At 46.1% G+C, this 288,358-nt stretch overlaps 1 protein-coding gene across 1 annotated transcript; it reads right to left on the bottom strand.

Moving 5' to 3' along the window:
• Positions 1-75,192: 75,192 nt before the first annotated feature.
• Positions 75,193-283,124, bottom strand: LOC144752409 (uncharacterized). The gene is made up of 7 exons (XM_078640340.1): positions 282,977-283,124; positions 252,312-252,404; positions 129,727-129,824; positions 108,883-108,969; positions 101,861-101,894; positions 95,941-96,018; positions 75,193-77,924 (listed from the first exon to the last, which is right to left on the bottom strand). Exons 1-6 carry the CDS (start codon positions 283,122-283,124, stop codon positions 96,005-96,007), a joined length of 474 nt encoding a protein of 157 aa, XP_078496466.1. The 3' UTR covers positions 75,193-77,924; positions 95,941-96,004.
• Positions 283,125-288,358: the final 5,234 nt, after the last annotated feature.

Below are 288,358 nucleotides of genomic sequence, written 5' to 3'. Positions count from 1 at the left end.
TTTTCTTTCTCTCCCTAAATGTATGTAGTGCCAGCCAGTAATTTAAGCATTTAATAACAACATTGCAGGTGAGGGGATCGGGGATCAACGGGGGCACTTGGGGTGTGATTCCATGACACCCAGGTTAGAAGGGAGGGGTGAAATGTGGTTAGCGTGGTTGGCAAGGGGTCTCCCACATTTCAGGGGGTGGGAGGGCAGGGTGGGTTGGGTAATCGCAGCAAAAAGAGTAAGAGCAAGAGGTATAGATATTATTTAACTCAAAATGTAAGTTATTTAGCAATTAGAAACCTTGATGGAAACTAATAAATGTAATATCCTATCGATTAACGCTAATGGAATTTTAAACAAACAAAAATATGGCGCCCTTTCAAAATGGCTAATATCTTTCAATCCCCAAGTGGTATTCCTTCAGGAGACACATTTAAAGTCAAATGATCCTAAATTATTTTTACCCAGGTTTTTTTCTCATGTATTTTTTGCATCAGCAGGGTTGGCCCAGAGAGGAGTCACCATTTATTTTTCAAGAAAATTATCTTGGTAATTTTTACAAGTTCAAAAAGATCCACAGGGGAGGTGGCTATGGGTAGTGGCTAGGCTACAGGGGAAAATATTGAATTTTGTTAATTATTATGGTCCAGTTTCAGATGATGCTTCTAGTTTGGTAAAAATTAATGAGTTTTTCAGGGGGGCCCCTGGGCAGCTTATTGTAGGAGGGGATTTTAATTTCATACAAGATTTGAAAAAAGATACTTCAAACAAAAACAAGAAACAACTGAAATCAAACACTAAAAGTAATATAGAACCCCTTAAACTTGAATACCAACTAATAGACCCCTGGCGCAGTAAGAACCCAGATTAAAAATGTTTTACTTGCTATTCGCATCATTTCCGGACTGCATCCCAAATTGATTTTCTTATATCTAGATCACTCCAGGTCTCTAAAACAGAAAGTGGGTGTAATCCCTTTTCAGACCATGCAAAAGTCGAGCTTGAAATTGTATTCGGGGTGGAAAACAGAGAGGAGAAACCACAGCAATGGAGCGCACACCGCTAGCCCCTCCTCCGGATCGCCCCTCGGGACTCTGGTACTTATAGTTCAATAGTGGATCACCCAGGTGGGTGCAAGTCGGTACTTGTTGGACTGATGAATCTCTAGACCCGATACATGTCCCGGGTTTTTGGGTATCGCCCGAGACATGGCTCGGGTTTCGGGATAACTTCCCTCATCAGTAGAGAAAATGGTTAGGGGTGGAGGAGAAGGCCGCCAAACAACCGTCAATGGCCTCGATGCCCGAACCGGCACGCAGGGCAGCATCCAGGAGCCCGTCGGCTCAACGCTCAAGGGAGCCAATTAGTAGAAACCACAGCAATGGAGCGCACACCGCTAGCCCCTCCTCCGGATCGCCCCTCGGGACTCTGGTACTTATAGTTCAATAGTGGATCACCCAGGTGGGTGCAAGTCGGTACTTGTTGGACTGATGAATCTCTAGACCCGATACATGTCCCGGGTTTTTGGGTATCGCCCGAGACATGGCTCGGGTTTCGGGATAACTTCCCTCATCAGTAGAGAAAATGGTTAGGGGTGGAGGAGAAGGCCGCCAAACAACCGTCAATGGCCTCGATGCCCGAACCGGCACGCAGTCCAACAAGTACCGACTTGCACCCACCTGGGTGATCCACTACTGAACTATAAGTACCAGAATCCCGAGGGGCGATCCGGAGGAGGGGCTAGCGGTGTGCGCTCCATTGCGGTGGTTTTTGGAAAACAGAGAGGGACCCAGGTGGCAGCTGGACCGGACTCTGCTCCAAGATCAGGACTGGGTGGGGGACTTTAGAAAATGGATTTCCCGAATATTTCAAGGTTAATGATAATACTGCGGAGCCTTTCTCTGTGTGGGGTGGGTTCAAAGCGGCAGCTCGTGGCCAGATCATCGCCTATACAGCTGCCAAGGCAAATGACAGAAAGCAAAAAATAGTTAAGCTACAAACTGTAGTTGAAAAAGAATATACCCTGCAGCACCAGCAGTATCCTAACCAACTCGAGCAGGCAAAAGCGGCTCTGAGAGACTTTTCATACTGGAAGAAATCTGCAGTTCAAAAATGTACCAGCAAAAGGTGTATGAAGATAGTCAGTTGGTAGGGAAACTTTTGGCAAATTCAACAAGAAAGAGACAGGAGTCTGCAATAATAGTGAAGATACGGGATCCCCAGACCGGCCAGGAAGAGGTTAATGGCGATAAGATTCCACACATTTTTTAGAACATTTCGACCGTATTTATTCCACAGAGTATTTCTTGGGGGAAGAATTTATCCAGGAATACTTTCTAATATAGATGTTCCCAAAATTTCAGATAACCGGATCAATCAATTAGGATTAGATATAAATTCCGCAGAAATATTGGCTTCCATTAAAGTAACAGCTGGGGCAAAAGCGTGTGGCCAGGATGGCTTCCCCATCGAATTTTATAAAACCTTTTCTAATGAATTACTAATATCTTTAAAAAAACTATTTAACTGTATTAAGCAAGGAGGACTGGTGCCTGCAACTTTTAAAGAAGCAATAATAGTATCATTTGTCAAAAAAGACAAACATCCTGAGGATGTAAATTTGTATAGGCCCACTAGTCTGTTAAATTCGGACTATAAGATTTTGAATAAAGTGTGGGCTGAACGTTTTTTATTTGCTGCCCAGGAGGTAATTCATAGCGATCAGACAGGTTTTATAGCAGGCAGATCTATGGCAACTAATACTTTTAATAGATTTCAATACAGGCCTTGGCTTATTTTAACATCAATTTAACCCTGGCATGTATTTTAATGGTCGATGCTGAAAAAGCATTTGACCTGGTTAATTGGACGACCCTGTTTTTTTCCCTCTGTCAATTCGGATTTCCAGTTCAAGTAATCAATATGCTGCGTAATATTTATCAGGGAGCCTCAGCCCAGGTATTAATTAATGCAGAACGGGAAGGATCAATTAAAATAAACCGAGGGACCAGACAGGGCTGTCCACTTTCACCATTGCTTTTCACCTTTTTTTAAAGAGCCTTTAGTAATTAAAATCAGAAATAATGCTGCTATCCAACCCCCTATTCCCTGAATGGCTAAGCTGAAACTGTTCGGAGATGACATTATTTTATATCTATTGCCCAAGAAAGAAAATATGGAAAGTATACTGAGGGAATTTAGGGATTTTGAACAAATTGGGGGTTATAAAATAAATCCTAATACAACAGAGGTCCTTGCTTTAAATGCTGATCTAAATCTCTTTCCATCTTGTTTACGGGTTCAAGCTGCTAATCAAGATCCAGTTAGATATCTTGGTATATTTGTAACTAATCAGTACCATCAGCTATATCATCTGAACTACACAAGAATGAAAAATAAAATTAAGAGACTAGCCCATTTAAAAACATATTATGAGGCCGCCTTTTTAGATATAGTGGCGAGATTGATGGGATTTAAATGCATTAGTCAAGTCAAGTCAAGTCAAGTCAAGATTCTTTATTCGAATTAAAAAAATTCATAAAAGTCGCAACGTGAGAGAGTATCATAAAAAAAAAAATCCCATTTAAAAAACTTTACACAAATTTCCAGAGTTTACAACAGATTATTGTGGCATTTAAGACAAACTAACAGTTCATGGGATTTCCATCATTTTACGGGTGCAGATGATAAGTTTCAAGAAAGTGCTAGTGCGGAAGACTAGTTCTTCAGTATCCAAAGAGAGCAGCAACAAATATGATTCTCCCAAGGAGAGGGGTCTGTGTTTTCTAAAATATGGTGTTAAAAACCATTTAACATATTTTAAATAAAATTTACAAAAGAAGAAAAAGTGCAAATCATTTTGTGTGCTTACTCCATCACAGGGACAAGGTTTACAATGCATTTTTGGACAATAACCCAAGGGAAAACATAACAGAACTCTTACGTTTCCAGCCCTTAAACAAAACAAAAGCGATCTTTCCCAGTTAGTCATATTTCCTTATTCATGTATGCTACCACAGTTGTTTTTCCAAGTGCCTTCTTTATCCTCTCTGAATTGCAAAGTGCATTGTGGGGCTTCGAGGGGTTTGTCAAAAAGGTTGACCGACACAGGAACTCTGGGTAAGGATGCTTTTATTGTTTTATACAGTCTTCGTTTTTGGACAGGCACTCTGTAGAAAGGGAGTGGTGTTTCCGTTTCCTCCGTCGTGGTTTTTCCTGCTCCCGGCCACCGTTCCCACTGCCTCCTGGGAGTTGTAGGCCGTCTCTCCGCCGTCTCGATAGCCTCTTGATACCGGCAAAGGAAAAATAACAAGTCTGAGTCAGTCTGTCCTTAACCTAGGACTCGGTGCAGGGAAAAAGGGGTGAGGATTTCACACGTGCACTCCCATACCCTGAGCGAGTGTCGGGGGTCAGTGAGGGGGGGGGGGTTTAGTGCTGAGGGAGGGTTGTGCGTGACCTCAGGGTGGCTTGCTCCTTCTAATGCCCGCCCACCCGCTGAATCTAGACCGTACCTGGTCAAGCCACACTTCGCGGGAAGTGTGGCTGGGCGATGCGTTATCCCGTTGGCCTCCTGGCTTGATGAAATAGCTGCCGTCACGGTCTCCCAGCTTCTCCGACCTCGGCGTCTCTGCCCTCGGTTCCTCCGACCTCCGCTCCTCCTGAGGGTACTCTTCCTCCGACCTCCGATCTTCCTGCTTGTCTTCCTCCTCAGTCCTCCGATCTTCCTGCTTGTACTCCTCCTCCGTCCTCCGATCTTCCTGCTCGCTCCAGTCCCACTCTGCTTCGCTCTCGCCACCAGTCTCCTCCGCCTACTCCGGGTGTCTCGCACACCTGTGTGAATTCAGGGATGGGTTTTACCTCTGTGACGGGGGTGTGTCCCAAGTCCGGCTCCGCCCACTTAAAGGTGCAGGGATGCAGTGTTTCCAACTCGGGCCGGCACCCGATGACATCGGGGGTTTTCCTGGACTCCGTGTGCTGTACAAAGAGAGGAGACACATCAATAGGCAGGCCAGGGGGCCCAGCATCCGGGTCCCCCGTGTCACACACCTCCCCCCTAGGATTCTCCCGATCGGGGAGAGGAAACCTGGACAGGAAGTCCGCATTGACATTGTCAGACCCCTTCCTGTGGCGGACCTGGAAACGAAAGGGCTGCAGGGCCAGGAACCACCTCATGACCCTCGGATTGTTGGAGATGTTCCTGCTTATCCATAAAAGGGGGGCGTGGTCAGTGTATAACACGAACGGACGCCCCTCCAGGTAATACCTCAGTTTGTCAATCGCCCAACGTATGGCAAGGCACTCTTTCTCGATGGTCGGATATCTAACCTCTCTTGGAAATAGCTTTCTGCTGATGTAGAGGATGGGCTTTTCACCACCCACCCCTGTGTCTTGAAACAAAACGGCCCCGATGCCGAAGTCTGAGGCATCAGTATGCAGGATGAAGGGCTTTGTAAAATCCGGGGATGTCAACACCGGGCTCGTCGTGATGGCTTTTTTGAGTGTTTGGAAGGCGTTCCACATGGCAGGAGAGGGACTGTGGTACTCGACCCTTTTATGCTGTTTCTTTAACGTGTCCGTCAGTGGGGCAGCCACATCAGAAAACGCTGGAATGAACCTCCGGTAGTAGCCCACTAGACCCAAGAAGGCCCGCATATCTTTGGTATTTTTGGGAAAAGGGGTGTCAGCAATCGCCCTCACTTTTTCAATTTGAGGCTCTATGGCCCCGTGTCCCAGGAGATAACCTAGGTATTTGACCTTCTGAAATCCGATCCTGGATTTCTTCGCGTTTACGTGGAGTCCAGCATCTTTTAGTTGTTGAAGCACGATCCGTAGGTGTTGCAGGTGTTCTTCCCAAGACGGACTAAAAATGATGATGTCGTCCAGGTAGGCTGAGCTGTATCGGTGGTGCCCCCTTAAGACCCGATTCATCAGTCTCTGGAAGGTGGCCGGGGCCCCATGGAGGCCAAAGGGCAGGACGTTGAACTCGTACAGTCCGTCCGGTGTGGCGAAGGCTGTCTTCTTTCGGTCTTCTTCTCGTAAGGGTACCTGCCAGTACCCTTTGGTCAGGTCTAGGGTGCTTATGTATTTGGCCTCCCCCAGTTTTTCGATGAGTTCATCGATCCGAGGAATCGGATACGAGTCGAACGAGGATACCGCGTTTAAGGCCCGGAAGTCCATACAGAAGCGGCTACTGCCGTCCGGTTTTGGCACCATTACTATGGGCGAGGACCACTCACTCCTGGACGGTCTGATTACGCCCATTTTCAGCATCTCGTCTACTTCTCTCGCTATAGCTTCCCTCTTGGCAGCGGGTATCCGGTATGGACGTTGTTTGACAGTGGTTCCGACGGGAGTCTCGATCCGGTGTTCTGCTAGGGTGGTCATGCCGGGACGGTTGGAAAAGATAGGGGCAAACGGGCGTAGGGTGTTTTGTAATCCCTCCTGCTCGTTCAGATACAGCTCGTCGTTAATCACCAGTTCCCCAAGAGTGGTCTTCGTGGATGTCTCAGTTGGGGTTACCAGGTGGGCCGCCACCGGTTTCGGTCCCAGCCATTTCTTTAAAAGGTTTATGTGAAATATTTGGGTTTTCCTCCCAGTGAGTCGTAAGCGATAGGTGGTCTTCCCGATGGTCTCGGTGACTTCATAGGGGCCCTGCCATTCGTTCTGGAATTTCTTGGCAGTCGAGGGCAGCAGTACCAGGGCCCAGTCACCCACAAGGAGCGTTCTCCACCTCTTTCCTTTATTGTAATGAACCTGTTGTTGTCTTTGGCTTTCTTCGAGGTTGGTAAAAGCGAGTTCTCTGATTTTTCCCAGTTTGTTCTTCAGGTTCGTGCTGTATTCCAACAGGTTTCGGGTTTCTCCCGTCTGTTCTGTTTCCCAGACTTCTTTGGTCATGTCTAGGAGACTCCTGGGCTGTCTTCCATACAGCATCTCAAACGACGAGCACCCTAGACTGCTTTGTCTCTGACCGCGTATGACATAGAGGGCCAGAGGCAGTAGTGAGTCCCAATCAGAGTGGTTCACGGACAACATTTTCTTTAGTATGGCTTTTAGGATTCCGTTATAACTCTCTACCAGACCATCCGTCTGGGGATGATACACCGAGGTTTTGATCTGGTGAAGTCCTAGCAGCTGGCATACTTCCTTCATGACCTTAGACATGAACGGGGTCCCTTGGTCCGTTAGGATTTCCTTGGGAAATCCCACGCGTGAGAACAACTCCATGAACTTATCCGCTATGTTTCGAGAGGTTGGTGTCTTCAGGGGAAAAGCCTCCGGGAAACGGGTGGCGTAGTCCACAATGACTAGAGCATATTTGTACCCCCTTTTTGTCGGGGGCAACGGACCGATCAGGTCCATGCCCACTCTCTCGAAAGGGGTTCCGATTACAGGCAGAGGTTGCAGCGGTACCGCTGGAGGTCTCTGGGTGTTTTTCCTCTGACAAAGGTCACAGGACTGACAGTGCACTTTGATATCGTGGTATATTCCTGGCCAATAAAAGTTCTGGAGCACATTTTGAGTAGTTTTTTCACTCCCGATATGCCCTGCTAGTAAATGGGTATGGGCATAGAACATGATCTGTTCTCGAAAACAGGTTGGCACCAGCAACTGCATGGGTTCCTCCTGGTTAGCTTGTCGGTATAGTAGATCGTCTTTAATCAAAAAGCGCGGATATCTGTTAGGCGTGGTGTTTGGATCGCTGTGGGCTTGTTCCCAGGCGTTGAACAGAGACGTATCGTTGGCCTGCGCAAAACGGAAACTCCTATCACCCTCCCAGGGACCCGTAGACAGTAGCGTAGAAACTGCTGCATTGTCTCTACCCTCCCACTGCATACGGTCTTTGAAGAGGTCAAGAAAATGGGGATTGTCTGTACCCAAGATCAGCTGTTCGGGAAGGGAGTTCAGAACCCCCACTTTTACAACCATCGAGTCTTTTCCCTCTACTCCAATGGGCAGATAAGCTACCGGGTATTCCTTCACATCCCTGTGCACACATTTTATAAACACTACTGCGCCCGGCATTACCTGAAGGGGCTTCACGAAGCAACCCTGGATCACGGACTGCTTGCACCCCGAATCAAGGAGAGCCCTAACCACCATCCCATTGACAGTAACACTCACGTGGTATGCTCCGCCTAGCTCCGCCGAATACATGACTGCCTTGGGCAAGTAGTTGATGTCCATGGGTTCCTCCGGGGCCCGTTTCTGGGGGCAGAGACGAGCTATGTGCCCCCACATCCCACAGTCAAAACACTGCGGACCCCGGAATGGGGGTTGTTCTGCTGCCAGCGCTCTGGGAGGTGGGACGGGGAGCCCGGGTGGTGCTCTCATCCGTCGATCTGGCCTAGGAGGTGGTTTGATCGGTCTTTCCGGTTCAGTGTTATGTAGCTTTGGCTGCGCTCGGGCATACGTGGCCGCCATTTCCATTGCCTGGGCGGTGGACAGGTTGGAGTGTTGGCGGAGCCATCATTGTGTCCCGTAGGGGAGGGCTTCGAGGTATTGCTCTAGGTATATCCTGTCCATGATCTGTTCTTTGGTGCTTGTTGTCGGGGTAAGCCACTTATCTGCGGCTGTCTTCAAGCGGAAGAACAAGGTTTTAGGGTTGTCACCGGCTTGCCCCCATTCTCCACCACTTGTGGGGTTTCGAGGGGTTTGTCAAAAAGGTTGACCGACACAGGAACTCTGGGTAAGGATGCTTTTATTGTTTTATACAGTCTTCGTTTTTGGACAGGCACTCTGTAGAAAGGGAGTGGTGTTTCCGTTTCCTCCGTCGTGGTTTTTCCTGCTCCCGGCTGCCGTTCCCACTGCCTCCTGGGAGTTGTAGGCCATCTCTCCGCCGTCTCGATAGCCTCTCGATACCGGCAAAGGAAAAATAACAAGTCTGAGTCAGTCTGTCATTAACCTAGGACTCGGTGCAGGGAAAAAGGGGTGAGGATTTCACACGTGCACTCCCATACCCTGAGCGAGTGTCGGGGGTCAGTGAGGGGGGGGTTTAGTGCTGAGGGAGGGTTGTGCGTGACCTCAGGGTGGATTGCTCCTTCTAATGCCCGCCCACCCGCTGAATCTAGACCGTACCTGGTCAAGCCACACTTCGCGGGAAGTGTGGCTGGGCGATGCGTTATCCCGTTGGCCTCCTGGCTTGATGAAATAGCTGCCGTCACGGTCTCCCAGCTTCTCCGACCTCGGCGTCTCTGCCCTCGGTTCCTCCGACCTCCGCTCCTCCTGAGGGTACTCTTCCTCCGACCTCCGATCTTCCTGCTTGTCTTCCTCCTCAGTCCTCCGATCTTCCTGCTTGTACTCCTCCTCCGTCCTCCGATCGTCCTGCTCGCTCCAGTCCCACTCTGCTTCGCTCTCGCTCCTCTCTCGCCACCAGTCTCCTCCGCCTACTCCGGGTGTCTCGCACACCTGTGTGGATTCAGGGATGGGTTTTACCTCTGTGACGGGGGTGTGTCCCAAGTCCGGCTCCGCCCACTTAAAGGTGCAGGGATGCAGTGTTTCCAACTCGGGCCGGCACCGAATGACGTCGGGGGTTTTCCTGGTCTCCGTGTGCTGTACAAAGAGAGGAGACACATCAATAGGCAGGCCAGGGGGCCCCGCATCCGGGTCCCCCGTGTCACATGCATATAGTGCAAGTTGTAGCTCCCTCTTGTCACTGGGCACAATTCTGGTGGTATCCAAGAAGAGATGTCCTTTGCCCACGCTACATAAACTTTTATAGACTCCTGACAACCAGGGAATCTCCATACCTTTATCACAGCTGAGACAGTCGCTTATAATTTCTTGCATCAGGGTGACTGATTTATTCCTCCAGATGGATAGCCAAAATGACGCCGGTATTGTCCCAATAAAATCACAAATAAAATGCAGATTAAGTTCTCTGTGGCAGATATACTCAGAGGTAAAAATAAAAAAAATTTAAATGGCCTTATTAGCACCTATTTTCCTTGGGCGGGGTAAACTGAGGATTGAATTGATGGCCTTTGAGAACTTGCTCGTGGAGTGGGCCAGGTGCCCAGTCCAGGAGCCGTTCGCAGCAAAGACCATCCCTAAATATGGGAATGAGCTGGTAGAGTGTAATCTGTTACCCCCCACTGAAATGGAGTTGAGCTGTCGCTTCCCTGGCCCACACGACATAATAAAAGATTTTTTTAAATGTACGCGTAGTTCCAGGTTATCCATATATTCAATGAAGGTTTTCACCAGGATACGCAGGGAGTTGGGGGTGCGGCCCATAAGGACCGGATCGTCTGCGTAAAGTAATGCTGGGAATAGTTTCCCTTTGATTCTTGGTACGTCTGGGGTTGCCTGTCTTAAGGAGTTACTCAGCCCATTAATGTAGATAATAAAAAGCAGGGGTGCTAAAACGCACCACTGTCTAACACCTCGTCCCACCTTAATCGCTCCCGAGGTTTCCGCCCCCCAGTCCAATCCTTACTTGTGCATTAAGGTTGGTATGTAGAAATGCTAGGAAGTGTACCAGGGGTTTGTCTAATCCAAAGTCCAAGAGAGTGGTCCAGAGTTTCCCCGGTTAACTAAATCAAATGCGGACGATAAGTCCATGAAAGCTAGGTAGATCGGTGAGGATCGAGCAATGTTGTATTTACCAATTACTAATTTGAGATTCAAACACTGCTCGCCCGTACCGACCTTACTTCTAAATCCCATCTGGCAGGGATCCAATATCCCGCTTTCCTCTGTCCATTCCAGGACCCTATTATAGAGTACCCTCCCCAGGATCTTCAACGTGTTGTCCAACAACGAAATCAGCCTGTAGTTGATCGGGTCAGATCTATCTCCCTTTTTATATATCGGCACGATAATGCTGGTTGACCAGGTGTCGGGCATGGGAGCTAAGGGCACACTGTTAAAAACGTTTAATAAAATAGGGGCCCAAAGATCCAGCTTCCACTTAATAATATCTATTGGGAGGCCATCAGGACCAGGCGCCTTGTTACCAAGGCTTTGTTTGATGGCTGCTTCAACCTCATGAAGCGTAATTTGTAAACAACATAATTCTCCTGGTGTATAACAGGATTCCTCTTCTAAAGGTGCAGCATATATTTTAGAAAAATGGTTCTCCCATTTGTCGCTTGAAATGGTGCAGCTAATTGTTGTCAGGTGTTGACCCATTTTTCGCATATTCCTAACTGCAGGCCAAAAAGATTTTCAATTCTTCCCACCTGCGGAATCAACTAGAGCTTCCCAACGCTTTTAGAGGACAGAGCCTTATGTAGGGCCCTATTTGCCTCTGAGCAACTATGTTCTTTCTCTATCTTGTGTGGTGGCACCAACAAAGGGATTTTATTAAGTAGCATAATTTGGTAAACTCATCAATTTTCCTTGTATAACTCCCATCTGTTGATAGGCAGGAATTGATTAATTGCCCGTGTTCTACTAGCAAGGTTTCTAATATACCACCACTGTCCACTCCCCTCCATTTTAGCCTTAGATTATTCGTTGAGGGAGTAATATCTCTTGCCCCATGGGCAGTTACATACGCAGGCCTAGTGCCTACACATAAGGCTACTAATAATGGATTGTGATCTCCAAAGCTTGTGGAGAGAACTTTAGCCTCTATGAGCCGATCTACTAAGCATGGGGACATAAAGATATAGTCGATGGTTGAAAAGCAATCTCTACCTCTAAAAGTCAGTATCTGTTGTTCATCTGCAGAGTGACGCAAATCCATTACGTTAGTGAGAATGTGTTCGTTGATAAAATGTTTCAATTCTGAGCCCCTTCGTGTTGCTGAGTGAGCTTGGAATTTATCCATGCATTGAGATGCCCCTGATATTTTTGCATTAAAATCTCCTCCAAGGAGGAGCCCATGAGATATTGTTGGGCTAGGTCTGATATTATTTTAAAAAGTTCAACAAAGTTCTTATTAGGAACCGAGTTGAAATCATTATTATAAAAGTTAATCAGATATAATGGTACCTGTCTCTTATATTCTATTATTTGGATATTTAGACTGGTGGTCGGTATTGCCCTAATACTTCCTCCGGTGGCTATCCCAACGCCAATTAATAATCCGCCTGATGCACGGCCAAAATCGGGTTTGGGTGCTGTCACACTAATACCATGATACCCTTCTATGTGTAAGTCGACTGTGGCTCATGTTTCCTGAAGCATTATTATGTCTATGCCACACAGTGTATGTAACCAATCAGTGTCAGCCAGTCTTGATTCAAGGCCGGCGACATTCCAGCTTAAAATCCTAAGATCTTGACTTTTACTTGATTCCTTTGGGTTGCAGGCATTTGCTGACTTACTTTTATTAGTAGAGTCTATTGACCGCGGATTTGCCGCTACAATGGAGTGATTAGTAAGCTGCATTACTGAGCGTGTCAAAATATTTTCCTGCGCCACATTGCCCTCTGCTGAGCTTATTTTTACATGGTATGGAGTTTTCACTATCGGTTGTCCCTCCTGGCAGCTTGCACTAGGCAACTCAATTGGGAGTCAATCTTGGTCGTCCAAGTTGGAAAAAGCCTGTTCAAATGGTTAAAAATCGGGACATTATAATTGTATCTTCCAAGATTTTGTGTAGTGGATAGACTATTACCCCGATGGGGAGGTATTTACTGTGGGTTGCGATAGAAGAAACCCAAAGGTAAAATATGAATCTCCTCCCTTCCCATGTACGTTGCCCCTGCCCTTTCTAAGATAGTTCTCACTAGCTCAGGAGAGCCACAATTCAGAACTATACAGTCACCCTTTACATGTTTATTTGAGCTTCCTATCCACGGCACCCTACGCACCATTTTGAAATCTTCCAACAGATGGTTGCCTAGTCCAGTTCTAGTATTTACTAAGTGTAGTGGTTTATTCTTTAAAGAAGTCCAATGTTCCTCCGAATTGGTTTCAATCGGTGGGACATTCGAAAGTATGACTGTATAAGGTGTGCATTCTGGTGGTACGCTGAAATGTCCCTTCCTGCTCTTGATGGTAGTTTCTCCCCTGTAATCAATATGCTGCGTAATATTTATCAGGGAGCCTCGGCCAAGGTATTAATTAATGCAAAACGGGAAGGATCGATTAAAATAAACCGAGGGACCAGACAAGGCTGTCCACTTTCACCATTGCTTTTCACCTTTTTTTATAGAGCCTTTAGTAATTAAAATCAGAAATAATCCTGCTATCCAACCCCCTGTTCCCTGAAAGGCTAAGCTGAAACTGTTCGCGGATGACATTATTTTATATCTATTGCCCAATAAAGAAAATATGGAAAGTATACTGAGGGAATTTAGGGATTTTGAACAAATTGGGGGTTATAAAATAAATCCTAATACAACAGAGGTCCTTGCTTTAAATGCTGATTTAAATCTCTTTCCATCTTGTTTGCGGGTTCAAGCTGCTAATCAAGATCCAGTTAGATATCTTGGTATATTTGTAACTAATCAATCCCATCAGCTATATCCTCTGCACTACACAGGAATGAAAAATAAAATTAAGAGACTACCCCATTTAAAAACATATTATGAGGCCGCCTTTTTAGATATAGTGGCGAGATTGATGGGATTTAAATGCATTAGAGATAGCTTCTTCTTTGATAAAATGCTACAAGAAATTGGTTCTCAAACTCAAGTGTTTTTAAAAACCTCCAAACTTTCAGAAAAGACTAGATAGAAGACCTTAAGGGAATATTCTTCTAGACTTCAATCCTTTATTAACAGGACTGGTTCCTCAGGTGTACAATATCTGAGCTTGAGGGAATGTACTAGCCTAGGTCTTCAACTAAAGTCAAGCCATATAACAAATTGGGAAACTTGTGGGCTAAGAGAGCTTAGACATAGGGGGCCCGATGTAGGTCGGTCGGTAACGGCCGAAAATCGGTATTTTCGGCCGTTACCGATCGGTATCGAGCCATCGGGATGTAGCAGTCCGAAAACCGCCCAAATCGGTGATAATACCGAATCGGAAAAGTTACCGAATCGTTAGAATACCGAATCGGAAAATACACAGAATCGGTAAATATACCGAATCGTTAAGAAACCGAATCGGTAAAAATAGGGATTTGGAAAAATCACCGATTCGGTAGAATACCGAATCGGAAAAAACACAGAATCGGAAAAAAATACCGATTCGTTAACAAACCGAATCGTTAAAAATACCGAATCGGTAAAGTCAGCGAATCGGTAAAATTACCGAATCGATGTAAATCCGATTCTGTGTGAAAAACTGAAGATTGAGATGTAGGAAAGCTCTGAAATACCGAATTAGCTTCAAATTCGGTATTTAAGAGTCTGTAGTTACCATAGATTGGAATCAGGTGGTAACCAGGTGCAACCTATAAAAATTGACCCAAAATGCAATTCTTCTTGCACCATGGCGGCATTTTATGTCATTGCAAGACGGCTACGGCTACATCAGGAAGGAGAGAGGGAATGGCTGAGACAGGAGCAGGTGTATAGACAGCGGATCACCCTGTTCATGCTGACAGATGCAGAGATCCTACAGAGGTACAGGCTGGACCCAGAGACCATCTTAGAGCTCATTAGGGACCTCCAACCCCTGTTGCAGCACACCACCCCAAGGGCACACGCAATCCCAGTGCACGTGCAGGTGCTATGCAGCCTACACCTGCTTGCGTCTGGCAGCTATCAAAGTGCAGTAGCTGTGGTAGGAGGGGTGACCCAGAGCTGCCTGTCAAGGTTCTTCCACAAAGTCCTTGACGCCACGATACGAAGGATGGACCAATACATTTCCTTCCCTGCAACCCATACAGAACTGGTACAGACAAAAGCAGACTTCTACCAGATGGCAAGATTCCCCCACATCATTGGCTGCATAGATGGCACACACATTCCGATTTGCCCCCCTGCTGACACAGAATACGTATACCGCAATCGGAAGTCACGGCACACCATAAATGTGCAGGTGATTTGTAATGCTAAGTGCGTCATCACAGACCTGGTTGCAAAATTCCCAGGGAGTACCCACAACTCCTACGTCTTCCAAAGCAGCGGCATCCATGCACGGCTGACGGCAGGGGAATTTGGTGAAGGATACCTCCTAGGTGAGACACATTGTCAGACCCCCATAACAAAAATAGCAGTGTGAAGTACATGTATGCATGTGAGTAATGTTACCCCTTTTCCTTCTAGGCGACAGTGCATATGCCCTCCGCTCATTCATTCTCACCCCCTACCTCAACCCCTCAACACCCAGCCAAAGGAGGTATAACCGTGCGCACAAAAGCACAAGGAATGTAGTAGAACGGACCTTCGGCATCTGGAAAAGCAGGTTCAGATGCTTGCACAAGAGCGGAGGTGCAAGGCAATATACCCCCATCACCTGCTGCAAGATGATTGCTGTCTGTGCAATGTTGCAAAACCTTGCGGTCAAGAAGGGCACAGAGGTAGAGTTGTCTGACTACGAGGACCCTGACGATGACATTGCTGTGCCACAAACACAACCTGCTGGAGTGTCTACACCAAGTGATGGCAGGTTCAGACGTGAGGAGATAACAGACAACTATTTCTGAGTGAGTACAGATGCACAGACACGTTATGGATGTGAAGAAATGAAAATTGTAAAATGTTGGTACAACGTTACAGCACTGATGTGCAACAAATGAAATGATTAACTACAATGTGGGGACAGGAAATGGGCCGGGTTGCCTCACCCACACTGGCAGTGTCATTTCCTGCTGTGCTTTGCAGACCCACTGGGATGCGGTTCCCCCCCTTCTGCATGTCCGGCTGCCTCTGCGGAGCGCCTGGAGCTCCGGCGCGGCTCGGACACTGCGCTGGCCAGACTGCTGCGGCTGCTGCTGTCCCCAGCCTCGGCCACGTCCAGGGCAGGATTCACCACTGCGTTGGATATGATGAGTGTCTCCATGGCACTGGTGATGCGGGCCATGCCCTTGGTCACCTCCGCAGTGTTTTGAGTGAGGCACTGTTCCATATTTGCCCCTCGGCGGCATAGCTTGGCTGTTGCTGCGGCAAGCCGGTTAATTGCCCGGTTTTGTACACGGGTATCCCTGCGCCTTGTGTGCTCATTCTGTTCCATCTTGGCACACAGCTGTGTTATGGCAGTTGTAATGCAACCCATTCCTGTTGCAATTTCCCGGTTACTTGCCACAAACTCAGCAAATCCCTTTGTCATTTCCACCATCTGCAGGTTATGTTCACGCAATTGCCGGTGGCAAGCGAGGATGGACTTGGCCTGCATCCGCTGGATTTGCACCATGCTCCCCTCAAGCCCTTGGAAGACGGTGCCCTCCCGTGATGGAATTGCACTGCTGGAAGTGCGTGGGCGGCAGTGATTGGTGCTGGTCTGCTGGGTGGCCTGCTGTGCCACAGGTGTCACAGGTGTGGGTGCTGGTGCCTGACCCGCAGCTCCCTCCATGATGGTCAATGGGGCCACAATACTCCTCCTGGCTGGAGCTGTGGCAGGTGCTGGCTGGGACCGTGTGGGTGAGTTCTCTGGTGAGAACTGCAATGGTGGGGATTGTGACAATTGGGGGGAGTGGGGAAATAAGAGGGCATGTCCTGAGTCATCCTCATTGGCCATGGCACTGCTGTCCTCCACCTCCTGCGAGGCATCCATGCTGCTTGGCCCTGCCACCGCACTGTCCGCTGTTGCTGGAGCTGACACTTGTGCAGCTGCTGCTCCACTACCTGATGGCGCCCCTAGGAATAAAGTAGCATTTGTCAACTGAGCGGAAATGTCTTACTGTCACTACAATAAATGCATTGCACATGTCATTTTCATTACTCTGATTCTTTCTTAAAGTGCATTGCAGTTTAATGTGCACTGTAAATTGTTCCTACATTAGCTGTCTACATTTCCCATCATGCATTGCTCATGTATTTTGCTAGCAGTACTGGACTGGGGTTTGGCTGTACATTGGGGCCAATGGGGAGGTGTCTGGTATGGTGTGTCATGCTGTGCATGCTTCTTACCTTTTGCTTTAGCTCTGGCGGAGCTGTCCATGTCCCCAACTCCAACCACACTCTCCGTCTCAATCGTTGTGGACACCAGTTCCTCCAGTTCAGTGAGGGGGGGCGCGGGGTTCCTGCCTCCACCGGTCAGTCCTGCCTGCTTGTGGAGCTCCGCCAATTTCCTCTTGGTGAGGCTCCGGATATCATTAAACCTCTTCTTGAGGTCATCCATGCTCCTGGGGGTCACACCAACAGCATTGACCCTCTCACTGATGGCACTCCACAGTTTCCTCTTTGTAGACTCAGGGACTGTGAGGGACAGCCTCCCATACAGCTGCCTGTGGACCCTCACCACCTCCTCCACCAATACTTGCAGCTCCATGCTGCTGAACTTCACCTTGCGCTTTCTCTCAGCCTTCTGGCTCTCAGAGCTGCTTGCCATTTCCACTGTGTTCACAGATCTCCAAGCACTCTCTCTGCTGCTCACTCTCACTGCTCAGCTCTGGCTGCCTCTCCAGAAAGTTCTGATGAGTTGCACCTGCCTGGGTTGCCACTCCCTGCTAGGGTGGGGGAGGGTGCTTCCACCTCATTGGCTGCTTTCATTAGTTTCACTTTTGCTTGCCGATTCCGTGTTTACCGAATCGGTATTTACCGAATCGGTATTTATACCGATTCGGTAAATACCGATTCGGTTTTGCCAATGCATTCCTATGGGCCTTTTGGGCCATACGGTTGTATTGCCATTACCGAATCGGTATCTACCGAATCGGTCAATACCGATTCGGTAAGTGTCGAAACACGATACCGAATGTTACCGAATCGGTATTTTACCGATTTTTTTTCTCTACATCTCATTTTCCGATTTCAGAATACCGATTCGGTAAAAATCGGTATTTTAAAATCGGTAAATGACTTTACCTACATCGGGCCCTTAGTTATCTAAAATAGGTTGATAACTTGGCAAGAGGTGATGACAAGGGCAACTAACCCTAGGCGACCCATCTATTTTGAATATTTGCAAGTCATTCATTTTCTAAAAAATATTAGCGGCCTTTTTGAATCTCCAAATGAATTGGTAGTAGCTCTTTATGGGGTCAAAATTAATGGCATAGGGAATTGGTATAGGTTGCTTCACCGCCAGGGACAAAATTAATTGATAGAGAGCCATCTGAGCAAAATAGGCCATGAGACACAATGCGCCTTTTCATGTAAGGATTGGGAGACCTTATGTCACCTGGGAAGTAAATCCTTGCGCGTGACCATTTTCAAAAGGATGGCATTTCTATCGCTCACTTATTTGACTCCGGAGGCCCTGGGGAAAAACTATCCGGAAGTTGAAAACAAATGTTTCAGATGCCAAGCCAACGGCCAGGGCGGGTGGCATCATATTTTTTTACTTGTCCATGATTAGAACCCTTTTGGGAGGCAATTCTTGCGGATTTAGAGTTGGTAATCGGGAAGAAAATCCAGTCTGAGGCTCAGTTGACCCTATTTGGCATATGTAAAGATAGGATGATATTAAATAAGGCTGAGGAAATGTTCGTGTTTATATCGTGTACTGTAGTCTGCTCCTTAATCCTTTAGAACTGGAAATCCAGTGAGGTTCCCTCCCAATTGAAGTGGTTCAATAGGATGAAAAGGACTGGCAATTTTGAAAAGGCATATGCTAGTCGGGTGGGAGTCAATAGAAGATTTGAAAAAAATTGAACGTTTTTTGAAAATTTAGAAGAATTAAAGGGGGGGTGATTCATACTTGATATTGATAATGAGGTTGAAATGTAGCGGTCGTTGCGATTAAGAGCAATAGCACCTTTTTTCACTGATGGTGGCACTTTAGAACCATTTGCACTTTCCTAGTTATTGCACTTTGTAATATTTGCACTTTTTCTGCTATGGCACTTTATTGTTTTCCTTTTTGCTGCTGCACTTTATCGCATGATTTTGCACATTGTCTTTTTTTAAACTATTGACAATGTTCTTGGATGCTACAGTTTTTTTATCTTTTTTTAATCTTGTAATAGCAGGAAGAAGCTATTCAATGTTTTTAAAAAGGTTTCAGTAATAATGTCTTTGATTGATTTTTGATTGTGAAAAGTATATCTTTTACCAAATACTCTGCTCAATAAAAAAAAGATTCAAAAAAAAAAAAGAGTATCAAGGGTGCCTTGGGCCCAGTGCAAGCAGCAGCACAGCCCTCCCAATCCACTGGTTGGATAGTCATGTACAACCATAACTGGGTTTCAGTGGGCCTCTAGCAATCCGTGGTCCCCGGTGCCACTGCACCTGCTGCACTACTGAGCAACGCCCCAGGAGAAGGAGGATTCTAAAGCAAAGCGGAGCTTTTAAGCATTAAAGAAGTGAAGAGACAGACAGGAGGCGAGGGGAGGGCAGCAAGTCACTCACCACCCAGAGCATTAGGAACATATGTTAGGAGTGCCTTTACGTGAAAGCTCCGAGCCCTCCCCTCATCCGTGGGCCGTATTTGTTTATTGATGCATTTTTATGTAGCGCGGACATTACCCAGAGGTGTCAGAGCACTTTACAATAGAGCGAAAGAAGTCTCGTTATCTCATTCTCGCAGGTTCCTTTTCATCCCTGCTTTCGTCCTATGTCACTGTTTTGCTATCTTTGTCTCCCTCTTTCTTTCTACATTGGAGGGCCCCGGGGGAAGCGAAGACGCACTCTAGTCTTCCCCCGGGGTCCTTCGCGCGGGGAAGGGCCAGGCTGGGGTTGGGGGCGTGGTTGGGGGGTGGGTATAAGAATGCAGGGGGAGGAAGGTGACTTCCTCTTCCTGGATTCTGGCATTGCTGGGTGGGGGGTTAGTTTTCTGTGTGGAGTGATTTTGGGGCCTGGGAAGTTGCGGCGAGGTCTGGTTGAGCGGTTTCCTGCAGTTGTCGGTGGCCATCTGGTTGCTGGCTGGGGCTCGAGGCGGCGTCGGTAAATTCTGGTAGGAGAATGTCCGGGGAAGCGGAGGAGGTGCGGGAGGCATTACGAGTGTTGGGGAGGGCGAATTTATTGAGGCCGGTGGTTTTGGAGCAGGCGTGGGTGGGCCTGGAGCGTTCCCCGCGGGCGGCTGCTGCGGGGGTGTCTGCTGCCGTTTTTGCCTGCCAGGAGGACTCTGCTCCGGCAGGCAAGCCTCGGTCGGGCCGGGGGCGGGGCTCAGAGGGACGATTTGCATAGCGCGGAAGCCGGCGTAAGAGCCAGCCTCTGCGTTCAAAATCTGAAGGGACCGGGGGCCTGGTTGTGGGGGCCCGGGGGCAAGTGAGGCATGGAGTGGATGAGGGGGCATGGCAGGGCCCCCCTGGGGGGCGTAAGGTGCCCCCTTGGGGCCCGGTTTGTTTTCTGGCTCGAGTGAGGGGCCCCTGGGACACGAGGAGAGCCGGGTCCCTGAGCTGTCTGCGGGGGGGCCTGGAGCGGTGGACCTGGGTGGCCCGGTGCAGGGGGGGCCTGGGGCTGTGGTTTTGGAGCAGGAAGGGGGCAGTGAAGGAGAGGAGGCAGCCTGCATGGTGTTGGGGGGCCAGCAGAGTGTGGGCCCCTGGACCTGTCTGTGGGTTCCAGGGCCAGCACCCCGGTACTGCGGGGAGCCAGGGGCATGCCCGCTGGGCAGGTGTCGCTGGGGCCCAGGTCTGGGGGGGCTGGGGGCACTGGGGGGGTTGTTCCCAGGAGCAGCATGCAAGGGTTGGGGCCCAGGGGCTACTGCCCGCCTCTGCTGGGCAGGTGGGAGGCCATGGATGTGGAGACTAAGATTAGGGAACAGAGGTTGCTGGTTCAGGAGGCGGACGCCAGGTGAGTTGAACTGGAGGACATGCGGGCGGGTGCTGCCTGGGGGGGTGAATTAGAGGGCCCGCCTACCCCCATGTCGGAGGAGGAGATTTGGGCAGAGCAGGAGGAGGCTGAGATGAGGGGGGGCCCGGGGAGTTATGAGGGGGGGCGTGGGTGATAGGCAGGGTCGGTTAGGGACAGCCAAGATGACGGTGAGGCCCGGCAATGCCAGAGCCCTCCCGGGTTGGAGTGGCCCGGGGGGTAAGGGGGGATCCCAGCTGGCGGAGGTCAGCAAAAGGGTGGAAGGCTCGGCTGAGCACAAGACGGCTTCTGGACGCCGCCTTGAAGCAGTAGGGGAGTCGGCGGTGGCTCTCCCTCCGGCGTGGGACCAGGTTTGGCGTCTGGTGTGGATGCGGGGTCAGGGAGTGGTGTGCCAGTGCAGAAGGGAGTGAAACGGGCCGTGCGTGAGGTGGAATGGAAACCTGTGGAGGATGAGTGGGACTTGGAGTTGGACTATGGTGCTGAGAGTGAGGAGCTGGAGGAGGGTGAAGTGAGAGATGATGTAGACAGGACGGCAGAAAGGGGGCAGGGCAACAGTGGACTTGGTGTCGTGCAGGCTCCTAACAAGAAGACCGGGAAGGCGAGAGGGTCGGTGGTGAAGACCAGCAGCACGGACCGTCGGCCGGGACTGTCACAAGCCACATTGACAGGTGAGCATGCTTGGTGGGCTGCTTGGGAGGAGGGCCAGAAAGGTGGCAGGAAGAAGGCGTGCAGGTCAGTTGGAGTGGGGGAGGGGTCAGTGCGGGACGAAGGGACAAAAGGGGCTAAGGTGGGGGCGCTTGCGTTGACAGGTAAGCAGGTGGTGACGGCAGGGGTGCAGACGGACAAGCCGGGGTCGGAGGACCGGTCGGAGGGAAAGGAGGACAAGGAAGCGAAGGAGGGACAAACACCAGAAGAAGTTGCCCTATATGGGCTTGGCCATGCCTTTGGGGTCTCATTTGTCCGAAAAGATTAAGAGGAGGATTTGGAAACACGAGTATGTCGATGTTTTCACGCTGCTACACAGAGAGGTGCAGGCCAAGGAGGCCTCTAAGGAGGAGGAGTGGGAATTGACCAGGAGGCCTCGGGTCCCTGTCAAGATGGAAAATTGGACGTCGGCGTTTTTGATATACGCCAGCATATACTGCGAGAAGTACCTGGATAGGGCTCTCCCCTTGTTCAAGTACATGGACATTATCAGGAAGGCGCATTTACAGTTTGGAGGTTTCGCATGGCTGAGCTATGACGAAGAATTTAGAGTGCGAGTTAGTGTGAATCCTGACAAGCCATGGGGGGAAATTGATCAGGAACTTTGGATGCAGTGGATGGCGTTGACGCATTCGTCCGCCTCGACGCACACGGCTAGTGGTCTACCGGTACCTTATCGGTCTTTTCCAGCGCGGCCCGCCCAGTTGGGGGCGGGAGGGGTGGTTACCCCTGCAGGACACACAGCCGCAGGGGCCAAACCAGGCACCAACACGACCGGTGCCTGCTGGAGCTACAACAAGGGATATTGCTCACGATACCCTTGTAAGTTTAAACATGAGTGCTCCAAGTGCGGCGGGCGTCACACGCTCACTCGATGTCTCACCCTGGCCACGCCTTCGAGCAGTGGTGAAACTCTAATGCGAAAGGTAGGGGACAGGCTTGCGCGAAGGGCGCCTACTCCGGTTAAGGTGGAAGCGATGGCCCACAGGCTTGCGTGTTACCCTGACAGGGAGACTGCATTGAAGTTGCAGTGGGGGTTCACGGAGGGTTTTAGAGTAATAATAATAATAATAATCCACATTTGTAAAGCGCACAATCACCCGTAAGGGTCTCTAGGCGCTGGGGGCCGTCGGGAAGATTAAGCGAGCTATTGCCCAGAGTCACATGGTGCTGGGCTAACCTGCCGCCGGAGCCGGGGATCGAGTGGGCTACCAGGAACCGAGAGTGCGTAGGTGGGCAGACAACCTTAAGTCAGCGAAGGAATTGCCGGAGGTAGTGGCGGCTAAACTACAAAAAGAAGTGTTGGAGGGCAGAGTGGCGGGCCCCTTTGCGGACTGGCCCTTGGAGCATCTGATCGTGTCTCCCTTGGGTGTGGTGCCTAAGTTAGGAGGAAGGGGAGTTTAGGATGATACATCACTTGTCTTGGCCGGAAGGCCAGTCCGTTAACGATTTCATAGCGGAAGTAGACTCCCGGGTCCTTTATGCGTCGGTGGATGATGCCATTCGCTTAGTGCGAATGAGCGGGCGGGGGGCGGAGATGGCTAAATGTGATATCAAATCAGCCTTCCGCCTGCTGCCGATTCATCCGGCGGATTTTCCTTTGTTGGGTATGCAGTTCGCAGGGGCCATCTACGTGGACAAGGTCTTGCCCATGGGGTGTGCCATATCCTGTGCGCTTTTTGAAGTATTCAGTACATTTCTGCAGTGGGCTTTTATTCAGATTAGCGGGCACAAGGCTGTGACACACTACTTGGATGATTTCCTTTTCATTGGAAGCGAGCAGTCAGGGGATTGTGGCAGGGCCCTGTCACATTTCCAGGACATGGCGCAGAGCTTTGGGGTCCCTTTGGCGTCCGAGAAGACTGCTGGGCAGAGCTCTTGCCTGACATTCTTGGGGATCGAGCTGGACTCCGTTTTGTGGAGGGATTGCCTTCCCCGGGAGAATGTCTCTGAGATCCAGGCATGTCTGCTGTGGGCTATTGGAGAGAAGAGGATTGCGCTGCGCGCTGTGCAACAGCTGTTGTTTTATTTTTAACGTTGCGTGCCGCGTAGTGCGAGCAGGGAGGACGTTTTGCTGGAGACTCGGCATGGCCATGTCGGGAGCAGTATTACCACATCACAGGGTCCGGATCTCCATGGGGGTGCGGGCTGACTTGCGAACTTGGTGGACTTTTCTTTCTGACTTCAATGGGGTGTCTCTGGAATTTGTGGAGGAGCGGACGGTGTGGCAGATTCAGATCTTTTCAGATGCAGCGGGCGGCAAGTTTTGGCCTTTTCTGGGACGGCAGGTGCTGCACGGAAGAATGGCCGGCACACTGGTTGCAGCAAGGGCGGAGCATTGCTTTCTTGGAGTTTTTTCCTCTGTTGGTGGCACTGGAGGTGTGGGGAGCTGAATTTCAGAACAGGTCGGTGTTGTTTCATGTGGACAACATGGCGGTGGTCGAGTTGATCAACCGACAGAGGGCAAGAGACTTGAGAGTGTTGCGGCTTTTGAGGGGGTTTATGCTGCGTTGCTTGAAGTTGAATGTGATTTTCCGAGCCAAGCATGTACCTGGGGCGAATAACGACATTGCGGATGCTTTGTCTCGTTCGCAGTGGCAGCGTTTCCGGAGGTTGGCGCCTGGAGCGGACCAGCACAAGACCAGACTGCCGGCCGGCGTTTGGGCCTTGGGGGAGTGAGAGTGTTAGGACTGGTGGAGAGCTCTGTGGCGGAATCGACAAGAAGGACGTACAGGCTGGCATGGAATGAGTTTGTTTCTTTTATGGGGTGGCAACTGGAAGCGGCTGGGGGGTTCGTTCGGTGATTGAGCAGGGAGTTTTGCATTTTGTTCTGCACTGTATTGACAGAGGTCTTTCAGCTGCAACGATTTCAGGAAAGCTGGCGGGATTGTCCTTCTATGCCAGTTTGTTTTTTGGCTTTGACCCAACAAAAGATGTAGTCACCTGAAGGATGCTTCGGGGTTGGGGCAGAGAGAACAAGGGGGGAGGGGTGTTGAGAGAGGCGGTGACGTTTGAGTTGCTGGTTCGTATTGTTGATGTGTTACCGTTATGTTGCTACGATGGGTTTGAGGTTCGTCTGTTCAGATTGTGTATGGTGTGGATGTTTTTTGGGGCTTTTAGGGTTTTGGAGTTGTTGGGGACAAGGTCCGGTGGTGGTAGGCGTTTTGAGGAAGTCCGTGTGGAAGCGGGACGTTTGGGTATTTGGCTGAGTCAGTCTAAGACGGACCAGTTGGGAAGGGGCAAATGGGTTTGGCTATGTGAGAGCGGATGGGACAGTGTGTGTCCAGTGAATGAGTGGAGGTCGTTTGTGGACCAGGTACGGTTGTCGGGTGGTGAGATATTTTGCCATGAGTCTGGGGCCAGGGTCACGGCAGTGCAGCTGTTGGCGGTTTTGCGCAAGGCAGTGAGCAGTTTGGGGCTGAATCCAGAGGGGTTTGGGACACACTCTTTTAGAATAGGGGCGGCTACTGCGGCGGCGCGTTTGGGGTGGTCCTGGGATCGGATACTGCGGATTGGTAGATGGAGGTCACGATGTTGTGAGCGATTTGTCAGGAAATAGGTAGTTGGTCTAGGGGAGGGATGGTAGTATGTTGAAGAGAAAATATTCCCAGGCTGTGTATTAATACCTTTTTCTTACGTAGGTTGCGTGGGCGGACCGGGGGCCAAGACAGTCACATGGATCGTGGGGCATTCCTTTGTGCACTGGGCATCGAAATATGCGGAGCAGCAGGTGTACGGCCATAACCTGGGACTCAATGGACTCCATCATGAGGTGCACTGGTGGGAAAAAGGGGGAATGCGATGGGGGGCACTTTTGCCCTGGCTCGCGAAGATGGTCACACAGAGGGGATGCCCGGACTTGTTGATCATCCACTTGGGGGAAAATGACTTGATTCAGCTGTCGGGTTTGGCGCTCTTGCAGCTGATGCAGAGGGATCTGGAGGTCATGCAGCTAAGGGTATCTGGGGCTTGCATTGCTTGGACTGAATCCATCCCCAGGAGAGTTTGGAGGGGTGCAAATAAGCATGGGGCAGTTGAGAAGGCTCAGAGAAAATTGAACAGGGCAATGTGGGTTTTCTGTGAGGCGAAAGACATTAAGGTGATCTCCCATCCCGGACTACGACTGGAAGAAAGGTTGCTTTTTTTGGACGACAGAGTGCATCTTTCGACGCTTGGGAATGCGTATTACATGATGGGAGTGCGTGATGTAGTGAGCAAGTTGTGGAATGAAGCGATCTGGTGCCGCAGGGATGTGTGAGGGTGTGGTGTCGAAAGATGCACAGGAGCACCTGGGGGGGCAGGTAACTGCCCTACAGGGGGTCCCTGGTTGGCGGTATTTGGGAGGGGTGGGGGAGTCACTAGCGGGCGCACCCACCTCTCGTGGGGGGGAGAAGTGAATGATGGGAGGGGCGACTGGTGGCATGAGAGTAGTGCCAGGATGCGAAGAGAGATTGGAGGTAAGGTTGAAGAACGGAAGGTGGAATGAAAGGAGAGTATGATGATGGAGTTTTGGTGTTGGGGGGGAGATGTAGTTGTTGTTGATTATTGTTGTGGTTTATGTTGTGCAGCCTGGCCTTTTACACTTAACAACAGTGTGGCCTGATTATTGCGCGATTTTAACCGATCTCTCGCCTGCTCTGGGTTGAAGTCAAATCATCAGTAACAAATCCGGGACCCATAAAATGTATGTCCGTGTCCACTTCCTGCATGCACCGCCTCAAATTAAGCTCTGATTATATAGTACTGGGCCGTTAGCTTTCAGTAGAAAACGTCGCCTGAAGAGACATTGCACTCATTTGTGGGAGGTAGGTTCGGGGAGCAGGCTTGAATGGAGAGAAGGCTCTACATGAAGGAAGGAACTGCTCTCAGACATTCCAGAAAATACGGGGTCATGGCAAGGGCACTTTGCTGTACACTGGGCTGCTGCATGGGGAGGCGTAGAGGCAAGAGGGACACTGGGGGGTGCAAGGCGGGGTTGACACAGGGGCTCAGCTCATTCACTTTCTTTCTACAGTTCGCAAAGGATGCGGTTAAGGTGAGAGAACTGTTATATTTCTCATTTTTTAACTTCTTCGCAAAGTGTCAACATAAGGAAAAAGTAAATCAATAAAGCTATTGGGTAATTTTGTTAAGTGGATGGTTGAATAATAAAGTATATTATGTGTGAAAAAAAAGTCTTGACAAACATGGCCTGTGGCTCTTTCAAAACAATAGCATACAAATATTAGTTGCCCAAATGCCCTGTTTGTGGTTGACTGGTGTGACATAGGTCTCCCAGCCTCTCAGTGGTCATCCGTTCTGACGCTTTCCTTGCACATCAGTAAGAAGGCCCTCCTGGCTATTTTGTAGGGGGTCCACAACATTATGCATTATTGCCTTGGTTTGAGTCTGTGCCTCTGGCGTCTCCTATGACTCCAGAGGTTCTTCACGCGGTTATCCAAATCTGAAGATCCATACTGCCACAAACACTCTTTATCCCAAATGCCTAGACTTCTTGTATTTTGTCCAGGCCTTTCTTTTAAACTGGTCCTCCCTGTGATGTTTTGCCCGTGCCACCTAGTTTGTTCTTTTCTTGTACTGCTGTTTACTTTTAAAGAAAGACTGGGAACTCTGGGTCCATTTGGTATTCTTTGACATCTAAAAACACCCGAACCCCAAACTATCCCTGCTGTTGCTCCGCCTTTTCAGTACTATTTTCCATGTATCTCACCTCTCTGTCTCAGAGAATCTTAAAAGCAGTCATTGATTTGCCTCCACCTCTTGTAGGGGGAAAATGAGACTGAGAATAGAATTAAGAAAGAGTTGAAATTCAGGATGAGTGAGCAGAAGAGAAAGAATTAAAAGAAGGAAAAAAGTTGAACAGAGATGAGAAACACCAGCAAAACCACATAATTACACACCAAACAACATATTTCAACTCCACAATCCACAACGTACCTCCAATCTACACCATATAGTGTCACCCCTGAGCACCAAACATCATTCACCACCACCATTGTGCATCAGTGCACCACCTAAGCATCACGTCAGTCTGCCCTCGGAATCTGGCATCTGTTGATTCTCCCCTTGTGTCCGTCCGCTGCTCGTGTTCTAATCAAATTACTGTTTTCCAACCTTCACTCCCCCGTTATTTATGTCCCTCTCCCCCAAAACAAAAACAAAATTATAACAAAGAGGCATGAGAACAGGCAGGAAGACGTTGCCAGCAGTGCAAGTACAAAAAACACTAGAAGACATTTTTTATAATAAAATCTTTTTTTAATCAGGTTTTTCAGTTGTATATAATGTTGTCTTTGTTTGTATAAAGGTAACAAAAATGCTTAACACTTTTTATTATAACTTTTCAACATAATGCACAGCAGCCACAATGCTCTACAACATAGCCAGAAGTCCTGTCTAAACACATAAGGTCCCAAAGGCGAGACCTATTGGCTATGCCAATGCTTGTTTTAAATACCTGCCTTCCACATGTAGGCACACAGCTTTTAAATAGTTGCATTGCTGTTAGTAGTGTGGTTGTGTACCTGGGGTGATAAGAGACTGGCCCAGAGGCCTGGCACACCCTTTGGTTTAGGGTGATAGCTTGCCCTTCTTACCAGTCTAGAATGCAGACTTATTGAAGCTGAAACCTTGACCCGTTAAAAAGCATATATATTGGGACCAGTATGGAATGTGGCTGCAGAGGAGGACAGCCAGGCCTTTCAGTGATGGCTCATTCCTGCATTAAAATGCAGGGTTGGTGGAGAAAGCTTGATGTGTGGGAATGTGTCCTATTCTCGGCATGTTTTGGAGTTTGTACAGTGCTTTGATTTGTGAACCTCAGCTCCACCTTCATGTAGTCTGTGATCCATGACCATTAACATTTATGCCCCTTATTAGTAGATGGGTATGTTCAGGGTCTACACCATCAATTGTTAGGTAACATAATTCCTGGCTGGCACCACTTGGAAGTCCAGGAACGCACTAACCAGCAGACCACTGCCACCTTTCCTTTAAGCGTTAAGATGTGGGAAGGAGTCAACTACCTCAACGTTGGTCCTATATACATCATGGGCCCAACTTCACACACTACCCTCCGAAGGCGCAATATCCCACAAACGTTGGCCTATTACATTATCACATAACTTAGGCCTACAATACTCTGCAGGTCCCCGTGCTGTCCACTGTGCACAACTCCTGACTGGTTAAATATTTTCTGGGTTTTTTTTGTGATCATCCAACATGGCCAGTTCATGTAATTGCAACCGACTACATGAATACGACCATTGCATGACACAGAAAATGAGGATGAAGCTTTTCAAATGAGGATGGAGTTTTTCAAATGAGTATCACTTGAAAACTGATGCTGAAGATGGAACATAGGGCTTAATGTAAAAGGACTGGAGTTACCCGATTCAAAAACAGAAACTTGAGAATGCTGTGATGTGTGTGCAAAGTAATGACATTGCTGGGAAGCTGCTGTGTCCTTCAACTCACTTCTCATAGCTGTATGAATAGGAGGGGGGGCTATAAACCCTCACGTTACAAGCACCATTGCCTCCATCCAACCATTTTAGGAACACCTAACACTGGACCACGATCAAACAGTTATTTGTCAATATGTTTTGAGCCATCAAATTTGCATTGAATATCCTGGGGCTTAGAAATAATTGTCCACTTAGACAAGTATATTAAAATGCAATTAACTGTTCGAATATCGCAGTGGGGCTTGGTAGTATCAAACTGGAAATCAACTTGACGCTGGCCCAAGATCATGCTTCATTGGATCAATGTCTCACAGGATTTAGCCAAGCTCACCTAGTGGTGAAGCAAAATCACAGTGACAGGCACAGATCATGCATCATGGTAACAAAGAACTGAGTCAAGATTATACAGTGCTGGCCCAGTATTGCCTGGTGCTGACCCAGTAATGCTGAGTACCGGCACAAGATCGCACTGCACTGGAACAAGATAAAACTATGGGAAAGCCAAAGATCAAACAGAGTTTTGCCAAAGTCAGTGCAGGCCCAATATCATACTGTGCTGCCCACTAGCTAGAGTTCAAAACCTGACAATCATGTAAAGAGAATCATGCAGCATAGAAACGACAGCCCATCTTAACATGCCCTTGTAATGATGTGCATACATATTTCAGAGTCTTAGTAGCTGGTTATTTACTAACCACAAATGTTATATGCCACGTGGACAGGGATTCTGCATGTGTGAAATTTGAGACTAGTAGCCAGGGCTTGCAAGAGGCAAAATGAATACTCAAACTATGCATCTCTCTCTGAACTCCTCGGCGATGGGAGCCTTCAACATATCCTAATGTTCTCTAAAGCGCCTAGACAGCAGAGCATTCGCTCCTATACCGCCTCTTCGGCAATGTGACATTCTTCGCTAATTCAGCCACAGTCAGCGAGTGCTGCCGTCTATAGCGGCTATACTCGGTCGAAGGTAAGTTTAGAAATGGGAACACACTCCATATTATTAAGGCACTAACAGGCACATGCATCAAGCTAGGATTTTGCGAGCCCATAATTGCAATAATTAAGGAATTGCAATTGAGGACTCACAAAAACCTATGCATGTAGGAATCGCTATACACATAGCGATTCCTACACATTCCTTATTTGCGAGTCACTAATTGCGATTCACAAATAAGGAATGGCTTCCCATTAATTCCTATGGGAATGCAGGCCCATAGGAATGAATGGGAAATTGCATGCTCAAGTTGCGAGTACCAATTGGTACTCGCAATTTCAAGTGTGCAATGGTGTCAAAAAGACACCCGGTGGCACCCCTGAAATTGATCTGTGCACAAATGTTGTTGCACACACATGTCCCAAGGACATGTGTGTGTGTAACCTATAACTTTAAAAAAATGCCCTTTAGGGCATTTTTTAAAGTTTTTGCATATTACCATGAAGTTCAACTTCATGGTAATTTGCGACCCCTAGTAGCGAAATCGCTACTTCAAAGTGGTTCTTGCATTGTAAACAAGTTATTGTTCCCGAGCACAGTACAAAGTATAATGAGTTCAAGAGAAAAGAGACAAAATCTAAATTCTTTCTATTTTCAAAGTTCAAGCAATCAATTCCTTTATTTTTCTTGCCTTTCTCCTCATAATCGTGAATTTTCCATCAAATAGTCATTCTTCATATAATGTTGATTGGAATCATACAAAATGCAGCCAGAAAATCAAGCCGACATGTGTTTCGTCACAGGAAACAATCACCCAATGACTTCATCAGGGCTACAACAAAATAACAAAAGCAAATAATGTATACAGTAACTAATACAATGCTGACTGTTCTTCACCATCACCAATATTAGAATGAAAGAAGTGAAGAACAAAAAGGAGAATAACCAAAAGAGAAAGTCGCAAAATCACCAATAAGTCACCCAGTGTAAGCGAAAAAATATATAATATAAAAACAAATACTGTGACTCTTCAGACACTGATAGCGAGGGGATAATGAAAAGGGGGGGGGGTCCTAGGTCTTAAAAAGCGATATAGAAATTCTCGGGATCCACAATGATTGCAGATGGAAGACCCATATATGCTGTAAATTCATATAATCCTAAATTACAGCTAGCGGGCCAAACTTCACTACACCAAATGCGAGATATGCCAGGGTTGTTGAAGCCCGGTCATTTTGTATCATAAATGGACAGCTAAGTCAATTACTCACCATAAAATCTCCTTGCGAAAAAATACACCACATTCCAGGTATGACCTGTTTACGGTCCAATATAGTGTCAAGCTAGTAATTAATATGAAAAGCATAAAGAGAAATCAGTTCACAACCAAGGTTATAAGCGATAATTTAAGTGATAATACGATTCTATGTACCCAGATAAAATCGATTCTCCTCATAAGAGTCACGTTTCCATCCGTCATTTATAGATTCAATATCTAAAAAAAGAAAATATATCCATAGGTTTCTAACATCAATATTCGTATTGAATTTAGTCAAATAAAGGCTTGCATGATTGTGGTCATACACACGTGAGCGATTAGTCTCACTTACAATGGCTCTATGATATGATATTGGTCAGATTAAAATAGAACTAGTGCCAAGCCTAGGGGAACTAGGGGCTGTTATAGAGTATTCCGAGAAAACTCCTTCATAAAGTTAATTACCTCCAAATAGTTCATATATTTGATGCAATCCAAAGGAGTGTTATAGAGATTTCTGGAATGAGAAATAAATATATCATCACTAACCAGATTCACTAAACACGCTGAAGAGAGTAAAAGCATACTTATAACGAAGAGATCCTAAAAAGCATTTCTAATCTAACGCTTAGTCCTGTAGCACCATATATTTAATGATGCGTGTCAAAATTATTTAACATCCTCAGTAGATAGAAATATATAGCTGACTCCATAGTTCATTTAACAAAATATCGAAATTATATACCCATTTATACACAAGCGTGACTGTCAAGGGAAGCAGGCCATGAAACAAGCAGACTAACCCTGCATTAAACCTTAAGTATCAAGACAAAATTAGTCCCTCTCGTAAATAGACTGACATTAAGTCTTTCGCACAGTCATGATAGTTAAGAGGACACATGCATTAAACATCTTGCAAACACATAATCATATCACATTACGCATTCGAATAAAAGGGGCCTGGTCATATGTTAAAATGAAGAAAGAAACAAAATCTAGATTACCAGTGCATCCTACTTGGTTCTTTCATTGCATTTAAGGAATCGCAAAATGCGATTCCTTAAATGCAATTGCAATTTGAGAACTCGCAATTAATTACGAATTCTCAAATTGCGAGGGCTTTGACCCTTGATGCATCGCAAAAGCTAATTTTGCGATTGCAAACGGCCAATTTTTGCGAATCGCACCGTTTGCGATCGCAAAAAGCTTTGATGCATGTGCCTGTATGTTTCTAGCCCAGATTTTAACATTTATGGGGTGGCTCAAAGAAGGCAACCCTGACTGAGACTGGAGAGGGAGGCATAGTTTGACAGGAGCAATGCAGCGTTTATGTAAAGGTCAAACAAATGTGCAAGGAGACTGGAAAGTAAGGATTCCTCACACATTTGTTTAAGCTTTACAACTGCTGTGATTCCCCTTCAAACTATGGGGCCCATTAGGATCTCGGGCGGATCGCCACCGCCCGCATGGCGGTGATGATCCGCCCGAGATCCGTCCCTGCCCACCTTCCATTTCCCCCCGCCATATTACTATGGTGGGGGTGACCGCGGCAGACGGAAAGATCGTCCGCCGCTTTTCCGTCCGGTCAACTTGAGTTTAATATGGTGGCGGTGTCAGTCAGACACCGCCAGTCATATTATCATGGGGGTAGAAACATGCCTTTCTGTGGCGGCATTGCCGCCAAGGAAAGGCATGCGTAAATGCTTGTGGGGGCCAGTTGCGGGCCCCCAGGGCCTCTGGGGGGTGGGGTGTGCACATGGGGGGTACCTATGGGACCCCCCTGCAGTTCCATGCACAACATGGCAGGCATCGCGCGGTGTCTGCCATGTTTTGCATGGAAGTGCACACATGCCTTCATGGCATTGTGGCAGACGGTGCTGAGTGCACCGCCCGCCACAAGGACAGGAATGGAGGATGCACCCGCCACTGTGGCGGGCGCATCCTAATTGCCCCCACGGGACCCCCGCCCTTATGGCGGGTGGTCACATTTCCTGCCATCCTAATGACCCCCCTTGTCTCACTCTCCAGTCTCCTCACAGAGGAGACCGGAGAGTGAGGTATAGTTTGAAGGAGAAACACAGGGAATGTGCAAAGCTTAAACAAACATACAAGTAGAGGGACCGGAGACTGATGAGCTTTAAGGAATGGAGAGACTGACTGATAGAACAAGGTACAGCACCTTTGATAAAAGTTAAATAAAGTACAAATAAACGCTCGCACTTAAAAAGAAAGGAACTGAACTTACTGAGGAGAGCCTCATTCAACAAGGCTCTGGCTTCCCTTCATTGGCTCCCGGTGACCGAACTAATTCTTTTTAAAGCTATGTGTGTCAGTCACCGCATCCTGAAGAGGAAGGGGTCCTCCTATCTGCATGACCTTCTTACCCCGTATGTTCCCACCCACCGTTTGAGATCAAGTGGGACGGACAGGTTAGCATTCCGACCATCAGAAGAGCTAGGATGGGAGGGTGCTCCTTTCGCTTTTTAGCGGCCAAACATTGGAATAAACTCCCAATAGGGCTCCGGCTGGAATCCCCGGAGATTATTTTCCAGAGAGAGCTTAAGACGTGGCTTTTCCCATCTGTTAATCCCCCTTTTTAATCCCTTCTGCTCTTCCTCACTGCCTGGAACTGGTTCTTTTGCTGCAGTGCTGGGACACACTAGTTAGTGTAGCCATGCGCTTTATAAGTTTGTTTATTATTTTATTACTATACAAGAAGATGTTTTGCTGGGGGTAATGGAGGAGCCCGGGGCTGACTGCAGGGGAAGCTCCTCCATTAGGGTGGAGGAACGTCATCCCACTGCTTTCTCGCAGTGTGAGAAGCAGAAACATAAAATGGTATTTCAAATACCATTTTATGTTTCTGCTTCTCGCGCGGCGAGAAAGCAGAATGGTATGCCTGGTTGTGGGTGGGCGGGTCAGATAGGATCAGTCAGGGCCCAATGCTGTGGGCCCTGACTGTTGGGTCGGCCCTCTAAGGCCGACCAAACCAGTCATGCGCACTCTGCATGCAGCCTACATAGAGATAATGGCCTCCTCATAGGTGCCCGGCTGTGTGCTGTCCCCACCAATCACAATGCTGCCATTGCAGTGTTGTGATTGGCTCTGGGGAGGGAGTCTGCCTGCTTCCTCCTCCTGCCGGAGGCAGGGGAGCAGGAAAGCAGCTGGAAAACACAAGACCGGACCAGGAGCGGAGGCGGCGCGGGACCCTGTAAGGTAAATTTATTTTTATTTTTAAATCCTCCCCCACCATGCGACCCAGGAGTGGTTGACTGTGGTCCGGGTCTTCTGGCTGGCATTCGAGTTGACGACTAGGCGTACACATGAGTCAATGAGGACGTCGCCCTAGCAAAAATGATTGCAGGGCAATGAAAAAGCGGATAGCGAAAGGGCCAAAAACGTGCTCTGCACGTCCTGAAGTATCCTACGACTGGGTGCCCTAAAGCTGTTTTCATTGGCTCTAAAGCAACAGGGCCAATAAGAACCATCCTGGAGTGCAGCAGCAAGCCCTAGGATTGGCTGATAGCCTTCAAGCCAATCATAGATAGCTTTGTTGCTTCTGCATGGCAATGATTAGAGAGTGAAAGGCCCAATATCATTGGGTGTCACTCAACATCATTGAAATTGCAGACAAATGGTGTCTGTTAAAGATAGCGTCACGGATAACTGACAGAAGGCAAAAATGACGGACTGCCCGTAAAATTTACAGATGCTTGGTCACCCTAACAGTGTTTGTGCTGTGCTTGTGAAATCTATTGCTTTTAAAGCAAATCTTAAAAGGGGCTGACAGCACGCCCTTTTCATTGGTTCGTGTGCTTGCCACTTTCTTGTCCTCTGTTTCTATTGACTTTAGCAAACTATTTCCTGTTCTTCCACGTGTTTCTCTTATCATTGTCCAATGGTGCAAGTACTGTTTTCATTCCCTTTTGTGGAACTCTTTTTTTTTAGGTTTTGCCTGCACAGCCGTAATCTCTTCTGGCTACACACATTTCAAGCGTGTTTATTCTGTTTGTGCTCCCAATCACCTCCCCCACCTTCTGTTGTTTCACACAATCCCTTGTATTTGTATATTCCCTTGTCCCATTGCTAATTTTTATCATTATTTGTTAATTATAGCAATTTAAGAGAGCGCTTTACATGTGCACCAGTTGCATTACAATAGGATGCATTCCCAGGCACAGAGAGATTAATTTGCCAAAAATTACAGGATTTTGAGCCTCCAGCCGAGATTTGAACCTGATTCCCCAGCTTCAAAATCAACTTCTCTAGTCCTTGCACCACATTGTCTCTCCTCTCCATGAACATTGAGCTCATCATTTAACCCGTTAAGTGCTGCCGTCGGCCGTTGAACGTTCGGAGCACTACCTGGCTGGTGCTGCGCATGTTCAACTGCCGACGCAGCCCCGCCCGTTCTTTAAAACGGCCGCACTGCCGCGAAAAAACGGCCGCGGTTAACGGGTTAAAATGGCTGACACTCATTTGGAATGCACAATTAAAAAGCATTTTCATTACGTGTTCCGAAGCAGCACCAGCTATCTTGTTCGTTGCTCTGTGACCATGTGTCTATACAAGCGCTTTTCCCACTACCACAGCCCCCCTGCCCTCCTCTCTCAACTTATTTATTTAAAACGGCCGCACTGCCGCGAAAAAACTTTATTTTTTAATTGAAATACTCTAAAGCCTAACTACTGTTTTTATCATTCTGTGTGGTGTCACTTACTGTGTTAGCTTTTAACTCTAAGCGCCATTGCCAGGAACCGCTCCCATCTCTAGCGCACAGCCGACCTGAACGCTGTAGCGTTTTTCCATTCAGTTTCAGCGGCCGCCATCAGTCCAGGCGTGCACGCTGACCACGCCCCCTTTTGGCCACGCCCCCTGTTAGACGGGGACCCAGAGGGTCGGCCGAATACTGGGGGAGAGGCCTCCGATGAGGGCCGTCTCCGGCGATCGTACAGACAGGTCACTTCCCTCCCCACAGATAGACACCACACAAGGATGAGATCAACACTCTTTATATATAGGTCTTGCGGCAAGGTTATCAGCGGTACAGGAGATTCAGGACTCGAGGGTCCTCTCAATTCTAGTCTCTGTAGGGAAAGGGGGTAGCGGGACAGTCTTGGTACCGGATCGGTACAGGGGTAGCCAGAGGGAAGCTCACAATCCTCGAGCTTAAGAGTCTGCAAGGTCGGGCCGCGGCAGCGCCAGCTGGCTAGGATGAAGTCTACAACGAAGGGGCCGCGGCAGCGCCAGCAGGCCAAGACGATGGTTCAAGCTGCAAAAGACCGCGGCAGCGCCAGCAGGCCAAGATGATGGTTTCACGAGGCAGAGGGCCGCCGCAGCGCCAGCAGGCCAAGACGATGGTTTCACGAGGCAGAGGGCCGCGGCTGCGCCAGCAGGCCAAGACGATGGTTTCACGAGGCAGAGGGCCGCGGCAGCGCCAGCAGGCCAAGACGATGGTTTCACGAGGCAGAGGGCCGCGGCAGCACCAGCAGTCCGTCAAGGATGAGTTCTTCTCAGTGTCTCTCGACTCCAGGATACAACTGCCTTCCTGGTCTGGCGCTGCCCCAGTTATAGGTCTGGTCCCCTTTGATGTCCGGACCCTCGCGCCTGGAGGTCGGGAGGTCCGGTATGAGGGAGTCCAGACACCCAGCAGGGGGGTGGAGCCAGCGCCCAGGGCGGCCGGGGGTGATCGACACCTGGCGGAGGAGAGCCGTTGACGACTCCTTCTTCCATTGACCTGCCAAGTGGTCTCTCTACCTCCTGGGTGGAGGTTGGTGCCTCGATGTTGGGGCCGGGCCAGGCCCAGGGTTAGGGTCGAGTTGAGGCCACGCGGCCTCGTGCTGTAGTATCCAAAGATGGCGGCTGGGCCGGGGCCATGGTGCGAATGGGGACCAGGGCCAGCCGGTACGGGAGGGTTCAGGAGCTGGAGTCTCGTTGTGGACGGGTTGTGGATTACTTCGGGGGGTCGCCGGGGAGGCTCTTGCTGGGAATTCAGGGAGAGCTGGGGTCCGGGCCCCGTTGTGCGGAGGGGGGACGGCCCGGCCACGAGGCCTGTCCAACATGCGTCCCCCCCAGCTGAAGGCAGGGAGAGTCAGCCATCCTCCTGGGGACTCTCCTCGCCGAGGCGGAAAAAGCGTGACAGGCCGTCTGCGTTGGCGTGGTCCTGGCCTGGACGATGCTCCACAGTGAAGTCCATCCCCTGCAGGGAGATGGACCAGCGCAACAGTTTCGGGTTCTCCCCCCGCATTTGCATCAGCCATTGCAGGGGTCGGTGGTCTGTTTGTACCCGGAAGTGGGTCCGGAAGAGGTAGGGCCGGAGCTTCTTGAGGGCCCAGACTACGGCGAAGGCCTCCCTCTCGATGGTGCTCCATCGCTGTTCTCTGGCCAGCAGCCGCCGGCTGATGAAGGCCACTGGTTGATCGACTCCCTCGGTGTTGAGTTGGGAGAGGACGGCCCCCACGCCATGATCGGAGGCGTCCGTCTGTACAATGAATTCCCGGCCGTAGTCGGGAGCCTGGAGCACGGGGGCAGTGCACATGGCGGCCTTCAGCTTCTCGAAGGCCGATTGGCAGTCCGGGGTCCAGTTGACTGCTTTGGGGCTCTTCTTGGATGTGAGCTCCGTGAGGGGCCCCACGATGCTGCCATAGTCCTTCACAAACCGCCGGTAGTACCCGGTGAGTCCCAGGAAGGCCCGGACCTCGGTTTGGGTCGTAGGGGGTTGCCAGGCCTGGATGGCAGCGATCTTGAGCTGGAGGGGGGCCACCAGCCCGCTTCCCACTTGGTGTCCCAGGTATGTCACAGACCCTTGGCCAACCTGGCATTTGCTGGCCTTGATGGTGAGCCCGGCCTGCCGGAGGGCGTGTAGAACTTCCCGCAGGTGGCGGAGGTGGTCGGTCCAGTGGTGGCTGTACACAGCGATGTCGTCCAGGTAGGCGGCGCTGAATTCTTCGAGGCCCGCCAGCACCTGGTTCACAAGTCGTTGAAATGTTGCCGGAGCGTTCTTCATGCCGAATGGCATCACCTTAAAGTGGTAGTGACCGTCCGGGGTAGAGAAGGCGGATCGTTCTTGGGCCCTAGGGGTGAGGCCGATTTGCCAGTAGCCCGCTGTTAGATCAAAGATGCTCAGGTAGCGGGCGGCCCCCATACGGTCAATTAGCTCATCTGCCCGGGGGATAGGGTGAGCGTCGGTCCTGGTAACGGCATTCAGCCCCCGGTAGTCCACACAGAACCGGAGATCAGGGGCAACGCCCGGGGAGGCAGCCTTGGGGACCAGGACGACTGGGCTGGCCCAGGGGCTGTCAGAGGGTTCGATCACTCCTAGGGCCAGCATCTTGGATACCTCGGTCTGGATGCAGGCGCGCACCCGATCTGGTACGCGGTACGCCCGGTGTCGAATAGGGAGGCTGTCCCCGGTGTCCACATCGTGAAGGCACCAGGGGGTGACCCCGGGGGTGAGAGAGAATAGGGATGCGAACCGTTTCAGGAGGGCTTGACAGTCTTGGCGTTGTTCCGGGGACAAGGCCTCGGAGAGTCGGACCCCTTCCACCGAGCCATCCTGCTCGAGGGTCCTCAGCAGGTCAGGAAGGGGCTCGGAGTCTTCTTCCGTCCCATTATGGGTAGCCATCAGGAGGCTGAGTTCTGAGCGTACAAAATGGGGCTTGAGTCTGTTGGCGTGGAGGACCCGTAGGGGGTTTCGTGCGGTTTCCATGTCGATTAAATAGGTGACGGGCCCTTTGCGTTCGATCACCTTGAAGGGCCCGGACCATTTGTCCTGTAGGGCACAGGGTTCAACCGGGGACATCACCCAGACCTGTTGTCCCGGTTCGAACTCAATGGAGGAAGCGTGCTGATCATACCAGTTCTTCATGTCCTCCTGACTGGCTTCAAGGTTTGCTTTGGCGATCTCCCTGAATCGCCGGGTCTGGTTGCGAAGGGCCAGGAGGTACTTGTATATGTCAGGGGGAGTTTTCTGGGGGGGCCTCTCCCAACCTTCCTTGACTAGGCTGAGGGGACCCCGGACGGGGTGTCCGTACAGGAGTTCAAATGGGCTGAAGCCTAGGGATTTCTGAGGGACTTCTCGATAGGCAAACAGGAGGCACGGGAGTAGCACGTCCCACTGGCGACGGTGGGGTTCTTCTAGGCCCATGATCATTCCTTTGAGGGTGCGGTTAAACCGCTCGACCAATCCATTTCCTTGCGGGTGATAGGGGGTCGTGAATTTGTAGGTGACCCCGCACTGTTGCCAGAGAGACTTCATATATTTTGAGATAAAGTTCGTGCCCCTGTCGCTGACGACCTCCCGGGGGAAACCCACCCGGGAGAAGATCCCCATCAGGGCTCGGCCTACCACGGGGGCCGTCACGGTTCGAAGAGGGATGGCCTCGGCATAGCGGGTGGCGTGGTCCACCAGGACCAGGATGAACCGGTGTCCTTGGGCGGTTCGGGGGTCCAGGGGCCCCACAATGTCTATTCCCACCCGTTCGAACGGGGTGGTGACGACGGGAAAGGGCTGTAAGGGTGCTTTGGTTTTTCGGCCACTTTTTCCGCTGGCCTGGCAGGTGGGGCAGGCCCTGCAGTGGTTGGTGACATCCTTTCGCATTTGGGGCCAGAAAAAGTGGGTCACCAGGCGGTTGTACGTTTTGTCCTGTCCCAGGTGTCCGGCAAGGGGGACATCGTGGGCTAAGTTCAGGAGGAAATCTCTGAAGCAAAGGGGCACCACCAGCACCCGACTGGCCCCCAGTTCTGCAATCCTTTGCTCGCTGTAGAGCAGGTCATTGTCCCAGTAGATCCAGTGGGCCCCGAGGTATCCCCTGCGCTCTGGGCAAGGGCTTGCCGCCGGAGTCCCTCGAGGGAGGGACAGGTCCTTTGTTCTTGTTGGAATTGTTCCTGGGTGGGGCCCCCCTCCTGACGCCACTGTGCCAGGTCAGGGAGGCTCTGAAGCCGGTCGGATCCTTCTTCGGTTTGGGTCGGGAGACTTGCTTCTGGGGCGGCCTCCTCTGGGATGATCGCGGGAGGAGGCTCCGGCCACTCGGGCTCTTCTGGACTGGGGACCGCACGGACGGTCATGGACCGGGTCGTGACACAGACCCATTCGGGGAGGCCCAGCATCCCCTGGTGTTCTCTCCGTTCGACTGCTGCCCAGGGAGAACTTTCGAGGTCGTTCCCTAGGAGGCAATCCACGGGGGCATCATCGCGGACAGTCACTTTTAGCATCCCGGATACTCCCCCCCCCCATTCGAAGGGGACGCAGGCCATGCGACATAGACTTTCTGAGTTGTCGGCTGATCGGACAGGGCAAAGAATGTTCGGCAAGATTTGGTCTGGGGTCACCAGGTGACAGCGGACTGCGGTTACACTGGCCCCGGTGTCGCGGAGGGCTTCAGCCCGGTGGCCATTAATGTTGACCCACTGGCTGTACTTCTGGGTGTTGGCGGGAAGGGGGGCCCGCGGGATCATGTCTCTTTCCCCTAAGCAAACCAGGGACATGGCGGCCGGTTCCCACTCAGGCTGGTCGGTCTCGTACTCTTCTTGGTCTTCCAGGACTGGTTCTTCCCCCAGGGCGGCAGCCGCGACCTGGCGGGGTATAGTGTTCTGGTTCTTTGGGCAGTTGGGATCATTGGCGTAGTGGCCGGGTCGTTGGCATCGGTGGCAAATAATGTTGGCCCGGAAGCCGGGCCGCATCGGAGGGCTCCCTCTGCCGGCCGGGGGCGGGGGGTTGCTCGCGGGAGTCATCGGGCCGGTGTCTCTACCCCGACCCTGGCCTCCTCCTCCCCCACGGGGGCGATGGGGCCCTTGGTAAGTTCTGTGCGATTCGCTGGGCCCGTTTCGTCCAACTCGTGTGCTTTCCCATCGGTCAGCTTCGGCGGCGAGTTGTCGAGGTTCCGTCAGTTTACTGTCCAGGAGGTGTTGCCGGAGTTCGATGAAGCAGTTGTTAGAAAGGTGCTCCCATACGATGAGGTCAAAAAGCTGCTCATAGGTGGTCACTTTGCTGCCCTTGATCCACCCCTCGAAGGCTCGGCTAAAGAAGTTCACGTATTCCACCCAAGTTGTACCCGGGATCCGCTTGCAGTCGCGGAACCGCTGGCGGTACATCTCGGGTGTGAGTCCGTAACGAGTGAGGAGGGTGGCCTTCATGTGGTTGTAGGATGTCATCAGATGGTCCGGGAGTTGCAGCAGGGCATCTCGTCCTTCGTTGACGAACCTCCCCCATAACCCGGCTCCCCAGTCGCTCCTGGGAATCCGGTGGGAGGTCATGGCTACCTCGTAGGCTTTAAACCACTGCTGGATATCATCGTTCTTGTAGTACTCCCTGATGACATCTTTGGGGATGTGAACCTTGGGATCGGTAGTGGCAGGCGGGATCGGGCGTTCGGGGACCCCGAGCTCTTTGTTCTGTTTCTGAATCTCTAGTTCCTTGAGGTTGCGCTCATGTTCGTAGGCTAGCTTCTTTTCCTCTAGCTCTCTCTGTCTTTGCTTCTCTTCTCGCTCCTCTCGGAGCCGTAAGTGTTCCAGCGTTATTTTTTGTTCCGCCAGTTTGAGCTCTCCGTCTAAGCGAAGTCGCGCCAGTTCCAATTCATGGAGTCTGCTTTTTTCTCGTTCTCGGACCTCCTCTGGGGAGAGACCCGATCTTCTTTCTTCTATCGGCGTGGGGCTCGTTTCGGGGTTTCGTGTTTGGGGTACGGCCGTACCCGTCTCTGCCCAAGATTCCAGGGCTCGTTTGAAGTCCTCTTTCGTGCTCAGTCCTGTGGTTGGAAGGCCAAGTTCTATGCAAAATTGTTTCAGTTCTCGGTGGTTGTATTCTTCCAAATTTTCCATCTGGAATTTTTCCGTTGTTCCGCTCTCTTTTGTTGTCATGGTGGTTGTGTGTCGTGGGGCGAGTGACCCTCTGTACGATTATGCGTCGGTTCGGATCGCGCCGCTGGCCACCAATGTTAGACGGGGACCCAGAGGGTCGGCCGAATACTGGGGGAGAGGCCTCCGATGAGGGCCGTCTCGGGCGATCGTACAGACAGGTCACTTCCCTCCCCACAGATAGACACCACACAAGGATGAGATCAACACTCTTTATATATAGGTCTTGCGGCAAGGTTATCAGCGGTACAGGAGATTCAGGACTCGAGGGTCCTCTCAATTCTAGTCTCTGTAGGGAAAGGGGGTAGCGGGACAGTCTTGGTATCGGATCGGTACAGGGGTAGCCAGAGGGAAGCTCACAATCCTCGAGCTTAAGAGTCAGCAAGGTCGGGCCGCGGCAGCGCCAGCTGGCTAGGATGAAGTCTACAACGAAGGGGCCGCGGCAGCGCCAGCAGGCCAAGACGATGGTTCAAGCTGCAAAAGACCGCGGCAGCGCCAGCAGGCCAAGATGATGGTTTCACGAGGCAGAGGGCCGCGGCAGCGCCAGCAGGCCAAGACGATGGTTTCACGAGGCAGAGGGCCGCGGCAGCGCCAGCAGGCCAAGACGATGGTTTCACGAGGCAGAGGGCCGCGGCAGCGCCAGCAGTCCGTCAAGGATGAGTTCTTCTCGGTGTCTCTCGACTCCAGGATACAACTGCCTTCCTGGTCTGGCGCTGCCCCAGTTATAGGTCTGGTCCCCTTTGATGTCCGGACCCTCGCGCCTGGAGGTCGGGAGGTCCGGGATGAGGGAGTCCAGACACCCAGCAGGGGGGTGGAGCCAGCGCCCAGGGCGGCCGGGGGTGATGGACACCTGGCGGAGGAGAGCCGTTGACGACTCCTTCTTCCATTGACCTGCCAAGTGGTCTCTCTACCTCCTGGGTGGAGGTTGGTGCCTCGATGTCGGGGCCGGGCCAGGCCCAGGGTTAGGGTCGAGTTGAGGCCACGCGGCCTCGTGCTGTAGTATCCAAAGATGGCGGCTGGGCCGGGGCCATGGTGCGAATGGGGACCAGGGCCAGCCGGTACGGGAGGGTTCAGGAGCTGGAGTCTCGTTGTGGACGGGTTGTGGATTAATTCGGGGGGTCGCCAGGGAGGCTCTTGCTGGGAATTCAGGGAGAGCCGGGGTCCGGGCCCCGTTGTGCGGAGGGGGGACGGCCCGGCCACGAGGCCTGTCCAACACCCCCCGATCGCCCTTTAAAAAGCGCTGACTGCTAGCGCTTCATTACATTTCCTCACCCAGACCTGAGGCGGAAAGCCGGGTCTGGCGGTACGAGTGCATTTCGGGAAATTGAAAATTTTAATTGAAATACTCTAAAGCCTAACAACTGTTTTTATCATTCTGTGTGGTGTCACTTACTGTGTTAGCTTTTAACTCTAAGCGCCATTGCCAGGAACCGCTCCCATCTCTAGCGCACAGCCGACCTGAACGCTGTAGCGTTTTTCCATTCAGTTTCAGCGCCCGCCATCAGTCCAGGCGTGCACGCTGACCACGCCCCCTTTTGGCCACGCCCCCCGATCGCCCTTTAAAAAGCGCTGACTGCTAGCGCTTCATTACATTTCCTCACCCAGACCTGAGGCGGAAAGCCGGGTCTGGCGGTACGAGTGCATTTCGGAAATTGAACATTTTAATTGAAATACTCTAAAGCCTAACAACTGTTTTTATCATTCTGTGTGGTGTCACTTACTGTGTTAGCTTTTAACTCTAAGCGCCATTGCCAGGAACCGCTCCCATCTCTAGCGCACAGCCGACCTGAACGCTGTAGCGTTTTTCCATTCAGTTTCAGCGGCCGCCATCAGTCCAGGCGTGCACGCTGACCACGCCCCCTTTTGGCCACGCCCCCCGATCGCCCTTTAAAAAGCGCTGACTGCTAGCGCTTCATTACATTTCCTCACCCAGACCTGAGGCGGAAAGCCGGGTCTGGCGGTACGAGTGCATTTCGGAAATTGAAAATTTTAATTGAAATACTCTAAACCTAACAACTGTTTTTATCATTCTGTGTGGTGTCACTTACTGTGTTAGCTTTTAACTCTAAGCGCCATTGCCAGGAACCGCTCCCATCTCTAGCGCACAGCCGACCTGAACGCTGTAGCGTTTTTCCATTCAGTTTCAGCGGCCGCCATCAGTCCAGGCGTGCACGCTGACCACGCCCCCTTTTGGCCACGCCCCCCGATCGCCCTTTAAAAAGCGCTGACTGCTAGCGCTTCATTACATTTCCTCACCCAGACCTGAGGCGGAAAGCCGGGTCTGGCGGTACGAGTGCATTTCGGAAATTGAAAATTTTAATTGAAATACTCTAAACCTAACAACTGTTTTTATCATTCTGTGTGGTGTCACTTACTGTGTTAGCTTTTAACTCTAAGCGCCATTGCCAGGAACCGCTCCCATCTCTAGCGCACAGCCGACCTGAACGCTGTAGCGTTTTTCCATTCAGTTTCAGCGGCCGCCATCAGTCCAGGCGTGCACGCTGACCACGCCCCCTTTTGGCCACACCCCCCTCTGGGGCAAAAATGTGCATGCACAGGAAGCACAGCGGACGAGCGCAGCGGGAGCGCCTAAGGCAAGCCCGTCTGCGCCCGTCCGCGCCAAGACCGCGACTAGCGCAGGAAATCCTGCCCAAATTACAACCCGTTGCACTTATCCATCCAGCGACCTCCATCGTCTTCGCGGTAAGAACCGTTGCCCCTGCCTGCTGAGCCTGGCTGACCTTACGAGCACTTTTCACTGTAACACTTGCAAGTGGTCTCTCTCTGTCACCCCAGTTCTCTCACCATCCCCCCCCCCCCACCCACATGAATAACTCTCCGGACTTCAAAGGTGGACTTATAAACGCACGTTCCATGTGCAAACACAGTCAAGACATAAGAGACCTTATCCTCGACTTAGATCTCGACTGCCTCCTGATAACGGAAACTTGGCTCACTGAAAATAGCAATCCGGACTTAGCTATCGCCCTCCCACAAGGCTTCTCCATCTTCAGACAGGACAGACCGAAAGGAAGAGGTGGCGGAGTTGCCTTAGTATTAAAAAACAGTTTTCCCTGTCACACCTTCAACCTAAATACCCTGAAAGACACTGAAGGACTCGGTTTTTCAATCAAACTTAACAATTCCTCATCCTTCACAGGCGGCCTCATCTACCGCCCACCTGGCAATCCCTCCAATTTTCTTGACACACTTACCGATACTCTGGGTCATCTTCTGCTCAGATACCCTCATTTCACGCTGCTTGGAGATTTTAACCTTCACCTTGAATCCAACTCGGACCAACAGACCACAAACCTTCTACAGACTCTGGCCATCTTTAACCTTCGGCAAAACGTGTCTCTGCCCGCTCACATCCTTGGACATACACTCGATGGCGTGTGTTCCAACCTTCCCTCCCTCACTACCCTTCCCCCGGTACCTCAAATTTGGACGGATCACTGCTTGATCCCTTTCCACATTAAAACTTCCCGCCCACCTTCGTCCAGTAAATCCAACTCGCTCCCTGACAACTTTGTAAACTGGAAAAAAATACAAGAATCCTTTGAACTCGACCCTATCCCTCAATCTCATGCCCCCACCCTCACCGGTGACATCGAAGCCAACGCCAACCTCCTTCACGGATGGCTCTCCCACGAAATCAGTGCTCGGACCCCCTCCAATCCTCCCCGTAGATCAGACAAAAAACTCAAATCTAATGCCCCCTGGTTTACTCCTGAGGTGGCCACGTCACGCCTCTCCTGCAGAAAAGCTGAACGCAAGTGGCGCAGAGCGTATGACACTACTGATCGTCTATCATACACTCTACTAAGAAAAGACTACCACTCAGTCATTAAATCCGCCAAATAGTCCTTCTATATCAAAGCCATCAACGACTCCAATCAAAAGCAAAAAACACTTTTTTCCATTGTAAAATCATTTACCAAACCCAAAGCCCTCCAAATTGAAATACCCCCATCCCAAGAGCTATGCAACCAAATAGCTGATTACTTTGAAGAAAAAATTGAAGCTATTCAAAAGGATTTTTTGCCCACCCAAGCCAGCCAATTCTCACTGGGTCATCCTCCGATGGCACCACCCGAGTTTACCCTAAAAAAATTCTCGCCGGTCTCCCTCGACCTAACCAGAGAAGTTATCTTGGCCTGCAAATCTGGGTCGCCCTCTGACCCCTGCCCCCCAAAAATCCTGCACCAACTCATTGATGTGGTAAACCCAATAATCAATGAAATAGTCAACTCCTCCTTAAGTACGGGCTGCGTCCCTCGCTTATGGAAACAAGGCATAGTTAAACCCCTGACGAAGAAAGCTAACAAACCCCCCACAGATCTAACCAACCTCCGGCCAATCTCACTTCTTCCGGCCCTGGGTAAAATTACAGAGCATATGGTCTACAGGGAACTTAAACAATATCTTGAGACTCACGATATACTACACCCGCAACAATCTGGCTTTCGCCCCAACCACTCCACCGAAACGGCCTTGATCGAACTCACCGACTCGGTTAAAATGCTTCAAGATCAGAAAATGAACGTCGTCCTCATACTCTTAGATCTTACTGCAGCGTTCGACACCATCTCCCATACCATCCTGCTCAACAGACTGGCTGACATAGGGATTTCTGATGTGGCCTTGGCCTGGATAAAATCTTACTTAACCGACAGATCCCAAACCATCACTCTCGGTCCTTTCCACTCCCACGAAAAGAAAGTCTCCTCGGGGGTCCCCCAGGGCTCAATTTTGAGCCCCCTCCTCTTCAATGTATACCTCATCCCTCTCATATCCCTTATCGAGTCATTCGGCATACCTGTAACATCATATGCCGATGACACCCAACTTATTGTACCCTTAGAGAAGAACTCCACGAATGCAGAGCTAAATCTTAAAAACTGCTTAACAGCTGTCTTCCAATGGATGGATGTTAATCACCTTAAATGTAACTCCAGTAAAACGGAGATCCTTCCCATGGGAAAAAACACCACATTCTGTCCGGCCCTCTGGTGGCCAGACAACTCCGTTGCCCCTCCCAAGACCGTAACCACTGCTCTGGCCCACGATACCTCACCAAACGTTTCCCCCATTACAACCCGTCTAGATCTCTACGCTCTTCCCACGACAACCTCATCCTCCCTGCCAAATTCAATCTGAAGACAAAAGGTGGCAAAACCTTACACCACTTGGCTTCCAAGGCCTGGAACCTCCTGCCCAAAAACCTGAGATTTATAACCCATGAAAAACTCTTCAAAAAAATGCTCAAAACTTGGATTTTCGGCCTCAAGGAGGAATTCATCAAAGCTGCCATTTAATTTCTTCCCCCCTCCACTGGAAATGACCTTCTACCAGGAAACTCAGCGCCAAGATGCTCCTTTCGGAGCGAACGTTGCGCTCTATAAATACCACCACAAATACAAATACAAATACAAAATGTATTACTTTAAGCTATACTCGTGCTGACACCCAGTGAGCAACCTATTCCCTGGAAAAAAATAATAATAATAAATATACTGCATTCTTAGCTGCCTGGTGCAGTCGTGTAGTCTTTGTGGCAGACATACAGGTGTTAACAGCACCAAAAATACATGTTGCATATAAAGCAAAAGTGAGATTAAGTTGTGATGTGATGCTTTAAGTATTTTCAAGGGAAGGATCCACCCTAATGTGCCTGGCCTTAATTGGGTTTGTTTCATCAGACACAATCCAGCAAAGACCTTTTAAGATATGACCGAAATGAGAAGAGCCTGCGGTGACTTATTATGTAGCCCTCAAAGAGAATAGAAATCATGGTGATCATAAATGCAATATCCAGTACTGTATTGGAATCTTATTTCATGTTCCAAAAACCAGGATCATTAAAGAGGAGCGCCACCTTCGGACGCAATTTATATTTCTGTGCGGTTCGGTCTATAATGAAGTGGAAAGGCAAGCATTACCTTTGCATTGTAAAAAATCACCTTCTAAACCCGTTTTACACCTCTGATTTTTTAAAGGCTTATTTAATCTCCCTTAATGTTTAGCAAACAGTGGCGAAACACTGCATTCCTCTTGAAGGCAGCAGTGCTCTGCTAGACGAGGCAGAGTTTTAACCTTTTTAGGTCTCACCTATGCTGCGCGCATACGCTGCTAAGGCAAAAAGACCTTTTGGGATCGCTTTGGCTTTTCAGGAAAGCGTGGCACGCATTCCATTGCCTTCAATGGCAACGTGTGCACGTCAGGAGATTCACTTGCGGGAGCGCGCGCCTCCAAATGGCAGCAATTATCGCTCCCGCAAGTGAATCTCGCAGCCCCACACCTCCCCCCTGCTGTCACGCGCGCATCCCCCTGCTCTGGCAGCCTGCCGCGCTTGTTTTATCTCGCTGCAAGTAATGGTGACGAAGATCTAGGGGCCCTGTGCTAAGGGTGCCATACAGCAATGATACAAGGGGTGGGCGTGTCCCCTCCCCCTCCTGCCGCGCGCGCTTGTTAACAGCTGGGTCAGTTCTGTGTCACGTCCCTTCCTCTTCCACCCTTAGCAGGTATCGTACCCCAGAACCCAATTAGCAACCAACAGTGCAATCACCAAAACAATAAAAACTTCAAAGAACTCCAAGGCCACTCACCTCGAGCCCCGGTCTGCGTTCCTGGCCCAGCTCAGCTTCTGAAGGGTGCCCAAGCTGTCCGCACCAGCAGGGCCAATTGCCGAAAATTAAGGCCAGGAGGGGGAGGGTTACAACCCCGTAAAAAAGGAGGCCCCCCAACGCAAACAGAATGAGATTGTTGGCTGCCTGGGCTTAGCGGCACAGATTACTTAGCCGCGGCGGCGACTTTGGCTGTTTCGGCAATAAATCGGAGACCGTTCACTCTCTCACCCAGCTGATCCTTGGTTCTCCGCGCTCCCTCCCTTCTCTGCCTCGATTTCCCCTCAGCCGACGGAGGCTTTGGCGCTTTCGGCGGGACAGTTGTTTAAGCGTTTACTGTCCTCTTTGGTCGCTCCAGCGGACCCTTTTGTTTTTAGCGCTCCTGCCCCTCTCTGCCTGTCCAGGCAACACTGAGGCTCTGGGTATTTCTCATTCTGGGTCAGATCGCTAGTACGGTACCCCACGCAGCTGCCACTGCAGCATCACCCGTATTCCATTTCATTATTGAAGTTTGCAGACACCAGCGCATTTTCCCGAATTCCCGGGCACCTTTCTTGTGCGGGTCCTACTAGTCAACGATTTGATATAAGGCCCGCATGAGGACGTCATAGCTTACCATAACTTTTCCAATACATTTTATTTCAGGTGACTTTCACACAGATGCAGTGCATTTCATAGAAATGTAGCTACCTAAAACTCTCCAGCAGCCTCCATATGAACATAGAAATAAACTACTTAAAAATGCAGAAACAGTTATTGCATGCATAGGATGGTCTTATTGTAAAGTATTTTTAAACGTGGCCACTGTAATAGAAGGTCCTGTGAGCTTGTGGCGTGTTTTGATGGAATTACTGTATCAGAGTTTGCAGTCGACATCACTGGGAGCTGCCATTAAATAAAAACATAATCCCTCGTATAATCTCTGTCCGAGAGGTCACCGCTTCTTCGTGCTACAGAAATGTTCTGCATTTTGGGAAAGTTCTTGTTTCATTGATACGTCCACCAGGAGAGGCGAGTAAACTAGAGCATCTCCAGTGTTGTGTTTTTATTTCCCTCCCTCTTGATTTTCCTTTGGCTCTAGAGGCCTCTGAGCGTGATTGACATTAACGGTGCCGGCGAGCGCGCGGGACTTCCCTTCCTGATTGAAACCACAAAGGCCACCCGCGTCAATATCATGTGCAGACTTCAGCGGCTCCCTTCACCTGGCTAATAATGCTATCGATCAACTTTTGGCTGGGCCATGACTTTCTAGTAATTGAAAGCAGAACTTAGTCCCAGAGTGCCTTCCTTCTACGTCTATGAGACTTTCAGTACCCCTTGAAGTCTGCTGCAGAGAGAGATCCCCTGTTTTTTTCTTTCCAAGAAGCCATTTTACAGCGGTAGAGGTCAACCTCGTGCAATAAGATGGCTGAGGGAGGTCGGTGTGGGAAGGCAGCAGCAGTATGTCATCCTCTGCCTTGACCGCACGAAAACCTTCCTTCTGCATGTGTGGAATGAGGCCTGTACTGGAAAAAGTATTTGTAATCTTGATGCAACACCTAATGATGGACCGTGCATCACACTCCCCCTCCCTCCTATGGGCTTCTACGTCTTTCTACATGTAGGTTGTATAAGGATCCTCTTCCCTTTAAGTAGGCCACACCCTTCCCCTTCGGAATTGTAGTACGTTCAGCGTCTTGAGCTTCCACCAGGATGGGCCTGGCTCTCCATGATTCTTCCCACTCAGAGCCACGGTGATGCCCATGCCAGGCCTCTGCCATCTCCCAAGCCTATCCTGATGCTTTCATCCCTGGGGTGAACAGTGTATTCCCTTTGAAGGAGTAGCACTAATCTGTTGAATTTCAGTTCCTATCTTTGCTGAGAATCCAAGACAACTTGTGGGTGGAACCTGATTTTGCACGAGTGTGGGTTAGGTGCATCGAGGACAACGTTACAGGGGGCGCCCAACCTTACTGCAGTGCTTGTAGAGAAGGGAGATGTCCAGATTGAGTGTATGGTCCAGACATACATATATGCAGGGCTTTAAGTGGGATGAGAAAACTGAGGGGGGTCTCTCAAAGGGGCGTGGCCGATGTAATTAAGGGCTCGGGTTAAAAATACCTAAGCAAAAAATTTGGGCTTGGCATAGTGCGCGGCCCATCTGGTATTTTGCTGCCTCTGTCATTGCATCCAGATATATAATGCAAGTAACATTACACCTACAAAAAGCCAGGACTATTGGCTTTGTCATTGGTTGTTAGTTGCATAAGATAAATAAGCAACAACTATGGCTTCTTTCGTTATATATTGAAAATACTTCCATTCTGAAATGACGAGGCTGTGAAAGAACTATAACAAGTCTCTCTGAAGTTACATAAAGGGCAGTGAAGGATGGCACTGCGGCAGAGTTAAGAATTACTTTGTTCACTCCTTGCCATGCACAGCGTCCTAAATGTGTGAAAAGCGGGACAGTGGGCCATAGGACACACACACACATTGTGGTGGCAGAAAGTTTATTCAACACAAAAATGCACCAATACTTGATCTGCTGCATAAGGGATTGTTTGTCTGCTTTTGACAGAGAGCGCATCGTGACTTTCCGCCGGTGTTGATTCATGCTGAAACAAAAATAACAAGCATTGGCATAGCCAATAGGTCTCGCCTTTGGGACATTATAAGTGTTTAGCCATGCAAGAGTTGATGTTGCACCGAGGATATTGTGCTGCATAAAGAAATACTTATAAGGTCCCAAAGGTTAGACCTATTGGCTATGCCAATGCTTGTTTTATTTCTTCTCTCATTGCCAATAGGTTTTGATATTGAGAGGGAAAGGTAATGAGGCAGACCATTGGTCATTTAAACATGGACGAGGAAAACACACTTTGCAAAGTTAACTGGGTGTGGTTTATTCTGTGAACATTACAAAGTGTGTTGTCATACTATAATGTGTACCTAGAGCAATTGAACTTTTGTGATTTTGGCCTGCAGAGTTGTCTGCCTACTTATGGATTTTTCACCTTTGCCACTTATGAATAAACTGACTCGGGGCTCATGTTCCTACAAAAATCACTATGACATGTCCAATGCTGGCAGTGTCATAACGTTTTTTTGTGTTTGCACTTTAAGCCATGGTACACAGCAACTCAACTGCTGTGCATCATGTAAGAAAACGTTAACCAAGCCAATACATTTTGCATAGGTGAAACCTATTGGTTTTGCCAGTGCTTGTTTTATTTGTGTCTTCACTTGTCACTAGGGGTGGGCGGAATTTATGAAATTGACTTTCGCAAATTATCGCGAAATTGCTCAAAATCTCTGCGAGCACGCGGAACTTTCACGAAGATTGCTTTTCCCGTCCGTTCGCGATGTGTTTTTGCGTGCTCGTGGGGAAATTTATCTCTAACTTGCGCATGCTGTCGCTAATGGGCACGCCCATCTTGCGCACGATGCTTATTTCCTGTTCCGGGTCGAATGACGTGTTCGCGATTGCAAACTCTTGTGGGATAGCGCGACCGGCTACCAACAATCCAACATCTCGTGATGCAAGCGAACGGATAGGAAAACTCGTCGGCGAACGCGGGGACCCGGTAACTTGCTGCCGCGCACGCAAGAACGCATTTTTAATGCGCAAACACAAAAATACTTCAGTTTCGTGGCAGATTGCAAAAGTTTTGACATTTTCGTGCTCTCCGCAGAACGCGAAAATGTCAAAATATTGGTGCTTCATGTGGATGCTCAGGTGAGGGCACGGTGAAGAAAGCCTTTAAATGGGAATATCCACGATGTATTTCATAGATTTTCAACACACATCTGGGCTAAAAGGAAGTCCAGAAGTTACATTGTTTCACACTTTTACCTTGGCTTCCTGAAATGAAAGGCTAGTCTCTCCAGGCAGTAGAGGATGTAGCTCCCTAGGGGTGAAAGCTCTCCTCCAAAACATCCCCATATCTCATAAATCACAGTTTTCCACGTAGAAACCAATACGTTACTCTCACATATCTGTGAATGAAGCCAACCACCCAGATGACAATTAAAGCTAGAAACAGGAAAGTAGGAGAGGAAAAAAGCAAACAGACGTGTTTCCCTTCCCTCCTGCTCCAACAATGAAAATAGACTGTACATAAATAGCTACGGTAAGCATCTAACGCATGGATGCCAGACTATAATATAGTTTATAACTGCATATGTGTTCAGCACTTACGCATTAAAGAGGCTTACTTGCATGTACCAACAATTGTTGTCAGCATATCATTTAGGCAGTCTAAAAATTGTTTCTCATCCTTCATCTTGATTCTTAGCCTTTCCAGGAGAAAAAAGGCTTAAAGAATATTGGTTTGCCATGCTTACTCTTGTCCTTTTATAAACATATTCTAGCTTTGCTGTGCTTTCACACCAAAGTGATGAAAGAACAAGATTCTGTTTCCATTGTAGTATGGATGCCCTGCTTAACTCTCTCGGTTTTAAATAAAATTAGCTTTGTAGTGATTTAGTGGATAATAATACTCCTGGGTACTGCACAAATAAGTTTCCTTTCAGTGGGCACCCTTCCATGATGGGCATCAGGAATGTTACCTTCCCCAATAAGCAACACAAGGTCTGTCACACTCACAAAACATATACTACTTTAGCAGTAGCAGAAGGTTTCCATACCTTGCAGTACAGGACAAATTGGGCACCAGGACAAATCTGGCTCAGGAGTGCAAGCTTCTTTTATTCTCATAACTGGTATACCATGACAGCAGAAGGTGCCCTTCTCTCACAGAAGTCAAAAACCATACAAGCTTAATTTCCTTGCAGAATAGATTTATCATGGAAGATACAGTGCACGTGTCTTGTGCTCAAAGAGTATGAAGATTTAGGGCAGGAGTTGCAATCCTCTTCTGCGGTCTTTCTACCATGAGGTGTGTTCACCTCTCAGGCAAGCACCTGGCTGCCCAGCACAAAGAAGAGCTTCCCTGGGTCCCCAAGGGGAAAGTTATACCCTGGCTTGCTCTAAGTACTATAACCCCAGAGTGCCCAACTCCTGAGCACAGACTTCTCTTAAGGACTATGACAATGAAAATGGCACAGCAATAACCAGAAAGGTTTCAAAGCATTATCTCATAATGCACACCCTCATGTCAGTACTTGCTACTAACATGAAGCAATACCCAAGGCGACTTACATGCCATCTGAAAACAACACCACCACAACTGAGGCCCGGGTAAGCATCCATGAGGGTTGATTGAAAAAGTGCAATAACAAAATGGAATTCCTGAAACACGCGGTACAGATAACAACAAACAAGAACCAAAGTCCCCTCTTCTATCCCCAGCAACATGCAACCGCTACTGGGTCACAAGTGATGCGGGAGAGACCCAAGTACCAGCAGCACAGATGTCCTGCAAGATGTCCCTTACACCCCTCTGCCTAGTATGCAGCTATGCCTTTAGTGGAACATCATAGGACACCTTCGGAAGGAACAGCTGAGAGAAATCACAGGCTACTGAGATGACAGACTTCTGCCGCTGTCTAAGCATGGAACCTAAATGCTTGGGACCTTCCTGAGCTTAGCCAGAATTAACAGATGTTCACATTATGTATAATGTTAGCATTCGGTCTTGTAATAAAAACTGAAGTAAGTGATGCATAGTTGTGAACAGCTCAGTGAACATCCAGAGAATGTGGATGGGCTTCCTCCAGAGAAAAGGGGTGAGGAAAAAAAAGAAGAACAATCATCTCCTTTAAGCAGTTGGATTGACCTTCAACTCAAAACCTGGACCATGGTACAGCACCATGAGATCAATGCTGAAGGACGTGCCTTTAACGTTCTACTCCTGAGGCGGAAGCCGGGAACTCTTTGTGTGTAATTCTTTATTTTAAAACCTGTTTTGTCAAATTTTAAAATTGCACTTACCCCATCATTTGCACTTTACTATAGCTGGCCTGATTCAGACGATTTGGGGCTGATCAGGGGACGCTGACAATCACCGTGACTGCCGCCGATAGCCGCCATCTTAGAGGTAGCGGAGTAGGCAGCGGGCTAGTTGTTGGAGGCGGTGGCAATCCGCCCGACATAAATGCCCACCCGCCACATTACAATGGCGGGGGGGAACGCAACGGAGGCAAACACCGCCCGCCACTTTTCTGCCCCGGTCGCCTTGCGGCCGGGGCGGAAAAGAAATAATATGTCTAATAGACACCGCCAGACATATTATGATATGTGGTTTTCAGTGCCTTTCCGCGGCAGCGCTGCCGCCACGGAAAGGCATGCAGTCTTGACTCTGGGGGCCCCCTGCGGGCCCCCAGAGTGAAGTACAGGTGGGGGGTGCACATGGGGGGTACCTGTGGTACCCTCCTTCATTGTCATTTACAAAGCGGCAGACACCGCGCGGTGCCTGCCGCTTTGTAAATGACAAAGAGAGCACCGCCCGCCACAATGCTGAAAATACAGGATGTGCCCGCCACTGTGGTGGGCACATCCTAATGGCACCCCCGGGACCCCCGCCCTTATGGCGGGCGGTCCCGATTTACGAAGGGATGACGGGCGGGCAAAGTCCGCCCGTCATCCTAATGAGGCCCTAAGTGTTGTGTGTTTTTTCCACAATAGGACGTAAGGAAGCAAAGGCTGCTCCTTTCCTAATCACTGTGAAACTGATTTGGAGACAAGGATCATGCAACAGTTGTGAAGAGAGGGGAGGTCCAGAGTGACTTGCAATCCCACAGCATGGGCCCACCGATGGGGGGCTTCTTCTTGGAACATGTGCAATCTACCTTCTTGTGCCATGATTGGAGACAGTCAGAGGAATGGAGCTCCCTTCCCGGGAGTCTGTTTTGGAGCCTTTTAGAGAACTCTCTTGTGTTATCTTTGCTTTCCTCTTCCTTCTGTGGAGGGGGATGTGAACCACTCTTCTTGTGGGCTTCTCAGACACTGTCTTGGATACTCCGGTGCTGACCAGTGGTCTGCTTCCTTTTGAAGCTCTCATGGCACAGTCAGCTTGGAATCTATTTGGTGCTGGTGTAAATTCGTAAAGCAATTACTCCCTCAGAAACACACTGTCCAACCCATCATAATCCTTTACTGTACTGTCCTTCACCCAAACTTCCATTGCCTACAAAGTTCACACACAAGTGGTTTTCCTGCTTCTGGCTATCCCTGAAGTTCAGGTGATACTTCTCTGGGGTTAGACCAAATGTGGTTATGATGGCATCTTTCATGGGGACTGCCTGACTGGAGGACAAAAGAAGGGCGGCCAGCCCAGTTGTCATCTGAAATATTCTGGTGGCAGGGAGGTCCTTTTGAAGTACATTAAGTTCATAGGCACAGGCTGGTCATCATGCCAGAGGGACAAAAACACCTCTCCACACCCCAGCCTTGTCTCTTCCCTGAGAGCAGTTTTCGCACCTCCTTCAAGGCCATTTACCAGCAGGGTGAAAGTTGGATGACTCAAACAAATCAGCCTCCAGAAATTTCAGATAGGGAAAAGGTAACATTTCAAAAGTTGAAATTCTCTAACATGTATTAACAAACAACTGCCAGATTGAGTTGGGGTTTTAGTAAATATTAAAATGAGATTTTGAATCCTATTTCTAGCTGTATCCTAAATCTAGATAGCAAAATCAATTGCTAATATTGCTTCCCAGCATTTGTCTGTGGACTAGCCAGCATCCTACAGTGAAAATAGATGTGGGGTTTTAGTTACTGTAAGGACATGTTGACATTAATGTGGAGACTTATAAAGAATACAAACAATCTAAGCTAGAAAGTAAAGTTGCTGCACTGCATTGCTTGGAATAGTTTGAGCAGGACAACCCCATCTCTACTAAGATGTGGTGCTGTGCTGCTCTCTTCCTGTGCTGGTGCACTTTAGGCAGCCATGCACCAATGCAGATATCCTTGCCCTGTAGTGCAAGGGTGTCTGTGTTATTTGATGCATAGATTTTGTACTTGAAGGGATGCCTTCCAGTACAAAACCTCTGCCTTTAGACTTTTCCATCTTTGTTTGTGTGGTGCACAATGCAGCACACATGCAAGTGGGAAAAACAAGAAGAAAGGAAAAGGTTTCTCCCCGTTGCATCTGCCTCAAAGAAGCATACATTTTTGGCACAAATCTTGGTCTAGAATTCTACATAAATAGGGATTTGAATGATAACCCATCAGTGGTACCTAGAAATGCCGCAAATGTACCCCTTTAAATCTCCCCCTTGACACAAGGTAATCCAAGGCAACACATTGCATTACTTTGGCTTGCTAACCGAATACAAATCACAGTTTGCTACTGATAATAAATCCCAACTGAGAACTTTGCTTTGGGTTTGTGTTAGAATAGTAACACACACCTGATGCAAAGGGTTTGTAAATCTTGGCCTTAAATTCTAAATGTCCAGCTTTTAATACCATGCAACCTGCCTTGTGGTCTACAATGCCCACTCAGGGGTGGCTTGTTATTAATTAAAAGGAAGGTTTAGGCCTGTCAAAAAGGTTTTATTTGATAAGTTGAATTGCCTTTCTTATACTGTTATAGTTTGTCTACAATAGTAGACCTGATGTGATGCTTGATTTGCCACATTTAGTGGATGACATAATAGGTGCTGCAGTCCAGTAGTGACATTTAACTTACAGGACCTTGGTACACTTTGTACCATATTCTAGGGACTTATAGATAAGTTAAATATTCCAGATAGGGTTATTACAATTCACTCATGTTAAAAGTGGGAGCACAGGCACTTTTCTACTGTTCAGCAGGTGCAAATTGCACAGAGTTCTAATGCCTGCAAAACAGATAGGACAAAAAACTGGATGTACATCACACAAAAAATGGTAATTTCATTCACTAATAAGTTCTATGCAAGCCTGGGTGCAGGCGACAAACCTTGGAGGTACATTTTCTGGGTAATGTCCTAGCTAGTGCAATATGGTGGACCTTGATTCCTGTCAATGTTTTTATGTTTGGTTCTTTTGGGTGTCAATTTTCTGTCTCATGCAGGCTATTTTTCATTTGAAATCTTTTGAATGGCCACTGTTCCAGTAGATCCTGCCTGAGATGGTTACTGATTTAGTGCTGAAATGTGGTCGATATTACTATAATGGTCATTTCCTAGATAATATTTGCTGAAAGTACATGATCATCTAATTTGTAGCCTTAAAGTACACCAAATTAGTGGGGAGATAGTATACTAATTATTATTCTAGATTAAAATGGTTTTATTAGAATTCTTTGATTAGCATCTAAAATATTTGTTATGGAACTAGAGCGCACATTTGCACTTTATTTAACTTCTGCTGCTAATTCATTAATTAACAACTCGTTGCACTTTATTTCACATTTGCTGCTAAATTGTTTATTGATCATTCTACTACAGCTGAACTAAGTATGTATATGAGTGCTGGATAATCTGGGTCTGTGTTTATATTGCTTTTTTTAAACCAGGTTGTAAACTGAATTTGCTCTTTGCTGTTTGTAATGGTTTTAATTAATCAACAAAATAAACTTTACTTACTATAATGGTACCATTATTTTTATAGTTCTGTTGGGGGGCCAATGTTACTATTGTGTCTTATGAACTTCAGTATTGGTTAAGAGCCTTGTAGAAGCCAATATTGGTATGATGTATGATGAGGAGTGTGTCAGCATTACAACAGTGCCTAACAGAGTCATTATTTATATAACAATAGTGCTCAAGTGTCCGATGAGGTCATCATTGATATATAGTGCTAGATGGTAGTAAACTTTGCTTTAATATATGATGGGGGTTACTGTTGTTTATATGAGTTAATGATTCATGCTATAGTGCCTAATGGACACCATTATTGTAATGAGGCTTCCCGGTGTCATTATTTATGCTTTCCATAATTCCCTAATTTTTTACTAAAGTGCTATGTGGGTAAAGTGTTTGGATGGTGTCAGGACAGTTCCCCAGGGCCTATGTGATTTAAGAGAAGCTAAGCAATCCCTTTGAAAAGTACTACCACTGACCTGGAAACGCAGACACCAGATACTGCTGTGAGTTCACTCAATCACTAAATGCAACCGCTTTGATACTCAGTGTGAACAGCCAAGCTTTACTCTTGGAATGGTGTGGGATAGAGATCTACTTCAGGCTACACATATATCAGTAGTCCCTTAGTATTACAATAAAATTCCCATTTACTTTGGATCGTTTATATTTAAACTAATATTTGCATACAAAATAAACACTACAGCCATACAACGTAACTATAGTTGTAATAGTCTTTTACTATTAAGCATATTCCATAGTATTCAAATTATAAATGATTGGTGTGTATTCAATAGATTTTCACATAGCAAATGAAGACTACAAGATTACACCACCAGTGTTTGCTTAGTATTCTTTCATTGTTCAAGGAGTATCCATCACATTTCAATAGACTTCATACACTTGTCTTCAACAAGAGTACTACAAATGTCAAAATACAGGCTTCGAATACAATAAAAAGACAATCATGAATACAAAATTAAGGAATCAAGTTTGGTATGGGTGGTGTTCTCTGAGTGACTCTAAGAAAACTGGTCATACCAGGAGGGAGCATCTGGCATTGGGAGATTGTAGAAAGGCTCCATGGCTTGGAGAGACACTCCCTCCTCTTGCTTTGTGGAATGAGTGCTTGTTTTGCCTTCTAAACTGATGTTCTTTAGGTCTTTGATCTTTCGGTTCTTCAGATTACTGTAAACATTTCCCTTGGGTTGACTCTTCGATCCCCCCAGTTACCATTCCCCCCCCACCCCACCGGCCGAGTTTACCCTGGTTTGGTTGGAACAAGTCTTGGCTAGTTTTGCCAGAAAGTTGTTCCACTAGAAGTCAGATGATCAATGTTCTTTCTGAGGCTGTGTACATGTTTGGTCAGGGTGGAGCTTTAAGGCTGCCTGTGTACATGACAGAAGTTTTGTTTTCCGCCTCCTTAAGTAGTTGTTTCTAGCACGGAAGCTCCTCTCCTCTCTCTTGGTTGGTAAGTAGCTTAAAGTGTATCTTGCTGTTTTAGTGTGTGGGAATCTGTCATTAATATTTACAAAGGCAATGTTTTATACAATGGAGAGACATTTTGAACTGTTCACGTGGCGGCTCCGTGATCCTCTGGGTAGGGTTCCACATACTACTTCACCAGGGGTGAAACGTTCCAAATCAAAGTTCATTTATTTTTTTAATATTAAAGACCATCTCAATACAAATTGATTAAATAGATAAAATAAAGTGGAAGAATTCTCAGAATCCATACAAGAAAAGAAGATTGCTATATATCCATGCAAACAGCAATGGCTCAGTCCTCCCGCTAGACAGTTCCGAACTCAAATCAGAAACTAAAAACACGTTTAATCACACGATGGCTGCCAGACACAGGTACTTAACTTCAGGTCATAAAACTATTAACTTTTTATTAACTCTTCTAACAAACATAAAGCTATAGCAAGAAGACAGTTTTGTATGCTATATCTGAAAGAGATTTAAATACATTATGGCCTGTGGTGGAAAAAACAAACTGAGCAGTAACAGAGGACATCCATGATGGTCAACTGGTTAGAACTGCAGAACCTTCAACTATACTCAGAGACAAATATATCCCTGACTTATGCATTCCCTATTGAGGGCAGCCCAAACTTTGCTCTCCTAAAAGTTACTTAGTTGGACAAGATATTGTTGAAACTTATTCTTCACATAAGTATTCAGCATCAGTCCTGCATATTTCGCATGTGAAACCCATTTCAATCAGATTCTCTGGATAATAGTGCTGTCAGATCCCATTCCGGGGGTCACAAGGCAAGCAGGGGCTACTGGACCCACACTATGGGGGTGGAAGTCATTTTACTTTGATCTCCTGAGGCTTTGAAAATTCTACTGTGGCTCTGCAAACTGGACCAAGTACAACCTCTTCAGCTCATCACTCTCTTATTTGTTTTCAGGAGACCTTGTTCACTGGTGAAATCCTGAATTATAGAGGTTTCATGCAGTTCTCAAAAGATGCAATCAAATTGTGATTTAACAAATTTCTACGAAATGTGTGAGAAATGCCAGGCAAATTCAGAGCAGTTGTGATTGAGTGCTGGCTAAAATTTGTATGATGTGTTTTTGTCCATGAAAACTTGAGTTGAGGTGAATATATATGTGAACCTGGGGTCGGCTGCAATAAATAATAAGCAATGCTAGCTGTTCTGCTGTGATTTGGTTTAACAGGTGGGGGGGTGGGGTCTGTCTCAATCTTCCCCCATATTAATTTGAGGGTCTTCAATCAACGTCTTTCCCTTATATCAGTAGATAATATACACAGCAAAATGCTGGAAGCATATAATGTACCTGAGGGTATATTTCCATCTTGTCCCAAGGTGGGAAGCACTCAGTTGTTGACCAAGCTTTTAGATGAGTGCGATGTCATGTGTTTAAACGGCTGATTTAGGAATGACATACCTGCTGCACAAAGTTATGAACAAGGTAACCAGAAGTGTCCAATATATTTTTATAAGCATGTCTTTTTGAGCTGTGCGAGAATTTTAGAGTAGAAGAAATTATGGGGAGTGATCATTGAGGTCTAAGAGTTGTATTCCATCCGGTTGCTTTACATAGGCAAACTTTGACCCTTTAGAAACCACTTTCCCCAAACATATAACAGCATGGACAGATGATAATTATATGGTACTTCTGGCTCTTTGTTAATTAACCGAGGTCTCCTCTATGAGGAGGACAGAGGTTACTGATGTGCTAAAGTGGTACAATTAGGTGATCATGGAGGTGGTGGATTCCGTTTTTTGTACAGAGTTACAAAAAAGGAAACCCAATTCGTCTAAAGGAGAGAACATTTTTCAATTAGGCTAAGTCTGAATATGTAGCCTTGGTAGAGGCAAAGAAACTTGGATACTATAAACGCAAATTGGGAGGAAATTATAAATATTTTAATTGCAAAAGATGTGAAACAATTCTGGAAGTTAGTTCAGTTGTACTTTGAGAAGGAAAGGAGACAACAATGGGTACAGCCCCTGAGGCAGTGTGGGTTATATATATATAAGTAATATTTATAAGGCATCCAAGCCCTTATTGTTTGGAGACGACAAAAGGCCCTGGGTACAAAAACGTCAGTTTTACATATTTACATTTAAAGTTGACACCCTTTTTACACTGTGGCTTTTGCCATACATTTCTTTCAAGGCAATATGAGACTTGGGTACACTGTGCAAATTGTTCTTTGTTTGTTATTGTCGGTTCAGCAACAGCTTTGGGTGGGTAGAATCAACAATAACAGCCGTCCAGAGTTCAGGCACAGAACCAATGGTTCAGTTTGTTATATAAGCTTGATCAGCCCATTATTTACTGAGAGGAGCATTTTGTCGGTTGTCAGAAGAGGTTGCGGGCCCGAGTTCTCGCCCAGATGTGTTCAACATCATTCTGAGGGGGACAGCGGTCTGATCTGTACCAGAGACTGCCTACCGGACATCACACCCACAGATAATTGGGGACTCCAATCACTCTAGGGGTATCTGGCAGATACACTCATCCTAGGCTAGGCAGGCAGGGCAGTGCAAGGTAGGAGTACAATTATATGTATTCATGTAATCCATGCAAATCGCATGATGGTTGAATTGTTTGTTCTGTTCACCATCCTTATACGCTGATGACTATGTTTTGTTTCATTCGATTAATCATTGCAGCACATGTATTTTACACAAAAAAATCAATTGCCACAATAAATATTGTGAAACACCAATATGAGTATTTCTTGTGTATCTCTTTGGGCACACCTGAGTTACTAAAGAAAGGGTAAGATCTGTTTCCACAATTTCCTTGGCGAATTAGGGTTGTCATGTTCTGAGCTTTCAGACACCATCAGGTGCCCTGTAAGGTTAGGGCCCTAGATGGTGCACTGTGAGCTAGCCAGGATAGGTCAGCATTTTCTGAAGGCATGCGAGGACTCAGTCACCATACCTCTGAAAATTATGTTGTCCAAACAAAGTCTTGCTGCAAAAGTAGGAACCATACGACATGCTGCCAAAATTCTAGTGTGGGTAATTATTTAATGGGTCACCTGAGTAGTTATCTTTAGTGTGAGCAAAAACCTACTCACCTTTAAAGTGGAGATGGCTGTGGTGTTAGGGAAAAATCCTCCTCTTAGTTAAATAGGGAACATTATTTTAGTCTGTAGGTTGCTCAAGCTTGAACTATTCAAAGGATCCCCCACTATAGGCACCTTCTCTGTCTTCCAAACATTAAATGGCTAATGTAGAGCCAATAAATATACTAATAAATTGGAGACATGCAGTACCACAGATACTACAGCATCTGGGGCTCACCCTAATGGGTGGGAATGCTATCTTCGTGGTACCGGCACACAAAGCATACACTACAGAGATATTCTATTCATGAGTAAGATTCCCTGCAGCAGATGCCTTATCAAGTCACTATCACAACTATACTGCACTAGCCGTTCCCAAAAATTCCAAAGTCCATGAAGAGTTAGAAATACCATTAACATACCAGGAAAGGCTAATTTGTTCCAGGGCACCCTCCCACATACACCACATCACATTAGACTGGGGTTCCTAAGTAATGATGGGGCCACATGGCCAGTCTTAGCATGATACACACCATATCCAGACATAGCAAATCTCAATGCAGCAGAAATGCATGTACATTGCAACAGTCTAGTTGCATTATGTAGAAGTATGGCACAATACATCATGAGAACCATGACAATAAACCCAGTAAGTAATGCTCAAGCTGCACCGCAACATTTAAGAATGCAGGTAATTAGTCCAATAACTATTAATTCTGATAAGTTCCCCCTCAGATGGGAGGAAATTCAGTTCTGGATTGAACAAAAAACAAATCAGCTTGAAGCAGTATTTTCCCATAAGAGACCTAAAGATAAACATCAAATTCTCACAATGTGCCTATTTGTAGGGATGGTTCCCCTGGTCAATATCTGTGTCACTTTAGCACAGTATTGGCTGCAGTCTAGACCATAACACATAATACACCATCAATTGCTGTTTTGCCGGATGTGCTAAAGTATATTCAAAATGAATGTAGGGCAGCCACTTTCTCTGGACTTGGGGTTGAAACTTATAGGTAATTATGCCACAGTCTTCTCAAGTATTTTAGGTGATATTAAAGGGGAACCGACAGCTTTGACGGTATGTCAGCCTCTTGTACAATTTCATTATTGGACCAGGATTGCAAACTACCAAAAATTATTGCTGACATCCATACATCAATAGGTAGAGATAACTTGAGAGCCAGATGCAATAAACCACAGCTTAAGTTGAATCCTGAAAAGGATAATAAGAACCAGGCAGAAGGAGTCTTCGAAGAAACGCTGGGATAACCAACTAAATAAAGAAAAGGCTAAATCACTGGAGTCCTCTGAAAAGCACTATAATTTGCACAACCATGATACAATTAAACAGCTTGATAGGTATCAGTATACTGATACACATCCTTCCCTTTCCTTTCTGGAGTCATTGAAAAACACTTAGAGAGAGTTGGGCGATCGGAGCACATGTTGGATGAGAATATGGAACCAAAGAAGGAGTTCCAACACTGTTTGGACATCATAATTAAAATTGAGGACCAAGAACCTCAACAAAAACCTCAATTTAAAAAGAAGGAAGTAGCGGTCATAAAAGTTAGAAATGCCACATATATTGAGCACTCTGGATCTGAATGGGGATGGGGCTCTGGCATTGCTGGACAGCGCAGTAGAGTTGACAATAGTTCACCATAATCTTCAAGAGTGTCTTGCAGAAGTCGCAACTAGTGGCTGCGCCCAGGTGGAAATACCTAGCAAGAGACTAAGGGGCCCATTAGCATGTCGGGCGGATCGCCACCACCCGCATGGCGGTGGTGATCCACCCGGCATCTGTGCCCGCCCGCATGCGAATTCCCCCGCCATATTACTATGGCTGGGGGGACCCCAGCAGACGGAAAGACCGTCCGCCGGTAGGCAATCCGCCCGATTGCCTACCGGGCGGAAAAGCAGTTAATATGGTGGTGGAGTCTGGTAGAAACTGCCATCCATATTATGATGCATGTGGGGTTTAGCCTTTCCGTGGTGGTAAAGGGATTCTGGGCTCATGTGCCTATGGTAGGGGGGTACCATAGTCACATGAGGGGTGCCTATGGTACCCCCCTGCATTTCAATGTACAACGTGACAGGCGCCGCGCGGTGCCTGTCACTTTGTGCATTGAAAGGCACAACTTGCTTTTGTGGCCTTGCGACGGTCGATGTTTTCAGCACCGCCTGCCACAATGTTACAAATTAGGGATGCGCCCGCCAGTGTGGCGGGCATATCCTAATTGTAGGTGCAAGACCACCGCAAGCATTGCGGGCAGTCCCGTTTCCCAGGGGAATGGCGGGCGGACTAAGTCCGCCTGCCATACTAATGAGCCCCAAGTGTTCCAAGTCAGTTATATGAGTTACAAGTGAAAATGGAGGGTGACATACCTTGCACTGTAAATGTTCTCTTTTGGGAGAACCTGTCATTTGGCTATAAGATTCTCTTGGCTGAAAAGGATTGGCCACCTGGGTTTGTTTTACAAGTCCCACAAGAGCAAAGTGTAATAATACCATCTTTCTCCAACCTCATTCTGTCACATTGAAAAACATGCATACGCTAAGGAGTGGGCTCTGGCACAAGTCCTGGCAGTATACTGCAACCATGTAGGCTAGGATGAAGATTCACCTTTCCATATAATACCCATAAGGCCCAGCCCACAGGTGCAAATACAATACACAATAAAGCATGAGGCTAAACAACAGGTTAGAGAAATTCGAATGCACATAGCGTGGCACATAATGAACAATATAGTGAGCAAAAAATTCAAAACCACATTGGATATTTCAAATGGATTTTTCTGCCAAAATATAGCACCTGACAGCAAGTATCTTGGTGAATTCACTGCCATCTGATACATAATCTGTTGATTTTAATCAATAAAAATGCTTGTTTATAGCTCAAACAGATCAAAAGTTACTAACAATGCCGCAACACCTGTTGCTGCGCAGTGGAGGGCGCTTTGCAAAGGTTTACCACTCACCTTTCAGCTATATCTGTATTTGGATGTGAAAATAGTGGTAATGAAGCAAAACTTTTGCCCAGACAGTGCTAATGTGTAAAACTGTCAAAATAATGAAATAATACGATCACAAAATGTGCTGCAGTAAGCTGGATAATTGGGTTTTCCTGCCGCTTAATTTAGTCAACCTTGCCACATAGTTTTGGCCTCCCCTGCCACATTAATTCCAATGGCCCTGCCTGTACCTTAGCGGGATTGTCACATAGTTTACTTTAAAAAAAATCCGTGCACTTTACAGTCACAGAAAGAAAAGTACAAAACATCTCCACATTCAAAAGAATAAGCAGCAGTTTGGCAGAAGACATAGCCTGACATTTAAACTCGTTGTGAAAATGCAGCAAATGTCACAAGATGAAAAAAACATTTTTATTGATCTCTCACTTTCTGAACTCCAGCATGTTGTTTTCGATTAGACTGTATGTATTCAAATGTGAATACATTTTGTTGATCTAAACTCTGTTTAAAGTCAGTTTTTGATAAATACGGTGCCAGCTGTCTTGGTCATTTAAGGGTTGGGCAAAAATTATTATGGGCTGGTCTTGCCCCCAAATGCCCCCATAACTATGGCCCTGGTTGAGCATTTATATGACCAAAGTGTTTTTAAAGACCTAGATGATCAGGGAGGGACTTCATTATCCAATGCCTTGGAATATAAACAATCTCAGAAGCTTTACAGGCTTTCTGACTTTTTGTTCGAATTGAGCATTATAGGTACTGAATAACGAGAATGGCTCTCCAGCTACAAATCCCAGTGAAAGGCTGTGATTGCGTGCCCGGTGTAATTTGGTATTACAGATGGGGCCACATGGCGCATTGTGGAATACCTAGCTGGACAGTGGACATTTCTGCTGGTGATTTTGTGAATGGAGGTTTCCCCAACTGTTCAAGCATGTTCCACATGTACTTGAGGTTGGGGCTACTGTAAGGTTGCATTTCCCATCACAGGACATGCAATAGTGTCAAGCTGGACCTTCAGGAGACCATTTCCTACACCATCAAAATGGTGGTCCATAACATGTGCTCCACCTTCTGGAGTTTCTGCCAGGAGGTTGGCACCTCCTCACCAACTTGTGAAAGTATTGATGGTAGATCTATCTATCTATCTATCTACCTATCTATCTATCTATCTATCTATCTATCTATCTATCTATCTATCTATCTATCTATCTATCTATCTATCTATCTATCTATTATATCTATCTACCTATTTATCTATCTATCTATCTATCAATATTTATATATATATATTTATATAGATAGATAGATAGATAGATAGATAGATAGATAGATAGATAGATAGATAGATAGATAGATATAGATCTAGATAGATAGATATACTAGTTTCTCATTTCTTTCACACTGATAGCAACCTTTGTAGTAGGCTGAAGATGCGAAAGACTTGTTGTTAATTTGCTTCTCACAATTTCAGATGTCTTTGTAGTTGCAATTAATTATCAGTAGATGGAAAAGGAGAGAAAAAAATTGTCAAGTATTCTCTTACTAAGCTGTCTACCTCTGATTTGTGTGGCCATCTGAGGTGGCTGAACACAGACTATCAGGAAGTCTAGAGGCTTTCACAACTAAATACACAGTTTTAGATCCCAGGGGGGGGGCAGTCATGGAGTCAAAGCTGCCCTGCCTCACTGCCACCAGTGCAGCACTTCCAATATTAATTAGTCTATTCCTCTTTGGAAAGGGTGAGTTGTACTGGAGCTGATGTAAACTCAACACTCCCATATAAAAAGCTTAATTCATTCTGTGTGAGTGCAGAGCCACATATTCGTCTGTCCCTTTTTTATGCCTCTTTTGATCCTCTTTCCTGCATGCAGGTTTAACTGCAGCTTTTGAGGTTCTGTCTGCAGTGTTGTGTAGAAAATGAAAAAAAAGGTTTGTCCAATCCCTTGCTTACTGGGATATTCAGCCAAGGCCTAGCCTCTTATCTTTACTTCAAAGGAACAATTAAGTGAAGGCCTATTTCATTGAATGCTTCGAGGAAGAGTGAGAGCTAGTACCTGTGTCTCCTAATTGACCTTAGGCTCTGATGTCACCAGGAAGTTCCTTTTTAATTGTGTTCACACTCCAAAAACGGGGTGGAATGTTTTTAAGTGCTAGGGGAAGCCAGGTGCAAGCACCACTGGCTCACTCTGGACAAATTTAGTAAAACAATAAAAAATAAGTTGATTGTCTAACTGCTAATGATCAACGTACAGAAAAGCCTGGCCGATAATTGTAGATTAACTACAAATACGGCAATACCTTTGCTAAAAAATATGTGTTCATTCATTATGAATAATAAAGTGCTCCTACAGAAGTAATCATACAGTGCAGTAAACACGATAAAGTGAAATATGAATCAAGTGAAGCAAATGACTCTAGACTCTGGAAAGTTCTTAAATAATCATGGTCATTTGAGTCTAAGGGGCCTATTACAATGGCGGGCAGACAATGTCCGCCCGCCACCGTAACGGCCAACGGTACTGACTGCAAGAGGTGCGGCGGTCCTGCTGAGCCTATCAGGATGCCACCGCCACCATCGCAGTCGCATCCTGTATATTTAACATTGTGGCAGGTGTTGCTGTATTCAGCACCGCCACAATGTTAATCAGGCATGTTGTGCATTTGCATGTACAACGTGACAGTCACTGCGCGGTGCCTGCCACGTTGTGCATGCAAATGCAGGGTGGTACCATAGGTTCCCCCATGTGCATATACATCGTGGGGGCCAGCAACGGGCCACCGACTGCGAACCCGGCATGCCTTTCCGTGGCGGCAACGCTGCCACAGAAAGGCTGCTTCCCGCCTGCATAATAATATGGATGGTGGTGTCTTGCAGACACCGCCACCATATCAGGCCCCTTTTTTTCCACCCGGTCACCTGTGTGACTGGCGGAAAATTGGTGGACGGTCTTTCCGTCCGCCGGGGTCCCCCCATACATATTAATATGGCAGGGCAAATGGGAGGAGGGCGGTGTATAATGGCAGGCGGATCGCCACCGCCATACGGGCGGTGGCAATCCTCCCGCCATTATAATAGACCCGTAAGTGTGCATCAGTCGACAGTGTTTGGACCTCCATGTGAATTTAAAGGCCATCATCAGGACTAGCAAGTGTTAAGAGCGCTTGGTAGAGCAGGCCAGCTGATGTACTCATAGGTGTTGAAGATGGCATAAGATAAGGAAAATATAACACAGCATATGATTGTTTGTCAATTCAAGGGGATTGGCCTGGCAGAATTTAAGCAGCATTTTTTGTGGCTGAGGGGGAAGGCTGACTACACCACCTTCATGCAATCACTGGCGAGAACAGTGGCAGCTACTCTGCTATGGCAGAAGAGCATCTCCCCACAATTTTCAAGCAGTGTGAGAAGTAGAAACATAAAATGATACTAACGTTTTTGTTATTATCATTATATTTTTGTGCTGCTTTGCGGGCGGTTGGGTAGGCGGTCCTGCTCTGCTCGCAGGGCATGGAAGGAGTGGTTTGCTCACTCCTAAGTGTGCAATGACTGTTTGGTCGGTCCTCTTGGGCCGCCTACACCAGTCATACGCACTTTTCCTGTTTTCCGTGCAGGCTGCATTACAGCCTGCGTGGAGAATTTATTGATTTATTTTATTTATTATTATTATTTATTTAACTTATAAAGCGCACTACCACCAAAAAGGCATCCTGGCGCTATTGACTCACCACAAGAAGGGGCAAGAGAATGAAACAGGGACCAGACGACCGACTAAGTTTTTGGGAAGAGCCAAGTTTTAAGTCTTCTTCTGAAGGCACCCCAGTCACTAAGTTGTCTTAATTCCAAGGGGAGTTGGTTCCAAAGCTTAGCAGCAGCATATCCAAAGGTTCATCCACCAGCCCTGACTTTCCTAACTCTTGGCATTGCCACCAGTTTAGCCGCAGAGGAGCAGAGACATCTCGCAGGCACATACCACATGAACTTTCACTGCATGGACACCGGACCCACCCTATGTAAAGCTTTAAACACTATACAGAGAGACGTAAACTGAACTCTCTGTGCGAGAGGAAGCCAGTGTAGTTCCGCCACGGCCACTGAGGAGGCAGATCTCCTAGGCCACCCCAAGGCCAATTTGGCCGCTGTCGACTGGATCCTCTGCAGCCTTTCGAGCAAAAACTTAGGAGACTCAAGAAACAAGGCATTATAATAATCAAGCCTGCTAAGAATAGTGCTAACAAACTATCAAAGCCCGAGCGTGAGAAGGAAGCAGATGAAGGATTTTCCACAGGGACCTAATAATGGCCAGGCAACAGGTCACCATTTTCCTGACCTGTAGTTCAAGAGTAAGTTTCGAGTCAAACAATATGCCAAGATTACGCACCTTCTTGACCGGTTGAACCATGGTCGTGGTGTTCGCTGGCAAGATAAGGCACAGGATAAGGCAGATGGAATTCTGTCCCTCAGACACTAGAGTACCTCTGTCTTATCTGCATTAAATTGTAGCGAGTTCTCCTTCAACCAGGAGGCCGTATCACGCAGGCACTCATGAAACACTTCTGTTGATATTGATTGATCCCCTTCAACGGAGAAAATCAACTGCGTGTTATCGGCATAATTAATGATGTTGATATTATGCTTTTTGATGACAGCAATCAGAGGTTTCATGTAAATATTAAAAAGAATAGGGCTGATAGCCGAGCCCTGTGGAACGCCATGTGAGATGGATGAGTAGGTAGATTGAAAAGGGGGAGGGATACCGCTTGCTGTCTATCCCCTAGAAATGACCCCAGCCACCTCAGGGCAGTTCCCCTCACCCCAACCTCACTCAGACTCTTCAGCAAAATCCCATGGTCGACCGTGTCGAACGCGGCAGACAGGTCAAGCAGAACCAGCACCGCTGACTGCCCCCTGTCTGCCCGCGTCCGGAGTTCGTCCATCACCAGAGCAGTTTCGGTCCCGTGAACTAGCCGGACCCCAAACTGCACCTCCTCTAGCAAATCGTGTTATTCCAAATACATGGAGAGAGTGCTACTCACCACTCTCTCCACAACTTTAGCTGGGAAAGGCAAGAGGGAGATGGGTCTAAAGTTCTTCAGGCATTCCGGATCAAGTGAGGGCTTCTTTAACAGGGGTGTCACCACTGCTTGTTTCCACTGTACTGGGACCAGCCCACTGGACAATGACTGGTTACAAATCAGTCGAAGAGTAGGAAACAGCTCTGCCTTAAATTCACTCCAGATTTTAAAGGCCAGAGGATCCAGCGGGGACCCTGAATGTACACCACTGGCCAACCTCTCAAAATCATCCAGTCCAAGGGGCACAAACTCAGAGAAGCAGTCGGGGACCTCGCTATCTACACTGCCGGCGTTATCGCTTCTACCCATCTCCAAGTCCATTGTCCCCGAGGGATACTGGCCCCCTCCCAGATCGTTGATAATAGTATTATTTTTTTCTTTGAAGAACCTAGCTAGGTGTTCACAAAGTTCTTGGGAGGGAGGTATCACATTCTTCGCGCACTCCGGGCTGGTTAAGCTATTTAAAATGTTAAAAATACTTCTCGAGCTATTAGGAGCCTTGAGTATCAGGGAGGAGTAGTGATCCGCCTTAGCCATGTTTATTGCTTTCTTATAGCTCAGAATCTTAGATTTCCACGTAGACTTATCGATATCAAGATAGCTACGTCTCCACCTCCTTTCAGCATGCTTGCAGTCCAATTTCATATTTTTTAAATTTTCATTAAACCACGCAGCCGAGGTTCTACCCCTAACCCGATGATTTTTTGGGGGGCTACTACATCCAAGAAAGATTACATTTCACTGCAAAAGGAAGCATAATTCTCAGCAACAGGCTTAGATGGGGAGAAACAGTCATCTACCCAGAGCATAGGGGCAACAGCCTTCCGTCGCAAGAGGGACTTTCAGTCTCTACTTACGTAGTCAAGGGCAGCAGTTGTGCCCCAACCATTATAGGAAGCACCGTTAACAAAAAACTTAATCAGTGAATGGTCAGACCATTCCATTGGCAGAATTTACCCTATCAGAAGATGATTGGCCTCTGGAAAAATTAAATCCAGCATGTGCCCACCTGTATGAGTGGCCTTGGGCACTTGCTGAAAAAGACCCAGGCCCTCACAGGACTGAAGGACATTCAAATAAGCGGAGTCAAGAGACCCGTTAAACCAGAGGTTAAAGTCCCCTAAGATCACTAATCGCCGATGACTGGCCACCATGTCTGCCAGCATCTCCAACAAACATTGTCGCTCGCACGGACGGACCCAGCCAGCACCAACTCAGCGCACCAGTAACAGGGAGGACAAGCGACCGACCACCGCCCACCCCAGACTAAATGCAGTGAGTGTAAATAGATAAAATGACACCATGAGGCGTGGGACAACAATGCTCAGCCTCCGCGCTGCCCACCGACAATTAGATCAAGAATTACAATATTTAAATCTAAACACAAAAATATATACGTCTTTAACACTTTTTAAAATAAAACAGCTTTGGTCTGCATAAAAAGCTAGTCCCCCGGCAGTGCAGGTCCCAATTCATAGGAGCCAAAAGTCTAGCCCAAGCCCCCATTCCCTGGTTGAGCGTCGAACCAGGACGCTCAAAGCAAATCACAACGCTGCATTGCAGTGTTGTGATTGGTCAGGAGAGCCCGGTGCCTGCCAATCACAAAACTGCATTGCAGCGTTGTGATTGGTCATTGGGGCCTGCCTTTGCTTCCTGTTCCTCGAGGAGATCAGGAGCAGAGTCGCGGGACTCAGCAGCAAGGTAAATACATATTTTTTAAATGATGCATAATCGTGACCTCACCCTTGCATGACCTCCCCGTGACCCCCGCACCTCCTACCCCTCCACCGATAGTCGTGCCGGCTGACTCTGAAGAAGGGCCCTAGACGAGTTGGGTTTCTGCAAAAGGATGAACAGTGCATAATCCGTCTTTGTCTGTGAAAAGGCCCGTACTGAATCCAATTTTAATAATTAAAAGTTATGTGGCACGGGGTGGAAGTTCTTTCATGCTACTACTAAAGCAACCGAAAAAAATTGTGCACGCCTTTTTCAAGTGCTGGTGGCACTAGATTCAATCTATGTGGTCAAGAAACAACTTTTCATACTCCCCTCCCCACCCCCCATTACCACACTTGTGGATAAGTCAGACATCCCCCGTATTTATTATTGTTTTGGTAAATACTGGCACACTAGGGGGCATATTTACAATATTTTGGCATAGGGCAGCACCACATGCCTTCTAGCTGTGCTGCCCTATGCCAAAAAAGGGACAGGAGTGTGCCGTATCTATACGCGCGAGCGCACAAACTGCAGCCAGGCATCAACACAGGTACCTGTGCACCATGGTGCAAAGGGTGACTGTGTTGTTGGCATGATTGTTTTTGTGCAGGAAGGAACACATTTTCCTTGTTCTATTTGTGCTGCAGAGCGCAGTACACATGGGAAGAGAAACAAGCATTGGTAAATGCATTAGGTTTCGCTACATGATAAATAAGCTGTTTTTTGTTGTAAGTTGTAGCTTGCTGAGTGGTTGTGCATTATGAGTTACAGAAAGTCTGTTAAAGTGTTATCATTTGTTTATGTACAAAAAGGCAATATAATGTGCTGTTACTAGTGGCATAGTGTGGGTAAGCAAAAGCAACATTTTGAAAAATGAGAGAGGGAGTTCTGACAAATATTTGGCCCTGTGACAGTGGACCAGCTGCATCATTCAAATAATGACCCTATTGCCTGCAGGGTAACAGCACTTGTGGCTGCCTGTTTAGTAATAATATATTAAAATATTTGGTGCTTGGAAGGGTTGTCAGTGCACCTGCTGCACCATTTGAATCATGACCCAAGTTCCTTCAACGCAACCACACTTGTGACTGCTTATTTAGTAGGTAAATATAGCAATATTTGGTGTTTAGGGACGTTCTAACAACGTTTGGCCATGGGGCTACTGCACCTGCAGCACTATTGAAATCATGGCTCTAGTGCCTGTGACTGCCTGTTTAGCAGTAAGGTTTAGCAACATTCTGCGTTTAGTGGGTCCCTGGTGCTTTTAGCCCGTTGCCCCTGCTTCACCAATCAATTCAAGCTCCTTTTAAATGCAGTACAACTACACTTGGATCTATCTGTATAGTAGTAAAATATAGCAATAATAGGTGTTTCGAGGAGGTCATGGAAAATGTTGGCCCTGGGCCACTGCACTTGCAGCACCATTCAAATCATGACCCTGATGTCTGCACTTGTGACTGCCTGTTTAGTAGTAAAATATAGAAATATTAGGTGTTTAGTGGGATGCCTAGAGCTTTTGGTCCTGGTGCTACTGCACTTGCTGCACCATTCAAATCAATGACCTAGTACTGAAAGATAACTGCACTTGTGACTGCGTGTTAAGTTGGAAAATATTGCAATAATCCGTGTTTAGTGGGGTGCCTGGAGAATTTGGTCCCAGTGCCACTGCACCTGCTGCACTATTGAAATCATGACACTAGCGCTGGCTAGATAACTGCACTTGTACTGCCTTTTAAGTTGTAAAATATAGCAATAATATGTGTTTAGAGGCAGTGTGATAACTCTTGGGCACAAGGACACTTCACCTGCTGCACCAAAACAAAAAGTGACCCTGTTGCCTGCAAGATAACTGCACTTGTGATTGCCTGTTTAATAGTAAAAATTTATCAATATTTGGTGTTTAGTGGAGTTATGAAAACTTTTGGCCCCGCTGCCACTACGCCTGCTGCACCATTTAAATCAAGGCCCTTTCAACTGCAAGGTAACTGCAATTGTGACTGCCTGTTTAGTAGTCAGATATAGCGATATTATGGGCCAGATTCACAAAGGTAAACTGAGACGAAAGTCTAACTTTACGACTTAGTTAACCTTAGGTTTTGGTCTTAATTTTAACTGAGACCAAAACTGAGACAAAAGCCTAACTTTACTACTCACTAATGCCTTTTGTGAATACCGAAGGTCGTAAAGTTAGACTTTTCTGTCAGTTTACCTTTGTGAATCGAGCCCTATGTGTTTAGAGGAGTTCTGGCAACTTTTGGGCCTGGTGCTACTGCATCTGCTGCATCAAATCATAACCTTGTTGTCTGCAAGGTAACTGCACTAGTGGCTGCCTGTTTACTCGTAAAGTTGAGCAATATTCTGCATTCAGTGGGATCTCTAGATCGTTTGGTCCCAGTGCCACTGCACCTGCTGCACCATTCAAATCAAGCCCCTGTTGTCTGCAAGGTAACTGCACTTGTGACTGCCTCTTTAGTAGTAAAATACATACATTTTAGGTGTTAGTGGCATGCCTAAAGCTTTTGGTCTTGGTGTCACTGCACCATTGAAATCATGATCCTGTTGTCTGCAGGGTAACTGCACCTGTGAATGCCTGTTTAGTTTTCCATTCTAGCAATAATCTGGGTGTAGTGGGGTCCCTAGAGCTTTTGGCCTCGGTGCCAGTGCACCTACAGCACCATTCAAATCAAGTCCCTTTTAACTGCAAGGTAACTTCAATAGTGACTGTCTGTTTAGTAGTCAACTATAGCAATATTATGTGTTTAGAGAAGTTCTGACAACTTTTGGGCCCGGTGCTACTGCACCTGCTGCATTCAAATCATGACCCTGTCATCTGCAAAGTAACTGTGGCTACCTGTTTAGTAGTAAAGTATAGCAAAGCTCTTGTATTTTACATTTATTTTTAACGCACAATGTTTATTACAACATTTAGAATCCTCATAATGACCAAATAGAATACGTTGAAAAAATCAATCCGATAATGCTTACAAAGTGCAAAGAAAGGTACTGAGGTATGAAAAGGAAATCCATAAATCTTCTAAGGCTAAAGCCTCTGCTTTTCACAACTAAGTAATATAAAGCAAGAATTCTAGCATATGGTTAGAAGACTGCAGTTTCAGTGGGAAGAGTTCTTATCTTGACAGGAGATCTTATCTTGGCAGTGAATGGGGCTTAAACAGTGTGAACAGCTTTTGTTGCAAATATGTGCAGCCCAGGGAAGTTAAGAAAAAAAAGTTCCACACAAAAGGGAATGAACATAGTAATCCAACTATGGGAAATGATAAAAGCCCCCTTTTAAGATGTATTAAATACAAGACAATTTACAAGCACCTCACAAGCACTCTGCAAGCGAAACCTAAAAGAGGGGAGAAATTTAAAGATTTCTCCTCGTTATGCCTGCTTTGTGAAGGTGGTAGTTTTTGCACTGCACCAGATTTACACTATATTGTAACTCTGTGGCGCAGTCACAAACCCATGGGTGTTGCGTGTGAACACCCATAGCAACACCCATGGAACGCCCCTCCCATGCAGAGTAAGGCATTGTTCTACTCCATATTTACAAGGCTGTGAAAAGCCACTGAGGGCCGCTTTGTGTGGCCTTGTAGATATGGGCCGGCACACTGAGCCTCTGGAGCATCACAAAATTGATGCTCCGGCGGCGTAAAAGTGCCACATGGGCATTGTAAATACGCCCTTTTGTACCCCTTGTGTTCGGTTACTAGCTGCTGCCAGGGCATTATCCCTCATTCATACAGAAATGACCACATTAAGGAGGAGTTTATATTACAATCCAGACGTGAACTGCTGGCATTCCATTAGTGGCTGCCTTTTGGGAATTTCATGATACACATTACTGCCCGAGTTTACAATCTTCGGATAACGTATCATAGCAGAAAAATGGAAGTCATGCAAAATGATCCACATGATTAATGGCAACTCAGTGAGTTGATGTGTGAAGAAGTATCAAGGATGATGTATCTAATGGCCTTCACGACTATTTTTTAAATTTAGACAATGGAATCTATAAGGGACAACACTTCTTTGTGATTTTTATCATCCCAGATCATACTGTGTGTAAATCTGTGAAAAATTGTTTTCAATATTTGTATGTTACTACATTGTTTTTCTTTCCTGTTTGTGCCGTTACTTTTCTGTACACAAGGCTTTTTGCTTGTCTTAAAAAAAGTTTCTTTTACTTTCCCTCCATCTTTCGAGCGATTGCCCACTGTACAGGTTGATGAGCAGTTTGTTTGAGCTGGAGTTACTGTTGTTGGTGGACCACTGTCATGGTGCTTGTGGTAGAAAGGTTCCAAACAGTGAAGTATAATTTTTCAGTTGTTCAATCCTTCTGATTAGGGACATACTGTACCTCCAGAGTGTTGTGTCCCTAATTAAGGATTTTTTTGGTAACTTTGGTTGCTTGGCTTTTCTGCAGTGATAGAGAATTGCAACTTCTCCAGGGACCATCCGCCGACGTCCGTAACCTTTTAAAACAGTGTGAACCGAAATCTGTATCACTTTCCTGGGGTTAACGATCATTTTCTGGTTATTAGGGATCTGGGGCTCTCTGTAAACATGCTGCAAGAGGTTAACTCCAGGTATTGTACTCCATGTCGATACATTGAAAGTTGGGTCTACCACATTGTTGGGGAAGATGTGGTTTTCAAAGAAAAAGATACCAGTATTTGGATATTGCTTATTGAGATAATCCATCATATCTGCCCAATTGGGGTGCTTTTTGGGGATAATAATTTCATCCAAGTCATTGATTACCACATACTTGCTGCTGTACATATTTCTGTAGACACAGTCATTAAGGGTTGCCAATTGTCCATAATAGCCCAAATCTCTTGGGTAAGGATCCATTGAAAAATGCCAGTTTGTAGAGACATCAAGATACAAGTCAATTGGCCAAGGTATGACCTCAACAGTACCTTCAGAGATGTAATGCTGTAAGACTCTCTCTACCAGCAAGCTGCAGCTATGTTTATAGATCATCACTTTCTGGGCACCAAGCAGTTTGTACATCTCTATGGCTTGAATGATTTGTAAAACATTGGTCGAATTTCCAAACATAGTGGAAATACAGACAGTGAAGTTTGTAGATATTGTATTGGGCCCGCGGTTTCTTATCTCAAATACAGGGAGCTTGGCAATGTCTCCTTTGTTGGACCAGTGAATTGACACATATTTTTTGCTGCAGTTGCTGACTTCTGGGCAAAGCAAATGTGCTATGGCATAGGGGAACCCAAATTTATGCGCAATAATGTCAATAACCGCCTTCTTTACAGCCACATAGCCCTTAATGTTACTGCAGTTGGACCAACAGTAGAGTTCTTTCACATCCTTCCGATGAACAATGGCGACCACCCGTACTGGGGTTTTAACTCGGTTATCATAGTAAGCTCCGATGATGAAGGTTCGGTTGTCATTCAGGGGTGTAATACTTGCATTATTAACTTGTGCTTCCTTTTCTGTAAGAATGGCAAGGTTTTCTAGCACGTACTGCATGACACAAGTTAGTAATACAGCACCCAGCAAACAGCACAGCCAGCATTTTCCTAACGAAGACATTTCCAAATAGTTTATTCTCTCGTATAGTCGTCCAGTTATCTGAAATCAAAATAAAAGTAGATGGTTTAATGACAAAGTATTGTTAAATCAAAGGTAAAGCAGGTAAATAAATCCATTCTGGATTTACTGCTTCCAATCACTGTGGTGTGGATGATGATGCAAGCATTATGTAAACACAACTCAGTAGATACTTTGTATCTCTTTGTCAAGCAGAGGTGTGAACCAACTTGACAATTCTTGGCAGAAAGAAGAGACAAGTTAATACAAATGCACCATGTCTACTTACCCACGAATAATGCCTGTTGGGCATGTAATAATGCTAGAGACGGCTGACAAGGAAGGTGGGACCTCTGCCTTCCACTTTCATGCAATATCTCGTTTAGCTAGTGTAAGTCCTGAGAGCATTAGATGGCGTTTATAAATATTTCACCCAACACCCTCCATTATATGTAAAAGCACTAGTTTAGACGAGAAGGGGAGCTCCCACCCCAACACCTCTGCTAGACAGGCCAGAACCCCCCGCCAGAACTTTGCAAGCGCTGTACACTGTCATACTGTATGAATTAGAGTGCCCTCTTCCTGACCACAACGTAGGCAAGTAGGGATGCCACCAGACCTGCCCTCCACAACCTGACCCTTGTATACTACACCTGGTGTAGGTAATTAAATTGGATTAGCCGGAGACGCAATGCAATTGCGGCCTCCCGAGTGGAGGCAACGCCTCCGTCCAATCATCTCCATCAATGGGCAGAGGTCTCCCACCCACGCCTCTCTAAGTTTATCTAGTGTGGTGGGACAATTCATCACTAGGGACTGACAGATTTTGAAGATTTTATTGTCTTGTAGGTCTCCCATGAACAGTTTCGCTTCAACAGGGCTAAAATCAGGGAGGGTCTCCAGTCCCGTAATACTGGGTAGGATAGCATGCCTAAATTGAAGGTATTTATAAAATTCGGTCTTTGGCATCTGATATTCCTGCTGGAGATCTTGAAAAGACATCAGAACCATGCCCACATCACATCTCCTAAGGTAGAGACCCCTATATTAACCCAGCCTCGGAAGGCTGCTATAGCAGCTCATTGTGGCAGTCTCCCATTAGACCATAGTGGAGTCTCCTTCGTCAACCTGCCCCACCACCGCATCTTCCGCAAAGCCTGCTTCCACACCTGGAATACCACCCTTGTGGCTGACGGCAGAGTATTACGCAGAGAGGTGAGTATAAGATAGTTTGTAAAGTGGTAGTCCCCATGCATCTCCGTTCCAACGCATACGCGGGGTCCGTCCTGTCCCCATACCACCATTCATTCAATATCAAAAGGTGCGAGGCCATAAAATATAATTGGACATCCGAGGTGGCCAATCCTCCACAGTATGTTGACTGGAAGCAAGTCCGCAATGCCACTCTGGGTGCCTTTCCTGCCCACAAAAACTGACCCAGGTCCGAGCTGACCTGGCGAAACCACGATGAGGGGATGGGGAATGGAGAATTCTGCAATTGATAGAGTAGGTGCCGTAGCGATACCATCTTGTAGATGGCTGACCGGCCAGGAATAGAGAGGGACATGTGAGACCAAGCTCTCAGCTCCTTGCGTACCCGTGCCCAAAGCAGGACTATGTTGCGATCCCAGGACACACCTGATAAGTCGGACAAGAATACTCCCAGGTACTTCACTCCCACTGTAGTAACCTGCACTGCCGAGGCCTCCTTTTAAAAAACCCATCTATTTATTAGATTTACAGCAGTTCAGGTGTAAATAAATACACCACATCAGTCTTACACGTAATTAATTATCATAGACATTGCATTCGTATTGTTGGCTATGTCCCTTGTTGATAATTGTGTCCATCCCGGGGTACAATCAACACCTCCCCTCTTGATAATGGGGCACCACATGGACTCCCTCTGTATACATTCCAATTTGCCCTAAATCCTCTCCCATTTCTTGGGATAGACCCATCTTTCATAAACCACCTTTTCTGCTACTATACACCAATCCATGTCACTCTTCCAATATCTGGGAAGTGGTACGGATGCGGCCCCCCATAAATGGGCTAGGTTGCACTTAGCTATGATTATGCCCCAGGAGACCCAGGTTTGGTCTGCCCGAACCAGGTCAGTAGCTTCCCACACAATAAGTAGACCGGATTTAGTGGAGAGTGTCAAATTGCCACCACATATGTCCTTCATGCATGTTACTGCAGATTTCCAAAAGATGCGGATCACTAGACATTCCCGTATAATGTGGTAGAATGTATCTTCCTGACCACCGTGCCTGTGACTCAGCAGATCTGACCTTCTCCCTATTTTTACCATTGTATTGCAAGATATATAAGCTTTATAGAGCATTTTGAGCAGCACCAATGTAAAGTGTGTCCTAATGGCCTCCTCTTTGGGTGATGCAATGGCCTCTGGACAGTCATCCTCATGTATATCCACAAGGTCAGCCTCCGAGCGGCTCCATAGGTGCAAAAGTATATCAGGGGAGTTGTTAATTAGTTTTTCATATGTGAGGGAGATCGGTTTGTGGGTCATATATTCTTCTAACAGTCTATTTTCTAAAGGTAACGATTACGGGAGGAACTCTTCCAGGGGATTACTGCCTGAAGAGCATGGTAGACTTGTAGGTAACAGAAGCGCTAAGTGGTTGCTAGGCTGTAGTCTCTCTGAAAGTCAGAAAATGGGGCCATCCCCCCTCTGGGCCAAAGTTCCCCACCTTGGAGATTCCTATATGGTTGCAGTTGTCAAATCCCAGTCGTGTTCCGATAGTGCCCAAGAGCCCAGATTCCCATATAGGTATTGCCTGGGTGATCTTGTTCTCCCAACCCAATTTTTTAAGTGTTGTGTGCCAGATGTGGTTTGTGAGTGCTGTTGGTCCTTCCAGGCTCAGGCGTTTTGGGCTTGTGTATAGTGCACACAAATATCCCCCGGGGAACAATGCTGTCCATTTGGTATGCTGGCTGGCTTGTTAATGGACTGGTGCGCCTATTGATTGATAGTTGCCAACTGTGGCGCTCTATAGTATTGTATTCATTTATTTTATTTTTGACATTTGTACAGCGCTCTGTTACCCGTGGGTGTCCTGGCGCTAAGTATAACTCATTCAGAAAGGTCGGGTCCGGGGTTAGTTGGTGAACAGCCAGGTCTTCAGCGCTCTTCTGAAGACCATAAGGTCGGTCATGTTTCTAAGCGCCAGTGGCAGGGCATTCCAGGCCCTAGTTGCGCCAAGCACAAAGCTTCTGCCTCCACAGTGCGCTCTCCTAATGCGAGGCACTACAATCAACCCTACATCGGCTGATCTAAGGTGTCTTGTCGGGCAATACCAATAGAAGTACTGCCGAAAAAATTATGGCCCTAGGCCTCGTAAGGCCCTAAATACCAGGCACAGTGCCTTAAACAAGATCCGTTTTCGCACAGGAAGCCAATGGAGTTTGGCTAGCTCCTGGGACACGGGGGCGTATTTTGGGATGCCCAGAATAAGCCGGGCTGCAGCATTCTGCAGCACGTGCAGTTTATTCAGTATGCCCTGTTGGGCATTGAGAAACAGACTATTACAATAATCCAGCCGTGCCAAGACCAGAGTGGTGACAACTGTTTTTCTGCTACTACCTGGAATAAACTGCAGGATCTTGCGGATGGATTTAAGCAAAAAGGCAAAGGAGGAAGAAAACGCATTGACTTGGGATCGAAAGGTAAGGTGATCATCGATCAACACCCCCAAGTTTTTAACTTTAGACGCAGGGGTGGGCGCATTACCCATCTGCTCTGGCCACCAGTTTGGGCTCCAAAAGTTAATATTTGAGCCAAACACTATGATTTCAGTTTTAGCTGAATTCAATTCGAGGCAATTACCCGCCATCCAGTTTCCGACCGCCAACATGCAGTCCTGAAAATTCCTAGCTACTCCTTCCTTCCCCTGTAATAATGACACCACGATCTGGGTGTCGTCAGCGTACGATGTAAGCTCAAAGCCAAAAGCCCGAATTACTGGGGCCAGTGAGCTGACATATATATTAAATAGCGTGGGGCTCAGGGACAAGCCCTGAGGAACCCCACAGGGCAAGATGAGCGGTTTTGATTCAAAATCGCACGGCGCCACGCTCTGAACTCTGCTGGACAGGAATGCTTTGAGCATGTTAAACGCATTTCCTTGTACTCGGCCTGCCTTCAAACGGTCAAGTAAGATCCCATGGTGGACCGTGTCGAAGGCTGCGGAGAGGTCCAACAACACCAGGGCAGCCCTACCTCCCACATCAGTCACCGCTCTAATCTACTCCGTTGTTTTGATTAGGGCGGATTCTGTGCTATGATTGCCTCTAAAGCCATGTTGGGAGGGATCCAGTGCTTTAGTGGCCAAGAGGAAGGAACTTAATTGAATATTCATCACCTGTTCTATTACTTTGGCTGGTAGAGGGAGCCTTGCTACGGGGCGATAGTTGTTTGGATCCCTAATATCCAAATTTGTTTTTTTAAGTAGGGCAGAATAGAGGCATGTTTCCAGCAGGATGGAAAGCTTCCTGTCATGAACATATTATTAAAGATGGTCACCAAAGATGTAACTATCGGACCTGGGGCAAGTTTAAACACTGCAACTGGGCATGGATCAGAGGGAGCGCCTGATCTTGCCTCTAGCAGCAAACGCATGATTTCTTCACCATTTACCGGGGAGAAACAGTCCAGTTTTGGCCCTACGGTAAGCTCTGTTCCATGTTCTGATGTGTTCGCCAGACCGTTCGGCATCTCTAGGCCGGAGAAAGCTTTGAAAATTGTCTCCACTTTCCCTAAAAAGAATTTGGCAAGTTACTCACATAATTAAGGGCTAGCGGGAGTAACCGCAGGTATAGGGGCAGCCAGAGCGGAGACCGTTATAAACAATTCGAGTTCTTAGCGGGGTTTACGCGATTAGTATAGTAGTCTTGTTTTGCCCTCCCGACCATTTTTTTGTACAATAGGAGGCTTTGTTTGAGTAGCTTTTTGTCACTTTCCCTGTAATCCTTACGCCACACCCTTTCCAGTTTTTTACATCCCAACTTTTGATTTCTAAGTTCCTCAGAGAACCAAGGGGCTGAAGGCTGGGCTCTGGCCAGGAGGCGAAGTTTAGGTGGGGCAAGGGTAGCACATGCCTTTTCGATCCAGCTTGTGTGAGCGAGGGCTGCCGCCTCGACCTCTGATGGAAATGGCTCTTTAGAAGAGAGCAAGAGATCTTCAAGCGCTTGTCCCTCAACCTTATTCCAGGCCCTGCATGTCCTGGCTAATTTGGATGGACACCCTCCGCTTTGGGGCTTTGGCACTGAGATGGCAAATAACAATGCCCTGTGGTCAGTCCAAATAAAGTCTAGGGTAGGGTGGTTCGAGAAGAGCCCATCCAATGTATGGCCTGTATTGTGCGTGGGCCCCCTCACCAGTTGTTTAAGATCAACGCCATCCATCAATTCAGTAAGTGCTTTCATATCAGTATCCAGGAAGTTTTCCAGGTGGAAATTAAAATCCCCCAAAACCGTAATGGCCTTCGAGCAAAGACCTTCCTCCAGTATACTTCCCACCGAACTCAGGAAGATGTTTTTAGGCCCCGGAGGTCTCTAAAAGAATGATGATTAGCCAGGGTAAAATTGAAAGCTAACGCTTCACACCCATCCACAATTCAGGGTTGAAAGAAGGCATTGAGGGAGTTATGATCTATTACTGCCAGCCCCCCCCTTTCTCAATGGTCGATCCCTCGTGTAACTGAGGTAGCCAGGAGGAGTGGCTTTAACTAAGTCCGGGCCTGCGGCGGCGTCAGTCCATGATTCGGTAATAAAAGCAATTTTAATATTTTCTTCCTGAATTAGCAAAGCACATTCCAAGCTGTGTTTTACCAGCAACCTGGCGTTCAGAAGGAGACAATCAAAATTTAACACACCTTCCTTATCTTTTTCTAGATTCGTTCTATATAAGGCCTGAATAGGAGACATTAGCAAGTCTGGAATCGAACTCTTACAACTTGGGCAGGCACAAGGGCTTGTTGTTAACCCCTTCTCCAGATTTAAAAACATGCAGTTGGGTTACCTCCCTATCATATTAAGTTTTTTAAGTGTATCTGCATTATAGGTGATATTGAATCACCTCCCGCTAGTGTGGCTAGCAGAGTTCATGGTGCTGGGCGCGGGCCAGAAGCGGGCGGGCGCAGACGGGCTTGCCTTGGGCGCGCCTTTGGAACGCCGCCGGCATGCCCGCTGCGCACGTCCGCTGTGCGTTCCCGCCAGTCCTGTTTAAATCTGTCTCCGGGGTGAAAGGCTAGAGCGCTAACCCTGGACCACCTCAAGATGGCGTCCGTCCGGGTAGCTGCTCAGTTGAAAATCCCTCCCTTTAGTGTCTAATCACACCATGGAGCCCTCGTAACCCTCGGCACCGGGTAAGAACTGTGAATTAAAATAGTACACTCATCCCCCACACGAGAAATACCGTTTTAATATCTGGATATTAGGCAGGGCAATCCCACCATCATACCAGCTATGTCTCAACTTCTCCAGGACAATTCGCAGAGGGTCTTCATCCCACATCAAAGTTCTGACTTCACCCTCTACAGTTTTGAAATATTTATCAGGTACATGAAGAGCGTGTTCTGTAACACGTATAGACACTGCAGCAATGACATCATCTGCTGAGCAGGTAGACCGGCAGTGACCTTCAATGGTGGACATCGCTTTTAAACTGGGCACTGTAGATTTCTGGTGGCAAATAAGTTGGGATTGGTGGTAACATAAATGCCAAGGTATTGAAACCCTCACACGAAAGATAAGGTAAGAAAATTGTTATAGAAATGCAATGAGATCTAGATTGTGTTGTCCAGCTGGATAAAAATATTACATTTGTAGATATTTACGCAGAGAACAAAACAATGAAGTGGAACCACAAACCCTGCGACAATTAAAACAAGAAAGGAAACTCAGGCATTTCTTGTTGCTTGAAAGAAATCAGATGATTGTCAAGGACAAATTAAGGTAAACAGCCTAGCACAAATCAATGATACATATAACAGTGTCAAGTTGTTAAGGAGATGATGACGTTTCAAAATACCAGTACCCAAGGGCCCTGACCTATCCAATTGGGTTCCCTTGTCTACATATACTGTGTGGGCCTCACAATCAAGCGGCAAACTCGGTCCCTGTCCTTAGAAGACATACATCACAGATTTGGACCAGTTAATTGTGTAACCTGTTTATCTATACCTGTATATCTACCAAAGTTAGTGAAGATGCGCAATATTCTGGGAATGGAGGACTGGGGAGCTGCAACATATGGGAAGATATCATCAGCATAAAGAGACATTCTATCTTCCCTGTTTTCGTTCCAGTGTAACCTGCGGATCAACGGATCTCCCTGTACCCAGGCCACCAATGGTTCTAGGATTAAAGGAATTATAATCAGCGATAAAGGGCACCCCAGTAGGGTTCCTCGCTGGAGGGAGAATACCTTGAATGTCCTCCCATTTATCACCACCTGCGTCAAAGGTTTGGCGTATAGCTGTCTCAGTCAGGACAGAAACCTGGGGTGGAAGCCGATATGCTCTAACACAGAGAATAGATATGGCCACTTCACCATGTCAAAATGTAAATGTAAATGTAGTATACTTGTAAAGCGCACAGCTGCCCCAGCAACGGGGCGTCCCGGCGCTGTATAACTCTGGGGAACCCGTCCTGGCTTTCCCTGTGGGATGGTCCCTTGCTGGGAGTCCCCAAGGTGGAGCCAGGCATCCCCGGAATTGGTGGGGCCGTTGTGGAGATTAGGCAAGCTAATGCCCAGAGTTGCCGAGTGGAACCCCTGATTAGAGTAAGCACCGAAGCGAGAATTATCAAGTCCGCTGACCAAGGTCCACAACCCTGCCGCGTCGGGAATTGAACCCTGGTCCCGGGCTGACTTCTGCTCTCAGGCCTGCTGCCTCTAACCAGTGAGCCACACTACTCCACTGCGGGCATCTAGAGACAAAACCACCTCATCTTCATGGATTCTATCATTTTGGCCTAAGGCTCTGTGGAGGTGTTGCAAATTAAGGGCTGTGTTCTACCTTGGCATAAAGCCAGTTTGATCTGGATGGATCAGTTGGAAATTACTTGAATATGACGGAGCACTAGCATTTTCGCCAGAATGTTTGCCTATGCTTTGAGAAACGAGATAGGCCGCTAGGAGAAACATTGCTCCACTGGTCTACCCTCTATGTGTATGACTACTATAGTGGTCAGTCTCTGATCCTCGGAGAGCACGCTATTTCATCGGCTATCCTCATACATCCACATTAAATATGAGGCTATGGTGGATGCTGTCAGTTTATATAATTCTATTGGCAGACCTTAGGGCCGTATTGCCTTGCTCGATTTTATAGTTCGAATTGCCTGGGCTACCTCGTCCTCAATAATGTTGTTTTCCAGGAGGGTTACATCCTCAGCAGAGAGTGTCGGTAGTGACAAGTACGCCTAGAGATCATGGGAGATTGGTCCTTTGCAGCCATTCCCATGAAAGAATAGAGAAAAGAATAGTAGGCTGCAAAGGTATTGGCAATAGCCTTTGGCTCTTGCAAACGCTCCCCATCGTCAGAGTATATTTTAGCCACCCATTGGCTCGCTCTCTCATGCTTATCTAACCATGCAGTAGTAGGAACAAAACTGGGTCTTGGCTCCTCAACAGTAAGGCTAAGCCTAATAGAACTCACAAAACAACACTACTGCCAGTACTGGATAAAGTTTTTTGGGGTTAACCTCACAGAAGCTGCTATGAATAAAACGTAGCAGTCTCGTATCACTTTTGTTGCTGATTTATTTTAACCATTTTTATCAATTCAGAAAGCTTTTTAATTTTTCAAAGACATTTCTGTGCATGTGCAAATATAAATATACAAAATATACCAATATACACAACAATTACAAAAACACAAATGAAGGATAGCTCCTTATTACATTGACAACACACCCATACTAAACCTTTCTCACTACAATCACTCCGTTCACATTCACGCACAAAAACACAAACAAGATCATTAAACTATACCTCTAAGCGGTATAGGTCAGTGTCAACACAATTTTTTTTAAATACAAACTGTTAGCAAGATCAAGTAAATCCTACATTTACACAAGTTCTATAGAATTAGAAAAATTATAATGAGTTTGAATCCAGTCTTTTTAATGCATTCATATTGTTGACAATTGACCCTATAGGATCGACGCGTTTCGAACTCCCTGATTAGCGGGGTTCTCCTCAGGATCACTCCAATTTCTTAACCTCCTGGATAGGATAACTTTCGTGGTAGGTGTAAGAAGATTGGTATGTGGACACTGACAAGCTCAGGAAAACGCTTGGAGTGTCCGGTGTGGAGTTTAGAAATGCTTCACCGGGAGGCGCTTCGCAATTGGCGTGTATCTCAAAAGGTGTTCGGGTTACTCGGGCTGCCATAAATCCAGGATGCCTTCTCAGGCTGATTGTTGTAGCGCAACACACAATGTCTCCGGTCTGTCCTTCCGCACAGATCTCAGATCTTCTTACACCTACCACGAAAGTTATCCTATCTAGGAGGTTAAGAAATTGTAGTGATCCTGAGGAGAACCCCGCTAATCAGGGAGTTCGAAACGCGTCGATCCTATAGGGTCAATTGTCAACAATATGAATGCATTAAAAAGACTGGATTCAAACTGATTATAATTTTTCTAATTCTATAGAACTTGTGTAAATTTAGGATTTACTTGATCTTGCTAACAGTCTGTATTTCAAAAATTTTGTGTTGACACTGACCTATACCTTAGAGGTATAGTTTAATGATCTTGTTTGTGTTTTTGTGCGTGAATGTGAATGGAGTGATTGTAGTGAGAAAGGTTTAGTATGGGTGTGTTGTCAATGTAATAAGGAGCTATCCTTCATTTGTGTTTTTGTAATTGTTGTATATATTGGTATATTATGTATATTTATATTTGCACATGCACAGAAATGTCTTTGAAAAATGAAAAAGCTTTCTGAATTGAAAAAAATGGTTACAATAAATCAGCAACAAAAGTGATACGAGACTGCTATGTTTTATTCATAGCAGCTTCTGTGAGGTTATCTAACCATGCAAGCAGTTTCCCTGCTTTGTCACTGACTTTGTAGGCGCAATGCTGTGTTGCCCTATGCTTAGCTCTGGCATTCTTCAACACAAGCTCTCTATATTCCTGCTGCTTAAGGCTCAGGTTATGTCTTGCGTTCCCGGTCTCATCTACCACCAGGGTTAGCGTCATGTCTAGAATTTCCTTTTCAAGTGTTTCCACCACAGCTTTTTTGTCTTGTTTGTGCTCCACTACCAAGGAGAGAGCTTGCACCTTAACAACCATCTTATAGGCGTCCCAGAGAGTCCCCAAGGAGTAAACCGAAGGCTCATTTTCTTTGAAGTTTTGGCCTGTGGCCTTGACCAGTCCCTCCCTCAAACCTGGGATCTTAAGATACCATGACTTTATTGAAGTGGCTCATCTGGTCTGCTGTATGCCCAAATTGAATTGTGCCCATAGAGGGGATACATAAGAGATTACTCTCACCAAATGTTGTACATCCTGGAAATTAGGTAGATTGGAGGTGCACGATAGGACAAAACCAATATGCGAAAGGCTCCCATGGTCCTCTGAGTGAAATGTATAACATTGCATGGTGGGATTAAGGGCCCTCCAAACATAGCTGAGACGGTGGGAGTGCGCAAAGTGCTATTGGGGAGGTGGATGAGACTGAGCAACGCTTACGTGCGGTTGAGAAGGCCCACCCTGGCAGGCCGGATAAGCAGCTGGACCTGGAAGGAGCAGTGGCAGGGCTGGTGGAGCGCCTACGATGCTTTGATCACAAGGCGTATATAGCACGCACCCACCTCGAAGTGGATAAATTGGGGGCCTTGTTAGCATGTCTGGCTAATCTGTCGTGTAGGGGCTCACCAATATCGGAGGTTTGTGATGCCCGGGGAGACGCTTGCTACACTCAGAAAGTTATAAAAGGTTTGTTTTGTGATTATTATAAGGGATTATACAGGAGCAGGACAGTTATAACCAGGAACGAATTTGAGGGGTTCATGCGTGAGATCCAGCTCCCCCAACTGGAGGTTGATCAAGCTGAGGCACTCGGAGGGGATATCGACACCCAAGGCCCTTTTGTCCACTGTCTGGAGGGAATATACATTACACAACAGGAGAGAAATTGTCAGTCATGTGACTCTGGACATAAAGGCATATTTGGTTTAGGAAGAAAAATATAAATTTTTAAAAAGAGGCATTGTCAAAATAGTTTTTCAAAATCTGACTAGACTATTAGAGAGCATTTTAAATTACAGTTCAAATGAGTGGAAGAAGTATTTCTCTATCTGCTTCCAAACTTAAGTTATCACTTATATTCCAAAGCTAGCCAGGGTTTATCGATTTTCCTGGAGGGGTCTGAGAAAATAGGCAAAGTATAGCTAAATTGTGAGTTTTGGGGAAAGTCGGAAAAAAGTCCCCCCATGCGGAGCTGGCGGAGTGCAACTATGCAGCGGTCCACAGAGTTGGGGGAAAACTCTGTGGAACTCCACTCCTCTCAGCCACCTGCCTCCACTACCCCTAATAAAATAATACTTACATAATAATTTAAAAGAAATAAAGTCACTTACCTGTACTGCAGGGTCCCGGGGCTGCCCTCTTCATCGTACATCAAGACGTCTTGTGAGAAATGCGCATGTGTGCGCGCATGCTTAGTTCTCGCAATATGTACGAGGAGGAGGAGGAGGAGGGCAGCCCGGGGACGCCACACTACAGGTAAGTGACTTTATTTCTTTTAAATTTCCTTGTAAGTAAGTTTTTATTAGGGGGGGGTGGAGGTGCGGAGCCAATTTAGCAGGGGGGACTGGCTAACTCCGCTCCACTGAGGAGTCGGAGTTTTGCCCTATATGCCGCTGGTGGAGCGGAGTTCTCTGCCTGTGCTTAGAAAAAAGTGCTCTACAAAAAAGTCTGTTTTATTTCCTGAAAATGACATTGACAAAAGGTTTGCTGTGCTAAAGTCACCAAGATCCCGACTTTCAGTAAAATGCAGAGATGAATCAAATAACTATATTTGTTTACCACAGTTCTGTAATTTTTCAAAGAGTTAGTCGATTTTTCTTAATATTCATGCTTTTTCAACTTAGTTCCAGTTTGCTAGTTTTCCATAGGCGCCTGCTGATATAGGGCCCAAAATCCACAGCGAACCACATTGCAAAAAAGGGGTCAGTTTTTAGTGGAAAAATGCTATGTGCACCTGTTGGGTTTGATGCCATTCTTGTCACAGTTAATAGCCCTACCCAGACAACTGAGGTGCAATTTGTTTTGGAAGACTAGGGAGAATGGTCGGTGGTAGGACATTTGTTGCTCCCTACAGATTCCAGAACTTTCCATCATAGAAATGTGAGGATTTTTTTTCTTCCCATCAAAGTTTGAGGTTTGCAAAGGCTTCTGGGAAAGAAAGCCTAGTGAGAGCCACGCGAGTCACCCCACCCTGGATTTCGCTGGGTGTCTTGTTTTTTCAAAAAATTTGCAGAGTTGCTAGGTTTCCTTATGTGCCGGCTGATCTAGGGCCCAAAATCTACAGTTGCCCACACTGCAAAAAATACTTCAGCAGTGGAAAAATGTGATGTGACCAATTTTATCAGGAGACTTAGGGAAACAGAGAATAGTTGAACAAATGTTATTAGCAACTGTATTTCTCTGCCCTTGTGCCTTCCAAATGTTGGGCAGTGTGTAAGAAAGAAGTAATTTTGAGAAATTCCCTATATATCACATGCTAGTATGAGTATCCACAAATTCATAGATGTGCAAATAACCACTGCCCCTAAACTCCATATCTTCTACTCATTTTGGAAATATATAGGTTACCTTGATACCTATTTTTCACTCTTTATATTTGACCATATTCATTGCTCTATACCTGGTAGACAATGAAAACCAATTGTAAGGTGCAGCCCAGTTATTGGCTCTGGGAACCTTGGTTGTTTGCAAAATCCACAAACCCTATATATTCCGCAACCAGAAGGGTCTAGTGGATGTGATGGTATATTGCTTTTGTAAATTGGTCATTGTGATGAGATGCTACATATGAAAAAGTTATCACAGATGGATGTTTTTTCCTATTAAGTTTCAATATTTTTTTATTTCAACAGTTACTTTCTTTGGGAAAACCTTGATGAATCTACACAAATTACCCATTACTCAATTTGGTATTTTGTACACTTTTCAGACACCTATAGGACTGAAGGAACACCCAGGAGTTTCCCAGCGGTTTCCAAATTTTTTAAAACTAGACACCCAGGAGACTCGAAAGTGTGGTGATTTGCATGGCTCTTATCAGGTTATCTAACCCAGAAGCCCTTGCAGACTTAAAACTTTGACTAAAAAAAAGTCCTCACATTTCTGTGATGGAAAGTTTAGAAATCTGTAAGGAGCAATACATTTTCTACCACCTACTAACATTTACTGCCAACTACCATTCCCCCAAGTCTCCTGATAAAAATGGTACCTCAGTTGTGTGGCTGGGCCGGACAGAACCCTGCATGCATTTACCCCGCATGTCTTTACAATGCAGTCACTACCCCAACTGCGACTTTACCATGCAAGTCATTACAATGACTTGCTGGATTTTGGAATAGTATAAATAACTATTCCAACTCGAGCCAACTCTACCATACGGAAGGTGTTGGACATATAAATCCAAAACCAGTCCAACAACACTCCCCCTACGGCAAGTCGTTGTAATGACTTGTGTGGTAAATTAAGGCATGGTAACATCGCAGTCAAGGTACAGACTTTGTTGTAAAGGCTGGTCGTTGTTCTGACTGCAAGGTAGAGGATGGTTCCCAACCAAGCTCTATGAGTGTCCCTTTGCTAAGACTCCTATTGACTTTAGTTTGATCGATCCATTCCTGTAATGGGCACTAGGCCCATCCACACAAGTGGGCAGCAGTTTTATTGGAACAATTGGGGGAATGCTGGATGGGAGTATTTTGTGGATTCCTACTGATTCTGGAAGAATACATCACAGAAATGCATGGAGAAAGTGTGATTTTAGGTGGATTTCGAGGTTTGCAGGGCATTGTGAGTAAGAAAACTTTGTGGGATCCACGAGAGGCACACCTCCCTATTCCTTCCTAGTTTTCAGAAATGCTAGGGTTTGGTAGTTTTCCCTGGGTGGCAGCCAAGCTCAGGCCCAAAAAACAGCAGCTACCCCTTTTGTTGATGTTGCTACATTGCGTAATGGACGTTGCCCCTTTGCGGGCACAAATCCTATCCACATAGGCGAAGTACCGTTTTTATCAGGAGACCTGTTGGAACTCTTGGTGGCAAGAAATGTGCGACTCCATGAAGATGCCAATGCTTTAAATCACAGAAAAAGGAAGGAAATGTGTGTTTTTATCTTATTTTTGAGGACTGCAAGGGCTTCTGGGTAAGAAAACCTGGTGGGATCCAGTCAAGATACACCACCCTGTAGACCCCCTGGCGTTTAGTGTATGAAAATATCTGGGGTTGGTAGATTTGCCCTAGATACAATGTACACCCTGGCAGAAATAGACAAAAAAGAAAAATATCACTGCACCTCCATCTACTACTTAAGTACAAAAACCTACTGGATGGATTTGGCATGAGGATGAGTGAAAAATGTAAAATGCTATTTTTATAATTTTTTATTCACAATTAAAACATAGAAATCACTGTTAATAAGATCATTATTATTTTTTAATACTGAACCAGTGACAAGGCACCAGCCACTTTACAGGCTATTCACACACTTTTGATGTGTCACACACTAAACTATTTACCCTGCCTATATGACAGTCATATCAACAACAGTGCCATTCAAGGTGCCGATAACCTTCATAATCCCACAGGACTGACAAAGTTATCAAATCGCCTGGCAGCTGGTGAAGTGTGTGGACTGGCAATTGGCTTCCAGTGTGTGTGCAGTGACCAGCAGCAAATCACTATACACACACCACCATCCAAACACCAGTTCCCATGCATCACCAGCCAGATGCTAGACACACACACTGCCAGCCAGATACCAGTTCAGAAACATTAATCATACTGCCTAGCAGCTAGCCGGATGAGTGTACTGGCGCTTCGATGACGGTGTGTGGATAGTGACTTCCTGCTGGTCCCTACACCCTGCCAGCCAGACTCCAGACACACACACCGCCAGGCAAAAGCCAAACATTATTCAGATATCACCATAAAGCTCCACACCACTTTCATTTCTAAAACCTTCACACAATGTAGAGATTGTGCACAAAGCACAGACAGGAAAATATAAAACATCAATTGAAAAGGTCAAAATGTTTTCATAAAGAAAGACCCAACTTATTGATAGAATATGAAATACTAACTATGACTGCATACACAACAGGTGTAACTAAGCACATCAAACTACTGCCAACCAGGTAGCTAAACAGCAAATATATAGCGATAAAGGCCACAGTCCATTTCCTTTTACTGTCATGGTTGTTCACAATACTTGCACTCTCTATGGTATAACTAAAACATGTGGGCACAAATAGACCAGGATTAGAATGACACTTTGAGCAGTACCTATGATTCTCCTTTCTTACTCCTCTTTGGACACAGACTCTATATCTCTGACAAGTAAAATATTTTTTGGAATGTATTCAGGAAAGCTGCACTCTAGCCACACATCATCCACCACTCTGACTCTTGAAACACTTGCCTTTTCAGCTGTAACAAGCTATTACAGACTGCTGAAACTGTACAAAAGTAATCTTGTATTTTGGAGAACGATCTTTAAAAACAAAGAAAGCATTGAGGATTCTAAATGAAAAAGAAGAACAGCCAACTTCCTGCACCGGACATAGGACTTTTGAGCAACATTGTAAGGCTCCAACCTTTAATCTACTCCACCTACACCTCCCATGTGCTAGTCTAGAGTGCACACTGGTTTGTGCACTTCTGAAACCTGTCCCCAAACTTTCCCAGGGGCAGTACTTTCATCATGAATAGTTATTGGCATGTGGGCTGTTCTGTCTGAAAACTGCAATTTAAGAAGTTCATTACTACGCAACCTTTCTGGTTGGAGTGTTTTGTGCCACATTCCACTCTCCCCCCTCTAAACAATTATTTTAATAATTGCATAGAAATTGACGACATATAAATGTTGACCCTAGAAAAAGTGTTTTGGTAATTTTCTCATGGACTCCAAAAGTGGAAGGGCAACCAGGGGGCAACTGAAGAATCCCTACCAGCATACACCCTGATATTATATGCATATCCAGTGGCACTTTCCACAGCATATGCAGCTTAAAGCCATAGCGTGCTCTCTTGCTTGGAATGTGTTGTCTGAAAACCAAACACTCCTAAAACAAGACCAGAGACTCATCCACAGATATCTCTTTCACTGGATATATATCTCTGAGAAAAGATCTACTAATTGGTCAAGGATGGGCTAAAGCTTGAAGAATCTGTCACAATAAGGGTGATCACATGGTAATGCTGTAGCATTAGCTACAAAATGCAGCATCCGATACAGAAGGAAATACTGATCTTGACTCATATTTTCTAGAAATATGGAAGTTGTCATTCAGGGACTAGTAGACCAATATAAAGTCAGTGATGGCTTCCTCATCAATCCCATCAGGAAAGTTAAACTCCAGAACTACGGGCCCGATTCACAGAACTAACTTAAGAGAAAATCCTAAACTTACTACCATTTTGGTATTCACAAAAGGCACTTACTCATTTTGGTATTCACTGAAGGCACTTACTCATTTCGGTATTCACAGAAGTTAGGAGTCCTAACTTTAGGACTCCTAAACGCCTTCTGTGAATACTGAAAGTCTTAAAGTTAGGATTTTTCTCAGTTTAGGAGTAGTAAAGTTAGGACTCCGACCTTCAGGACTCCTAAACTGAGAAAAATCCTAACTTTAAGACTTTTGGTATTCACAGAAGGCATTTAGGAGTCCTAAAGTTACTCCTCCTAACTTCTGTGAATACCGAAATGAGTAAGTGCCTTCTGTGAATACCAAAATGAGTAAGTGGCTTCTGTGAATACCAAAATGGTAGTAAGTTTAGGATTTTGTCCTAAGTTAGTTCTGTGAATCGGGCCCTACTTAATTTCATGAAGACTTGTGGAAGTCCACTGAGTAGCTTTGGAGTAGCTCTTAAGTGTGGCAATGTGTTCCCTCAACAACTGCTCTGCATTCAAAGTGGTCTGCTCAACAAAATTCTCCAAAAACACATCACCATTAAACAGTTGGAAGGAATTGATAGGCAAATAATTTTCTGTTTTGGCTCCCCATGCCCTGAAACACCTCTAAAGGCAGGCAAAACTGGCTGCACCATGTTAGAGGTAACCCAGGGTTCAGCACTTCCAATGGGAAGCCTTGCAGCCTCTGGCTGAAGTCCAGCTTGCTCTTGCCGCACTACAGGCATATCACTGTCCTCCTCTAAAAGAGGCACTTCATCAGCACTAATAGTGGATTCATCATCAGTTGATTCCTTTTGAATAGAAACTTCACTGCCATAATCTTCAACTTGGTTCTCTGTGTCAGATGGAGAGTCAGTCTTAGAGCCATGTTCAGAGGAAGAATAAAAAAGCAAACCCACAACCTGCTGGGCGGCCAGCTTGCAGGCACCCATAGTGCTTACCTATGAAACTAACAAAGCAAACACGAAAAAATATACAATGCTCTATCAAATTAGATCTCAACCTATTCAGTTGTATCAAACTCTAAATATTGACATATGATTTTGAAAAAACTATCAATACAATCTATGCAATGATCTTGAAACTCTAAAAAGATAACTCTCACTTGCTACAGACATCTAGACCGAGGATCATCTGCACATACTCTGCACAGACACAGCAAGTACCAAAAATATCCTACTGGAACGGAAAAAGAAAAATGATTACACACACAATAATACAATTCAGATCTTGCACAAATCCAAACATGAATAAAAACAATAAAATCTTGAGCTAAATAGGCTAAAATTATTACAACTGTTAAAAAAAAGAATATACGCAGGACAATGATACTCATTTGAAGTAAACATTACAAAAAAGTTTCCTTACCAAACAAATGCAACTGTACAAACTGCAGATCTACCAGTGACGAAACCGCAAGCAGGAGTTGCCATCAAAAGCTTTGTTCTACAATAAAAAGGAGAAATAAAACAGTAAAGTCACAAATACAAATGATGACAAGAAATAAAAAGTTAACATTATAAAACATTATGAAGTCTGGCCCTAGGTGGCGATCGCATCATAAATGTCCGATCTACATAAAGCAAAGGCTAGAAATTTGTACCTCAGCCACCAGCCAGACACAAATCAATCGCCAGTTCTCACACACCACCATCTAAACAGCACCTGCCCCAGCGTGATGATGTCAGGGTATGCACCGGCACACCAACATCATCATAAGGAGCAAGGAAGCTATGGAAGCTATTTACTTTTAGGACCTTGTGGGTCCAGAACCGTCTTGAGGAAGGTCTGCTTGCTAGACAGAGATCAAGGTTGAAGAGGCACACAGGGCGAAAGGAAAGATGCTTTCTTTTCCCCAGTGTCTCTCTTCAGTACAATATTATGCTCATTTTACTCCTGGTAGTGAGTTCTAGCCACCAGGAGCAGTTTCACTTGGACGTCTGGCCTCCAAGGTGGTGTACTTGGTCGGAAGCTGGTTCCACTGGCTTTGTGCTCCAGCTTTTTTCCTGGTCTTTGTTCTCTGGTGCTCCTCTCCACTTGCTTGAGTGAAGAACACCAGATATCCCCCCAATTGGTCCTTGGGGGGGTCAAGGGGCAGCTTCACTGGCTTTTGGAGAGACCCATTGGTCCTGAGGTCAACAGTGGCAAAGCCCTAGACCCTTAGGCCATCAGGGGATTTGTCCTTCTAGTTGTCCATGGCTGTTGCCCCATCTGAGTCCCAGTTTCCCCAGTCCAACAGCAAAAAGCCTTCTTTCTCTCTTGTACAAGAGTTTTAAATAGGGGTGTAAGGTTCTATAATTCAGGCACCCCTGCCCAACCCTAGGGTACCACATACCCTCTCCACCCCTGTCTCAACCTGTCTGAACAGCATGCTGTTGCCGTCCAGAAGTCACTGGTCACATAATCTCTGGGAGCATCAGGACTGCCACTCATTGACATCACAGTCAGGTTCTTTCCCACCAAACTTCAAAGAGGAGCTCTCTCTTGTGTTGGCTCCAGTTTTCTGGACATCTTCCTTTGTTCGGAAAGCCTGAGTTGTCCCCAGCCCTGGTACAGTGTAGAAACTAATTAAGCAATGCAGATTTGCTTCCCCACCCCTTCCTTCTTGTGAGCTAAGGTAAGCACTGTTAATTACCCTGTTCCCTCTGCTGGGGACAAATGTAATTATTTTTGTGGTCCAGCAGGGTACCAAATGGCCTGGACTCTAAGCAGACTTGGTACTACCGCTTGCCCTCAATTCAATATTGCCCAAAGGCTTACCCCGAGACCCACTAGACATACAGACGGTGTCCACTACATCGTGGGCTTGGATGCAATTACGTAGACTGCTCCAGTTAGATGTGTTGTACTCTCCGGCTCTTCCACTACCAAACCCACACTGGCTCCCCATCACCGCGGAGACAGTGGTCCGCAAAACGTTGTCCAAATACCAGCTCGCCACAATAGGAGACCTATTCCCGGACGGACATGTTTTTTCGGTATCCGAGGATCCGCGTTTCACGGACCGGACGTTTATGGATTCATTTGTCCTGACCAGAGTGCGATCCATGCATAGAGCGCAGTTTTCCTCGTTCCCACTACCGCCAGATGACATGGCTGCGCTAACTTTCCTACTCCAGTCACAAACGGGAGCCCATATGGTTTCCAGGTTGTATGGACTCTGTATAGCGGCCCTTCCTGCTTCAGACGCGAGGGTCCGTGCGGCATGGGAAACCGATCTGGGAGTTACTATCACGGACGTCCAATGGACTGCCTGTTGCCGCGCCACTAAGGAGGTATCCGTCAACAGTAGGCATAAGCTAATACATTTAAAATTTTTGAGGCGCCTATACTTCACGCCGGCACTGGCCCACAAAATCGACCCGGCCAGACCTCATTACTGCCCTAAATGCAAAGCCCCACATGCCGATTTTGCACATCTTACATGCACTTGTCAAAAGCTACACAACTACTGGATACAGGTACACTGCATCTTGGGCGACATTTTAGAGTGCGAGCTGCAGCCCAGGCCAGAGTTTGCGCTGCTTGGGTATGTCGCTGAGTTCCCCCGTGCCGCGCGGAAACTTGCTGCCATAGGTTTCTTGCTGGCAAAACGGGAAATTGCTTTACTCTGGGGGTCCAAAAGAATCCCCGACTCCAAGACATGGTTGCGTAGCCTTGCCCAATGCAATACCAATAGTGTGGAATACTCCACGCAGGTCCCAACTGCTTCACGCCCGGTCGACATCTGGGGCCCATATCGACAGTATGTTAGCAAGATAACGCGAGATACACACTCCCAAGCTGCTAGTTCTATTGTCCCGGAAGGGGTGGGCTAGATGGTTCTAGTGGTACAGTCGAGCGCTGACTATTGCGTTCTGAAGGGCTTAGCATGTATACACTGTTGGAAAGGGGTAGACGTGAGCTGCTAATTCTGAGGTGTGTGCTGGTTGGGTACAGGTTGTTTTCCTCCTCCGTTCATTGCCTGCTTTGCCCCGATTGGACACGTTGCATTACCCAAGTCTTTTCATTTGTCGTTCCATCAACCCTCGTCTGCCTATGCTAATGTTGCTGCCACCTTGCTCATGATTGATGTGTTGCTTGTCGCTCTCTCTGTCGCGAAGGCTCATTCATTTTTGTTATGTTTGGAAAAGGTTATATCTCTTTGCATCAACTTTTCACACGTGAGATTTTCATCACGATCTAGAAAAAGGAAAATCGGAGTTCTAGAATGTTTTGCAATGCTTGTAATATTGTTGGTCTCGTCCTCCACTTACTTATCTTGTATAATGATCACTTACGTTTTCATTGTAATCAGTTTACTATGTGATTGTATGCTTGCACGGACCAATCTGATGCTAATAAAGAGATTTAAAAATAAAATAAAAATAAAATGGCCTGGACTCTGATCCTCTGTTGAGTCAGAGAAATGTGAGAATTGCGGAAGACCCATAGGATCTACATATATCTTGTATAATCCATCTCGGTGCACATGTTTAACTTCATTTAAGTATCTTGATGGACCTTGTTGGCAAAAAGGAAGCAAAACTGCACTTAAGGCAGATTTCCTCCAATGTAGATGATAAAGTGTCACTGTAGACTAAACAGTAAATCATACTGACTTTCCCTATGAGTGCCCACCCAAAAAATAAGGCCCACATTAAGTCAATATCTAACCCAGCTGAGTCCCCCCTCTATCAGGCTACCTGTACCAAGATACACCAGGTTGTGCATGTGCAGCCTGCACAAGCATGCACACTCGTGTACACACATGTTCACATGTAATAACTAATTTCCCCTTGCCATAGCTGCGTCGCTGCAGTGGTAGAGGCACTCTTGTGGTTTGAGACCCTGTGATGACCTATGACTACCATTATTTCAACTAACTTTGGTGTGTTATTTCATCCTAGTCTGGATGTACGACGATCCTGCATATGCCTTGCTTCTCTTCTTTCTTGTAATCTTGCTGTCTTTCAGTGGGAGCTGTCACGGAGTAAGACAGCCTTGCCAAGAACATCTCAGGTCTAAACGTCTTGTGTGGTACATGCCGAGTCAGTCTAAAAACCACCTGAAACAATGCATACCACCATGTGGCCTGGACCAGGGGTGAACCAATTTACCTTGTAACCCACCACCAGTGCACACGCCACACCTCTTAGTGTGACTATTGTTGGCATGTGTATCAGAACACAACTGCATATTGTACACTCGCCTGCCATACCTTACATAAGTGCTGGTACCTGGATGTCACCACAACTGCGAAGAAAAGATTCCTTATCACCTCAAACTGTGCATACTGTTGTGAATGTTCTTGATGTCATCACATGTGTGAACATCAAATATCACCTTGGCAACTGGTGTTCTTTTTCAATAACCGGTGCAGATGCCTCGTGCAAGCTGAACTGGAGTGGTTATCGTGATTGCAGTAATGAGACAAGACATGTGTCTATATATTGCCACTAGTCAAGGTCTACACCATGAAAAACAAGGATGGGGAAATCACTTACATGTCCGCTATGGGACATATCAATGAATGGGAAGCTGCAAATGGAGGAAAACAAACTATTACAGGAGAACCATACATGGCAGCGCCCGTTACAGCCTTCGTGTAAACCCAACGCGCTGTGGCATACATATCTTTAACTCCTTCAGGAACGAGGACCAAGAAAATCTGTATTATTATATGCTCCCCTAGTGAGACATTCCGAACAAACTCAGATGCCCAACACCGTTCAGCCAAGAGAATGTCATAGGTAAGAGTTACATTTTACCAAAAAATGACTTTAATGAGGTATGTCAACCTCAATTTGGATGCCCAAATCATACAATCTATCAGGAGAGCTAACCCTCAGATCTGGTGTTTCCACTTGAACAAAATCATTTAGTTGCTCTTACCACCAGAAACTCTTGAAGGTTCTGGTGAACTTTCATGATCTCTGCCGCGCTGTGTAGCAGTATCAGTGTCCATTCCTTGTTCCGAAGCAACATCCTCAATATGTGTGCCATATTTAAGGGAAATACTTGCTACTTCCTTCTTTTTTAATTGAGGCTTTTGTTGGGGAAGTTTCTCTTCCTTTTTTATGATGATGTCAGATGAGCTTTGCGAGTCATTTGTTAGTTTCACTAAGCTTTTGCTCTGTGCTCTGATCGTGATCCAGCGGCCTATAGAAAATATGTCATAAACTATGCTACCTAACTTCACAACTAAATTCATAAAACACTACTCAAACTTATGGACCCATTAATCAAACATGACATATTTTGACCTACTGAATCAGGTGGCCTAATTAAACTTATATACAACTTATATACAATTATATACAACCGCGGTAAATGATAACATTATTTAAACAATTCCTAACTATTAATTGACCACCATGGCGATGGCATCTAGCTAATAGTAACCTACACTCTCGAATAATCAAGACCAGCTTGTTTCAAAATTAAGATTTTATTAACTATATATTAGAATTTTGAGAGATATAATTTTATTAATGCAATTTTATTAGTATCATAGTAAACATATTTGAAAATATCATAGAAAGATTTTGATTAAAAGCAACAATTTATAAGTTTAGCATTTTTCAAACCTAAGTCCCTAACTAAGCTAAATAGTTAGAAAATAAAGTAAAGTCTTTAAGGGTTCTTACGTGCTCCAAGCAAGTCCGTCAGCACGACACCCTCATCTGAAAGTTAGAAAGCAGCAGCGTGACCCATCCACAGGGCATGAGTCTTTATACCTTTCTGCGCTAGCTAATCTAAGTAAAAGTAAAACTTTCTGCAAAAGTCGATGTCCCATTGGTCCGTGAGTGACAAGTGACATGTCACCCCATATTTCAAAACCTCAATTCCGTCATATTCTTTGAGACCATTGTCCTTATTGTACGTGTTCCGAGGCTTCCTCTGCTTGCAACAATTTTGTAATAATTTTTACTGGTTTCATTTCACTTCCTCGGATGCCAAGTTATCAAATGTTCCTTCTGCCGGTTCCTGGCCTTGGCCACGTCCGACTAGAATAATGTCAGTGCTTCTTCTTTGTTTAGCGAATGTAACTTTTAGTGGAAAACTTTTGAATGGACATCTCGTGCTCCATGCAGAAATTAAATTCATCTTTTAATAAGCTCGAGTAAACTAGGCCCAAAAGCAGGTAACTTAATTTTCTAGTATATAAACAAACACAAGAAAAGAATTAATGATAGAAATATTATTCATTCTGTTTCCACCCTTTGTTTGCTAAATTATTAACCCACCCATTAGTCTAATGTTACCTAGCAAAAAGCAAACGAATAAAGCAGCATTTTATATCTACCAGTCTTCAAAAGTCCACGAAGCCTTTTGTGCACCTATAAAGAATAGAATAACATCACATGGACAAGGAAAGTAAAATAAGCACATGCCACTTTTAAATTCAGCTGCAGTTAGTAATGACATGACAGAACAACAAAATTAATTTATTATTTCTGCACGAACAAAAAGATGCAACAGTAATGCACATTTATGAGCACATATGTTAATATCCCCGTGTGTAAAAGTTTAATCTAAGTTGATTTAGTACAAACACATCAAAAATCATTAATAGGATTATTTATATTATGGAAGTGTAACTTCACGAATTGGAATAAAAAGTTATTCACTATTTCGCTCCATCAACTCCCTCATCTGGTGATTAACAAATCACCACACCACACACAAAAATTTTGAAAATTTAGACTTCTTGAAAAATGATTCAAATTCATCTGAGTTAGTATTTCTAGAAATTTGTTTCTGCACAATCCTTGCAAGTGTCATATTGTGCCCTGTGTAATTCTTGTAACTCAATCTCCCTTTCTTCTTCCTTTTTGATTTTATAAATTCTTTTCTTTTCTTTTATTTGTTTCTTTCTCTTATGCAGTAAACAGCCAATTTTTGTCAGAACAATTATAAATATTATCACAATCAAAGGTGCCAAAATCTTGCCAAGAACTGAACCACCAATCTCTTGAAATCAGGTTTTAATAGCTTGAAATCTTTTTGAAAGTCTTTCTGAAAAATCTTCCTTTTCTAATGGAATTATCTCTGAATGCATCTCTGTAATGTTCTTAATGTACATCTCAATATTCTTGCTTTCATCGGGTATGTAGGTGCAACAATGTTGCACATGCAAAATGCCACAGACTCCTCCCTCTTTTGCTAGGAGTATGTCTAAAGCAAGGCGATCTTGTATCACCATAGATCTGATTGTAATGACTTCAACATTCAATAATTGGAAACCATCTGCTGTCTCAGTTGACAGTCTGTCAACAATTGTGGATAATTTTCTGATTCTTCCTGCATTCAGGGTTATACCTACTAAAGGTATCACTGCTTCAAAAATGTCTCCCAAAATTTCTGTGAAGGTTTCTCTTTTATCTCTATTTACATGATTACTGATTTTAAACAATCCTTCTGTATTTCTGTCAACATGGAAAAATTTGGGAAAAACAATTCCAACAAAACAAGTCCCATACCAATGGTCTGGGAGATTATAGTAAGCCTTGTCACCACACACAAAATAAATCCCAGGGAAAATTGGATCCTTGCCACCTTTGAATCCCCAACCTCCCATGATCTGATATGTATCTTCACAATTGCTTGCACCCACAAAATAATTATCAAAAAGCGTATTGTCTCTTCTAATGCAAAGCTTACCACTAATTGGTTTGTCTATGTGAATTGCAACATTATCAAAAGATTTGCCATTAAGCTTTTCGTCCTCTTTTTGCCAGAATCTAGACTTAGTCTGCTTGACTATTTCATTTCTCTTGCAAATCGCTCTTCTTTCCTCAACTAAGTTCAGAAATTTCTTTCCTTCAGCGCTTAACTTGCAGGTTAGATTATTCTTGTAAGCATACTCATAGGTAAGTTCGTTAGTGACGAGGAAAAATTCCCTCATCTGTTTGGCTTTTTTATGTTTATTCAAAACACTCTCAATTTTTAGATTCCCAAAGATTTCGTCAAAATTTAATAATAGTATTCTAAGCGTCCAGTTTGATAGAACAAGCTAGCTAACACACTGCATGTTACACCATATGTAAGAGGAAGCATATTGTATGTCACTCCCTCTGAAACCGAAGCAGGTAATTTAACACATACATAGCAATCCTTAGCATCCATTACTTTAAGACATATTCACTCAAAAGCCTTGTAAATGTATTGCTTGAAAAATCACTAATAGATTTGTCCTGATGAATGTCAGGTCTGTGATCAATAACTTTGCCTGTTGCACTATGTTTGTTTTGACTAACTGAAGCTTTGCTTGTCATGTTGGCTTTGTATAAATCTTTGTTGATTTCAAAAGGAATAATAACAGCTAAAGCTTACCAGAGCAGAATTAAAATGAGCACACACACCAGAGTCATCTTACAGCATCTTTTACAAATGGAACATTTTGAAGTACTCTGTTCCATGACATAAGGCATCTTTTGTTAGCTTTGTCTCAAAAGAAAACAAAAATTATTTTAAAATATTAGTTTAAAATGTAAAATTATATACACCCCCCTTTTAAAATATATATTTTTTTTTTATCCTAACAGTGTTTCTTCGACCTTGTGTCACAAATACTTTCTCAACTAAACAAGTTTTCTTCGACCTTGTGTCACCTAACACAATTTCTTCAGCCTTTTGCCAAAATTGAAAATCAAAAATCCCACTTAAAAATTCAATACTTCAATCATTGTCACTAATTTCTTCAATTTCTTCTTCCTCTTGGCTGCTACTGTTGCTCTCAATTACTGGTGGAATTATCAAATAAGTCCATTCAGGAGATTTATATTTCTGATTTGGCTTTACTATTCTTCCTGTTTTTCTAGTTACTACTTCTATTTTTCTCCCAATTTCAGCTTTCTTTTCAGGATCTTTTTGACTACTAATTTCATTCACTTGCTCTTTTGAATTTTTGATCAACCTAACTCTCAGTCTTCCACCTGGCCAGAATTCACTTTTTCTCAAAATTTTTCTTTTCGGTTCAGAAATATTCGTTTCTGACTTCCAAGATCTTTTCTTCACACTTCCACTTTCACCATCCACGTCACTTTCACCAGAATCGCAGTCTGAAATTTCAATACTTGACTCAGGAACTTTTCTAATCGGCAGTCTCACTCCGTTAGGAACTATACTTTGTCTTCCATCACTGGTACTCGGCAATTCGTCTTCTTCCTCCTCCTCAATTACCGTCAACTTCCCAGTTTCTGGTTTTCTGTTCCTTCCTTCAGAGTTTGTTTTCTGCTTTTCGATACTCTCCTGGTCAAGAATTTCAACTGTTTCAGCTTCTTTGTCTTCAAAATTTTCAGTAAGGCTCACTCCATTTATTTTCTTAACTGATTCTTCAGTTGTTTTTCTTTCTAGCAGATTCTCTTCATTATCAGAATCTATTTCAATAATTTCCAAATCTTTTCTTGTATCTTTTTCATTCACAGATACAGATTCCAGATGTCGACCTCTCTGTCGATTTTCAGAATCTGGAATTCTCTCACTCTCTACTTCAGAATCTGAGTCTTCTGTTGTATCACTTTCTTCATCAGAATTTTCAGGAGTAGGCACTGGAATAGTATGACTAGGATGAATCCACCTCTTCAATCCTTTGCATTTCACTGCATTTGTAGTAACTAGAATTATCTGCCTAGGTTTCTGCCACCTTGGAACCAGACAACTTCTTCTTCGATGTACTTTTGTCCTGACCCAATCTCCAGGTCTCAGATCATGTGTCTGCACTTTTTCATCTGACTGTGCTTCAGTTCCCACCTGATTAGACACAGAAGTTACTATGTCAGATAACTTCTTACAGTATTCCAAAATAGCACTGTCATTTATACTCAACAATTTACCTATTGGTACAAAAGCTTGTCTCATGACTCTGCCCATTAAGATTTCATGGGGGCTCAAACCTGTCTTTTTATCAGGCGTACTTCTCAAAGACATTAAAACAAGTGGAAGAGCATCTGTCCACTTTACACCTGTTTCTAAACACATTTTTCCAATCCTGTTTTTAATTGTTCCATTGATCTGCTCAACCACTCCAGATGCCTCTGGTCTGTATGCACAGTGTATCTTCTGCTCAATATTCAATGCTTCACAAATCAATTTCATCAGTTTGTTATCAAAATGGCTTCCTCCATCACTCTCAATAGTGACTGGAAAACCGTACCTTGGGATAATTTCTCTAAGCAGTAGTTTTGCTACCGTCACTGAATCACAATGACGCGTAGGAAAAGCCTCTACCCATCTTGAGAACAAACAAACAATCACAAGAACATATTTCAAACAATTGTGTAAGGGCATCTCAATGAAATCCATTTGTAATCTGGTAAAAGGACCACCTTCTCTACCTATTACTCCTGTACCCACCACTGATTTTCTGTTTGGGTTCATTTGTTGGCAAGTCAAACACCTCTGACAAAGAGATTCTGCAATTGTTCTAAATTTGGTATTAAACCAAGTTTCTCTAAAAAGTCTGATCATGGAATCTCTTCCAATATGAGCTGGGCCATGATACAATCTGGCCATGTCAGCAATCAAACAATTTGGTAAAACTACTCTGCCATCTTTGTAAGTCCACACTCCATCCTCCTCACGTGGTCTACATTCTGCTCTTAACCACGTATCTGTTTCTTCATCATCAGCTTCATTTTGCAAGTCCCTGATTTCCTGCCATGTTTCCACTACTGTTGTTAGCATCAATGAATTTGAATCACATTCTTTGCTCTTTTCCCGATTGTATGCACGACAATTTTTAGCACAGTATTTAGCTGTTTCGTCTGCATAAGCATTGCCTTTGGTGATATAATCATCACCTTTTGTATGTGCTGTACATTTGACTACAGCAATCTCTTTTGGTAATTGTATAGCATCAATTAATCTTTTAATAAAGATTGCATTTTTAATTGGTGACCCTGCTGAAGTTAAATAGCCTCTCTGAGACCAGAGCTGTCCATAATCATGCACAACTCCGTACCCATACTGACTATCAGTAATTATGGTAACTCTTAAATCTTTTGATATTTCACAAGCACGAATTAAAGCAATCAATTCAGCCACTTGTGCTGAACGAATTCCTTCAAGACATGATGCTTCTTCGACATCTGCAACTGTACATACTGAGTATGCAGCTTTAAGAACACCTCCCTCTGATCTCAGACAGGAGCCATCCACAAAGTAAACAAAATCTGATTCAGGCAAAGGTACATCTTTAATGTCCTGCCTTGGCTTGGTGCAATATTCCATGACATCCAAACATTCATGTTCCACTTCATTTTCATCAACAATTTCAGAATCAGGTAACAGTGTGGAAGGATTCAAATTCACACATCTCGAAATAGAAACATTATCTGCTCCCAGAATGATTTTCTCATACTTGGTTAACCTGCTGCTGGTTAAATGTTGAGTTTTACCTCTTGTCAGTAATATTTCAACTGAATGAGGCACAAAAACTTTCACAGGAAATCCCATTATGATTCCCTCGCTTTGCTCAAGACTGACACTTGTTGCTGCAACTGCTTTCAAGCAACCTGGTAAGGCTTTCGCAACGGGATCAAGAACTGCAGAAAAATATGCAATGGGCTTTTTCAGATTTCCATGTCTTTGGATTAACACAGACAATGCACATCCTTCTCTTTCACTAGAGTATAGCTCAAAATCTTTCTCATAATTTGGCATGCCTAGAGCTGGGGCTTCACATAAGCTCTTCTTTAGATTTTCAAAAGATTCCAACTCAGTTTCATTTAAAATAATTGGATCATTTACATCTGACTTTGTTAATCTTTGTAATGGTTTAGCAATTACCGAAAATCCACTTATCCATTGTCGACAGTAACCAACCATTCCTAGGAACATTCTAACCTGTCTTTGTGTTCTTGGGGGTTGCATTGCTTGTATCATTTTAATTCTCTCAACTGTCACCTGTCTTTTCCCTTTAGCAATTCTATGACCAAGATATTTCACTTCTTGTTTACAAAACTGTAATTTTGCCGGAGACACCTTATGTCCCTCATCTGCCAAATGATTCAAAAGTATTATTGTGTCTGTCACACAATTTTCTCTTGTTTTAGCAGCAATTAACAAGTCGTCAATATACTGCACCAACGTTGACCTGCCAGGTAAATCTAGATCTTCTAAAGATCTTTTCAACAGCTCATTAAAGATTGAAGGACTCTCTGTATACCCTTGAGGGATTCTACACCATGCGAGGGTCCTACTGTGGAACCTGAAAGCAAACATTTCCTGACTCTCTGGGTGTAATGGAACAGTAAAGAATGCATTGCAAAGATCAATGACAGTGTACCATTCTGCATCATGTGGTATCTGATACAAAATAACTGCTGGGTTTGGAACCACAGGACAACATGGAACAACAATCTGGTTAATTTTTCTCAAATCCTGAACAATTCTGTATGTTCCATTCGATTTTTTGATTCCCATAATCGGTGAATTACAAGGACTACTCTCAATTTCTTTTAAAACGCCTTGTTTAATGAATTTTTCAATCACAGGTATAACTCCTTCAATTGTTTCTGCTTTCATCTTATACTGTGGTATGTTTGGAAATTCTATTCCCTGCTTCAATGAAATTTTGACTGGATCGACATGTTTCATCAGACCCATCTCATTTCCAGTCAAATCCCAAATTTCAGATTTCACTGTTTCTTTGAGCTCTTCTGGCAAGTTTTATTTTTCAAATGCAGGAAACAATTTTGTTTCTTCTGTTTCCATCAACATCATTGTCATCCCGTACAACCCATCTTCCTCCATTGTTTGTAATTCAACTCCTTCAGGAGAACAATATATTCTGCAATTCATTTTGCACAATATATCCCTGCCCAATAGATTCACTGGACTGCTGTTACAAACCACAAATCTGTGTTTGTCTTTAAAATTTCCAATCTCAACTGGTACTGGATCAGTCAAATCTGTCTTGATCTGTTGATTGCTTACTCCGACTACTTGGATAGATTCCCCAGAGAGAGGTAGGTTTTCAATTTCCACTGATCTAACAGTAGAACGGGTAGCACCAGTGTCCACTAGAAAAGTGATGTCTACATCATTAACTTTCCCGTTTACAAATGGACCAGACTGGTCAACCTCAAGAGTGGCTCCAATAACACACTCTTCCCCCTCTCTCGGGCACCGTCAGAAGTAATCATCAGAGTCAGCTCCCTGTTGCTCTGTTAACAAAAACTGTTGTGTAGCATTTTGCACAATTTGTCTTTGGTATCTTATTATCTGATCATCTCCTTGAAATCCCACACTTCGATTATATTTTTGGTTTCCCCCACAATTTGGAAAAGGAGGCTGTGGTATTTGTTTCTGATTATTATTCACCTGATGCTGTAGCTGTCGCTGAAGACTCAAATCATTTAAGTTCTGTTGTAACTGTAGCTGTCGCTGCAGATCAACATCATTCTGCATCTGTGGGATTAACAATGGACTTTTTAAATTTCTGGGCGGTTTCTTACATTCGTCCCTCCAGTGTCCAATCTCACCACAATTGAAACAAGGTAATTTCTGTTTTAACTCTTCAACTTTAGGATTAAATTTTCTGTTAATATTAACTTTAAATTTTCCTTGACCCTGATTTGAATTTGAAGTTTGAACAAAATTTGTATTTCCATTTCCAAGACTAGCAATCTGTTGTTCAGCCACTTTCACTTGAGCCCACATAGCCTTTTCCTTGAGCTTTTTCTGCCTCACTTCCAACTCATCACTGCAGTATTTTGCTTTTCTCAGAATATCATCAACTGAAAGTGATTGCCATCCGACAATACTATTCCTGATCATATCTGCAATTTCTGGCTTGAGACCATAAACAAACCTGTAGATGAAATGGCTCATATCCTTTTCATCCAGTTTTTCATAGCCACTGTATTGTTTAAAAATCAACAGCAAACTTTCATAAAATGAATGAACTGATTCTTTCGGTTCCTGATTTGTTCTCTCTATTTTACCCCAATCAACCTCTTTTGGTGGAATTTTTTGTTTGAGCCAGTAAATCACTTTTTCGTAAAAATCCATTACAATTGGAGCTCGAGCACCTGTTTCTTTGACTCGCTCTGGTTCTTCTTTTGGCCAACTTATTGCTATTTTGCATTCTGTCCAAAGATCTGATGGGACAACAATGTCAAAAAATCCATCCAGATCAATCCACAGAACTTTTGAGACTTTAATGAACTTGTCTACTTGTCTGTACCATTCAACAGGTTTCTCTCTCAATCTTGGAAAGTCATTTGTAAACAGTAAAATGTCCTGTCTTGACCAAGGGACATGAACATATCCTCCACCTGCAATCTCTCTCATTGGAAATAGTTTTGACAATTTATCCAATTTTTCATCTTCCTTCTTTCTTGTCCACTTCACTCTCCATTTACTCAATTCTCCTAATTTTTTGATGTAAACAATTAAATCTTTTATGTGCATTATTCTTCCCATTGAATTCAAGTTCTCAATGTCATTTTCTGAAAATTCTAATTTGTAATGTTTTGCAAAATTCTTTTGTCTGCTCAAATCAATTTCAAGTTCCGCTGCCAATTCGTCTAATTGATCATATTTGTTTTTTGTTTTCCATTGAATACTCTTGCAAATGAACAGGAGTTCATCATCTCTGTAAAATTTTAAACTGTCAGGACCAATCGTACCAATTATTAATTCCTCCAAATTTGCTTTTAATTTTGCAATATCAAGTTTAGAATTTGACCTTCTAGTTTCAGAAATTTCAGCATCAGATTCTGCACCCATCGGTGACTTTGGAAATGAATCCTCATTATAAGTCAGATCAGGCATTTTTGTTTTCGCAGAATTAATTTCTGATATATCCGAGTAGAATTTTTCAGCAACCCTTTGAATTTCTGCATTTAACGGAATAGTTAAACCTGGCTTGTTAACTTCTTTTTGCTCAAAAACAGGTTGAACAGGACCAATTGTTACTGGAACTGTCACAGCTTCCATGCTTTTTGTTATTTGTCGAATTAATTCTTCTTTCGATCGTAAATATTCAGAAGAATTTCCAACTTCTACATTTCTAACTTCTCTCACATAATTTTTTGGGGCTTCCCTTTCCTTTGGAATTAATGAAAAATGTCTACCTCCAATACAAACATCAGCATTTGTCTCAGATCCTAATTTTTCTGGAGTTTCAAAAGATTCAGAATTATTTGGGTAAATTTTTGGGGTTTCATTAATCGGAGGTGCACTCGGTGTAGTTTCTGTAGAAACCATCGGAGTAGACCATGATCTAGGAGGTCTCAAAGGCTCATTCCTTTTATTAGAAGTAAAAATTTCTTCCAAAACTGTATCTTCAGCATCACTTTCTACAGGTGCATTATTTTTCGTCTCATTTCTTTTTCCATCAGGAGATCCCAAAACCATTTCTCTAATTAAATAGAGTCCCTCACTCATGTTCCCTTGTCTCCACATTCGCATCCTGTCTTCATGTGTCTCCCTTCTATAACTTGGTATTTTAGGAGGTCTTTTAATACCACTTGCTTCTCTTTGTAATTGAAACATCTCATCCTCCCATTCAACTAATGCTTCAAATTGAGTAGGTCTTGGCTTCGGAACAAGAGCATTCATTTTCTCTCTCAGATTTCTCAAAACCTTTACATTGAATGAACCATCATCAGGCCAAGCCAAAACACCATCATCCTTAGTGTAAAATTTCCAAATGTCAAACCACAAAACAGTATGATAACCATATTCACCTTCCATATACGCTGCAGGCGTTTTGTATTTATGAAGTAATTTACCACCTCGCGTTTCAATTTTCTTGTCTGGTGAAATAAAAATTTTAAGTTTCTGAAGCAATGTAGGCTTTTTCTCGACATGTTTAAAATGATAACTCATTTTAAAAGTTCAAATTCAATTAATAAATTTGTTTGTAAAATATTTCCGGGATGTTCCGCAACACCAGCCAATCCGTGCGCGAAACACACCAACAAGCCAATCAGAGTTGAGCTACTTCACCACTTTACTCAACCAATAGAAATAGAATTTTCCTGAAGAACTAATCAGCTTTCAGTTCGTCAGAGTTTCGAGAACCAATCAGAACACATTTCGTGACGTATATCACCCAATCACAGCGCGGCTCTGTGACGTACACAGCAGCTGCGGTTTCTCACTTCTCACTCCCTGCGCTTACCCCTCCTTCACAAAATCTTTTCACAGCGCCATTTTGAAAACGCCTTTTCAGTGAAAATTAATTTTAACAACGACAAGAAAGACTCATCTGTCTGTTTCTCTAAAAGTGACAGAATTTCAATCACACAAGAATTCTTTGCGTGGAATAGACGACGCTATTCTCACAGAATATGCATTTGCCAGTAAAGTAATCTTTTTACTCCACCCTTCAAACAAGTAATTATTGAACTCGTCTCCCTCAGAATCCACATCCAAGTGACAATTCAAAGTTTAACTTGAACACTAATTACAAAACAATTACGCACTTTAAAACGAAAAAGACCCTAAATTCAAACACACATGAAATCCGTACAGGACTCTCACCTGTTTATAGATATCATGCACCGTTAATAGAATAAACGACGTTATCCGTAAAGGACTTTCACCTGTTTATAGATATTAAACATGTACCCCTACAGGACTCTCACCTGTTTATAGATAATCATGTACCGACGTTACCCTACCCTTCACTCAAGCTCGAATATATACTAATACTTTTATCACCGTGAGTTTTATAACAGGCTCTCTGTCCCTATACTCATGCTGTTCAAATTTCTTAGATAATCCTCACTATACAACATTCACACCTAGCCCTAACATGTGTTGCACGGCCACAACACTAGTGATACACGGCGATATCACTACTCTGAAACAGATCAAATGTACTGTGTGACTACCTTCTCATCACACTATCTGTACCGGTACAACTCACATATAGCACGAAAACGAACTCAACATGTGTTAAACGTCAATCCTATATCCATACCATAACACATTGGTTACCATAGCAACCATCAAAATCTGCTACCAGAAGAATTGATCCAGCGGCCTATAGAAAATATGTCATAAACTACGCTGCCTAACTTCACAACTAAATTCATAAAACACTACTCAAACTTATGGACCCATTAATCAAACATGACATATTTTGACCTACTGAATCAGGTGGCCTAATTAAACTTATATACAACTTATATACAACCGCGGTAAATGATAACATTATTTAAACAATTCCTAACTATTAATTGACCACCATGGCGATGGCATCTAGCTAATAGTAACCTACACTCTCGAATAATCAAGACCAGCTTGTTTCAAAAGTAAGATTTTATTAACTATATATTAGAATTTTGAGAGATATAATTTTATTAATGCAATTTTATTAGTATCATAGTAAACATATTTGAAAATATCATAGAAAGATTTTGATTAAAAGCAACAATTTATAAGTTTAGCATTTTTCAAACCTAAGTCCCTAACTAAGCTAAATAGTTAGAAAATAAAGTAAAGTCTTTAAGGGTTCTTACGTGCACCAAGCAAGTCCGTCAGCACGACACCCTCATCTGAAAGTTAGAAAGCAGCAGCGTGACCCATCCACAGGGCATGAGTCTTTATACCTTTCTGCGCTAGCTAATCTAAGTAAAAGTAAAACTTTCTGCAAAAGTCGATGTCCCATTGGTCCGTGAGTGACAAGTGACATGTCACCCCATATTTCAAAACCTCAATTCCGTCATATTCTTTGAGACCATTGTCCTATTGTACGTGTTCCGAGGCTTCCTCTGCTTGCAACAATTTTGTAATAATTTTTACTCGTTTCATTTCACTTCCTCGGATGCCAAGTTATCAAATGTTCCTTCTGCCGGTTCCTGGCCTTGGCCACGTCCGACTAGAATAATGTCAGTGCTTCTTCTTTGTTTAGCGAATGTAACTTTTAGTGGAAAACTTTTGAATGGACATCTCGTGCTCCATGCAGAAATTAAATTCATCTTTTAATAAGCTCGAGTAAACTAGGCCCAAAAGCAGGTAACTTAATTTTCTAGTATATAAACAAACACAAGAAAAGAATTAATGATAGAAATATTATTCATTCTGTTTCCACCCTTTGTTTGCTAAATGATTAACCCACCCATTAGTCTAATGTTACCTAGCAAAAAGCAAACGAATAAAGCAGCATTTTATATCTACCAGTCTTCAAAAATCCACGAAGCCTTTTGTGCACCTATAAAGACTAGAATAACATCACATGGACAAGGAAAGCAAAATAAGCACATGCCACTTTTAAATTCAGCTGCAGTTAGTAATGACATGACAGAACAACAAAATTAATTTATTATTTCTGCACGAACAAAAAGATGCAACAGTAATGCACATTTATGAGCACATATGTTAATATCCCCGTGTGTAAAAGTTTAATCTAAGTTGATTTAGTACAAACACATCAAAAATCATTAATAGGATTATTTATATTATGGAAGTGTAACTTCACGAATTGGAATAAAAAGTTATTCACTATTTCGCTCCATCAATTGTCAGAGCATTTTCTGGATGTTTCCTGAAAGGAAGAAGAAGGATGTGCATCAGTGTGCTGATACCTATCAAGCTGTTTAATTGTTTCACGATTACACAGGTTATAGTGTGTTTCAGTTGGAGAGCTCCACCCAGTGGCTTTTGTACTGACGGAGCCACACGGCCCGTCCACTCACTCACGCACGCACACACACAGCTTGGGGGCGGGTCAGCCCTCGGGTATAAATAAATGGGCGCGAGACCGCTCGTGGTCTTCGGCCTTTACCCAGCAGCTAGTGTCCGTGTCTCATTATTGCACGAGTGTAGTTAGGCCCCACTCTGCGGCGTAGGTCACCCCTGCCCCTCATGGACATTACACTGGCGACGAGGCGGGTACTCTGCCCACGCCTCACCCCCGCGGACGCGCCTGCCGTGTCCCGCGGTGCCACCTGAGCCGCGCTCGCGCTGCCTGCGCTGGAGCCTGCGGCCAGCGCCAAGATCCTTCGCGGGTGCCACCCCGCTGTGCTGGCCGGTCTGGCCTTACCTACTGCCGGTAGGTGCTTCGCGCCTGTCGCGGCGCTCGAGGTGAGCCCTCCAGGCGGAAACGCTGTGTCCGCTGTCTGCTCCGCACTGCAGCGTCCCTACCTCGGAGGCCCAGCACTGCTTCACCGCTGCCCCAGTGCTCAGGCCTGTTTGCGTGTGGGAGGAGAGAAGCGGCAACGTGCTCGGCGCTGATCGGAGGGACTGGCTCGGCCCTCGCCGCGCCCCTATGGCCGCTCACGCTTCTCGCGGAAGCGGGAGATTTGCCCTACTAAAGCTCACGCATCTCGCGGAGCTCCGATTATGCCGTTCTGAAGGGAGAAACACGCCCAGTGTCACACACACCGACTGTCCAGGCCCTGGAACATCCGGAAGGGCTGGGTAGCGTCGTGTGCAGCACAGAGTTTTGCCCCAATAAGAGGAAGAGGGACCAGTAGCCTACCACTGCAGCGAGTCCCCAAGTGACACCACCACTCCCTCCTCACAGTACGCAGCCCACGTGCTACAGCAAGGCCAGAAATGAGCCAGCAAGCAACAGGAGGGGCGGCAGCCGCCAGACCAGCCCAACAAGTTCCAACTCCGCCACCTTTGCCACAACAGAATGCCGGGCCTGCACAAGCAGGGCCACCAACTCAGGCCCCTGCTGTCAACGTCGTGACTACCACACCGGGTCATGCCATGGCGGCCCCGATCCTGCCATTCAGTGAACTATCTGAACCCGCCACAACAGCCGCGCGATGGCGCCTCTGGCTCGGACGCCTAGAACATTACTTTGTGGGCGCTCGCTCATGATGTGTTATGGGGGTGATGAGCTCTATGAACTATTCGAAACGCTGCCGGACAGAGGGGACGACAGCGACTACACGGCTGCAGTCACGGCTCTTAACCGCCATTTTCACCCCCGCGCCAACACGGATTTTGAGTGGTTCAAGATGCGCCAGGCCCGCCAAGCGGAGGGCGAATCGATTGACGTCTTCTACGCGAGGCTGCGCAAGCTAGCGACGTCATGCGAGCTGCCGGACAGGACGCTGGAGATCAGAGCACAACTCATACAAGAATGTCGGTCGGTTCAACTGCGACGCCTAATCCTACGGCAGCCACGAATCAGCCTGGACGAGATCCTCATGCTGGCGAGGTCACACGAGCTATCTAATGCAAGGGCGGAAGAGATGCAGGCTGCGTTGGACGGATCCGCGGCGCCGGCGAAACAATTGTCCATCAAAGAAGAGCACGTGGATGTATTCCAGAGAAGGCCTCCGCTCTCAACACAGAGAAATCAGCCGGCGGCGACCTCACGCTCTGCATGTGGAAACTGTGGGATGGAGCATCCTTCGAACGGACGGTGTTTTGCACGAGGAAAGGCGTGCTCCAACTGTGGCAAGATGAACCATTTCGCGAAAGTATGCCGCAGCAGCCGCCGCACCGTTCCTGGTGGAAGGAGAGCAGCCCAAGGGGTACGTCAAATCTCTCTCGAGGACCCAGGGCCGTGCGGTGACACGCATCAGACAGCGTTCCGGTTAGATGAGGACGAAGATGACGGCGTTTTCTTTGTCTCCTTCGTTGGTCGGGATGGATCCAGAAAGAGGCCGCCGCCGATATGTGAAGTCGAGATGGGGTTTACCCGGTACAGGCATTGATAGACACAGGGGCGTCAGTGAATGTAATGGACAGCACGCAATACGAACAGTTACGTCCTCGCCCACCGCTCATGCCCTCAAAAGCCAGGATTTACACGTACGACAGTGATGAACCTCTGCCTCTACGTGGAGTAATTGACGTGACAGTGTCGTGCAATGATCAAAAGGTGAACACGAAATTCCACGTGACCGGTGGTAAACGTGGCACGCTGCTCAGCTGCCACACTGCAGAAGACCTCCAGCTAGTATTCTTCGCCAACCAAGTTCACGAATGACACGCGGACGCCATGTTGAGAGACTTCCCGACGCTCTTCCGGGGCCTGGGCTACCTGCGAGGGAAAGTTTTCAAGTTGCACATCGACCGCACAGTGAGGCCAACAGCACTGCGGCATCGGAGAGTGCCGTTCAACCTGCGGCTGCAGGTGGAGGAGGAGCTGAAGAAGCTCGAGAAACTGGGGGTGATTGAAAAAGTGTCCGGGCCCACCCCATGGGTGTCACCCCTCGTCGTAGCGCCCAAACCCAAACAACCAGGCGCGATAAGATTATGCATGGACATGCGCCTCCTGAACAAGGCAGTCAAAAGGGAGCACCACCTCACGCCGACTATGGACGACATAGTGGCTGATCTAAACGGGGCCAAGTGGTTCTCCAAATTGGACTTAAACGCGGGTTACCACCAGCTGGAGCTCCATCCAGACAGCCGTAATATCACAACATTTTCGACCCATGTCGGCCTCCGCAGGTTCAAGCGCCTGAGCTTCGGCGTGTCCTCGGCCGCCGAAGTATTCCAAAATGCAATCAAGGAGGCGCTGTCGGGACTGCCAGGAGTCATCAATCTGAGTGATGATATTCTAGTCTTCTCCAAGACCCTAGAGGAGCACCATGGACACCTGAGAGCCACGCTTCAGCGCCTGGCAGACCACGGACTCACGTTGCACCGGGAAAAGTGCTCGTTCTACAACAAATCAGTAGAATTCTTTGGCTACATCTTTTCTCGCAATGGGCTCAGAGTAGACCCAAAGAAAGCCGAGGCCATCCGGTCGGCGCCCAAGCCGACGTCAGCAACCGAAGTCTGCAGTTTCCTTGGGATGGCCACATATTGTGGCCGGTTCATCCCCAATCTGGGGTCCCTGTCGGAACCCCTGCGCGCACTCACCAAAGCAGGGCAGCCGTGGACATGGTCCGTGAGGGAGGATGACGCATTTCGAGCCGTGAAAGAGGCCCCGATAGATGACAAGGTCATGGCGTACTTCAGGCCGCATCGACAGACGGAGGTCGTCGTGGAAGCCAGCCCGGTAGGGCTGGGGGCGGTCCTGATGCAGAGGACGGAAGATCACGAGTGGGTGCCCACAGCATACGCCAGCCGGGCGTTGACAGCAACCGAGATGCACTAAGCGCAGATTGAAAGAGAGGCTCTCGCCATAAAGTTGGCGTGTCAACACTTTCATCTATACCTCTTCGGACACGAGTTCACGGTCGTGACAGACCACAAACCGCTGGTTCCGCTGTTCGCAGGGACGGCCAGACTTGCGCCGCCCAGGATTGAAAGGTGGGCCGTCCAGCTTCCAGACGTACAGATTCGAAGTCATCTTCCGCCCCGGAGCGGACAGCCCCGCGGATTTCCTCTCACGACATCCGGGGCACGCTTTCAACACATCAGAACACGAGGACCTGGAGGAGGTGGAAGAATTTGTCAGAGTACTGTCGCAAGATGCTTGCCCCAAGGCCCTCACACTGGAAGAGATCATAGCGGCCACAGACCAGGATGAGTGTCTCCGTAGGGTGAAACGAACTCGCAGCTGGAAGCACTTTCTGGATGGGGCCAGCGCCCTCACAACGGAGGAACAGACGTTTCGCCAATAAATGTGGCGAGCGCAAAGTGAACTCAGCACGGGGCTCCACAGAATGGTCTTGCGAGGTGCCAACATTGTCATTCCCTCGAGCCTGCATCGGGAGGTGGTACGCCTCGCCCATCAAGGACATCAAGGCGTAGCCAAGACGAAAGCTCGGCTGCGTGGAAGGGTGTGGTTCCCCGGTATTGACAGCGCGGTGGAGGAGGAGATCCGCAACTGCCACTCGTGTGTCATCACAAGTCAGGAACCTGCGCCGCACCCAGTCATCACGGAAGACTCATGTGACACTCCCTGGTCCAAAATAAGTATTGACTTTGGGTCATTCCCGGGTGGACGTCAGGCCCTGGTACTGATCGATTCATGCTCCCGGTTTCCAGTGGTGGAGGTGCTTTCAGCCATGTCAAGCCATGTCAAGCCAGCCTTGGATCGGACCTTCGCCATGCTAGGCTTCCCAGATGAGCTAAGATCAGACAATGGACCGCCGTTTCAGGGTACTGATTTCAAAGCATATCTAACCAGACGAGGCATACATCACCGAAGGATCACGCCACAATGGCCACAGGCCAATGGAGAGGTCGAAAGGTTCATGAAGACAATGAACCGGGCATTAAAGATCGGTGTGGAAAAAGGGGAAGTGCCCGAGGAATGCTTGTCGCAGTTTCTGAACGCTTACATACAGACACCACATTGTACCACCAAGTGCGCCCCGGCTCACGTCATGTTCCGGAGACCGCCACGAGATTGTGTGCCGACAATCCCAGCGTGGCAGGCCCCAGAGCTAAACCACGAAGCAACCCAGGATCGGAGACGACGCACTAATGAGAGAGCAAGCCGAACGAGAAGAGCCGGGGTCAGGCCACTGGCAGTAGGAGACTACGTGGTCCTCAAGACTCGCCACCACAACTGGAAATATCAAACAACGTTTGAACCCGAGATATGGGAGATTGTGAACATTCACGGCACCATGGTGTCAGCGTCCCATGGATCTAGGGTAGTGACACGAAACGTGTCGTGGTTTAAGCGTGTGTCTACGAACGAGGCAACACAGGAACAGATGTCGGAAGATATGGAGAGCGGCGAAGACCACCCGGCTCCTCCCGAGGCAACAGCCAGCCCACGAGACAGAGAACCATCACCGCCCAGAAGAGGCACAGAGTCAAACATCATCCAGGCAAACCCCGAGAGTGAAGAAGCCGAACCGGCGGGAGAAGAAGTGGCCGAAGGACAGCGAAGCCGAAGGTACAATCTACGACCAAACCCGACTCCCAGTCAAAGACTCCAGGACTATGCATGGAGGCTACGTGTCACCAAGAACTCTAAATAAGACTGGACTATTCATCTGTGAGTTTGGAGGGATGTACTGATGGAGCCACACAGCTCATCTCAACGTTTTTTAGAAGATTCTGGTGGCTGTCTCGAGCTATCCATTTCAGAATTACCCTTAGGTTGTGGTTTATTTAGCCTGGCTCCCAAATTATCTTGACCTATAGATGTTTAGGTTTCAGCAGTTATTTTTGGTAGTTCGCACTTCTGATCTGCAAGCGGAATCTGCGCGAGGAGTTGGTGCACTGCCAAAACTGCTACTTCCCATTTTAGTTGTGGGGAATTTGGTCTGGCTCCCAAATTACCTCGACCTATAGATGTATAGGTCCCAGCAATAATTTTTGGTAGTTCGGTCTCTTGATCCTCTAATGGAATCTGTGGGAGGCATTAGCACAGTGCCGAAGCTGCTGCTTCTCCTTTAATGTTACTTAAAATAATTGAGAGGACTATGGCATAGTTGCCAATTAGTTTCATCCCCAAATCTAGAGGAGAGGCAGCCCCGTATTCATTTTGAATCGGTTTCTGCACTTCAGGCAAAACTACTAGGGATGGTGTACCATGTGTCACATGCCTAACAATTTCCACACTTGTGGGGGCCCTTAATAGGTTTTAAGTTCCATTGTGATCATAAATCCTTTGTACTTTTGTAAGGGGCAATCTCTGCCCACACAATTTGTTGACCAATGCTGATGTTCTTCTTCATGGCAAACAGAGGAGGTTGTAATGGATATTCCAAATTCCGTATAAGATGCCAGTTTTTGAGGATCATTTGTTGGAATTTATTTGTGTGTGGATCATAAGTGGATACACACACTAGTTTGTCCATTCGTTGTTTTACTTTTGTAGTCAGAAGTCACTCTCTTGGTGTGTACCAACCAAGTGGTATCTCTGTGCAGGCAGAGATTGCCCATCTTCTCCGGGGAATTGCAGGTGGCCTATCAGGTAGTTAACCTGGCAGTTACAACATCCTATCAGGAGATAAAGAGGGCTATCTTGGAAAGGCTGGGCTGCAACGAAGAATATTACAGTGCTAAATTCTGCAAGGAGAAGGGGGTTCCAGGGGATAACCTCAGGGCTCTTTATTACAGAAACAAAGACCTGGGGAATCGGTGGCTACAACCCTCCACGTCGTCTATAGAGGAAGTCACTGAAAGAGTTGTCTTGGAACAGTATTTAGAAGCATTGCCGTATAACACTCGTTCCTGGTTAAAACAACACCCTCACCTTACTACACACTCATCTATAGAGCTGGCCTGTGCCTACCATCGTTCCCATTTATCGAAACCCCTTGTTTTCCATATTGAGCCCAGTTGTTCCGTATCCCACTGCAGGGTGGCCAGTGTTATTTTCTTTGCCCAACCCAGAATTCTATGCGCCGCGTGCCACACCTGAATCAAGTGTTTCATGGGACCTGTCAGATGCAATTTTGTGGGCTTTGAATAAAGCACACAGGTGTGATTACCCCCAGGTAAGAGCCACTTATCCATAACATATCCTGAATCATTCTGGGGTCTGTATATGCAGTGGTTGATGACAGATAGTTGTGACGCCCATTAGGATTTTTAAATATTTGGCAGCCCAATTCCCCCATCTTACCAGCCTTTTACTAGTTTTGAAAATGTTATTGGTGGTGGACCACTTCCCCAGAGCTACGTTTTTTGTGCACTTTAAACCGCCGCAAAGTAGGACACAGGATTTGAATTTGATGAATTATGGAGGAGATATAGAAAGCGAGGCAACTATGTCATCTTAAAGAGTGCCGCTCTGCCTAATAGCGATAGCGGAAGAGTCTTCCAGTGCTCCACATCATGCCTTAATCACTGTATCAGCGACAGTAAATTAGACGTATAGTACAATTTGGGATCTTTAGTGATGAACATAGATATTTGAATCCATCCGTGGCTATCGCCACTGTGTAGTCTTTGGGCAGGGCAGGCATGTTACCTTGCAATACAAATATAAGCAATTTTGACCAGTCAATGTTGGAGCCGGAGTAAGTACCATAATTAGTACCACAATTAGTAAATATATTGAGAACCCTGTGCAGAGATCTCTCTGGAGAGGCCAGGTGCAGCAAAATATCCTCTGCATAAAGTGAGATACGGTCTTCCCCACTCCTCCACCCACCATAACCCCTGCATAATAGGGTCTTTACGGATCCAGTAGGCTAGGGGGTCTAGCATTATTGCAAATAAAAGAGGGGACAAGGGGCAACCTTGTGAAGATTGAAGATGGCTGACATTTTATTGTTGACAATTACTTGTGCGAGTGAGTCAGTATATAAGAGCCTTACCCAGCTGATAAAGTTTGGAACAAACACGAGTTTTTCCAAGCCTGCAAAGAGATATGACCACTCAATGGTATCAAACGCCATGGTAGCATCCAAGGATACCACCACTGCATCTTCCCTTATGGTATTCTCACTTCCCAAGACTCCGTTAATCCACGAAGGTTCAGCAATGTATTTCTTGACGGCATGAAGCCCGATTGGTCAGCGTGGACTGATCCAGAAATGACCCGAACCAGCCAGGTGGCCAGCAATTTGGCCAATATTTCAACCTTTCCATTCAACAGTGATATAGGTCGGTAGGACGAGCATTTATTTTTGGGTTTTCCCTCTTTATGTATCACTACGAAAGGAGCTATTCTCTGGTCTTGCGGAAGGTGTCCCTCCTCAAGGCTTTCTTCATACATTTTCTTAAGGTGTGGGGCTATTCGATCAGGCATCAACCTGCAGAACTCGATCGGGAGGCCGTTTGGGCCTATTGCTTTTCCGGATTGGAGAGTTGGCATGGCCTGTGCTATTTCTTCCAGTGCGAGGTCATTATCTAGCAGAGTTCTATCTTCTTTCGATATCACCGGAAGTTTCATTTCAGACAATAATGCCTTCACTTCTCTCTCCTGCCTAGTGGTCTGGGATGTGTATATTAGCTTATAGTACTTGGCGAATTCATCAGCGATGTCCTGCGTATCCAAGAGACTGTCCCCAGAGTCTATGAGTAGCTCTGTGACTAGCCGACTCGCCAGTTCTCTCCTATCTAGCCAAGCCAGCAGTTACCCAGCTTTATCCCCTAGCCCGTATATTTTCCTAATTTGTGACTATTTCGTGTTTTCGCCATTTCTCTTGCCTCGCTCCTATACTACTCCTTCTTTAGGTTGAGAATGTGTTTCTTTTTCTGCTCTCCTGTTGTAGTGAGTTCACCCTCTAGTTTCAGTATCTCTTCTCTTGGTCGGATTAGCCCTGCATTTTTTTCCTTCCTTGCTCCAGCTATCTGGGACACCGATTGTCCCCATATTACCATTTTGAAGGCTTCCAAGAGGATCTGGGCCGAGTCCACAGATCCCTCATTCTCTCTAAAATAATGTTCTATTTCCTGAGTGATCTTCAGTTTAATCTTCGGATTTCGGAGGTATCAGGGGTTTATAGGCGCTATTCTAGCCCTGCTTCCTTTTTCAGTAATCAATTCGAGAGAGACAATTATGGGCCCCTGAGTGAAATAATGTTGTACCAATGTTGTACCAATATTTGTATAGACTGAAAGCCTGTTTCCTTTGTTTGAGCATTTCACAGTGGTAAAACTTACTTCAATTAACTAATGTATATTTCAAATGTTAAAAACAATATATGGATTCAATACTGAAGTATCTTATCAATGTATCACGCACTATGGATATACCCATGCTGTAGAAGTGATAATTAGGACATTTTTGGTGGTTTGACAAAGGACTTCTACAGAATAAATAAATATATAGGGCTTGATTCTGGTCCACTTTAGTGCAGAACAAATACATTTTCACATTTGACTGCTAAGTATCTCAAGTTATTGCATGTTTCATTGTGAAATTACTTTAAAGAATATGGTGGCTTTCACTTTAGGCAAAAATTGGTACAACATCACAGTAAATATTACATACATTGATTAATTAAAAAAAATATATCTTTACTGTCATCTGAGAATAAGAATATTACAAGAATAGGATACATCATCTTCGACATATTATGTACATCAAAGGGAGGCCAATGAATCGAAAAAAAATAAAGAAGGAAAAATAAGAAAAACAAAACGAAACTAATAGCGCACGAAATGTATACATACAGTGCCATATATCTTATAGTGGCAGCACTTAGCATTTTATTGCCTCCCTTTATCCCCTCATTCAATATAACATACTGTTTTATCTGATGTCACTTTTACAACAAAACCTTTTCTTTAAACTAAACTATCCCCCCTCCCTACCCATGCCACCCCTGTAGTGTAGTTCCTATATTCACAATAGGCTCTGCGCATTGGAATAATATATCCTATAGATGTGACGTAGGACTTAGGTCGTCTAGATCTCTATCGAATATACTAAACTTAATAGTGAGTGCCAGCTAGCTCAGAGGTCACTAGAAACTTTCTCGAATAAACAAGAAGGGATTCGTTTCTGACAACCGCATAAACATGACAACTTTGTTTCCCAAGATAAAACGTATCTTCAGAGTCGTGGAAACAATAGATAAATATTTCACTCAGTCAATCGTGCATGCTTCGTTTCACCAGAGGTGGAGAGAAATAGAGAGACGGGCGTTTTCAATAAAAGTATTTATTGAACAGTCTTCTTTCTCATGCAGAAGAAATTATCTGCTACAATCGGAATACTGGCTGTAAAGTATAATGCGTACAGCAAGAAGAGTATTATAAAATAATACTGTAAAAGCATGGTATGGTTTGTAAGCCATAAAATACATACATAAATAAATAAAGACTAAAAGTACTCAACTGGTGCTTCTAAAATACACCTACCCCGATGTACCTAACCTGTCTAGTATGAGGGAAGAAGTAAGTATGGTGTAGCATAGGTTTAGTATTCTTTGCCAAGAATCTATCCAAGATTTCTCTTAGGGTCTAATCAGCTCCGTACCTTGGTTTAGAATGAAGGAGGTTTGGTATCTCTCTTTCTCAGGACTCGATTTCCCAACACCCCCAAGGGGAGCTTGGAAACACTGGAGCTGGATTTCTCTGCAAGAGAGCGTCTCTCTTGGTGCTTCTGTTGGAGGGTCGCTTCCTTCGGCACTTGCTGCAGGGAGCTGTGTCGGGCAAGTAGATAGTTGAACTGCTCCAAACCACCGTGTGTTTGCTAGGGCAAGTGTGGGCATATTTATACCTTGAAGGTGCCAAGTTGGACGTAAGGTTGGACATAATAACGTCATCAAAGACTCGCAGTTCTTTGAAAACTGCATGAGTTCTCGGACAAATCAATATTCAAGCAAGGGAAGTCCCTGACTGCTGAAGGCGAGTTTTCCAAGAAATCGTTGTGGATTTTCAGAACTAGTGGAAGTATCCATGCCATATTTGGACTGCATGGGTTATGTCTAAATATGGTAATGATTTCTATGCCTATATAAGGATACGGTTATTTATACCTATATAAGGGCATGAATCTGGAAAATTACACTAGGGTCCTAAAATGCTATACAACACTCCCATCCATGTCTGTCTGTTTAACTTTCTTCTTTCTATCTCTCTCTGTATGCCATTTCACATGTCAAAATCATGTATCATCCTCCCTTATGTAGGGGTCACTCTATTATCTTGCGGTCTCTCAGTCTGAGTTGTTGGACTAGGAACCAGCAGGTGTCTGATCCATCTACATAACCCTCAGCATTGTCCTCCAGGCTTGTAAGTCATCTGCCACTTTTTCATCAAGTCTGATCTGCTGCATTCAGACCATCTCTGCCGTGGCCATTCATTTACATCCCGCACCCACCCCATCATCCTTGGTGGGTCATGGCTTAGCCACGAGACGGCTACACGTTGCTTTGCCAGCACCAGTCCTTAGAGCACAAATTTCATACTGAGGTTCTTATTTTTAAGCCGGGGCAGTAAACCCAACAGGACCGTACGTATCACCCAAGGTATCACCCACCCTGTCGCCTTCTGTAGCGTACCCAAAACCTCAGTCCAATAAGGACCCATGATCGGACAAAGTCCATGTCATGTGTATGAAATCCGCTTCTGCTGCCCTACATCTGGGACACCGCCCGAGTGGTCTGGATATATCCTGTTTAATCTTTTGGGTGTAAGATATATATTTGCTGAACAAAATTATGTTGTATCAATTCAAACGAGTGTTTGAGCTCACCTGCTTGACCCCCTCATGGATTTTGATCCAATCCTTAGTTGCTATGGGGTCTTCCACTATTGCGTCCCACCTTTCCTGTACAGGGAGCATCAGAACCATTTTGTCCTCCTGGATTGCCTGATATAAATGCGATACAAATCTCCGACCTTGGGTCATATATAACAAGACCTGTAACACATTAGCAGTGGGAGGTTCCTCTGGAAATGAGGGCCATAACTCCCTAGTCACCTGAGCTATTTTCTCATATTTCAGAAACTGCCTGTTAGCCAGACCAAAGGTGTCTACCATCTGCTCTTGTGTAATATATTGTTTATTGTCATACAGTTCACCCATCGTTAGGCATCCCCCCTCCTGCCATCTACATACTGACATAGATGTAGACATTTTTGCGAATGGTTGTACTACCCATAGGGGCATTTCTCTGGCATACGGCGCTCATCACAGCACCTTCCTAACCGTGAGTTCCCATATTTCTGCCAAGTGTCGTATTATGTAGGGGCATGTCTGGGGTACATTCCTCCCCATCATCAATAATTCAGGCAGCGACTGGTAACCAAATGTTCCAGCCAGCAGACTCTTCTCCCAATTTTCGGCTTCGTCTAGCAAGTGCACAGCGTGTTGCAGCCGAGACGCCAAATAATAGACCTCCAGGCAGGGAAACTCCAGCCCCCCGGCCTGCCACGTTCTCTGCAGTTTGGCCAGACTGACCCTTTTACATTTACCTCCCCATAATAGCTCTACCAATGAGCTGTCTAGTGTTGATGATAGACGGAGTGCTGATACTTTTTAGACACTCACCCCCAGTCACAGATCTGGGTTGAATCCATCATCATTCTTTAGCTCACTTCACCACCTCAGTTCAGACCCAGCTATATGCAAATCAGTCTTGACCCTGTGCCTCAAGTGAACAGTCCAACCCGAAATGCCAAGCCTGGTCTTCCCTGAACCGGAAACAAGCATCCTGGGACCGGTTTTGGGGTAACACCCCTCATCAGCCAGGCTAGCTTGAATCCAGTGGCAAAGTGAGCAAGGGACCCATGTCTGGGCATACCCTGCCAACTTAGGGCGAACAAAGCAAATACAAGGAGATGATAGACATAGCGCTGAAACTTTTCAGACACTGAGCCCCAGTCACAGATCTGGGATTAATCCATCATCGTTCTTTAGCTCACTTCGCCACCCTAGTTCAGACACCGCTATATGCAAATCAGTTGCTATCAGCAATGACCATCTAATAGCAGGTAAATACACTCTAGCCAAAGCGGGGACACTACAGTTGACTTTTATGGACATCTCGTCGGCTTTCAACCTGGTAAATAGATCTAAGCTTTGGCTCATCCTGCTAGACATGGGCATAGATCCATGTCTAGTTCACTTCTTGGTAGACATACATAGGGATCTCTTTGCAAGGGTGAGGGTCAACCAAGAAGGAAAATGCACAAGGCACTTTTTATCTGGTAGAGGTGTTCGCCAGGGATGTATTTTAGCCCAATTGCTTTTTACCCTATATATAAACAATTTAGGAAAGTTCTAAGATTCAGCTAGTTTAGACATACCGTGAGTAGGGGACAGGGCTATCTCTGTGCTCCTATACATGGATGATGCCGTTTTATTAGCCCGCACAGCTTCAGGGCTCCAGAGGCTTTTGGATTCCTTTGGGGCTTATATGAAATCATTGGACCTAGTAGTCAACATAACCAAATCACATAAAATGACTATGGGTCAGAAACATAAAAAAAAAAAAATCACAGTGAAGGCGCAGAGCTGTCCAGGGTGACCTCTTTTAACTATCTGGAGGTATTTTTGATGAGATGGGTTCCTGGGTACCCCAACAGAAAATAATAATAAATGAGAAGACAAGGTCAACGGCTGCTGTTACTGGCTTTCCCCAGCGACTGGGGGCCAAGCCAATCAAAGCCATGCTTAACATCTACATGTCTAAATGCATAGCCATTGCACTGTATGGATCGGCCATCTGGGGTTATAAGCCAATGGAGGGTGTTCAGATAGTTGAAAACTAGTTTTTACGCACCCTCTTGTCGGTTCCCCAATCTACTCCATCTTTTGTAATACACCAAAAGCTAGGTGTTAGTTATGTGTTAGATTTGTTGAGGCTGGCCCCTGTGGTCTGCTGGCTTAAGACCTGGCTTCACCCAAAATTAACCCTGAATCACAAGATTATTAGGAAGTGTGTCTTCCTGCAGCGAGTTAACTGTATTCTATGGCTATATTATGTCAAGGACACCTTAAAAACACTAGGGCGTCCAGCTTCATTAGATTTCCCGGATAAAATAAAAAAAGAGGACTTGGCATGGGTAAAACCACATTTTTTTTATCTAATGTTGGCTGAGCGGGAGTAGACTGAGTTAATGAAACCTTCAGTAAAAGCTTTTTTTTTGTTAAAAATACCCCCCCCCCCCCTAGATTGAACGCTATCTAAGAATTGTCACAAAGCCTTTCCATTGACTGCTTTTAACAAGGTTTTGCTTTAATTTAATTCATTTTTTCCTGGGTAATTTGCAAGGCTGGAGTAGGGTGTGTGATTCAGGTCCTTGCACTTGTGACAATTTTTTAACTCAGCATACTATGCACTTTATAATGTTTTGTGATTATTATAGTGTTATTGGCAGGAGGTTTTTATTTCCAATTTGAAGGGGAAAAGGTTTTATACAGGTCAAACCCACTTTACTCTATCTTCAGCTGCAGAATGACCCATGGGAAATATTTATTATTGCAGGTTTTTTAGTTGCAGCTGTTTGGCTTAGGAAAAAACAGTACCCAATGACATTTTAAGAGTACCCATCAAGTTTGTGATTATTTTCTTTATGCTGCTAATTTTAATTCTGAACTATTTTTATTGAAGTGATTCATTGCTATACATGCAATAATGGCGGCCTGGGTTTCTTTGCGATTTAATGAAATCTGGTTTTGTAACATCCTTTCATTTTTTTAGGTCGCCCATATTTATTGATGACGCGGGTTTTAGATGTTTCACTGTATAGTGCATTGTGATATATGTTTTGTATTTTTATGGTTTTTGTTAACCGAATAAAGTGGTTTTGATTGATTGATTGGGTCAGATTTTGAGTTTTCCAGGTGGGATACTCAAATATATATGTGATGGAACATTCCAGCTGCAAAAGTCCCTTTAAGTGTCCCATTTTTCTCCATCATTTATCTATCATCTGTACACAACCCAGTCTGTGTTTTTCACAATTATTTACCAAAAAACTGACTGGCTTCCATGCACATTTGTGAAAGAGTAGAACATCATGCAAGTCAGTCACTTTGAACATGAATGAAATAGTATTTTTGAATCAAAACACATTTGGGATACGTTTTGAATAAAAAGTGTAGCCATTTAATCTGAGGTGCTAGCCGTTTTGGCTTGCATGCTCACTCTTGTTTTTGTATAAAGCCAACTTGCCAATGTGAAGTTTCGAACAATCCACTGTATTATAAGTGCATTTTATGCTATATCACCTGTAAAAGGACTAACATTATATAATTTTTGATAAGGGAGGAGCATCACCCATGACACAGTAAAGACTTGTGGACTGTTTGGTACTACTATCGCTTATAACATCAAACAGCTTGATGTATATTTGTTGTTTATGTAGGCAAGTGTCTGCTCAAACCAATCCTTTGGTAGTGAATAGAAATCAGGTGGTATCCTTTTGAACAATTGTATATGCAATAATAATAATCCACATTTGTAATGCGGGAACAATCACCCGTAAGGGTTTCCAGGCACGGGGGCTGTCGGGAAGATTAAGCAAGCTATTGCCCAGAGTCACATGATGCTGGGCTAATCTGCCACTGGCGCCGGGGATCGAACCGTGATCCCCAGATTCCAGCATCAGTCACACTGACCGCGACGCCACACCTCTCCCCTTCACAATACACATCATCAGACACAATTTGTGCAAAACTTACACCTTCAAGAACTCTTCTTGTGCATTAGACATATGTCAACCTTATTGTTGAAGGCAAAATGTGTTGCTGTCACAATAAATAGTTACTTAACATAGTTATTTAACATGTTAAAACTAGAACTACCCCCTTGATGTTGCTTTTGGACTCCTAACTGCCCCATCAAGCTCCGGATAGGCCACTGCAAGTATGCAGGCTATTAGGCCGGTCAAGATGCGGCACACATCCTTTCCACATTGCGAGGACTGGCCAAGCCTGAATTTTGATGACTTTTGGTCCAGTATCATAGGTCCTCCCACCTCTTTCAACAATGAATGCTGCGGCACTTGTAGACCCCCATGGTCCGCACCTTCTTGGTGATGGCCGTCCAAAAGGTATTTTTCTGATGGGCGTTGAACTGTATGGATACAAGAAATAAAAGAAAAAAATTGTTGTGTGACTTTTTGTTTGTCTGTATTGATGTAGCACAATTTTACTACATCAATCACAAGCAGTAGTCAAAAGTTAGTCCACAATATATTTGTATTTTCATTCTGCCAAAATAAAACAATACGTGCAGCACAGGACATACCTTTCGGCATATGTGGCACAATTACATAAATTACACAAACATACAAATTAAAAGTGAAGATAAATATTCTACCTAACACGTCATATCATGGAACATTTTTCTGCACTTTGGATTTACATTATGTTAAAAAAGGGCTGTAATTTTCCAATACCCTTATGGAACAATGTATACTGCCCACTGGGAGTAAGGGGCCTGCTGTTTGTAAATGCAATACTTTGAAATAAGAGACCATTTAAATGATGTGTTAATTCAATGATTAAGATAACCCTACATTTTATTTTTCATCCATTTAAAAGCTTTCTGAAGCATCATTTTGTTCACAACTCCAATTTTGAGCTGATAAGGAATTATTGTTAAGAGTCACATAACTCAGTGCTTTAGTTGTTCTCCTCTGAGTCTCAGTCCCAGGCTGGCCCATAAATTATAACCGAGCACTGCTCTTTGTCGGGCCCTGCTATATGCAGCCTGATGAGCATGATGTCAACTGAACACAGCCTTCCCTTAACTTTGAAATGAAAATATAACCTTGTGCTCATTTAAAAATGAACTCAAGGCTGTTAACTACTCTGTAGGTGTCTGGGAGCTACTGGTAGTTCCCAGGTGATTTGTGAGACAATACACATAGAAAACATAATTTTTATTTGGTATATAAAAACCAATATTCAAGTACAGTTAATAGAAAATATTATGTGTTTTCTAATTTTACATGATAAATTTCATACAAATACATAAATATATCTAAATACACACCAAATAAAATATAGGACTTAAAACACACAACACATACGAATGTTATTGTTTTCTCTAATCTTAAAGTGCTTAAACATTTACACCCTCATTGTTCTATGTAATGTTAAAAATAAATGACATCACTTCAATAACTACACTTCAATCAGGAACTCAAAGGGACATTCCAGCCGGTGTTTTAAAAAATAAAAACCAGAAAGATTTATAAGTACATTTTAAACATGTACCTGTTCCTCTGGTGAGCCATAGAGCTGGCTGTACAAGGACATAACGTACATTGCCAGTTACTCCATTTCCTCTGGCAAAAAGGCTGGGGCCCTTTCACCAGCTCCTCCTGGCATTGTGGCTCCCAGAGGTTGAAAACAGCAGCAACATTTGAGGAGGTCTTTTTGACTGCAACGTCAGGAGGCAAGTGAGCGTTTTCCGAAATGCTACATACATGTACACAACGTATGCAATCGTCAACAGCGATGAACACAGTCATTGGATTGCTACGTTGATTTCACACATGTTAGCTTATGGCTGTGTCCGTTGGAGAGTTTCCCATTCACTGCCCAGTAAACGTTTGCAGCGGCCATCTAATTCCAAATGTCCTGACAGCAAGGTCAGGCACCCATTTAGATGGTCAAATAGCGTTTGTGAATCTTTAGTGCATCACCACCACTCAAAATGGTGGCTAGTTTGTTTACACATAATAAATGCTAATGTCACTCATTAATTTAAAAATAAACATTTATATGTAGAGTGTTACTGTGGTTAAAGGCAATAGTTGTGCTGTGTTGTCTACACTTAAATAGACAATATTTTCAAATTTATTATTTACACAATCTTTTTTTTAAACAGGTAAAAACATATATTTGTTCAGAAAAAAATGTCAATAGTACATGTGTTAAAATATGTTAAGAAACCATAATTGTTTTTAGTAAAACATGACATTTGCAGTATTTATCCCAAACTATTTTCCAATGTTGACAATTTTTCAAGTGCTGACATATGAACTCAGGGATAGTGAGGAAATGGCAGCCTCAAGTGTTCTGACCATTTCCAGACCTTGCCACCATGGAACAACGGAATATTATCAAATAATTCAGATTGAATAGGCAAGCTATACTTGATGGTATGCAACGTTTACAACGAAATTTTTACAATGCACTACCATTACAACGCAGGTATTACCACGCATACCATTACAACGCATTGCGCTGGGGGCGCTCTAGGGTAAGTAATAAGTTTAATTTTCTATCCAACACCTTCCCTAGTGTCCACGGGGACTGGAGTTGGAATAGAAAATTATACTTACCACTATCCAGCACCTCTAAGCGCTATGCGTTGTAACGGTATTCGTTGTAAATACCGCGTTGTAAAGGTATGCGTGGTAAAAGTATGCGTTGTAACGTCATACATCCATACTTGATCTTCTGTCTCACATAGAAATCTCACATCTATCACACCAATTGTCAAACTCATGGCAGTACTTCATTTTGTTGCCACAGGATCATTCCAAAACATTGTGGCAGTAACTACTGGAATTTTACAACAAACAGTGGTGATCTACAAGAAGTTCTTTCTTTTGAACATTTCAGCTCTATAACATGTGCCGTTATATGCTGCTGTTGCGAAGTACAAAGGGAACATGAGTTGATCCTGTGAAAGACACACACAGACTTTGGGTGTACATATCTTGGACAAAGACAACTTGCACAGTGAGGGAATGGAGGTTTTCATGATTTTGTTAGACTTTTTTTCTGTGGAATGTTGTCACTAAGCCAATATGTCCTGCTTAAATTGCTCTAAACACATGTGGTAGGCAACACAAAGCATACTCCTCTCCCTTCACATTTGTTAAATCCTCATTTCGTGTTAAGTGTATGAGGTTGTTGATGTATGTTATCATTGTAGAAATAACTTCTTGTAGCACTACACTTAAAGTTGTTTGTGACATTGCACCAGACACTAAATGAAGTCCTTAAGGGAGACCTTACTGCACATAAACAATCATCCCCTCAAAGCAGACATGCTTGCACTATGGTGCAAGTGTGCCCGCATTGGCGCTAGGCTGCTAAGTTTAGCGCCAGCGCAGGGAGAAACGCAGGGCTGCACCATATTGTTATAAATATGGTGGAGCCCTGCGTTTCTGAAGTGGCGGAGGGCTGCGTTAAGCCAAGGAGGCTAATGCAGTGCTTCACCACTTAATTGTAAATATGCCACAAAGTTGTTTAATAAGTTCCACCTTTGGAGGTGTCTACCAGTTCTACATTACCCTGTGAGGTCACTTGTTTTTGCACATACTGTCTGTGGCTATTGTGATGAAGTTGATGAGTTTTCCTCTGATTTGTCAAAAACAGACTTACCTGATTCCACCCCGGGTATATATATTTGGATTGCCAGTTCCCTGCTTATCCTTTCTTTTGGAATTAATTTGTGACAGTTTTCAGTTTCCTCCTAAATGAATCTCATCTCCCAGAATGGTCTGCTGTCGAACTGGTAACTGAGGTTTTGAAGCCTCATTCTTCATCACATAAAGTGTGAAAAGACCTGTCCCTTGTGAACATTTCTGCATTTCCAGTCACGGATGGCATTGTTTTGGATAAGGTCACGGATGGCATTGTTTCGGATACGGTCCCATTTGATATTTCTGGTCCAATTGAAACTTTACAGATCCCTTATGTATTTAAAGTTCCAATGGATGATGTTATTACTCCTATTAGTTCGTCTGATGATTGTGTTGTCAATACTGTAAACTCTATGCTTTCAAAGCTAGAATATTACATATTTTTAACTGAAGATATGTACAAATTATGGTGAAATGTTCTTTTATCATCATTATGCACATCATTATTTACACAGAGCTAATACTCTGAGTGCAGTTTTTATTTACACACAATAGGAACAGTGCCCGACATCACCAGTGGGTAGCTCAAAACCAGACCTGCAGAAGTTTGACATTGTTTTGGTAACAACCCTGTAGGCCCAGTGTTTTATTATTTAAAAATATCCCCTTCCCCAGAAAAGAAAAATATGGGACCAAAACAATTTTTTTTATTTAGTTTTCTTTATTTCCCCAAATGTCCGTTCAAGATTATGAATTTTGGAAAGACAGCAAATCTATTTGGGAAGCAGGAATTTGGCCAGTCCAGGGCAAAGAGGCTTTGTTTAGGGCTTGCCTTTTACCAAAGCGGGGTTCACAGACAGAATATCGAGGTCATTAACATCGACCTATAAAATTATCAACACAAAAATATCGAAATGTTATACTTGTAACGTAAATGAAAAAAAATATCAAAACAAAAATATCAATGCCATCAATGCAGTTGTCAAAAAGATTGCTTTTATATATATATAAACATAAATATTAAACATTAAACATATTTAAAAGTAACGGTAATATTATAAAAATGACATGCACTAATATTTACATTTAATTATATATATTTAAATCTAAAATATAATTAAACTAATAATTGTAATTTATATAATAGTTTAATGTTTTTTAGTATAATAATATAACAAAAAAAGGTTGATGTGTATATATATATATATATATATATATATATATATATATATATATATATATATATATATATATATATATATGTATTGGTAACACACACTCGTTTCTTCAACCGAAAGTAGACGGCACTCTGAGCTGGATTGAAAAGATGATTTATTGGCAGACCCCCTGCCCCCTTGACATACGCGTTTCACCGTTAAGGCTTCCTCAGTGTCAACCTGTGTGTCGTAATGGACACCATTTTATCGCCAACCCTCCCTAATCATAGAAAGTGGACTAATACCCCAGATTCTTTTCGGCGGCCATCTTACAGTGTACTTTGTTGTTTTGAGCAATACAAAGAACATTAAGAGATGTATGTACACGGAGATTGGTGTTGGTAAAGTGCTCGTGCTATTAAAAACAATATGGTACCAACCATAATAGATCCCGTTCACATTTCATTGTGTTGCATATCATATACAGTTCATTTTCGGGAAATGAATTATCAATTTCTTTTGACTTTGAAAAAGCACCCCATATACATTCCTTAACATCCAAATCATGCATATATTGCATTTCAAGGATGAAATGATTACCTTTTATATCGGGGTACATAGTGTTATTTCATTAATAATCACATTCAAGGTTGAATGTTTTTCCAATCAACATCATATCGATACATTTCCCCATCTTCTATTTTCCATGTGTATTTGTTTGCATATTTCATCCCGCCCTGAATGGGCATTTCACAGTTAGAACACATTTCCTCCTCCTTTTGTCTCGCCCTGAATGGGCCTATGTGTCAGTGTAGCTGATATATTTAATTCCAATGTAATTTGGAGAGTGAGATGTATTGGTGTGATGTTTTATTTTCTGCCTTTCTGTATTCTGTTTAGGTGTTATCAAACAAATCCCATTTGTGTTGGACATTTTTCGTTTCAGTGTCATTCAAAATGTCCAATCAAATGATCTACTCCAAGTGTACCCAAAGTTCCTCATCGTTGTTTAACCCCCTTGGTTGCATGCTCTGGAGATCAATGATATATTTTGATTCTAATGCCCTCAATGATTTTATCTTGTCTCCACCTCGTTCTTTCTTCTCTAGCTGATCTATGAGAAAGAAAGTCAATAGATCCCTATTGCTATTGTGGTGGGTCTCAAAGTGGCGTGTGGGTCTCTGTTAGTTATGGCACGCATGTGCTCTAAGATACGTTTCTTTGCCGGGTTGATCGTACTCCCGATGTATCTCTTAGAGCACGGGCAAACCAGGCAGTAAATCACAAATTCCGAATTACAGTTCAGAAATTTTGTGATTACTCTAGTGGGTCGTGAGTCATTGTGTCTCCCCTCTTACTTTGTCCGCTTTTTACTATACTTGCATGCCTTGCAGTGCATACAAGGAAAACAACCTTGAATAGATTTAATTTTTGATGGTTTTGGGGGGTCCTCGAAATGGCTCCTAGTCAGATGGTCATTGAGGGGCTGGCACCGCCTATAGGTCACAGATGGTTTAGGGGGTAAGTTGTTTTTCAGAACTATATCCGTTTTTAGGATATGCCAGTTTTTGTTAAATATTTGGACCAACTCACTGGATCTCATACTGTAGGTGGTAATCATCCTCGTCACTGTTTCAGATTCAGTGATTTTACTTTTGTTCTTCAGGAGGTCTTTTATATCTGTGAGCTCTACTCTACTTGAGGCATCTGTTAGTAATGCACTCGAGTAGCCTCTCTCTTGGAATCTTGTTACGGCTGCATCTCGGGCCTGTGAGAAATCTCTTAGATCTGAACAGTTCCTCTTCAAGCGGAGCAATTCACCAAGAGGGAGGTTTCTTATCATACATTTGGGATGATGGCTTGCCACATGTAATAAGGTATTGCCCGCTGTAGGCTGTCGATAAAGTTTAGTTTGTAGAGAGCTCCCTGCTATAAAGACCTCTAAGTCGAGGTAGTGTACGGATGTATCACTGATGGTACTCGTAAATCTCAAATTGAGATCGTTGTCATTCAGCATCGCAACATTTTCCTCAGCCGAGGACCTGTCGCCCCGCCAGATGACAAACAAGTCATCAATATATCTTGTCCAGATCATTATATGGTGTAGCCATTTTTCGTTGCCCCCCCCAGGCCACGTGCTTCTCCCACCAGCCCACGAACAAGTTCGCGTAGCTGCGGGCGAAGCACGTGCCCATGGCGGTCCCTCTGGTCTGGCGGTACATAACACCTGCAAACAGGAAAATATTGTTATAGAGGCAGAACTCCGTCATTTTGAGAAGCATACGATTGTGCTGATGGTATTGTATGTTCTTCTTGCCAAGAAACCATTTTACTGCTGAGATCCCTTCTTGGTGTCCAATACAAGTGTATAAATTGGCGACATCTAGGGTAATCAGAAGCATATCTGCCTCCCACTTGATGCCGTCAATTAAAAAAAAAAAAAAAAAATATATATATATATATATATATATATATATATATATATACATACACACTTCACCCTCAGGCAAAGATGCACTCATCAGCAGGTTTGTATTCATTTGTTTCTGCAGCAAACATGGAGGAATTGCACCAAAAAAACATAGTTCTGCAACAAATATACACCCCAGTGGGTTTGCTGGGCCCAACTTTATTATTTCTTAATTTCAACGCGCCCCCAGTGGGCTTTCTGTTGCAAATATGCCAGTTCACAGCAGAAGATTTCATGGCCTGTCGTTCCATATGTGACTCCAATTCCTTGTCACAACAGACCTGCTTCCTGCTGCAGCGCAGTGGTCCAGTCTTCACGACCAGATCACCCTCAAGCGAAGACGCACTCATCAGCAGGTTTGTACTAATTTATTGCTGCAGCAAACACGGGTAAATAAATGGCACCAGAAAAATCAGGCCAAATGTGTTTTCGGCTTCGTAAAAAACAAAAGAGACAAAACGAGCCTCTCTTCTTTTTTAGTGTCAGAGTTTTGTGTTTTACAGGTTTAATTATTCAGACTTCGAGTGCCGGTTCCCTTTTCTTAATAGGGTTTGGGAAAATATTTTGAATATATATATATATATATATATATATTACCTACTGGCAGTCGCCAGTAGGTATATATAGTTAGGATTTTTTTGAATAGGGATCTCTGAAAATTCTATGTTGAATAACTTTGGCGTTGATGGACGGAATTGGCTGAAATTTTCAGGAAAATGGCACATTTTGTTTCTGAGCGTCCCCTGAAAGTTTGGGGGGGTTTCGTCAAGCAGGGGCCGAGAAAAAAGGGGGGGTTTTAACATTGAGTTTTCCATAGGGCGGTTGGACTCACTTTTAGCTCGAACGGCTGAATGGATTTCCACAAAACTTGGCAAAATTGTAGGGACTGGTAGCCCGATGTGCCTTTGCTATGTCTCAAGATATATGCTCCAGTGGTTTTTACCAAAATTAACTTTGAAAAATATATATTGGGCTACATTGGGCTATATATATGTTAGAGCCCAAATGTTGCCCAATGTAGCCCAATGTAGCCCAAAGATGGCCACCAGAGACAAAAAAAAACAAATGTAGCCCAAATATCAGCCAGATGTAGCCCAACTATAGCCCAGTGACAGAATGTCCCAGAGTGTTCTAAAGAACAACTAGAGCGCTAACAGTCTTACTTATGACAAAAGTATGGCACACCTGAAGTCATCTTGATTGGAATAAAGTGTTAACACTTAAAACATTTAATTTGCAAAGGAACAAAATGAGGGGGGGCATTTTGCTATAGAAATGTTATATATATATATATATATATTACCTACTGGCAGTCGCCAGTAGGTATATATAGTTAGGATTTTTTTGAATAGGGATTTCTGAAAATTATATGTTGAATAACTTTGCCGTTGATGGACGGAATTGGCTGGAATTTTCAGGAAAATGGCACATTTTGTTTCTGAGCGTCCCCTTAGAGTTTGGGGGGGTTCCGTCAAGCGGGGGCCGAGAAAAAAGGGGGGTCCCAAAACGTGTTTTTAACATTGAGTTTTCCATAGGGCGGTTGGACTCACTTTTAGCTCGAACGGCTGAATGGATTTCTATGAAACTTGGCAAAATTGTAGAGACTGTTTGCCCGATGTGCCTTTGCTAGGTCTCAAGATATGTGCTCCCGTGGATTTTGAGAAATTAACGTTCCAAAAAATATATATATCTGTGACAGAGTCCCGGTTAGCGCCCCGGTTCGCGTACCAGACGCGTAACGGAACTTCGCGAGGAGAAGCGGATTGGCTCTCCGGTGACTGTCAACATTCTAAACAGTCCGGAGCGGCCGCCATCTTGTCTCTCGGTAGGATCGAGAGACAAGAGGTGGAAATAAACGAAGGGGGAAATGAATGAAAGGGGGCAAGGTAGACCCCTCCTGACCCCCTAGGATTGATGTGGGGGCTATTAAAGGGCCCCGCGGGCCAAAAAAATAAAATTAATTTTTTTTCGATTTTTCGCGGTGGAAGCGCTACCCGGTACGCGAACCGGGTAGCTCACCGGTAGCGTAACGGGAGTCCGCCATCTTGTGTTTCGGACGAATTTAGTCACAAGATGGAGGATAAACAATGTTGGGAATGGGTATAAGGGGGCACGGGAGACATATCCTGACCCCCTAGGTTTTGTGAGGGTGGCTGAGGAGGCCCATATATGTAAAAAAACAACCCTTTTTTTTTCAAATTTTCGCACGGTTAGCGCCCGGTCCGCGCACCGGGTAGCGTTCCGGAAAGCGTAACAAGGGGAAAACCAAGGGAAATATTAAAATAATATTTTAGAGTGCTTTGAGGTAGGGAAGCTCTGAATAGAGCTGTTGTGTTGTGTGGGTGATGTAAGTACCAACATGTAGGTACCAATGAAGAGTCTAAAATTCAATGTACACCGTCTCCTCTGTAGATATTTTGTATGTTCTAATATGGGTTATTTAAATGTAAATGTGTGGAAAAGCACTTCATGCTTTAAAGCAATTGTATTTTTGAACTGATTGTTCTTTCCTCTTAGTCCTCCTCTTTGGTTTTTTTCCCCACACTCTTCTTCAGCATGATAGTTGATAAATTCGTTCCCTCAAAAAATGTATATACATAAAAAAATTATATTAAATACATATAAAATATATTTTTCCTTTAAAAGAAGAATAAATTTTACAGCTTTTGATATTTGCTATTAAAAAACCATTGAAATTCACTGAAAAAACCATAGGTTATAGACCATATATAGTTAGGAATTAGCATTTACCAAACCTTGAAAATTCACTGAAAAAACCATAGGTTATAGACAATATATATTTAGGAATTAGCATTTACAAAACCTTATTTTACTCACACAAAACCATTGAAATTCGCATATATAGTTAGTTGCACTAACTATATATCGCGCACCCGCAATCCACTGCTGATCATGTCACATATTACATCATTCATGACATGGTCAGTGACATCACTGATGACATCACTGATGACATCTCAAATGACATCACTGATGACATCACTGATGACAACATCCAGTGACTGTATGTTTCTGTAAAGGTAAAATATGTCTTACATATTGAAGAATGAGTGGATGTATAAGTGTCTGGATGAAGGATTTAGTAGGTGCATGACTGACTGTATGAGTGAGTGATTAAATGTGTCTCACTGAGTGCATGGGTTAGTGACTAAACTGTCTTAATTTGTGCATCATTATGTCTGTTGTTCTGTAAACTGCTGCATGTTTTGATCAGTAGCTATATGAGTAAATATATGGGTTATTGATTGGTTGCCCAAGTATTTGTATGGGAGACTGAGTGTGTGTGTGGGTGGCAGGGAGGTGTATGACTCTGTGCATAGATGTGTGAGCAGTTGATTCACTAGATGTATGGGTTCAAAAGTGCATGTGGAAACAGCTGTATGGGCGGTTGACTGTGTGCATGAGTGTATTGGTGAGTGAATGGATATCTCAGTGCTATATGTCAAAGTAAGTACAAATGTAAAACACAGTACATGTGAGAGTTGACATATGTAAATAACTGCATAAGAGCCAGTGAATGTGTGAGTGGCTGTATGGATCATTGTGAACTTGTATCAGGGATTGTATAAGAGAGTAAATATGTGTTAGTATATGTTTGAATAAGTAAGGTGTGTATAACTGTATAGTTGAGGAAATGGAGGTGTGATTGATTCTTTGCATGACTGACTAGGTGTGTGAGTAACTCCATGGATGAGTGACAGTCTGTGAGTGTCTGTTTACACTGAGTGTATCTAAGGTTATATTAGAGTCTGAAGAGGTTCATCGTATTATCACATGAATGATGTCATCAGTGATGTGATCAGTAATGTCAAATGAGATGTCATCAGTGATGTCATCAGTGATGTCATTTGAGATGTCATCAGTGATGTCATCAGTGATGTCATCAGTGATGTCATTTGAGATGTCATCAGTGATGTCATCAGTGATGTCATTTGAGATGTCATCAGTGATGTCATCAGTGATGTCACTGACCATGTCATGAATGATGTAATATGTGACATGATCAGCAGTGGATTGCGTGTGCGCCATATATAGTTAGTGCAACTAACTATATATGCGAATTTCAATGGTTTTGTGTGAGTAAAATAAGGTTTTGTAAATGCTAATTCCTAACTATATATGGTCTATAACCTATGGTTTTTTCAGTGAATATATATATATATATATATACAAAAAAGAAGAAGAGAACTCTGGGTAGTTCTCAGTTTAGGTGGAAAGCAGCTCCTGTTAGAGCACTCAACACCAGCGACGCTCTAGAACTGCTCACCTCAAATGTCTGTTTTTCTATCAAAGTATTTAAGCATAGAATTAGCACAGTACCATCCACGCCGAGATAGAAAAGGACAACTTTTTTTGCCATTTCTACAGCAAAGTCTTTAAGCATAGAACTAACACAGTGCTGTCCTTGCCGAGCTGTAAAATGACAAAAGCCATTTATCACTCCAGGCACAGTATTACAGCTTTGAAATGGTAAAATACCAACTCAAGCCAACCTGAAATGAGTAAAAGCAACCCCTGACACAGTGTTTCACTCTAATTAGAGCTCTTCAGAGAGGTATGGCTTTGTCCAGCCATTCGGGAGCACCCAGTACATGTCAAAACAAAACCCTTTCAGGCATGGAGTGATGCATAAATTATGCAAAAAAGGAAGAGAACTCTGGGTAGTTCTCAGTTTAGGTGGAAAGCAGCTCCTGTTAGAGCACTCTCAACACCAGCGACACTATATATATATATATATATATATATATATATATATATATATATATATAAATATATATATATATATATATATAAATATATATATATATATATATATATATATATATATATATATATATATATATATATATATATATTCACTGAAAAAAACATAGGTTTCACACACGTTCTAGTTAGAAATTAGTATTTAAAAAACCTTGCAAATTCATTGAAAAAAACATAGATTTCACACACGTTATAGTTAGGAATTTGCATTTAAAAAACCTTAGAAATTCATTGAAAAAAACCATAGGTTTCACACGTTATAGTTAGCTGAACATTTCTCTCATACAGAACCTTTGAAATTCATTCGTTATGGTTAGCTCAGCTAACTATAACTTGCGCGCCCGCAATGCACTGCTGATGACGTCACATATTACATCACTCATGACATGGGTAGTTACTAAATAATCCCTAGAGTGACGGAGAACGTGAAAAGGGGGCAGGGTAGAGACTCCCTGACCCCCTAGGCCTTCTCAGGGGGTCTCTGAAGGACCCCAAAGGGCAAATAAACATTTAAAAAAGATTTTTAAAAAAACGAGGTGCGCGCACGTTGCTCGCACCCTTGAGGCAGAAGTGAGTCAAAAACAAAAGTGGAGAACATGAAAAGGGGGCAGGGTAGAGACTCCCTGACCCCCTGGGCCTTCTCAGGGGGTCCCTGAAGGACCCCGAAGGGCAAAAAAAACACTTTTAAAAAAAAAGAAAATCGCGAAGTGCGCGCATGTTGCACGAATCCCGAGGCAGAAGAGAGTCAAAAACAAAAGTGGAGAACGTGAAAAGGGGGCAGGGTAGAGACTCCCTGACCCCCTAGGCCTTCTCAGGTGGTCCCTGAAGAACCCCGAAGGGCAAAACAATTTTTTTTTTTTAAATCGCGAGGTGCGAACACGTAAAAAGAAAACAACAAAAAAAAATACAGTTAAATAACAAGTTTGAGTGTTTAGATGTTGGTTGGCTCTAAAAAGAGCAGTTGTGTTCATTGAGTATTTATATATATATAAAATGTATATATATTTATATTCACTTAAAAAAACCATAGGTTTCACACACGGTATAGTTAGGAATTAGCATTTAAAAAACCTTGCAAATTCACTGAAAAAACCATAGGTTTCACACATGTCATAGTTAGTTCAGCTAACTATAACTCGCGCGACAGCAATGCACTGCTGATGACGTTACATATTACATCACTCATGACATGGTCAGTGACATCACTGATGACATCTCAAATGACATCACTGATGACATCATCCAGTGAATTTGTATCTTTCTGAAAAATAAAGATTTTTTATGTATGTATATCTAAAGGTTGATGGAAGAATAAATGGGTACATATGTGTCTAAATGGATTTTTTTTTGTAAAATTGATTGGTTAACTGACTTATTAAGTGTATCTTAGTGAATACATATATTAGCGAGTAATGTTTAAATATTTAAATATCTGTATCTGTGTCTCACTTTGTGAATAAGTGGCTGTATGGGTTGATGAGTAGCTACATGAGTGTGTATATGGGTTATTAGTTGTTTTTTTGAGTATCAGTATGAGTGTCTGTATGGTTCGGTGGGGGATATTACTTAGCGCACAGATGCATGAATGAGTGACTCACTGTTTTTATGTGTTTTGAAGACAGCATGTGTGCAAGACTGTATGGGTGGATGATTGTGTGTATGGGTGGGTTAGTGAGTGAATGACTGTCTCAATAGTGTATTCACTAAGTATGGGCGTAAAATCCGTTCTGCTCTCGGAATTTGCGGATTTTCGGCAAATTCCCGATCCGCGAATTCTCAAATTCGCGATCCGCGAATTCTCAAATTCGCACGCAGCAGATTTTTTTTGCTTGGTCGCGCTTGACAAATACAATATTGCGGCGTGCGGCGTTCAGTTACTTTTCTCCATGTTTGCGTGTGCTGCGCCATTTTGGATCTTGCTGTGTGATCCCGCGGGAGTTTATCGACTGCGATTACGTCATCGCGGCCCGCCACCTTGCACAGCGAGAGTTTGTCAAGGCGAGTACGTCATAAAGGCCAGCGATCACACATCGCGGGAGTAAACAGTTGCGAACACGTAGATGCGGCGGGCAGCAACAATCTTGCGCTCGCGAAATTGCTAAATTTGCAATTCTGCACAAGAAATCCTCCAGCAGGCAGCATAAACCTTCTGAAAATGATGATTTTTATCAGAATAACTCCTCAGGTTGACATTTGCCTGCACTTTCTTTTGCAAAGAGTCCATTTTGGGGGGGGGGTGGGAGGAAGGAAGTGCCCCACAGTCTCCAACTTCCTGTTCCTGTTCAGCAGGCTCCTCCCAGTGCTTTGTTCATGTCCTGGTCACTTTGATTTGGATCTTGACCTGGAAGGATTACTTTTTGTGGATGCTGCTGGATATTTGGATTTGAGGCCTTTTTGACTTTCTTTGGATCACTTTTGGATTAGAAATTTCACAAGTAAGTTGATGTTGTTTGTTTGGGGTATTACAGTTGCTGCAACTACAATTTTGGAACTTTTTCAGAACATTAAATAAAATATATTGTGGGTAGCCACAGTATCCAGTAGGACCAGGGTTAGTTATGGGTGCATGATACAACTGTTGTGTTGAATTTCAACATCATTTAGGGCATGGATGGCATTGGATTGTGGTGATTTTCGTGTGTTTTTTGATTTTTTGGCTGTTGTTGGGGCCTTTTGCCCAGGGGTACTCAGTGGTGCATGGACTGAGTCTTTCTGTGGGGTCTCTTTAATGTAAACATCATGGAGGGCATGAATTACATTGGATTGTGGTGATTTCTGTGTGTTTTTCGACTTTTTGGGGTGGTGTTGGGGCCTGTCCATGTAGGTGGGGGCCATTTTGAGGCCTGGTCCAGGCAGGGCCTGGCCATGTGGGTGGGGGTCTAGGGGCCATTTTGACGCCAGGCAGTGTGCTTTGTTGGGCCATAGGCCTGCACCCAGTCTGCCATGCTTTCATCCATTATGCCCAGGGGTACTCAGTGGTGCATGGACCGAGTCTTTCTGTGGTGTGTCTTGAATTTCAACATGATTGAGGGCATGGATGGCATTGGATTGTGGTGATTTTTGTGTGTTTTGTGATTTTTTGGCTGTTGTTGGGGCCTTTTGCCCAGGGGTACTCAGTGGTGCATGGACTGAGTCTTTCTGTGGGGTCTCTTTAATGTAAACATCACGGAAGGCATGGATGGCATTGGATTGTGGTGATTTTTGTGTGTTTTTCGACTTTTTGGGGTGTTGTTGGGGCCTGTCCATGTGGGTGGGGGCCATTTTGAGGCCTGGTCCAGGGCCTGGCCATGTGGGTTGGGGTCTAGGGGCCATTTTGAAGCCAGGTAGTGTGCTTTGCTGTGCCATAGGCATGCACCCAGTCTGCCATGCTTTCATCCATTATGCCCAGTGGTACTCTGCCAGTCGTGCATTTTATTGGTCTTTCCATTTTGGGGGGTGGGTATAATAAAAATGCTTACTTGCAAACTATTAATTGAAGCGCTACATATGCAACATTTATTTAACTGATGTTCCTCTGTCTTCGTTTGCTTTTAGGTGCAGAAAGACGAATCATCAGCCACATCATTCCTCATCAGTGGCAGGAAGAAGTCCTGCTGCGGTGTGTGCAGCACAACGTCACGTGTGGCCACATACAACTCTGCAACTTGTGCAACTGCGGCCTGCTGTTCTGACATCTGAAGAAGATGGCCCCAAAAAAAGTTGCCCGTAGCTCCTCTAGCAAGAAAGTTGCCAGTAAGGAGCAGAAGAAGCAAGTGGCGCCACTTACCAAGGAGACTGGTGTGCTGACCGCCATATTTTTTTGGAGAAAAAAAAGTACGCCTGCAACAGGAGCGGGGTCTGCTGGGGACCAAGCTGGGAGCAGCACCTCCGCTCCATTGGGCTCAGTGCCACCACCACCACGCCAACTTAGGTCCAAGCCCTTGAGTGCTGCAGAGGCAGCCAGTATAGTTGTTCAATCACCATCGACAGTGATGTTGGCTCATGGCAAGAAAGTAGCAGCATCCCTCAATCAACACAGGTTGTTGTAACTCATCTGATGAGTGTTCAACAACCACAGCCGCAACAACAACCACATGTGCTGCAAGTACAAGCCCAAGTACATGTGGAAGGAGAGGCGGCGCAAGCAGAGGTGCATGGAGCGGCACAAGTGCCCACAATAGTTGTTCCTCCCGAAGTAGGGGCACATCAGGAAATCGACATTCAAGCTGAGGTATCATCTGAGGAAGCCACTCCTCCTGATGATTCATTGTCTTCCAGACCCCAGCAAGGAAAAGATCAAGGATGGTGTCTACATCTTCTTCAAGCCCCCTTCCTTCTGATGATATGGATCAAAATTGGGAACCACCAGTGCTGTCTGAGATTGAGGCACACCATGATCTGACAAAGGTAGCTAAGCGTAAAAGGAAGGTCCCCGAAAGTCTCATAGTTATGGAGTGTGATGATGACGCTGAACAAGAAGTGGCGTATACTCCTGCTGATGAAGACTCTCACGACGACGACGCAGTCATCATAGACGTCACTCCAGCCTGAGCAGGCATGCAGCAAACAGACATTTTTACCCTATCCCGAAATGCTGCTGCGCGTGATGTTGGCGACGTGGCAATGGGACCACCACCAATGCAGTTAACTAGTACACCAACACCACCTACAGCTAGGGTGACCAACTGGCATTGGTGCAAATTCAGGACGGTGAGTGTAAAAATTCAGGACAAAGGGTCAAAAATCAGGAGGTCAAAACTCAGGACAATAGGTAAGTTTTACAGACACATCAGAGGTCGTGCAATAGTATATAATTAAGCCCAGCCATTTCCAAACATATTCAACCATTTGCAAACCTATCCATCATGTAGCCTTCCATCTATCATTTAACTCATCCATCCCTTCATCCATCCCTTCATCCATCCTTTCACTCATCCATCCATTATCCATCCATCCACCCTTTCACCCTATCCATCTGTACACTTATCCATCCACTCTTCATCCCATCCAACTCATCCATACAGCCATTTACGCTTTCACCAATCCAGCCACCCTTTCACTTACTAATCCTTCCACCCATCCACTCTTTTAGTCATCCATCCTCTCGTTCTCTCTCCATCGACCCTTTCACTTAGCCATCCTTCCTTCCATCCATCCATCCACCCACCCACCCATCTACTCATCCACTCATGAATCCATCCATTGATCCTATCACTCATCCATCTATCATTTCACTCCTTCACACATCTATTCATCCTTTTGTCCATCTACCCTCCCTTTCACTCACTCATCCATCCTTACATCCACCCTTTCACTCATACGTACATTCATTCACCCTTGCACTTATCAATCCATCAATCCATCCATCATTTCACTCATCCACCCACCCACCCATCATCCACCCAACCATCCACCCACCCACCCACCACCCACCCACCCACTCATCCATCCTTTCACCCACCCACCCACCATCCAATCCACTCATCCATCCTTTCACCCACCCACCATCCACCCACTCATCATCCATCCTTTCACCCACTCTCCATCCATCCATCCTTTCACCCACCCACTGTCCATCCATCCACCCACCCAATCATCCATCCATCCATCCTTCCCCTCATCATCCATCCTTCTACCCACCCACTCATCATCCATCCTTTATCCCCACCCCCTCATCATCCATCCTTTCACCCACCCCCTCATCATCCATCCATCCCCTCATCATCCATCCATCCCCTCATCATCCATCCATCCTTCCCCTCATCATCCATCCTTTCACCTTTCCCCTCATCATGCATCCTTTCACCCACCCCCTCATCCATCCATCCATCCATCGCCTCATCATCCATCCATCCTCCCCCTCATCATCCATCTATCCATCCTCCCCCTCATCATCCATCCATCCTCCCCCTCATCATCCATCCATCCTCCCCCTCATCATCCATCCATCCATCCTCCCCCTCATCATCCATCCATCCATCCTCCCCCTCATCCATCCATCCTCCCCCTCATCATCCATCCATCCATCCTCCCCCTCATCATCCATCCATCTATCCTCCCCCTCATCATCCATCCATCCATCCTCCCCCTCATCATCCATCCATCCATCCTCCCCCTCATCATCCATCCATCTATCCTCCCCCTCATCATCCATCCATCCATCCTCCCCCTCATCACCCATCCATCCTCCCCCTCATTATACATCCATCCCCCCCCTCATCATACATACATCCATCCATCCTCCCCCTCATCATCCATCCATCCATCCTCCCCCTCATCATCCATCCATCCATCCATCCTCCCCCTCATCATCCATCCATCCTCCCCCTCATCATCAATCCATCCATCCTCCCCCTCATCATCCTTCCATCCATCCTCCACCTCATCATCCATCCATCTTCCACCTCATCATCATCCATCCATCCTCCCCCTCATCATCCATCCATCCATCCATCCATCCTCCCCCTCATCATCCATCGATCCATCCATCCTCCCCCTCATCATCCATCCATCCATCCATCCTCCCCCTCATCATCCATCCATCCATCCATCCATCCTCCCCCTCATCATCCATCCATCCTCCCCCTCATCCATCCATCCATCCATCCATCCTCCCCCTCATCCATCCATCCTCCCCCTCCCCCTCATCATCCATCCATCCATCCTCCCCCTCATCATCCATCCATCCATCCTCACCCTCATCATCCATCCATCCTCCCCCTCATCATCCATCCATCCATCCTCCCCCTCATCATCCATCCATCCATCCTCCCCCTCATCATCCATCCATCCTCCCCCTCATCATCCATCCATCCATCCATCCTCCCCCTCATCATCCATCCATCCATCCTCCCCCTCATCATCCATCCATCCATCCTCCCCCTCATCATCCATCCATCCTCCCCCTCATCATCAATCCATCCATCCTCCCCCTCATCATCCATCCATCCATCCTCCACCTCATCATCCATCCATCCTCCACCTCATCATCATCCATCCATCCTCCACCTCATCATCATCCATCCATCCATCCTTCCCCTCATCATCCATCCATCCTTCCCCATATCATCCATCCATCCTTCCCCATATCATCCATCTTCCTCCCCCTCATCATCCATCCATCCATCCATCCTTCCCCTCATCATCCATCCATCCTCCCCCTCATCATCCATCCATCCATCCATCCTCCCCCTCATCATCCATCCTTTCACCCACCCCCTCATCATCCATCCATCCATCCATCCTCCCCTCATCATCCATCCATCCATCCATCCCCTCATCATCCATCCATCCTCCCCCTCATCCATCCATCCCCTCATCATCCATCCATCCATCCATCCTCCCCCTCGTCATCCATCCATCTATCCTCCCCCTCATCATCCATCCATCCATCCTCCCCCTCATCATCCATCCATCCTCCCCCTCATCATCCATCCTCCCCCTCATCATCCATCCATCCATCCATCCTCCCCCTCATCATCCATCCATCCCCCCCCTCATCATCCATCCATCCTCCCCCTCATCATCCATCCATCCTCCCCCTCATCATCAATCCATCCATCCTCCCCCTCATCCTCCATCCATCCATCCTCCACCTCATCATCCATCCATCCACCACCTCATCATCATCCATCCATCCTCCACATCATCATCCATCCATCCATCCTTCCCCACATCATCCTTCCATCCATTCTTCCCCATATAATCCACCGTCCTCCCCCTCATCATCCATCCATCCTTCCCCTCATCATCCATCCATCCTCCCCCTCATCATCCATCCATCCTCCCCCTCATCATCCATCCTTTCACCCACCCCTTCATGATCCATCCATCCATCCTCCCCCTCATCATCCATCCATCCTCCCCCTCATCATCCATCCCCTCATCATCCATCCATCCCCTCATCATCCATCCATCCTCCCCCTCATCATCCATCCATCCATCCTCCCCCTCATCATCCATCCATACTTCCCCTCATCATCCATCCATCCATCCTCCCCCTCATCATCCATCCATCCATCCTTCCCCTCATCATCCATCCATCCTTCCCCTCATCATCCATCCATCCTTTCATCCATCCATCCATCCTTTCATCCATCCATCCATCCTTCCCCCCATCCATCCCCTCATCCATCCATCCTTCCCCTCATCCATCCATCCTTCCTTCCACTCAACCATCCATCCATCCTCCCCCTCATCATCCATCCATCCACCCTCCCCCTCATCATCCATCCATCCTTCCCCTCATCATCCATCCATCCATCCTTCCCCTCATCATCCATCCATCCATACTTCCCCTCATCATCCATCCATCCTTTCACCCACCCATCCATCCATCCATCCATCCATCCCCTCATCCACCCTTCCTTCTCCTCATCCATCCATCCTTCCCCTCATCCATCCTTCCCCTCATCCATCCATCCTTCCTTCCCCTCATCCATCCATCCTTCCTTCCACTCAACCATCCATCCCTTCATCCATCCTTCCTTTCATCCATCATCCATCCTTCCCCTCACCCATCCATCCATCCTTCCCCTCCATCCATCCCCTCATCCATCCTTCCCCTCATCCATCCATCCATCCATCCTTCCCCTCATCATCCATCCATCCTTTCACCCACCCATCCATCCATCCCCTCATCCACCCTTCCTTCTCCTAATCCATCCTTCCCCTCATCCATCCATCCTTCCTTTCCCTCATCCATCCATCCTTCCTTCCACATCCATCCATCCCTTCATCCATCCTTCCTTTCATCCATCATCCATCCTTCCCCTCACCCATCCATCCATCCTTCCCCTCCATCCATCCCCTCATCCATCCTTCCCCTCATCCATCCATCCTTCCCCTCATCCATCCTTCCCCTCATCCATCCATCCTTCCCCTCATCCATCCATCCTTCCCCTCATCCATCCATCCTTCCCCTCCATCCATCCATCCTTCCCCTCATCCATCCATCCTTCCACTCATCCATCCATCCTTCCCCTCATCCATCCATCCTTCCCCTCATCCATCCATCCTTCCCTCCATCCATCCATCCATCCTTCCCCTACATCCATCCTTCCCCTCCATCCATCCATCCTTCCCCTCCATCCATCCATCCATCCTTCCCCTCCATCCATCCATCCATCCATCCTTCCCCTCATCCATCCATCCTTCCACTCATCCATCCATCTTTCCCCTCATCCATCATCCGGCTACCCTTCCACCCATACATCCAGCTATTTACATTTTTTCTCATCCATCCTTCCCCTCACTCATCAATCCATCCATCCTCTCTCATTATCTATGTATTCAATCTTTCATACATCCATTCACTCTTTCACTAATTCATCGAACCTTCCACACATCCCTTCACTTACTTACTCGCCCACCTTTCCATATTAATTTTGAGCTGAGCCCTTTTGAGAAGAGGCCTATCAAGAACTTCACGCTCGCTGCAGGAGCCATTCCAGGACTGGGACAGAAGCCACCCAGGGCGGAGACAGGATCCACCACAGGGGGGGACAGGAGCCATCACAGGCCGGGGGGGGGGGGCAGGAGCCATCACAGGAGGGGGGGGACAGGATCCACCACAGGGGGGACAGGAGCCATCACAGGCGAGGGAGGGGGGGGACAGGATCCACCACAGTGGGGGGACAGAAGCCATCACACGGGGGGGACAGGAGCCATCACAGGCGGGGGGGCAGGAGGCATCACAGGAGGGGGAACAGGATCCACCAGGGTGGACACAGGGGTGAGCATGCAGTATTCTAGTATCATCTTGGGCTCCTCGCCCCCTCCTGCACAAGACAACAAGAAGACAGGCTCTCTGTCCAAAATGCCATCCCCCACTGCGATGTACAGTACTTACAGGAGATACTCTAAGAGAACTGGTTTAACTGATTGTCCTCCTTACTTTGTTAATCAGTGTGGGTGTGATTGTGCCATTTCTTAATTTTATTACGTTATAGACTGCATGTTTGAAGAACCGAGGGTTGCTTACAATTTAGTGACAGTAATTAAGCTCTGTGAAGAGAACCAGTGCTGCACAGTGTAATCAGGGCCGAGTCTAGGATGTTTGGGGCCCTGGGTAGAAATGGAATGTGTGAGGCCGCTCTAAATTGCAGACATGGGTATTCAGGTCTGTTTGCATCTGAATAGATGCCCCTGCTCTTGAAGCTGCAGCCCCTCCCTCTGTCACCTTCAAGCACCTCTTAACAGCTCATCAAGGGCTGAAGGTGTGAGGGTTGACATCCCGCTGTGCGTCTCCAATGCTGCTGAGTATGTGAGCTTTGGAACAGCATCGGAGTTAAAGAGGGAGGCGGGTGAAAGCTGTGCCCGGTTAAAATTACGGACAAATGGCGTCCGTTAAAGAATCCTTCACGGACAACGGACAGACGGCCAAAATGACGGACTGTCCATGAAATTTACGGACGGTTGGTCACCCTACCTACAGCTTCCATATTTTCTCGCCAGAAGGGACCTCCATCCACCTCGACCTCCATTTCCTCAATTAGTGGTGCTGTAAGTACACAACATAGTAAATTTCGGCAACACACATCCTCCACTTCATCTGGCATTAGCATGCCCAGTATCGCCTCTTCCGCCCCCCACAGACATTTGAAGTCCGCAGTTTGGGACTGCTTTAGTGTTAGCCCAACAAGGGAAAATATAGCCATTTGTAAGGTTCGAGTTAGTCGTGGTAAGCTTGGTACCAACTATGGTACCAGAGGCCAGAGAGGTCATCTTGATAGACAGCACACTGTCAAATGGCATGCGCACCTAAGGGAGATCAAGGCAGCCCGAATTGCAAGTCAACAAATTGTATCCGTTGATGTTTCTTCTGATGATGACGAGGAGGAAGAAGCGTCAAACATTTCTTCAGTTACACCCAGTACCCCTGTCAGCAGCACACCCCCTGCAAGATATATGAGCCACACAGAGTGTGGGAGAGAGTGAGACACCAATGAGAAAAAGTTCATCATCACTGAGCGTAACTGGGTCGAAGAAGTCATCATCATCCCGTAAAATGGTCCAGCCCACCATTAGAAGCACGTTGTTTTCAGATGCGTCATTTGAACACAACCACCCAACGGCGCGTCTGTATAACACTAAGCTGGCTAAAATGCTAGCGCTGGACCTTCTCCCTTTTTCTTTTGTGGAAGGGGTGGGTTTTCTTGAAATGGTGGCAACGCTCTGCCCTAAACGGAAGGTTCCTAGCCGGTTCTATTGTGCCAGAGTTGCGGTTCCAGCACTACATGCTGGTGGTGATTGGGGCAGCTTTGCAGAAGAGTGCTGTTCACACTATACATCTGACAACAGACATGTGGACCAGTTGCCAAGCCCTTGATTACATGTGCATCTCTGCACACTGGGTCTCTTTTTCAGGGGTTAAAGCAAAGCTAAACGCAGGTGTTGACACGGACAAAGTTTATAAAGCTGCTCAGAAACATGCAACAGTAGCCATGTTTGCCATGGAGAAAACTCATACAGCAGAAAACATTTTGCATGAGTTTAACACAAAGGTCTTTCAATGGCTGTTCCCAAGAAAACGCATGATTGGTAATGTTTCCACGGATAATGGCGCCAATGTAGTTAAGGCCATGGATATGGGTAACTATTTCAGAGTGCCGTGTTTGGCGCACTGTATAAACCTGGTGGTTAAAAAATTCTTGCGTAAAGAAAGTCCAGTCTACGAGTTACTGACCACCTGCCAAAGAATGTGCACACATTTCAACCATTCTTTTAAGGCCCGGAAGCAGCTGAGGTGCCTGCAACATGAACGTAAAGTGCCAGTGAAAGCACTCATCCAGGAGGTGGTAACACGTTGGAACTCAACCTTCTACATGCTTGAGCGTCTGTATGAGCAGTATGCGGTAGTCGATCAGTATTTCTTTAAACTGGGTACACCTATGATAGACCTGAGGATACAGGTGGAGCAATGGGGAAATCGACATTCAAGCTGAGGTATCATCTGAGGAAGCCACTCCTCCTGATGATTCATTGTCTTCCAGACCCCAGCAAGGAAAAGATCAAGGATGGTGTCTACATCTTCTTCAAGCCCCCTTCCTTCTGATGATATGGATCAAAATTGGGAACCACCAGTGCTGTCTGAGAGTGAGGCACACCATGGTCTGACAAAGGTAGCTAAGCGTAAAAGGAAGGTCCCCGAAAGTCTCATAGTTATGGAGTGTGATGATGACGCTGAACAAGAAGTGGCGTATACTCCTGCTGATGAAGACTCTCACGACGACGACGCAGTCATCATAGACGTCACTCCAGCCTGAGCAGGCATGCAGCAAACAGACATTTTTACCCTATCCCGAAATGCTGCTGCGCGTGATGTTGGCGACGTGGCAATGGGCCCACCACCAATGCAGTTAACTAGTACACCAACACCACCTACAGCTAGGGTGACCAACTGGCATTGGTGCAAATTCAGGACGGTGAGTGTAAAAATTCAGGACAAAGGGTCAAAATTCAGGACACAAATTCAGGACAGGAGGTCAAAATTCAGGACAAAACTTCAGGACTTCAGGACAATAGGTAAGTTTTACAGACACATCAGAAGTCGTGCAATAGTATATAATTAAGCCCAGCCATTTCCAAACATATTCAACCATTTGCAAACCTATCCATCATGTATCCTTCCATCTATCATTTAACTCATCCATCCCTTCATCCATCTCTTCATCCATCCTTTCACTCATCCATCCATTATCCATCCATCCACCCTTACACCCTATCCATCTGTACACTTATCCATCCACTCTTCATCCCATCCAACTCATCCATACAGCCATTTACCCTTTCACCAATCCAGCCATCCTTTCACTTACTAATCCTTCCACCCATCCACTCTTTTAGTCATCCATCCTCCCGTTCTCTCTCCATCAACCCTTTCACTTAGCCATCCTTCCTTCCATCCATCCATCCATCCATCCACCCATCTACTCATCCACTCATGAATCCATCCATTGACCCTATCACTCATCCATCTATCATTTCACTCCTTCACACATCTATTCATCCTTTTGTCCATCTACCCTCCCTTTCACTCACTCATCCATCCTTACATCCACCCTTTCACTCATACGTACATTCATTCACCCTTGCACTTATCAATCCATCAATCCATCCATCATTTCACTCATCCACCCACCCACCCATCATCCACCCAACCATCCACCCACCCACCATCCACCCACCCACCCACCCACTCATCCATCCTTTCACCCACCCACCCACCATCCAATCCACTCATCCATCCTTTCACCCACCCACCATCCACCCACTCATCATCCATCCTTTCACCCACTCTCCATCCATCCATCCTTTCACCCACCCACTGTCCAGCCATCCATCCACCCACCCAATCATCCATCCATCCATCCATCCATCCATCCATCCATCCTTCCCCTCATCATCCATCCTTCTACCCATCCACTCATCATCCATCCATCCATCCTTTCACCCATCCACTCTCCATCCATCCATCCTTTCACCCACCCCCTCATCATCCATCCTTTCACCCACCCCCTCATCATCCATCCATCCCCTCATCATCCATCCATCCCCTCATCATCCATCCATCCTTCCCCTCATCATCCATCCTTTCACCCTTCCCCTCATCATCCATCCTTTCACCCGCCCCCTCATCCATCCATCCATCCATCCATCCCCTCATCATCCATCCATCCTCCCCCTCATCATCCATCTATCCATCCTCCCCCTCATCATCCATCCATCCTTCCCCTCATCATCCATCCATCCATCCTCCCCCTCATCATCCATCCATCCATCCATCCTCCCCCTCATCATCCATCCATCCATCCATCCTCCCCCTCATCATCCATCCATCCATCCTCCCCCTCATCATCCATCCATCCATCCTCCCCCTCATCATCCATCCATCTATCCTCCCCCTCATCATCCATCCATCCATCCTCCCCCTCATCATCCATCCATCCATCCTCCCCCTCATCATCCATCCATCTATCCTCCCCCTCATCATCCATCCATCCATCCTCCCCCTCATCACCCATCCATCCTCCCCCTCATCATACATCCATCCCCCCCTCATCATCCATCCATCCATCCTCCCCCTCATCATCCATCCATCCATCCATCCTCCCCCTCATCATCCATCCATCCTCCCCCTCATCATCAATCCATCCATCCTCCCCCTCATCATCCATCCATCCATCCTCCCCCTCATCATCAATCCATCCATCCTCCCCCTCATCATCCATCCATCCATCCATCCTCCACCTCATCATCATCCATCCTCCACCTCATCATCATCCATCCATCCACCCCCTCATCATCCATACATCCATCCATACATCCTCCCCCTCATCATCCATCCATCCATCCATCCATCCTCCCCCTCATCATCCATCCATCCATCCATCCTCCCCCTCATCATCCATCCATCCTCCCCCTCATCCATCCATCCATCCATCCATCCATCCATCCTCCCCCTCATCATCCATCCTCCCCCTCATCATCCATCCATCCATCCTTCCCCTCATCATCCATCCATCCATCCATCCTCCCCCTCATCCATCCATCCTCCCCCTCTCCCTCCCCCTCATCATCCATCCATCCATCCTCCCCCTCATCATCCATCCATCCATCCTCCCCCTCACCATCCATCCATCCATCCTCCCCCTCATCATACATCCATCCTCCCCCTCATCATCCATCCATCCTCCCCCTCATCATCCATCCATCCATCCATCCATCCATCCATCCATCCTCCCCCTCATCATCCATCCATCCATCCTCCCCCTCATCATCCATCCATCCATCCATCCATCCTCCCTCCCCCTCATCATCCATCCATCCTCCCCCTCATCATCAAACCATCCATCCTCCCCTCATCATCCATCCATCCTCCACCTCATCATCCATCCATCCTCCACCTCATCATCATCCATCCATCCTCCACCTCATCATCATCCATCCATCCATCCTTCCCCTCATCATCCATCATCCTCCCCCTCTTCATCCATCCATCCATCCATCCTTCCCCTCATCATCCATCTTCCTCCCCCTCATCATCCATCCATCCTCCCCCTCATCCATCCATCCATCCTCCCCCTCATCATCCATCCTCCCCCTCATCATCCATCCATCCATCCTTCCCCTCATCATCCATCCATCCATCCATCCTCCCCCTCATCCATCCATCCTCCCCCTCCCCCTCATCATCCATCCATCCATCCTCCCCCTCATCATCCATCCATCCATCCATCCTCCCCCTCACCATCCATCCATCCATCCTCCCCCTCATCATCCATCCATCCTCCCCCTCATCATCCATCCATCCTCCCCCTCATCATTCATCCATCCATCCATCCATCCTCCCCCTCATCATCCATCCATCCATCCTCCCCCTCATCATCCATCCATCCATCCATCCTCCCCCTCATCATCCATCCATCCTCCCCCTCATCATCAATCCATCCATCCTCCCCTCATCATCCATCCATCCTCCACCTCATCATCATCCATCCATCCTCCACCTCATCATCATCCATCCATCCTCCACCTCATCATCATCCATCCATCCTTCCCCTCATCATCCATCTTCCTCCCCCTCATCATCCATCCATCCATCCATCCATCCTTCCCCTCATCATCCATCCATCCATCCATCCATCCTTCCCCTCATCATCCATCCATCCTCCCCCTCATCATCCATCCATCCATCCTCCCCCTCATCATCCATCCTTTCACCCACCCCCTCATCATCCATCCATCCATCCATCCTCCCCCTCATCATCCATCCCCTCATCATCCATCCTCCCCCTTATCCATCCATCCTCCCCCTCATCATCCATCCATTCATCCTCCCCTTAGTCATCCATCCATCTATCCTCCCCCTCATCATCCATCCATCCATCCTCCCCCTCATCATCCATCCATCCTCCCCCTCATCATCCATCCTCCCCCTCATCATCCATCCATCCATCCATCCTCCCCCTCATCATCCATCCATCCATCCTCCCCCTCATCATCCATCCATCCTCCCCCTCATCATCCATCCATCCTCCCCCTCATCATCAATCCATCCATCCTCCCCCTCATCATCCATCCTTCCATCCTCCACCTCATCATCCATCCATCCTCTACCTCATCATCATCCATCCATCCTCCACCTCATCATCATCCATCCATCCATCCTTCCCCTCATCATCCATCCATCCTTCCCCATATCATCCATCCATCCATCCTTCCCCATATCATCCATCTTCCTCCCCCTCATCATCCATCCATCCATCCATCGTTCCCCTCATCATCCATCCATCCTCCCCCTCATCATCCATCCATCCTCCCCCTCATCATCCATCCTTTCACCCACCCCTTCATCATCCATCCATCCATCCTCCCCCTCATCATCCATCCATCCATCCATCCTCCCCTTCATTATCCATCCATCCTTCCCCTCATCATCCATCCATCCTCCCCCTCATCATCCATCCATCCATCCTCCCCCTCATCATCTATCCATCCATCATCCTCCCCCTCATCATCCATCCATACTTCCCCTCATCATCCATCCATCCTCCCCCTCATCATCCATCCATCCATCCTTCCCCTCATCATCCATCCATCCTTCCCCTCATCATCCATCCTTTCATCCATCCATCCATCCTTTCATCCATCCATCCATCCTTCCCCTCCATCCATCCCCTCATCCATCCATCCTTCCCCTCATCCATCCTTCCCCTCCTCCATCCATCCTTCCTTCCACTCATCCATCCATCCATCCATCCTCCCCCTCATCATCCATCCATCCATCCTCCCCCTCATCATCCATCCATCCTTCCCCTCATCATCCATCCATCCTTCCCCTCATCATCCATCCATCCATCCATCCATCCTTCCCCTCATCATCCATCCATCCTTTCACCCACCCATCCATCCATCCATCCATCCCCTCATCCACCCTTCCTTCTCCTCATCCATCCATCCTTCCCCTTATCCATCCTTCCCCTCATCCATCCATCCTTCCTTCCCCTCATCCATCCATCCTTCCTTCCCCTCATCCATCCATCCTTCCTTCCACTCATCCATCCATCCCCTCATTCATCCTTCCTTTCATCCATCATCCATCCTTCCCCTCAGCCATCCATCCATCCTTCCCCTCCATCCATCCCCTCATCCATCCTTCCCCTCATCCATCCATCCTTCCCCTCATCCATCCATCCTTCCCCTCATCCATCCATCCTTCCCCTCATCCATCCATCCTTCCCCTCATCCATCCATCCTTCCCCTCCATCCATCCATCCTTCCCCTCATCCATCCTTCCTCTCATCCATGCATCCTTCCCCTCATCCATCCATCCTTCCCCTCCATCCATCCATCCATCCTTCCCCTACATCCATCCTTCCCCTCCATCCATCCATCCTTCCCCTCCATCCATCCATCCATCCTTCCCCTCATCCATCCATCCTTCCCCTCCATCCATCCATCCATCCTTCCCCTCATCCATCCATCCTTCCACTCATCCATCCATCTTTCCCCTCATCCATCATCCGGCTACCCTTCCACCCATACATCCAGCTATTTACATTTGTTCTCATCCATCCTTCCCCTCACTCATCAATCCATCCATCCTCTCTCATTATCCATTTATTCAATCTTTCATTCATCCATTCACCCTTTCACTAATTCATCCAACCATCCACACATCCCTTCACTTACTTACTCGCCCACCTTTCCATATTAATTTTGAGCTGAGCCCTTTTGAGAAGAGGCCTATCAAGAACTTCACCCTCGCTGCAGGAGCCATTCCAGGACTGGGACAGACAGAAGCCACCCAGAGCGGAGACAGGATCCACCACAGGGGGGGACAGGAGCCATCACAGGCCGGGGGGGGGGGCAGGAGCCATCACAGGAGGAGGGGGGACAGGATCCACCACAGGGGGGGACAGGAGCCATCACAGGCGAGGGAGGGGGGGGGGACAGGATCCACCACAGTGGGGGGACAGAAGCCATCACACGGGGGGACAGGAGCCATCACAGGTGGGGGGCAGGAGCCATCACAGGAGGGGGAACAGGATCCACCAGGGTGGACACAGGGGTGGGCATGCAGTATTTTAGTATCATCTTGGGCTCCTCGCCCCCTCCTGCACAAGACAATAAGAAGACAGGCTCTCTGTCCAAAATGCCATCCCCCACTGCGATGTACAGTACTTACAGGAGATACTCTAAGAGAACTGGTTTAACTGATTGTCCTCCTTACTTTGTTAATCAGTGTGGGTGTGATTTTGCCATTTCTTAATTTTATTACGTTATAGACTGCATGTTTGAAGAACCGAGGGTTGCTTACAATTTAGTGACAGTAATTAAGCTCTGTGAAGAGAACCAGTGCTGCACAGTGTAATCAGGGCCGAGTCTAGGATGTTTGGGGCCCTGGGTAGAAATGGAATGTGTGAGGCCCCTCTAAATTGCAGACATGGGTATTCAGGTCTGTTTGCATCTGAATAGATGCCCCTGCTCTTGAAGCTGCAGCCCCTCCCTCTGTCACCTTCAAGCACCTCTTAACAGCTCATCAAGGGCTGAAGGTGTGAGGGTTGACATCCCGCTGTGCGTCTCCAATGCTGCTGAGTATGTGAGCTTTGGAACAGCATCGGAGTTAAAGAGGGAGGCGGGTGGAAGCTGTGCCCGGTTAAAATTACGGACAAATGGCGTCCGTTAAAGAATCCTTCACGGACAACGGACAGACGGCCAAAATGACGGACTGTTCGTGAAATTTACGGACGGTTGGTCACCCTACCTACAGCTTCCATATTTTCTCGCCAGAAGGGACCTCCATCCACCTCGACCTCCATTTCCTCAATTAGTGGTGCTGTAAGTACACAACGTAGTAAATTTTTCGGCAACACACATCCTCCACTTCATCTGGCATTAGCATGCCCAGTATCGCCTCCTCCGCCCCCCACAGACATTTGAAGTCCGCAGTTTGGGACTGCTTTAGTGTTAGCCCAACAAGGGATAACATAGCCATTTGTAAGGTTCGAGTTAGTCGTGGTAAGCTTGGTACCAACTATGGTACCAGAGGCCAGAGAGGTCATCTTGATAGACAGCACACTGTCAAATGGCATGCGCACCTAAGGGAGATCAAGGCAGCCCGAATTGCAAGTCAACAAATTGTATCCGTTGATGTTTCATCTGATGAGGACGAGGAGGAAGAAGCGTCAAACATTTCTTCAGTTACACCCAGTACCCCTGTCAGCAGCACACCCCCTGCAAGATATATGAGCCACACAGAGTGTGGGAGAGAGTGAGACACCAATGCTCATCACTGAGCGTAACTGGGTCGAAGAAGTCATCATCATCCCGTAAAATGGTCCAGCCCACCATTAGAAGCATGTTGTTTTCAGATGCGCCATTTGAACACAACCACCCAATGGGTCGTCTGTGTAACACTAAGCTGGCTAAAATGCTAGCGCTGGACCTTCTCCCTTTTTCTTTTGTGGAAGGGGTGGGTTTTCTTGAAATGGTGGCAACGCTCTGCCCTAAACGGAAGGTTCCTAGCCGGTTCTATTTTGCCAGAGTTGCGGTTCCAGCACTACATGCTGGTGGTGATTGGAGCAGCTTTGCAGAAGAGTGCTGTTCACACTATACATCTGACAACAGACATGTGGACCAGTTGCCAAGCCCTTGATTACATGTGCATCACTGCACACTGGGTCTCTTTTTCAAGGGTTAAAGCAAAGCTAAACGCAGGTGTTGACACGGACAAAGTTTATAAAGCTGCTCAGAAACATGCAACAGTAGCCATGTTTGCCATGGAGAAAACTCATACAGCAGAAAACATTTTGCATGAGTTTAACACAAAGGTCTTTCAATGGCTGTCCCCAAGAAAACGCATGATTGGTTATGTTTCCACGGATAATGGCGCCAATGTAGTTAAGGCCATGGATATGGGTAACTATTTCTGAGTGCCGTGTTTGGCGCACTGTATAAACCTGGTGGTTAAAAAATTCTTGCGTAAAGAAAGTCCAGTCTACGAGTTACTGACCACCTGCCGAAGAATGCGCACACATTTCAACCATTCTTTTAAGGCCCGGAAGCAGCTGAGGTGCCTGCAACATGAACGTAAAGTGCCAGTGAAAGCACTCATCCAGGAGGTGGTAACACGTTGGAACTCAACCTTCTACATGCTTGAGCGTCTGTATGAGCAGTATGCGGTAGTCGATCAGTATTTCTTTAAACTGGGTACACCTATGATAGACCTGAGGATACAGGTGGAGCAATGGGAGCTAGTTAAAAGCCTGACAGACATGCTTCGTCCTTTTGAGGTCTTCACGCGTGCAGTCAGCAGGGAGGACTGTCATTTGGGAAAAGCTATCCCATTGTTGCGCATGCTAGAGCACCAACTGAAGGCGGGGTCTTCTACGTTTCAAAAAGATGGAAAGCATTTGAGTTGGCGGAGTAGTTATTACAGCACCTACTTCGCGTTGAACGTCTTGAAAAGATCCACATAGAACAGCATTACATTTCTGCTACTATTCTGGATCCACGGTACAAAAAGGCAGTGGCAGGCAGAGTATTCTTTCCTTTTGATGACGCAGATGTTACAAAGTACAAACATTGGCTAGCTGTGTCAGTCACTCGGTTTGAAAGAGAACGGCAGGAAATTGAAGGAAAAGGCAGTAAATCAGCATCAGCAGGCCATCCGGAGTCAAAAAAATCCACTTCTGCATCTGTGGTTGTGGCAGAAGTGAGTGATTTTCCCTCTCAGCCGTTAACGACACCAGCAACCGTATCATCTGCACCAGACACAACAGTAATATTGTGTGAAGAAGAGGATTGGCTAACTCAGCTTGGGTTTGCTTCTCAAAAGGTCCCAGAAAAAAGTAAGCAAAGTGGAGGAACCCTGGAGAACCTTGAGTGGATGGTGCAGGCCTATCTGAATGACTCAACAGAGGTCTATGTTCATCATGACCCATTGGCGTATTGGCATGGGAAAAGAGATGTGTGGCCAGAGATCACCAACCTGGCTATAAATTACTTGTCTTGCCCACTCGCAAGTGTATCTTCTGAACGTGTTTTCAGTGCTGCTGGTGGCATTGTTACTTCCAAAAGGACCCGCCTCTCGCCCACAAATGTGGAGAGGTTAACAATGATCAAGATGGGGGAGGAGCTACGCTAGCAAGCAAGATGGCCGCATAAGCTCCCGGCTCCGCAGACCTCCGCCAGCAGCTTGTATATCCTGCAAGTTATCCTGTTTTCCAACCGGACTCCCGTATATATGAGGAGTGACTGACTCTGAAGGCGCAATCCCGAGCTTTTTATCACACCGGATGACGGAGATACGCCGTGTTTCGTTTTCGGCCTACCTGGGAGTGGAAGCCGGGGCCTCGATTTCTAACCCATCCGGGCTGGAATTGAACAACTTCGGCTGTGAACCTTGGGCTTTGTCCGGTCTCCCGAACGGGGACATAATCTACCTGTTTTAAACGGCGAATTTGTATCCTGCCTGCAACGCACACGCCATGGCGCGACACATCGTTTGCTGCGGCCCTGTATCCGACCCCCGGAGACATAGTAAGCTTGTCGGGGGGGTGCGGACGGGAGCCCCGACCAGCGGCGAAGGTGCAAAATTGTGAGGTGAGAGCGCCCGTGGTTGGTGTCCGCTCCAGATTTGCCTGCTTCCCCGGAGTAGCCGGCCTCCGGGGTCTGCAACCTGATCTGTTGCTTGCGAGAGGAGATGGAGGGGACGAAAGACACACCACCGCTGTGCGCCGTAAAGGCGGCCATTAGAGCGCTCCACTCACAGATCATCGTCAACTACCAGGCACTGTCGGTAACAATGGATGATCTTTGCCGGAGACCGGACAGCGGCTTTTTGCCATCATCGCAGCCAGCGGTGCCACCAGTGAAACATCGTGTATCCAACTTCGAGGTCCCTGTGCAGACGCCGGATCCCTTTCGCGCTGCTGATTCCTATGAGACAGATCGCGCGCCAGTGGACATTGTCAGCGTCCCTTGCTTGAACCCTATCTCGCCGAATATCACTATGGACAACTTTGACTGCCTTAACAAGATCACCTGTGACTGTTGGAAAGTTTTATCATCCTTCCACGCTTTTCCTCGCTTGCTCTGTGGAGATCGTGAACTTTTATCCTTTATTTGGCTTGCTCATACTGACTTGAACTTTCATGAAAACTTTACCTCTCTCATTGTTGCAGTGGCCTGGGTTATAAGTGCTCCAGTGGACATTCGTACTGGCCAGGGTTAACTTGTGGGACTTTTTAGGATACGTGACAATAATTTAATCTGCTGCTGGGATTGTGACCTGTGAAATGCGGGAGTCGGGTGGTATGTTTCGTACTTCCCGGATTGATTGTGCATCTCGCTACATTTATTTTGCACTTGTTTCCGGGTGGTTGCGTCTGGTGGAGGGTAAGGGAGTCCGGGAGTGTGTTTTTTTTTTGTCTCTCCTCCTCCGCTTCTTTCCTTCTCTCTTTTAGGGACGTTTCTGGGCGACAGGCACACTGCTAGTGGGTTAGGCCGTAGCCATTGCAGGGGTGCAGGGTGGTGGGGGGGGTTTGTTATTTTGCCTTTGTTTTGTTCTATGGCCCCTTCGTTCTTCTTTTTCTCTCTCTTTAGGGTATTCCTCTGGGCGACAGGCACGCTGCTAGTGGGGTAGGCCGTAGCCATTGCAGGGGTGCGGGGTGGGGGGTGCGGGGGGGTTTGTTATTTTGCCTTTGTTGTGTTTTATGGCCCCTTTTCTTTTTTCTCGCAGGGTCCGGTAGCGATACTTTCGATCTCTTCCTGCAGCATATGAGTGGGCGGGGTTTGGGGTGGGTGGTTCTGATGATAGATAGGTAGCTTTGTTCTTCTCCCTTAGTGAACATACTGGCGCTTGCATTTCCACTGTTGGTCTATCTTGATCCATGATTGCCTTTTAACGCCTACCCGCATTTTTATATCTCCAGTGTGTAGCTCCGGATATCCTGTATCTTCTTTATCTTGTTTTTTTTGGGGGGGGGGTTAAATATAAAATGAAACCTTAGGCATATCCTTGATCTCGAAATGTTTTCAATACATCGTCTATCCTCTACCGCTGCCGGACCCATGGGTTGTCGGCTGAAGAGCTGTGTTATTGGATTTCCTGATACGTTCTGCATACATGTGGTGACCGGCCCCTGTCGATGCAGGGCTACTTCTGTATTTTGTGTTGAACGATATAATAAAGGTTTTCCAAAAAAAAAGAAAAAAAAAAAAAAAACAATGATCAAGATGAATCAGCACTTCATACCACCAGATTACAAAATACGAGAATGCACGCAGGAAGAAGACGATGAGGACACCAACTTAGATGAGGGAAGTTCTTCTCTGTAAACTGACCTAGTCCTGTCTGAATTCACAGAGTTTGAGGACGAGCTCTTCTTCCCTGACACCGAGCCCTGAAAATGAGTCCATGAATCACTAACTTTCTTTTTCGTCCTTATTCACTTTTATTCCTGTGTGTCTGTCTTTCTTTGTTTTGCAAAATCTATATAAAAAAACTTTAATCACCTAATCACAAAAACAAGCCCATCAACAGAACGGTCTTCACTTATTTGCTTATTGATTTGAAGGTGCCGCAGTCTGCATTCCTCAGGTTCACAAAACATGCTCCTCTATCCTCCTCCTCCAGACTCCTATTTCCCTCAAAGCAGATGGCTGGATTACGCCCAATGAAGAAAGACTCTGCACTTGTGGGGGTGTTCTACTTCTTTGCGGGTGAGTTGACGGGTCTGGGGCATTGCTGTGAAGGTCTAATACCGGCTAAAAGTGGTTTGGAGAAAATCGGAGGTGAAAAAGTATATTGCGTTTTTGCTCACTTGCCTGTCTTTGGGGTGCTGTTTGGGGGGCTTCCAGGTTTTTGGGGGTGGGTTTTGGGGTCTGGGAGCCCTACTGCCACAGTCTTATGTTGATTGCATTTGTTTTTCAGAAAATCTGTGGTGGAAAAGGGGAGTTAGGCCCTAGCTGCATAGCTCATTTGGACTGCATTCGAGGTAGGCTCAAAGTTTCCTAAGTGTGGCTTTTCCCGGTTTCGCTTTTCGGCTTTTTGGGGGGTGAAACTTGTTTTTGCCCGGGTTCACGGGTCTGGGGGCCTTGCTTGGAAGGTGTAATACTGGCTAAAAGTGGTTTGGAGAAAATCGGAGCAGAAAAAGTGTTTGCGCTTTTGATCACTTGCCTGTCTTTGGGGTGCTGTTTGGGGGGCTTTTAGGTTGTTGGGGGTGGGTTTTGGGGTCTGTGAGCACTGCTGGCACATTCTAATGTTGATTGCATTTGTTTTACAGGAAATCCATGGTGGAAAAGGGGAGTTGGGGCCTAGCTGCAGAGCGCATTTGGACTGAATTCCAGGTAGGCCCAAAGTTTTCTAAGTGTGGCTTTTCCCGGGTTTTGCCTTTTGGCTTGCTGAGGGGGTTAAACTTGTTTTCGCCCGGGTTGACAGTTCTGGGGCCATTGCTGGGAAGGTCTAATACCCGAAATAAAGTGTTTTGGAGACAATCCCTGGGGAAAATGTTTTTGCATTTTCTGAGATTTCGCTCACTCTACCGTTTTCGGGGGGCTGTTTGTGGGGGTTCCTGGTGTTTGTGGGGGGGTTTGCGAGTCTTGGAGCAATGCTGGGTATGGATACTTTTGCTTGCTTGCAAGTGGTTTGAATACAATCCATGGTGGGTAAGGGGGGATTTGGGCCTACTTTACTTTCAAAGTACGTTTTGTCACCATTTTCTACTAGTCCTCTGACAGGTAGCAGTATCGCACATTTTTTGAGATCTGATTGGGGGTCTTCTACATTTTTGCGACTGGGTTTAGTAGGGGTCTGGGAGCACTGCTGGGAAGGTCTAATTTTGTTCTAAAACACAGTTTACAGTACACCTAGCTTGAGGGGAAAGACCCGCTAAATTAATTTGCCCATACTTATTTATCCTTCAAAAGGAGACTCAGACAGAGTACGCACTTTCAAAAATATTGTACTGTCTATTAGGAAACTCAAAGTGTGACTTTTTGCACTACATAGCGTACATACCTTATATTTATTTGTCAGTGGTGTTCTAATATCACTTCCTGTTTTTCCATCAATAATTACAGGCCGGGTTTCAGCCTGTGCAATGGGAAAAAAAGGATGAAGTCAGGCTTCACATTAGCGAGCCGCAATTCAGCATCCGCCAGGCAGGCACTGGACAGGGTGTCTTCTGGTCACCAACATTGATGGACGGAGCGTCAGATGGAATGGAGGATAATAAGAGGAATGGTTGGATGCATGCAACTTCCCAACTTCAACAGGACAACTACAACAACATACAGATACAGTATCCGTTCTTTTCTAATTATCTTTTAAGTAATGTTATTGCTGTGAACTTCTATGAGTGTGACTCTGCATTTCTTTGATCTCTGCTTCTAAATTCATCCCTACAGCCATTGTATAGGTTTTACTTCTGCTATTTTTCAAACCTAAAATAATGTCCCAGATGTTTCCCTGAGTGCAGAGATAGGCAAGTGAAAACGCATAATTACTGCAGCCCTGTACTGTCGCATTCTTTTATTCACAGTTGTCGAAAGTACTACTTACTTTTCAGTAACCATGCATGCAGTAGTGCATGCACTTCCTTTATGTCACTTAAAAGATTTATGGATAGCTTTGTACCCAAAGATTTGTTTATCTTCAATTATTGTTTGTCCATGCTGTGCTTTTTTTTTCTTCTCTTAACAAAACTTTCCCAAAAAACCCCATTCCCATCCATTTTCCAAACCCTAACCCTCTTCCCTCGGGCTGTGTGGTTTTGATTGATGTGTGACTAAATGACAGCAATAATTCCACACACTTGCTGGGGAGGATAAGGTCATAGCAACAGGCTGGTGAAGGAATCCGAGGATATATTCTTACTCCGCTTGACACAGACCCATGACTATAGGCAAATGAAAGCAGATTTTCATGTGCGCCATCAACTTGATTGATCATCAAGAACATCCTCCACCTAGACGTGGCAAATGATTACGCTGCTGTGTCCTTCACCTTCAGTACTATTTCTTGTAGTAGTAGCCAATGTCAAAGAAATTCAACGCAAGTAGTAGTTATACTTTCAATACTTTACCATTTGTTAAGCTACATTGTGGCACTGTTCTAGTGTACTGTCACCTGCTATATTCTCTATCGTACCGTTCTAATGCTACGGTAAGGACAAACACTGTTTCATTTTCTTTTTTTTCATATGCTGCAACTGCCAATGTGTAACACCACTAGTACCACCGCAATGATGACATTTCATCCGCCCAGGATTGCCAACCTTAATCACCATTTCCCGTGCAGCCAGCCCTGTGCCTAGCCCTATTTCCAAACACAAATTACAGGTAAGATAAGCATTTGGGGGGAGGTAGTATAATGGAGTATTAGGAGAGACGAGAGACTGACGGTAGTACTAGTAAAGTACTAGGACTATTGAATTCACTTACTCTGTGAGAGGCACTTAGTTTTGAAAGCATTTGGGCAATTACTTACACAACTTGAATCAAGATGCCACTTAAGTTTCAGGAAAACAAACTTACTGTTAAACCCCCACCCACCAGCCTCAAAAGCAGTAAAAAACATGTATGCTAAGATAAAGTTTAAAGTATATTTATATCCCTAACATAAATAATCTCCTGCAAGAACCAACCCACCCCCCTCCCTAACCCCAACGAATGCCCGTGAAAAGTCCAAAAAACCCAATTCCCACCCCCCAGAAGTCTTTAAAAAAAGGGCAAGGGACAGTCTCCTCCTACTGCTGGCTGCTGTTCACTTTTCGGGCCAGGTCGGCATGCTCTTTGCGGAGGGTCTCGAGCAGGGTTTTGTTGTTCAACAGCTCCTGCTCGAGGTAGGACACCCTGAGTGAAAGGCGGTGCAACCTTTTTTTGGTACTGCTGTGGGGGGCAGCTGATTTTTTTGCTGCGCGGCGCTGGCGGGTGGCTGCGGTACCCCGACTCCGTACCGCTGGAGACCTGTTGCGCTGACTGGCTGACCCAGGGAGCGCGGAGGAGGATGCAGCGGTCCTGGTCGATGTTGTGGTCGACTGTGTGTCCCCCTCGTCCTGGGCCACCAGCCGCCGATATTAGGCGACAGTCGCCTCCAGCCTCCGTTGCCGGGTCCTTTTAGCCAGCTCCTTCCGTGTTGGTTTGGAACGAGCATCTATATGAAGAAAGAAAGACATAGTCTGTAACCAATGCTCTTTAAGATTAACACAAAATGATTCAGCAGAAAGTTGTGTCACAGTAGAACTAGCAACTTGCAAGCGCAGTACATAACTATTGTGGTCAGTATCTATCTAACCTCCCACTTCTTCATCCTTGCTCTAACATTAGTGGGAGTTTAAGGAATCAATTCTACGAGCACTATGGACTCACTCCATTAGAGTCGACTATGACAGTACACCAGTCTTATTCTTCTTCATCTCTCTTGTTTAGCAAAATTGGTACGTTAACTTCTGCAAGCCGGCATAATGCCAGCGCAGTCAACTTGCACCTGAGAAAAACAGACGCCCGCCATGATGAGTGAGACAGACTTGCGTTTCTGTACCGGTCCAGTACATGCAGGTGGTGATGCTCTTACTTTTCTATTACGGGTGGCACTGAGAATACTCTGTTACAAGGGGTACTGCTTCCTTAATTTAACTTTCAATGCCAATGAATACAAGAAAAGGAAAATGAAGAAGATAAATAAACTGATTATCTATCACTGCACATGGTATGTATTTGCTTACATATGGGATGACTTTAGGTGCTTTGCTTTTTATTGAGTGAACAGTGATACATCCACACATGAATGACCGAGTTCTACTAAACTTATTAACAGAGGTAGTGAGTGGCCATCGTAATAGCCGGATATATGCTGTGCTTGCAATACAAACTACTGCTACTATTCATGGTAGTATTCTGACAAAATTAAAACTTCTTTTCCTTGCCTGTCCTACACTGGAACGGACGTGCGGGTGCGGTGTTACATGCTCTTCAAAGTAACACTTAGTTCATCCAGTGACCGTCTACTCTCTCTAGATACACATATGCTATCTAAGAGTCAGATAGTACCATGATCCAGGCATCCATCCATTCAAACTATATGTCAATCATTCTTCTTCATGTCTCTCATCTGGACAAACCTTACGTTTTCTCACGGGAAAACAACCTTTTCATTTTATTTGGAAAACCGCAAGCCATACATCCGTGCTTGACTTGCATTTGAATTTCAACCAAAGGATATATTGCGCACACATACAGTTTCTGTTTCACCCACCCAGGCTGATCTCCTTCCACCCATCCTTGCTTCATCCTTCACCCAGCCGTGCATCATATTCCTTCCCAGCCACCTCGGGCACCAATCAAACACGTATCATTCTTCTTTGTCAGTCATCATTACTTTTACCTTGCTCGTCCTTCCACACTTACTTACACCCTTCTTTCGCTTTTCGTTCATCCCATCCATCAAGTTCATCTCAGATCTGATTTGGATTCTCGAAAAAAAATTCACCGCTGAGTTGAAGTAAATTTAGAGGAGGCTAATAGGCTACTACCTGGTTGATAAAAACTTTGTTCTAAATTTGAAAGTCTTCTTAACAGTATAGTAACTTAACTGTACAAGATATATACTACACCCGTGCAGAGAGCATACTCTGCAGTCTGCAATCTCAATAATAAAGGAATATAAGAGCTTACCACTGCCCGCCACTACCGTGGCAACCCTCACAGCAGTTTCCTCCAGCACTTGCACCGCCTCCTCCCCAGAAGTGTCCTCCTCCACCTCCGCGCTGGCCCCGGCACCAGATGTTCCACCTACAAAGTACATTTAAGAATGTTAGATGTCATAGACCTACACCACTCACTACTATTTTGTCTAGGAATGAAGAAATGTGAATACAGAAACCAATCTAATAATTTGTGACTGTCTACTCTAAAGTAAAAATGTCCCTTTTTCCAGGGAAGGGTGTTGTCTTGCTGCACTTTTTGGCACAACTGATGAATGCTTGCTTTTTAACTCGCACCATTTTTCTCATAACAGACAGAAGCTTCACTTCTAAGAACAAGAGCCAGATCAGATCTGGACGGAGTGACCAACGATTCAGCACCAAAAAGAAAAATTTAAGTTCAAACCAGGTGAGGGCTTGGCTCGCCCACAATAAATGTGTGTAATAAATCACTAAGAACTTTTCCATTTTTAATAAACCGTTTATGTTTTATGACAAGCTTGATTTTAATAAATGTTTTTACTTTTAATAAAGCTTTAAAACTTAAATAGACTCTGTGGTTTTTGGTCAAGAGTGACTGAGCAAATGGTTTTGCAATTTGCAAGCATGAGTCCGTGCCTCTGACACTTCTGAACTCTGACTCCGTACTCTTGCCCTGCGTTGGATAATCATCATTGGGGATCAATCATCGATGAATTCGGGAGCTAAATGACTCTGCCACACTATCTAGTCAGTAAGGAGATTGGGGTTCTTCAAAGTCTGTTATCACTGAGGTATGTGGAAAGTCTACCTGCGCCTATTATAATTGATAAACAATGCACTATTTAGTGTCCATAGTTCTGTTTGTGCAGATTTGTCCCTGCAACAGTAGTAGTATGGATTGTCCTCCTATCCAAAACAAAAGTAAAGTAGTACCTTATTCTTTCTTGGTGGTCATTCACATTTTATTGTTGGGAATTGTCAAAGCATAAACATTTAGAAGACTTGAAAAGACATTATGGACAATCCCAGAGGACTGCACTCGGTGCATAGAGCTACTGCTGACTAGAATGGGAGTTTCGTTTAACACCTTTTGCCAACTGTGCAATCTTAGTTAGCTACACAGACAGACTAATAAGAATAATCTAGTAATACCACAGGGAGTCATAGTAGAGGCAGGATAAGAATTTAGATACAGTCTACAAGAAGATCAAAGACGATTTAGAAAAAATCGAATGAGGAACGCTAGGAAAAAATAGGTACTCTATATTAAAATGAAAACTTACCGGGGCCAGCAAAGGAGCCCTCACCGGACCGATCCTGGCCTTCTACAGCAGCAGCAGCCGATACCACCTCCTCCTCTGTCCTCTTGCCCCTGGGGGGAGCTGATGTACAACATGAAAGAAAGAAAGACCCGAAAACATGGATGATTGTTGTCAACCAAATCAAACATTTCAAGTCAAGTCAAGTCAAGTCAAAAAATTTGTATAGCGCACTACATACCCAGAGGGTTTCAAGGCGCTTAGGAAGGGGAGGAGGATTATTTGTCAAATATCCACGTTTTAAGCTGCTTTCTGAACGCTAGGTGGTTCTGGGTGAGGCGAAGGTAAGCGGGGAGTGAGTTCCATGTTTTAGCAGCCAGGTATGAAAAGGATCTGCCTCCCATGGTGGTCTTGTTTATGCGAGGTACAGTGGCGAGGGCTTGGCTGGAAGAACGTAGTTGGCGGGGGGGGGTGTAGAAGGACAGTCGAGAGTTGAGGCAATCTGGTCCGATGTCGTAGAGTGATTTGTGTGCGTGGGTAAGCAGTCGGAAGGTGATCCTCTTATTGACGGGTAGCCAGTGGAGGTCTTTAAGGTGACCAGAGATGTGTTCGTTGCGTGGGATGTCTAGTATGATCCTGGCTGAGGCGTTCTGGATTCGTTGGAGTTTCTTCTGGAGTTTGGCGGTGGTACCTGCGTAGAGGGTGTTTCCGTAGTCCAGTCGGCTCGTGACCAGAGCGTGGGTGACTGTTTTCCTTGTTTCGGAGGGAATCCAGCGAAATGTTTTTCTGAGCATGCGGAGAATGTTGAAGCAGGAAGAGGAAACGGCGTTGACTTGTCTGTTCATTGAGAGTGAAGAATCCAGGATAACGCCTAGGTTCCGTGCGTGGTCTGTCGGGATGGGTGCTTTTCCGAGGGCTTCCGGCCACCAGGAGTCGTCCCAAGCAGAGGGGGATGTACCTAAGATGAGGACTTCTGTTTTGTCTGAGTTCAGTTTCAGACGGCTTTGTTTCATCCATTCGGCAACTTCTTTCATTCCTTCGTGTAGGTTAGTTTTGGCGGTGTTGGGGTCTTTGGTGAGTGATAGGATCAGTTGGGTGTCATCAGCGTAGGAGATGATGTTGAGGTTGTGTTGGCGTGCGATGGCCGCGAGGGGGCTCATGTATACGTTGAAGAGGGTGGGACTGAGTGAGGATCCCTGTGGTACGCCACAGATGACTTCAGTGGCCTCGGACTTGAATGGTGGGAGGCGGACTCTTTGTGTTCTTCCGGAGAGGAAGGAGGTGATCCAATCAAGTGCTTTTCCTTGTATTCCGATGTTTCTGAGGCGCTGAAGAAGGGTGCTGTGGCAGACTGTATCGAATGCAGCAGATAGGTCGAGGAGGATGAGGGCGACTGTGTCTCCATTGTCCAGTAGAGTTCGAATGTCGTCAGTTGCTGCGATGAGGGCGGTCTCAGTGCTGTGTTTTGCTCTGAATCCCGATTGTGAGGGGTCGAGGGATTTGTTGGCTTCGAGGAAAGCGGCGAGCTGGTTGTTGACGGCTTTCTCGATGACTTTGGCCGGGAATGGAAGAAGCGAGATGGGGCGGTAATTTTTGAGTTCGGTGGGGTCCGCTGTTGGTTTTTTCAGAAGGGCGGTGAGTTCAGCGTGTTTCCAGATTTCTGGGAAGGTAGCGGAGTTGAAGGAGCAGTTGATGACGTCTCGGAGGTGCGGTGCTATGACGGAGTCTGCTTTGTTGAAGATGTGGTGAGGGCATGGGTCTGTGGGGGATCCTGAGTGGATGGAGTTCATCAGGCGGATGGTGTCCTCAGTGGAAATTGGATTCCAGGCGTGAAGGGTGTTCACGGGGGGAAGATGGTCAGCAGATGGTAGGGTGGGTTGGTTTCCGGGAAGGTTGTCAAAGCTGTTGTGGATGTCTGCAATCTTGTTGTGGAAAAAAGAGGCTAGGGAGTGAGAGAGGGTTTGGGAGGGGGTGATGTCGTTGGAGTTGGCCGAGGGATTGGAGAATTCCTTGACGATGTTGAAAAGTTCCTTGCTGTTGTGGGCGTTATTGTCAAGTCGATCCTTGAATGCTGTTTTCTTGGCTTTTCGGATCAGTTGGTGATGAGTGCGGATGGCGCTTTTGAAGGCGTCCTTGGTGCTGGTGGTTGGGTCTTTTTTCCAGGCCTTTTCTAGGGAGCGGCAGAGTTTCTTGGACTTCTTGAGATCATCGTTGAACCATGAGGCTTTCTTGCTGCCAGGTTTTCTTTGACGTTTTTTCAGGGGTGCTAAGGTGTCGGCGGTGTTGGATAACCATAGGGTGAGGTTGGTGGCGGCTTCGTTGGCGTTAGAAGAGAGGGCTGGGGAGTTTCGATGGAGTGATGCGGAGATTTGGTCCGTGGTGATTTTGTTCCAGTTTCTTTGCAGGGTAGGTTGGGGGTGGTTGATGGGTTTCGGCTTGTTGTAGGTGAAGTGAACGCAGCTGTGGTCAGTCCAGAGGAGGTCCGTGGTGTGGCTGAAGGAGACATGGTTGCTGGATGTGAAGATGGGGTCGAGTGTGTGACCTGCGATGTGGGTGGGGGAAGTGACTAGTTGTTTAAGTCCGAGGTTGGCGAGGTTGTCCACGAGGGTGGCGGTGTTGTGGTCGTTGATCTTTTCGAGGTGAAAGTTGAGGTCTCCCAGAAGGATGTAGTCTTTGGAGGGGAGCGCATGAGGAGTGATGAAGTCCGTGATGTCTTCACTGAATTTTGCGCGGGGTCCTGGTGGTCTGTAGAGGAGGGTGCCTCTGAGTGTGGTCTTGGGGTCGATGTGGATCTGGAAGTGAAGGTGTTCGGAGTTGGCGAGGTTGGCGTCAGAGCTGGTAGAGATTCGGATGGAGTTCTTATGGACGATAGCGATTCCTCCTCCTGAGTGGCCGGTACGGTCCTTGCGAGTGATCTTATAGTCTTCCGGGATGGCAATGGTGATGTCTGGGGCGGAGGAAGTGTTCATCCATGTTTCTGTTAGGAAGGCGACGTCTGGAGAGATGGTGTCTAGTAGATTCCATAGGTCAATGGCGTGCCTGTGGACTGATCGGGTGTTGAGAAGGATGCATTGTAGGTGGTTGGGGTCAGGAATCTGAGGTGTGGTCGTGGCGGAGATGTTGTCGGTGCCGCTGAATTTGCAGGAGTAGCAGGAGAAAGGTCCATGGGTTTGGCCAGGGGTGGCTCGGACGCAGTTGGGAGCGCGACCGGGGTTAAGGGCTAGGAGGGTGGCGGCATCGTAGGTAATGCGGGGGGGCTGGGAGGGACGGGGGACAGGGGGTCTGGCGCTGGGCGCGGTCCAGGCGCGGACGGGCGTAGACGGGCTTACCTTTGGCGCACCTTCGGCGTGGATTGGGCGCGGTCGCTGCGCGTGAACGCTTCGCGCGGGAACTATTGTCATATATGGATGGGGGAGGGGGAGGGGCGAGGGCGTCTCAGCTGGGAGGCGGGGCGGGCACACGAGGACGACGACCACAACAAATAAACAAAATGGAGGCGGAGGGGGGGAACAGAGCGGAGCACAACGCGCAAACCACGATAAAACAGCAGAAACTATCACAACACAGCTCCAATGAGGCCAATAGCAACTGGGCACAAGCAGGCAAGACAAAAAGCAACTTTGCAGGCAATGAGCGGAGCGCTGAAGGCTGATGCGCAGATCACGTAAAACACAGCACAGTTAAATAAAATACAGCGACAAAGATATTTAGCGCTAGCTAGGCACAGGCAGACAGGTGAAAAGCAGCTTGTGAGGCAATGCAGCGCTACGATACCAGGTCTCAGCAGAGGCACTGGGAGCGACCACTCGGCTCGTCAGAGAGGAGCGAGTCACGGTGAGCGAAGGGTGAGGAGCGCTACTTCTGGTCAGTGGGAGGGCGTCTCAGCTGGGAGGCGGGGCGGGCACACGAGGACGACGACCACAACAAATAAACAAAATGGAGGCGGAGGGGGGGAACAGAGCGGAGCACAACGCGCAAACCACGATAAAACAGCAGAAACTATCACAACACAGCGCCAATGAGTCCAATAGCAACTGGGCACAAGCAGGCAAGACAAAAAGCAACTTTGCAGGCAATGAGCGGAGCGCTGAAGGCTGATGCGCAGATCACGTAAAACACAGCACAGTTAAATAAAATACAGCGACAAAGATATTTAGCGCTAGCTAGGCACAGGCAGACAGGTGAAAAGCAGCTTGTGAGGCAATGCAGCGCTACGATACCAGGTCTCAGCAGAGGCACTGGGAGCGACCACTCGGCTCGTCAGAGAGGAAAAGAACAATTGTTCAAAAGAACAATAACAAAATATTTTGGCGAAATAGCAAATAGACAACTATTCCATGGGATATATTGACCTATCTCATGTGGTCTACTACGATATTAGTATTGCTTGATTTGCGGACCGTCGACTTGGAAAGTTATGTAACTCACTAAACAAACTACTAAAAAGGTTCGCCTAGGACTGGCAGGCAGCAGTCCGCAGTACGCGAAGTGACAGACAAACTCCATCGTGATTGCAGATCAGTGACAACACTAAAAAGTTACCTACTACATTAACCAGTCATTAAAATACTCAAACTATCAATCCACCACCACTATTTCTTCTTATTGCCAGGTGTACAAAGGAAGGACTGGACTGGAGTCTGTAGGGGCAGATTTACAAGCCCCTTGCAGCTCTTTTGCTCCGTTGTTGCGTGATTTTTGTGACGCAGCGGCAGAACAAAAGAGCCGCCATGGTACAGCGTATATTAACAACGTGACGCATATGGGAGATGCATCACGTTGTAAAGCCCTGCGCCATCAGGAGGTGTTCCAGTGCAAGGGAGGGCGTTCCTGCGCAGGAACGCATCCTAAAAGTGACTGAGGGAAATGTACAAGATTTCAATCAGTCACTTTTAGGACAATGATGCGTCACTCAAACCCTGCGCCTGCTTGAAGCAGACGTGCGGATTGACGCAGCATTGGGGAGATAGGGCACCCCAGAGCATTGCTGGAGCTGCGCAATTGTTGCGACGCAACTCCCGCAATGCGCCACCTTTACGGCACAGATGCGTAACGCTTCGGTGATGTTTTGGGCCCATGGTGCGCCACATTGTAAATACGGCGCACCATGGGTGGTGGTGGTGGCATGGCGCACAATTACTGGCGCATCCCTGCTACTTTGCAGGGATGCGCCGGTAATTGCAAATCTGCCCCTTACTGTCTAGCATTACGCAGTTCTGTAAACTACACTCATACATAATTTCTCAGGCCAATGAAATGAACACAAAATCGAAAACAAATAAGCATAGAAGCAACGCTACTGAGAAGGAGAGCAGTGCACCTGAAATGCACAGAAGATTTTGAAATATAATGTAATCGGCAGCATTATTGCTCTTGGTAAAAAACAAAAATTTGCAATATAATAACACACAGGGCAGGAGAAAACAGAGTAGTGATGAAATAGCTACTACTACTCACCAAGCCCGGGGATCTCGACGCCGAGCAGGTCGAGCAGGTCGCGTTCCCGGTCCAGGAGATCCGTCCAACGGTGGGTGGCCTGGTTGTAGGTCCGCCGGACCAGAGAGTGTTCATACATGGTCCGGCACACCTTCCCCCACCGCTTCCGGCGCTCCCGGAGCCCGTAGCCGCTTGCGATCCTGCCGCCTGCCGCGATGGTCCTGGGGAGGCGGCGCTGTACATAGTACACTAATGTGGCCACCTCCTCCGCGCTAAAGATCTCCTGTGGCATCACTAGCTCCCCCCTCAAACGCCCGCACGGGAGCCGGGCACGGGACCCTTCCCCTTCTCGGGCAGCTTCCCGGCTCCCTTTACCATGGTCAGGGCAGAAAGGAAGGTAAATAATAAATAAGAAATAGAATAGGGAAGAAGAGAAGAAAAGAGTTTTAAAAAGTAGTTTAAAATTAACCAAAAGTAGCAGAAAACACAAAAATATAGAGCTAGAAAAATAGAGGGATAGATAATAAGTAAAATAGATCAAAAAAAACTTCAAACAAGCAAAGGATGGCAGAGATTGAGAGAGGATACAGAAAGGATGCCCAGAACCATAGCAATGAATGAAAAACAAGATGGCCGCGTCCGTTCACGACCGTGTGGGCAAGTTCGCGCGAGATTTCCCCCGCGATCACACGCGAACTTGTACTAGCGAGCCGCACACTTCACGAGATTACACACAGCGCCCGGAAACGGAAATACGTCACAAACAAGATGGCCGCGCCCATGTACGACCGCTAGGGTAACTTCGCGTTGTTGCGCTACAAGCGGCTCGCGAAAACGCAAAAAAACATGCAAACTAACACGCCGCAAAAAACAAATCGCATATTCGCACAAATTTGCGGCTTCCGAATTCGATCTCGCGCAAATTCGCCCCCCCCCGCGAATCGCGCGAAATTGCAGAAAAACAATTTTTGCAAAACTGAAAGCACTCAGCAGGTGCAAAAGTTCAAGCTCATCATTAGTAACCATTCCCTGTAGTGCTTCCTGAGGGGCCCCTCCAGAGTTCAGTTGCCTACTTGCAACTATTCTATGACCCTGCTCTGACCCTCACAGCAGGCTCAGAGAATAGCTACAAGTATGCCACAAAGGTCCTGTTAAAAAAAATTACACTGCAACAGAAAGCAATTACAGATAAGGAAGCAGGTGCTAGACTGGAAGTTCAAATTCAGTGAAACATTAATCAGCCCCTAATTCATTCATGTCAGTTGAGGCAGGGCAGGTGTGCTAACGAATTTTGCAAAACTGAAAGCACTTAGCAGGTGCAAAAATTCAAGCTCATCATTAATCAGGAAGCACTTACAGCTAAGGAAGCAGGTGCCAGCTCAAATTCAGTGACACATTAATCAGCCCCAAATTAATTCATGTCAGTTGAGGCAGGGCAGGTGTGCTTTTGCCCCATAATCTACAGTGATGAACCAGAGGGTGGCAGTGATGAACCACAGGGTGGCATGGGTGAACCAGAGGTTGGGAGTGGTGAAACAGAGGGTGCTGTGATGAACCAGACGTAGAAACAACATGGTCGCGAACGTTGCGACCCGACAAGTAAGTTCGCGTTTGCAAACTCGTAAAAAACCCTCGCGAACTGTCAGAAACCCTTGCGAACACAAACAAAATCCACAAATTCGCGAAAGATCGCGAATTTTGCGGATTGCGAATTTGTAAATACGCAAGTTCGCGAATTCGCAAAATTTGCCCATACTTAGTATTCATGAATAACTACATATGTTTTAAACTAGTATATGTGAGTATTGATGTCTATAACTGAGTATATGTGAGAGTGAGAGTTTGGAAGAGTACCTGTATAAATAAGTATGTGTTTTTATAATTGATTGTTTAAGAGAGTAAATATGTGTACGTTTCTGTAGAAGTAAGTGTAGTGGTGTGTATATAGCAGTATAATCAAGTAAATGGATTTTGCATGTGTGAATGTGTGTGTGAGTAACTATATGGATGAGTATTAGTGTGTAACAGGATGTATAGGTGTATGAGTACATATGATGAGTGAGTACATGTACGAGTGACTACATAGAACTGTTGGTGAATGAGTGGATGTGTATGTAGATGTTGGAATTTCTGATTAGGTTGTTGTAATTGGTATTGGTATCTCCATTTTTAAGAAAATGTTAGTTTCTGTTTTTGAATGTGTGTGTCAAAGGTTATTTTACGCTGAGAGGAGGTCTGCCACGTTGTCACAAGGAAGATATCATCAGTGATGAAATTTGAGATGTCATCAGTGATGTCATGAGTGATGTCACTGACCATGTCATATTAGTGATGTAATATGTGACGTCATCAGCAGTGATAGCGGTCGCGCGAGTTATAGTTAGCTGAACTAACTATAACATGTGTGAAACCTATGGTGTTTTCAGTGAAAATATATATATATATCAGCTCACAATTTCCCCAATTACGAAGGAAGCGGCCGCACTCTCGTGGTAAGTTTTCAATCTTCAAAGTTTATTTTAGTACACAAACAGGACGCGTTTCGGCATGGGTTCCTTAATCCACTGTGTCAACGCAAAATGGGGTCTCCCGCCCTTTTATACATTTAAAGCTCAGTTTGTTTTCTGAGAAGCCCACAGTTCATGAACCTAGAAAGCGGACAGAACATTAATCCTCATTGGGGGCCATCTTTGAGTTTGTACGTTTCCAACCTATACAACAGTTCATATGTATTTACCACAGTGTGAAATTCAGAAATAACTCAAATTTCATTTATACTCAAGTAATACAATCTCTAGGTCCTTCATAATTATTTATAGACTAAATTCTTGTAATTATTAACGACAGTTCAGCCCGCTTTGTCAGTCGCATAAACAACATAATTGAGCCCTGAATGGGCATAGATAGATCTATATACAGTATTTTACAGAAATGATTAAACCCTGAATGGGTAAATGTTTACGAGGTAATTATTTTTCAAGGACGTCTGGTGTGTTTAAATTCATTCAAACTATTGCTCTTTTTACATCAGATCCCTGAATGAGCTAATTATTTATCATAATACAAGAGAATCTCACAAAAATACAGGCACATCAAATATTCGAACTTTGGGACATTATAGCACACTTATCCAAGATGTATGGATAATTCTTCTTCAGAATTGAGGCCAAAGGGAATAATAGTACGTAAATCAATTATGTATCTCGATTCGAGTCTACGTAATTTTTGTTCCCTATTACCGTCCCGTTCGTTAGCTGGGATGTGACCAATACAGAAAAATTTAAGGAGTGTGCGCTCACTATTGTGACATTCTGCGAAGTGCCTGGCCACTGGATATGAAGGATCTATATTATCAATGGCACGGGCATGTTCCAGAATTCGACGCTTTGTGGGATGTATCGTACTTCCTACATAAATTTTCAGGCATGGACATATCAAACAATAGACGCAGTACGGTGTTGTACATGTTAGGAATGTATTAATCATATATATATATATATATATATATATATACATATATATATATATATATATATATATATATATATATATATATATATATATATATATATATATATATATATATATCGAAATCCACACCTCCTCCAACGACAAAGTGCGAGGCCACAGCAGGGGAACACGAGGAAACACCTTTATTCCATTACAGAGGTGAGAGAGCAGAACCACCACCCACTCTCGGCGAATGCATTTCGGCATTAACTTCAGCCTTCCTCATCGCCAGTGGTATGTTTCTTCAGGTGTAGGGCGGGTATCACAGATAAAGTGTCTTGCCCTTTGCTGATTGGTCGTGCATCGCTCCGCCCCCAAATGTTAAATGCCTATCATGGACATCTCTGGTAGTCACTCCATGTTCTGTGACTACCAGTCCCAGCATGCATGGTTGTTGGTAAGCACTTCTGGGCGATGTTACACAGGGCGGGTTGGTGCTACGAAGGTGTCGGCTCCCCGTGTCTCGTTCTTTTGGAACACGGTATCCCCTCAGGTCCCCAACCGTTCCAACCTGAAAATGTCTGGGTTTTAAATAAGCGGGGGCATGGAAGGCAATCATTCCTAGCCCAGCGTGAAGCAAAGTTGCCTCAACACCGCCTCATCTCGTCTCGGGCTGACAGGTGGGCTCTGGTCATTCCGGTAACCCGGATCCGCTCCTATGTTCCACAGACGTAGAACCCAATGAGCCAGAGCCTGCTTGAAGGAACGGGGGCCTCGTGTGCGCGACACTGGAAATCGCGCTGTAAATCGAAATCCACACCTCCTCCAACGACAAAGTGCGAGGCCACAGCTGGGGAACACGAGGAAACACCTTTATTCCATTACAGAGGTGAGAGAGCAGAACCACCGCCCACTCTCGGCGAATGCATTTCGGCATTAACTTCAGCCTTCCTCAGCGCCAGTGGTATGTTTCTTCAGGTGTAGGGCGGGTATCACAGATAAAGTATCTTGCCCTTTGCTGATTGGTCGTGCATCGCTCCGCCCCCAAATGTTAAATGCCTATCATGGACATCTCTGTTAGTCACTCCATGTTCTGTGACTACCAGTCCCAGCATGCATGGTTGTTGGTAAGCACTTCTGGGCGATGTTACACAGGGCGGGTTGGTGCTACGAAGGTGTCGGCTCCCCGTGTCTCGTTCTTTTGGAACACGGTATCCCCTCAGGTCCCCAACTGTTCCAACCTGAAAATAAATACACACACACACATATACCCAATATATATATATATATATATATATATATATATATATATATATATATATATATATATATATATATATATATATATATATATATATACACACACATATACCCAATCACATAAATAATTAAAATATATATCAATTTAAAAATAAATAAAAAGTAAGCAATAAAAAAATACTAAAACTATATTACATATTAAATACATTACTAATTAAGAATATTATAATTTTAACCAGACAAAAACATAATATTCTAAATTTAATTAATACAAACTCAACTATATAATTCCACAAATAAAACATATAAGGCCTGATTTGGATGTGAGTGGGAGTTCCCTACGAACTACACCGTTTCGATGTGGGAACCAATTGACTACAGGTCGGCGGTTCCGCACACCTCATAACGATGGGACCGCACATGGTGTGGTCACAAACTCCCATGGGAGCTCTATGGCAGCTTGTGCAGCAGGTGGAAACCACCGGCAACACATGCTCCCATTGAGAAATGAGAGTTTGTGTAAATCCCAGCACACTATGTGACACAGTGCAGGAGTTTTCAGGGGGCACCCTCGGTGCCCCCCAGGGCCACAACCAGAGGGCCAGAGGGAAGGGAACCCTGTTATGGGCCCCCAAATACACTTTCCGACAGCAGTTTCATGTCGGAATGGTCGACATGGAACTGCTGTTGGAAAGTGCCAAGAAAATCCAGACAGCGGAAACAAAGTCAGTTAGGGATTATGAGGCAATTCTGACTGGTCGAAGGTCTCCTTGAGCCCATTGAACCTGATTCAGAATCCCCAGCCAGTTTAAACTCCTACCACCATCATTATAATACAGCATTCAGAGTGTAAATCTACAATGTCGGGTGGAATCAGGCCCGTAGTATAGTCACTCCAATTTAGAACGCAGTACAAAAAAATATAAAGTCTGGAAAAGTACAAATTACAATTTCCACTACAATAATTCACACAGTAGAGAGAGTGTTGGATTGCGGAGGGGTAATATTTACTACTCACCCTGCACTAAATGTAACGGTAGAAAAAGTGTTGGTTTGCATTTACTATTCCCACTCCAGTCAGTTCAACAGTAGGGAAAATGTTGGATTGCGGCAGGGTTAAAGTTACTACTCCCACTCCAGGCATAACAACATTAGGGAAAGTTTTGGATGTTGGAGGGGTAAAATGTACTATTCCCTCTCATTTCAGTGCAAAAGTAGGGAAAGTGTTGGATTGTGGAAGGGTAAAATTGACTATTTCCACTCCAGTCAGTCCAACAGTAGGGAACATTTTGGATTAGAGAGGGGTAAAGTTTCCTCTCCCCACTTCAGTCAGTACAACAGTAGAGAAAGTGTTGGTGTGCAGAGGGGCACATTTGCTATTCTCCTGCCAGTTAATGCAACAGAAGGAATAGTGCTGGATTGCAGTGGATTAAAATGTACTATCCTCACTCCACTCAGTGCAACAGTAGGGAAAGTGTTGGAGAGGTTACATTTACTATTCCAACTCGTATCAGTACAACAGTAGGGAATGTGTTGGATTGCAGAAGATTAAAATATACTATTCCTATTCCAGTCAGTGCAACAGTAGGGAAAGTGTTGGAGAGGTTACATTTACTAATGTAACTTCAATCAGTACAACAGTAGGTTCAGTGTTGGATTGCAGAAGGGTAACATTTTCTTTTACCAGTCCAGTCAGTGCAACAGTAGGGAAAGTGTTGGATTGAGGAGGGGTTAAATGTACTATTCTCACTCTAGTCAGTGCAACAGTACGGAAAATGTTAAATGGCGTAGGGGTACAATGTACTATTCACTCTGTGGCCTTGCCTTTTTGCTGGTTGTTGTTTTCCATGCAATTATTTCTTTTTTTATCCAGCAAAAAACGTAGTACTGTTCAGTACATTTTCTAATAAATTTGCAATGTTATGGATGATAGAGCGTCATGATAATCCGAAATATTGTAGGGGTGCATCATAATCATGGATAGTCCGTACCCGGATATAATCTTGTGTTATACTAAATGATGATCGTTAGAAATGTGGGGTAGTAACAAAATGTGTAAGAGTAACGATAGAAAATGAGTTCATGTCAGTCCAGAAGGTAAAATGACATTTAAATGTACTTATGTAATCCTTGATATTCATTGCAAATGCTTAATGAAGTAGTTACGAGTAATGTAATGCATTAGATTTAAATGTGCACCATATTAAAGTTGCTCTTGTAGGAACGATTAACTGTGCTTTAATGTGTTGAAGAGTAGTGCTTGCAGACAAAGCATTTATTAATGTGTGTAAATCTTATTGTGTAAAAAATGAAGGTTCACGTTTTACTACAAAAGGCCTATTCATATTTCTTATGTTACCTGAATTGTGTAGGCCGAAGTGTATTTTCCCCTGGAAAAGCTCTCATTTGAAGGCAGTCAGCAAAATTTATGTGCATGCAAGGTTGTTCTGTTCTCATGCTTCTGTTGCAGGTGCAAGGACACCATTCTTGTTAGTTAGACTGACATCTTTTCTTTTAGGAGTTATGTATGGAGGAGACCTGCAACAAAGTAGCCTGAAATGTCGATAATTGGAAGAAGCCTGAGACCCAAGGACACACCAACGGTAGCTGGACTGAGTACAAGTTTTGGTGGAAAGTTACCTATGAGAGGGGCCGGGCCAGAGGAGGTGTTTCAGGGGCGTGTTCTGTTAAGAGTTCAATTTGTATTAGGGACAGTTCCCTGAGGGATGAGATTGCAGAGATCCGTTAGGAGGGTAGAAGAAGGGATCGATTCTTAGAAGGAAGATTTAGCTTTGGCTACTGACCATTACAATGTGATTGTACTTCTTAGGAAGTCTTCACGATCTGACACCTTTTCTTGGTCTTGCCTGGGAGATGCTAAGTAGGGATGCCACTTTAGTGATAGAGTAGGGACAGGGACAGATTAACGTATTTCTTTTGAAGCCACTAATGAAGACTGATTTAGAGGTTAGAGCAGTCTTAGTAGGATGGTTATCTCTGTAGTAAGGGGAGATGTAGAGAAGGGTAGCCATTGAGCCCATAGAGCCCAAGGGATTGTTGTCCGGCAGATCGTGAGCGGAGGACAACAGCGTTTGATGGGAATCGACAGAGAGTGATGGTGCGGCGGAAGCAGCAGTTTGTGGGAGAGTGAGTATGAACAGGATGTGTGTCTGCTAGATTGCGGTGTTGTTTTGATTGTGTTATGTATTGCAGAGTTGGAATGAGAGTTGAGTGATCGTGGTTTCAGGCCGAAGGTGTGCGGTCCATGAGCTTTGATTTTTGATATTCCGGGATAAGAGATTTGTAGTGTAGAAGACACCCAGAGTTGAAATTGTCCGACCAGTGATTGTGGGAGTCATGAGACGTTGTTGTCTGACCAACTGGTGATAGGGAAACGTGTGTGTGAATGTGTGAGTAACCGACGCAGGTCGTGGGTGCTGTATGTGGAAGATTGAGTGATTGGATCCTATCGATTAAGTACATGACTAGTCCAGCCATTCGTGGGCAGATAGTCTGAGGCAGTTGTCTGGTCATTTTGTGGACAAACGGTTGCCAGAGTTGAGGTCGACAATTACATGAGACTGCCCGATCGTTTCGTGGACAGACAGTCAGATAAGTGACTGTTTGGTCGATTGGTGGACAAACAGTTATTTCATTGTATGAAAGAAACGTGTGAGTGTGTGAGAGATGAATTGTAAAGGAGGGGAACTGCTGCATGCGGAGGAAGAGTGACATCAGAGAGTACCGCGCTGCAATAGGTCGGTTGGTGTGAAGCCGCGCTGGGATTAGTGGAGCCACATCAGGAAGTAAGACACAGTGCTGTGTGAAAAAGGGAGTTGATTTCATCATGGAATGTTTTAAAGTTTTACGAGATATGTGCAGAGAAGATGGAAGGGTGGTTACTCGAGGAGGAGAGGATGCTTTACCCGAGGATACCCCAGCTCATTACATCGCTACGAATTAGGGGTGGGCGGAATTTGCGAAATTGCCTTTCACTAAAAAACGCGAAATGGCAAAAAATCTCTCCGAACACGTGGAATATCACGTGCTCGCGGAGATTTCGGGGGCGGGGCGTCTTTGCTAGTTCACATGCCTCTCTTGTGTTTATAAAAGGTCAGAGACCGATCATAGCAGCAGACGAGGAGAAAGAAACTCCTGGTCACAGGAACTGCACAGGGATTGCGCTTGTGAAAGTCAAGGATGCAAAGGCCTCCATCAAGCATCACAGCCCTGCATATTTATCCAAGAAGACGCCACCATTTTGTGCAATACCTCTACTCAACTGGAGTACTTTATACTGGCTAATCAGTAAGTGCTACCTCATTGGGTAAATGTATTGTGTTTTTTTACACTACAGCTGCGTAAAGGGCCAGAAGAGGTGTCTCCTCTCCTCCAGTGACTATGTGTGTGTAACTTTGCCATCGCGTCGAAGGGCGCCAGGGTCCCTTGAGTGAGCTGTCCATCCTTGTGGGTAAAGGGCGGGAAGATGGTGCACATTGCTAATGTGTGGGGTGGGGCCAAACAGGCGGGTTTCTATAGGAGTTCACATGCCTCGTGTTTATAAAATGTCAGAGACCGATCAGAGCAGCAGATGAGGAGAAAGAAGCACTTGGTCACAGAAACTGCACGGGGATTGCGCTCGTGAAAGTCAAGGATGCAAAGGCCTCCATCAAGCAGCACAGCTAATTTTTGACGGTAGATATGGGGAGAAAGAACACCTGCCCAGCCTCGACAAAGCTCACAATTTCTTTGGGATGATTAATGAGTTACAGAATGTGAGCGTCAGCTCGGGCACCTGTAAGTGCTTCCTGTTGAGGTTTAATTTTTGTGACAGGAGCATCGTGCCAGAATGAATCCTACCCTGCATATTTATCCAAGAAGACGCCACCGTTTTGTGCGATACCTCTACTCAACTGGAGTACTGTCTACTGGCTAATCAGTAAGTGCTATCTCGTTGGGTAAATGTATAGTGCTTTTTTACACTACAGCTGCGTAAAGGGCCAGAAGAGGTGTCTCCTCTCCTCCAGTGACCATGTGTGTGTAACTTTGCCATCGCGTCGAAGGGTGCCAGGGTCAGGAATCAGGTTCACTGAGACCTTGAACTCCTGCAGAGGACACAAGAGCCAGGAATACCCGTTGATAAACAGGAATGAAGGAGGAATAGATGAATGTCCTTGGGTTAGAGAGCAAGGGATGTAATGGGTGTAAAAAGAGAAAAGATAACCACATCTTGGTCCCTTCTTACATCTGTGTGTTTTTGAGAGGATCAAGTGTTGATCAGCAGAGGACATGTAAAACGGTGAATGAACCCGTGAGGAGAAGTAGAGCCCAATTACGATGCGGGCAGGAAGCCCTCCTGTCTGCATCGTAATTACCGATTCATATTCCCTTCCGACCGAGCCATTTCGATAGGCCCGGTTGGAAGTGAATCGGAACTAGTCTTCTGAATGGCTTACGACAGGCATGGAGAACCCATCCCCCATTCAGAAGGCCCACAGCAACCCCCCAGCCGCCTATATCCGGCCGAAGGAATTACGACAGCAGTTTCCCACTGCCTTTTTGTGCCTGCCTTTCTGGCACAAAAAGACAGTAGGAAACATCTTTGGGGCCCCCAACAGGGTCCCCATAGGTAAAAGTCTGTTGAATGGTGGCCTAGGGGGCACCTATGGTGCCCCCCATTGATCCTTGCACCCGGTGACTGCCACGGGGTGCAGGGATGAACTGCATCCCTGCTCTTTGCTATGAGAACATGCATTCCTTACTGAATGCATGCTCTCAAAGCAAAGTATAGGATTTTGGTTGCATCCTAATTCCTGGGCTGGAAGCAACGACTGGAGGTCGTTCGGTTCTAGTTCCAGAACGATGCTGGCCGTAACCGGGTCCGTCCGGCATTGTAATCGGCTCCTAAGACTCGATCCAGTCCCATCGTAAAAGATAGCTTAAAAGTAAGTGCCGGGTAAGGATTACACTCCTATCTTGGTAGATTCTTTTTCCTCAAGGTTGAGTATAAGGAATTGGGTTCCCTTAAACCTCAAATTCCTGCATAGGGCACAAGAGCTGGCAATAATTACTCATAGATCAATGGGAATGAAGGAGATAATGGACAAATAGCCGTGATTGCTAGGAACATAAATTATCTTAGTGGATGGTGCAATCGCATCCGTCCATAACCGTAGCTTGATTGTGGTATAGAGGCAGCTTTGGCCTCCTGCCTGAGCCAATATTTTTATTTATTTGCATATATAGCACTGGCTAGACCCAAAGGCCTTTACATGAGGATCAGGGACTTACCAGTTACAAAATTAAATCAGTTACAAGAGCCAAGTAAAACAAAGGGAAAAAGCAGTATTACAAAATAACATGAGTTATGGCGTATAGCATAACCAAGACAAACATCATAAGGGGCATAGAAGGTAGAGGGGAAAAAGAAAAAGGGGTACGGAATGCAGATCAAGTCAGGCAGACCAGCAAGGGGGAGAGTTCTACAGGGGTTCAAAACAGTCGAAGGGAAAGACAAACAAACCAGCTGGGGGCCAGCAATCCCAAACATTCTGTGTATCGGTGACTATACAAGATGAGAGGGGTGAAGGAGAAACTAAGGGGTGGGACAACTTAAGATAAGGGTCAGTAAGGTGAACAGGGAGCAGTCCAGCAGCAGTGCGGATCAGACGAAACCGCCAAGATGGAGGCCCCAGGTCACGGGAATCGATAGAGTTATCCCAAAATGGCGGTATGTACAAAAATCAGTCCAAAGAAAACCACAAGGGAGCTGCTTCACAGCTCCAAGCAGGACTGGATGGGGGAGGCAGCCACAGGATCACAGAGGGAGAAGGGCTGGAAATCGCTGCTCAGAAAAGGGTCGTTGATGTGCATAAGCTCGGTGCTGCAGGGCTAGCAGTGTCGTCGTTCAGCAAGTTGCAAAGTCCGGGAAAGTCATCTTGGGCGTCAATGTAGTTGCCCCAGAGAAGTGAGGCAGCAGTGGGGACTAGGAGGGTGCAACTCCCCAAGCTCAAAAAGTAAGAAAAACAAGCACAGGGGCACTGGTCTGCAGTGCTGCGGTATTCACCGCCGCTGCACCCCAGCTGGCCGTCGTTGGCAAAATCATCTGTGTTTCGTCGGAAGGTGGGGGGAGAAGGAGACACAGCAGTGAGAGGAGGAGAACTGTGCCCGATGTCTGGCTGGGTAAGTGAGGGCCGAGGCTGGGAACCGGAGCCAATCTCCTCTATAGCTGTCTAGCAGCTCCACCGGGAATCGGCCATGTTGCTCGGGCTCCGTGCTCAGAACAACGATCACGTTTCCTCCGAAGATCTCGAACCCAAATGCAGGTGATTGGAGTGACAAGGACCGAAGTCAAACATGACCCCAGGTGTGTAGAAGGGTCCAAGGAGGGGATAGATTTCAGGGGAATTGAGCCAAAAATGCAATCCCTAGCCGGGAGCTCCCGTCCGGAGCTTCTCACCTGTCCGCTATCTTGCAATTCCTTATACTTACTGTCAGTATACTGTCACTGCTAGATAATGTTGTCATGCAGATGTTGATGTTATTATTATCCCAAAACTCAATAAAAACATTTTTTTTTTCAGAATGGGGTATAATGAGAAGCTGCAGGCTCACCGGAGCGGAGATTAAATATGGGATTTGGATTGGTGTGTGATGCATAGGGGTGCACTCCTACGTCAACGTCAGGCCTCCTGGCAATGGATGCTAAGGTAACAGTTTGAGGAATGAAAGCGTGAGCGTTCTAGCAGGACTGCTAGAGGCAATCGGGTCCCTAATTGGTTGCCAGCACCTATTAATTGTGTACCATGTGTTAGGTCTGCTCGGAAAGCGGTGTCTGCTTAGGGACGGTACAATGGTAAGCGTAAGTGTCTCATCAAAGTGGCATCTTGAGTAGTGGAGGAAAGTGGCCAAATTTACTTCAAACGTGTCACAGTGTAAATAAAAGGTATAGGGTCAGAAAGCTACAAGATTCATGGTTGTTTAGAAGAAAAGCAATCCAGTTCACATTATCAAAAAGCGACATACTGTACATGGGATAGTGTCTAGATGAGTCATATTTATTTGGCAGAAAAGTAGTCAAAAGCATATTAGCACCATGGCATTATATATTGCACATCAATGGTGCCATGATGTGTATTACAGGAGTCAAGTTTAGGAAACACAGTCAAATTGTAATCAGCACACTAGAAAGACATCTTACTCATTAGACATAATAAGCTTGTAAAGTGCTTATTGTTGTTCAATGATGCGCACAAGATTGCATACCAGGGGAACAGTAGTTATACAAGATAGTTAGATCAATATTCTAGTCCATATACATTTATCTATGGGGAACAGAACTTAAAAGTTAACTTAATATTGGCAGTTGGGACATGCCAGTAAAGTCGAAGTACGATACAGTCAGTGGTTATCACAGGAATTCATTCTCATTCCATTCTATACAGAGTAGGGTTGTCTGTTTAGATATTTCCTCGGATTCATTGAGACCTTTAATCACTGTGTCAAGAAGGTGTATCCATTTGCATTCCCGCAAATTGAGAGTAGTAGTAAGGTCCTCTTCCCTAGGGTTGCGTGTGACCTTTTCAAGTGCCCACCATTTCAAACTGTCTGCAGTGTGTTCCAACCGCGTGAAATGTTCAACCAATGGTGCACCCTGTGTCTTAATCGAATCCTAGAGTAATGCTGAAAAATTTGAGTCGTCACTTTGACTAGTTTGCCCTATATATAGTAAATCATAGGGATAAGTTATAGTATATATTACATCTGTAGAGTTGCAATTTGTGCAATGCTTCAATGTGTAAGTCCATCCAGAGTAGGTAAAGGCCTTCCTACCCAAGGTGAGGACACAAGCCTTGCATTGGCCACATTTGAAATGTCCCAACAACGATGGTTACGAGAGTTTGGATCTGAGGTCAGGGGCGTGACTGAACGTCAAAGATCAACTGCCTACATAGTCAGGTATGTTACGTCCTCTTTTAAAAGCAAAGAGAGGTTTCTCCTTTGTATTAGCCTCATCAGTGATGAGTGCCCAATGGAAAATTGATAATCTTTTTTATCTCATTGCTCCTATTGGTCAATGTGGGCACACACATTATTCTTTCCTTATCACCTGCAGTTCGGTCTTTAACTTCTAGCAAGGATTCCCTAGATGTCAGGGACATATCATAAAGCCATGTAAAGAATTCTTGTAGTGTCTGTTCGTCCCCTGTCCAAATCATCAGAACACCGTCGCTGTATCTTTTCCAGAGGGCTATATTCCCACCAAAAGGGTTATAATGGTCATAAATGTACCTTGTCTCATAGGCCTCCATAAAGAGGTTAGCTAGGCCCACCGCCACTCCCTTAGTTTGGAAGAAGTACTCCTTTCTAAATCCAATAAAGTTTTTGGTTATGGCAATCCTGAGTAATTCTATAGTGAACTCAGTGGGGACCCTGGTGGTTTTTGCTTGTGTTGTGGAAATACAAGGATCCTTCTTCTTTAGGTACCCAAATTCTAGATCGCGGAGATAGCCATCTGACAATCCTTTAGACATGAGTTAGTGTATTCATTTATAAAACTTCTTTCGTAGGATTGTTCTGGATCTTAGTGCAGTTATCTGGAACCTGTAACTGCCTCATAATCTCAGTACAATAGTCTTCAGTATCCTGAATCACTATTGCTCCGGCGTTGTCGGCTGGTTTACTCACTATCTCACTGTTTCACAACATCTCTCATGACTACTTGCTCAAACGCTAAGATTTTGATAGATAAGAGATGTGCTGGAGGGGTGAAGTTGGAAGGTGTCCTAAAATCTGTAATAGCAGCCTTTCTTTTTCTGTTAGGGTTAGGGTTTTTGTGGTTAGTCTGTGAGGTTTGTACCAAATCAGGATCACACTTCCTCTGTTCTGCTGTCAACTGTCCTCCCTCCGCTATACAACCATCATATGCCACCATCTGTATGTTTGTCTCCTGGTCTGGATGTCTCCATGTGTCTCCTGGAGATAAAACCTCATGGTTTTCCTCCCCCCATGCCCTGCCGCTGTCCTTGATTCTGGCCTCTGGTCATGCACCTGCTGTTGTTCAAAGTTTGGTCTAACCCACCTCCTGTATGAGTTTGCTATCTTCCGTCCACTAAAAAAGGACCGGACTGTAGATTCTGATAATGTTGGCCTGGGGCGTATTGGTGACTCGTGCCCAAGTGTTCGTGGTCACTGTCTGGACCACTGGAGTATTATGATTCTGAAAAGGTTTTGTAGCATCGTACGTTCTGCCTACCCCAATTAGTATATTGTCACTGTTTGTAATATTCCTCTGATTTATGGGTATGTATTTTTTTGTCACATGCAAGTTTATTACGTTTTCTAGATTGTGTAACTGTGTTTAACGCATCAACCATTTTTCTAGTCTTTCAAATGCCTCCTCAAAATTACTAAGTGCCCTGTCCTCTAGGATCTCCTTCTTCAAGTCATTTATTTCTTTAGTTAGTTTCATGATATATTCCAGTGCCGTTTCTTCGCCCAGCACCATCCAGTGCCTGTAACAATTGTTGGCCACAAAACTGAAACCCTCATGGAATTTGGGAATGTCCAAAAATATGACAGGCTCATTTTTCACCTGGAGTTCAAAAGGAATGATATTAGCCTGTTGATATTTTGTGAGTAGAAGCCTGATTCTAAACAATTTCTTCTCTAAATTTTTTAGTTTGTTCAATTTATCATTAAGTGTCGTGTCAAATGGAACCACCTATGCTCCTAAAAAAAGAGGCATCATCTTGCCTTGTAGTATATGAAAAGGGGGGCTGCTCGGCCCTCCCGCCCACATGGCCGTGCGGCATCCCCCCTCCCCCGGCCTGTCGGTGGTGGGGCGTGTCGCCTGGCGATGACGCGCGCGGCGCGCCCCACCACCGATAGGTCGAAGCCTCCCCCGTGACCCGGAAGCAGCTGGATAGCTTCCGGGGCATGGGGGCGGGTAGTCTGGGGGGCGGGTCAGCAGGGCAGGGGACCCCCGGCAGGACAGGTGCTTAAGAGGGCCGGGGAGCGAGCGGAGTGCCCTCTTTGCCTCTGACTCGCTCCCCGCAGACCTCGCTGCCCCACGCTTGGGGCTTCTAATTTATTTTATTTTTCCCTACAGGATCCTCGAGAGCCAGTCGCGTGGGCCCTTTTATTCCCTCTGTTTACCACCGTTCCTGGGGCCGAGTAGCTGTGGACCTGCCCTCAGTTTACCACCGTCGGTCTAGCAAAGGTTCCGGTGCCTCGTGCGCGCTGTGTGGCAGAGGCGAGGTATTTAGACGGTGTGTGGCTCGGGGAAGCAAAGCTTCCTTCTGGTGCTTCGGTTCTTCGAGAGCGCTGCAGAATCGAGGTATTTGACGGGGGTGGCTCGGGGTTGGTGGGGAGTAGGAGGAGGCTCCCTCATAACCGGCGTGTCCTCGGCGAAAAAAATCCTCTTTCACATTGAATCAGACGGTAAAGGGAAAACGTTCGTTTTTTGCAGAGATCACTGTTTGGGGGGCGAAGCAGGACCCAGCAGGCAGCTATTGGATGGGAGACCAATAAGGGATTGCTTGTTTGGATCGTTATTAAAAGGTGCTGCATGTTTGGATCGTTTTTCAAAGGTGCTGCTGTGCTGTAGGTATTATAATACATGCAGGGATAAGTCATTTAAGACCCTGTAAAGAGACCATTAAGGGATTGCATGTTTTGAACGTTTTTTAAGCTTGTAAAAGGTGCTGCTGTGCTGGATGTATTGCAATACATGCAGGGGTAAGGTGTTAAGACGTTTTTGCTTATTTCTGCTTGTTGTAGGCATGGGGGTTTAGTGATTAAGGCACTGTTTTCCCCTTCTTTCTTTTGCGTTTCGGTGCTAGAGGGGCTGTAGCCCCGCAGGGTGCTTGGTGCTCCTTTGCACTGGGTTTATACGGAAGCTTGTACAAGATATTAACATTTGTTTCCCCCTAGGAAGCTTCATTCCGGGGCTCCTTGATTTGGCTGCTTCTTCTGTGCAAGGGAACAGATCGGGGGCGCTGAGGACGGCATCGGACAGGGGACACACAGGAGATTGATGGTAAGGGGAGTGAGGCGGGCCTGCACTTCATTGCTTCTGGAGGGCCGCCGGGCTTGAGACCTTCCTACAAGGGGTTGGCGCTCGCCCACACGCTAAGACTAGCTAGTGTGTTTGCGGTCACAGTTGCATGGTGCTTACGGCCATCTTCACATCCCCCATATACGAAGAAGGTACAAGTGCACACGTGCACTCAGAGACTTGTTAGGCTGGGAGTAGAGTGCACGGGGGTATTGTGTTAGAATGCCATGCCCACGAGTTAATAAGAGTGCAGGCAACAAGAGTCCTCACATGGAGCGCATGTTTCAAACTATGATGCGTAAGATGACCGCGATGGACAAGCGGCTTGGGAAAATAGACGAGCTGGGGAGGAGTGTGGCAGAAATTAATAAGAGGTTGGATGGCCCTACGGGACCACAAGTCAGGCCGAGAAGGGTTACTAATCCGCCATTACCCAGAGGTGATTTTGTCACCCCCCCTAAGAGGGGCAAGTCCAAAAATAGGGGAGGCACAGTGCCCAGGGACACTGCTGAAGGAGAGGGAACGCCAGTGGTAGTACCTATGGATACCCCCTTGCCTATGGACACCCCCCTAGTGCCCCCAATTCCACCGGCGGTCCCAGCTCCTGTTAATACAGCAACTCCGGTGGCCCCACTCGGGGTCATTGCCCCTGTCACCCACATGACCACTGCTCCCATCCCCGCCGGGGTACCAACGCCACCGGCCAGCTCTGTCCCGGCGGAACTGGTATCCCAGATAGCCGCCGTTCTACCCTGGTTACAGTTGGGTGGGGTTTTGCCATCCTCCCAGGATCATGCGGCGGAAGCCTTGAAACTGGTTGAGGTGATTAAGTTGGCGAGGGCGAGTGAAGCAGCACCAGTGGCTCCAATTCCCTCCCATACAGGTCCCTCCAGCGATCAGACGGCGAAGAAGGATGGTGCTACATCGCAAGTCAATGACAGTGGTAAGGAGGTGGCTTTGCCGTTGCTGGAGGATGCTGCTATACCCTCTAGGAGAGAGAATCTAGCGCAACATGTTTCTCAGGCTGTGAAAGAGATGATATGGGCAGGCAAATATATCAACATTTTCTCTTTGCTACTTGATAATAGGGAACTTGAATATGCTAAGTCGCAAAAGGAATGGATGTTTCCCAGTAAATAGAGAACAGAGTTAGTTAAGTTCAGAGTAGAGGAGACATTTATTAACTGGATGAGGGCATTTTCCGTATTCAGTGCCATTACTGCTGAAAAGTCACCCAATCTACATGCAGAGATGGCCTGCTACCAAAGCAGGATTGCAATGTGGAGCGAGAAACACGTGGGGGACGGGTGGAAGGAATATGGCATTGCATTCAGGAAAGCAAAGGAATTCAATCACTCTTTAACATGGGATATGGTAGATTCCCTGTCATGGTACAGCCAGATAACTGGGGGATCAGCAGCAATGGGGCCAACAGGTGCACAGAAAGTATACCCGTCTAAACCACAATAGCCCTTTCGGCATGCGCAGGGAAGTGAGGTGCCAGGAAGGGGTAAGGGTTGGGGGGATAAAAAGGGCGTATGTTGGGACTTCAACAAACGGTCCTGTACTAGGGCAGCGGGCACATGTAAGTTCAAACACGCCTGTGCCTTGTGTGGACACCCCTCACACCCCAAGACTTCCTGCAGATTTAAGGGTGGCAACCAGGGGGCCAGGGGGAGAAGGAAACCTGAATAGACAGGAGGGGGGTTTAGTACCACACACTCCCATTGATGTTATGGCAATGATTCCTTGGCTGAACAGATACCCAGATCACACAGCGGCTAAATTACTTCAGGATGGTTTTTCACGTGGTTTCAGGATTCCTGCAGGTGGGTACACAGGCAAGAAGAGTGAGTGTAGGAACCAACTGTCAGTGAAGCATAACCCCGGGGTAGTGGCAGCAAAAATTGAGAAAGAACTACGCCTGGGCAGGGTAGCAGGTCCCTATGATGAGGTGCTGGTGCACAACTTTGTTTGTTCCCCACTTGGTGTTGTCCCCAAAAAAGAGAAAGGCGAGTTTAGACTCATTCATAATCTGTCAGCGCCAAGGGGGGCATCCTTGAATGATGCTATAGATGAGAACGTCTGCAGTGTAAAATATGCCTTTTTTGACCAAGCGGTGGAGTTGCTTAGGGCCCTGGGTCCAGGGGCATTGATGGCCAAGTCGGACATAGAGTCGGCATTTCGTCTTCTCCCAGTGCATCAGGGTGATCACCACCTTTTGGGTTTCAAGTTTGATGGGAAATATTACATGGACCAATGCATGCCTATGGGTTGTTCTATCTCTTGTTCCTATTTTGAGACATTCAGTTCCTTCTTGGAGTGGGTAATGAGGCAGGCTACCGGACATCAACAGGTCATGCACTACCTGGATGATTTTCTCTTCCTGGGCAAGGCTGGGTCTCAGGAGTGTGCGTTTGCACTGCAGGAATTTTGCGTGCTTATGCGGGCTCTTGGGGTCCCGCTGGCGCCAGGAAAGACAGTGGGTCCAGCCACTTGCCTAGAATTTCTGGGCATAGAAATAGACTCTGTTGAAGGTTGTTTCAGACTCCCAAAGGAGAAGGTATCAAATTTCAAGGCGGCATTACGCGCGTGCCTGTCCAGAGAGAAGGTCTCTCTACAACAACTCCAGGAGACAGTGGGCCAATTGAATTTCGCGTTAAGAGTGATACCAATGGCCCGCCCCTTTTCTCGCTCAATTGCGCAGGCAATGAGAGGTCTGCGTGAAAAACACCACCGCACTAGACTGTCACTTGAGGTTCGCCAGGACATGCAAATATGGATGGCATTTCTGGAGGGCTTCAATGGCAGGATTGTGTGGCCCGGCCCCCCCACCACTTCAGCAAAGTTAGGTTTATGGACTGATGCTGCTGGAAGTGTGGGGTTTGGTGCCATCCTTGGCAACAAGTGGGTCACCCACAAGTGGCCAGAGGACTGGGTGTGCAGTGAGTTGACAATGAACATCGGCTTCCTAGAGTTGTTTCCCATTTGGGTGGCATTGATGGTTTGGCCTGAACATTTGCGCAACTAGTCAGTAATATTCTGGTCTGACAACATGACGGTGGTAGAGTGTATTAATCAGCAAGCGGCACGCTGTAGGTTCATACTCCGCCTCTTGAAGGAGATTGTGTTGAGATGCTTGAAATTGAATGTTATGTTCAGGGCAAGACATGTGTCAGGTGTCCTCAATAATGCAGCTGATGCACTCTCTCGCCAAAAAATGCAGGTATTCAGGGAGCATCTTCCGACAGCAGAACCTACACCGACACACTTCCCGTCAACACTTTGGCAGATTGGTGCCCCAAATTACAGGACCTCGTGGCCGCTAGCTTAGCCCCCAAGACAAGAACTGCTTATGAAGGGGCGTTTGGTTCATATTGCACTTTTCTAGGGCGTGACTGGGAATCTAAGTGGGATCTGGAGGACAGTTTTTCAGACTACCTGGGTAGATTGCACCAGGAGGGTCGCTCAGTGGCAACAGCTAACAGGCATAGGGCAGCGGTCTCCTTCTACGCACAGGCAAAAGGAGTGAAAGACCCTACTAATAGCTTTGTGGTGCATAAGGTATTGAGGGGTTGGCTGCGCCTGTTGAAAATTAGTACGTTTTGGTGAACATTATCTGCGCCATCTTGCCTCTTCCCCTGATGCCACACTTTTGTCGTGCGCGCCCGCCATTTTTTTAAGATGCCCCGATCAGAACGAACCCTTTTGCATGCCGCTGGCCCCTGACATAGCCCTTCGCCTTCACTAAGCCTGCACGCTGACCACCCCCTGCTTGCACCTGCCTTGAGTCATAAACCCCTCTTCGGCGCTGCTCTGCCCCGAGCCCTCATCCTGTTCCCAGCGCGACACCCCCCTGCCTCCCTTTCATGATCTCCGGCCCTTAGATGCAAACCCCCTTCTTCCCCGTGTGCCCGTTTTGTCTTCCCCGTTCCCAGGCCGACACCCAGCTCTGCCGATACCATTCCTTGCCCCTCCCCGTACAATAGAAAGCTTCCCCCATCAAAGGATCCCCGGGTTGATCAAAGCCCCCACTCCATGAGATCCGATCAAACCCCCCACATTCCGTGAATCGGCGGAATATCCAGCTGCGTGACACTCATCACCTGTTATGACTAGGGTGGGGACCTCAACTGTAAATGTGTGTGGGAACGGGCTCAAAGGGGAGTTCCGGGAATGTCTTTCCGTATATCAAAGCTTTGTCATATGTATGTAAACTGTAATAAAAACCACAAACACTGTATATAAGGGGCCAGGCCTCAAACGTAAGTTAGAGCACCTCAGAACGATACCTTCTGTCTGTTTCGTTGTGTTCTCCTCCGGAGAGAATAAAAACCTTGTTTCCTGCTTTCCAGTCTCCAGCGCCTGCCTCTTCATTGATTAAATAACTAGAGGGTCACAGAGGCAATACCGCCGGGCAAATATCGATTGTCCCCGACCCGACTCAGGTTTTAACAATTGGCGTCCCAAGCGTGGGGCCCATCAGCGACTCGTGGATCCAGTGGGAGAGGTCCCGACGACAGAGTGAACGACTGCAACGATCGGGAGAGCTCTTGCCCAATAGACCCTCGTCTGGCAGCCGATCATCCGAACTTCACTAGTTCCGAACAGACCTCTCTCGAGTGATCTACGGTCCTGACTGGGGACCATCAGGAGTGCCGTGAGAAATACGAGAAAAAGAGGACGATCGGGCGCTGGATTCGGAAGACAAGAAACTGTCCACATGGTCCGGGTAAGGTCGTGTAATCACGACAAGTTGCGAAATAATTGCTTGATTGTTTGATTGTTTAAAAATACTAGTATTGCTCTTTATTTATTTGGAGATTCACTGTCTACAAACGGAGAAACAACGGGCTCTCTCTTTGCAAGCAGTGGAGGATAGGTAGGGCAGCAGCCGTGCTTATTTTTTTCTCCCCCACTCAATAATTACTTGAAACTGAACTGTTGTTCGCAAAACTATTGTTTCCTGGAGATTCCCTGTCTGCAAACAGGGAAGAGACCACCCTTTTTGCAGATAGTGAAAAGGGTAGGTAACGCAGATCTTTGCGGACCTACTCATTCTCCCCATTGTTATTTATTGGTCTTTTTGTTATTTTTGATCCATGAGGTATTCACTGCCTGCAAACAACGGTGAATAGAAATATTCTGTCCAGTCTTTGCACCTAGTGATAAGATAGGCAGTGCTGACTTTTTAGTCCCTCGTTACGAGCCGTCATGTCTGTCTTCTCCCCACTGATTAATAGCCTGTTTAGCCCGGACCGTGTATTAGAGGTGGACCATATAGCTCCACTAGAAGGCACCCCTAATAAGGACATGTTCATAAACTATGGATTAGTCACCATAGCCTATAATAAATTGTGGCACAGGTATACCGAAGAGAGTCAAGACAAACAGTGGCCACTGGCAGGATCCTTTGACCTTGATAAAATAGAAACGTTAGAAATAGCCCTTCGAAATAATAAGACAACGCCAATTATGCTCGACAGTCTCGGTATGTGGCGTAGAGAGGCTATGCAACGACAGAGAAAAGACGAGGACAAACCAAGTAGAGAAATATACCGACAGGACAACCCCAGGACATCGCTACCCACGACTTATCCCCCGACACTATGCAAAAGACGACCAGACTTAGGGCCAGACCAATGCGCTTTTTGTAGGTATGTCGGACACTGGAAAGCCCAATGCCCGACTCTACTGAGCGTGAGTAAAGGCAAAGGGCCGACAGGAACGACAGACCGGCAGTACGAGAAAAAGCGCGAGACAAAGAAGAACCCGACTTACATAGACAGACTAGACAGAACCACCACGTTCGATTATGCCCGATGGCACAGATTTCGCCAGGACAATTTCAGCGGCATGCTCAAGTTTTCCTAGGTCGGGCAACGTCAAGACGGGAACCCAGCCTCGTTTCAAATTCGCAGACGGAAAGAGATAATTATGACCAATAACTGTTTTATATTCGTCTTGGGTCTTTGTATGTCGTACTTGTACTGTCCCCCGTCTGAGTTTGTGTGTATGTAATGTACAAATCTGCGTCATCCCTCTACACGTGTTTCCGTGTTACTCAACCTCTGTTAGCAGAAACTTAGCATAAAAACAAACCTGGAAAGAAAGAAATGGTAAAGCAAAATCCGTAGACCATTAATGAACTTGAACTTTTAATTTAGCACAACAAACAAGGAATAATAACGGTAAACTGTAGAAAATGAAAGTCAAACAGAACATTCGCCCCCCCCCCCCCCCATTCTGGAACCTTCCAAAGTAGGGCAGGGTTACGGCTACGCCCAACCAACGGCAACCCATATAAGGCGGGCCCGGCCGCCAACTCTTGGTCAGGAAATCTTAACGTATGGGGGAGCCGGAGGAGAGGCAGGAGCCAGCAGCCGGGGCAGTTGTAGGTAGTCCCGCCACATGTCTCCTCAGCCAGCCGCAACGGGCCTGGATAGACTTAAGTAGTCCCGCCACATGTCCAGAGAAGAACGAGGCACCTCTTCCTTTTCTCTTCCGTAACAGTCGCAGCAGCTCTGGACGGCGGGATGTCCTGCACGTACCTCCACAACAATTTGTCCAAGTTGGGCTGGGAGGGAGAGGCGACGCGGACGAGCCTCTCCCACCTCCACCGATAGGAGGTCTCCCAGCCCCCGGCCCGACGCCGAACACCCCCAGTCAGGCGATGGTGCCAATACTTCCACAGCACCGAACACACCATGGTGGCGCCCCAGTACTTGCGCAGCACCGAACGTGCAATGGTGGCCATATTTTCGGAACGCCGAACCTGCAATGACTGCACTGATACTCGTGCCGCGCCGAATGCGCGCCACAGGTGGCCATACTCCCACAGCACTGAGCACAGGACTTGGGGAACACCGGATGTGGAGAGACCTTCATGCGGGGCGATGAAAAAGAACAGCATGGAGTGCACCGGGAGAAGGAGACGGCGCGAACGAGTCTCCCTCGCCCCCCCAGGTGGGGGCATCACAGCTGCACCCCAGCTGAACGTCCCGCTTTCACACAACAGGGACCTCTTCCTTTCACTCCGAAGGATCTCTCCCACTCTTGCAAACTCGACGAGAGTGGCCCCTGTAGGGCCTCAAAATGGCGTCTGGGTCCGCTGAAAGGCGGGCCCCGGCCGCTAGAGTAACTTTGACCAGCAATATAACTCGAACATTTGCCCCCTGGAGCTCGAGCCCTCCATCTCCGACAGCATCTCCGCAGCCTTGAAGATCCTACAAAGGTCCCCGGCGGAACCTTCGGCCTTTGCAGGTTTCCGGTAAGGGACGGCTGCCTTGATCGCCAACGAAACAAACATGACATTGCCACTCCTTCTGTTAGCATGAATTCTAGAACTGCCGAAAAGGACTCTGGTCCAAACTGCCAGTAATAGGAAACATTTCCCCCTGATGCTGCTTCCGGACTGAGCCGGCCCCGCCCAAAATGGCGCTGGTATCAATCGGAACTTACGAACACCTCGTGGTGTTCCTTCGCACTAATATAAACTTGATGTTCTGAGATTTTATATGATCCTTTGTACACTTGGCTAGAAAAGACAAGGAGAACTCACTCGACGAGCAGTATGAAAGGATCCCCGTTACAAATGTTGATTACAAATGTACAATGTATTATATTTTTATAACTGATGTAAACCTCATTTACGACGCTCACGTACGGTATGCATATAGGAAATCTGATTACAACTATTGTGATTATGCTTCTAAATTATGAAAATAAATGCCCCCGAACCCCCAGCCAATTAATAGACGTTTTAGTTCCTTACAAATGAATGAGTAAAACTTTCCGATGTTTTTATTGCTGCGAACGACACCCCCCACTGTACGCACTTTAGCCATTGCCACGACCGGCCAAATACGACCGCACCCTCATAATCCACATGCTGAAATGATTTTGCAAAATAAAGTTTTTGAAACTATGAACGGGTATTGCATGCTTTATTTTAAAAAAATATGGGATCGGTGGGAAAGTTCTTTTCTGTGCACCCTACTCTGCTCTCTCTTTAAGGTTAAAAGAAGATGGTTGCCCAGCCCTGGAGGACGGATCGGATCGACAACACGACACTCCGCCTTCAAAGTACGCGACTGACTCATGAACTCTCGCGTAGAGGAAGACCTTGACTTCCAAGGATGGGTAAAACGAACGGTGTAAATGAGGGAATGTAAAAGGAGGGTGAAATGAAATAATGTAAATATGATAAAGTACCACGCTCCAAAGTATCAGGGAACGGAGCTGACCCAAGAACCGAAGAACCTTAGAACGCCACAGCGTTGAAAGAGGTTTAAGGATCCCGATAGTGAGATACATCCTTTGACTAGATACCTCGCACTAAGCACCTCTGGTTTCCTTTTTACGTTTCCCCGCACACGACCTATATGGACACACTACCCCCCCTCGGCTCCAGAAACCATATTCCCGGGGACCCTGCCCCGAGGAGGAAAGACGAGTAAGAGGTAAGTAAAGGACTTATGAATCCATGTATCTGAATATGCGCGAATGCTGTCTCCCCCACCCCTTTTTTCCTCCCTCTGCAGGTTACATCAGAGATTACAGCCGAAGTGTGGCGAAGATCTGAAGCCTTACCATGTCTAATACACGAAGCGGACTAGCGCCGCAAGGTGGTGTCTAAAGCGCGCCTGCAAACTACTCACGTATCGAACAAACCCGAAAAATTAGCACAACCTGATAAAAAGTGATCACCCTTAAACCAGACCGGACGAATGAACCCATGTCACGTATGATGCGAAACTATGAGGGAATGTGTGTGTGTGACTGAGGCGTTGACCCAACTGGTCGAAGGACCGAGAATGCGAGAAAGTGCGACAAAATGGTACCTCCTTTCTTCTTTCCTTTTTCTCAAGGCACGTCCCCTCTACCTTGTCTAATGCTCAAACTGCATGATTACAAGATTCTAACGCAGACCCGTGAATGCCCTTTACTGTGTAATGCACTAAATAGCCTTTCTTGAATACACTGCCACCCTCCCTGTTGCACGTGTACTATTTAGCCTGCCGTTGCGCTCTCTCTCTCTCTCTCTCTCTCTCTCTCTCTCTCTCTCTCTCTCTCTCTCTCTCTCTCTCTCTCTCTCTCTCTCTCTCTCTCTCTCTCTCTCTCTCTCTCTCTCTCTCTCTCTCTCCCTCTATTTTTGCACTCCCACTCTTCCGAGTGATTAACCCCGAAATTGGCAGACTGCCACCCCTAGCACACCACCTAATTGGCTTCAAATACCGTCAGTATTTGCACAAAAACTTGTCTTTAATACAATCACCCTGAGGCCGCGTCATTACCTCTCCTTTTCCGCTAGAAGTCAATGAACCGAGGTTGGGCCGTAAGGGAAAGGACAGGTAAGACGACAGAGGTTCCCTAATCTGGCCCGAAATAAGGGAACTACATGTCAACGGCTCCTATGGTATAAAATAAAGACCTCAGAATACGCGACCCTCCCCGCCCCGAATTGTCACAATACCCAAACCGGAAAAATGATCACCCCTGTTACCTCCCCTGTATCAGCCGCCCAAAAACTGGAATTATGAAACTACCCCTCATTTCCGGTTGTGAGAGATGGGTCGATTTATGCCCTTACCACAAGTTTCCTATGTCCCTGGTTGTTTCCCATAAAACCCCTGTCCTTCCTAATTAAGTAATCGGGCTGTAAAAGGTTACGTAGGATCCAGAATGATGTTTTACAAGGTTAACAGACTAGTCCAAGGTAAAGAAATCATCGAAATAAACCCCGTAGTAGTTGAAAAGCAGGATGCATCGATAAAAAGGAAATGTTTAGCCATGATCGTCTCTCAGCAAAATACCTGTGTAGTACCATGTTGACGACTCACAGTACCCTTTGTAAATGTAAAACTCTAGAGAACAGCATATCTCTGCCAGGTTCGTCTCACGAAGGTGGGTCACCATCAGATGAACTGTCGTGACTGTAATAGATAATTGTAAAGGAAAGTCATAGTAAATCCAACAGGCCCGTCACCGGTCATTCATATGCCAGTTGTGAACACTAATATAACGGGCATTTTTTTTCATTCTTTGCCTGGAGCTGGGAGAGAAATAGACTTTTTTGATTATCTTCATCTGCAAATTCTCTAAAGACTGTCTTTTCAAACTTGTTTAAGGGTACTGCTGTTGGAGGAGAGAAGGACCGGATGTGGGAGCACGAGGCCTGACTGCAGACTAAGGAACACCTGCGACATTAGCCAAGGCGAGACCACGACAGAAAAGAGCTGCAGGACGAGGCACTGTTTTCGACAACATGAGAAGAAAGGGTCGACCTGATGCCCCTGCTCGATGTCCAGTGTCTGTCGACAAGTCCCCGCTCTCTGAATTCGGTCACACGCCCGCCTATTTGAAGTCTCTCGTTCCCCTAGTTTGTTCCTAATTTGGCCTTGCTCCATCCCCCTTTTCCTCTGACCTACCCTATGGACTGTTTTGTGCGCTCTTCTTCCATCTGAACTTTCTGACAATCACCTCAAGGACACAGGGCGAAAAAGGACCTTTCCGACCAGAAACGCGAGGAAAGGGTCGTGCCCTGCAACGCAGAACTTAGAACAGAGCTGGACTTGTAGCTCCACCGCCGGTGCTCAACAGCGCCAACGAAAGGCAACAAAGATTGATGAGAACTCGTTAATCTTCGAACATTTGACATCCCCAATCGCCGTTCCTGCTAGACCTCATTTCTCTCCCAGCCGCCATTGTATTGATCCGAACCTGATATATATGGAATCACCTGCCAGTATGAAATCGCTACAGAATCGTTTTGTATTACATTCCTATGACTTTCCTGCTAAACAAATTGATCAAAGTTTATCAAATAGGCCCACCTCCTAAAAACTAGAAATGTTAAAATGTATTGTTTACAACTCTTTTCATCTAGGGTTCCTACCGTTTTCTTTCTCATGCCCACCACAATAGAACCGAGTAGAAAATGAACCAGCAAGATGTCTTGAATATGTTAAAGGGAGGACTGTTGAAAATTAGTACGTTTTGGTGAACATTATCTGCGCCATCTTGCCTCTTCCCCTGATGCCACACTTTTGTCGTGCGCGCCCGCCATTTTTTTAAGATGCCCCGATCAGAACGAACCCTTTTGCATGCCGCTGGCCCCTGACATAGCCCTTCGCCTTCACTAAGCCTGCACGCTGACCACCCCCTGCTTGCACCTGCCTTGAGTCATAAACCCCTCTTCGGCGCTGCTCTGCCCCGAGCCCTCATCCTGTTCCCAGCGCGACACCCCCCTGCCTCCCTTTCATGATCTCCGGCCCTTAGATGCAAACCCCCTTCTTCCCCGTGTGCCCGTTTTGTCTTCCCCGTTCCCAGGCCGACACCCAGCTCTGCCGATACCATTCCTTGCCCCTCCCCGTACAATAGAAAGCTTCCCCCATCAAAGGATCCCCGGGTTGATCAAAGCCCCCACTCCATGAGATCCGATCAAACCCCCCACATTCCGTGAATCGGCGGAATATCCAGCTGCGTGACACTCATCACCTGTTATGACTAGGGTGGGGACCTCAACTGTAAATGTGTGTGGGAACGGGCTCAAAGGGGAGTTCCGGGAATGTCCTTCCGTATATCAAAGCTTTGTCATATGTATGTAAACTGTAATAAAAACCACAAACACTGTATATAAGGGGCCAGGCCTCAAACGTAAGTTAGAGCACCTCAGAACGATACCTTCTGTCTGTTTCGTTGTGTTCTCCTCCGGAGAGAATAAAAACCTTGTTTCCTGCTTTCCAGTCTCCAGCGCCTGCCTCTTCATTGATTAAATAACTAGAGGGTCACAGAGGCAATACCGCCGGGCAAATATCGATTGTCCCCGACCCGACTCAGGTTTTAACACGCCTACAAGGCAGCACAGCAGACACTAGGAAACCAATAGGTTTGGGGAGGTTAACAGCGTTATTGCCTGCACTGCATGACGTCTGTACTTCAGACTGGGAGGTACTATTATTTAAAGCGGCCTTCACGTTGGCCTTCTATGGAGCCCTAAGACTGAGCAAGTTGGTTGCTGCCTCCAAGGCAGATAGGCAAGGGGGTATTCAGTTCCTGAACACAACAATACAGGGAGACACATTGTGGGTGACAATTTTGAGATCAAAAACGGACCAAGAGATGCGAGGGGAGACTGTGGTACTGCACAGGGCAAGTGCCAATCCTTGCTGTCCGGTACGCCATTTGGAGGCTTTCATCAAACAGCGAGAGGGATTGTTGGGTGGGCCGCTTTTATTGCACGCCGATGGCACCCCTTTAACTAAATACCAGTTCAGAAGGGTCATGGAGTTGGCTATTACCAGGGTGGGCCTTGACCCGAAGGATTTTGACACACACTCCTTTAGGATAGGCGCAGCCACTGAGGCAACCACAAGGGGTCTGCAGTGTTAAGAGAATTGGGAGATGGTCATCCAATTGCTACAAACGTTATGTGCGGGTACACATGCTGTAAAGTACCTTGAGCGTTGCTGACATCTGGTTGTTTTCTGGTTTTTGCAGTTTCTTCGCACTGTGACGCAGGCGGAGGACTCGCTTCGGGTCATCACCAAGGTTCATCGGCAACTCATCACGGCGTGGACAACCAGGAGCACAGGACGTAGTCTTGCAGAGTTTGGATTGTGGGTCATTCTTATGTGAATCGTGGTAAACATGTATTCTTTACAGGCAAGGGTAGAAGGGAGCTAGAGCACAAAGGATTGTCCATTTCATTCTTTGGGAGGGGTGGTCTCTGCCTCAACAAATTTAGGAAATTTTTTGCAGAATTGGTCGCCCAGCAGGCTAGACCGCAGACGGTGGTAATTCGTCACCTGGGTGGGAATGACCTTGCTAGACTGGGTAGAATGGTCCTTCTGGAGGAGATCATCTCAGCAGCGGGTTGGGTAAGGGGGGTTTGCCCTGACTGTACTGTAGTTTGGCCTCAGCTGATACCGCGGCTGCAATGGCGTGGGGGTGATTCCGTCAGGGCATTGAATCACTCGGTAAAGAGGATCAATACCAAGTTAGAAAAACTCTTCCGAACCACCCATTTACAGACCATCCCTCATGGGACCATTTGGAGGGATGAGTTGTACTTGCAGGATGGGGTCCATTTGACTGAGTATGGGAATGCAATATGGTGCGATAATATCCTAGCTTGGTTGAAGGGTTTTTGTGAGGTAGGAATGACCTTTCAGGGAGGAGTTGTGGGGGGGCCAGATCGTCGGTAAACAATGCTGGCCTGTGGCGGTAAGGTCATGATCGGTGAGCAGCAATTTAAGGTCCTAAGGGGGGGCGTCACCATCCACGGAGGGGACGGCCCAGGGGGAGGGGCCACTGGTCCCTCCTAGAACTTCAGGGGCAGGTATATCCGCTAGCTGCTAAAAATGCGGGGGAGGGAGTCACGCTTTCCTTAGGCCACTAGCCACCCCGCACATATACCATGACGTCAACTTATGACGCAGAGTGTAAGGGCCCTCCTTGTTGGTTAAATGGAGTTCAGGATGTCGACGGGGTAGGCGGTCCCCTGTCGCGCATGCGCACCTTTAGCTAAGGGCGTGGTTTGTAGGACTTGACACTGGTTAGCGACCTTGCCGTCAGGGCCCAAAATGTTAGAATGCAAAATTCAGGTAGGATGTTAGATTCGGATAGGAAACACGCTGTATTAGACTTTTGTTAAGGTTAGCCTTCAATACTTGTCTTCAATACTGTAAATCTAATGTCTGGAATTTTGTTATTCTAACATATTGATGTCTTGTTGATATTCATAATTTTATTGTTTTGTATAATAAATACGGCCGGGGGGTCCCGGACCCCCCGCCTTCCAAAGACAATTTGCTTATGTCAATTCTTCAAGGTGAGGTGTGGTAAGCTGGGAGGGGCGGGTAGCCAGTCACGGACCATGTGGAAAAGGGGGCCGCTCGGCCCTCCCGCCCACATGGCGGTGCGGCGCCCCCCCTCCCCCGGCCTGTCGGTGGTGGGCGTGTCGCCTGGCGATGACGCGCGCGGCGCGCCCCACCACCGATAGGTCGAAGCCTCCCCCGTGACCCGGAAGCAGCTGGATAGCTTCCGGGGCATGGGGGCGGGTAGTCTGGGGGGCGGGTCAGCAGGGCCGGGGACCCCCCGGCAGGACAGGTGCTTAAGAGGGCCGGGGAGCGAGCGGAGCGCCCTCTTTGCCTCCGACTCGCTCCCCGCAGACCTCGCTGCCCCACGCTTGGGGCTTCTAATTTACCCACCCACCATCCCCATAAAGCAGGCTACTAGACAGGAATAGTTGTGTTAGGCCTTTTTGCCAGTTGGACATGATTGAAGTAGGTAGGCTGGTTTGTGTACCTAGGCCTGTTTTCCCGCGTATAGCTGTGAATGTTGTGTTTAATGTTGCTGTTGTTCAATTATAGTTTGTATACTTAGGCCTTTTTCCCGTTTTCTAGCTGTGACCGTTTGCCAATAAAATGTCATTTTGCTTATGCTTAGGCCTTTTTCCCATTAGTACAGCATGCACAGGTACTATTTTGTTTTTGTTGAGTGTAGTTGTCCTTTAGTGATGTTTTCTTTCTAGGTTCATCGTCGTATTTATTAGGGTGGGTCATGCGGTAAGCTCATGATCAGTGAGCAGCAATTTAAGGTCCTAAGGGGGGCGTCACCATCCACGGAGGGGACGGCCCAGGGGGAGGGGCCACTGGTCCCTCCTAGAACTTCAGGGGCAGGTATATCCGCTAGCTGCTAAAAATGCGGGGGAGGGAGTCACGCTTTCCTTAGGCCACTAGCCACCCCGCACATACACCATGACGTCAACTTATGACGCAGAGTGTAAGGGCCCTCCTTGTTGGTTAAATGGAGTTCAGGATGCCGACGGGGTAGGCGGTCCCCTGTCGCGCATGCGCACCTTTAGCTAAGGGCGTGGTTTGTAGGACTTGACACCGGTTAGCGACCTTGCCGTCAGGGCCCAAAATGTTAGAATGCAAAATTCAGGTAGGATGTTAGATTCGGATAGGAAACACGCTGTATTAGACTTTTGTTAAGGTTAACCTTCAATACTTGTCTTCAATACTGTAAATCTAATGTCTGGAATTTTGTTATTCTAACATATGGATGTCTTGTTGATATTCATAATTTTATTGTTTTGTATAATAAATACGGCCGGGGGGTCCCGGACACCCCGCCTTCCAAAGACAATTTGCTTATGTCAATTCTTCAAGGTGAGGTGTGGTAAGCTGGGAGGGGCTGGTAGCCAGTCACGGACCATGTATACTCCTCACTGTATGCAAGCGTATCAGACATGTCACAGTGATAATATATCAGTCACTTCCTGGAGCTCACTTTGTCAGTCTCAGTGTGTCCTTTGTCTGTATGGTATACGAACTATATACCATTGATTGGTTTTTCATGGTGATCAGGATAAATATAGATACTAAAGATATTCTGTCTTGCTCATCCATAAATTAATGTTGGGTTTGTGGGTGGGTGGGATGATGAGGAAGAATTGTGTTTTGATAGCGTTTAATTTAAGATGGTTATGCTTTAACCAGTTTTGAGCATTTTGTAGAGTTGTGTTGAGGGACCTGATGTCATCTAAGGAGGAGACTTTTAAATGCAGTAGGGTGTTTTCTGCATACATGTGATATTGAACGTTTGAGGCTTTCAAGGATTCTGCTAAAGGCTCCATGAAAAGGTTGAAGAGGGTAGGTGAAAGAGAGGATACTTATGGATCCCTAGGGTGACCGATGAAGTTAAGGACAGGGATTGATTCACCGTAGCTCTTTGGGATCGGTTGTGGCGGAATGAAGTGAACCAATTTAATAAAGTTCATGACAGTCTCATCCTATGTTCAAGTCAATCTAGTAAATTGTCCTGTTTAATAGTATCAAACGCAGAAGATAGGTCAAGGAGGATTAGATGGCACGCTTCATTTTGATCCAGCATTTTTAGGTCGAGACCTGCCAATGCGCAAGCATTGCAGCTCGACATATAGAGGTGGAAACAGGAAAGCTGAACCAGGCAGATTACGCCGAGTGCATGTGCTCCGTGCGCGCGCTCGCCATTTGCTCCCCCATTCCCCCCCCCCATCAGGTTTGAAAGGAAGCAAAGAACATCAAAGCGACCGGCCGCTTTGATTCCATTTGCTAGCAGCCACTTCACGCGCTCAACAGGTCATAAACAGGACCATCTGCTTTTCTTCGGAGCCATGATGCCGCGACTCGCCCCCCCCCCCATTTAAATACTTCTTTCTTCATTGCCATGACGTCACAGCTCCCCCCCCCCTCCGCATTTAAATATATGATGGGTTTTCAGGCTTAATGCTCAAGCGTTCCTCTTAAGATTGTCCACATTGGTTCAAAACCAAACTTCTGATATGTGCACAAATGAATCTTTTTTTTCCTTTGTGTGCAGAAATCATGCTGAGAATATGGGAGTATGTGTAGCTTTTCGACTGTTTGCTCGCTTTCAGCACTCTACAACATTATCATTATGTGTGCATAGTTTGTGTTATGACTTTGTGGGTGTTCCCCGACACCTGGCATTTCCCCAGTGACTACTTATGTCCCCCTGAACTTTAAACTTGCAACCACAAGAAATCTGTTATGAGGGTTTTATGAATTGGGAGTCCTACTCCCGTCTCCCGGTCACACTGCACCTCTTCCAGCCCTATCTGCATTCACCCTACTACCCTCTCAAACGCTCGGTATCTCTCACTCCAACCAACTCCTCCTATACACCCCTCATATCATTCCGCTTTACCACACAAATTCACCCCCCCTCCCCCTTTGTTCCTCTGAACGGAGTACAACGTCATCCCTATTTTACCCCCAAACATTCCTCAAGCAACGCATACCTGCTGAAACGGATTCACACCTCCACTCGCTCTTAGATTTTCCCAAAATCCCCGCAACCCATCGATTTTAAACCATTCGTACTTGAGACTCACCTCCATTGGGGCTGCTTGATTGCCACGTCAGTAATCCTCTACCACCCGCGCTCTATCGCTCTTTGACCAAAGTGTATCTAAACTACATCTCCCATAATGCAACACGGATATTCAACTGAACAAAATGCTACTCGTAACATAACTTACATTTTGTACTTTATCAACACTTTAACACGTATTAGTGCAACTTGTTTAAAGTGATTCAACAGTAAATGAAAAGGGGGAGCCCTCGGCCCCCCCGCACGCATGGCGGCGCGGCGACCGCTTCCCCCTTCCCCCCTTTGTGCCTCTCGGTGGTGGGGGCGGGCCCTTGGGCGCGACCCACCACCGATTGGCCGGCGACCTCCCTGACCCGGATACCAGTGTAGAAGGTCCGGGTCAGGGGGGACGGGCTACTGGAGGGGTGGGGCGGGGGGGCGTTGCCCCCCCGCCTGGCCCCTTAGGAATAAAGAGGCGGGGAGCGCCCAGGAGACCCCCTTGTCCCTGGACGCTCCCTCACAGCACGGTGTGCCCCGCGCTCGGGGCTTCTTTGTTTTGTTTTAAATTTTCTTTTTCTATTTCAGGTCTTGCAGAAGCGGTTTTCAGGGCTACCGAGCTGAATTTTGGCCGCGTGGAGCCAGCCGCGTCGTGAGGGAGAGCCGCGTGGAGAGGAGACCCGTGTGAGAATTCACGTCGCCGGTGTCCGGAGTAACAGGGGAGCGTGGCACGGGCCGCTGTGAGGTATTGTGCGAGGGCGGGTGCTTCAGCCAGCCGGTAATTGAGAGGAGCCGTGCGGAAGCAAACGGCGGGCCCGATACCGGCGGTTCATCCGCATATATAACGGGGCACAAGAAAGGGTTTCCTTGCTAATTAGAGCAGAGCGGGCAGGTTGTTCGAGCGGCGTGTTAGGGGTTGTTTGTGGCGGTACCGGCGGTTCAACCGCATACATAACTGGGCACAAGGAAGGGTTTCCCGCTAATTTAGGGCAGAGCGGGTAGGTTGTTCGAGCGGCGCGCATATAACGGAAGGGTGTGATTTCACACGGGGAAAGCAAAGCAGGGTCGACCAGGGCAGGACCTGGAGGGGAGACCCTGATGCAGTGGTGCATGTTTCTGATGAATTGCAATATCGTACAAATTGTGAAATTTAACTGTTTTGCTGGGGGGGAGTACAAGAAGTGGGGTTTAATTTTAAAGGCAGTACACGGTATTGTGGGTAATTAATGGTGTTCTCCCAAGTATTAATAACAAGCTTATTTCAGGAGTTACACTGAGGCAGTGGTGCATGTTTCTGATGAATTGCAATATCGTACAATTTGTGAAAGTCAACTGTTTTGCTGGGGGGGGAGTACAAGAAGTGGGGTTTAATTTAAAGGCAATACACTGTATTGTGTGTAATTAATGGTGTTCTCCCAGGTATTAATAACGAGTTTATTTCAGGAGTTAATGTGAAATAATTTGTTTTTGTGCGGTGGAGTACAAGAAGTGGGGTTTAAATTTAAAGGCATTAAACTGTATGCCCTGCTAATTTTGTATAAATCACCGTATACTACCAGGTATTAATAACATTTTCTAATTTCAGGAGATAACGTGAATTTTCGTCCCAATTTTACTGTCAGCGCGAAGACGTGGTGTGGGGCGTGGTCACAGACTGATATCGCCGGCGAGTGCGCAGGATTAGTCGGTAAGAGGGGTACGGGGGCTGGCATTCATCGCTCCTGGTGGCCGCCGGGTGGGTCTACATTAGGTTTACTCACCCCTTACATAACCGGATAAGCCGGTGGTGTTGCGGTCGCCGTTGCATGGTGCCGAAAGCCCCCTGGTGACCCTCCATCTGAAAGGTACACAAGGTTGGCCAGTGGTGACATTAGGAGAGTAGGCAGCTGTTGGTGGGGTTTATATCATGCCAGGACCGCGGGGTGGTAAAGGTGGGTCCAAGATGGAGGTTATGATGCTGGCCATGATGCGTGAAATGGGCGAAATTAAACAGCGGCTAGGGAAGGTGGATGAACTGGAAGCACGGATTAATGAGAGGCATGATGATGCCCCTGGGCCATCAGGTAGGCCTATACGCCAGATGGCGGCACCATTGCCAAGGGGGGATTTTGTTACCCCGCCTAGGAAATCTAAGCCCAAGAAACCGAGGTATGCTGCACCTGCCCCAGGGCCAGTAGTGCCAGTACCTGCCACGCAGCTAGCGGTCATCCCACCCCCTATTATACCAATGCCTATACTCCCAGCCCCCGCGGTGCCGGTGCCCGTCATACCGCCTGGAGATGCAGGGCCTGCTCCCTCACCGTCGGCCACGATCCCGGCTACAGGCCTGCCGCAACCGGCACCCGCCTTGCCTACTACGCCAGCACCACTGGGCATAACCCCAGTGGCGCCTGCTGCCCCAGCTGGGAATTTAGATTCAATGCCCCCTGAATTGTTGTCTCAGATAACGGCCTTGATGCCGTGGCTACAGAAGGGGGGTGCTTTCCCGAATTCTGAAGATCATGCAGCAGAGGCAGCGAGGTTTGTGGAAAAGATTACATCGGCAGCAGTAGCCGACAGTATTCCAGTGCCCGTATCTTCTCCCCTTGCAGGTTCCAGTCTTGCCCAGCCGAATGGAGCTAGTGGGCAGCCGGCCCCGGTGCCCGCACATGGTAAGGAGGTGGTTTTGCCGCTCTTGGGGGATGGTGCTATACCTTCCAGGAGTGAGAATTTAGCGCAACATGTGTCGCAGACTGTGAAGGAGATGATTTGGGCAGATAAATATGTGTATATTTATTCATTGTTATTGGATAACAGGGAAATGGAGCATGCTAAGACACTGAAAGAGTGGATGCACCCAAGTGAATGAAGGCCTCAGTGCGCTAGATTTAGGGTTGAAGAAACACTACTCAACTGGATCAAGGCTTTTGCGGTATTCACGGCTATCAAGGCCGAACGACCTCCAGATTTACAGGCGCCATTGGCATGCTACCAGAGCAGGATTGTGGGGTGGAGTGAACAGTATTCTGGGGATGCGTGGAAAGGGTACGATTTGAATTTCAGGAAAGCATTAGAATTTAATCGATCATTAGCATGGGATACTGTGGACTCCATGTCATGGCACAAGCAGTTCTCCGATAATTCACCCCCCCCTCAGTTTTCCGGTTCGGTCAGGGTGTTCTCCGCGAGACCTCAACAGCCCTTTCGGCCCCCCCAAGCGAGTGAGGTACCTGGGAGGTTTAAGGCCGGTGGGGCAGAGAAAAAGGGGGTGTGCTGGGACTTTAATAGGCGCACCTGCACAAGGGCCCCGGGCGCCTGTAAGTTTAGACATGCATGTTCATCCTGTGGTCACCCCTCACACCCAGAAACATCCTGCAGGTCCAAGCACGGGAACACGGGTCAGAGGGGAAGGGGAAAGCCGCTGTAACACAAACCAGTTAGGCACCCCCACGCCAGTGGATGTGTTAGCAATGATACCATGGTTAAATAGATACCCGGACCACGCAACGGCCACCCTGCTCCAGGAAGGTTTCTCCAAAGGCTTTAGGATCCCTGCGGCAGGATACACAGGCAGCGCACACTGTAAGAACCAATTATCGGTAAAACACAACCCAGCAGTGGTGGCTGCAAAAATTGAGAAGGAGTTGTCTTTAGGCAGGATAGCTGGCCCTTTTACTGAAGTGCCGGTACCTAATTTTGTGTGTTCACCATTAGGAGTCGTTCCCAAAAAAGAGAAGGGGCAATTCAGATTGATCCACAACCTGTCAGCACCTAGAGGCGCGTCACTGAATGATGCCATTGAGGAGGGTATTTGTAGTGTTAAGTACGCCTCTTTTGACCAGGCGGTTAACTTATTGCAGGCCATGGGGCCCGGGGCGTTGATGGCAAAGTCAGACATTGAATCAGCCTTCCGTCTCCTCCCGGTACACCCAGCTGATCAACATCTCCTAGGTTTTACGTTTGGGGACAGGTTCTACATGGATAAATGCATGCCCATGGGATGTTCGATATCATGTGCATACTTTGAGATGTTTAGCTCTTTTCTTGAATGGGCCATGAGACAAGCGACGGGCCACCAGCAGGTCATGCATTATTTAGATGATTTTCTATTCCTGGGTACGGCGGGATCTCAGGAGTGTGCATGGGCATTGCAGGAATTTTGCGTGCTCATGCGGGTTTTTGGTGTCCCGCTTGCGCCCGGGAAGACTGTTGGCCCGACCACCTGCTTGGAATTCCTCGGCATTGAGATTGATTCAGTAGAGGGATGTTTCAGATTGCCCAGGGACAAAGTGGACAAATTCAGATCAGCGCTACGTTTATGCTTACGCAAAGATAAGGTCACCTTGCAGCAATTACAAGAGGTGGTAGGGCAACTGAACTTCGCACTGAGGGTCATCCCTATGGCTCGTCCTTTCTCTCGCTCCATCGCCCAAGCAATGAAAGGGCTAAGGGAGAGACATCACCGCACTAGGCTGTCGTCTGAGATTCGCCAGGATATGCTTATATGGATGGCATTCCTGGAGGATTTTAATGGCAGGGTGGTCTGGCCTGGCCCTCCCACAACATCAGCAGAGTTGGGCCTATGGACGGACGCTGCTGGTAGTGTGGGCTTTGGCGCCATCCTAGGGAACAAGTGGGTCGCTCAACGGTGGCCGGAAGTATGGAGAACATGGGGTCTGACCACTAATATTGGCTTCCTGGAACTCTTCCCAATATGGGTAGCATTGAAGGTCTGGCCCGAACACCTATGTAATCAATCAGTGGTGTTTTGGTCAGACAACATGACAGTAGTGGAATGTATAAACCAACAGGGGGCACGATGTCCTTTCATACTTCGTCTGATAAAAGAAATTGTGTTGCAGTGCTTAAGATGGAATGTAGTTTTTAAGGCCAAACATGTCCCTGGTATTCTGAACAATGCAGCTGACTCCCTCTCTCGCTTCAAAATGCAGGTTTTCAGGGAACATCTTCCTACAGCAGACCCCTCGCCAGCGCACTTCCCAGCAGTGCTTTGGCAGATTGGTGCCCCAGATTACAGGACCTCGTGGTTGCTAGCTTAGCCCCCAGGACCAAGACGGCTTATGAAGGGGCGTTTTTGTCTTACTGTGCTTTCTTGGGTCAGCAATGGGAGGTGCTATGGGCGCAAGAAGACGGCTTTGCGGCCTATTTAGAATGGATGCATAAGGAAGGACGCTCAGTGGCAGCTGCGAGCAGGCATAGGGCAGCGGTATCATTCTTTGCTCAAGCTAGGGGCATGCGTGATCCCACTAACACCTTTATGGTGCGCAAGGCTTTGAGGGGTTGGCGCCGCATACAAGGTCATCATAAAGATAAGAGAAGGCCCATCGGGCTAGCACGGCTGACGGCTTTACTGAGCGCGCTGGACAATGTTTGTAGCTCGGAGTGGGAGGTACTTCTTTTCAAAGCAGCATTTTCCTTGGCATTCTATGGGGCACTGAGAATTAGTGAACTAGTGGCAGGGTCCAAGTCAGACCTACAGGGCGGCGTACAAAGGGCGGGTGTAAGGATAAGTGAGGACACTATGTGGGTGACTATTCAGAAGTCAAAGACTGACCAGGAGTCACGGGGTCACACCATAGTGCTCCACCGGGCCCCTCCAATCCTTGCTGCCCAGTAAGGCACGTGGAATTATTTCATGGGCGGCTGGGGGGCGCGGCGGGCAGGGCACTGCTCTGTCACGCCGACGGTACCCCCTTGACCAAGTACCAGTTCAGGAGGGTATTGGAGCTGGTGGTCAGGAAAACAGGTCTTGACCCTAAAGAGTTTGGCTCTCATTCCTTTAGAATTGGGGCAGCAACAGAGGCGGTGGCAGGGGGCCTCCCAGTTGAGAGAGTGAAGAAAATTGGGAGGTGGTCCTCAGAATGCTACAAACGATATGTGCGAATTGACATGTTGTGATGAGATGGTGCTCACGCCTGGTTTGTTTCCACTTTCTTGCAGTTTCTCAGACCTGTCACGCAGGGGAGGAATTTGCCGTCGGGCAGCAACGACATACATCAGCGCGGATCAACAACCAGGAAAAAATAAGGAAAATTGTTTGGATTGTGGGTCACTCCTATGTGAGACGGGCCGAATGTGTTTTTATTTCAGGTGACCGTAAGAAAAGGGCTGCACAACTGGGGTTTGACATCTCATTCTTCGGGAGAGGGGGTTTATGTCTCAACCAGTTTAGGGACTTCTTCCAGGGGCTGTTAGCGCGCCGGCAATTCCCCCCGTCAGTGGTGATACTTCACCTGGGGGAGAATGATTTGGCCAAACTGGGGAGGCGCATTCTGATTGAGGAGATTATCTCAACTGCGGGGTGGATGGCCAGGACCTGCCTGGGTTGCACAGTAGTATGGTCGCAACTCATACCTCGATGGCAGTGGCGGGGGGAGGATTCGGTCAGGGCGTTGAATCACTCGGTAAAGAGGATCAACACACAGTTGGACAAGCTGTTTCGAGCCCCCCTGTTGCAGACGATACCTCATGGGTGTATCTGGGGTGAACGGTATTACTTGGGGGATGGAGTTCACTTGAATGAAGCAGGGAATGTCTTGTGGTCTGACAATATCTGGGCCTGGTTGGAGGGATTTGCCAAACAGGAGCGTTCCTAAGGTAGGGTCTAGAGGGGGGAGGCCAGATCGTCGGTTAACAATGCTGGCCTGTGGCGGTAAGGTCATGACCGGTGAGCACATATTTAAGGTCTGAGGGGGCGGGCATCATCCTATGGAGGTTCCCGCCCAGGGGGAGGGGCCTTTGGGCCACTCCTAGAACTCCAGGGGCAAGGTAATTGATGCTTCAAAGGGGCGCGGGTCGGAGTAGTCACGCTTTCCTTAGGCTGGTAGCCACCCCGCGCGCGTATACTCATGACGTCACCGGATGGCGCAGAGTAAGGGCCCTCCTTTAGTGGGTAAATGGAGTTCACGGCGTAGACCGGGCAATTCCCGGGGCACGACTGCGCATGCGCACGGCTCTAGGTGAGGCGCAGCTTGTAGGACCTGACACCGGTTAGCGACCTTGCCATATGGCCAGAAATGTACAGAAATCAAGATGAGGATGTTAGATTCGGTTAGGAAACAACATGTATTAGAGTTTTGTTAAGGTTAGCCTCTCAAACTTGTTGACGATATTTGTATCTAATGTCCTGCTGATTTTTGTATAATTGTTGACCATGCAATTAAAACCTTTTTTAATTTCATATCTTAATAAATACGGCCGGGGGACTAGCCCCCGCCTTCCAAAAAGTAAAGAAGTCTCATGTCCACGTTTCTGTGTGTTGGGTGCCGGATTGGGGGGGGGCGGCAGCCAGTCGCTGACCATGTGAAAAGGGGGGGCCCTCGGCCCCCCCGCACGCATGGCGGCGCGGCGACCGCTTCCCCCCTTCCCCCCTTTGTGCCTCTCGGTGGTGGGGGCGGGCCCTTGGGCGCGACCCACCACCGATTGGCCGGCGACCTCCCTGACCCAGATACCAGTGTAGAAGGTCCGGGTCAGGGGGGACGGGCTACTGGAGGGGTGGGGCGGGGGGGCGTTGCCTCCCCGCCTGGCCCCTTAGGAATAAAGAGGCGGGGAGCGCCCAGGAGACCCCCTTGTCCCTGGACGCTCCCTCACAGCACAGTGTGCCCCGCGCTCGGGGCTTCTTTGTTTTCCCACCCACCATCCCTGGAACAAAAGTCTTGTGGCTTCATTATGTCTGGTTTGTGCGTAATTTTGCTAGTATACTGTTAACATGTCTTACATGCGTAATAGAACTTGATCGGGTCGGTATATTTTGATGATGTGATTTGGTTTAGCAATTTTTTCCCTTTTTAGCAAACTGTGGGTGAAGTGCTTTTGCTTTGATGCCAAGTGTGTTTAGGCCTTTTTTCCCTTTGTAGCTTTACGTTGATGCTGTTATTTATTAGCCAGTGTAGCTGTCCTTTAGAATTTTTTCCCATAGGTCGTCGTATTTATTAGGTATGGGGCATGCGGTAAGGTCATGACCGGTGAGCACATATTTAAGGTCTGAGGGGGCGGGCATCATCCTATGGAGGTTCCCGCCCAGGGGGAGGGGCCTTTGGGCCACTCCTAGAACTCCAGGGGCAAGGTAATTGATGCTTCAAAGGGGCGCGGGTCGGAGTAGTCACGCTTTCCTTAGGCTGGTAGCCACCCCGCGCGCGTATACTCATGACGTCACCGGATGGCGCAGAGTAAGGGCCCTCCTTTAGTGGGTAAATGGAGTTCACGGCGTAGACCGGGCAATTCCCGGGGCACGACTGCGCATGCGCACGGCTCTAGGTGAGGCGCAGCTTGTAGGACCTGACACCGGTTAGCGACCTTGCCATATGGCCAGAAATGTACAGAAATCAAGATGAGGATGTTAGATTCGGTTAGGAAACAACATGTATTAGAGTTTTGTTAAGGTTAGCCTCTCAAACTTGTTGACGATATTTGTATCTAATGTCCTGCTGATTTTTGTATAATTGTTGACCATGCAATTAAAACCTTTTTTAATTTCATATCTTAATAAATACGGCCGGGGGACTAGCCCCCGCCTTCCAAAAAGTAAAGAAGTCTCATGTCCACGTTTCTGTGTGTTGGGTGCCGGATTGGGGGGGGGGGCGGCAGCCAGTCGCTGACCATGTGCCTTAATGCTCATTTACATTTACATGCAGCGAGTCGCGTTGCCACCCATGTTGCATCTGTGCGGCAAAACACAGCTCTCCAACTTAAATGTCCTTCACTATCACGCTGCTTTTTCTTCTGCTTTATTTATCATAGAATATTTCATGCCCTTTCCTGCTTACATGATTAGCTGAAAACATGAGCCTCCCAGGGTTGAGGAGAGGATGTGGTCCGACGCTAGGAGCTGCCGCCTTTGGTGCTGGAGACCAAGGTTGGAACCTTGGGGTCCCGTCCACATACTGTAATTCAGGGCAAATCACTCTGCAAACACCCACACCATTTCGGATATTTAAAAGAGCCGTAGTTTGGGCCAACATTGAATGTACGTGTCATTGAGCGCTCGCCACAATGCACAGTACAACAGCACACATCTGAGGCAAAGAAGCAGAGCGGATATACGCAAACATATTAGCTGGCCGAGCCGGTTGGGCACGGGGCGAGGTGACCGGTGACCGGTGACCGGGTCTCACCACGTCAGGAAAGACGAATTATATGTATAACCCCAGTATGTATAATGCGGAGAGAGAGCACAGGGCCAAGAACATTTCGAAGGGGGAGGGGCCGGTGAGAAATCGTGATCAGAGCACAGTATCGCTATCCTTCAGGCAACGCTCACAAAGAATGGTACACTGTTGGTAGTCTCTGCAGAGAGGCCAAGGATTAAATGGTCAGTGTTTATAGACTTGAATGCTTGGGATGCACAATGCCAATAATGATTAAACTAAACTTCGGGAGAGGCAAGACTTTTCATCATGCCTGATTTTGCTTGCCGAGTGCATCAGTGTGTGGGACCTCAATCTTGGCGGTTCACATACTACCCAGGTGTACGAGATTCGCGGTGTATTTTACGGGATGTATCACAAGTATGTCAACTCCAGTGCTTCCAAGGGGCTGTTTTTAGGTCTCACTCTACCGCCCTCACGCCCTCACTCTACTGCCCTCACTCTACCACTCTACCGCCCTCATGCCCTCACTCTACCGCCCTCACTCTACCACTCTACTGCCCTCACTCTACCGCCCTCACTCTACTACTCTACCGCCCTCACTCTACCACCCTCACTCGACCACTCTACTGCCCTCACTCTACCGCCCTCACTCTACTACTCTACCGCCCTCACTCTACCACCCTCACGCCCTCAGTCTACCGCCCTCACTCTACCACTCTACTGCCATCACTCTACCGCCCTCACTCTACTACTCTACCGCCCTCACTCTACCACCCTCACTCGACCACTCTACTGCCCTCACTCTACCGCCCTCACTCTACTACTCTACCGCCCTCACTCTACCACCCTCACGCCCTCAGTCTACCGCCCTCACTCTACCACTCTACTGCCCTCACTCTACCGCCCTCACTCTACTACTCTACCGCCCTCACTCTACCACCCTCACGCCCTCAGTCTACCGCCCTCACTCTACCACTCTACTGCCCTCACTCTACTGCCCTCACTCTACCACTCTACTGCCCTCACTCTACTGCCCTCACTCTACCACTCTACCACCCTCATGCCCTCACTCTACCGCCCTCACTCTACCACTCTACTGCCCTCACTCTACCGCCCTCACTCTACTACTCTACCGCCCTCACTCTACCACCCTCACGCCCTCAGTCTACCGCCCTCACTCTACCACTCTACTGCCCTCACTCTACTGCCCTCACTCTACCACTCTACCGCCCTCATGCCCTCACTCTACCGCCCTCACTCTACCACTCTACTGCCCTCACTCTACCGCCCTCACTCTACTACTCTACCGCCCTCACTCTACCACCCTCACGCCCTCAGTCTACCGCCCTCACTCTACCACTCTACTGCCCTCACTCTACTGCCCTCACTCTACCACTCTACCGCCCTCACTCTACTGCCCTCACTCTACCACTCTACTGCCCTCACTGTACCGCCCTCACTCTACCACTCTACCGCCCTCACTCTACCACTCTACCGCCCTCACTATACAACTCTACCGCCCTCACTCTACCACTCTACCGCCCTCACGCCCTCACTCTACCGCACTCACTCTACCACTCTACCGCCCTCACTCTACCGCCCTCACTATACAACTCTACCGCCCTCACTCTACCGCCCTCACGCCCTAACTCTACCGCCCTCACTCTACCACTCTACCGCCCTCACTCTACCACTCTACCGCCCTCACTATACAACTCTACCGCCCTCACTCTACCACTCTACTGCCCTCACTCTACCCCACTCACTCTACCACTCTACCGTCCTCACTCTACCGCCCTCACTCTACCACTCTACCACCCTCACTCTACTGCCCTCACTTTACCGCCCTCACTCTACCGCCCTCACTCTACCGCCCTCACTCTACCGCCATCACTCTACCACTCTACTGCCCTAACTCTACCACTCTACCGCCCTCACTCTACCACTCTACTGCCCTCACTCTGCCACTCTACTGCCCTCACTATACAACTCTACCGCCCTCACTCTACCACTCTACCACCCTCACGCCCTCACTCTAATGCCCTCACTCTACCACTCTACTGCCCTCACTCTACCCCACTCACTCTACCACTCTACCGCCCTCACGCCCTCACTCTACCGCACTCACTCTACCACTCTACCGCCCTCACTCTACCGCCCTCACTCTACCACTCTACCGCTCTCACTCCACCGCCCTCACTCTACTGCCCTCACTCTACTACTCTACCGCCCTCACTCTACCACCCTCACGCCCTCAGTCTACCGCCCTCACTCTACCACTCTACTGCCCTCACTCTACTGCCCTCACTCTACCACTCTACCGCCCTCACTCTACTGCCCTCACTCTACCACTCTACTGCCCTCACTGTACCGCCCTCACTCTACCACTCTACCGCCCTCACTCTACCACTCTACCGCCCTCACTATACAACTCTACCGCCCTCACTCTACCACTCTACCGCCCTCACGCCCTCACTCTACCGCACTCACTCTACCACTCTACCGCCCTCACTCTACCGCCCTCACTATACAACTCTACCGCCCTCACTCTACCGCCCTCACGCCCTAACTCTACCGCCCTCACTCTACCACTCTACCGCCCTCACTCTACCACTCTACCGCCCTCACTATACAACTCTACCGCCCTCACTCTACCACTCTACTGCCCTCACTCTACCCCACTCACTCTACCACTCTACCGTCCTCACTCTACCGCCCTCACTCTACCACTCTACCACCCTCACTCTACTGCCCTCACTTTACCGCCCTCACTCTACCGCCCTCACTCTACCGCCCTCACTCTACCGCCATCACTCTACCACTCTACTGCCCTAACTCTACCACTCTACCGCCCTCACTCTACCACTCTACTGCCCTCACTCTGCCACTCTACTGCCCTCACTATACAACTCTACCGCCCTCACTCTACCACTCTACCACCCTCACGCCCTCACTCTACAGCCCTCACTCTACCACTCTACTGCCCTCACTCTACCCCACTCACTCTACCACTCTACCGCCCTCACGCCCTCACTCTACCGCACTCACTCTACCACTCTACCGCCCTCACTCTACCGCCCTCACTCTACCACTCTACCGCTCTCACTCCACCGCCCTCACTCTACTGCCCTCACTCTACCACTCTACCGCCCTCACACTACCGCACTCACTCTACCACTCTACTGCCCTCCAGCCCTCACTCTACCGCCCTCACTCTACCACTCTACCGCCTTCACTCTACTGCCCTAACTCTACCACTCTACCACCCTCACTCTACGACTCTACCGCCCTCACACCCTCACTCTACCGCCCTCACTCTACCACTCTACCGCCCTCACTTTACTGCCCTCACTCTACCACCCTCACTCTACCGCCCTCACTCTACCGCCCTCACTCTACCACTCTACTGCCCTAACTCTACCACTCTACCACCCTCACTCTACCGCACTCACTCTACCACTCTACCGCCCTCAAGCCCTCACTCTACTGCCCTCACTCTACCACTCTACCGCACTCACTCTACTGCCCTCAGTCTACCACTCTACCACCCTCACTCTACCACTCTACCGCCCTCACTCTACTGCCCTCCCTCTACCACTCTACCGTCCTCACTCTACCACCCTCACGCCCTCACTCTACCACCCTCACGCCCTCACTCTACCGCCCTCACGCCCTCACTCTACCGCACTCACTCTACCACTCTACCGCCCTCACTATACAACTCTACCACCCTCACTCTACCACTCTACCTCCCTCAAGCCCTCACTATACCGCCCTCACTCTACCACTCTACTGCCCTCACTCTACCACTCTACCGCCCTCACTATACAACTCTACCGCCCTCACTCTACCACTCTACCGCCCTCACGCCCTCACTCTACCCCACTCACTCTACCACTCTACCGCCCTCACTCTACCGCCCTCACTCTACCACTCTACCGCCCTCACTCTACCGCACTCACTCTACTGCCCTCACTTTACCGCCCTCACTCTACCGCCCTCACTCTACTGCCCTCACTCTACCGCCCTCACTCTACCACTCTACTGCCCTAACTCTACCACTCTACCGCCCTCACTCTGCCACTCTACCGCCCTCACTATACAACTCTACCGCCCTCACTCTACCACTCTACAGCCCTTACGCCCTCACTCTACAGCCCTCACTCTACCACTCTACTGCCCTCACTCTACCCCACTCACTCTACCACTCTACCGCCCTCATGCCCTCACTCTACAGCCCTCACTCTACCGCCCTCACTCTACCACTCTACCGCCCTCACTCTACCGCCCTCACTCTACCACTCTACCGCCCTCACTCTACCGCACTCACTCTACTGCCCTCACTTTACCGCCCTCACTCTACCGCCCTCACTCTACCGCCCTCACTTTACCGCCCTCACTCTACCACTCTATCGCCCTAACTCTACCACTCTACCGCCCTCACTCTACCACTCTACCGCCCTCACTCTGCCACTCTACCGCCCTCACTCTGCCACTCTACCGCCCTCACTCTACCACTCTACCGTCCTCACGCCCTCACTCTACAGCCCTCACTCTACCACTCTACTGCCCTCATTCTACCCCACTCACTCTACCACTCTACCGTCCTCACGCCCTCACTCTACCGCCCTCACTCTACCGCCCTCACTCTACCACTCTACCGCCCTCACTCTACCGCCTTCACTCTACCGTCCTCAATCTACTGCCCTCACTCTACCACTCTACCGCCCTCACTCTACCGCACTCACTCTACCACTCTACTGCCCTCAAGCCCTCACTCTACCGCCCTCACTCTACCACTCTACCGCCTTCACTCTACTGCCCTAACTCTACCACTGTACGACCCTCACTCTACCACTCTACCGCCCTCACGCCCTCACTCTACCGCCCTCACTCTACCGCCCTCACTCTACTGCCCTCACTCTACCGCCCTCACTCTACTGCCCTCACTCTACCGCCCTCACTCTACCACTCTACTGCCCTAACTCTACCAATCTACCACCCTCACTCTACTGCACTCACTCTACCACTCTACCGCCCTCAAGCCCTCACTCTACTGCCCTCACTCTACCACTCTACCGCACTCACTCTACTGCCCTCAGTCTACCACTCTACCACCCTCACTCTACCACTCTACCGCCCTCACGGCCTCACTCTACTGCCCTCCCTCTACCACTCTACCGCCCTCACTCCACCACCCTCACACCCTCACTCTACCAGACTCACGCCCTCACTCTACCAACCTCATGCCCTCACTCTACCACCCTCACTCTATCACTCTACCGTATCACTCTACCGTCCTAACTCTAACACTCTACCGCATTCACTCTACCACTCTGCTGCCCTCACTCTACCGCCCTCACTGTACCGCCCTCACCCTACCACTCTACCTCCCTCACTCTACCACCCTCACTCACTCTACCGCCCTCACTCACTCTACCACCCTCACTCACTCTACCACCCTCACTCACTCTACCGCCCTCACTCACTCTACTGCCCTCACTCACTCTATCGCCCTCACTCACTCACTCTATCTATCTATCCCCCTCCATCTATCTATCTATCGCCCTCCTTCTATCACCCTCACTCTATCGCCCTCCCTCAGTCTATCTATCACCCTCCCTCTTATACACCCACCTCCTTCTCTAACTCCCTGTTCTCTTCTCTTCTCCCATGCAGATCTGCTGCTCTCTTCCACCCTGCCTCCTTCTCTAACTCCCTGTTCTCTTCTCTTCTCCTGTGCTGATCTGCTGCTCTCTTCCACCCCGCCTCTTTCTTTAACTCCCTGTTTTCTTCTCCTGTGCTAATCTGCTGTTCTCTTACATCCGCCTCTTTCTCTAACTCCCTGTTCTCTTTTCCTGTGCTGATCTGCTGCTCTCTTCCACCCGCCTCCTTCTTTAACTCCATCGTCTCTTCTGCTGTGCTGTTATGCTGGTCTCATCCACCCACCTCCTTCTCTAACTCCCTGTTCACTTCTCTTCTCCAGAGCTGATCTGCTGCTCTCTTCAACCCGCATCCTTCTCTACCTCCCTGTACTCTTCTCCTGTGCTAATCTGCTTCTCTCTTCCACCCCACCTCCTTCTTTAACTCACTATTCTCTTCTGCTGTGCTGATCTGCTGCTTTTTTCCACCCACCTCCTTCTCTAACTCCCTGTTCTCTTCTTTTCTCCCTCTGCTGATCTGCTGCTCTCTTCCACGTCTCCTCCTTCTCTAACTCCCTGTTATCTTCTCCTGTGCTAATCTGCTGCTCTCTTCCACCCCACCTCCTTCTTTAACTCCATGTTCTCTTCAACTGTGCTAATCTGCTTCTCTCTTCCACCCCACCCCCTTCTTTAACTCCCTGTTCTCTTCTCTTCTGCTGTGCTGATCTGCTGCTCTCTTCCACTCTGCCTCCTTCTCTAACTCCCTGTTCTCTTCTCCTGTGCTGATCTGCTGCTCTCTTCCAACCGCCTCCTTCTTTAACTCCCTGTTTTCTTCTCCTGTGCTAATCTGCTATTCTCTTCCACCCGCCTCTTTCTCTAAATCCCTGTTCCCTTCTCCTGTGCCGATCTGCTGTTCTCTTCCACCCGCCGCCTTTTTAACTTCTGGTTCTCTTCTCCTGTGCTGATCTGCTGCTCTCTACCACCCCACCTCCTTCTTTAACTCCCTGTTCTCTACTTCTGTGCTGATCTGCTGCTCTCTTCCACCCGCCCCCTTCTCCAACTCCCTGTTCTCTTCTCTTCTCCCGAGCTGATCTGCTGCTCTCTTCCACCCGCCTCCTTCTTTAACTCCCTGTTCTCTTTTGCTGTGCTGATCTGCTGCTCTCTATCATGCCGCCTCCTTCTTTAACTTCCTTTTCTCTTCTCTTGTGCCAATCTGCTGCTCTCTTCCACCCACCTCATTCTTTAACTCCCTGGTCTCTTCTCCTGTGTTGATCTGCTGCTCTCATCCACCCCACCTCCTTCTTTAACTCCCTGATCTCTTCTCTTCTCCTGTGCTGAGCTGCAGTTCTCTTCCACCCGCCTCCTACTCCAACTCCCTGTTCTCTTCTCCTGTGCTATTATGTTGTTCTCTTCTACCCGCTTCCTTCCTTAACTCTGTTTTTTTCTCCTGTGCTGCTCTGCTGTTCCCTTCCACCACCTCCTTCTCTAACTCCTTGTTCTCTTCTCGCATGCTGATCTGCTGTTCTCTTCCTCCCGCCTCATTCTCTAACTCCCTGTTCAATTCTCCTGTGATGATCTTTCTGCTATCTTCCATCCGCCTCCTTCTCTAACTCCCTGTTCTCTTCTTCTGTGATGATCTGCTGTTCTCTGTCACCCGCCTCCTTCTCTAACTCCCTTTTCTCTTCTCCTGTGCTGATCTGCTGTTCTCTTTCACCCGCCTCCTTCTCTAACTCCCTGTTCTCTTCTCCTGTGCTAATATGTTGTTCTCTTCCACCCGCTTCCTTCCTTAACTCCCTGTTCTCTTCTCCTGTGCTGATCTGCTGCTTTCTTCCACCCCACCTCCTTCTTTAACTCCATGTTCTCTTGAACAGTGCTGATCTGCTGCTCTCTTCCACCCCACCTCCTTCTTTAACTCCCTGTTCTCTTCTCTGCTCCTGTGCTGATCTGCTACTCTCTTCCACCGCCTCCTTCTTTATCTCCTTGTTCTGTTCTCCCGTGCTGAACTGCTGCTCTCTTCCACCCGCCCCCTTCTCTAACTCCCTGTTCTCTTCTCCTGTGCTGATCTGCTCTTATCTTCCACCCAGCCTCACTCTCTAACTCCTTGTTGCCTTCTCCTGTGATGATCTTTTTGCTCACTTCCATTTGCCTCCTTCTCTAACTCCCTTTTCTCTTCTCCGGTGCTGATCTGCTGTTCTCTTTCACCCCGCCTCCTTCTCTAACTCCCTGTTCTCTTCTCCTGTACTGATCTGCTGTTCTTTTCCACCGCCTCCTTCTGTGACTCCCGGTTCTCTACTCCTGTGCCGATCTGCTGTTTTCTTCCACCCGCCTCCTTCCTTAACTCTCTGTTCTCTTCTCATGTGCTGATCTGCTGCTCTCATCCACCCACCTCCTTCTTTAACTACCTGTTCTCTTCTCTCGTGCTGTTCTGCTGTTCTCTTCCACCCCACCTCCTTCTCTACCTCCCTGTTCTCTTCTCCCATGCTGTTCTGCTTCTTTCTTCCAACCCACCTCCTTCTTTAACTCCCTGTTCTCTTCGGCTGTGCTAATCTGCTGCTCTCTTCCACCTCACCTCACCTCCTTCTCTAACTCCCTGTTCTCTTATCTTCTCCTGTGCTGATCTGCTGCTCTCTTCCACCCGACTCCTTCTCTAACTCCCTGTTCTCTTCTCTTCTCCTGTACTGATCTGTTGTTCTCTTCCACCCCGCCTCCTTCTTTAACTCCCTGTTAACTTCAGCTGATCTGCTGATCTCTTCCACCTCACCTCCTTCTTTAACTCCCTGTTCTCTTCTGCTGTGCTGATCTGTTCCTCTCATCCACCCACCTCCTTCTGTAAATCCCTGTTCTCTTCATTTCTCTTCTCTCGTGCTAATCTGCTGCTCTCTTCCACCCTGCCTCCTTCCCAGAACTACCTGTTCTCTTCTCTTCTCCTGTGCTGATCTGCTGCTCTATTCCAGCCCACCTCCTTCTTTAACACCCTGTTCTCTTATGCTGTGCTGATCTGCTGCTCTCTTCCACCCCACCTCCTTCTTTAACTCCCTGTTCTCTTCTCCTGTGCTGATCAGCTGTTCTCTTCCACCTCCTCTTTCTCTAACTCCCTGTTCTCTTTTGCTGTGCTGATCTGCTTCTCTCTTCCACCTACCTCCTTCTCTAATTCCCTGTTCTCTTCTCTTCTCACGTACTGATCTGCTGCTCTCTTCCTCCGCCACCTTCTCTAGCTCCCTGTTCTCTTGTCTTCTCCTGTGCCGATCTGCTGTTCTCTTCCACCCCACCTCCTTCTTTAACTCCCTGTTCTCTTCTCCTGTGTCGATCTGCTGTTCTCTTCCACCCGCCTCCTTATTTAACACCCTGTTCTCTTCTCCTGTGCTGATCTGCTGCTCTCTTCCACACCGCTTCATTCTCCAACTCCCTGTTTTCTTCTCCCGTGCTGATCTGCTGCTCTCTTCCACGCACCTCTTTCTCTAACTCCCTGTTCACTTCCGCTCTGTAGATCTGCTGCTCTCTTCCACCCGTCTCCTTCTATAACTCCCTGTTCTCTTCTGCTGTGCTGATCTGCTGCTTTCTTCCACATACATCCTTCTCTAATCGCACACACACATACATACAACCACGCACGCACACACACATACAACCACACACACAACCACAACACACACACACACAATCACACACAACCACACACACAACCACACATACAACCACACAACCACACACACAACCACACCAACTACACCCAACACACAACCACACCCAACCACACACACACACAACCACACACAACCACACACACAACCACACACACACAACCACACACACACACAACCACACACACACACAACCACACACACACACAACCACACACACACAGCCACACACACACAACCACACACACACACATAACCACATACACACACAACCACACACATCTATCACGCTCACTCTATCTATCTGTTGCCCTTACTCTATCTGTCTGTCGCCCTCACTCTATCTAGCTGTCGCCCTCACTCTATCTATCTATCGCCCTCACTCTCTATTTATCTAGCTATCTATCTATCTGCCTCACTCTATCTATCTATCGCCCTCACTCTATCTATCACCCTCACTCTATCTATCACCCTCACTCTATCTATCGCCCTCACTCTATCACCCTCACTCTATTTATCGCCCTCACTCTATCTATCGCCCTCACTCTATCTATCTATCTATCCTATCTATCTATCTATCTATCTATCTATCTATCTATCTATCTATCTATCTATCTATCTATCGATCGCCCTCACTCTATCTATCTATCTATCTATCTATCTATCTATCTATCTATCTATCTATCTATCTATCTATCTATCTATCTATCTATCTATCTATCTATCTATCGATCGCCCTCACTCTATCTATCTATCTATCTATCTATCTATCTATCTATCTATCTATCTATCTATCTATCTATCTATCTATCTATCTATCTATCTATCTATCGATCGCCCTCACTCTATCTATCTATCTATCTATCTATCTATCTATCTATCTATCTATCTATCTATCTATCTATCTATCTATCTATCTATCTATCTATCTATCTTTTGCCCACACTCTATTTATCTATCTATCTATCTATCTATCTATCTATCTATCTATCTATCTATCTATCTATCTATCTATCTATCTATCTATCTATCTATCTATCTATCTATCTATCTATCTATCTATCTATCTTTTGCCCACACTCTATTTATCTATCTATCTATCTATCTATCTATCTATCTATCTATCTATCTATCTATCTATCTATCTATCTATCTATCTATCTATCTATCTATCTATCTATCTATCTATCTATCTATCTATCTATCTATCTATCTATCTATCTATCTATCTATCTATCTATCTATCTATCTATCTATCTATCTATCGTCCTCACTATTTATCTATCTATCTATCGCCCTCACTCTATCTATCTTTCGCACTCCCTCTAACTATCTATCGCCCTCAGTCTATCTATCTATCGCACCACCACAGCATCACTCAGGGGCACCACAGCATCACTCAGGGGCACCACAACATCACTATGTGCTACTACAGCATCACTGAACGCCACAGCATCACTCGTCGCCACCACAACATCACTCAGCGCCACCACAGCATCAATCTGTGCAACTATACAACAACAACTGGTTCAAATATAATCTCTCAATGTTTCAAGCTTTATTACAAATGTCACAAAAAGATGTTAATATTTCACTTCTGTGCTTGGATTTTAGTCACAATAAAATACACTGAACATAATCTTCACAAAAGTTATTTACTAAAGTTTAAGCTATTGCCATTATAAATTACAATAACTTTTATTTAAGTATTAATTATTTAAAAAAAATAAAAGCCATTGTTATTTGTAATATCAATACATCTAAGTAACGTAAATACAAAACATGTTGCATTACAAATGCTATAGGTGTGACATTTGCGAAAGTTATTGGCATTTTAAATGACAAAGCTATTAATTTCACTATTTTCAAAACCAACACATAAATAAAAAATGTTCCATTTACAAGAACAATAGCTTAAACGTTCCTAATGCGAGACCTATTGCATTGCAAATGCTTGTTATAACATTATCAACTTTGTGCGTGCGTGCTGATTCAGTGTTGTAGCCTAGACAGAAGTCAGATTGGTGTTGGTCTAGAAGTAGGAATCGATATATACAGTTGCAAAGTTGGAGCTGAAAACATTTCTCTAGGAGCTTTGCCAGAGTGGGAATGTTGGAGATGGGCCAAAAATTGTTAAGGTACATCTGTATTAGGTTTTATTAGGATGGGGGTTACCTGCCCTACTTTTAGGTAATCAGGGACAGTGCCTTGGTGAAGCGAGGTATTAACTATCCTTGTCCAGAGTGGGAGTAAAGACGATACGATATCCCTGAAGATATTCAGAGGTGACTGATGTATGAAGTGATTAGAGGGTTTCAATGCTGGAAGAAAGTTGTTTATGTCACTTTCATTGAGGGATGTGAATGAATGCCAAGAAGCATTGGGCCCGATTCACAGAACTAACTAAAGACAAAATCCTAAACTTACTACCATTTTGGTATTCACAGAAGGCACTTACTCATTTTGGTATTCACAGAATGCACTTACTCATTTCGGTATTCACAGAAGTTTGGAGTCCTAACTTTAGGACTCTTAAATGCCTTCTGTGAATACCGAAAGTCTTAAAATTAGGATTTTTCTCAATTTAGTAGTAGTAAAGTTAGGACTCCTAACTTTTGGACTCCTAAATGCCTTCTGTGAATACCGAAAGTCTTAAAATTAGTTTTTTTCTCAGTTTAGTAGTAGTAAAGTTAGGACTCCTTACTGTAGAACTCCTAAATGCCTGCTGTGAATACCGAAAGTCTTAAAATTAGAATTTTTCTCAATTTAGTAGTAGTAAAGTTAGGACTCCTATTTTTCGGACTCCTAAATGCCTTCTGTGAATACCGAAAGTATTTAAATTAGGATTTTTCTCAGTTTAGTAGTAGTAAAGTTGAGAAAAATCCAAATTTTAAGACTTTCGGTATTCACTGAAGGCATTTAGGAGTCCTAAAGTTAGGAGTCTTAACTTTACTACTACTAAATTGAGAAAAATCCTAACTTTAAGACTTTCGGTATTCACAGAAGGCATTTAAGAGTCCTAAAGTTAGGACTCCTGACTTCTGTGAATACCGAAATGAGTAAGTGCATTCTGTGAATACCAAAATGAGTAAGTGCCTTCTGTGAATACCAAAATGGTAGTAAGTTTAGGATTTTGTCTTAAGTTAGTTCTGTGAATCGGGCCCATTGTTTTGAGGGAGTGCCCTATGCAACCCACAGACTCAACTATCGATAAAGGGGGTGGATTGGTGTGAGGAATGATCAGTAGGAGCATCATTGCTGTCTGCAGAACATCCACGATTTTTTTCATTTTGCTCTGGAAGAAGGAAGCAAAATCGTTGCAGTTTGGAAGAATGTTCTACCCATTGCAAGACGGATTGGGATGATTGATCAATTGTTGTTTGGCAAATAAAAAATGTTTTTTAGGACTATTTTTTGGCTAGATCCAGTTGGGTTCTGAAGAAATTAGCTTTTAAAATGTGTGTTTGTTTATTGTAGGTATTCCTCACCAATCATAGTTTTTTTTACCCGCTTCGGTGCTGATTACGGCTCCCGGTCGTCCTCAGTTACGGTGGGCGTGTGCTGATGACGGCCGGGAGCCGTCATGACCACGCACGCGATCGGAATGTGCCGCACAGGCGCAGAATTCCGGCCGCAGCCAGGGGGTTAAAGTGATCAATGTAGAATAAGGATCTCCAAGCTCTTTCTGCTAGTATCAGGTTGTGTGTTTCTGCATTCAGGGTATCGTTGAGCCAAGGTTTAAAGTGTTTGGTGGATATTCTTTTTAGTTGTAAGGGCGCAACAGAGTCAAGAATGTTCAAGACGGAAGTGTTGTAGTGATCAGTGAGAAGGTTGACGTCTGCCATGTTCACTTGGGGTGTCAGAAAGTTGTTACTAAAGGCAGTCAGATCCTTAACCCTTTCTATGCTGATGATGGAACCGCTCTGTCATCAGCTACGGTGGCGCTGTGCTGATGATGGAAGGGTTCCGTCATGGCCCGGCCGCCGCGCCTGCGCGGTGCGGATTCCGTGCCTGCGCTGGGCGTTCTATTCAGTGGGCGGGCCATGACGGAACCGCTCCGTCATCAGCACAGCCCAACCGCGGCTGATGACGGAGCGGTTCCGTCACCATCATGCGGCCGCACCGCCCCCTTAGCGCTGCGGCGGAATAGCCGCCGCAGTGATGCGGTTAAGGTTTAGGTTCCGCAGACTTCTTTTACATTGCTTAGGTTTCTGTAGTTGAGACTTTTTTGAACCCATCACCTCAGTAATGAATAAAGTGTTACAGGGGTGATCTGACCAATCACAGGGGAAAATAGATTCAAGTTGGATGTTCCTTTTTGCAATGATTACGTCCAAGGTCTTGCACTTGATGTGAGTAGGGGTGTCACAGAACTGGAACAGCTCAAGGTCTGATAAAAAGGTTTTGAAGCTGTTCACTACATGGCCATTCAAATCATTCCTCGGTAGGTTGAAGTCTCCCAGGAAGATCTGGGTAGCTTGCTGATCAGTGTTAGTTGAAAATATTTCCATGATTTATTCAATAAAAGAGAGGTTGTCTCCTGGGGGATGGTAGATCACTTGAAGTTGGCAAAAGAGTCTGTTGGTACTAGCAATATCGAGGCCTATCTATTTGCAAGCAGGAAGAGTAACGGCACTTGATTGTCTCAGGGCGACTGTGTTACAGAAGATGCAGGCTCCCCCACCTCCTATTGGGTTTGCTCTACCTAGCCTAATGACGTTGTAACTAGGGGGAACAAGAAGATCTAGTATAGGAGCAGAGACAACATTTAACCATGTTTCTACAAGGATATCGAGCTCATGAGTGAGGATGTGGTCAGAAATATGTGGCACGTGCCTAACAGCCGGTCTGCAGTTGAGAAGCATGCATTTAAGGTGAGTTGTGGCATTAGCTCAGGGAGTCTGAGTGTTGTTAATACGCTTAAGATTGTCTTCATTTACAGTTCTGGGACTATGCCTAGGTTCTCTGTGTGGGTTAGCAGGAATAGTTTGGATTTGGCCCTAATTATCAGTTTCAGTATTTTTTGTGGGATTATACGAGATGAGGAGGGCTTGAATGTCACAATCAGTAAGTTGCTCAGTCAGTCTGAAAGGCCAAGAGGGAGCATTCGGAAAGAGTATGGTTTTCCAACTTAGAGGAGGCCGGTGAGGGAGGTGAGAGGGTCACCTAACGCAGTAGTTAGCGGATTCTGCATGTGTGCCCATAGGGATCATCGAGAAGGATAGAGATAAAGAGAGATCACCCAATAAGCTGTGATTGCGTCCCCAGACCTTCTCTTTATCAGTCTGTTCCCTTCCCCTGGGCTCGGACTGTTTCATTCATTGATATACCATACAGCAGCAGTAACTCGTGGCGACCTATCACCCCCAATGAAAGCTAGAATCACCTACTCTCCAATCTTGGGTCCATACACCTCGATCGCTCCCTGAACTATTTACTACCCAATTACAAATTTCAGGAGGCTTTCTGGTCTCCCTCATACCCATCACCGGATAGACCATTATGCCTCAACACTGTACTATGCACTGTACCCTCTGGCCTCTCAATGTAAATGACAAGACCCACTATATCAAATGCAAGAAATCTTTAGTCTTCTTTGGCTCTCAAAAACTACACATTGTCCTCATACAGGAAGCACATCTTACAGCACAGGAATCGGCGAAACCTAAATGCGACTAGGTGGGTTAAAGCCTTTTTGGCTACTGATTCAACTGGGATCCAGTTTTCTGCATCTTCCTCTAGAAGGAACAGAGCCTTTCCATAAGCTGCTCCCGGTTCAGGTTCTATAAACATGGACTCATGAAAAGGGCCACTATGTCTTCGCATGGGTGAAAAGTTCAGAAAAAACCTTGATCATTGCCTCTTCATATGCCCCTGTCGGTGTGAAGCTTCTTTGGCTGCCAATACTTCATGGACTGCTAGTGGAGTTCAGCCCCCATAAACTCATCATTGGGGATGACTGGAATTTAATTCTAGTCAAAATAGGAAGACCAAATGTTAGATGTGCTGGAGACCGGGTGGTACTCTGTGACCTGATGGATGACCACTCCCCACATGATGTGTGGCATCTGCTACATCCTACGAACTGGGAAAATATATATCTCTCGTCTACAGTTCGGAGTCTCCGTTGGACTTCTTCCTGACTAACACGATGACTCTACCTCTGAAATGGAAATGCACCATTGGCCTAGGGGTAGTCTCTGACCATGCCCCCATCACTCTCACTCTGGACTTACAACTGACTTTGCCCAAATCCTGCACATGGTAACTGAACCCGTCATGACTCATGTCACCGGAGGAAAAGACAAGATGGAAGGTTCATTTTGGTGACTACTTGGCACTCAATGAGCCTACCACGGATTGCAAACAATTCCAGGGCAGTAGAGAAGGCTTACCCGCGTGAGATGCTGATAAGAGAAGCTGGTATTGCAGGGGTTGCGGCTGTCAGAGGGACAAAGGCATTGGAAACGGATTTGAATTCCCTTTAGGAGGATAACATGACCATACGACGCAGACCTTCTGAGGAAGCACATGGTGAAGGAACTCAAACTCAATGGAGTATACACACTGGCAGCCAAAAAGGCATTCTTCTGTATCTAGCAGACCTCCTATGACCAGAGTGAAAACGCCGGGGGAGTACTGGCGACGCAACTAAGGCTGAGGGAATCTCAATTGGTGATCTCAGCCATCTGCACAGTTACAAAAAACCTTCTGACTTCCATTGGATACCCTGCATGAATTCTCAAGCTTCTACCCATTGCTATACACCATGGAATACCCAGTGCATACCGCAAAAGAACAAGCGTTCATGTCAGGCCTCCATGTCCATACTCTCCCCGCGAATGATCAGGAAGAATTGGACTTGGACATCTCGAGGAGGAAGTTGCACAGGCCTCTAAAACTTTAAATATGGGGAAGTCACCTGGTGAGGATGGCTTCCCAAAAGAATTTGCGCCTATCTTTGCCTAAACAGATTGCTTCAACCGATTTCGGTGAGGTAAATATATTTTTTGAAATAGTGTTAACACCTCTCCCTAGCCAGCCCTCACTGTAATTAAGTCAGCATATATTGCTCTCTACAAATAGTTCTCTATTTCCACACAGTAGGAAATTACAAAGGACATCTTGCCTTCATGAATTGGCCTTAATTGCCACCATCCTTACTCACCTTGAGCCCACTAGTGAACACACTCTGGGCTGGCAGTTATTCTTGGTCACCACACCCACAGTGGCCCTTAAAGGAGTGGAAAGGACCTTCTCAACTTTCAGCCAGTATGTATTTTGTACTTTACATTATCCTCCATTTTCTCTCACACTCTCAGCCATTCAGCCTGATAATTTCATGCATGTCCTTAGTCCCCAGGTTACCACGGCCCTGATGAGACACTAGGATTGGATATAGTGTTGAAACGCTGTCAACACACAAAAAAGACCGATTGTATTTTTCTATGGGTGGCACACTTAGACTTTCCTCTGCGCCATTCATTGTTTTAAATATAATTGGTTGCCTTTGGGATGGAATAACCAATATACCTCAGATGTTCATAAACGTTACCACCTTGTTTTCAATCTTGTTTGGTTTTTCTCACTTGGGACTTTCTTTTCTTTTTCAAAATATCTTCTATCACTCACATCATTATTATTTTTTTTTTTTCATAACAGTAACATCATTATTAATTTTAAGACTGTATAATTGTCTTTTTCTTAAAAAAATTAAATTCGGTTCGGCTGAATCAAATGAAACCACAAGATACTTGCTGTTCATTTTGAATTAACGTGTACATTGATTGTTATCAAGACAAGAAAATTCTGTCACAAAAACAATTGAATTTAAATGTTGGTATAGATTAACTGGTAGATTCATCAAAGACCCGTTTTGCGAGTCTTTAATAGCGATTCATAAGGAATCGCTATTAAGGACTTGCAAAACGGGATTCATGTAGGAATTGCAATAAATATTGCGATTCCTACATGTTCCTTATTTGCGATTAGCAAATTGCTAATCGCAAATAAGGAATAACTCCCCATGCATTCCTATGGGCCTACAGGCCCATAGGAATGCATGGGGAGTTATTCCTTTTTTGCGATTAGCAATTTGCTAATCGCAAATAAGGATGCGATTCCAAGGGTGCCAGGGGTGTCCAAAGGACACCCAGTAACACCCCTGAAATGCAACATTACACAGGTGTTGCACACACACATGTCCAAAGGACATGTGTGTGTTTAACATGCAACAGAGAATAATGCACTAAAGTGCTTTTTTCTATTTTTTTCGCTATTTACCACGAAGTCTGACTTTGTGGTAAATAGCGGCCAAATATTGCGAATTCGCAATTTTTAAATGTTTCATGAATGGCATTTAAGGAATCTCTAATAGAGATTCGTTAAATGTTAATCCTTGCAAATTTGCGAATTCTTTATTAGCGATTTTTGCATTTGGGATGATGAATCCCAAATGCAAAAATTGCACTCGCAAAGGGCCAGATTCTCAGAATCTGGCCCTTTTGCGAGCGCATTTCGCTTGATGAATCTGGCTGTAAGTCCTCACAGAAAACTCTGCATAGCTAAAACTTTTTTCTTTTAATGAGTTCCATGTGAATACTTGTTCCAAGGGTTATTTTAGAGCTCCATAAATGAAATCACAATTTACGCGGTCAAAGGCTTTTTCCGCGTCCATTGTTATGACAGCTGTTGGCGAGGTAGTTTTGGAGGCCAAGTGAAGAATGTTCGAAAAGGTTCTTGAGTTATCGGAGATGTATTTCCCCCTACAAAACCCCTGCTCTCTACAGAGTAGGTCTGGAATGACTTGATTTTTTCGCAAAGCATGTGCTTTCACAAAAATCTTACAATTGGTGTTTATGAAGGAGATAGGTCTATGATTCCCACGTAAGAGCAGATATTTATCCTTTTTGGGAAGTAAACACAACATAGCCTCAGAAAATGTGTCATGTGCCATATCCAAGAAAGTACTGAATCAAAAGCAATATTTTTGGGATTAAAATATGTGAAAATTAGGAGTAGAACTCAAAAACCCATCTGGACAAGGAGCTTTATCGTTTGGAAGTTTGGTGATGACTCACTTAATTTTCACCATGGAGAGCCCGGTGTCTAGGGAAGAAAGATTTACTGTATACTCTGTAGATTTAAGGATAGAAATAAAAAAAGCATCCAAAGCTTCTTCTGTGGGGGAATATTCTGGAGTGTATACCTGAGTATAATATTCTGTGAAGCATTCAAACATTTTGGAATCACTACTGGTTGACTTGGCCCTTTTTGCAGGGTCATCCCAGGACTTTTTGCCTTCCTCTTGGTATTCTTTCTGACCTGTGTAGGTGATTTTAGGACTTTGGGCACTTTATCACTGCTGTTCAGTGTTAAAGTATATGTGCTCTCCATGTTAAACTTGGTAAGATTGGTTTACACCTGTTTGGCATATTTAATTTACCTATCAGTCCCTTGTAAAGTGGTATGCCATATACCTGGGTCAGTAAATTAAATGCTACTGGTGGGCTTGCCGGGTTGCTTGCGCCACTGACCAAAGTAGCCTTTCAAACCCATGTCAGGCCTCTGCCATTCCAGGGCCTGCACGCACACTTTACTGCAGCTGTGACGTGGCACGTGAAGTGTTTGCCATGTCTGTGACTCCCCTTTTACTACATATCAGTCACCCCGAAGGTAGGCCCTAGCTATCCCTATGGGCAGGGTGCGCTGTAGGTAAAAGGTAGGACATGTGCCTTAACTGTGTGGCATGTCCTGGTATTGACAAATAGTCTATTTGGTTTCCCACTACTGTGAGGCTGTCCTCGCATAGGAATGCATTGGGAATTCCCAGATATATGTTTCAGTGGTAATTCCTGACATGAGAGGGGTGGCATGATCAAGTTTTGTATGTTTGGAATTGTGGCAATAAATGCTGCGTAATGGTATTCACAGATTTATTATCACTATTGTAGAAATGCCACTTTTAGAAGTGGGCATTTCTGTGTGCTATGTGTCTTTGTGCCTGCCAATTGAGTATTGCATGTCTGGTTCTGGAGGACAGGGGCCGAGGAAGTGCAGTGCCTCCAGAGGGGCTAGGTGAGTCAGTGCTAGGCTGAATAGGCCTGATCTGCATTTGGAGTAGTGGGAGGAGTAGCACCTGAACCTGAATAGGACTGTGCCTGGCTCCAACAATGCTGGCTCCGCCCCCCTGTGATGTGTCTGGGGACAGAGCCTACACTAATAATGGGGACTGTTGTGCACTGGTTAAGTGCCCCCCAGAACTGGTTTGCACTGAGTCCAGAACAAAGACTTGAGGGATATAAATATTGGGGCTGTGATCCCATGTTTTTGGTGTTGTACTTGCTTGGAACTGTGCTTGCTGAAGGAATGCTGGGCGCCAGGAGTACCGTGACAAAGAACTTTCCCTCTGCAGGAGGGCCCTGTGAGCTGGCCTGCCTGGGCCCAGCCCTGCCCTTCCCAGTCTCATGAGAGGGACGCTGTCTGCCTCTGGTTGTGTCTCACTGTGAGAGACACAGAGCATTCTACTTTTCCTGGTACCTGGGGCACTTTCACTTCCCCAAGTGGAGGAGCGTTTGTGTGGCTCTACTCCCTGCTAGATGTGTGGGGAGCACTGTGCCGGGAAGCCCACTGTCATCAGAGGCGCAGGAGAGGCGCTGTGTTTGCCGACCCAAGGGTAATTTATTTATGACCAGACGTTCGCTCGGAAGCGAAGCCAGCGTGAGGAGAGGCCCTCAAGGGAGAAGTTGCGGAGACTTCGCTCCGTGGCTGTGGCCGGAAGACAGGTTAAGGAGCCTGACAGTGGGTGGAGCCCGAGCCAGAAGTCAGGTGGAGGTGCAGCCTGTTTGTGGGCAGGGCTCCTTTGTTGCCGAGGAGAGGCCCGCGTGCTGCCTGAGCCTGCTGGTGGGAAGTCCCGGTAGCAGGAATGAGTGGGAGCTTCGCGGGCTCCTGGTGCAGTCAAGAGAAAGGTCCGCTCTCCCGCAAGAGACTGAGGAGACCCTGGTGAGGAGACCTGCTGTCTTTGTTCGACCAGAGCCTCGCGGGCTCCATCCTTCAACTTCTCGCCTTCCCCCGCCTGGTAGAAGAAGAGGCGGGCCCCCGTAGTGGATAGTCTCCCATGAATGACCAGAGGAGACTGGAGAGGCCCTGGTGAGTAGGGCCTGCGAGGCACACTGTTTGTGCCTAAATATTGTCACAGCTGCGACGCAGGTTTGCGGGCAGCTGCAACGTAGGGGACATTCTCCAAAGAGGAGACATGGGTGAGTTGCACCCCCACCCCCCCCATTACAATACGGGCCTGTTGGGGGCATTGTTTTGGTTGAATCTGTAGGTAGGGGCTAGTGGAAAGCCTTGTGTCCATGGAAGGGACACACAGTGGAGAGTAGCACCTACTTTATAGAGGGGCATTGCGGGGAAGCTCAGGACAGGCTTTTTAGGATAACCACACCCTGGTGGTCCTAGTGCAGGACACAGATACACTTCCCACACAGGATCAAAACAAAGACAACCCACACCCTACAGAGTGTAGCCTGCTACCCGTGTAGGCAACCGCTTCAGCGCCCCACATAGGGGTAGTAAGTGCTATATAAATATTACAGTACAATTACATGAAGCTAGGCAACTCGTTTACCTATGCACGAAGGCACATACTTTTTGGGGCTTTTGTGACATACATCAAACAGCAGTGCAACTGTACTCTTCTAGAATTCTGTATTTTTTTTGTTGCAGATTTATATAGAGTAAACTTAACCTGAACCAATTTGAGGGCTAGTTAAATTACAACAGATCACATTAACGTTTTTAGGCTCAGATAGGGTAAGAGGTTTGCCTACTATCACGGGATGTTGAGCCGACGCCGAGATTCGAAGCTGGTTTCCCAGTTCCATGTTAGCAGTTATGCTGCATCCGCTCCCGTAAGAAAGAGTTGGAGTTATCATGACGGAGAAGTGTGGCTCAATGGTTAGAGCGGCAGATGTGGAGAAGTGTGGCTCAATGGTTAGAGCGGCAGACCCTGATGCAGAGGTCTAGCCCGGGACCAGGGTTCAATTCCCCGCCTCGGCGGATCTTGAGCTCAAAAATTCCACGGACCTGATAATTCTCGCCTCGGTGCCTATTCCAATCATGGAGTCCCACTCTGCAACTCTGGGAAATAGCTTGCTTAATCTCCACAACGGCCCCCACAACGCTAAGGATGCCTGGCCTCCACCTTGGGGGTGCCCAGGAGTGGACACCTCACAGGGAAAGCCAGGATGGGTTCCACAGCGGTATTCGTACAAGCGCCTTGAGACCCTTGCGGGTGAGTAGTGCTCTATACAAGTATCAATTTACATGACAATACAATACTGTACAAATATTTAATAACGTAAGTAGAAGGCAGGCAGGGTGCTGTGCCCCACTGATGCTGCATTCTCTGCTCCCTTTGGCTCCTTGGGGCAGATTTACAAGCCCCCTGCGCCACCAACGTCACATTTTGTGATGTACTGGTGGCGTATTTCACTGCTCCATATTTACAACGACAGGAAAAGCCAGCCTGTGTGGCTTCTCCTGTCCTTGTAAATATGGCCCCTTTACATGCAGCACTTTGCGTGAAAGGGTGTTTGGGTGTTGCTGTGGGTGTTCCCATGCAACTCCCATGGAACCAGACACATTTCCAGATTTATGAGGAATAGTAAATCAGGAAGTGCGTGTGAATGCTATGCTTTAGGGGCAACGTGGAGAAATGTTTTAATTTCTCCTCGTTTTTTTCTCTTTCAATGCGTGCTGCATTCAGGCCCATAGCCAGGATTATTTGCTTGGGGGGCCATTGCTGATAACATTAGGTTTCAGATTCAGGCCATTGTGGTGTGGGTGGGAGGGGTCACTTGCGTCCTCCAATATTTTATTTTAGATAATTGATAAATTCAATTGAGAAAAAAAGGATGCTCCTTCAACACAACTTTGCTGGGCAGGTTATATTTTTCTCACTGATTCACACACCTTCCTACGATCCATTGAAGTTCATCTGCATTTGTCTAATTCTCACAAATTAAATTACTTGCATTTTACATGTTGCTGGTTCATATATAGCTTTGCCTTCTTCAGGACTATAGAGTACTGTTGGTTAACCTAATGGTACCAATTTTGTTGACTCCGGAAGTCTGAAAGTCTGAGATAGCCATGAAGGGATTTAAAAATGTGGGTTGCAAGTTACACACAGATATCGGCTTCAGGTCCACCACCCTAATGAGCTACATTATTAAGTTACCCTTAATAGTTTACTGCAGAAAACATATTTTGAATCAGTCATAGAAAAAAATGCCACAATTTCTAAATGTTTACAGTAAGAAATTGGATTATTATTTGGGGTGGGTGACTACCCACTTAAAGGAATAATCACAGTCCTTGTCAGGGTGAACCCTGAATTTAACTAAATTAATCTGAGCTCAACCCCCTGGTAGCTACGGCACAGAGCAAGCAGGCTTATATTAGGGCAATGTGTAAGGTATTTAGGCTGTACCAAAACAGTAATAAAGTAATAAAGTTGAAATGCAAAATGATATAAATCCCAAACCGAATTATAAAGTAGAGTAAAATGTAATAAACCAAATGACAACAAAATGAAAACAATCCATTAATGGGAGCAGTAGACTTGAATTTGTTTAATTGTAAGTAGGCATAGGAATATGAAGTGCAAATTGCAAATGGTAGTCAATGGTTTTAGTAGACCGGGACTGAGGTGCAATTTGCACTGAGCGCGATGGAAAGCAGGTCAAGTACATCAACCAGGTTTGTGCTGGTCAAACAATTTGATCATCTGACTTTAGTCTTTTAAGTCCAAATCCATAACTGTAGTACACTTCTAAAGCCCACAAGGATCTTAGGGGAGGCTTTTTACACAGTTACAGTCTGGCTACACAGTGCAAGCCTCAAGGCAAGTTTGCATTACTACTGTAATGGATGGCACAATAGGTGCTACGGTCCACTAGTGGCATTTAACATCCAGGCCCTGGGTACACCTTTTACCATATTCTAGGGACTTCTAGGTAAGTTAAAAATAACACTTAGGAGTATGTCAATTCAACCATGCTTAAATGGGGTACACCAGCATTCAACTGGTGGTTAACAGGGTTTAAGTGCAGAGTGCCAATCCCAGTAAATGTATAAGGCTGAGCAAAAGATAAAATAATGTGGTGACAGCCCGGAAAATGTGGACTTCCTACATTTACACAACCTTGTCTTTTCCTATTTGAAAAGCAATGCTAAGATGGCCTTATATCCAACACAATGGTCCAGCATTCCACTCAAAGTAAGCAACATTCAAATTCAATACTATTAAAATACATTCAGCAGGTCTTTGTATAAATGTTCTTTATTCTTAATCTTCTTAAAGCGCACAATTGTAGCCAATGCGTTACGCCCCTAAGGACTTCTTCAGGGCAAATATAGTTTCAGGAATTTTTTTAAGTGGGGAATCCAATTATAGTACATGCTTGCCGGGAGAATTTTTCGGTGTTGGACAACACTTTTGAAGAACTGCATGATGGGTGCGGACGAATTTCGTATCACTAATTGAAAATGGCTAACGAAGAAAAACTTCCCTGGCGAGCACGTACTATAATTGGATTCCTCACATGTAGGGAGCACGATATCTGAAATTAATAAGGTTTCGGGTTGCTGTTCTGTGAGAGAGTGATAGTTCTGCGGTACTGTCTGGAGAAATACTTTTTTAAAATTCCTGAAATTATATTTGCCCTGAAGAAGTCCTTAGGGATGAAACGCGTTGGCTACGGTTGTGCGCTTTTAAGAAGATTAAGAATAAAGAACATTTATACAAAGATCTGCTGAATGGATTTTAATCTTATTGAATTTGATTGTTGCTTACTTTGTGTGATATGTTCCTGTCCTAAAGTGTACTTGTCATGTGTTTATGTCGGATGCAGGATTGTGTCCCACTGTATTGCTGTGTTTATACTTTTGGTTTTGAAATTTTTTGAATGATTAAATTGAGTGTCCGGCTGGACACTCTTAATATAGCACTGATTGGGGTCTATATTTATCCTGATGGCCATACTGTTCTTTTTAAGGACCATTGTTCTAATGCTAAACTGTTACCCAAGGTCCTTATCTATCTTTCGGATTCCCTTGTGTTTTTGAAAATATCAATATTGCACCATGACAGAATGGTGGAAAATGGTGGAAAGTTTTGAAAACACAGGTAGAGCGTCCTGAAAAAGAGTAGTTGGTATTCCTCATGCAGTGTTATCAGAAGCTTTTGTGGGCCAATAGCTTAATGTGGGGACTCCTTCAAATTCTGTAACAAGAAATGTTTGTCAGCTTGTTGGAAGTATACATTTGTTTGTAACTGGAAATTTGAGTGGCAGCTTCTCACTGAAGGCTACACAATCATTGCAAGTACCAAACAGCGAAGACAAGTTTGTCAAGCAAAACCCCATACTAATCAATCAGGGCCCTTCTTCCAATGACTCCCCAACTTCAGGGCCAAAACACATATGTAGACAAGACTATTTAACTTTTAATTTAAAGAATTGTATAAAAACACACTTTTTGCAGCACTCTATGCCACTTCACTCCAATTTCAAAGCACTGTATATAACAGATGTGACTATTAACACATTTATCAACTTTGAAAGAATGGATGGCTGAGTCTGCCCTGCTATCATGCCAATTTGTAAGCTGAAGATCACTGTGAATGTCAGAAGGAGGCATGGCTCTCTGACCATTCTCTATGGCATCATGTTATCTGTATACAAAAACTCATTTTGCTAATTTCTCCTATCAGCACATCCAATGACAACACAGCTATCAGTGCATTAAAGCCCAGTTAGGGAAAGCAGAAACATAAACTCACACATGCACACTTGTAAACACATACATACACACTTGCAAACACAGACATGCACAACATGCACACTCCCCTGACCAGGTACACAGACATATAATCTCCTGCTTGCTGTTCCCCTCACCCCCGCAGACTGTCTCGCACACCATTTCACCAGTAGAGAGGGTGGTGTTGGAGGACCTTAGGCTGAAACTGTCTTGCGCTTTACTGGCTTTGAAGCTGAGTATGCATAGGGCAGCGTCACAAACAGTGCACGCTGGATGCAGCAATGCTAGCATACCCCATTAGAGAAAGAAACCTGTGGCTGGAGGAGAGTCTGCCTTGCTATCAGGTCTCTAGTGTTGGAGCCAGCCTACAGGTTCATGATTGAAAGCCAAGGTACACGTCTGTGCTGCAGATGTTCAGTTTTCCTTTTAGTGTCCCTATATGAACAAACAGGACTGGATGCGCTTTTCAGATCTGACATCAAAGAAGAAGAGATCTTTCTATTTTATACATAGGTTTTTAATATAAATCCAGATGTGCAGCTGCTTAGAACAAACTTTCTATTGTTGCACATAAATGAGTGTCACAGCCTCAAAGAATAAAATACATCAATCTATTATAGTGCAAGTTCAGCACTATGGTAGACTACATGATGTCAGTTTATGTCTGAAAAGTTTGAGTAGATAATATATTCACTCTTGCACTGAATTCTGGTACTTATAAAGTTACAATATTTTTAACACAAAACTCCATGCCCATGAAGAGTCAAAATGTCACACACTGGGCATATAAATGTACATCAGGGCCTTAGTAAAAAGTAGAAATGTCACAAAACTACATTCAGGAAAATGTTACATGTAGGCCCATGGTTGCGAGGCTCACCTGCAGTTCACTAGCTGCATGGTGTCCATTCAAAGTACAAGCGTCCACTGTGCTTTAGGGAAGAGCAAAGCATACCATGCAACAAAGCACTCTCTGCTTAGTGGTGATTCATATATTACAGACTTTCATAGTTGTGCTGCTTACACACTGAAAATGCACGTGTGTCAGTGTTTCCTTCTTCATCCAGCTGATTGAAATTGCTGTATTGAAACATTTTTTCTCCAGGTTTAGCAGTGATGCAACTCCATGGCGCCTTGTCTGGCCTCACTCTGCACTTCCTAACTTTCAGAGACAATTTATTTCCCAGAGAGGCAGGGAGGAGGACCCTGCCCTATGTGTGACCTCCACCCTCCCCCGCCAGTGTTCGATAGATAGCCCCCACCCTGATCCTGCTCACTCACTACCATATTCAAATACAAGCAGTGGTGCAGCACTGAGAACACCGAACCAGAAAGTTTACAAATCCTGACCTAAGTATTTTAGGGGGGGCCAGACATAAATATAGGCTGGCCGGGTCCTGCTGGCCCCCCCGTGGCTAGGACCCCGGCTGCATTGAAAGAGGAAAATGCCTGTAGTGATTGATTTTGTGCAAGAAGGTGCTTCTTCCTGCACGAAAACAATTTCCCCATGACGCAGGTAGCCTTGCACCATGGTGCAAGTTTGCCTGCGCCGGCGCATGGCAGCTGCTTGTGTGCCAGCGCAGGGGAGAGCACACTAATACGGCATATCATTCAAGTTCAAACAAGCTTTATTCGACGATTGTCATAAAAGCTAACAGTACGTACAAACAAAGTTCAGACATATAGGTAAAATCTAAGAATAGTTCATATTTACACATAAAACCCATACATTCACTATACAATTCAATCCATTAGAAATATGGAATTAAATAAATAATACATAATTAAGATTTGATTTCAGTACAATTAAAACCATTACAACTTAGAAATTGGGTGAATATACACATGAATAAAAATTTTGGTTCGGTACAATAATTACATGTTAGTTTTTGAGCATTCTACTTCTGATAACCCAGGCCCAGCCCAAGAATTTTGCCGCAGCTGTATAAACTGTCATATCAGTACAGGAACGGATAATACGAACTGCCACCGACCCCTGGTCAGTACCCATTAACCTGCACATCGGGCGAAACCACTTTCTCCTTGGCTCTGTGTACACTGGACATTCAAAGAGCAGGTGTCCAATAGTTTCCGGGCGAGCTGAACATGATGGACAAACAGCCTTAGCCCCCGGAGACCATCTACTGGTGAATGCCCCTACCGGCAGACTCCCAATCCTCAATTGAAAAAAGAATTTACGATCAAGAGGTTTTGAGATAACGTCCCAAAAGGGTTCCAGTTTTGGTATATCTTTGATATCCAAAAACATTCCGGTCAAAGACCCTGGGTCTATGGTCCTGTAGGACCCAGAGGCCACAAACTGCCAATACAAAGTCTTTAGGGTCTTCTTAGGCGGGAACTTTGAAATTGTAGGAGCCTCCCATAAATCCCGCAGACCCATGTTAGTCAGGAGACCCCGAATGTGCTCTAGCCACTTGATCTTGTGAAAGATGTCAATACCAATAATGTCAAGCAGGCCCATAGCGAAGATCTCCAGTTCCGGGGTGGTCCAGATCCTCCTCCAGTATAAAACTGGACGAAAGGATGCTATAAGCGCTATTGGGGATAACCCTAGATCATAAAAAAGGGCTTTCATGGGGGTACTCTGAGGTAATTTAATTAAGTTCCTTAAAAAGGAATTTTCAGAGATTGTCATCCCCTTAAGGTTTTCACATCCCCACATTTCAACCCCGTACAAGGCGGAACTAACTCCTTTACCATTATAAACCGCCAACAACGGAGATATTGGCTTAGTAAGAGACTTCTGGTGTTCAAGGCACAAAGCTCCAGTTAACTGCCTATGTCTTACGGTGGCTAATTCAATTTGTTGTTTCCATAACAAATTGCGGTCAATGCAAACAACCAAGTAGGTAAAGGCTTGGACCCTTTCCAAAGGACGCTGATTCATGGTCATAGTTCCCTTAAAAGATTTAGAAGCGTTAAAAGTCATAAACTTGGTTTTCTGCACGTTTACTTCTAAACCCCGTGCGGTACAAAAATCTTCAAAAAGCTTCAAGCCTTTTTGAAGCCCGCTCGGGGTTTTTGAAACTAAAAGACAATCGTCCGCGAACATTAAAATAGGGACTTTCGCTCCAGCAAGGATCGGTGCGTCAATACTTGAGTCAATTAAAATGTTTGCCACATCATTAATATATAAGGAAAATAGAGTTGGCGCCAGGACGCAGCCCTGGCGTACTCCTGTTTCTACTGGGAACTGTGGTGTAACATTCTCTGGACTCCCCCACCTGATCTGTGCATAGTTTTGCTCATGAAGTCTTTTTACCAATAATAAGAGAGGTCCTGGTAAACCCATGGCATTAAGGACTCTCCATAAGGTCGAGCGCGGAACCAGGTCAAATGCCGCTCTTAAATCTATAAAAGCGGCATATAAACTTCCGTGTCCAATCAGCATGGTCTTCCAGTACAGCATCGCAAAATGCAGCACCTGATCGACCGTGCTGATTGAGGTTCTGGACCCTGCCTGCAGGTGGGATAAGATCTTGTTGTTACATTCCCAATCAAGTATTTTATTTAAAACCAGCCGGCCAAATATTTTTTGGGAGGTGTCAATCAGGCTGATTGGGCGATAGTTGCCTGGCTGCGACTTATCTCCCTTTTTAAAAACAGGAATAATCTCAGCCCCGTTCCAGGAGCTAGGTATAGGGGCTCCCCTAGCTATCATATTTGCTAGAAGGAGAATATAACAACCCCAAGAGTTCTGGTCTTGCAAAAAAAGATCTGCGGGTATGCCATCAATACCTGGCGCCTTACCAGGAACCACTAGACTTAATGCAAACTGTACATCCTTTAAACTAAAAAGATCTTCAGTTAGGGCTTCATAAGGGACTTCCATTACTGGCTGCGAATCCTGTCCCTTGGCATATTGTGGCTGGAAATGTTCTACCCACTTTTCACGGGGGACCCAGTTCTGTGGCTTATCCGGGTTACCCTCCAGACCCCACTTATATATATTCCAAAATCTACGTGTGTCTTTACAGGAACCTGCTTCCTTAAGGTCATTCCATCTTTTCTCATCCCAATCACGCTTCGCTCTTGAGACGGTATTTTTGTACTTCAGCCTGGCAGCCCTAATATTCTCGATAAACTCGGATTTAATTGCCTGTCCCAAGTCAAGGCGGACCTTCCTACATTCACTTGAGTACCAACGGGGTACTTCAGGTGCACGGGGACCTTTCCACTTACAGGGCTTAACAAAAAGGCTTTTAAGTTTGCCACAGACCCAGGTTGAGCAGAATATAGTCTATTCTACTCTTACGTATACCACTTTTAAATGTGAGTGCCCCGTCCTTATCACCTGTGGTCCTTCCATTTGCTGCTCTTAGACATTTATTTAAGCAGATAGAATTCATTTGAACCACTATATCATTCCATTTACTAACTGGTTCAAGTTCTAATTTGGGGATCCCCCACACTCTGTCCTCCTCCTCTGACACATTCCAGCTTCCTTTCATGAGAGGCTCAAAATTTACATTGAAATCCCCCCAACAATTACATTGTAAGGTGAACAATGGTTTTCCAGTAAATCTTCCAAGAGCACAAGAGCCTCTGATTTTCTCCCCCCGTACTTCTTGCATACACATAATAAACATAAACTGGAACAAGATTTGGAAACTTTAGTAATAGGACTTGGAGATCTCTATGGTTAGTAGGAATAGATTTTACTACAATCCCTAGGTCCTGTCTTACCTAGCCCTCCAGATGGTCTCCCCTTCCCTTCCTTCACTGCAGGGATACTATAATTTAGATAACCAGGGAAGTGTAATTCCTCCAGGGCCCAAGTTTCCTGAAATAGGCATATTTCATGTTCTCTAATAAATAATGCCCAATCCGGTAACTCTAACTTTGCCATTAGGCCAGCTATATTCCATGAAAGGACGGAACCAGAGTAAACGGCACAGGGCACAAGGCAAGCCTCCCCTGTAGGTTCTTGGTGAGTAATGGGGGGGATTAATTCATCAGCGGGACAGGTAAGTGGGATTTGATATGTAGGAGTGATTACTAAAGTACAGCTAGCATCCTCTCCTACAGTTTTACTGTTGCCTGCTTCCCTTGCTGATTCGATTGAGGGTAGGAATTGAAGTCAATCGTTAGAGTCTAGTCTCGAACTTTCCCCATATAAACTATCATCCCGTTTCCCTCTTATAGGCTTCCAGGAATGGGGGGGGTTGCTCTCATCTGAATCCTGGAGTAATCTGGGGAACAGGATCTAAACTCTAAATTTAGCAGTTCTCCAGCCACCATCGGGTTTCTTAAGATAAGTTCTATGCAGTCGTAGGCATCGCCCTGGAAAGTTAGCCTGTTTGTGCACAGAATATCCTCCCTGATCACTGATCTACATCCTCTTACGTACCTAATCCAATGGATAGCTTTGTTGGTCAAGGAATCAGAAGTTTCACGTTCACTGCCAACAGGGAGCTTAGGGATGTTTATCAAATATACTGGAGGAGTTTTGAGAAACATAGAACTAAGTGTAGTATGACCAGGATTTAACCTATCATAGCCTATTTGCTGCCGGCTAGGTGGGGGATTTTGCCTAGCCTGGGTTAATCTGGGTGGTCGATTATCCACAGATTGCCTTGTTACTCCCTTTGGTGGAATTGAGTTATACCCATGGGATTGGCGTTTCTCTGGAGGCGCTATATTCCCTGGTCTAGAAGTCTCATTTATTCTAGAACTTTTGGGTGCTACAGCATCTGATCTTAATTTACTAGTTAACACGGAGGGGACAGTTCCTACGTGGGTTGATACATTTATCTGTTTAGGGCGTGGAACTTTAGGTATTTCAACAGCTTTATTTTGTTCCACCTTTAAGTTATTAACAGCAGTAGTTAAATTATCAATCTTAACTTGCATACCCTTAAATAGGGTACACAAATGGGTTACTAGGTTAAACAGTGGGTTATCACAATGATCAGCAGTCACGGGGAATATCTCGGAGGTGATTTCTGTAGGTCTTGAGCCTGTACCTATCACATCTGGCCTACTTTCTAAATGGGAATTTTCAATATGGGCTAGAATAGTAAACTTATTAGAACAGGGTATATGTGAGAGGTTTTCAATAATCTGGTCTACATTTATTACACTCTCAACGAGATTTTCCTCAGTAGTCTTGGGTACTGGCAGATTCACCCCAGTAGATGGTTTACCCATAAACATTCTAGGTATGACTGCTGGGCCCCTTGTTTTGCTCTTCCCCCCCTCTGTAACCACTGGGCTAGTTACTACGCCATCATCTCCCCCTAAATCGGGGATCAGCAGTTCTGTTCAGTCATGGATCAGTTCGTCAATTTTATCAAGTCGGTCCATAACACAATTTGCCCCTGCATTGAGCTGGCGCTTTCTGGGGGGCTTGCATTTCTGTCTCTTGGCATGTTTCCCTCTCTTGGCAGCCCCTATAGCAGAGTCAATGGGGTCCTCTGGGTTTTTCCTTTTCACCATTGTTCCTAGCCGTTAGGACCACGGACACTTGGATAGGAATGGGTGTACAGTACCTTTAGCTGATGGATGTAAGGGGGGTGGGCCCCTCCCGTCCTCCTCCATCCCCGGACGGCCACAGACGGCCCACCCTCTGCCCGGGCGCGGGCCGTCTGTGGCCGTCCGCGCGTGTCCCGCGGGGCGGGAGGCGCTCCTTCAACTTAAAGCGCCTCCGGGCACGATGCTGGCGTCACTTGTGCACCGGGCCCCGTGGGAGCTGGGCGAGGTAGTCTCCGCTGCTCAGGGAGGGTCCGGCAAGATGTCAGTGGGGCCGTTGCCCTCACGGCGCAGAGGACCCAAGGTGCAATGCCGTTCCCCTCACGGCAGCAAGCGGTAGGCGGAAAGCCGTTTCCCTCACGGCTGCTGGAAAGCAATTCCAGGTGCCGGCATATCATTATAAAGATGTCGCATTCCTGTGCTCTGAAAGTGACTCAGTGCGGCACAGCCAAATGGCTTGCGGAATGTACTGAGTCACTTTCTCGTAAATCAGCCCCTTAGTATTGATTGGCATTGCTCCTCCCCCACCCCCCACCGGCCTGCAGAGGCATCTGAGGTATGCAGCGGGTAAATGTATTTTCTACTTTGGTTACGTGAGGGATTTTCCCATTGATCCTTATGAATGGGGTACAGTCTGTTCTTTGCAGTGTCTGGATAAGCCATAGAATAACCTAGTAATTCCATATCACCAGGTTTTTATACTCGGTTGGGTGGCAACAGAAACACCGCAAGGAAGTAGCTTATAATTCTGGTACACCACTTAACACCTCAATCAATGCTCTCTGGGAATTGTACCCTTGGGTTTGTTCGAATGCGCTGCGCGAGCCTACATGCCGGCACCTAACGATACGCAAAAAGGAACTAAAACGCGTAGAATATGTGTGCACTCTGACCAGTGAACCCTGCTCATGGGCTCTCATTCAAAAAACAAATTGCATCATGGGTGTTGTGGTCTTGGATCAGTTTAAATAAACCATTTCACCCATCGTCTAGACTCCGATTGTTTGAAATTAAACCTTAGGTTTCCTTTGGAAACTGTCTCCGTTGAATCCTGTTTTAGATTTTTTTCAGTATCTTAAAAAAAACTAAACTTTCTCTATAAAATAAGTTTCTGCTTACCTGCTTTGTCTTGGGCACAGAAGCACTCCCTGGAGGCAGTCTGGACTCTGTCCCCAGATGAAAGGCAACTTGGCTTCTCCTTCCCTCTCAATGCTTTCCGGGGACGGTTAATTATTAATCTTGTGCAGAATCAATCTCATGCTTTCTTTTAATTGACGGGCATTGTATTCTAATGCAACAGGTTTCATCCTGCCAGAGTCAATAAGAGAAAATATTTATAAATGAGGCACACTTGTTCCCTGTACAGCGTGTCCAGCTGCATCCTGGCCCCTTTCAAGGGGAAGAGCAGGGGCGCATAATGAGGCCAGTGCAGGTAAACAAACTGCCTCTGTGAACCTGGTGGGAGGGCCACCCCACACACACCTAACACCTACAAACGATGAGCCAGTATTTGAGAAGGGTAGACAAAGCAAGGCGTCTTTTACCACAGGGGGGTGCAGCTGAGGCAGTGTTCTGCTTATAAGACAGTGATTTGTGGATCCCAGTGACTGGATATTATGCACTAAGATGAGCGGTGTTTAAACCTTTTAGACACTAGACCAGTGCTTTAAATGGGCCGGTGCTGTCCGGTACGGAGTACCGGCACTTTTTTATTTTGAGCGGGAGAGTACCAGCACTTCAAGGGAAATGCTATACTTTTAATTGGAGAGCACCGGCACTTCTCAGAAAGAATCAAGTACTCTGGTCCAGAGTACCTGCTTGTAACTCTAATCACTAGTATATGCAGTAGACCTTTGTACTCTCTGCCATTCCTATGTGACTCTTAGAGTATATCCATTCGTATCCCTTCCCTATGTATATAGAGATAACTCTAATCACTAGTATATGCAGTAGACCTTTGTACTCTCTACCATTCCTATGTGACTCTTAGAGTATATCCATTCGTATCTCTTCCTTGAGTGACTTTACTATTTGTACATTTGCAATTTTTCTTTCTGTTTGTATCTCGTTCTTGTGTGACTTTACATTTGCAATTTTTTTCTGTTTGTATATTCTATGTAACGCATGTAATCCTTAGTCCTTATGTTTTGCAACTGGTTCTTATGTAAAGCGCTCTGACACCTTCGGGTAAAGTTCGCGCTATATAAAATCGCAATAAATAAAAAATAAATATTTTTCCATTTCATGCCATGCACTAGACCCAAGCAACTCTTGTAGTGCATATCAAGAAAGTTCTCCGAACACTCAAACAATTCTGACATTGAGGTTGTGATATCAACAGACCTATATTCAAATATCCAAGTTCGACCTTGTGCTTGGACTTTCCACGTGCCACCACGTGTTTCGTCTTTTGCTGTAAGCGTAACAGCAGACTTCATCAGGGCTTGTTGTGTATATATTCAGCCTCGTCCTCTTAGTGAAAAAAGGGATCTGTGCAGACAGTTAATTCAGTCAAATGAGTCATAAACAAGTACACAGTGTGCTCTTATTATGCCCCTTAGTCTTGTGTGGAGACTGGGGCCAGTGTGTAATACAGACTTGGGATCTTAAGACCCGATTCTCCGTGGGAACGTTGTCCTCTTAGATCCCAAGCCTGTATTACACACAAACGAAATGGTGCCCCCCTGTTAATCACTGTACCCTGTGGCACCTTTAGGTGCCTGCCACGCGGTGCAGGGATTAACACCACCTCCCATTTCCCTATGGAACAGTGTTCGGTCGCATCCTAATCAGGAGGTCGGGACCCCCGACCGGAGGTCTGTCGGTCCCATTTCCGAGACAGTGTCGGGCGAACTCAAGTCCGCCCAACATCGTAATAGGCCCCTGTAGGTTTGTCCTGGTGCTTCAAGCGCTCCTGGTACACTGAACAGCCCAGATATATTTTGTCAGTAATGCTGACAGAATGGACTGTCTTGGCACATTGTGGAGCCTAGATATATTTTATCATCTTCGCTCACAAATTTGAAGAGTCCTGGTACATTGAGCAGTCCAGACCTGCTGTTTCAGTCCTGCTGACAATCGGCAGTCCTGGGACACTGAGCAGCCAAGAAATATTTTATCATTCCCACTGACATGATGAACAGTACCACCACATTGAGCAGCCCAGACATATTGTATCAGTCCCGCTGACAATATGCAGCGATGGTACACTGAGCAGCCCAGGCATATGTTATTGGTCTTTCTTACACAATAGGTAGTGATGCTACAGTGAGCGACCTAGACATATGTTAACATCCTCACTGACACCATGAGTTCCTGGTACACTGAACAGCCCAGACATATTTTGACAATACTGTCGACACAATCGGCAGTCCTGGTACATTGAGCAGCCTAGATATCACTCATCATCCACGCTGACACTATCAGTAGTACTGCCATATTGAGCAGCACCATTTGAGATGTGGAGGCCTACATTTTATAACGTCTTTAATTTGGAATATAGCTTGTATTCTTTGAAATCAGTTAGACGGCAAAAGCTTGGGATGCAGATATGGGAACCTATGATACAATATTTGAAATGATTGTCTGAACTCGGCTGCTTAGTGATGTTTTGATAGATATATGTTTTTCGGTTATTTATTTTTGTTTTTTATATTGGCTTTGTCATTAAAAATTCAACTGAATCAATTTCTGTGTATAGACCATAACTGATATGTTTTTGTGGCATGGATTGATGTAATACATTTTTTTTTAAAAAAAGAGCAGCACCGTTGCATTATATCAATCCTGCTGACAGTAGGCAGTTCTTGGCCGTCGAGCAGGCCAGATATGTTTTATCAGTCCTGCCTGCAAAATGGCCAGCCCAGGACATTCAACAGCCCAGATATATATTATCATCCACAGTAACCCCCTGAGCGGCCTAGATGTATTGTATCAGTCTGGGTGGCAATAGCTTGTCCTTGGACATTGAGCAGGCCAGATATACCTTATCAGTCTTGCTGACAATAGGCAGTTCCTGGAACAGCCCAGACATATTGTTGTATCAGTCTGGCTGATACCATGACCACTACAGGCACATTAAGCAGCCCAGGCATATTCATCAGACCTGCTCTAAGCATGCAGGTCTGGTACTCTGAGCCGCCCAGACATATTGCGCCAGTACCACTGACACAATAGACAGTCCTGATACATTGAGCAGCCCAGATATTGTTTGTCAGCCCTACTGACACAGTAAGCAGCCCTGGTGTATTGAGTAGCCTAGACATACTTTATCAGTCCTTCTGACTATAGGCTGGTACATTGTCAAAACCAACTAAGTGCCCCTCATGCATTAAATAAATCTGTTAATTAATTTTGCATTTCATGTTAGACAATTCACAGGGGAGATAAATATTTTGATTATTCAATACTTCAATAAAGCTTTTGTATACAAGTATCTTATTTATTTCCCTACTAAAAACATAAATACAAAGATGCAACACTTATGGACAAGGGAAAAAATAGACATAACTAATAATAATAACCTGGTATTTGTAAACCACGATCAAGGCCCTCTGGAAGATTAAGCGAGCTATTGCCCAGAGTCACAGGGTGCTGACTGAGCTGCTGCCGGAGCCGGGTATCAAATCATGAGCCTCATGCACCGGAGTCAGCTGCCCTGGCCCCTGCGCCACACCTCTCCCCTGTAAAGGAAGCAAGTCCAAGGGCTAAAGCATAGAGTATTCTGGAAGTCCAGCCCTGACAGACTAGAGCTTGAATTTCATTGTTGATCCAGATTCAGTCCTGGCCCTCAAGAGCTGTGTCAATGTTTCAGTCCACTTATTAACAATTAATTGAGACCATCCTCAGGTCTTGACAGAGGTCCATCAATTCAGGGTACTACATTGGAATATAATTACACCCAATTATTAAAAAATATACAAATCCTCATCTCTCCAGGAATAGTGAATCATTCATGTTTTCAAACAGAAAAAAACCAAATGTTGTATTGATTCCATAACATACACTCCACTTATCGAAACTCATATTACAACATCAATATAGAAAAGACACTGTGCCTCATCACGATGCCGGTCGGACGAGCGTCAGACCTGCATCATGTCAGAAACAGAACTGTTCGCCAAGGAATGAGCGATCCCACTTTCCAAATTATGTTTCAACCTCCTTCATGGCAGCTGGAAAGTGTATTTTTCCTATTGCGGCTTGTGCTGCGGGCCGAGCACAAGCCACAGTAGGTACAATACTCTTTTAAAACATCCATGCACCCAATGCAGGCAGGCACCATGCGGTGCCAACCACGCAATGCATGGATGTTGTGGCCCCAGGGCCACGGGGGACAGGGGGCTTGTGAGGGCCCCAAAAGACACTTTTCGCAGCCTGTTTGTGGCAGAAGAATTGAAATGAAAAGGCTGTTGGAAATGTGCATCGTATTCTCCATGTCAGTGCCTGAGCAGGCACCGCCTCCATTTTGGGGATTGCAAACCACCGGCCGCCCGATGGGCTCCTTGAGCCTGTCGTTGGTGGAGCGGATTGCCCCTGCAGGCATCGGTCGGACCACCTATATCATAATATGGCAGTCGCACTGATGCCGTCAGTTGTCGGGCGGGCTGCCACCGACGAGCTGTTGGATGGCCTTCCGCCCAACATCTTAATAAGGCCCAGTCAGGGCCGGACTGGCTACCGGGCAGTTAGGAATGCTGCCGAGCTGCTGCCTGATTTTACTGCAGTGGAGGCTGATTTCGTCCATGGAGACTTGCGTGTGCTGCGAAATACTGAATGCAAAACGAATTTCGTTTAGCTCACGCAGGTCTCCATTAACTAAATCACCCCCCAGCTCAGCAGCATTCCAAACTGCCCGGTAGCCAGTCCGGCCCTAGGCCCACTGTTAACCAGCCAATTGGAAATGGGGAAAATGAGAGTTGAACAATAAAGAAAAAAGGCAATTCTTCCCCTAGAAGCAGTCAAGGAAAAGGTAAAACACCTAGTAGGGACAACTTCGGACAGGCACACCTAAACAAAATATTCTTTTAAACTGCAGGAGGCACTTTCTTCTATCATCTGTGTTCTTTGATATATGTGTATTTCAGCAGTTATTCACCTGTTGTATCTGTATTCTGATCTATCTGTATATAGCTGTTGGGATTTAGAATCTGCAGCTTTGGCCTGCAAGATGTTTCTGCTCTACTTAGGGTCTTATTAGGATCACAATCTGACTGCCGCATTACGATGCGGTCGGTCGGACCTCAGTGGTCGGAGGGACGGACCGCCACCTATAACAGGCTTAAGGAGCCCAGTGTGGCAGCAGTTGGACCGTAACCCCTACAGTTGGTATCATGCTTGCATAGGCATCCCCACAGGGATTACAATATCCATTTCCCACAGCCTTTTCAATGTGGTCCCACCGTCATAGAAAGGCTGTCGGAAAGTGACTTTGTGGGCCCTTAGCAGGGCCCCCTTCTCCCGTAGGCCTCTGCTATGTGGCCAGGGGCTGACATGTGGTGCACCCCCAAATATCCATGTACCACATGATGCCTGGAACACGGTGCATGGATGTGGCCCTTTTTTAGGCCGCAGCACAAGCCGCAATAGAAAAGGGATGTTTCCAACTACCTACTCGGTGATCCCATCATAATCTGGCGGTGAGACCGCCAACTCCTTGTCGGGCAGTCCCACTCCTGCTGCAATGGTGGTCGGAAGCTCATCTGACCCCCATCATAATAAGGCCCTTAGTCTTTTGTTTTTGTTACACTGGTAAGAATAATACTATAATGTCAGTTGCACCAGTTGCACTGAAGCTGTCCAGTGCAAGGGCTGTACCTGTGCTACATTGCATTTAGGCACTCTTAGCCTTAAATACCACAATCAGTGGATGCATTATGTTCATATGTAATATATAATGGACACAAGTGTATGGCCTACATTGTACCATTACCCAGATAACTGTTATAAAAATTGATTCAGTCACTTATGGGTAAAGGCCCCCAAATGGCAGAATAATGGCCAAGTTAAGATTATGTACGTTATGACGGGTTTACAAACCCATCTAGCCGCGCACTGTTCACTTGGTGTGATACACCTTCAAAGTTTTGAAAACATTTAGCTAAACAATATACCAGAAAACAATTCGTTGTTTCAATACATGATTCTCTTTTTTATAATTGCATGTACACACTTTCCTCAGTGTTAATTACTTCATTATGTCAACATGTAATACATATAATACACTTCTTATCTGATTTTACATATACATTATACTTTGCATTGTCAGTTTACAACACAATTTCACTATCCTGCCCAATGCATTTCGGTACTCATTAGTACCTTCATCAGGGGCCAGTCTGCAATGAAATAAAAATAAAAAGGTGTAAATGTGATGTAAATGTGAGGACACCCATGAGAGTAATGTTGTTGATATGCCAACTCATACCTGTGTGAAAGAATCACCACGCCTGGATTCAGCTGAAAACAATAATAATATGTTTATGATCTATCTGTCTGGGACTAACTCACAACTGCACAACGGAGGTTATATACACGATAGGACAGGATACACAAGTTTATAGGGGTTAGAGTAGTTTGCTATAACAACAGAGGAACGCGTGTAGTTTATTATCATCTCAACCGATTATGGTGGGGGAAATATACGTCGGCACACAGCCACAAAGCGAAACAGCAAGCAGACATTAATAGCGTAAAGTTATTATTTGAACCAGGCTAAGATGGTGACCATGGGCGCTAACTCAAGACATGAGCAACTCCGACAGTCCGCTTTTGATTTCTAAGGTTACGAAATCACGACAACGGGATAAAAATAGTTAGTCAATGGCGGCGATTTCGAACGCGGTTTGAAGAACAACGGTAACGTGAGAGCAGGGCAGAGTTACATATTCAGGTAAACACCGAGCACGTGTGGTTTTTTCATAAACTCATAGTACCTTTAAGCTGAAATTACTGGCAGGTACTTACAACGCCGCTTTCATTTATTTTTTAGATCGGACGAGAAAGCATTGAGGTACGTGCACACTTTACATTGGTAACATCGAGCACATGAGATTTTGGCTCGCAAACCATTATAACAGCCGTTATATTTTTGCAGGGTATAGAAATACACTGGCAGCTCCAAAGGTATGTTCGGTTTTTTATTAGGAATATCTCGTTAGAAAGTATTAGAGACAACTAGCATCATTACAACTATGAGTGCGCTCATTATTTTCATTTTATTTTGGCAGCTTACCGATAGTAATACATTGTTCAGGAACGCGGTAAGCATTAAACCATATCCAGTGTATATAACCTCCGTTGTGCAGTTGTGAGTTAGTCCCAGACAGATAGATCATAAACATATTATTATTGTTTTCAGCTGAATCCAGGTGTGGTGATTCTTTCACACAGGTATGAGTTGGAATATCAGCAACATTACTCTCATGGGTGTCCTCACATTTACATCACATTTACACCTTTTTATTTTTATTTCATTGCAGACTGGCCCCTGATGAAGGTACTAATGAGTACCGAAATGCATTGGGCGGGATAGTGAAATTTCATTACAAGACCGGAGGCTACATTATGCATTTATCCTTTAATAGCAACTCACACAGCCGCACTACATCACAAAGGATAAAGTTCTAGAGTCATAACAAAGGATGTATCTAGGAGATGATCTGCCTCTTTTAAAAGCGGCTCGCCAGCAGATAAGTCACTACTATTACTTGCTCCTTGTCTTTAAGCTTAGACTTGTATTTTGCTTTAATCTTTATCTCTATATCGCTTTATTTTCATTGTATTGTGTAACAGGTACCTTTATGCCTATTTAGACCTATTTTCACTGTCTTAACCCGTTTTTTTCCAGCGTTTTCTGGCAACCTCGCCATGCTCTCCCTTCAATTCTGTGTCTCAGCACAGATCTTGATGGTGGTGGGTGGCGCAGGCTTCCCCCCTCCCACCCCACCTCCCTACTAATGGACTTCCAATTTATGGTTGTCCACCTCCCTTCCCCCCCATAAAACGCGCGACCGCGCTTCCCCTCATACCGGCTTTCTGACCCTCCTTCTTTCCACCTTAATCGCGCCTCCGCTTCATGCGGACCTCCGCTTCGTGTGGTAGAGACGCGCTTCATGCGGTAGAGACGCGCTTGGGATTTGGATCCATTTCCTGGCTGGGGATTAGAGGAAAGCACGCTCGCGACACCCGCGTTGCGTGCCTTCCCTGCCAAGCCACTTTCCTTTCCCCCGGCGGCTGAGCTCGAGCGCGACTGATTTAGCTTGTCAGTTGCTCTGCTTCAGCCGCCGGGGACCTGCGACCACTGCGCTCTCATCTGGGAATATATCTAAACACGCTCTTAAGCGTCCCTTCACTTCTTCAATATTTCCCTGCCCCTTCAATACTCTGCTGTAGCCTGGAAAACTCCTAACTTCCCCATTATTTCACCTTTTCTTATACTGTTCACCATAAATACCCCTTCACCTATGAATAATTACCTTAATTAAATAAATAATTACCTTAATTAATATAATTAAAATAAATTAAATATAAAAAAAAAAAGAAAAAAAGGGGGAATAGCCTGAGGCTTCACCTGCAAAAAAAAAAAAAAAAAGACTACCAATTAAAAAAAAAAAAAAAAAAGGAGAGGAGTAATAGGGGGATCTAATTATTACCTACCTGTTAATAATCTTTCTTCACCACACCATGTCTGACGTGGATTCTGATGATGCCACTGCTAGCTCACCTGCCCCCATTAACGATTCGCTTAAAAAATTCCTGCAACAAGAAATTAAGTCTTGCATGATGTCCTCCCTCAGGGATGTCATGCTCTCTAAAAGACCAGGTGACCCCCAGGATCTCCCCTTACACGGTAAGAGACCCAAAAAGACCAAACATTGCGAAAGCACTATAGGCCCTAGCGCCTTTCAAAACATAGGAGGTCCTAGCACCTCGCTTTGGATGGGAGGCCACCGCGCCCCACTTGAACCTGATGTCCCTCGGGACACTCCTTTGACCGGTGCCCATGGCGGCACAAATGTGTACGGTGTCCCTCGCGGCACACTTTGGAATAGTGCTATTCAAACAAATACAAATGTTGGTCTTGACTCCTCTCCCTCCTCCTTGGACGACAACTCCTCCAAAGACCCCTCAGACGAGTTCGTCTTTGACCTGGATGAGGTCCAACATGATCTCAACTCCCATTTCGATCCGGAACCTACTCCAAAGAACATTATTTTAAACCCTATTGGGGAGGAAATGTTTTCCCCCCTAAACATTTCTCACCCCAACAGCTCTAAATGGTTCCCGCAGGATCATGTTTCCAAATTTGTGGCACGCTGGTTGAGAAACCTTCTGGATAGAAACACCAGAAACACAATGAGGTCTGAATCCCCCAGACCTACCATTGATGACAGAGTTTGCCAAACCCCAAACCTAGACCCTAGCCTCATTAAATTCCTTTTTAAATTAGGACGTGACCCCAGAAAAGGCTTGGAGAGGGCCCTCAAGGGCTGCCAAGACCGACTCCTGGACGTCCTGGGACCCTTGGTTAGAATCCTAGATATGGCAGAGCAGTCCCATCTCTCCTCTACCCCCTTGAACGTCGACCTCGTTCGAGGCTGGAGCCAAAGGGCTATCGTCCTCCTTGGCAACGCCAACTCTGGTTTGAACATAGAGAGGAGGAGATCTATTCTGAACAAAATCAACCCCAAATTAGGTGACATGGCGGAGAAAGAACCCTCCCAGAACCCCAAAGGCCTCCTGTTCGGAGAGGACATAATCAAAGAAATTGGCAAATATGTAAACACCTTTACTGCCCTTGATAGAGCCCAGAACAACCTGAGACGGGTCTTCAACACCAACCTTTTTGGCCAGGCCGGCAGAAGGGGTCGCTATTCCGGCCGAGGCAACCAACGACCCTACTCATCCTTCAGAGGAACAGGAAGGGGCTTCTACCCCCCTAGACAACCCTTCTTCCCCCAAAGAGGAAGAGGCCCGAGAAACCGTGGCTCAAGAGGCCGAGGCGCTCCCAACACCTCCAATTCTACAAGTAAGTACTACTCCTCCTTCTTCTATCCCCATAGTAGGGGGCAGGCTAAAACAGTTTTATCATGTTTGGGATTCAATTACCCAAGATCCATGGGTTTTAGAAACCGTCAGGGGCTTCAAGATAGACTTCTTACAGATTCCCCTCCAGTCACACCCACCCCACCCCTTTGTCCTCTCAGAAGATCAAGAAAAGATCGTGGAGGAGGAAATCGCCTCCATGCTCAAAAAAGACGCAATAGCGGAGGTTCCTTGGTCCGATGCAAGGTTCATAAGCACCCTGTTTCTCGTCCAAAAAAAGGACAAGGGTTGGAGACCCGTAATAAACCTTCGAGAAGTCAACAAATTCCTAGTTTATCGCCATTTCAAAATGGAGGGTATCCACCTCCTGAGAGATCTCCTTCTGGAAGGGGACTGGATGGCCAAGTTAGACTTGAAGGACGCTTACTTCACGATTCCTATGTACAAGGAACATCAACCCTTCCTTCAATTTGCTTGGAAGGAACATCTCTACCAATTCCAAGCTCTTCCCTTCGGCCTCTCTTCTGCCCCTTGGTGCTTTACCAAGATCATGAAGTGTGTCGTTACAATTCTAAGAGAGAGGGGTATCCGCCTCATCATTTACTTGGACGATATTCTTATCATGTCCCAATCCCGTTCAGATCTCCTAAGAGACCTAGAAACCTCCATGAACCTGATAGAGAGCCTTGGGTTCATCATCAACAGAGACAAGTCCATGCTCTCTCCCTGCAGGACTATAGAATTCCTCGGCTTCACTCTAGACACCACGAAATGTCTCCTCCTTCTTCCGGCCAAGAAGATTGCCAAGATCCGAAAGGAGATCAGATCCGTTCTGAAACAAGAGTCTTTGACTCTCCGCGAACTAGCCAGACTTCTTGGGCTTCTCTCCTCGTCCATCCAGGCCATTTTTCCCGGTCCTCTGAACTACCGCGCACTTCAGAGAATAAAAAGGAAAGCCCTCAATTCAGGCCTGTGGTATGGGGACCTTGTCTCCCTAGATCCGGATGCGAGAACAGAGCTTTTTTGGTGGCTAGAGAACTTAGATGCCTGGAACGGCAAAGCCATCTTTGGCTCATCCCCGGATTTTGTCCTAGAATCAGACGCCAGCCTTCATGGCTGGGGTGCTCGCTTTGGAGACCAGGACACCGGTGGGGTTTGGACCCTATCGGAATCCTCCCAACACATAAATTTTCTGGAGTTGATGGCTGGCTTATACGCTCTTATGAGCTTCAAACACTCCATCCAAGGGAGGTCCGTTGTTCTGAAAATGGACAACGTCTCCGCTGTGGCCTATATCAATCGCCTTGGAGGGACGAGATCTGCGGATCTCTCCAACCTTGCCAGGAGACTTTGGATGTTCTGTCTGGAACACAAAATCTCCCTCAGGGCGGAATATCTCCCCGGGAAATCGAACATTTCAGCAGACTGGAATTCGAGATTCCTTATAGACTTCTCAGACTGGAAACTCGACGTGAACGTCTTCAATTCCCTCTCCCTCTTTTGGGGTCCCATAGACGTGGATCTATTCGCCAGCAGGCTCACCTTCCAACTTCCCAACTACTTCAGTTGGATGCCAGACCCGGGCGCTCTTGCTGTGAACGCGTTTCTCCAACCCTGGTCCCACTTCCTGGGTTATGCCTTTCCTCCTTTCGCCATGATTCAGAGGGTCCTTCAGAAGGTCAGATCGGAGCAATGCTCCCTAATCCTGATAACCCCCTTTTGGCCGTCCCAAGCCTGGTTCCCGACAGCCCTGGAACTAGCATGCGACATTCCCTTTCTCATCCCAGCCTCTCCAGGCCTGGTCTCAAACGCAGACGGGGAAGACCACCGTCTTATTCTCGAGGGGAATTTGAACCTTCTTGCCTGGAAAGTGTCAGGCAATCTAACGAGCTGTCTGGACTTTCGTCGACAGCTCTCTCCCTCCTCGGAGAATCTTGGGCACCTGGGACACACCTTAGATACAACAGCATTTGGAAGAAATGGTTTCATTGGTGCCTGGAAAGGAGTCTGGATCCCGTGGAGACTCCTGTCGTGAATATCGTTAATTTCCTGGTCGAACAATTCGACAGAGGCCTTTCCTATCGCTCTATTAACTGCTTCAGATCCGCAATCTCCGCTGGTCACGCTCCTATCAACGGTAAATCGGTAGGTAAAAATCCTATCATTTGTAGGGTCCTCAAGAGTATAAGACTAAGGAGACCCCCTAGGCCTAAATACCAGACCCTTTGGGACGTCAAGTGCATTTTAGACCTTTTTTGTTCCTGGCCAGATAACTCTTCCCTTAATAGAAAGTTTCTCTCCTTTAAGCTTGCTACACTCTTGTGCTTAATTTCCTGTAGGAGGGTTTCTGACATCAGAAGTTTAGACATTTCTAATAGATGTTATGATATGTTTGGTGTCAAGTTCGAACTACTTAGAAGAACCAAAACGATGTCAGATTTTATCTTCTATCCTCGTTTTGACACCTTACCTAAACTTTGTGTGGTTGCTTGCATGAAGGAATATGACGCTAGAATGTCTCTCCTGCGCCCCAATGGCGCAAATCAACTCTTAGTTTCCTTTGTGAAACCTTTCAAACCTGTCTCTTCCACCTCCATTGCTAGATGGGTTAAGTCTACCATGAAGCTCGCTGGTGTTGACCTCTCTAAGTTCCAAGCTCATTCTGTCAGAGGAGCTATGGCCAGTAAGTCCTTCTGGTCAGGTGGTAAGTTGGATGATATTCTGAAAGCTGCCGACTGGTCAAATGCTAATACCTTTGCTCGTCATTACTGTAAGCCTATCGAGCATATGTCTGAAGTGGTCCTTCGGGGCTACGAACATGCATAATGTAGCCTCCGGTCTTGTAATGAAATTGCGATTCTCCTATTAACATGACCAGAGAATCTGGATTTCATTAAAGACACGGAGGCTGACATTATCCCTCCCTCCTCCCTTTCACAACTTGAGGGGTGTCAACTTATTACATCTACATCTTTGATGTACTGTATTTGTGCATGATTTTATGAATTGCTTCAGATGGTTTTAATCTTTGTTATGACCATGTACTGAACTTACTCTTCAGGCTCTTGGTGCTTACTCATTTCTTTCTTTCAGGCAACTCCGTTTAACCGGCTGGCCTTCGACTTGCTGAAGTTCCTTCCTTGACGTTTCATCTCACGAAGTTGTTTCCCGTTACCGGATCTCTCAGTTCCTTTTGAAGTTCTTCCTGCTGCGATTCTTTTAAAAGAGGCAGATCATCTCCTAGATACATCCTTTGTTATGACTCTAGAACTTTATCCTTTGTGATGTAGTGCGGCTGTGTGAGTTGCTATTAAAGGATAAATGCATAATGTCAGCCTCCGTGTCTTTAATGAAATCCAGATTCTCTGGTCATGTTAATAGGAGAATCGCAATTGTGTTGTAAACTGACAATGCAAAGTATAATGTATATGTAAAATCAGATAAGAAGGGTATTATATGTATTACATGTTGACATAATGAAGTAATTAACACCGGGTGCCGCTCATTGTGTGCAACGAACCTGACTGGTGGCGATTTCTGATTCCCTGAAGGACGTGTGCCCTGAACCTTCGTGAGATTTTCGGCTCCTGCACCACGGGCGCTGTTTGGGCGGCTGTTTGCGGCTGTTGGCTTGCTGACTTACCACCGGGGGACTGCGAGGACCAGCAGGCTGCACTTCCTCACAGCTGGTGCCTCTTCCCCTGGTGTCCACGCCCCCGCCCGGTGCCTTAATTAACCTTTCGCGGCCCCCGCTCCATGGGTGCCGCTCATTGTGTGCAACGAACCTGACTGGTGGCGATTTCTGATTCCCTGAAGGACGTGTGCCCTGAACCTTCGTGGGATTTTCGGCTCCTGCACCACGGGCGCTGTTTGGGCGGCTGTTTGCGGCTGTTTGCTTGCTGAACTTACCACCGGGGGACTGCGAGAACCAGCAGGCTGCACTTCCTCACAGCTGGTGCCTCTTCCCCCGGTGTCCACGCCCCCGCCCGGTGCCTTCATTAACCTTTCGCAGCCCCCGCTGCGAGGGAGCCGCTCATTGTGTGCAGCCAACCTGATTGGTGGCGATCTCTGATTCCCTGAAGGACGTGTGCCCTGAACCTTCGTGGGATTTTCGGCTCCTGCACCACGGGCACTGTTTGGGCGGCTGTTTGCAGCTGTTTGCTTGCTGAACTTACCACCGGGGGACTGCGAGGACCAGCAGGCTGCACTTCCTCACAGCTGGTGCCTCGTCCCCCGGTGTCCACGCCCCTGCCCGGAAGGTTAAAATCAACACCATCTCCCCGTGTCGCGGGACGCGCGGGCGGCCGCCGGGCGAAGCCCGGGCCAAGGGCGGGCCCGTTGTTGCCCGTTTGAGCACGGTTGAGACCGGACTGGGTCACTTCTCTTGGCATTTTTCGTTCACTGCCATACCCTTATCCTGTTCACGCATAAAGGACAATGGCTACAAGAGAGACAAGGAGTAAAACTTTACAGGCTGGCGCCCACCCAACAGGTACTCTTGATAGCTACTTTGTCAAAGCTGGCTCACTTTTAATTGACGAAATTACTATACTGGAAAGACGTATTTCCCAAGAGATAGAATGGGTCAGAAGATCCTCCATGGGTACAATAGCACATGCTAGATCTCCCGCGAATCGACACGACCAAACAGACCATGAAAGTCAGGACAATGGGGCGATGGGTTCATCTAATATATCTATTGTAACCTTGGCAGAGAGGGATAACGAGCCCCTAGGCACTGAACATACACGACCATTAACTACATCTCCCGCTCAAGCGCATTTCACCTCTCCCTCGCCCTCCCTCATACCAACTACCCCTATTAATGAAACAACTGCTAGAGAGAGTCATCGAAAACGCGGAGTTAGGGAAGGAGCTGTACCTAAAAGGAAGAGAGGTGCTCAAAATCCACCGGGTCGTAAGGCAAAAGTTCCAAAGCATAACATCTTGGAGGAGGTTAACATCGTGGAACAGAGCAAAACTACACTATTACCACCTAATGATAACACAATAGCGTCCCTAAATACCCCACCCATGCGAGTGTCTGACCAGGTAATCACCAATCTAACAACCAGGGAAGGAGATGCGATCACTATTGCCAATATTGGCGCCCTCTTCAGTTCACTTCTAAGTCCTTTAGAGGTCCGCTTAACAAGGATTGAAGCCAGGCTGTCGTCCATAGAAAAAACATCAGCAATTATTGCCAGTGGTGTTAAAACAGATAACAAGGCTGACAGGGGGGGGGCAATATCCAACAACAAGAGGGGGCCAACTACCAAATGTTCAATCAAGGATGTTACAACTGCCCAAAACAAGCCACAGCCAAACCCGCTCATCATCCACCCTCCAACTTCCATCCCGATGGGAGGGGCAACTATAACTATTCCTCCTGAGACTAACACTAAATCCAAGCAGAGGGTGGTTGATAAAACAAAAAAGATCATGTCTATCGACCTTCCCCCTGAGGCTAGTCCCTTTGTAGTTATACTTGCAGGCATACCGAATTAAAACCAGAGATTAAAGAATCGGTTGCCTCACTAAAAAATAAGGCGGTTAATTGGCTTAGTCTGAATACACCCCTTCCCCCAGGAATAGTAAGCGATGTACTTATGGTAAGAAGAGTCCCCTGGCTGGGTAACACAGAGAAATCCATTAAAGGGGATTGTGTCCTAATAAACTTTAGAGACCCCAGGACCGTATCGCACATATGTGGGTGGCCATATCGCGATCTGGGAACATCTATCCAGTCCTTACCACTATCCTTTTTCTACCCCACTTGGTGCAACACTGGGGAGGAGGGCTGGGATTCAGTCCCCATAAGAGGGAGAGGCCAGGGAAGAGGGGAGAGAGGGGCATTTTGCCGACCGACAGTACTAGAGACCAACTATCTAATACTGTATAATAGGTTCAGCTCTCTGGATATGATTGATTGACTCAATCCATTATGGACGGGGCGGATCCATCACTTACATAGGGTAGAACAGCTGGGCAAGATTACCCCTCCTAGTCGAAGTATCTTTTACAATTTAGGGACCAACTCTCCTGAAGATTTACAGCATGACAATGGAAGTCAACCCCCTATAATGGAGTCATTATCAAGAGATATGCAACTTCCAGCGAGACAGGACGAACTTGTTCACAATTAAGCATGGGCGTAAAATCCGTTCCGCTCGTGGATTTTGCGGATTTTCGGTAAATTCGCAATCCGCGAACTCTCGCGAACTTGCCGAAAATTCGTAAAATCCGTGCAAAGCGGATTTTTTGCTTGGTCGCACTTGCCAACTAGAATACTATACAATTTCGCGGGAGTAAACACTTGTGAACACGTAGATGCGGCGGGCAGCGACAATCTCGCAATTGCGAGATTGCAAAATTTGCAATTTCGCACAAGAAATCCACCAGCAGGCAGCATAACATTTTATCAGAATAACTCCTCAGGTTGACATTTGCCTGCACTTTTTCTTTGCAAGGAGTCCATTTTGGAGGGTGGGGGTGGGAGGAAGGAAGTGCCCCACAGTCTCCAACTTCCTGTTCCTGTCCACCAGGCTCCTCCCAGTGCTTTCTTCATGTGCTGGTCACTTTGATTTGGATCTTGACCTGGAAGGATTACTTTTTGTGGCTGCTGCTGGATATTTGGATTTTTGCAAAACTGAAAGCACTCAGCAGGTGCAAAAGTTCAATCTTATCATTAGTAACCATTCCCTGTAGTGCTTCCTGAGGGGCCCCTTCAGAGTTCATTTGCCTTCTTGCAACTATTCTATGACCCTGCTCTGACCCTCACAGCAGGCTCAGAGAATAGCTACAAGTATACAACAAAGGTCCTGTTAAAAAAACTTGCACTGCAACAGAAAGCAATTACAGACAAAACTGAAAGCACTCAGCAGGTGCAAAAGTTCAATCTTATCATTAGTAACCATTCCCTGTAGTGCTTCCTGAGGGGCCCCTTCAGAGTTCAGTTGCCTACTTGCAACTATAGGCCACAAAGGTCCTGTGAAAAAAAATTGCACTGCAACAGAGAGCAAATTACAGATAAGGAAGCAGGTGCCAGCCAGACTGGAAGTTTAAATTCAGTGACACATTATACAACCCCAAATTAATTCATGTCAGTTGAAGCAGGGCAGGTGTGCTTGCTTTTTTTCACCCCCATAATCTACAGTAATAAACCAACCAGAGGGTGGCAGTGATGTACCAGAGGGTGGCATGGGTGTACCAGAGGGTGGCAGTGGTGAAACAGAGGGTGCTGTGAACCTGTGATGATGAACCAGATGTAGAAACAACATAGTCGCGGCCGTTGCAAGCCGACAAGTAAGTTCGCAATTGCGAACTGGTACAGAACCCTCGCGAACTAGCAGAAATCCATGCGAACACAAAAAAACAAAATCCACAAATTCGCTAGAGTTCGCAGATTTTGCGGATTGCGAATCCGTAAATACGCAAGTTCGCGGATTGCCAATTCGCAAAATCCGCCCATGCTTATTCACAATGCAATGTCGCCAGCTAGTTTAACTAGCATGGGGTGCTTTCCAAGTTCTGTCCCTAATCCCGAACAATTCGGGTTATTACCTCGAAATATTCAATCTTCATCTACAACGGGTGAATTACCCCATACTGAATTATTGCCGGTTAGTTTATTCGGCCAGGGGGTTACTCCAAGTCCCAATCACAATCCGAAACTAGCTTCAGTAAAGATACTCTCATGGAATTTGGCCGGTCTCGGATATAAGCTTGACTCAACAGACTGGAATACATTTATAGTTTTAAAAGATATATGTATGTTCCAAGAAACTTGGGCAAGAGAGGAACACAGCCGCCTCGGCTTTGCAGTATTTTCCATCCCTGCACGATGGGGGGGTAAGGGGCGTCCCTCTGGTGACCATGACACCTGGGTGGCAACCCACCTGGGTTGCAAGGCACAACATCCTATCCTACAGCTTCTGAGGACGTCCAATGCGTCCTCTTTGAATGGTCTAACTCCATTAAATTTGCAGTAATAAATGTTTACTCTAGGCCGGTAAACATCACCAGAGAGTCAAGTACCATTGCGGAACTTTCCATTTTTCTCAATGACCTTCCCAAGGACATGCCTTTTGTGGTGGGGGGCGATTTGAACTGCCATTTTGAGCCACTATCAGGATTAGTAGATGGACTGACGATGGAGGAGGATGCGCTCTGGCTAGTGCCCCCCACGGCGGCTCCTTCTCCTCGAGCCTGGACACCTTTGGCAGTCCAGATCACTGCCCTGACCCTTAAACATGTCATTAGGGCTTGTAATGGGCGCCTGAACTCTGATATCCCTCCTCAATGCACATACAATAAAATTGGGACGGAGTCGAGATTAGACTACATTTTAGTCCAATCGTCCTCCTGGTCCAAAATTAAGGATTTTCGGGTGATAGAAAGGGATGACAGCGACCACAATGCGCTAAAATTAGAATATTTTTTGCCAGGTCTACCCAATGAACAAAGGGCTGGTGGAGACGCGGGCACTACAGGGTTGTCCTTGACAAATAACAGACGCAGAGTGAGGTGGGAAAAACTAGCCGACAATCCTGAAAAGGTTTCGAAGCTGTACGGCCATGTTATCCCCATACTAAAAAAGGTGAGTGCACTATTGGTACAATCTAATGTCCAAGAGATGCACACAAAACTGCGGTCTATTCATGAGGACCTTATAAAGAATTCTGCCGAAGTCCTCTTTGCCCCAGTAAAAATCGGGGGCAGAATGCGCCATTGTCCAAAATGGTACAATGCCTTCTGCTGAAAAGCGAAAGGAGATTTAATGATTTCACTAAAGCAGGGTAATAACAGATCAGTAATACAGGCAAAGAGAAGGGACTATAAGTGCCTGATTACCCATGCAAAGGTGGAATGGGACCAGGAGAAATGGGAGAATCTCACCACTACATTAGTGGTGAGGGACTCCCGCAAATTTTGGCGAATCGCAAACACGGGGTCTGGCGAGCTACCCTCGGCTATTGAACCCAATATTTCAGCTAGGGTTTGGCAAGAACATTTTCAAGCTCTCTATACAGGAGCCAAGGTGGATCAAGACGGGGCCGCAATTGATCTGTTGATGAATGGCGGCCCGCATTGGGAGGAGAACCTGTTTTCGGAGGAAGAGGTCCGGGCGGTTATCTCAGGGCAGGCATCTGGCAAAGATCCAGGCCTGGATGGGCTCCCGGGTGACCTCTTCAAGCAAGAACCAGACGTTTGGGCTCCTTATCTCCAGACAATTTCTAATGCCATTTTGAGGGGTATGGAGGTGCCCTGTACTTGGCTGGGTGCAGAGATTGTCCCTATATCCAAGAAGGGATCTCCTCTGCTCCCAGCCAACTACAGACATATCAATCTCATCGATGTCCCCCAAAAGTTATTCGGGAGACTGATATTAGCTCGCCTCCAAGATTGGATTGAAGAGTTTTCTATCCTGAGCCCATATCAGGCAGGATTTAGAAGGAAAACCTCAACAACGGGCCAGATCTTTCGTCTTAATCTTTTATTTTGGAAAACCGCCATAATCGAAGGCGGCAGCTTATACACGGTCTTCGTAGACCTGCGGGCCGCCTTCGATCTGGTGCCAAGACTTAAATTGTGGTCTGTGTTGGCGGAGTTGGGTATCCCACCCGATATCCTGAATATCCTGATAAGACTCCATCAAGATAACTTTGCAAGGGTTAGGTGTGGCAAGAATGAGACGCTTTCACCAAGATTCCCCGTTGACAGAGGGGTGAGACAGGGTTGTGTGCTTGCACCCACTCTGTTCTGCCTCTTTGTCAATGGGGTAATCGCCCGCCTAACCAGGATCAAGGACATTGACGCCCCAAGGCTCAACGGCAGCAGGGTGCCCGCTATTATGTTTGCGGACGACACCCTGCTGCTGTCTAAATCCCCGACCGGGATACGAGTGCTGGATGGTTTTGTGGCATTTTGTGGGGAGCGAGGGTTGGAGATCAATGCTTTGAAGACCAAGTATATGATCTTCAGCCCCCCGTCCTCAACGCGCCCCAACCCTATTATAGGCACATCGAGACTAGAGAGGGTTCATACATTTGAGTATCTAGGGGTGACTCTCAATCAAAATATGACCTGCGACACTCACCGTACAAAGGCCAATCTTAAATTGGCAAAGCTCACAGGTGGTATCACCAGGATATGAAATAGATCGACTTACAAACCCCTCTGCCCAGCTCTCGAGATATATAAAATGCAGGCGAGGGGGGCAGTCACACATGGTGGAGAATTGTGGGGGCATATACCGGTTTCAAATCTGACGATCACAGAAAACAAGTTCATCAGGCAGCTGGTAGCTTTACCTTCCAGCACCCCGCTCCTTCTCCTCAGACTTGATTTGGGCCTCAGACCAATAGAGGAAGATTTGGGCTTAAAACCATTATCATTTTGGCGGCGACTTTGGACTACTCCAGAGCTCCTGTCATACAGGATGGAGCTAAAGGAAATTTTAAGCTTGTTAAGTGCAAATAAAACTCCATGGCCAATTTCTTAACTGCTATGTGGCATACGCGTACTCACTATATACAGAACCCTGAGGGAGACCCACTACTGGCCTCTTAATCATTTTTAAGGTATAGACTAGGCCAAAATTGTATGATCTGTAATGGCTTTATCATTCCTCAGAAATGCGAAATTCCATAGCATGCAGTTGTCAGATTTGCACCTTGCACTAGCACTTTCAAATTGGCACAAAATGATGATAATTGTAATTATTGGTTTTAATTCTCTTTTTATCTATATGTATCATATTATGAATGTTTTAAAATTTATGATGTACATCTTTTATGATCCAAGTGATCGAAATAAAGATTGAAATGAATGAATTAACACTGAGTAAAGTGTGTACATGCAATTATAAAAAAGAGAATCATGTATTGAAACAACGAATTGTTTTCTGGTATATTGTTTAGCGAAATGTTTTCAAAACTTTGAAGGTGTATCACACCAAGTGAACAGTGCGCGGCTAGATGGGTTTGTAAACCCGTCATAACGTACATTTTTCCACTAGGATTGACTACCCTCATTAGCCGCAGCACCGGTAGATTAAATGCAAAAAGACTAACTAGAGGAGTGCTCCTCACACACCCCTATAATCTGCCATGTTATGATTATGCCATTCTCCTATGAAAGTTACAGTTGTGTACTATGATACAAGCACTGGGAGGTTACCACTGTCATTTTTTTATCTCCTTACATTTGCTCTCATTTAATAATTTCCACAAAATATGACAGCTGATCCAAGTACATAAGGCAGCACTTAAGACTGTAAATTACAAGATCTGTTTAGTATTTGGTCATTAAAATAGAAACGTTCCTAATCGTGAATTACTGTAGTGATTAAGATCACTGCATAAAGCATTGACAAGGAGGTCTGTTTTTTTATTGTAAAAACACGTTTGTATTTTGAGATTTAAGAAACAATTTCTATAGAGTTAACTAAGATTTATGGTTTGTAATTGAGATTGTAGGTGCCCTTGCAATGAGTTGTTAAATGTTCCTATACTTTTAAAGTAGCTGGTTAGTCTTTCTGTTAAATGCTTTGGGTGTGACATGCCATTTTTGATGAATACTTCTACCTATCCCCAGTTGAGTGGCAAGTCAGTTTGTCAGCAGCCCGATTCTCTTAATCATCCTTGGCATCATCCTCTGACTCGTCTTGGCTCTACTTTGCTGATCAGAGGCCTGGCTCCGTTCTGGTTCCATGTCCCTTAGTGCAGCAGGGTTTTCCCTCCTTTCTGCTACGTTGCGTTACCCTGCTCATGGTGCGGAGTTCTCCCAGTCTTTGCTGGTGATGTTCCTCCCTCCTTTTGCCTCCTCTGGCAAACCTCCACACCCTAAGGTGCCTTGGGGTCTTTCGATTTCTTCCCCGGTCGACCTTGCAGGTCTTATCAACGTCAGTGCAACATCAAAAGCATCATCAACATCATCAACATCAAAAAAGCATTATCAACATCAAAAGCTCAGGTTCTGCCATCGGAGGCCTTGTCTGTGTCTTGTGTTTCAACACCAGTTTGGCACTGGAGGTGACATTGTCCTCGACATCACCACCTGTTTCCCCTGTTCCTTGATGCTGGAAGACCGTTCTGACTGACTATGAAGGTTTGTTAGGATGATGAGTCTCCACTAGACTTGCCACCTTGGACTCTAGGTGTTCTTTTGCCTGAGTTGTCTGTCACGGTGTTTCGTTCTGGCACTACTGTTGGAGATGGGGAGTCTGTTTCTGTTTGTAACAATGTGACCATGTTCTACCTGAATTTTATTGTTTGCTAGTGGTGAAGCCTCCGAGTCCAAGTTTGACCTTGATCTGTTTTCTTTTGGAGGACGTCTTCTCCTTTCATCCTGCCTTGTGTAAGGTGGCCTCGGTTTTGGAATTGCACCCGCCACTGTTGGAGGTAAATACTGACATGTTAACGGACATCCTACAATCCTGTATTTACTCATCTGCACCCTTGTTGCCCTTCGCAGCTCCACCCACTCTGTAGAACACCCGCACCGTGGCGGAATGTCCACCGCGGTAAACGGGTGAAGACTCAATTCTGCTCAATCGTCCCCACCTGATGTCTGATAAGATCTCCCCTCCCTCTGCCCAATCAGTGGGGTGCTTCAGCACTATCCTGCCAATAATCTTAACCTCAGCATCCACTACAGGAATGAGCCATTAGCAAGCTGGTCTGTCCGATTACCCTCTTAAAAATCGGACCTATAGCCCAATTTTGCAAAGATGGGGTATAACACCTCTCACAGCTGCATTGCAATGTTGTGCCACTACCGGAGCCCAACAAATAAAAAGGTCCCCAGGGACTCCGTCCAGGGCCAGAGCTTTACCGGAGGGCTGAGACTTAAAAGCCTCTACAACTTCCTAAACCTCAAAATGTAATTCTTCCCCTCTTTGTGGATCAATAGAGGCAACTGAAGTGGAGTCAGTGCTGACAGCGCGTGCAAAATTCCCTGGCTGAGGCAGGCAAAAGCCATTTTTAGTGAGATGGGGCTGAGCCGATTGTGAGAAAATCCTGCAGACGATGTTTTTCCTTCTAGAAAGGATTTTAAGGAGACTTACTGGAGCATGGTTACCATGGAGCGCTTTACGTCTTTATCTAGGCCGTCTCTAACGAGGGAGTTTTTGGAGATTAAACATGCTACCGAATATGAAGGATACTGGGATTTTATTACGGTTTTTACCGATAGGAAACGTTACCACCAATTTAGGGTGGGCACACTCCCAGTCAATTCATTTGTTGATAAGTGGTGTACCACGACTTGCACCAAATGTCCATTCTGCCCGACCCAGACTGAATCTATAGTGCATATTTTATTTATTTGCCCAGCCTATAAAAAACCGAGGCACAAGTGGCATAGGCCCATTTGTATGTCTAAGGGCATTAACACCGGCAACAAAGCATTTAGGATCCTAAAAACAGATACAACGGAACCAATAGTAATTGCAGTTGCCACATTTTTACATTGGATGTTGGCCATTCGCGTCAATAAGATGAGATTGTACTAACTTGTTTCTTTTTAAAGTTGATACCTGGTCTTTTTTATAGTCACATACCCACATGTGACACCTACTGTAAATAGGTTTGGGGTTTTTATTGATAGTATCAAACTATGTTTTAGATTTATTTTTTGTATAATAATTGTATACTGGGATGGAATAACTATATGTATTTTCCTACTGCGTCATGTTAGTATTACCTATGGACATGGAATGTTTCAATATTTTAAACGTAATTGTCTTTTATGATTTTTTTAAAATCGAAATAAAGACTTATCGAATCGAGTCAGTGCTATTTAATGAAATAACTTTGAAATGTGTTAACCATGCATGTACTAGAATAACCTGTACCATGTCGGGAACTACTGCCTGATTGAGTATTGGTTAATGTACTACTTTACAAAAAGCAGAACTATTTCTTGAGTCACAGGCAGACAGTAGCTTCCTTTTTAAGCTCATTCTTCCGCATTCTGCATGCCGAGGTATACTGGAATCCAGCCTTCCTTGCAGCCTCTCTGGATATCGGTTGGTGGCACAGAGCTGTCATTCATTCTTTGTGGGCCGTAGAAAGTTTATTATCAAATCATTTATGCCCCCTCTGATACCCCTTCTCCCTCTCTTTGTAAGGGCTAAATTGACTTCTTTGCAAATATTTTAAAAGGTGGTCAGAATTATCCTGTTGAAGACAGACTTCAAAGGCCCTACTACACACTTAAATCAATTTTCTAATAAATTCTCTTTTGTTATAACCTTCCCCTAACTTAATCTACCGCCTTGTTCTTTCGATATTAGTGGTTCGTTATAAACAACCAGATGAGCCCTCTCTAGATTAAACCACCTAAATTATGTGTTCCAAACAATTTTTAAATTGTTTGAGAAAGACAGGTGACAGGCCAAACCATAAATACAATCAATAATAGAACTAGAATCCCTACACTTAAGGGTAGTTATAGTATCAGGGCAGTAGGACAGTTGATTGGGCAGAAGGTTAATACGATAATATTCTGACTGAAGAATATTTAAAACATCACCTTGACCAGAGTGTGTGAAATGCCACCTCTTTTAACACACGAACATTAGTCATGACAGAGACATAGGGTGTAGTAGCCGGTGGCAAATGTAAAATCACCCTTGGGGCTTATTGCTAAATACAGTCGAACTCATTTTATGGAGGAATACAGATTAAATATATATATATATATATATATATATATATATATATATATATATATATATATATATATATATATATATATATATATATATATATATATATATATGGATAAATACTGATGGAAATGTTACCAAAATAAATACCATAAAACCGGGAGCCCTACTTATGATTTACTGTACCCTTTTAGCGATTCAGTAACATGTTACTGAATTGCAAAAATGGGTTTAGCACATTTGAAAAGCACATTTTATTTTTGAAAACCATTTGATTTATGAAATTGCAGGTTTGCAACAAGAAAATCAGTTAGTACATATGGCTCTTAGAGTTTGGTTGGTGGCATGCCGTCTGCCAGGGGGGGAAACAACCATTACGATGCGGTCATAACACCGCAGTACCATTACAACGCGGATTCTAGAACGCAAGTCATTACCACGACTTGCACTGGAGGGCGCTCTAGACTAAGGAATAGTGTGATTTACTATTCCAACACCTTCCCTACTGTACGTAGGCTGGAGTTGGAATAGTAAATCATACTATTCCTAAGTCCAGCACCCAGCAGCGCAAGTCGTGGTAACGACTTGCGTTGTAAAAGCTGCGTTGTGATGGTACTGCGGTGTTATGTACCGCGTTGTACCATCATACATCCGCCAGGGGAGTGACGGTAATAACCTCTGGCGCCCTGGCAGACTACAGGCTGCCATATTTAGAGATCTTGATGCCTTCAGGGGAGTGGCCACCACTTCACAAAAAATTTGCTGAGTGGCCACCATGTTTCATGTGACTGCTCAGAAAACTTTTTTATTGTACAAAAACAAAGTTGCGAAGTGGTAGTTTGTTTTAACAAAAAAACACAATGAATCTGACAGCCTGGCAGTTTACTCCAAGTTTGCCACCTCCAGTGGAAACATAACAGTCTGCAGAGTGGACGGGCAGTCATTTTGTTGGAGCAGAATATATTAAACACTTGATATTTGAAATTTGAGTGGAGGGGAGGACGACCCGCTGTCTCTTTTTCCCTCTGTGCTCCTGTTTCAATAGATGGAGCAGAATATCTGACAAACTCCTAGGCTCAGATTTTCTAAGTATTTGAGTTGCCCTTGTGTCTTTTGCAAAGTTATCAAGGGGCGAATTGCACCACCAAGTGTGGCTTCGTAAAGAAATGTAACGTAATGCTGGGCAAGCCCCTGAATTGTGATACTTTTCGAGCTGGGAGGCGTTCCATGGGTAAAGCATGGCCGTTCGCATGGATTTGATGCAATTCCCAATTTATAAAGTTTGTCTTTCAAAGGATGGCGTATTGAGGAGAACAATCTATTTTCTCCTCGTTATTTCCTCTTTGGATTGTTTCTGTGCAGTAATGTATCCCTGCACAGTTATGAGGGCTCTGCACATCTTCTTTCATGCTCTACACACCCCAGTCATGCCGTGCATCCTCTCCGGACACACTGTTAACACAACCAAACTTTTCCCTGATACTAACCAGGCAATGGAAGCAAAATGTTGTGAGTCGCAAATGTGCACACATTTTTGGTTACTGCCTGGACCTACTTTTGTTCCCAATCCGACCACGTAAAACTCCAATTCTACAGCCGCGGCCCGTACTGGTAAAAGCGGTGGGGCCCCGTAGGGGGGGATTTTGATGGACGATAGGAGGGAAAATTAATTATTTATTTAATTTCCCCTCGTCATACATCGAAATCCCCCGTCAGCGGGTCTCACCGGCCCACCGCTCTTATCTACACAGGCCGCTCCTGCAATTCTGCTGCGAGAAGAGCTTCCTCTGAAGCGATTGGTTTCAGTGACAAACACTTGTCTTTCTTCTGCAGGTCAATAGCATTACACCTGCATGAAGCAAGCGTGAGACATTTGGCAGAACAGTGTAAATCTAGAAGTGGGTTTTGACGCCTATAGATAAAGGCACACATATATGTTAGACTGTAAATTCACTTACAATGTCTCACAAACTCATTGACTGAAATATGCATTTCACAAGTAATAGGGACAAATGGCACCTCCTTAAGTTTGTTGCTGCTGTGCTGTTTCCCTCTATGCGTCTCAATATTGTGGTCTAATAGCAGGAGGGACTAAATAAAACCCCTCAGCCTCATAGAGAGAGAGAGAGAGAGAGAGAGAGAGAAAGAGAGAGAGAGAGAGAGAGAGAGAGAGAATGTTAGGAAATAGAAGTGATGTGATAACAAAGTGCAAGAAATTAAATCAGTACGAAAATGAGTAACTTGATTTTGGACTGATTATGGCAGCGATAGTGCGCTTAAAATGCCTGTATGCATGCTAATTAAAGGCAGATAAACACAAGGAAAAGGGTGTCATTTGTGAAAAATTCATACATATGCATTTTTCACTATTACTGTCTCTTTTATTTAGAAATGAACTTTTAGATATCCAGGGTGAAAACAAGTGTGTTTAGGCCAGGCCCTCAATTATGACACACATGTACTTTAGTAAGGTCACAGAGACTTGAATAACCCCACTAGTGAACATAGTCCCACAATGCCCTGTTCGCTCAGAAAGTGTGAGTAGGATGCTTTTTGTGTTTAAAAAGAAACACATCACTCCTAAGTTACTTGTTCATGGAAATAACACAACTACTGAGACCATCAGAAGGAGTGGGGGAGTAGGTGATATAAGGTGTTTGTTACGGCTGCATGAAAATAATCACACAAGTAAGTCACCATTGCGATATGAAATATTGTGGTCTTTTCTTGTAGTTGCCACACAAATCAACTGGTGTGTGAGGAGGCTCACGGAAGCAGTGTCTGATTCTGATTTTAGTAATTTATACAAATGCTCAGCTTGTTGTCTACCTGTCATGAGGAGGAATTCGGCCCAGTTAGGAAATGCCATTTTTACATGCTCACCTTCTTAAGTTGCCTTCTCTCCCTACACACAATAACATTTGACACACATTCATTTGCCTGCACATACAGGATAACATTCCTTGAACTCAGTTTGATTACAATACCACTTTGTAGGCACCTTATCAGAACACCTTTAACATTCTGTACAAGGTCTAAGTTCAGCACGCAAGATTTTGCTATTTGTTTTTAGTAGCTCAGTAACAGATCTATCACAATAGAATAAACAATAGCGGCCTGACCGGGGCTTCGGCACAGTAACATGGAGGAAGGTATTATATATATAACATCAAGCCTTTGTTTATTCAGAGGAGCATTTTGCTGGCACTGAGAGGTCCGTCCATGCCAGAATTCAAGTTCAGCTGATTCATGTTACCTCAGGTGAGGGATGCTATCCATATATACACCACGACGGACAGCTTACTGACTCTAACCCACTGGTAATGGGGAGTTAGAACACCCAACAGGGATTTTGCAAATCCACTCACCTTAGACATGATAGGGTAGAAAGTGCTAGATAGGAGCACGCTATAGTACAGTACTATAGCAAGCATATATATTTTCCTGTAATTAGAAAATGGTTGAATTGTTCATCTTTTTCACCATTCTTGTTATGTTAATCACATTATTCTATTTCCTTCTATTAATCATTGCAGTGCAAGTATTTTACTCAAGAATTACAGCGCTTTAATAAATATTGAAATATTTTACTCTGCACTTCTTGTGTACCTCTTTTGGTCTCCAAAAGTGGATAAGCGAAAGGGTTCTAGATATGTTACAGTGATTTCCTTAGAAAGTCAGGGTTGTTTTGTTCTGAGTTTGCAAATCCATGTGTTACCTTTTGAGGATAGGAGTACAGATGATGCACTGTGAGCTTGCAGGACTATAGCCAACATAACCGGAGGGGTGCTCTGAATCAGTCTCACATCAATCCAACATTTATGTTGTCTAAACAAACGCATAGTTTTACTTGATCAAATATAAGCTCAATGACATACCATGCACCCCCATCCTCCAATTCCATTCTGAGCCTACTTGAAATCCAGATTGAATATATTTGTGACAGATTTAGATATAATGGAATTTTTTGGAGCTATTTATTTTTCATGCAATAAAACATTTTGGGGTTTGAACCCCACCGTCCACAATCAGTATCAATCCAGTATCTAGTATCAATCCAGTGGGGCGTTTTTTCATTTGATAGAAATATAGATTTTATCAACATACCCTGGCAGGCTGTTTCTTTGATATGAAATAGATGCTTCTGCCGGGAGGAGGGAGGGTAATTGGGGGGATTTGGTGGGGAAGTCGCTAGGTCTTCAGACCACTGAAGTACAATTTTTGATTGGACTGACTGGATGCTATCCTCATGACGCCTCTTTCAAAAATCAAGCAATATTGTTTACAGTCACTGTGTGATCCACCTAAACACTATGGTGATGTTGGTGTTGTCTTAGTGTATGGTGAACCGTGGTTTCTTTCTACAGAAACATTTAAAGTTAAAATTACAACAAACATCTAAACGTCAGATGTTCTGTAATGTGGCCTGCTAGTAAGTCAGCTGTCAGACATGCTAGGTCTGTTGGTTAAACTTTATAGAAAGAAGGCTGTAGACTGTACTCTGTTGGCACACTCACCAATGGCACACATTGGGGCAGAATTATCAACACTTTGTGCAGGTATAATGTAATCAAAAGTGACAAAAACCTGCTCAATGGTCTGGAATTTACTTTCCAGCACAAAACCTGCTTTGTATTGGAAAACAGAAGACTGACAATGTAGAAGCCACATCAGCACAACTTTGCATCAACATTCACAGGGCAAAAGCCAAGAGCCTGAAGGCTAACCCCTTCAGCACAACTGCACTCACAATGCAGGTGATGCATTGGATGAGGCTAAGGCCTTCACCTACCTGGGCAGTGTCATGGACAAGCAGGGCGGCACAGACACCGACATAAGGCAAGACTCAGCAAAGCAAGGGCTGCCTTCATCCAGCTTAAGAAGAGCTAGAGCTCCAAGGACCTAACACTGCAAACTGAGATCAGGCTTTTTAATACCAACATAAAATAGGTACTTCTCTATGGAGCTGAGACTTGGAGGGCAACAGGGACTGCCTCAACAAAGTCCAGACCTCCATCAACACCTGTGTGAGGAAAATCCTCCAAATCTTCTGGCCAACCACCATCAGCATAACAACCTATGGCAGCAGACTTTCCAACTTCCTGGTCATCGAGAACTCATGAAAAGACGCTGGGGATGGATAGGTTACACCCTGTACAAGCCCACATCAAACACCAACAGCCAAGCCCTGACCTGGAACCCTCAAGGGAAGAGGAAAAGAGGAAGACCAAGAAACACTTGGCACCGAGGCCTCGAGGCTGACTGCAAGGAGATGGGTTACACCTGGAGTCAGATTGAAAGAAAAGCCCAGGACAGAGATGTAAGGAGAGTCCTGGCTGATGGCCCATACACCAGGAGGGGTAAAAGGCATAGGTAAGTAAGTAATTACTACAACATTGTCTGCTAAAAGTAAGGCAAAGTAGCTCTACGAGCTACTTTGATTCAAGATGACTTCCCATGGTGTGTGCATGTGTGTTTCCATCGAACCACCCAGAAAGTACTATCTACTAATATTTGTAGATAGGGTTTGTCACCAAAAAATGTCATCGCCTTGAGGTAGTCATAAATAAGATGCAAAGTTTTCTTTGCTCCAAATGTGTCTAATTTTACATGTGTGCTGCACTGTGCAGCACACATACAAAGTAGGAAAAGTATAAAAGGAAATCGAAGCATAGTAATTTGCACTATAAGGGTGTCCATCCAATAGAAAACCTATGCTGGACTCATGCAGACACCTTTGTACGATGGTGAAAAGGTGTGTGCATGGTGCAAGACAGTTAATTGTGCACTAGTGCCTTGGAAGACAGCAGCGTGCCATATCAAAAGAGATATGGTGCAGTCCTGCTCTGTCTGTCTGTCTCTCTCTCATTTAATGTGGCACAGCACATTAGGTTGCTGATTTGCATGACATATTAGTAAATCTGCCCCTTGATGTCCTGAACCCCCTGGAAACAGACTAGCCTTTATGAGTTGGGGGCGTGGCTTGCGCGCCGTTCAGGAATGGCGTCTCCTCACTGAGCTCTGCTGCACTGCGGGCATCCTACGATGATTTCTGGACCTTCACCTGCACCTTGGAGGATTCCTGTGGATGTTTCTGCCGTCGGAACATGCCCTGACAGCGAGGATGGTGCTGTTTGATGTTTTCCACCTGCATTTCGCTGCAAATTAATTGCCGGTAAATCTTTCCGATCTCGGACGTGGGCGGCCGCCATTTTGCGCCGCCGAGCCCGCATCCGTTCTTTAGCCTCCGGGACTTGTCTCTGGGCCCTAACTACTTTCTGCTAATGTCGCCTACCATTTTTCTACACTCCTTGCTTGTGTGATGTGAGGCGCTATGTTTTTTTTTTGCTTTTTGACATCAATTTCCTACTTGGGCACTTAGTTTTATTTGCTCTGAAGTAAAATCGGCCGCCATTTTGTATTTTTGGCGCGAATGCCCGCATTTGCTATTTTTCTGCTCTAACCATGCTATCTGCGTATAAAGTGCTTCAATACTTTTAATGCATGGAGTTTTTTCCTGTTCACTGGCCTCCTCTACTTTCTTTGGATGCTATGTTTCTCTTCATATATGGCCTTTGTCTCTCAGGAGATACAGTCTACTGTGTTGCTTTATAAGTCATCGCTTGTCTACTCCTGCTTATCTCTTCTGGAGCTGCCCCAGACTAATTTTTTTCATCCTGCCTATATTTTGAACGAGACTGTTTTGTCTATACATTTTTAAACTGCAGGTGTTTCTCTGGTCCCGGTGCTTGTGCACGGTGTGTCTCTCATATTTAGTCGCACTACCTGTTCTTTTTTGGATTTTACTTCCACGTCTTCAACATGGCTCATGAGTCAGGTAATTCAAAACAATCTTCAACTGGAGCTAAGGTGAAGAGACCTAAAAATGACCCGCCTTCTCCCATTCCATCTTCAAATCCTGTTTTGGACTCTATTTTGGAGGAGGTTCGTGGCCTTCAACCATTTATGTCTGCAACTAATGCTAAACTTACTCAAATTGAAGAAAAATTGGGTGTTATGGAAGGTAGAGTTGTGGATTTGGAGCAACGTATTAGTGACTTTTAAGACGCCTCTTCCAAGATTCCTCTATTGGAACAAGAGATCCATAAGCTAAAGCTTCACACCGAGGACCTTGAAAATCGTAACCGCAGGAACAACCTGCGCCTTTATGGTCTTCCGGAAAATATTGAGGGCCCTGATATGGTGTTCTTTCTACAGAAACTTCTGAAGGATCTACTTGAACTTCCATCCATGGCAAAACCTCTTAACATTCAAAGAGCTCACCGTTTAGGTCGCCTTCACCCTACTGCATCCAGACCTCGTGGTATCATCATGCTTTTTCTGGAATTTGCGGAGTTAATGTCTGTGTTGAAGGCTGCTAAACTCAAGCGAAGTCTTCTTTGGTCTGTGCACAATATTTTTATTTCTCAAGATCTTTCCAACTCAACGAATGCTCGACGTAAAGAATTTTTTAATCTCTGACCTCAAATGAGACAGTTGAATATCCAATATGGCATCCGTCATCCTTGTTTCTGTAAAATCACTCACAACGGTCGTACCCGGTCATTTGACGACCCACAGAAACTTCACTCATTTTTGCAGAGTATTACTCCTTCTAGCATGGATACTAATGTTTGATGTTTCTCTTTCCTCTGACTTATTCTCACGGTCTGTAATGTTCGGAGTTCTGTGCTTCATATCTCTCCTCTGTACTTTCTTCTCTCGTTCTTGTATTCCTTCTTCAGGTCCTGGTTCCACTCCCTTATCTGTAGTGCTCGCTGAGGGTCGCCTCCTCTGCGGTCTCTCTACGCTCCTGCTATCTTCGTTTTTCCTCTCTCTTCAGACCTGGCTCTCTTGCCTTGATCTGTTTGCTGTTTGCTTCCTATCCCTTTCTTTCTACTTCCTCCTTCTTTCTTCCCTCCTTTACTTTTTTTATTCTCTTTCGCCTCTTTTTTCTATCTTTTTCTTAGGGAAATGTTCTTTTTCTCAACAATTTCTTTCTTTGGTTCAACATCTTTCTTTATTTCTTCTTGTTGTTTTGGAACTATTGTATGGCATTGTTCTGAATATGTTGTATGGTTTGTCTCATTGTAATGTTTTTTTTATCATGTTTTCCTTTGTAGTTGCTTCCTTGAAGTGTTTCCAATCCAATCGTTCCACTTCCTCCTTACCTTCCTTCAGGTGTAACTTTGTTTCGTGGAACATCCGAGGGCTTGGTCATCCAATTAAAAGACAAAAGGTATTATCTCATTTATCTAAACTTAATTCTCAAATTGCATTTCTCCAAGAAACTCACTGTACAGATTTAGAATCGATTAAGTTGAAAAGGCAATGGGTAGGCCAAGTTGTATTTTCTCCTGCTAATGACAAGAAAGGGGGTGTTGCTATACTATTTCACAAAGCTTTATCAGTTCAAATATTGTCTACTCAAAATGATACTGATGGTCGTTGGGTAATGGCAAAGATTGTTATTCAAAATAAGACATTGGTTTTATTGAATATCTATGGTCCTGTTCGCCCTGATCCCAAATTTTGGAATGACATTAAAATTCTCATATCCTCTATAGATTGTCCCAACATAGTAATTGCGGGTGACTTTAACAAATGGCTGGACCCTTTTTCTGATAGCATTTCCTCCTGCAAACTCCAACCTGATAAATCCCATAAATCTTTTCAATCTGCGATTGCTTCACGTCCGTTATTTGATGTTTGGAAAACATGTAACCCTGACTCACTTGAGTATACTTTTTTTTCTAATGTACACCATACTCGATCACGCATTGATTACATTTTGGTTAGTAAATCCTTACTTCCTTCTATTCAACGCTCCGAAATTGGCTCCATTTTCATCTCTGATCATGCCCCAGTGTATGCTGTCCTGGATCTTTCCCTTACTTCATCTAAGTTTAGTAGATGGAAATGTAATACTTTTCTTTCGTCAGATACTGTCTTTATGAAGGAAGTCACTATTTTTATCAATGAAATTTTTTCCCCTAATGACCCATCTGATACCTCTATCTCTAACAATTGGGATGCTTTTAAAGCTGCCCTCTGAGCTTTTACTATTTCTTATGTCTCTAAGAAAAAGAAATTAAATGTTACTAAATATAAGAACCAGCTGCAACACATTAAAGAGCTAGAGCACGTTTATTTTACTTCTAAGGCTTCTAATGCCCTTCGGGATCTCATTGTAGCAAAAACTGATCTGAATAAAATTGCTACTTTTGAAGCCTGTAATACTTTGCTCAAGATTAAATCCAAATTTCTTGGGGGGCAAAACAAGGCGGGCAAAATGCTGGCTAACTATTTAAAAGTTAAATCCGAGCGTAAGGCGGTGGGCCCTATCCTTCATGAAGCCCATAATAAACTTGTTTCCTCGGATGAGGAAATTGCTGCTGTTTTTCAGGATTATTATCAGTCTCTGTATACTGATGACACCCATCCCTCAACTTCAAATGTAACCTCCTTTTTTGATGGTCTTCCCTCACCAGCTTCACTTTCTGACGAATTTGCACAACTGGAGAATGATATTACCCTTCAGGAGGTGACTGCGGCCATCAATTCCCTTAAAAAGTCAAAAGCACCGGGACCAGATGGGTTGCCTGTTGAATTTTACTCCACTTTCCACTCAATATTTGCTCCTAAACTTTTACAACTTATTAATTCCTTTATTGCAGATGCTAAGGCTTCCGGATCTTTTATGGATGCATTAATTTGTATTATTCCCAAACCGGATAAGGACCATTCCCTTTGTAAAAACTATCGCCCCATATCCTTAATTAATTATGACTGTAAAATGTTTGCTAAAATTCTTGCCTCCCGCCTTGATTCTATTATCCCACTTTTGATAAAAACAGATCAGGTTGGGTTTGTAAAGGGCAGATTAGCCTCTGATAACGCTCGTATATTTTCTAATATCATTTCACTTGGTAACAAATGTAAAGACCCACTTGCTGCCTTGTCCTTAGATGCTGAGAAGGCTTTTGATCGAATTAACTGACATTTTATGTTTCAAACTCTCCATTGGTTTGGCTTTGGCCCTAATTTGATTTCCTTAGTCAAACTTCTGTGTTCCTCCCCTCGTGCCAGTATGTTTGTTAATAATCAGTTTTCACGATTTTTTCCTCTAGCTAGAGGTACTAGACAAGGGCGCCCTCTTTCCCCTTTGTTATTTATTCTTTGTCTTGAACCTTTTTTAGAGCGCATTAGAAATAATCCTCGGATTGTTGGTTTTCAATCCTCCTGTTGAGACCAAAATATCTGCATATGCTGATGACATTTTGATTTATATGACCAATCCAATTGACTCTTTACCTCCTTTTTTAGATGAGGTTCGTTTGTATTCCTCTAGCTCAGGGTATAGGCTGAACTTATCTAAGACGGAGGTTCTGCCCCTAAATGCTAGTTGTTACCAATATATATTTAATACTACTGACTTTACATGGTGCCCTTTGAAAATCAGGTACCTTGGCATTTCGTTCTCTTCCTCATAAACTGATACGCTCAAGTTTACCTTTGCTGCCCTTATCAAAAACTTCAGTCTCTCCTTCAAATTTGGTCTCCACTGTATCTTTCCTGGTGGGGTAGACTTGATACGATTAAAATAATGATTACTCCTCATGTACTATATACTGTCTCTATGCTCCCTTTCAAAATACCCAATGTTTATTTTTCCAGTATAAATTCCGTTTGTACTAAATTTCTATGGAATAGCAAACACGCCCATATTGCTTTTAGTACACTTATTAGACCCAAAACAGAAGGTGGTGTACGTTTCCCTAATTTTAAAACGTATCACTCTGCTTTTTTAATTAAACAATCTTATCTTTCTCGCTGGCGTATGATTTTTCAGACACCCCAATTATCAGATGGGTTCTTTTTGAGTGCTCCTTGTTTAAGGATTTTTCATTTCCCCATATTGTATTTGTCTAATTGCTCCTTTGTAGCTAAGTACCCAGTTCTGAAACACTCTCAAACTTTGCTGCACACTACGGGCCAGATGTAGGTAATTCTATTTTACCGACTCATAAATACAGAATTTTACCGATTCGGTATTTATGAATTGGTAAAATAGAATGAGGGAGATGTAGGTAAATCCAGATGTGCATTTACCGAATCGGTAATATTCGGTATTTACCGATTCGGTAAATACTGACCGGTAATGGCCATTCATTCCTATGGGCTTTGAAGCCCATAGGAATGAATGGGCATTACCGATTCGGTATTTACCGAATAAGTAAATACCGAATATCACAAGGGAGCAGGGGGTGTCACTTTGACACCCTCTAGCACCCCCAAAACAGGTTCGGGTGCCATGTGACAGGCATACATGCCCTCGGGGCAGGTCTGCCTGCCACATGGCATAGGTGTGCATGCACACATGTGCATGCACACCAGAATCGGTATTTTACCATCAAATTGAATTTGATGGTAAAATACCGATTCT

The sequence above is a fragment of the Lissotriton helveticus genome, chromosome 5_1 (genome assembly GCF_964261635.1).
Source record: "Lissotriton helveticus chromosome 5_1, aLisHel1.1, whole genome shotgun sequence".
Taxonomy (NCBI): Eukaryota; Metazoa; Chordata; class Amphibia; order Caudata; family Salamandridae; genus Lissotriton; species Lissotriton helveticus.
Note: the sequence above shows the minus strand (reverse complement) of the source record. Positions and strands in the feature narration are given on the sequence as shown.

What these genes read in the sequence shown, in the direction of transcription:
- LOC144752409 (XM_078640340.1), bottom strand. Translation starts at nt 283,124, where the DNA reads ATGGCGGCCGCCCACGTCCGAGATCGGAAAGATTTACCGGCAATTAAT. An exon ending in AGGAATCCTCCAAGGTGCAG is followed by an intron (nt 252,405 to 282,976) that starts GTGAAGGTCCAG and finishes GTCCCCGGAAAG; the next exon opens with CATTGAGAGGGAAGGAGAAG. An exon ending in AGCGACAGCTACAGCATCAG is followed by an intron (nt 101,895 to 108,882) that starts GTGAATAATAAT and finishes TATTCTTTATAG; the next exon opens with GTGCACAAAAGGCTTCGTGG.